The following is a 288358-nucleotide window of genomic DNA, read 5'->3' on the forward strand; positions in this document are numbered from 1 at the left end:
CCTCTTTACTCTTGTGAAGTATTGTAATATGTTCTCACCTTCCATCATTCTCATATCATCAAATTTACCTCTCAAAATTTCTTCTTGGCTCTTAGTACATTGTCATCACCTCCATATATGGTCTTCAATCTATCCCACACCTTCTATGTAGTATTATAGTATTTTAGGTCATCAAACTTGGCATTTCTTAGGGCTCAAGAAATATCAAAAATTGCTTGGTTGTGATTTACCTCATGTCTCAATTATTTAGCACTTAAAGGAGTACTTTCTATCTCTACATATTCATAAAACTAGCTTCATCAAGGTCTACCATGCAGGAAATTTCTCCTTATTTAGCTTGGATACATCTTTCTTATTCATCATGATCTTTACCTTTAAGTACCTTCAAAATTTTCTCTATAAGCACTTAGCTTTGATACCAATTGTTAGAAATATTTAGAATAACTAAGAGGAGGGGTGAATTATTAGAACATATAGTCCACTAATATAACTAACAGGGGGGTGAATCAGTTATCCAACTATTATCATAATTATCAACCTTAAATAAAATTGACCATGTGAAAAATATAATCAGAAACCACAACGAGATACTCATACAGAATAACACTAGATATGTTAACTAGGGAAACCCTTGATCAAAGGGAAAACCTTGATCGGGATGGTACCCACAAGATGATGTACTAATATAAATATTCCTTGTTAGAGGATGGACTCTATTAGGAGTCTATAACAACATTCAATACATATCAATCCCTATTAGGAAACTTTGAATCCCTGTCAGGATATTCCAACCTTGTTAGGAGTTGTGCCAACCCTTTTAGGAGTTGTAGAAGACAGATAGACCCATTGTCCAAACAAGAAAGACCAATGAACCCATTGTCCAAATGATCTTTTTATTATTCCTAGTAGAATAATAGAAATTAATAGTACTACATCTTCCTCTTTCTTTATCCTATCAACTAGACTTTTGCTCCTAATCTTGTAACCAAATAAAAAATCTTGTATCCAATAATCCCTTGGATTTCTTACTTGTGTTCAAAAAACACTCTACTTCTTTTCACAATTTGCATTGAATACAATGATTACTTCTACTTTACAAACAAGGAAAATATCTTTCCTTTATACCATATCTTCAAAATAATTTCTTGAGTCGGTCATGAGGATTTTCCAATTAATTATAATAAGATAATTAATTCATTCATAATCACAGTAGCACTCTCAGCTCATAGTCTACACAAATACTCACATGTGCAACATTAGGGCTTGCACATTCATTGATGTCTTCATCAAACTATCATATGTTATTGGCTAATCACACATCTCTAGATTACATCTTTTTTAGAAGATGTAATATAAACATCAGAAACTACTTCTTAGGTACTCTGTCTATGTACTTCTCTTTGTAAATTAGGCAAGTCTTCCATACATCTTTGACTCAAATACTGCACATTGAAACTTAACATCAGGACACCATATAGAGCATGTCCATGAATGTACATCACTATACAATCAAAAAATTGTCCATACAACTAAGATCTTTATCTACTCCTATGTCAGTCTTCATAGACTTACTGCTATGTTGACATCAATGAAAAACATGATCATGAATGCAAGACATCAATTATGCTAACAATCTCCCCAAGTGTTCTAGAAATGCTTTGGATACTCCCCCAAAGGCATACCATTAGCATTCATGCTAACAATCTCCCCCTTTGGCATTGATGGAAACATAGATGAAAAACATCTAGATTCCAAGAATACCAAACAATACTCTCTTGTTGCTATTGTTGTTCTCATCTTTTGAAATCCTCTTCATCAATCAAATCTAAAAATCTCTAGAACATTGCTCTATTTTTCATTTTCATGTTGTATATCTCCCCCATAGAGATATTCATGAATCTTTTTAAATCTCCCTAATAGAGATATGCAACTGTCTCTCCCCCATTCAACTAGAGGATGTTTTTCATGCACTCTATCCCCCATTGACATCAATGACATAGGTCACATTATGTCAATTTACTATGTCAACTTATAACCAACTCAAGTGTCCAAAGACACTATTCACTACCAAATACCAAGAGTCCTTAATGACTCAGCTCATCATAGATACTCCTCATATAGGAAGCATCAACATTCAATCCAATCTAACAATAGTGCTTTGTGCCACTAGACTGATGCATAACCCTAAGCATACCTCTCAAGTACTCAAATGTATCTTTAGGTAAGGGCTTCGAAAATATATCTACACTCTTATCTTTATTAATCAAATATTCCAATCTAATCTCTCTCTTTTTTTCTTCCTTCTCTCTCAAGACATGATACTCAATAGATATATGCTTAGTCTTAGAATGTAATATAGGATTCTTAGACATACTTACTATACTTGTGTTATCACAATATATGATAACAGGTTCTATAAACTCAATCCTAATATTTTTCACATCTGTTTCATCCACATAACTTTATTACAATTATTTTTTATTGCTACATACTCTACCTCAAGTGTACTTTATGAAATACAATCTTGTTTCTTACTCATCCAAGAAACCAATCTTCCTCTAATAAAAAATACTCCATCATTGGTGCTCTTTCTATCATCCATACGGCCTACCCAATCCACATCAATATATGCACATAAAGTGAAATCACTTGATTGATCATACCATATTCCATAATCAGATGTTCCTTTCAAATATTTGAATATCCTCTTTACTACTGCATAGCAATACTCCTTAGGATTATCTTGAAATCTAGAAACAATCCTAACTATGTTTTCTATATATGGTCTAGTGTGAGTTAGATATTGCAAACCTCCAATCATGTATCTGTACTTCTTTTGCTCAATTATAGGTGTCTCATCCTAACTAGATAACTTGTGACCAGTTATCATAGGTGTACCAATAGGTTGACAACTTTCCAAGCCAAATATCTTCAACAAGTCTTTCAAATACTTAGCTTGTGAAAAAAAATGCCATCACTATTTTGCACAATCTATAAACCTAGGAAAAACTTGATTTCTCCTATCATACTCATCTCAAACTCATTCTTCATTTATTCAGCATACTCATCACTTACTTCATCATTACCTCCAAATATTATGTCATTAGAAAATATTACTATTATCCACAAAAAAGTCCCCATATCTCTCAAATATAAGTTACTATCTATCATACCATTAACAAATCCAAGCTTTTTCAAATACTTATCTAACCTTGTGTACCAGGTTGCAGGTGCTTGCTTCAATCCACATAGAGCTTTCTTTAGTCTACATACCATATATCTATCTTATGTCAGAGGGAAACCTTTAGGCTTCTCAATGTATACCTCTTCTTCAAGTTCTCCATTTAGGAAAGTTTATTTAACATCAATCTGATTACTGTCTTTGCTCCCAATGTTTTATCCAAGAGGATGATTCTTTAATATACTTCTACTAAGAGTTGTCAAATCAACTCTTTCTTCTACTCTAGGCTTAGATATCTTCTCTTCAACTTGATTCCTATTGTGTAAATCATTGTTAGTCTCAATGATAACATCCACATTTTCATGGTTAGCCTTTGGATCAACAATAGTTACCAAAGATATATCTTCTACTACTTCCTCTTTCTTAACTAATTCAAGCTCATTATCTTTATCATCACACTTATTCAAGAATATTTCCATACTTTTAAAAAAAATTGTCATCATCATCAAAAGGAGAACTCTTTCTATTTTTTCTTACTCTCTTAGGACATCTAGACAAAAAATGATCAAACTCTTTACATGTCCAACAAACAAAAATTTGCATATGTTTTCACTCTCTTTTCATAAGAATATCAATACCTTCCTTGATCTTCATGTCTTATTTGGATCTAGATATGTCTTTACTTGTGCTTCTATTCTTTTGTATGCAACAAAAGGATTCTAGATCCAAAAACTCAATGCTCTTATCTTTACACAAATTTGATAACACACCAAGAATCTCCACTTTATGGGTGTCAAAGTTTCCTCTATTTGACTTAGGACTATCTTTTCTGAAATGATTCACCATTTATCTCCCAAAGTTGTTAAGCATTTTCTTCAAGGACTTGATGCTTTAATACCAATTGTTAGAATATATAGTCCACCAATATAACTAAGAGGGGGGGTGAATCAGTTATCCAACTATTATCACAATTATCAACCTTGAATAAACTTAACAATGTGAGTAATATAATCAAAAACCACAACAAGATACTCATACACAATAACACCATATATGTTAATTAGAGAAACCCTTGATCGGAGGGAAAACCCTGATGGGTGTGGTACCCACAAGATGATGTACTAATATAAATGTTCCTTGTTAGAGGATGGACACTATTAGGAGTCTATAACAACATTCAATACATATTAGTCCATGTTAGGAGAGTTTGAATCCTTTTTAGGAGAATCCAACCCTGTTAGGAGTTGTACAAGATAGATGGACCCACTATCCAAATGATCTTTGTATTATTCCTTGTAGAATAATAGAAATGAATAGTATTGCTCCTTCCTCTTTCTCTGTCCTACCAACTAGACCTTTTTTTCTTCTAATCTTTTAACCAAATCAAAAATCTCACATCTAGTAATCCCTTAGATCATGTACTTGCATACATGAAACACTCTGCTCCTTTTTGCACTTTGCATTCAATACAATGATTACTTCTACTTTACAAACAAGGAAAACATCTTTCCTTTATACCATATCTTCAAAATAATTCCTTGAGTTGGCCTTGAGCCTCTCTCAACTAATTGTAATAAGATAATTAATTAATTCATAATTATAATAGCACTGTCAGCTCATAGTCTATACAACTTCTCACATGTGCAACACTATGGCTCGTGTATTCACTAATGTCTTCATTAGACTATCATATGTCATTGGCTGACCATGCATCTCCATATTATATCTATGTTAGAAGATATAATACAAACACCATAAACTACTTCTTAGGTACTCTATCTCTATGCTACTCTCTATAAATCAGCCATATATTTCATACATCTTCAATTTAGATACTACGCAATGAACCTTAGCATCAGGACACCATATAGAACATGTCCATGAATGCACATTGCAAAACAATCAAAACATTTTCTATACAACTATGATCTTTGTCTTCTATTCTATCAGTCTTCATAGACTTGCTATGTTGACATCAATGATAAACATAGTCATGAATGAAAAATTTCAATCATACTAACAATTTCCCCAGGTGTTCCAACAATGCTTAGGATACTCCCCCAAAGGAATACCATCAGTATTCATGCTAATATGAATCAATTACTCAAGTTCTATATGTACCACTTGAAATATTAAACATTAAACACATTAATGTTCAACTAATCCAACTTAACTTTTTGGTGCTCGGTCTTTACTATAAAAATTTCATAAACTTAACTTACATTGCATTGTAGTACCTAGAAAATGGGTTAAATGCATAACATACTATGAGAAAATCACAAACTCAATCAACATATGTTAGCACCCACTAGTCTACCATGAAAGACAAACTAATCAAAAGAAGCAAAAACAAGGTTAGAAACCCCCTCTTTTGTTTGTAGCTCCCATATCCTTCTTTCTTCTCCAAATGATGTAGCTCCAACTTGCCTATAGTGCACACAATATTGAAGCAAAGTCTATGGTAGGGATAATGCCATGAGAATACTAGAAGTGTAATTTTAGTGTAAGAGCAAGAATGCAAAAATTCAAAGAAGCTATGGACTCAAAGACTCAATAATTTAGGACATAAGGACTCAAGAGTTAGGGACCTAAGGACTCAAGAATTAGGGACCGAAAATGAGAGAAAGAATGCTCATTTTATAATGGGCATGGTGGATGAGAGCATTGGATTTATCACCCTCAGATATGTGATGTGGCAAGATTTTCCTTTGTGAATCCATGATGCATATGAAAAAAGATGCCAAATCTAGGATTCTATGATGCATGGAGGTCAAACTTGACTAAATGGGGAAGAGAATCTATGATGTGTCATAAGACACCTCAATCTCACTTAAAGAAAAGAATCTATGACAAATAAGCCAAATATGTACATGCTTAAGAGAATAAGAATATTTGATTATGACATATCTTATACAAGTGTCAAAGGAGAATCCACCAGTTGTCATGTCCAAGTGTCATGATGATGTCAATATTCTATGGAATATTTGAATTAAAAATCCTTTTATTCCACAAAATAAGAATTAGTAAAAAATGGAATTAATGATGGAAAATGGAACTTAGGAAATTAAGAATTTCCATGGTTTGCAGATAATGAATCAATTAATTAATTAAATTAATTAATTGAGGATAATAATTAGGAAGAATAATTAGAAAGAATAATAGGATTGAATTCTAGGTTATTTAATCCTATAGGGAAAATTAGTAGATGATTGGCCAAAATTGATTAAATAAGTGCAATAGTGTCCTTTGATAAAAATGTGATGATAATGGATATCAAATAAGCTGATGACAGGTAGACCAAAGCCATGGTCAAATTGATTGGTTGACTGAAATCGATAACATGCCAAGGACACATTACATGAATTGATTGAAATGTAACATTTAACTAACATTGTAAATTCTATAGGATTGAAATTGATTGAAAAGGTTGATCATAATAACATCAATGGACACTATCAATATTATTAAAATGGTTGATGATTCTATGATCTGACATTGAAAGCCTCAACAACATCAAAGATTGAATGACATGAATGATAGTTTGACCTAGCACTGAGATCCATGACAGTACTAAGGTTAGATTGATAAGATTGATAGGTTGATAGGTTTCCTAGGCACTGAAAGCCACAACAATACCTAGGAATTGATAAGTGATGATTGATTTGGGATGTTTGATATGTTCCAAGTTGATTAGGACTGATTTTGAGTGATTTCAAGTTGATTTGGGGTGATTTTGAGTTGATATGAAATGGTTTTGAGTTGATATGAAATGATTTCAAAATGACATGAAATTGATGTGAAAGAAGATACAAATGATAAAGTATGATCAATTTGGCCAAAAGATCAAAGTTAGTAGAATGAGAAAATTAGACAAATTACTATGAAGAAGTGATGAAATCGTAGATGCAAACCATTTTTGAGCGTCTACATTTTACCCCTCTTTGATACAATGTGATTTAGAGCATTGTGTCAAAGAATAACTGGTGAGAAAGCCACAACATGCCCTAGTAGGGATGATATATTTATGCCTCCTCAAGAAATTAACTAAGATAAGCATATGATAAGTCAATTTGTCGACAACAAGAAGACAAAACCATAGTAATTGATGGATCACAAATCAGAACTAAAATGTGAAAGTTATGAGGTCTAGAGTGCAAAATGGGGTCAATCGAGAACCCAAGAGTAATTGCATGGGTTACCACTAAAGAAAGACACAAAATGATGAAAATGATAGTTCATTTTTTCCACACTGAAGATACAAACCCAACACAACTAATGGATTGAAAATATGAGTTAAAATGCAAAAGTTATGGGCTCTGGAGTGAAACATAGGGGCTTCGGGAGCAATTTTGGGGATCCTAGGTCCCCAAGTGCACCCAAAACTCATGCAAGTGCATCCTGGATGCACTTGGTGAGCCCAAGTGGACTCAAAAAGTGCAAAATGTGCTCGAGAAGGTTTTGAGGGCCAAAATCAGCTCGATTGGGTTTAGAATGACCTAAAACTTTGTGTGCATGCCCAAAATGATGGAAAGATGTCATAACATGAATGAAATCATAAAAAATGGTTAGATTTGGTCAAATATGGTGAGACAAGTGTCAGACTGAGGTTGGACTAGGTGGAAAGCCATAGAAGGTTGATTGATAGTGTAAGATGATGTAGGGATGCATGAATGCAAGATGAAGATGGTTTGGTGAATCGAAAGACATGATCATGGTGATGGAGAATGAGATGAAGAAGAAAGATGAGATGAGGAGATGTTAGTATGATGGAAAGACTTTTTCTTTTGTAAAGTGCACTATATGTCAAATGGAGCTTTATTTTAATATGGAAAATGGAATGCAATGCATCATGGCACAAAGGGCCAGAGCGCAAATGCAAGCCTTTTGCGTAAATAAGCACGATGTAGATAGATAATGACCTTGTCCTTCCTAGGCATATGTACATGCCCCAGATGCTCAAAGGTACATTGTAACAAACAAAAATAGAAAAAGATGACTATGAACCATCTTGCCCACTCTTGAGTAGCATAAGAACATGATTGAAAAAAAAAAAGAAAAAATAAATCACCCACTAAATAGCATGAGCCAACAGCTATTCTTGTCCATTATTACTTTCTTGACATGTTCACGGTGTGATAGTTCTAGTTGTGGATTTAGTTGATAGGTTCATAGTGATATGTTAGATTGATTGTTGGTTCACGTTGCTCAGATAGTGTGATTGTCTTGAAAGTGTAGAGCTTTGAGTTTTACTCGACAAAGTGCCTCAAAAAGGGTGGTTATCCACATTGAATATGTACAAGGTTTATTGCAAATTTTTAATGGGTTTTGTGATTTTTAGGGTTTTTGAGGATATTTGATTTTTTTGCGTGACTTGATTTTTTTTTGGACATTTTACAATTTTTAGTACTTTTTAAGGATATTTTAGGATATTTTAGTATTTTTTTAGGATCATATTTGAATTTTTAGGATTTTTTCAAGATCATTTTATGATTTTTAGTGCTTTTTTCAAGGCATTTTATGATTTTTGGTGATTTTTTTAGGATCATATTTGAATGTTTAGGATTTTTTCAGGATCATATTTGAATGTTTAGGATTTTTTTAGGATCGTAAAAGCATATACAAGTGTTAGCTCCAATCCATTATGTGATAGGTCCAATGGATAAAAAGTTCTTAAGGATATGCTCCCAGTTCAAGTTCAAACTCGTGCACCATGTAGGTAATATGCCCCTAGAAAAGATGCAAACTATATGCAAAGGTCAATGACATAATGTGTATAGACTGGTGATGCTTAGGCAAGATAACAAAGGACATTAACCAGTTTGTGAGCCATGATAAGGAACTAGAGATGTCTTGCAATATAAAAGATATGATCAAGGAATGACAAAGGGGAAAAAACTAGATGGAATCCAAATAGATGAAGGAGCAATAACTGATTACACATGGCACCTATTTGCCAACTTTTCACCATGGTACTTGCCCAAAGTGCTTGTTTGCTAGGTTTTCATCAAGGCATCCAATTTTTTCATTATTTTTTTCACTTTTTTTTCAGGACTTTTTTCCTTTTTTTTGATATTTTTTCAGGACTTTTAGATGGAATCAAGAATGTTGCTGACAACTGCTGATAAGAAATCTGTTGTTGCTACTACTAGCTGATAATCTCAGGGTCCATGACTAACCATAACTATGTAGGAGTTGTTCTAAATCTGTAGCTGAAATCAGACCACTGAAAAGGCCTCGGGATATACCATCATCTATCGTATGTAAGACAGTGTCTGCCTCTTGCAAATCAAAGCATCTAAGGATAATAGGGTCAACAAATATTTCATTTGGGATGTTACTGATGATGAAATGCACAAAGACTTGTGGGATAAATATTTGATCTTGGGTGTTGGGAAAATTAGGTAACTGGATTTGGGGATAAACAACTGGATATAAGGGAGGGTTGAGACCAATGACCTTCTACATGAATGCTGATCGAGAGGGCTCCAAAAGACTTTGTGGCATGTTGAACACTAGAACACTAATATTCATGGCATTAACTTTTTCATTTTGTATCCTTGGGGGCTACTTAGCTTTTGATTTTTCACGATCTAATGGTGCCTTTTAGTTTTCACCAAGAGACCTATGCTTGTTATTTTTTTCTCTTTTATATTTGTAACTAAAAGGTGGAGTTGGCTCCCCAAAATATGCCAATGTGTTCTCTTTAGAAGAAATTGCTTCGTTATGATTGTCAATCATAATGCCTTCATAGATTTCAAAGTCTATTGTGAGAGCATCATCATTGTCAAACTGATCAAAAATTAGTGGTCCACATTGGTCCCAATCCAATAACTTGGGATAACTTGATGGGATGTCATCATCAGTATTGAATGGGCTTTGGTTGAAGGTATGGATATGGGCATTAGATTTTGTTGTATCATTAGGGTCATGCTCAGAAGCTAGAGGATTGTTGGTTTCAAGCAGGATATCCTCAGATGCCTTTTCATCATTCAAAACATTCATAGTCTTACACATAGGTACCGTAGTACTAGGAGGACCTATTCATAATGGTTTAAATCCAAGCCCCAAACTAGGAGGTCATCCTTTTTTAGTGATAGGTTCAATTATACCTTGTTCTCTAGATCCAAGACCACTATAGCCATCACAACCTTGTTTCTGCATGATAGTAAACCCAAGTTCATACTTGGTAGGAGATATCATAGTGGGTTTTTGTTTTTCTTGTGCTTTCTCCATATGTACAGATCTATCCTCATTTATAGAAGTGGTATTTTGTGTACCGATCTCAGAGTGTTGGTCTTGCAATAGTTGTGATGTACCATAAGATTGGGGAGAAACTAGTGACTCCCTAATGTGAGACAAAGTATTCTCCACACCCATTGTCTTTAATCTTCATCTTTTCCTTGGCCTTACTGAGGAGTATATCAGCATCCACATACTTAGATGAATCTATGGGTTGTGCTTCATTTTTTGTTGGGATTTGGTATGCAATAGCATCTCTTAGATTGGCACAAAACTGAAAAGGATCTAGGTCATTAGGGATGGTAACCTCCACATTATCATAGGAAAACTTTAGACATTGATGATATGTAGAAGGTGCTGCTTTCATATCATGAAGCCAAGGGCATCCTAGTATCATGTTGCAATTCATTTCTATATCTAGGACATGGAATAATGTATCTTTAGTAGCTAGACCAACTCTGATAGGTAATATGATGACACACTTAGAGAAGCATTCACTATCATCATAGGCTTTTATTGTGATTCTTCGAGAGGGATCCACATCATATTTAGAATAACCCAAACCTTTGACAACCTTAAGAGTACAGATGTTCAGTCCTACTCCATCTATTAAGACATGTCTAACTTTGGCATTATAAATGAAGACTTCAAGATGAAGGGGATCATTGTAGTTAGGTTTCTCCCTAGGAATATCTCGAGGGGAAAAGGTGATATGCTATAAGGTGCATAGGTTCCCAATCATGGCTTGAAATTGGACAACATCAATGTTATCTAGGACTACTGACTCTTTAAGGGCTTGATCCAAGATCTTTTGATGTTGGGGAGATGCACACAGTAGGTCTAAGATGGATATTTGGACAACGGTCTTTCTGAGCTATTCAACAAGGCTATAATCAGATGAAGTAGGAGTCGTAGGTCTATGAGGGGGTGCAGGTCTAGTAGAAGCAATAGGTCTAGATGGAGCTGTAGGTATGGTGATCTTGGTATGGCGTGTAGTGATAGTGCAATGAGGGTCCTTAGTCTTTAAAGTGATTTTGGATATGTGGGAATCTAACTCATTGAAATAGTTGATAGTGTAGTCATATCCCATGCACATGAAATTCACATTAGCTTGTGAGTTTGAGTTTGAACTGGAGGGCTTCTCTTTTTCATGATTACCCAAAGGATCTTTGAAAATAGTGTGATTACAGTTAGATGCTAACAGTGATTGATCAACTGTGATTACACCATCATTAATAAAGTCTTGTATTGCATGTTTCAATTGGAAGCATGATGAATTCTTATTTCCTTTGGTGTGATGGTAATCACAGTACTTTTTGTCATCCCACCAATCAGCTTTAGTCAATAGTTCATCTTTGATTGGGGGTAACTGTAGGAAGTTATTACTCAGTAACTATTGTAATGCAGTCTCAAGAGGTATCCCCAATGGTGTGAATTTTTTGTCCTTGGTTCTAGGATGTTTTTGAGGTTTGTGTTGCATGGAAGTCTCAGTCTTCTATTTTGGAGCTGATGTTTGATTGGAAGTTTGTGAATTCATAGGTTTTGCACCTTTCAAAGTTAGTTGAGATTGTGTTGTGTTAATTGCTCATGCATCCACGATGCCATCATTAGTCACATTCTTGTTTTTGGAGAAAAATTTTGATTTTTCATTAGATGAGTTGGTGCTTGTGTTTTCTTTGTTTATCTTGAGGATTCCCTTATGGATAAGAGAATCTTCAATACTAGCCCCTTTTTCATCAGTTTAGAAATGGTGTTTGGACTCTTGATTTTGAGTTCATACATTAAGTCTGAGACTAAGTTTTCAATGCACAAATTAACATGTTGTTCTTCAGGAATGTCTAGTGAGCATTGACTGACTAAGCTTCTCCAAGAAAGTAAGAATGTGATGAATGGCTCTCCTACCTTTTGTTTACTTGAGCACAAATTAGAAAGTGTCACCTCATTTGTAATGTTAAAGGCAAAGTGGAAGATGAACTTGTCTATGAGTTTCGACCAAGATTTGATATTACAAGGAAGTTTGGAGTACCATTAGAGTGTGGGCCCACCTAGAGAACGAGGGAACAATATCATGAGGTAAGTGGCCTCATCACTAAGTTCAGCACATGAGGCACAAAATTCTCTGATATGATCAACAAGGTTTCCTTTGCCTTAGTATTTTTCAAACCTTAGAGCCTCAAAGTGTTTTGGGAATGGAGACATATACAGACTTTTATCAAATGGATTAGGACATAGGTCCCCTTCTATATATAGAGCCTATTTTTTTTTGACTCCCAATGCCTCGACTTGTTTGGAAAGTTGTTTGGAAAGTTGTTTGAATTGTTGTAATAGCTCTTCATTGGGATTTTGCATGATAGTCTTTCCTTCAAGTCCTTTGTGCCTATGAGTAGATCATTTGTTGTGGCGGGAGCTATGTCTACTTGGTTCTGACATTTCTATATCTGATGAGTCTAGTGATGTGTCACTTGGTGGTGGAGGTATGTTGGTACCTCAAAGAAAAAAGGGTTACCATTGTGATACCTATTGGGGTTCTTGTTGGGGTATTTGATGTGGCACTTGTTGCAATATCGACTGCGATTGATGTACCATGTGTTGTTGTTGTGCCATTTGTTGTGGTTGTTTTTGGGATACATCTGTTGGTTGTATGTGAGGCCATGTATATGATTGTTTTTGTAGAGGTATCTATTGAGGTTGTGTTGGCACATGTTATTCTTGTAACAAATGTTGTTGGTATGCAATTTTTTGCTCAAGTCATCTTTGATATTCCAACTATTGTTTGAGTTGCTCTTGTTGTTTAGTGAACATGGTTTGTTGTTGTTGATACATTGCATAGAAGTAAAGTGGGTTTATGTTGGATTGTGTATTAGGGATGTTGGATGTTTGCACCACTTGAGGTTGTTTCTATTGTGGATGATGTTGTTGTTGATATGTTGAATGTGTGTTGGAAACATTAGGTCCTAGGACTATTGTAGGTTGATGTTACCAAGGTGGTTGGTTATGTCCTTGCGAATTGACCACCATGTTCATATTTTTTCTTTGGCACCTTTGTGTGTTAGAGGTTTTTGCTTGGAACATCATATTAACTTGACAATGAGGTGCATTCCTTTTGGGAATAGGTGTAATGTCAATAAGTATTTTCCTTTACACATTAATAGGGATTGTTGTAGTTGATGTTGCACATAGTGTACTCATGGGAGGCTCCATAACATTTGATGTCATACGACTTAGTAGGGTTATGAGCAAAGGAGCACTTTGTTGATTTGCCTCCAAAGAAGGTACATTAGGTGTGTCTTGTTGTTGCATCATGTGACTAAAATCAAGTCTTAATGTCCTCTTGGGGTGTTCAAGAATTGGTGGTATCTAATCAAACAAGGGATTAACATTGATGTGTTCAAATGTACCTTGGAGGATTTCGATGGTTGATTCTTGATGGGACCTTATAGGTGCCATTATCGTGTTTGAAAACTCCAAAGATTCTTTTCCCTTATCTAAGTCCAAATTGATCATAGGTTGTATGTTTTCAATGGTTGTGTTGGTTTGATGTTTGGACCTAGGTCCTTCCACATTGGGGTTGAATTTGATAATTTCTTGGGCTGCCAAAAGTTTGAAGTTTTTACGAAAGTTTTTGTCTTGACATGCCATAGCCATTTTTTCATCAGTGATGCTATAATCAATGTTGGATTCATCACTGAGATGTAAAGTACCTTGTTGTATTTTTGATGTGTTATAGTTGAAGGTACTTGTGTTAGGTTAGTTAAATTTGAAGGAGTGTGATTGTTCATCTTCGGGTGTGGTTGGTACACTTCCTCCTCCTAGTGGTATTGGCACAAATATAGGTTCAAATTTCAAACTCCATTGAACCATCCCATGTCTAGGGGAAGTGTTTGAGTGAAACCTCATAGTAGGTGTATTTTTTAAGGTTTGTTGTGTCATAGCTTGATTATGGTGATCTTGCGGATACATGTTTAAGGGGTCTGCTAGTAATGGTTGTGATGCCTCGATTTGGTCTTTGTCAAATGTTTGTTGGGTTTTCTTACTCTTCTTCTATCTTGGATGAGGTTTTGGTTGTGCTTATGGCTCCAAAAATAAACGTTGATAAAGTTCCTCGAGTCTCTGAGCTGATTGTGTCCTAGTAAGTGTTGGCATGATACCTAAGAATGCAGATGCAATAGAGGGAAACCTGAATGGACTTTTCTACCTCCCAAGTGGGCACATAAACTACCAACTATGTTTAGATAGTACCAAGTGCACCCATGATGTATTTGGGGGCCTAAAAGTGAGTAGTTTGTAAATAAGAGACATGCAATGGGTAAATAGAGGTGCTAAGATGCCTAAAATGCAAATTTTAAGTGTTTTGAGTGATTTAGAGTGTTTCCTAAGGTCTTAGGATGCAATGCAAGGTGTGGAAGTGCAGATTAGAGTTCTGGAACCTAGAATGAAACACCTAATAACCAAGTACATCCTAAAAATACCAACTATGCACTTGAAGTGTGCAATTGGTAAAACAAGGTTGCAGTTGGTAAAAGAGGTCAAAACTTGGTAATTAAGATGTGGGTATGCAAGATACGAGTGTTTTTGGGATTTTTAAGTGTTTAGAGTTGTTATGCAATGTGAGTAAATGCTAAATGACCTAGGGTTTTGACATGCAAAGTGCAAATGTGTTAGGGATATTATGCAAATGCAAATGCAAGGTGCCATTTTGAAGTTTGACTAGAGGGGATGAAAATGACTCTAAGGTATGCAAAATGACAATTAGGGTTATGTTTTGGACTTGAGAAGGATGCTAAAGTTTGATGCATGCAAGATGTACTATGAAAATTATGGTTTCCTAGGGTTGATAATGACATTTGGGATATGCAAAAAATGAGGATAAGTGATCAAAAGGACAATTTGGTTCATAGACGCTTTGATAGGGTTTGATAGTGAAAATGATGCAAGGATGTTGAACAATGCAAGATGATGGGGATATGCCACTACGGTAAGTCAAAATGATGTTTAGGGACACTAATAATTTGACAATGCAATGACAAGGGTATATGCAAGGTTTGAAATTAGGTGGAATCTTTACAAGGTATTAACCTAAGAGTTTAACGTTATGACAATAGACTTTGGATCTTGACCAAAAAAAGACAAAAAGTGATAAGATCAAAATGACAAAGCCAAATCTACCTTGATATATGTATTGTTTTACCAAAGAAAATGATAATAGAAAATGATAAAATGACCATGGTCAAGATCCATCATCCATTTACACAATGTAATACTCTAGAGTTCATACTTTTGTTTAGATTTTTGACTAAGTTCAAAGGTTTCAAGGATTCAAAATGATGTTTCAAGGACTCAAAATGGTGGTGATGCTGAGTGGATATACAATATGGACAATGCATATGATGCAAAATGGGATTTTGGGTGTAAGATACAGTTTTGGGTCAAGTGCAGAATGGGGAGGTAGAAAGGCTCCTAGATGTAGTTTTGGGGTCCTAAAGTGTAGTTTGGGGGCCCAAAATGGTCATGCAAGTGCCCAAGTGCATCCTAATAGTGCCAAGTGAACTCAAATAGTACCAACTACATTTTTGATGCACTTGGAGCCAGTTTGGATGAAGTTGGTAGTTTTTGGGTGCAGTTGGTAAGTCAGGATGAAGGTTTGTTGATTTTGAGTGGTATGGTAGCCAAACTGATATGCCAGGAAGTTAAGATGTTGGGGTTGTTAGAATGATGGGTTGGGAGATGTAGAACAGAGGTTATGACCCAAGTAATTATGTCCTAAGTGAAGGCAATAAAGACTAGGTGATGTAGAATGCAGATCTGGGCAAGCTAATGCAATGGGGAGCTAACCAGGTACCTAAAGACATAGTTGAAGCCCCAAAATGTTATCTGGAATCCAAAACTAGGTTTTAGGACCACCAAGTGTGCCTATATAGTGCAAACTATTTCAATTATGTAGTTGGTAGTTTCAGGATGCAGTTGGTAAACTGGGCTGAAACTAAGGCAATTTTGGGAGCTATGTTTTCTAGATTGATGTTATAGAGAGGTAAATAGTAGGGGAGAGTATTAAGATGAGTATGAATGCTCAAAATTATGCTTAGGATACCTATAATGAGGGTTAAAGTGTGCAAGATGATGGATGCAAAGTGTAGATTTTGAGATTGGAATGCAAAAACTAAGGGAGGTAAACTAAACCCAAATGGGTACAATATGAAAGGTAATGGATACTAAATGAGGATTAAAAGGTGCAATATGAAGTCTATATGATGTGAGAATGAGGCCTAGACTAGGGTAAATGCAAGTGGAGTTTATGCAAGAATGAAATCTACATTTTGCCAAGTACATTTAGGATCACAAGTTGCCATGTTTTCTAAGGTTTGAATGTGTTGAACCAAAGTTTGCAAAGTTTGGACAAAGGTTGAAATTTTTTGATAATGTGTAATGTTTTTACAAGTGTTTTCAAGTTTCCAAGGTGTAAATTTGAATGTTGACTTTTATCTTGATTAATGTTTCACACACACAAAAGACACATTAAGACAAGAATAGCTATTGTTAAAAGTGAACAAGCACACCACAACCTAGGCTTTTAGGATTGTATCCACTAAATTTCTACTTGAACCAAAGTTTAACCATGCTTATCCAGAGTGGACAACCTAGGATCTTGGCACCACAGGCTTCCTCTTATAGCACACTCACTTCTCGGGGCTACCAAGATCCACTTCCCAAGGGGCATGACTTCCCAAGGGACTGTTGCCTCTACTAAGGACCACGAGAATGTAGGATGTCTTCACAGACATGGGTGACCCCTTGAGCCAGTGGATAGAAAGGATTTTGGCCACTAAAACATGGTTTTTAGTAAGGGCATTATGTTCGAAAAGTGAATGATAAACTTCTATAGAAGGTCTCCCAACCCCGAGAATCGGGGTTTGATGCACCACAAGGGTACTGGAGGAGAGCTATCACACAGCAATACTGCTGACATGGCTTTCACCGTAATCAAATTTTATATAGCAGCTAGAATGATGACCTAGCTTTTGGCCTATTACCACTATGAGGTCATCCTATGGCATACCCAATATCAAGTATCTTGGTCCAAGGCAAGCCTCTTATAGAAGTTACATGGATTTCTCTTACACCCAAGATCCACTAATGGTGAGGGGAGAGGATACATCCAATTAACCCTTAGGGATTTAAACACTATAGACACGCCGGGCAGAAAAGAAAAAGTTCATTTTAAGCATCAAACGAAGTGTTATTTAATCTAAGAAATCTACACACATGGTTTTGGTAAGCACATAATGGTCTTCAACAACGTCCTGCAAAGCACGTATTAGTATTTTGTTCTGATCAAGTCTTCATCCATCGATTGCCACATGCTGTAAGTAGACCATCAGTAACACAAAATCATCTAACCTATTTCCTAGAGAATGATAGAAACCTTAGATATAGATTCTATGTTATGTGTGTGTTTCTTGTGAACTAGGTGGGCTCTGACAAAGCAGGTAGCACCCGAGAAGCCCAAAATGGCTTTGAACACCCCCAAGTGTGCCCAAATAGTGTAGACTACATCAATGATGTAGTTGGGGCTCAGTTGGGTGCAGTTGGTAGTTTTAGGATGTAGTTGGGAGTCATGTGCAAACTGTGGGGAAATGGTGTCTAAATAATACCTAGAAACTACAAATTTGCAAAGATACACTCCCAAGTGCACCCAAATAGTGAAAACTATGTCAATGACATATTTGGTAAGTTTTAGACATATTTGGTAAGTCAAAAATAGCAGAAAGAGGTTTTGGTGGCTTCTAAACTCCTAAAACTGCTCCTAGGGTCCTAGTGCACTCTAATAGAGCAGAGTGCACCCTAGGATAGCAAGCTAATAGAATGCATGAAACAAGAGCATACAAGCATGTTACTAGACCCCCTAATTAATCTAGGTGTGAAAAGGAAGAGTAGATAGTCATTATACCCTTCCAAGTGAGCTCCTTCCTTGCACGTACAAGCACAAAACAAGAAAACCCAAGTTAGATAAGCATGTTCACGTCGGGTTCACCAAATGTAGTACCTAGAAAATGGGTTAAATGCATAACATAATATTAGCAAATCACAAACTCAATCAACATACATTAGCCCCCACTAGTCTACCATGAAAGACAAACTAATCAAAACAAGCAAACACAAGGTTAGAAACCCCCTCTTTTGTTTGTAGCTCCCACATCCTTCTTTCTTCTTCAAATGATGTAGCTCCAACTTGCATATAGTCACACAATATCAAAGAAAAGTCTATGATATGGATAAGGCCATGAGAATAATAGAAGTGTGATTTTAGTGTAAGAGCAAGAATGCAAAAATGCAAAGAAGCTATGGACTCAAAGATTCAAGAATTTAGTACATAAGGACTCAAGAGTTAGGGACCTAAGGACTCAAGAATTAGGGACTAGAAATGAGAGAAAGAATGCTCATTTTATAGTGGGCATGGAGGATGGGAGCATTGGATTTGTCACCCATAGATATGCGATGTGGCAAGAGATTCCTTTGAGAATCCATTACGCATATGACAAAAGATACCAAATCTAGGATTCTATGACGCATGGAAGTCAAACTTGACTAAATGGGGAAGAGAATCTATGACGTTTCATAAGAAACCTCAATCCCACTTAAAGCAAAGAATCTATGAAAAATAAGCCAAATATGGACATGTGTAAGAGAATAAGAATATTTGATTATGACATATCTTATCCAAGTGTCAAAGGAGAATCTTTGAGGTGTCATATTGAAGTGTCATGATGATGTCAATATTCTATGGAATGTTTGAATTAAAAATCCTTTTATTCCATAAAATAAGAATTAGTAAAAAATGGAAATAATGATGGAAAATGGAACTTAGGAAATTAAGAATTTCCATGGTTTGTAGATAATGAATCAATTAATTAATAAAATTAATTAATTGAGGATGATAATTAGGAAGAATAATTAGAAAGAATAATAGGATTAAATTATGGGTTATTTGATCCTATAGGGAAAATTAGTAGATGATTGGCCAAAATTGATTAAATAAGTGCGACAGTATCCTTTGATAAAAATGTGATGATAATGGATATCAAATAAGATGATGACAGGTAGACCAAAGCCATGGTCAAATTTATTGGTTGACTTAAATTGATAACATGCCAAGGACACATGACATGAATTGATTGAAATGTAACATTTAACTAACATTGTAAATGCTACAGGATTGAAATTGATTGAAAATGTTGATCATAATAACATCGATGGACACTGTCAATATTATTAAAATGATTGATGATGCCATGATCTGACATTGAAAGCCTCAACAACATCAAAGATTGAATGACATGAATGATAGTTTGACCTAGCACTAAGAGCCACGACAGTACTAAGGTCAGATTGATAAGATTGATAGGTTGATAGGTTTCCAAGGCACTAAAAGCCACAACAATACCTAAGAATTGATAAGTGATGATTTATTTGGGATGTTTGATATGTTCTAGGTTGATTAGGACTGATTTTGAGTGATTTTGTGTTGATTTGCAGTGATTTTGAGTTGATATGAAATGGTTTTGGGTTGATATGAAATGATTTCAAAATGACATGAAATTGATGTGAAAGAAGATACAAATGATAAAGTTTGATCTATTTGGCCAAAAGATAAAAGTTAGTAGAATAAGAAAATGGGAGAAATTAGTATGAAGAAATGATGAAACCATAGATGCAAACCATTTTTGAGCATCTACATGCATAATGAAAAACATCATCACATTTAAAATATTCATAAGACATTCATCACACTTTGACACCAGGATTTTGTGTGGAAACCCAATTTGGGAAAAACCACCAACAACATGTTATTCTTTTCACTCTTTTAAAGTGAGCTATGTGAGGAGCCAACCCTATTAAGGGTTTACAATACACACTATTAAATGTGACCTATTTAGAGGATTTAATCAACCTATTAGGAGTGGCCTTTTAAGAGAACTTTGATTATTCCATTTAGAATGTCACCTAGTTAAAGGATTTACATAGACTATTAAGACTTCCAATGACTGTTAGGTCAAGCTCTGTTAAAAGGATTTCAATACAAACTATTTACAATGATAAGAAAGAAAACAATAGGTTTTGATCTATGTAATTACAACTCACTTTGCTAGTTTAGATCTTTGTTCAGTCCTTATGCTAGTTCATTGATAAGCCTTTCATTCTCATCTCCAATCTTGATCTTCTTGGACACCCTTCAAGTAATTAGTTTACTCTTCTCATCAATACTTAAGCCTTTTGCTCAAAATCACTTATCAATAACAACATCACACCTGAAAGCTTTCTCCTTTAACTTCATAGTCACACTCTAATGTGCTTCTGATCAATCTTGATCTATATATGAACTCACTCATACACATTTGTTGGGCTTAGCTAAGCTTGACTGGACACAACACCAAAATTTTGGTTTTGTATCCCTTTAAATAGGCAATTTGTGGTTTACCATTTTCTACATCTATTGTAGATCTTAGGGTTTATGATTAACTTCAACTCAATTCAATGTATATGTAAAACTTCTTGATCATCCTCTAAAAACTTTTCTAGAATCCTTTGTTTGAGTCTTTACCTAATCACCATCTTGAATTTAATGATCCAACTCTTTAATCTAATCTTAAACACATTTTATATCTCCCAAGAAATTAGTTGAGTCAACTTGATATTATGATTCCTTTGAATTTGATCTTTTACTATCACTTAGCAATCACTAAATTCTAACACTCGGTCAATACTAAAATACTTGGTCATTGTTTAAGCTTTCTAGCTCTATATCAACTAACTTTCTTGGTCGATGCTAATACTCAATCAACACTAGGTTTTCTCGCACTAACTATGGCTCATTTGGCACTAGCATTACTCGACACTCCTTAAAAATTAGTGAGTTCTAGAAAGCACAAAAGGGTTGCCTTGTGGAGCATTTAACGCTTATGTCCTATAGACCCCTCCCCTTTAACGTGGTGTTGATCTTGCAACCACAGGGTGGAACAAGGGGCCGATGGATTAGCGAGTCCAATAACCCAAGATAGCTAATTAGATCTATCACTAATAACTAAACTTGATAGATGAAACTAATAGAGATCACAACCTAGTATCAAATTATGCATGTGTTGTAAAATGAGAACATGGAAGGAAATACACACATGCTTGACACAAGAGATGTTCGTTTTAGCTCCAAATGAGGTGTTATCAGTCAAAGAGAATTACCTGGTAATCCTTGCAATGTGCTTAGTATATGTTTTAACTGTTCTTAGAAACTTTATCACGTTTTTCCAATTGTCCTACAAACTGTTGTTATGCTGCAAAAAAATCACAAAAATGGAAATAAAGATGCTTAAGAGAAAACATGTTAGTGAAAACTAAAGCTTAACTATGGGAAAATAAAATTTAACTTTTTTTGTTCATTTTTATACCCATAAAAAAGCTTAGAAAATGCTAAAACCTATGAAAACATCAAAAGTCAAAATTCGTTTTATACTCTCTTTTTTTTTTTTCTTTTTTTTTAATGATAAAAAACTAAAAAAAATTGTTTTTTTGTATTGTTGTTGCAAAATTTCAGAAAACACAGAAAAACTAGAATATGTGCCCTCTGCTAACACACGCACACTTCAACACAGTCATTGTATGCGGATTCATCCCGAAATGAACATTGGATTGTTCATCTGAAAATTAGCCTGCAAAGCGACCTGTTGCCTTCTATCTAAAGGGATTTGTTTGTCAGATATCCTCAAATTCAAGGTGTTTAAGCAACCAGACCCTGTAAGAACGAAGGATTTGAATGCAATTTAAGCTATATGAATGTGCAAGTAATCTATATGAAGTACAAGAAATTAATCTAAGAAATAAAAGACATTTAAGCTAAAAATGTATGCATTATTAAACTAGATGAATCTAAACTAAGAATGCAAGATGTATGTAAAAATATGAGCAAATGTGAGTATGAATTCCAGTAGCAATTCGATGCAAATTCCCCAAATTCATCCTCTCAAAATGAAGAGATGAGGGTCTCTTAAATAGACTTTCCTGGAATCTATCAACGGTTGAGATCAATTTCATTCAACGGTCAGGATTAAAGGTGAAGTTCAGTCATAAAGGGAGATTCCCAAATTAAAGGGAGTTAATAGATTTAATTTGAGTAAAATAAGGAGTTAACTGATTCAATTTGAGTAGAAAAAGGAGTTAACTAATTTAACTCATTTTTGATCAATAGTGAACTGGAAATTTCCCTTTTTGAACTGAAGAGAGATTTTGGTGAAATATTTAATTTAATAAAATGAGATATGCTCTCATAGTTGCCTTTTCTATTTAATTAAATAATCTTTTAATTAATTTAGAGGCACTTTTCTTATTTAATTAAATAGCTTCATTTAATTAATTAGGAATGGTTTCCCATTTAATTAAATAATTTTGTTTAATTAATTAGAAGTAAGTTCTCCATTTAATTAAATAATTTCTTTTAATTAATTAAAATAGGCACATTTATTAAATTAAATAAATTTAATTCTGTAGTACATTAGCCTTTAGGATATAATTTCATTTAATCAAAGTATAAATACTTAGTAATTAAATTAAATATTAATCAATAGGTTTAATGCGACTAACATGAGTACGTACTATAGGAATTAAATAAGAAATATGATGAATGTAGATTAGGGTCTTCTGCATCTGACAATTAAGTCAAGTAGCGAATAGCAGAATGAGAATTGCCTATTAGAATAGGTCTTTAGGATTGATTAAAAATAGACCAGAATTGGTATCATGGCAATGAGCCAATTTTGGGGTATTACACTAGGTACAAGTGACTAGGTTTTGTTCTTCTCTATCTTCTCAATCTCTTCATTCATTTCTTTAATCTAGTTTTCATTATCCAAAGAATCCTTTACTAATTTGGGCTAAAATTCACATAATAAGCATGTATCACCTCTCAGTCCTTTTCTTATCATCACTCAAGAATATTTGTCTCCAATGATTTGATTAGGTGCATGATGTCTTCTCACATATTTTACTAGAGTAGGATTAGGTCTTCTTACTTCTACTTTAGGTTCATCTTGTAGATTAGCTTCAAGTAAAACTTTATGTATCTTGGGTTGTTCTTCTGGCTGTTCAACAACCACTTCATAATGATTGGAACACTCTTCTTGATGCTCAGCACCAATTGTTTGATGCAAGGCACACTGTTTTTGAAACTTGGTATATGTTAGTTGCCTTTGCTTAGCCTTTTTCTTCTCAAGTTTAGATAAGGTGATGGGCTCACCTTCATCAAAGTATATGAATATTTTTTAATATTTAGGTTCCTTCTTACATTCAACTTCATTCTTTTATGCATATTCATCAACTTTCACATTTGCACTTTCCACAACTTTATTATTATTAGAATTCATACACTTGTATGATTTTCTCTTAGTGGAATATCCTAAGAATATACCTTCATCATTGTATTCATCAAATTTTCCATGTCTATTATCTTTTAGTATATAACATTTCCTTCAAAAAAAATTGAAAGATTTCACATTGGGTGCATAACCATATCATAACTCAAAATGTGTGATATTTGAACCTTTCTTGATTTGTACTATATTCAAGGTATAAAATATAGTACTTACATCTTCTCTCTAGTACTTAGGTGCAACATTCTTCTCCATCATCAATATCCTATCACAATCCATGATTGATATGTTCCTCCTTTTAGCTATACCATTCTGTGGAGTCGTGGGTGTAGACATTTGTCTCTTGATTCCTCCATCATTGTAGAATGTGTTGAATTCCTCAAATATGCATTCACCTCCTCTATCAGATATCAAACATTCCAAATTTTACGTATTTCCTTTTCAACTCTATCTAAATACCACTTAAACATTTGAAATGCATCATATTTTTCTTTAAGAAACATCATAGTCATCATTCTAGAGTAGTCACCAACAAATAGAATAAAATATTTATCACCACAACAGCTTTGTACTCCAATACTTTCACAAAAGTCAGTATGAACCAACTCTAAAATAGCATTACAAGTGTAGGTATTTCTCTTGAAACTAGACTTTGTCATTTTCCCAATTGACCTTGTTTACACATCACATTATCAAATTTCTTCAATCTTGGTAATCCTCTTACTTTCTTCATCTTACTAAGTCTTACCAAATTATCAAAGTCCACATGACATGTCATCTTATGTTGTAACCATGTATTATCACATTGTACAAACAAGCATGTATCATCATATAGGTCTATATAGAACAAGATACCTCATGTTTAGTCCTTGTTTCCAATCAATTCACTAAAACCATTATAGATCTTAGCCTTCATGTACTTAATTCAAATTTGTAGCCTAAACAACTCAACTGTACCAGACTCAAAAAATTGTAATTAAGTCCTTCAACCCAATAAGAATTATCACATCTAATCTTATCAATCAATCTTATTGATCCTTTACTTTTTACAAGACATGGTGCATCATTACCAAAATTAACACTACCTCCTTTATAATGTTCTAAGTTTTTATACTTACTTTTATCACAGTTATGTGATGTGAGCAACCACTATCATTTATCCATATATCACCTTTACTCACATATGAAATAAGTGTAGTTTTCTCATGATAATCATAATCATCTTTCATAGAAACCATAAAAACTTCTTCATCATGACTATCAAAATCATCACCAATCTCTTCTTCAATAATGTAACTAGATTTATTACCTTTTCCCTTGTAGCCTTTGTATCCTTTGTTGTCTCTTCCATGTCTTCTTCCCTTGAACTTTTTATCTTTCCTTTCATATTAGGACATCTTGTAGCAATATGACCAACTTTATTGCATGAAAAACATATTATAGGAAGTTTACCTTTGAATTTTTCTTTGCCTCTTGGTAGTCTCCTATCCATTAGTGCTTCGAGAACCTTATCAGAAGATTCACTCTCACTAGCCTCATACTTTCTTTTCTTCTTCTTTGACTTATGTAAAACCAATTTTGACTTGAAAATACATTCAATAATAGGGGGAGTAGAATTATCAAAATTTGACAATTTAAAAATAGTACGTCTACCAAACAGACTATCCAAGGTTAGATCATTACTAGGAGTGCATCTGAATTCTTGTATTGTAGAGACTCCAATAGAATAAATAGGAAGTAAGGTTCTAAATACCTTGTTGATCATAGTTGTTGAAAATAGATTGATACAAGTATGAGAATGTGTTTCAATCATTGTTTTGTCACCGATGTCAAACTTGCTACTTGTTGGTAAGACAATTGCTAAAATGATTTGATTACTATCATTTGTTTGATTGATGAAGAGGATTTGATCAAATGAGGTAACAATAGCACCTATTGGAAAGGTTGAGTTATGATATGATAAAGGAGTACAAGGATCAGTTATGACAGTGATATTATAGTGCATTGATTATCTACTTAAGATTGCAAAGGATGGATACACTGATTAAGTTTAGAAGAACAAGTAAAAAGAATTAAGTTTGCTAAGCTTAATAATCTGCACAATAGGTGTTAAGAAATGTTAGTTGGAGTTGAGCAAAAAATTAGTTAGAGCCAAGCAAAGTCAAATTTTAGTGAATGTTGAGTAATACAGTGTAAGCCAAGTAAAGTTTAGTTGATGTCGAGCACTAGTAAACTTTAGTTTGTGCTAAGTGATTTGATAGTAGATGTTGAGCAATGCAGTTTGTGTCAAGCATCTGAAGCAAGTTAATGCCAAGTGACAACATTATGAGAAAGATCATGAATTTGATGAATCTGAGCTAACAAGTTTGATGTCTTCGATTGTGTGAACCGTGTGGAAGATAAGCTTGATGAGTCAGTGGCACAAAATTCAAGATGAACCATTTTGAGGTGAATTCAAAGAGAATTGAAGGAGAAGTTTCTAGAGGGAGTGAAATGAAAGTATGGGTAGATTCATTGAATCCTATCTAACCCTAAAATGGACAATCGAGGATGAATGGAAAAAGATCTTAATTTTCTATTTATATAGATGGCTAGTCAGAAGAAAAGGTTGTCATTTGCAAGAATATAAGGAAGACAAGGATTCTAAGGTATTGCTTCATTCAATGATCAAAGAGAAGAGACTGCTATTGGAAAGAAAAGAAAGAAGGCTTAAGGGTATGGATGCTTGAAGTGTGAACAAGATATTAGAGCTTTAATGTGTGAAAGCCAAGCAGAATGGAGGACTAAAATAGGGATATGTTATCCGCATGAGTGTTGTAAGTTGTAATCAGATCAAGCCTTTATGTTACTTTCTAATCATTGTACCAATCTAGGGTAAATCCTTTAGATTAAGGTTGACCTAGCAGTCATTTGTAAATCCTTTAACTAGGTGACATTCCAAGTGAATGATCTAAAGTCCACTAACAAGGCTCACTCCTAACAAGGTGATTTATATCCTCTAACCATGTCACATTTAATAGTGTGCATTGTAACCTTTAACAAGTTTGACCTTTCATGGGACATCACTTCAGAAGAGTGAGAATGAGTAGCATGTTACTAATGGGTTTTCCCAATTTGAGTTCCACATAAAATCATTGTATTAAATGTGTTATTGAATATATTATGTTTCATGCTTACATTTCTACAAAGTTGATTTGATAATAATGTACAAGTTTAAGTGATTGTATGATCTAATGGGTGCATGCATGATGAATATGTTTTATGGATATGGGTTCACTAAGTTGTGAAAAATTTTATTTGTACATCTAGATCTTGGATAACTGATTTACCCCCCCCTCCCCCCACCCCCAATTATTCTAAAGAATTCCAACAAGTTTCATCACTAATATTTCCTTTAGCTCCTCTAATGGAATTTATAACTTCTTTGACTCTTCCAACATATTGAACAATGTTCTCACCTTTTACCATCCTCATGTCACCAATATTTCCTCTTAAGATTTCCAATTTGTCTCTTAGTACATTCTTATCTCCTCCATGGATATTTTCCAACTTTTCTCATGTCTTCTTTTTTGTATTGTAGTCCTTTATGTCATCAAATTTTGAGTATCTTAGGGCATATACAATCTCGAACATTGCATACTATTGAATACTTCAAACAACTTAGATCTATTCATTAGGTAGCTCTGTTTCTATAGTAGCTTATTAGTAGCATAAAATTTTAGTCCACTATACCAATAATAACTAACTTATAAAATGTAAAACATTAAAGAATAAAAAATCTTAAATAACATCCATACAAGTAAGACTTTGGGATTTAACACTTTGGGATTTAACATGGAAACCGAATTTGGAAAAAAATCCTATAATATGTCACCAATTTTTTGCTCCTCTAAAGTGAGATCTATAATGAGCCAACCCTATTAAAAGTTACAATACACACTGTTAGGTGTGACCCTATTAAAGGATTTAATCACTCCATTAGTAGTGGACTTAAGAACATTCAATTAGAATGTCACCTTGATAAAAGGATTTATAGTGACTCTTAGGTCCACCTTGATTATTGTATTTTATCTCATACAATGTTTAGAAAGTAGCAATAGGTTTCTCTGATAAATATAACTCACATTGAAAATTTAGATCATAATGTAGCTCATGTGCTAAGTTGTTGATTGAACTCCATTCATGTCTCCATCACTGTCTCTGATTTTCTTGGAAAATCCTTCAAGCAATCACTCTTCAAATCTACTCTACTCCTTCTTAGCCTTCTTCTCTAGTTCACCAGTAAAAAAAATTTAGCAAGTGCTAACTTCTCTAGGTTAATCCTTATGCCTCCTTAAATAGGTAAATTTGATCTTTTTTTTCTCAAACATCACCAGTGATCTTAGGGTTAGGTCAGATTCATCAAATCCTTTCATCATTTTGTTCCCTCCTTCTCATTCTAGATACTTTTCAAAACTTATGTTTGAATCCATGTCTAGAAACAATCAAACATAGTTTCTCATACATTAAATATTCCAACTCAATCAATACATATCCTTCATGCACTTTAACCAATCTAAAATTTCAACTGTGTCAACTATGAATCTCAATTCCTTCATAAACTAACAAATGCTGACACTCGGTCAAACATGTGTTCCTCAGCCTTGGTCATCCCTAGATAACTCAATGATCACTAATTGTCTTTCTTGGATTACATTGTCTTCACTGAGTCCAACTTTTCTAATACTTAGTCTTTGTTGGTGCTCTGTTGACACTATATTTGTTCAACTTCTACTATTCACTTGATCAACACTAACACAACTTAGCCTCAAGTATAAGTTCCTTAATCTTCTTCGTTGAAGCTCAATTTAGCCTATAAATTGGTCTTTCATTGATCATCTCTTCTAGGCTTCAACTCAACTATCTTCTCCATTTAGTATTATGATTAAACAACACATTATCTTGTCAAAGTCTACCTAATCAAGTGTCCATTGTAATTCCACATAACTCAACCTTCCCACTAAGTCTTCTTGTTAAATTTTCTTCTCAAATCCTCTTCATCAATTATCTTGATATAGTTCTCTACTTAGGTAGGAACTATCTCACCAATAAGGTTTGACATCAATGACAACATAACAATTATTCCAATTGTTTTTTTCAACAATCTCCCTCTTTTGGATTGATGAAAACACCTCACTTCAAGTTACCATGCAATCTAAAGCTCTTGACGTGCTTCAATCAACTCCCTATGTGTTCAGTATCCAATCTTCATTAATATCCTTAGTTTCATTTTGATTCTCATCTCAGTGTCCTAAAATCTTTCTAATCTCATCTTTGTAGTTTCATTTTGATTCTCATTACACAAAGGTCTACTATGTAACACCTTACTCTTACATGGTAACTACATCATGATCTCCCTCTTGTAGTATGAATTATCTCATCTTTAATCTCTCCCTCTTTTCAATATTTAGACAATCTACCTCACTTATCTCCCTCTTTACTTTTTCTTCTCATGGTAATTGTATAAACAATCTCTCCCTCTTTGACAATAATGCCAAAGATACTTCAACATCTTTTTTTAACTCTCCCTCATACATCTTCAACATGTACATATCTCTTTGTTAGTTCTCTAAACTAGGTTCTTCTATCATCTTGCTTATGACTAATTTGGCATCTTGTGCTTCTCTCTTCACAACTTTAGGTAGGTCCTAAAGTCTGACCTTCTACATCAATTTATAAGATATTTTGATCAAAACATTTGATGTAGAGCTCCATCTTTTCTTAAGCAGCCTCAATTAGAGGAATCATTTCCAATTTACATATTAGATATCCATGTGCATCCTTAGGTAAATATTTTATTAATATATGAGCTATCTATTCATTTGTATTCACATACTCCAATCTCACTTCTTTGACTTGTACCAACTCTCTCAAGTAATGATACTTGGTAACAATATGCTTGGTCTTGGTGTGCATCATGAAATTTTTAGATATGTTAATAGCACTTGCATTATCACAAAATATAACAATGCATTTGGTGATATCCTCCATTTCTTTCAATAATTTCTTGATCCACACTATATTAGATCAATTCATTAATGCTGCTACATATTCAGCTTTAGTTGTAGATTGTGAGATGTGATTTTGTTTCTTGCTTGTGGATGATACTAGTCTCTTTCCTAGAAAAAAAGCTCCACCACTTTTACTCTTTATGCAATCAACATTTACATCCCAATCTGAATCAGTATATGTTCTTAATTCAAACTTTTCATTCTTCTTGTAATACCATCCATAATCCTTTGCTCCTTTCTGATATATCAGTATTCTTTTCACAGCCATCATATGATTCTCCTTAGGATTTTCAAAAAATCTAGCAACAAGTCCTACTGCTATTGTAATATATGGTCTTCTATTAACAACATATTATAACTTTTCAATCATTGATTTATATAAGGTTTAATTAACATTAACATAATCATCATTCTTTGAAAGTTTATGTCTAGTTTCCATGGGTGTTCCAATTGGTCTTGAGTATTCCATACCAAAACAATTTAGTATCTCCTTGATATACTTTGATTGTGTAATGTAGATACCTTTCTTCATTTTATACACTTATAGGCCAACAAAAAAATTGATAACTCCAAACACAAACATCTCAAACACTTGTCTCATTTGATCTAAAAATAACTTACATAGTGCATCTTTTCCTCCAAATATGATATAGTCCACAAATATTTCAGCTAACACTATCCCTTTTTCAGATTTAGTTTTAAAGTATAAATTTTCATTATCATTTTTCCTTGCAAAACCAATCTTTACCAAATAAGTGTGCAACCTTTCATACCATGCTCTAGGGGCTTGTTTCAACCCATATAGTTCTTTGTGCAACTTACATACCATATCTCTTTTGTTTGGGTCAAAATTTCCTTTAGATTATTCAATGTAGACTTCCTCTTCTACTATTCCATTTAGAAATATAGACTTGATATCCATTCGCTACACTTTGAATCCTTTGTGAGAAGAATATCCAAGAAAAGTTCTCACTCCTAATCTTGCAATAGGAGCTAATGTCTCCCTATATTTTATTCCTTCTTCTTGTGCATATCTTGTACAAACTATTCTAGCTTTTTTTCTTGTAACTTTTCCATTCTCATTCAGGTTGTTTCTAAATACCCACTTTGTTCCAATAACATTCTTGTCCTTTGATCTAGGTACCAATGACTAGGTTTTGTTCTTCTATATCTTCTCAATATTTTCATTCATTTCTTGAATCCAGTGTTCATTATCCAAAGCATCCTTTATTAATTTGTGTTGAAATTCTCATAGTAGGCATTTATCACTTTTGATTCTTTTTCTTGTCATCACTCCAAAATATTTGTCTCCAATGATTTGATCAAGTGCATGATATCTTCTCCCATATTTTGCTACTATAGGCTCAGGTCTTCTTACTTCTTCTTCATGTTCATCTTGTATATCTCAACATACTCTTCGTGATGCTCGGCACCAATTTCTTGATGTTTGATAGACTGCTATTGTAACTCGATATGTATTGGGTGTTGCTTCTCAACATCTTTCTTCTTAGGTTAAAGTAAGGTTTTGGGCTCACTTTCATCAATGTATATGAAAATTTTTTAATATTTAGGTTTTTTCTTACATTCAACTTCATTCTCTTGTGCATATTCATCAACTTTCACATTTGCACTTTCCATAATTTTATTAGCATTAGAATTCAAACACTTGTATGTTTTTATCTTAGTGGAATATTCTATTAATATACCTTCATCACTCTTTGCATCAATTTTTTCATGTCTATTATCTTTCAGTATATAATTTTTTCTTCCAAAAACTTTGAAATATTTCACATTAGGTGCATAATAATATCATAACTCAAAATATTTGATATTTGTACCTTTCTTGATTTGTATTATGTTCAAGGTATAAACTACAATACTTACGACTTCTCCCTAGTAATTAGATGAAACATTCTTCTCCATCATCAATGTCCTAGCATAGTCCATGATTGATTTGTTCCCCCTTTCAGCTATACCATTTTGTGCAATGGTCCTTAGTGCAAACATCTATCTCGTGATTCCTCTATCATTGCAAAATGTGTTGAATTCCTTAGATATAAATTTAGCTCCTCTATTAGACCTCAGACACTTCAATATTTTACTTGTTTCCTTTTCAACTCTAGCCAAATACCACTTCAACATTTGAAATGAATTAGATTTTTGTTTAAGAAACATCACAGTCACCATTCTAGAGTACTCATCAAAAAATAGAATAAAATATTTTTTACTATGGTAGCTTTGCACTTCGATAGGTCCACAAATATCAATATGAACCAACTCTAAAATAACATCAGAAGTATAGGTATTTCTTTTGAAACTAGACTTTGTTATTTTCCCAATTGACATTGTATACACATCACATTATTAGATTTATTCAATCTTGGTAATCCTCTTACTTTCTTCATCTTACTAATGCTTACCAAATTATCAAAGTTCACATGACATAGCCTTCTTATTCCATAACTATTTATCATCACATTGTGCAAACATGCATGTGTCATTAGTTATGTCTAGATAGAACAAGTTACCTCTTGTTTGGTCTCCACTTCCAATCAATTGACTAAAACCATTGTAGATCTTAGCCTTCTTGTGCTTAAATTCAACTTTGTAGCCTAAAAAATTCAACTATGCCACACTAAAAAAAATTTAAGTAAGTCCATCGACCCAATAAGCATTATCAAATCTGATCTTATCAGTCAATCTTATTGATCATTTACTTTTTACAAGACATGGTGCATCATTATCAAACTTAACACTACCTCCTTTATAATTTTCTAAGGTTTCAAACTTACTTTTATTGCCAGTCATGTGATGTGAGAAACCACTATCAAGTATCCATCTATCATCTTTACTCACATATGAAATAAGTGCAATTTTCTCATCTTCATCAAAATCATCTTTTGTAGCAACATAAATAACTTCTTCATCATGACTATCAGAATAATCACTAGCCTCTTCTTCAACAATGTAATAATACTTCTTACCTTTTCACTTGTAGTCTTTGTATCCTTTGTTTTCTCTTCCATGTAATTTTCCCTTGAACTTGTTTTCTTTTCTTTCATCTTTGTCATCCCTATCAGGACATCTTGTAGCAATATGACTAACTTTATTGCATGGAAAAAATATTATAGGAAGTTTACCTTTAAATTTTCCTTTTCGTCTTGGTAGTCTACTAGCTATTAATTCTTGAAGATCCTCAAGATCATCATCATAAGATTCATTGTGACTATCCTTCCTTATACTTTCCTTTCTTCTTTTTAGACTTGTGTAAAACTAATTGTGACTTGAAAGAAGATTCAATAATAGTGGCAGTAAAACTATCAAAATTTAACAATTCAAAAGCAATAAGTCTACCAACCATACTATCTAAGGTTATATCATTACCAGGAGTAAATCTCAATTCTTTTATTTCAAAGACTCTAATAGGATATACAAAGTAAGATTCTCAATACCTTGATGATTATAGTTTCATTACTGATCTTTCCTTCAGTTGCTCTAATAGAATTTACAACTTTTGACTCTTCCAACATATTGAGTAATGTTCTCACTTTCTACCATCCTCATGTCATAAAATTTTCCTCTTAAGTTTTCTAATTTGGCTCTTAGTACATTCTTATCTCCTCCTTGTATCTTTGCCAATATTTCCCACATCTTCTTTGCAATATTGCAGTCCTTTACATCATCAAATTCTAAATAGCACAAATGCAACATCCAACATTGCATGATTGTGATCTTGTTTCTCCTTTACCTGTTGGGTTGTCATAGGTGCAAGTTCTATTATGTATTTATTATCCATGTAGTATACTATTGAAACTTCAATTCTAGAAATGTAAAGCTTCATCAAAATTTTCCATGCAAGGAAGCTCTCCTTGTTCAACTTGGGTACCTCCTTTTTGTACATCTTGATCTTTATCTATAAGTCCCTTCAAAATTTTCTTCACAAGCACCACAATCTCTCATACCAATTGTTGGAATAATTTAGAATAAGTGACATGGGGTGGAGGAGGTGAATCAGGTATCCTTAGGTCTAGATGTACCAATTAAAATTTTGAATACTCCAAACAACTTAGATATATTCATTAGGTGGCTCGATATCTATAGTGACTTATCAGTAACATAAACTTGTAGTCCACTATCCCAATAATAACTAACTTGCAGAATGTAAAACATTAAATAGTAAAAAATCTCAAATAACATCTACACAAGTAAGACACTAGGATTTAACATGGAAACCCAATTTGGGAAACATACCCGTAGCATGTCACCAATTCTTCACTCTTCTAAAGTGGGTTATGTTAGGAGCCAACCTCATTAAAGGTTACAACACACACTATTAGGTGTGACCTTGTTAAAGGATTTAATCACACTAATAGGGGTGGTTATTATTAGAGGACTTAAGAACATTCCATTAGAATGTCACCTTGATTAAAGGATTTATAAATGACAATTAGATCAACCTTGATTAAAATATTTTAGCTGATACAATAGTTAGAAAATAATTGAGTTTTTCATCTGCTAAGTCATTGACTAAACTCTATTCATGTCCCTATCATTGTCTCTAATATGCTTGGAAAATCCTTCAAGCAATCACTCTTCACTTCTTCTCTACTCCTTCTCAGCCTTCTACTCTAGTTCACCAATCAAAAAAATTAACAACTACTAACCACTTTCGATCAATCCTTATGCCTCCGTAAATAGGTAAATTTGATCTTTTACCCCTTAAACATCACCATTGATATTAGGGTTAGGTCAAATTCATTGAATCCTTCCATCATTTCATTTCCTCCTTCTCCTTCTAGATACTTCTCAAATCTTCTCTTTGAATCCATGTCTAGAAACACTCAAACATAATTTCTCAGACATTAAATGTTTCATCTCATCAATACTTATCCTTCATGCGCTTTTGACCAATTCAAAATTTTAATTGTGTTGGCTGGGAATCTCAATTCATTCACAAACTAATAGATGTCGACACTCGATCAAAACTATGTTCCTTGGCCTTGGTCATCACTAGATAATTCTGTCATCACTAATTATCTTTCTTTGCTTACACTATTTTTGCTCAACCTAACTTTTCTGATACTTAGTCTTTACTAGTGCCTAGTCACAATATATTTTCTCAATTCCTACTACTTACTCAGTCAATACTAGCACAACTTGGCTTCAATTATAAGTTCCTTAATCTTCTCCTTTGAATCTCAGTATAGCCTATGCATTTGGTCATTTTTTTATCATCTCTTCTAGGCTTCAACTCAACTATCTTCTCCACTTAGTATTATGATGAAACGACACATTATCTTGCCAAAGTTCAATTGATCAAGTGCCCTTTGCAATTCTACATAACTCAACCTTTCCACTAGGTCCTCTTGTTAACTCTTCTTCTCAAATCCTCTCTATCAATCATCTTGATATGGTACTCTACTCAGGTAGCAATTGTCTCATAAATAAGGTTTGACATAAATTACAATATAACAATTATTCTAATTGTAGTTTTCAACATTGTCTCTACCTTTATCTTGTCATGAATTCTTTGGGATGGATTTCATCTTTTTCTTGCAGTCAATCTCCATCCTTTCACTCTCCTCTTCTACTTCCTACAAATATATTGACATCTCATGAAAACTCTATCTAGCTTCTTCAATCTAAAATTATTTTGAATTCAAGGAGCTCCAAACAATGAATAGTTGTAACTCCTAGCTTTCCCCATTACTCACCCTCCATGATCCATCCCTTATCTGAAGTCCCACACCTAGTTTTTCCCTTCCAATGATGGGGATCATACCACTAGCACTCTTTTCCCTGATGCACATCTTGTTATAATAATTTAGAATAACTGAAGGTGGGGGTGAATCAGTTATCCTCAATTCTAGATGTAACAATTCAACTTTTACTAGCTTCACACAACTCAATCAATCTAATGTAACAACTCTATCCATATAGCATATCATCAACAATTTAACTTTCCATGTAATTTCTTATCTATTTCTTGTATGTGTCGACAGCCAATAAAATAAACTACTGTAGAAATATAGTATTCATAACAAAATCCACACATGTAAATAACACTTTGACACCAAGATATAACATGAAAGTCTAATTTAGGAAAAACCACCAAGTAACATGCTACCAATTTTTCACTCTTCTGAAGTGAGCTTGGTTAAGAGTCAACCCTATTAAAGGTTATACAACACACTATTAAATGTGACCCTGTTAAAGGATTTCATTGCCCTGTTAGGAGAGGCCTTGTTAGAGGACTTTGGATCATTCCATTAGAATTTCACCTTGATTAAAGGATTTACAAAATTACTATTAGGTGAACCTTGATTAAAGGATTTTGTCTCTCACAATGGTTAGAATGTAACAATAGGTTTGATTTGTAAAGTACAACTCACTTTGTAAATTTAGAACTCCATTTTCTCATGTATTGGTTTATTCATTGGCCTATATTGACATCTCCATTATTGATTTTCTTGGCATCTCCTCAAGCAATCACTCTTCACCAAACTCTTCACACTTCACTTATTTTGTTCTTCTCTTCATGAATTCTCCTTAAGATTGCCAATCAACAATGAACCAACCTTCAAAAACATCTCTATGCCTCCTTACATAGGTAATTTTGATCTTTTGTCACTTAAACATCATCATTGATCTTAGGGTTAGGTCATTCATCAAATCCTTCCACCATTTTGTTCTCCTTCTCCATACAGAAACTTTTGATCAAATCCTTTTCTTTGATTGCATAACAAACTGTGTCGGCCTCAAATTGTAACTATTTTTGTCACTCAAAAATCATTGTGTTCTTCTACAAGGTCATCACTATATAGCTCAACATACACTATACTAGATCTTACTTGACATTAATAGGCTAGGTTGACAATTACTGTGCTCAGTCGCTACTAACACTTCATACATTTTCTCATATAACTATCAAATCATCTTGAACTATTTTTTTGGCTTCTACTTAAGTTCCTTAATCTTTTGCTTCAGCTCCTTCATTAACCAGCCAATACTAATAGTCAGTCAAGATTATCATTTTGACTCATTCCAACTCTACACTTCATCCAACTATCATCTTCACTTCATGTATTGATTAAACAACACATTATCTTGTCAATGATTACTTATCAATTTTCCATTGTAATTCCATGATCCTTAACTTCTCATCACTTAACAACATCACTAGCTCACCTTCTATGTCTTCTTTTTAAATCATTTTCATCAATCAAATGATATGCACTCTACACTATTAGAAAGTGTCTCTCAAGTAGGTTTGACAACCTATCTTACCCTTAGGTTTGACATCAATGAAAACATAACAATTTCTCCAATCATAGTTTCCTACACATCTACATAGCCCTCAATTCTTCCTAGTCACTCCCTAGTTTCTATTCCCATACCAAGAATAGGGATGATATTACTAAATTGGTTCTTGGTTGCAAACATGTGTTTAAAAATTACCCCCTTAATATTTTTGTGATGAAGCTCTATTAAAATTCATCATCAAACTTGAACACACTTTGTAGCCTCCAAGCTATGATATCATTCTGAGACCTAAATAAGTGGTTGGGAGAATTGAGAGAAATTTTGGCTTCCATGTTGGTTCTATCAATTTTAGAGCAATAGTAAAAGAAACCTTTATTTTAAAGGTAAAAAATCTCTAGAAGGTTCTCAAAAGAGAAATAATTTATCCACTTATAGTCTACTAAAATTATATTTTGGATGTCATGGTGATATAATCATCCACATAAGCATGGAATATGCTAATTTATAACTATCTTCATCTAGCCATCAAGCTAATTCAAATCTTTGTGTCATGTTCTATTATGCCCATTTGAGATATATCTACTCCTATAATGTTTTAAAAATATTTGTGTGGATCTCTACATTTATTTATCTAAAGTCTTCTATGAATTCACCCCCATTTTGTTCCAAAAGATAAACTCTGAACTTATATATTTTGTTAGAAAATTCATTTTCTTCTCTTAGCACATGTTAATCTCAGTACTCCTCAAAATCTTCCAATGGATTTTTTATGCTACCCGTGTTTTTATTCAAATACCAAGTCCTTGATTCTCCTTTAACAATACCATTGATGATTGTATATGAATCTCCTTCTAAATGAAGCTTCCTAGCTCCTATATTCTTTTCCATTTGGATTTCATATACAATTGCAAGACTCTTTTCTTGATTGATGGTGTTAACTAGGAATTTTGTTGGCTCCAATCATCAATATGTTACAACTCTCATCCCTAGACACATAACTAACTCCAAATTCACTTGGATTGCCTCAAATTTTAGCATCATCCATACTTTATTTAGAGGTATTCATACATTCATTTTCACCTTGGGTTGCAAAGCATTATTCCTCAAAGGCCCATAAACACCCCAAAACTTAATGAGAGACCAAATGAATTGAATTCTAGCATCATTATGGTTAAAAGGAATTTTATTCACATTGGTCTAGGTTGTTTACTAACCAAATATGAAATAGTTAATTATAATCTCATTAGGAATATTGTTATGTCTTCCTTGTTCCCTAGAATACCCTTCTATTTCACTCCTTCCAAATCTCCCAAAAAGTGATGGATGGAGTAACTTGCCAAATGGAAGAAAAGGTAGATTTTTTTTGATATGCACCGATATTCAATCCATTCTTAAACCATGCCAAGAAGAGGTACGTATCATCCAACATTTTCAAGACAAAACCCTAACAAGCCTATGAAAAGTCATTATTGAGGAGAAAATTATCCAAGGTCTCCTCGTCTTTGTTATACAAAAGACATATAAAGAAACCCAAAACACCACTTTTTTTGTAATCTATCTCCCATTAAAATCCTTCACAACCCACTAACTAGATTAATTCCCCATCCTTCAAAAGGTAATGATTGTTTTAGTAGATTATTTTATGTCAATTCTCTCTTCTTTCCTCATTTTCCAATACCATATAACACACCTTTACCAAATATTTTCCATTTTTTGAATAAAATCACACAATTTCATATGGGTTATTTGTTAAAACCACCTTTATTATATCCTTCAAAAAATTCCTAAGAATATTCATCTTATCTTCCTTCAATATCAATTGATTCAAGTCAATCCATGTATATCTCTTGGCAAGACTATTGTTTACAAAATTTATGAAAAAACCAACTTAAATTCCCCATATTTACTTCATTACTTAGATCAACTTAGGAGGAATATTTGGTTGCTAAAGTAAATCTTTTTGATCCCATAAATCCAATGATAGATTAACCTGATTCCCATTGGAAATTCTTTAAGTTAGGAATTTTGAGACTACTCTCCTACAACTAATAATCAAGTTCCAAAGTTTCAATCCCTTAGGAGGATCCTTGACTATGAGGATACATTCTCTATCTCCATTGTCAAGGTACATAGCCTTTAAAACCTATACCCATCTCTGATCCAAATTATTTTACAAAGACAATGCCAACTTTTCTCCCATTGCCTCATTCATTAATCTCCAATTTCTCAAACCATCACCACCACTACATTTAGGCTTACATATTTCATCGCAAGAAATTAGAGGAATTTTTTCTTTTTCATGGTTATCATTCCAAAAATATTTCTTATCCTTTGTCTAATAATATTAATCACCTTAACCATAATTCCTAGGTAAGCCATGGGAAAAAGTGGCAATCTGGAGACAACTAGCTTAAGTATAAGGATCCTCCCTACCATGGTTAACTAGTTTCTCTTATAGCCTTCCATTTTACCCACACAATAATCTATCACATTTCTCCAAAGAGTTGAGTTACTAGCACCAACAACAAAAAAGTCATACTAAGGAACTATTGTCACAAAAGTTTTCCCCCTTGTCCAAAGTTTTTACCTAAGGACAACCTTTTGAAACATGGAAACAACCTCCAAGCTGTGGGACTTGAACTATGAGGTTGAGTCTCTAGAGAAGGCCGGCTTCCTTTACTATCAGGATGCACCTAACCACACTTGGAGAGGAAAAGGGAGAAGGAATGCATAGAAATAAAATCTACTTATTCTAACCAAAGGGGTGATGCACCAAAATAGAATGTTTGGCCTTATCCCTACCCATAAATTCATAGTTGACTAGTTATAATTTCAAGGAATATAGATTCAAACTTTACTTAATTCAACAACCGCATGTAGATCAAACAACAAAAGAATGCTATAGGAAGAGTATTCACTTAATATCATTCAAATGTCAAAGGTAGATACAGTCATGCAAATTTTAAAATATAGACAAAAACATTAACTAAAGGCAAAGAGAACTTGACAATGTGTTAATGGCTAAAAGAGACTCAGTAGAGGATTACAATGGTTCAGAGGCATGAGAAATTGCAATAGTATGCATGGAAGAAATACTAGAGAATTAGAGAAAGATCAACCCTTACAATGATTACAAAATATGCCTTTATAGCTCAAGCATAACTGAAATATTTCTAACTGAAATTACTCCACAACCATTGCCATTAAGTGCTCAATGAATAATCAAGATGATCCAAATAATATATTTGATTTGGTACACTTGCAAAGGCATGAAAATCATGGAAACCCTGACTCGAGTAAACCCTAAAGTGATGGAAATGACACCAATCAATGCATAGTTGGGTAGATGGATAACTAAGAGATGAGTGCATACTTCTTTTGCATTTACTAGGCATGGGGATGCTGAAAGTGATCTGTAGACGATTAGAAATCTGATCTACTATTAAAGAGTCATTTTGTCTTTGCTACCAGCATGCCAAGTCAAATATATCAGCAAGTCAATTATATTCAATGCTCACCTTGTACCTTTCTTGTAATTTTATTGGTTGGAGACCCTTTTCCTTTCTAGCTTAGACAAGTGAAACATCTTTACTTTGGTCAACCAAGGTTCTATTATCTTATGATTGTCAACCCATCTTATGGTCGAGGACACTCTTGATAATCTCTATGATCTTACGATCATCAGCTTCTCATGACATCAAGCTCCTTTTGAAGTTCCTTTATGATCTTATGATCACCACAATGCTATGATGAATCACTTCATGTCTTAAGAAGACCCCTGTAGTTGCACCTACGATCTTACGATAACCCTACACCATAAGATCACAATCCTTCTCACCATCACTTGCAACCATACACTTTTATGATGTTATGATAACTACATATCATAATATCAGTGGCCTTAGTACGTAATTGAATTCATGATCTTACATTGGATCATAAGATTGTAGTACAAAACACAGTCATATAATCACAACTCTGACTTTTCACCTTTCGCAATCTAGAGAATGGAGCCCACAAAACTGACCATGTCAAAGGCTTCAGCTAATGAAAATCCATTTGTATTCTAATGCACATCAACCACCTTGGTTAGAAATAGGATGATCCACTAAAGAACCTAGACCTACAGTGTCATGTGGCATGATGTTGCTTCCCCACACTCTCTAAACATCTTGTGACTCAATAAAGAAGGGAAGCACTTGTCATCGATCTTGAGAGATACAATGATGGATGGAAACATGCAGTCCATTAACAACCTATGCCAGTAGCTCAGCCAATGAAGTGCCTTCCATATACCAACTCAACTGATGGCTTTACTTTTTCTATGGCCCTCAAAGAGAAAACAAACTCACATGCCAAATGGCAGGGAGGTGCTTATCTGTATTGCATAGAGATAGAGCAATTTCATAATGTAAGAAAGCATCCACCGTGGATCTTAGAAGATCTAATGGTGGGGAAAGTTGCAAGGGGTGGGAATTCACTTTGGAAAATAGGAACTATGATAAGTTTTTTATTTAATTTATTTCATATTTCCATGGCATTGTTTAATATTAAACGTGGGACGTGATCTTTAACATTTAAATTCAAATATGGGAATTTTGGTGGGAAGGCAAATTTGGCCAACAATTTTGGTGACTCAGAGGGGATGCTAGCTAGCTATGCATAGACTAGTAGCTTGCGCATCCATTAGGTAACAGAGTCGTAAAAAATCATGATAATATACCTAGAAAAACCCTAAAATTGCAGAAAGCATGCTTGGGAACCTCAAGAACTGGTTCTCTGCAACTACAACCAGAACTAAAATCCTTTGCAACCTCTACAAAAAAACACATGTGCTCATGCACTTCTTAGAAAATAGGAAACCACAAGAAGGAAACTAACCTAACTATATACATGATTACATATAGGAAAGGTTAAACAAACTCATTGACTAGTTTGTTGAAGTAGCTCCCTTTCCTCGCCAGTTGATTTCTTCTCCCATGCACAAGTGTAGCTGAAAATGATAGCAAGCGTAACAAACATGTTGCTGCATGGAACCCCTCCTTCCCAATACTAAAAACAATGAAGCTTTCTAGCACTAGGGTATTGTCTTGTGGAGTAGAACATACTTTCTATTCTTTGTGATCTTCCTCCTCATGCTTAGGTATAAGCATGGCTAGTGGCAACTTGCTGATTTGTTGAAAAGCTAGGTGCCTGATGGGGCATCCTCTTGATAGTGTAGGGCTAGAGGAATTATCCTTGACCACTTGATTATGCTCTACAATGGTCTCTAACTAGTTTGGAAGTGACACCTCCTTCTATGAAGAAAGAACCTCCACATCTTGTATATGTTGTTCATGAACCACTTCCTTGAGAGTCACTGGTATGGTGTGATTTTCCACTTGTTGATGTAGTTGAACATGCTCCTCATATATAGGAGATAATGATTCAATATCTATGGAAGAGAAAATAACATCCAACTCATCCAAAAGATCATCCTCATTATTAATCTCCTCCATTATAGTTGCAAAGACATGCATAGGTTGAGGGGAAACCTCATGCAAGTTAGCATATTTCTCCTCAAAGATAGTGCTATCCTTGAGAGTGTCTTTTCATCCTCCACATCATGGAGTACTATCTATTGCAGCAAATGATCATCTCCCTTCTCTAGCAGTACATCCTCATTTTCTTTTAAGGGCTCAAAAGCCATGATTTGTTCCTCAAGGGGAGGAACAACCTTGTTGTCTCCTTCTTCTTCCTCGACAAAGGATGGAAGCTCTTCAAATAAGAGGATTGTTTCCTCTTCCTTTTTCTCAATAGCTACCTCCTTAGTAGGTTGCAACTCCTCACATGGAATCTTTGCGGGTTTTTTTTCACTCCTCCAAAACTCCTTATTTGAAACATCATGAGTTCATACAACTGGTCCATCTTGAAATAGGGAAATAGTGATAGGCTCAAGGGGTTCATGACTAACCCAAATTTCTTTAACAAAGGGTGGAGAGGCTATAATAGTAGGCTATTATGAGGGAGGGGGCTTCTTAAAGCTTGGGATGACATATTTAGGAAAAGGGGTGGCATCTACTTCCTTGGCTTGAAAATGAGTTGATTGGAGCCTTATTTCCTCCTCTTATTATAGAAACTTGCCTTGCAAGATTCTCAAAATGTCTTTGTCTCTCCCTCTCTTCTTCTTCTTCTTGTTGATAGGCTTGGTAGGCCATCTCCTCTTGTTGTCTCTCTATCTCTTGCCACCTTGCAACCTCAACAAGCTTCCCATTAATCTCTTCAAGTTATCTATCCCAATCTAATAACTACTCACCTTGTTTATGAAGCTTTAACTCCACAATCTTTTGGAATTCCAACATCACATCCTTAAGCTCTTTACAAGGGGATGTTGGGTTTGGTGGAGTAGGGGTAGGAAGAGAGTAATAGTTTTGAGCAGCTTGGGTATAAGAAACCTGGGGCTAAGATTGAAATTGGCAATATGAGGGTTGAGGAATAAAACTTTCATGATATGGTGGGGAATAATAGTTATTTCTATGAAATGGATTCATGATTGGAGCTTCATAAAAAAATACAATTTCATAGAAAAATTTAAAGAAAATCACAAAAATCAAAGGTGATCCTTACATACCAGCATTGTGTCGATATGAAACTAGAAGATGTGCACTAGAGTCACCATTATGTTTAATTGAATGCCTCCAAAGGATGATGACACTGAGAAAAAAAACCAAATTCTTAGTGTATCAAGATCAACTAGCTAACCAGCAGACTTATGTAGCTAAAATTGATTTGTCGCACCAGGTGTACCAAAAACTATTGTCACAAAATTTTGCACCCTTGTCTAAAGTATTTACCTAAGGACAACCTTGTGAAACATGGAAACAACCTCCAAGCTATGGGACTTGAACTATGAGGTTGAGTCTCCAGAGAAGGTCAGCTTCCTTTACTATCAAGATGCACCTACCTACACTTACAGAGGAAAAGGGAGAAAGAATGCATGAAATAAAATCTACCTACTCTAACCTAAGGGGTGATGCACCAAAATAGAGTGTTTGACCTTATCACTACCCATAAGTGCATAGTTAACTAGTTATAACCTCAAGGAATATAGATTTAGACATTTCTTAATTCAACAACCACATGTAGATCAGACAACAAAAGAATGCTATAGGAAGAGTCTTCATTTAATATCATTCAAATATCAAAGGTAGATAAAGTCATGCAAATTGCAAATATAGACAAAAACATTAAACAGAGGCAAAGAGAACTTGTACAGTCTATAAATTGCTAAAAGAGACTCAACAGAGGATTACAATGGCTCAAAGGCATGAGAAATTATAGTAGTATGCATGGAAGCAATACTAAAGAATTAGAGAAAGATCAACCCTTACAAAGATTACAAAATTTGCCTTTATAGCTCAGACATAACTAAGATATTTCTAACTAAAATTACTCCACAACCACTACCATTAAGTGCTCAACAAACAATCAAGAAAATCCAAACAATAGATTTGATTTGGTACACTTGTAGAGGCATGAAAATCATGGAAACCCTAACTAGAGTAAACCCTAAAGTGATAGAAATGGTACCAATCAATGCATAGTTTGGGTAGATGGATAACCAAGTGGTAAGTGCATGCTTCTTTTACATTTACTAGGTATGGTTTACTAGGCATGGGGATGTTGAAAGTGATCTGTAGATGATCAAAAATCTAATCCGCCATTAAAGAGTCATTTTGTCTTCACTACTAGCATTCTAAGTTGGATATATCAGAAATTCAATTATATTCAATGCTCACCCTATACCTTTGTTGTAATTTTATTGGTTGGAGACTATTTTCCTTTCTAACTCAAACAAGTGAAACATCTTTTCTTTGGTCAACCAAGGTTCTACGATCTTATGATCGTCAACCCATCTTATGGTTGGGGACACTCTTGAAAAATCTCTATGATCTTACAATCGTCACCTTCTCATAACATCAAGCTCCTTTTGAAGTTCCTTTATGATCTTATGGTTGCCACAATGCTACGATGAATCCCTTTATGTCTTAAGAAGACCCCTGTAGTTTCACCTATGATCTTACAAAAACCCTACACCATAAGATTGCAATCCTTCTAACCATCACTTCTGACCATACAATTTTACAATGTTACGATAACTACATATTGTAATATCAGCGACCTTAGTAATTAACTTCATGACCTTATGCTAGATTGTAAGATCATAGCATGGAACATAGTCATATAATCACAGCTCTAACTTTTCACATTTCATGATGTAGAGAATGGAGCCCACCAAACTGACCATGTCAGAGGCCTCATCCAATGAAAATTCATTTGTATGCCAATGCACATCTACCACCTTGGTTAGAGATAAGATGACCCACTGAAGAACTTGGAGCCATAGTGCCACATCGCATGATGTTGCTTCCCTGCACTCTCTAAACATCTTGTGACTCCATAAAGTAGGGGAGCACTCGCCATCAATCTCGAGAGATCTGACGATGGATGGAAACATGCAGTCCACTAACAAGTTGTGTTAATACCTTAGCCAATGAAGTGCCTTCCATATGTAAACTCAACCAATGAATTTACTTTGTCTACGGCCCTCAAAGATAAAATGGACCCACGTGCCACATGGCAGTGAGGTGCTTTCCCACATTGCATAAAGATATAGAAATTTCATAATGTGGGAAAGCACCCGTCGTGGATCTTACTAGATCTGATAGTGAGGAAAGTTGCAGGGACCAGGAAATTACTTAGGAAAATAGGAAGTACGATAAGGTTTTTATTTAATTTATTTCATATTTCCATGGCATTGTTTATTATTAAAGGTGGGACGTGATCATTAACATTTGAACTCAAATATGGCAATTTTTATGGCAAGATAATTTTGACCAATAGGAACTTACTAGGAAGATGCCCAATTTGTGCTCCAATTTATTTGGTAATGCCTCTCTTAGAATCATCCTTAGTGTTAATTAAAAAAATATTCAATTTATGCTAGTTGACACTAGCCTAAAACCTGTCAATACATGTGTAGGACCCTCTTCATCAATCTTTCTTTACTGATAGAAGCCTCTCCCATTAAGAATGGATCATAAACAAATAATGAGTTGGATGTAGGATCCATACCTCTAGCTATTTCAACCCCCATCACTAGCCTTAAACATGCCACCTTATGGTCATTTATCAAGAACATCTTCCATCAAAATGAAAAGGAAATATGAGATTGGATCCCACTACTGCAAGCATTGTGAGGTAAAAAAGAATTCTCGAGGGCTTTCGTTGACTAAAATTAAGGCTTGATATTCTAATGTCATCCCTTTAATCAAATCGACCCATCCATCAACAAAACCAAATTTATACAAAATGTTGTACAATAATCCTCACTCTACTTTTTCAAATGCCTCTGGAATTCTTATCTTTAAAAACATCTTTCTTATCTTTTGAATATGAACAGATGAATCATTTTATGGATGATAATGATACCATCAACATGAATGGATCTATTTGGGGTAAACCCATGTTGCTCCAAGGAGATTATATTTTCTAGAATTTTTTTCAATCTATTGGAAACCACTTTAGAAATTATCTTATAAAGATTATTCCGCAAAGAAATAGGCTAGAGGTCCTCAAAAGATCCTTCCAATTCATTTTTAGTTATCAAGGTGATAAGGGTGTTGTTGAAATATTTGAGCATGACCCCATTATACATGATTCCTCCACCACCCCTAAAATATCCTCTTTAAGTACCTCCTAAAGTTTATAATAAAAAAGTCTTGATACCCATTTGGCCAAATGCTTTGTCGCCATCAAGAGAAAAAATGATATCCTTAAATTATTTCATTTGTATAGGTTCAAGTAGCATTCCATTATCCTCCTCTATAATAAGACTAAGAATAAAATTAAAAGCTTCACTATAAGTTATTGTCAACTTTCTAAATATTTGAGAAGACGAGTATAAAAAAATCTTTTTTTAAAACTACTTCCCGATCATCTGAAACCACCCCATGAGAAAATTTCAAAGATTAGATTCTATATATTGATATTTGAGTCTTTACCAAGCTATGGAAAAATTTGGTATTACGATCACTCTCCCTAAGCCAATTATCCCTTGATTTTAATTTCCAATAAACCTCTTCCCTTATTAAAATCTCTCCATACTAATGTTTTAAATCCATCTTAGTTGAAAAATTAGTTGTTTCTATCCCATCACTGATAGCTTTTTTATTGAAGGCCTCTAAATGATCCTCCAAAATATATTTTTCTACAAAAAATATCTTTGAAATTTATTTGATTCCTTTTTGTTAAATTCTTTTTGATGAACTATAGGTTTTTAAAAAAATGAAAACTCTTGCTACCTTTGAACCTTTGAGCATTCCAACACCAATCAATAATTATATCTTGAAATTTGTCTCCTTTGAGCCATGATTTTTTCATTTTGAAAGGGTGCCTAATTGGAACATAGTCTTTCTATAAGACCAAAGAACCTAGAAAGTGGTCTGAACCTATGGCAAGAATAAGATCAACTTCAAATACTATAGGAAGGGTATGCCATTAATCTGCAAGGGAGAATCAATCAAGATTTTCCATAATTTTGGAAAATAAAAGGCACCTATTAGTCCATGTAAACCTTCCATTTATTGTCTTCATCTCACATATTCCATTTATATGAAAATTTTCTAAAAGTCAATTTCAATTTTTCTAATCATCCACCTTCCCACCTCTTTTCTCAACCATTTCTAAGGTTGCATTGAAATCACCACAAACAATAACGAAACTTAAGTCAAGCTTACCAAAAGCCTAAACAATATTTATCCAAACTACCACCTTATCATCAAATTTTGTCTGGCCATATAGATTAAACAAATAAACTAAAATTTTCAAATGAAGTAAATTGACCTCAAGTGATTTTTCAAGTTTTAAATTGAGAGATGCCTTCTACTTTCGCATTCCTCAAATTCCAAAGGATACCCAAACCCTCTAAGACAACATTTGAATTCACAAAATGGCCTAACCATCACCATCTAACACCTAAGAACCTCACAACCTCTTCTTGAGCTAATTTAGTCTCTTGCAAGAAAACTACATTTGGTTTCATCTGATCAAAACACCTTTTAATCATATGACACTTGTTAGGGGTATAGAAGCCCCTACCGTTTGACATAAGGAATGCCATGTTTTCCCGAGAGAGGACAAGTCTCTCTTAGATCTAAGCTTTCTCTAACCCTTTTGTTTTCAACATCCTTATTAAAGTTGTTTCTTTATTGTCCTACATCTCAATCTTTGAATATTAGTATTTGGATTCTTTATTTTTGACTCGATCATGGCGATGGGTGTACCTTCCCTTATTCCTTCCCCACCAGTTAATCTCAACTCATCTTCTAAATAATGTTGAGACAAGTCTCCATCAATGTCTGCCAATACCTTGTCCTTTTCTTTTGGCTCATTTTGAATGGGAAACATATAAATATATTTGAATATTTCTTCCATTGTCAATCTAACTTCCAACCCAACTAAGGATTTCTTGATGGTTGGAGACCAAATCTCACCATCTTGAAATATTTTTTGATTACTTGAATTGAACCCTTTTAAGTCTTGCTTCAAATTATAATTACTGTAATGAGAAATGTAAACATGCAATGACACCATTGTCCTTATCTATGTCATTAAAAAAAGAATTAAATTATTATTTATTTCCTATCCAATTAGAAAGGACAACTTTCTTTTGCTGTAGATTATCATTTTTATGTTTCCTTTATTAATGATAAACATTCTTTAAATTTGATATCTCCCCACATCTTCTACATAAATATTATTTTATATAATATAGGTATGATAAATTATAATATTTATTTCTTCAAATTTTAGTATATTTTACACTATTTTCATCATTTTTCTTCATTAAAAGTATTTATAATAGAAAAAAAAGTGAGTAGAAGAGTAAGTTGACAATTATAATTGTCTATTTAACATAAGAAAAATATTACTATTAAAAGAATATAAATTAAAGTTTTATAATAGAAATAGAAAAATATCTAAAAGTAAAATAATGCTAAAAAAATATTTCTATTATCACCTTTTATATATATATATATATATATATATATATATCTACATGTGTGTATATATATATTATATATATATATATATATCTACATGTATATATATATTATATATATATATATCTACATGTATGTATATATACATACATATATATATGTATCTATGTATATGTATGTATATATACATATATATACATGTATATATACATATATATACATGTATATATATATGTGTGTGTATATATATATATATCTACATGTATATATATATATATATGTATGTATATATACATATATGTATATATATATATATATATGTATGTATATATACATATATGTATATATATATACATATATATACACATGTAGAGATATATATACATAAATATATACATATAGATATATATACATATACATGTAGATATATATCTACATGTATATGTATATATATCTATATGTATATATATGTATGTATATATATATACACACATATATATACATATATATATGTGTATACATACATACATACATACATACATACATACATACATACATACATACATACATACATATATATATATATATATATATATAGTTTTTCTAAAAGTTTTACTATACAATATCTTATAAATTAGGGCAATCTCTAAACAACAAACTAAAACATATATCTTACCAAAGGTGATGTAGTGCAAGGTAGGAGAATCCCCAAAGGAGATGTCGTAGTCCGTAGCAAATAACCACTTACTAGAATACACACAATACCACAGATATTTAGATCCACAACAATATCAATTCTCATGATAGAATCATAAGCTTTACATCCAACACGTCCGGCTATAAGGCCTTTTGGGTTATGAAAAAATACATAAGAAAATAAAACAACCACTTTGCAAGATCCTGCAAGATCCAAACCCTAGCTAGGACAAATCCACAATCTGGTCAAAAATCCCAAGAAGAATCTAAACTTTTGCTCACAAGACACCAAGCAACTTTCATATTTTTTCCAAGCCACAACTACTAGCCCTTCTCAAACTTTTTCTCTTCTTCTACATCCTCTTCTTCAAGATGGATCATTATTTTCTTAAGACTCCACAAGACCCCTTACTTATACCCAACTAAGTCACAAGTCGGCCTAGCAAGTTACAAATTAAATAAACCCTTACATTAAATACATGTTGAGCCACAAATCGACCTACAAAAAGCATTAAATACTGTAAGAATTTGCCTAAGGGAAAAATTCACCCAAGAACTAAAAACTCAAACACAAGAACAACTATAGACTAGAAAGAGAGAGTATGATCAAAATGATGATATATTCATTCAATATGCTATATCATCCATCTCAAGAGTACACTAAGAGTGCATATATATAAAGGCCTCTGGAGAGCTTCTAGAATGCATAGAAGTAAGCATCATGATAAGTCATACAACCAGGCACATGTCCACTAGATATGGGTTATCCTCAATTAAGCATAGATGTAAGTGTGATGATGTGAGGATAAGCCTACAATGGTGTATCACACAAATCAGTGGTGTAGACAACATGTGCTTAATTAGGAGTGCGAATAACTATGTTGTCAACATGACAACACAATGAATGATGCAAACTCCTGTGTTGTACACACCATGTGCATAATTAGAGTTGCATACTTCTGTGAGAGTACATAAACTCCTAAGTGTCTCACCTAAATAAATAATAAAATAATGCAAACTAATAAAATAAAGCACTAACCTAATAAACTTAAGTAAGTGTAAATAGTAAATACGTATTTACACCAACACCCCCCTTAAGTGCAACTTAGGGGAATGCCCTTAAGCTTACAAAAACTAGGATGAAATACAATATGGGTTTTGGCTACTAGGCCATGTTAGGTAACCATGTACATAATGATATGCAATCTCTCATAAAGTGGAGAAAGAGAGAAAACCACATGGGAAACCACACACCCCCCCCCCCCCAAAAAAAAAAAAAAAGAGAGAGATAAATATGATGTATGGATGGATGGAGTAATCAAGACCCCCCCATTACGACATACATCTAGTATATACATAAGAGAATGATGAGAAGAGGAAGAAAGACAAGATAGACTCCCCCCCACTAAAGAAGAATGCCTATCAATGACTCCTCCGATGAAGAAGTTGATCCAAGATTGTAGAATGGTGTTCCTCCCCTTAGGAAGAAACAATGCCAAAGGTACAAATGAGACACTTCTGCTATGTGTGGAAAGAATCCCATGGATAAGTGATGTCTCTAAAACTTTCTTAACTGGATGAAGAACTTCTCTCAAAGAACTATCTATCTACTCAACTAACGAAGAACCCTTCTGCAACTATTGAACATAAGTATACACAATCACTTTAACCTATAAGGATCGATCATGTAGAGAATGAACAAGAGAGTCAGATGGAGCCCTCGTGACAACTAAAGAAGAAGCTCTTGCATCAAGAAGAAGAGGCCGATCATCAATACTATCCCCCAAATCTATCACTGAAGCTAGACCTAGAAGATTGGATGAACCCTTCTGTTCTGGACCTATCACTATGGCTATGTATGGATGTGGACTGAACTGATATAGTGACCTCTCACTGCAACTATCAATAGAACCCCACATGTATGAATCTGTTGAAGCATTATTGATGGTGTCACTATCAATTTCCATTGTGTATGAAGTGCAAAGAGGAGTAGAGGACAAGATGGGTAAACTTTCCTCAAAGTGAACATCCTTCTCCACAAAGATCTCATGAGTCTCTAGATCCATAAGTCTATATGCCTTAGCATTGTCTTCATATCCTATGAAGTTGCAAGGCCTAGGTGTCGGTGCCTTGCAACTCCTGGAAGATAGGTTTGCCCATGTTGCACAACTGAAGACTCTGAAATGACTAACAACTCATTTTCTACCACACCATGCTTCAAAAGGAGTCTTCCCATCTAAGGCATTATGAGGAGACCTTTTAAGTATGTGAGTAGCACTACTAATGGCTTCAACTTATAATGTAGGATCAAGAGACTTAGCTTTTATCATACAACTTTCCATGGTTTTGAGAGTCCTAATCCTCATTGCTGCGACATCTATATTGTGTAGACTGAATGTTGGTGGATTTGGAAGATCAATTCCTTCAATTCTGCAAAAGTCCCTAAGTCTTTTGTCTAGATATATGCTCTCATTGTCCACCCATAGAACCTTGATGGCTTTCCTTGACTTGTGTTCAACATGAGTCTTGAAGTCTTGAAGCTTATGAACTAGTTTACTTTTATGATGAAGGAAGTAAACCCAAGTGAATCTTGAAAAGTCATCAACAAATGTGAGGATGTAGCAGCCTTGGCTAACTGAAGTCACTGCTAAGGGTCCTGCTAAAACCATGTGAACCAACTAAAGAACAACTAGTGCTTAAGAAGACTTCCCTTTATCATACTTCTCCTTGAGATTCATATCCACTGAACGTGATGAAAATTCTACTTTAGAAAAGATGATATTAGGTAGACCTTTGACCATATGTTTTGAGCAAAGTTGCTAAAGAGAGCAGAAGTCAAGGTGACCAAACTACTCATGCCATAAGTTGATTTGGAAGTAGAGTGAGTTAACAAGGCTTGAGAAGGAACTTAGGCATATAGTGGGAGAAGTAATAAAGCCTCTTGTCATCATTGACTTTTTTTAGTGCGACTAATGAATCATCTTTGAGAGTGTGCACCATCACTGAATCTAGAACTCAACTTTATGACCATCTCCAAGGTAAGTGATTTAGTAAACTGATAGGAGATTGGAGCTAAGGTTTGGAATGTAGAGAACATCTTTGAATTCCCCATTTTCCATTTCCACATATCCTTTCCTTTCAACTTCTATTTTTGTATCATCTCCCATGAAGATGTGTGGTACCTTTGACTACTTCAATGAAGAAAATTCTCCCTTTGAAGAAATGATATGGTAAGAGGCACCTGAGTCAAGTATCCATTCTGAAGAATAAATTGTGTTTGCCATAAGTTCTTGACCTTTACCCTTTGAAGAGGTTGGAGTTGAATCCTTGGAAGTACCTAGCACTTTAATCTTGTTCTTCTTGAGTAGGTTTTCCAACTCATCGATTCTTTTAGTTTTGCAATGGTGCTCATCATGATTTGGCTTTTTGCAATATGCACAAAAGAGTTTGTCCCTCTTGTCATTACTTCCCTTGTTGTTGGAAGAAGAACTACCTTGTTGAGAGGAGGATTGTTGTGTTTGAGATTGTGATTTATGCTTTCACTGCTTCTTTTTATTGTTGCTTTTCCCTCCTTGACTTGATTGGTGCTTATCACTAGCCACCAAGGCTTTGGTCTTTGATGACTTGAGAAGTCCTAAATCCATCAAGTGAGATTGTTCAACAATCAACATCTATGCAAATACATCAAATGAAGGCTTCTAGTAAGTAGATCCGATGGTCAACCTGTGAGTATTAAAACTTGAAACAAATGAAGCATACTCTGAAGGTAGCCTCTTTAGGATGTGATGAATCAACTTGTCATCCTTTATGGGATTTTCACAATCTTTAAGAAGTTCCCTATACTCATTGGCTTTGATTATGTAATCTTGAATTGTGTCAAAGTTCTTTGGATCTAAGAGAAATAGATCATCCTCAATCTGAAATCCCTTTTCTTCATCCACCTTACCATACAATGATTTAAGTTTGTCCCAAGCTTCTTTGGGTTCTAAACAATTGGTAATGTGAAAGAGGAGATCCCCATGTACACAACTCCTAATAGCTCTATTGGGTTTTCATTTTGCATGAGGTCAATGATAGGAATCCATTGGGTAATTCCTCTCTCGAAAAACAAATATTTTTAAGAATCTACTCCAAGGTTCAATATTTGTCTTGCGATGTACAAAAATCCACTCAGTAGAAGATAAATGTGAGTGTTCACAAGGAGGCCTTTTCTGGTTTTAAAAACTCTTTTATCTCGAAATTGAAGTAAATCTATTCGTTGTCTCAAAATATCACACCAAAAGAACAATATTTTTCTATTTTCTATTTTTCAATGCATGCAACTAAAATGCATTCCTATCCTAAAAAGGGGTTAGCAAAGAAAATAACAAAACTAAAAGAAAATAACATGAAATCAAATTACTTGAAATTGAAATTCCTAAATGGACATAAGCTACAAAACACAACATGCTGTGAGTTAAACCTTCGAAGAAATCGGTAGGAAACTAATGAAAATAGGAGCAGTGCTTCCTAGAATCCACTAATGCAATCGTCGGTGAGAATATTTAACAAGTCAAATGATGTTTCACTCTTCATCAAATCACAAGGCCATAGAAAGTGTGCTCATGTGAGACAAAAAGCTATGTAGACACAAATCGGGTGATCTCTTGTCAAGCTCGTTACACCAGCAAAATTCATATACCTGTAGAAAACACCAAAACTAAAGGATTGCACAACCAGAAATAACACAATAAACCTTTGGCTCAATCACAATCTCATGAATAAAATCCACAAAATGAGGACACATTCAGGCAAGAATAACTACACTCTGAATGCTAGCACCAAAAGCATAATTTTATTGCATAATAATGGTGGCACTTCTCACATTTTACAATGGGGTATTTATAAGAAATCATCTCCTCAATTTGTGTTGAGAATGAGAGATATCTTGATGCAATAAAATTCTTTTATAATATTTAAGCAAACTAAATATATACAAACTGACAATCTAATTGGTGCTTAGAGGGACTCCATCCACATTTTATTCATTAATTGGATGCATGAGCCCTTTACATGTCAAAAAAAAAGAAAGCATGAGAGAGAAAGTAGGAGGAAGCCATCAATCGAGGTAGAAGTGCATGGAGGTGTCAAAAATGGAAACTGGCCCTTCACTTGATGTGTGTCAAAGTTAACTTGCCATCAGAATGTGCTCCTGATGCATGGAAAGTGTTATTTTTGGAATTGGCAGTCAGCTATTAGCACACCTCTAAATTGCGGACCTCGACTGGATCAAAATCTCAAAATTTTACTAAGTGTCAAAATTGAAATTTTATCATCTAAGTTTTGTTCATCTTTATCCTAAAGTTGTGTTTGGATGTTTTCCATTGAATTTCTCTATCATCTCAGTAATCTTAGCAGCATCTGGAAGATCTAAAGCCTCATACTTTTCCTTGACCTTCTGTCTGTAGTTGTCGACCTCAATTCGAGCCTCTGCAAAATCTCTGAGTTTGGTGTCCAACTCTAATAGTGCTTCCTCTATCCTGAAGGCTTGTCTAATGTCTTCATCACTAGATGCTTCCTCCAAAGTCTTCCTAAAAATTTGCATGACTACCTCAACTGGCAACAGCTTCTCTCATTCTTCATCTTCAAAAATGTCCAAGCATGCATCACTATACAACTTTTCTACTTCCAAAATTCGCTCTCGGACTTGGTCCTTGAGCCTATGTATCTCATAATGCAATGTTTCCATCACTTTATTTCCATATGTAATCTTTTCTATCCAATCATCTATCATGTCTAACTCCTCTACGGTATATACATCAATTATAATGCGGTACCTTTGCCCTTTTATGGCTTGTAGAGTTTGTATATCCTTGCTCCATGCCCATACCTCATCCATGATATTAAAGTTCTGCCCCAAAATTGCCACGATCTTATCAACATTCTCTTGCATAGCATGCAAAAACTTCAAACTTCCTATGATTATAGTGACACCCTTATCCTCAAGGCTGTCTCACCAATCCTGGAAAGCTCTCAAAAAATTGACTGAGCCGTACACCTTCCCCTTCTCTAAGAATGGTATTCAAAGTCTCCTCAGGGCATTCAGAATCAAGAGGACCAATAACTTCAGCTAGATATCACTTCAGGATCTCAATTTGCCTTTGAAGTGTTCTGATTTCAATCTCATCCTATTCCATATGGCTGAGAACCTCCTTGACTCCCATAGTCATCATCTATCAGGATGTATCCCATGTAGGCTTTCCTAACATAATATCTTTCACTTCATAGTCCTCAAGACTAACAACTTCTGCATTTATACCTTCTGGAGGGTGAGCCACTTGTGCAAATAAGTCTTGGTTCCATGTAGTAGTGATGAATGCAAATGGAATTGCATCATGTAATGGAGACTCAAGCTTGTTCAAAATCACTACAATGTCACAAATATCATCCTTTGAAGCACGAAATTAATGCTTGGCAGTTCTCATTATTTCTTTCTGAAACCATCTTGGGATATGTATTTCTATAGCCTTGGCTCTAGATGATGAAGGGATGTGTTCAACTACCTCCTTCCCTCTATTGCTCTTTCTTGGAGTCTCCTATTATGAGGACTCTTCTTCTATAGTCTTGGCTTTTGTAGATCCTATAGTTTGATCCTCAACTTCTTGAGAAGGTTGTTGTACACATTCTACTATATGTGCCTCTTTTGATGGCTCATCGATAATCCTTGGTTCTAGTTGCCTTTGTAATGACGATTCCTTTTGAACATGTTCTTCTTCTAAAATTGAAGGTGGAGGTGTTATTGAACCCTTATCTACCATCGTGACCTGAGGTGGAGATGGAGGAGTGAGATGAGGACCTTGTGTCTCGGGGGGAATCTACCTCCAATCTTGCTATTGAAGTTCACCTGTAGGGGTATCTCTGATCTTATCTCCAAATAACTCCATACCCATAGACATGGAATGAAAATGTAGGATGGAGAGAACATCATTACCTTGCTCCCTTTGCTCATTCACCCATCGATGTACTTCATCTTCTAAAGAATAGAGTTCTACCATTTCTACTTGGGTGGGTCGTGGGCTATTTGTGGCACTCTTCCTTCTTTCCAATTCTATGGCTTTTGCCAGTCGAGTTCCCCTTTTTAGAGGCACTTGCTCCCCCTCCTCATCTGATTTCATCTCCCCCTCATCTAATTCTTCCTCTAGAATGGTCTCAGGAATAGATGGATTAGGGACTAATCTTTTCTGAACTCTTTGCCTCTTGTTCATTATAACCTTGATCCTCTTTTGTTTCTATGGAACCATAGGATAAGCGGGCTCTTCATGTACTAGAGTGTTAGCACTTATACTTTTCTCGTGCCCTTGAATGTTTCGATCACAAGTCTTCTTTTCTTGAAGCTGAACTTGAAGTTTTAGCTTACTTCAACTTCAAGTTTGAGTCTGCACCTATCTTCATATGTCAAGCCCAGTTTCTTTTCTCGAGTCAGCCTTAGTAAAGTCAAAGTTGAAGTTGAAACCCAACCACTCAAATCTTCAACTTCAACTTCAATGTTGATTTTGCACACTAGCGATAATTGTATGCAGGTTTCAACTTTTTGAGCCAAATCAAGATGGGTCCTAGTATAGCACTTCCCAAGACATGCAAAGTTATAAGTGAAGGGGTTTAAGGCAGTATGTGTTTGGCTATGGCAAGATTTTATTAAGGGTTAAAATTTTCATGTCATGATCACTTAGCATAACATTATATGTGCGGATTTGATAGAGTATTTAAAAAAAAGCACATGTTGTGTCTTTTCCAATGCATGTCACATGAATGAGTAATCATTGCACTTACTTGCCAAATCTATCCTGTGATCTTCTGCACAAATAATTCCTTAAATGCATTCATTTTAGCCTTTCCCACTCATTCCACTTTATCCAAAGAAATTCCAGCACTATCAAGTAAGAAGGGAAAATTGTAGGCTATGTCTCTGTCAAACTATAAGTGCATTTCCATAACCCTTTGCATTTAAAATTGTGCTTGCTTTGTTTTGAGATATTTCAAGCCGTATCTTGTAAACTTGTCTTTCTTAGCAATCATGACACTTTTACGCCCAAAAATGCCCAAGTTAGAGAAGCCATCTTTGCTCAGTTCACTGCCTAAAATTTGTGACACGTTTCTGGTGAATAAACATTTATCTGAGGTAATTGAACGAGCCAAGAACACCCAGTCAAGCCCTATTTACCAGAAGCTAGTTGATAGTGGATTATTAGAAGCGACCACTTTTCTGACTACTATCACATACCCAGAACTTGTCCTTGAATGTGCAAGCCATTATGACCTTGTTTTCGGGTGCATTAAGAAAGCCTCAGAAGAATTGATAGTTAGAATCAATAGAACAAGTGTCCATTTGGCCTTTAGGATTCCTCACAAGGAACCCTACGAGCCATGGACATTTGAAGAAGCTGAGCACCTATACGCTGAAAACAAAAGCAGCTATGATAACAAGATAGCTCAGTCCTGGCTTTTAAAACCAGTAGAGGGAGTTTTTAGACTGCCTAAGCCATTAACTATTGAGCATTTTATAAAAGAAATTCCAAAAATCGTTCTTCTTCTAAATAGGATTAAGGGAAATATGCATGCATTCCACTAGGAGTCATGGATGTACTTTTTCATATAGAAAATCGTTGAAGGAGTTAAATTCATTGATTGGTCTGACTTGATAGCAGAAAACATGTATAGGGGTTTAATAGCTTTTAACAATTGTGGTCCATTTTTCTTGTCGTCTTATCTAATTTACATCCTAGTAGCATCTAAAGAATGGGACTATCTTCCACATGCACCTTGGGTTGATGTCATGCCCATCTACCAATATTATGGTGATCTTCAAGAAACTACATTATGCAAAGAGTTTAAAAGGGTAAATGATGTCTTTCTAGGCAAATTGGTATCTAAACTCCAAGGTTGGCAGAATGATAGGATGTTAGAAGAAGCTATGCAGGTTGTGCAAATCTATGGTTGCTATTACATTCAATTCCCCAGATTTACATATACTAGAGTGGGTGGTTTTTCTGATGAACCTTTAAAGCTACCACATTATTGTCAATGACTACCGAAGGCCAGGAGAGTAACCTCATCTTGGTCAAATGCTCCCCTACTATAGAAAAAGATTAGGCTACACCCAAATGGTTAGAGACATCAATGGAGAAGAAAAGAAGCATAGTCCCAATATCCATGCCTATTGATGATTTGGTTAGTAAGTGTCTTGGTAAAATACCTAAAGTAAACAAAGCCATAATCAAGGAAAGGATTAATTTTGATAAGAATTCAGGATGTTGGGCAGTAGAGATAGATACACCACCAAATGGAAGCTTACATGATTTTGTGGTCCCTTAAGACTACCAGATAACAAAGGTTGACCTTGGAAAAGGGAATCGCAAAGTAGACATGGAATTCTTTGAAGCATCCAATAAAAAGATTACACATAGGGTATGGAAGGATGGACCACAATATATTAATGCTATTCTTCATCTTGAAGCAAGGCCAATCACTGAAATGTCAGCAATCATTGATGTGTCCACTATGACTAATCAACAATCATTGGAGAATCTACATAAGTGCAAAGCGATAGCAAAAATAGCAAGGGAATTGGTTCAAGATGTTCTACATGACACCGTAAAGCACATAGGTCACTTAGACCATGCTTCAAAGGAAATATCAAACATTGCTAAAAAGGTGGAGGCAAGTAATGAAGGATATGAAAAATAGAAGAATAACTAGGAAAAGGTGGTGATGTGGTTGGAAGATGTGCAAGAACTCAGCTTACAAAGGTTCCAGGCTAAATGCCCCATAGCTAGTCTAGACAAAAAGGCCCTGTATGTCATCAAAGATTGCATCGAATGGAGAAATGAAGCACTAACACAAGGAGTAACTAAAATTAAAGAAGTGTTGCAAGAACTTAAGGTTATACACCAGATTATTCGAAATGACCTTAAATGGTTTTCCAAATAGTTCATGGGAAAAGAAGATGACTCTGTTGCCCAATCGGATGAGATAATCAAAGAAGTTCAAAAGAAATTTCAGGAATGGCAAGACAAGAAGGCACTAGCTAAGAAAGATGTTTCTAACGTGGTGCATACTGAGGCTATGTTAATCATCAATCAAAAGCACTAGGAAATGCATGAAGAAAAGGTTTCTGAATTGAAGAAGATGAAAGAAATCTGGAAGCAAAGGTTCACCTATATTGGTTTGCCACATCAATCCGTTATCTCAGCCTTTTTGACTGCCTATGAAACATGGAAAATGGTGAAAGGTGTGGCTAGTGGAGACAACGCTACCTTATCAAGACAAGCAGTTACACTTAATTGCTTAGTTATATTTTATTTTGCCATCTGTTTTTCTTGCATTTTAGTTAACAGTTACTTTACTCAAAGACAATTAACTCCTAGTGGGGTAATTTTGGCAGTAGTCTAGCCCCATGCCTATAGATATATATATATATGTGTGTGTGTGTGTGTGTGTGTGTGTGTGTGTGTGTGTGTGTGTGTGTGTGTGTGTGTGTGTGTGTGTGTGTGTGTGTGTGTGTGTGTGTGTGTGTGTGTGTGTGTAATAATTAGTATGGTATAGGGGTTAGAATTATCCAACAGATCAATAGACAAAACTATTTTTGTTTATGGTTTTATTCCCAGTTTAGAAGTAGCATTTCAAAATTCTACAGATACAATGAAACTCTACAGTTTGATTTATGGTTAAAGGTTGTGTAAGTAGATACTATTATCTACCTATTTAAATCAGTATTTCTAAAGATGCTATTTAAGCTTTTGGCTATGTCTGTTATTAATTTTAAAATTGTCAATTCAGAACTTGGGATGCTATGAGAAGTTAGTTTTATCGAATTTTCCTACTTGATGGTTTAATTTTTAACTATGTGGATCATCTTGATAATTAAAATCGAGTGGTTCTTTTGCATTAAAGTTTGTTTTGTATTGATGAGATAAAATAAGTTGATTCAACACTTTCAGCAGATTGTTTTCCTGAAAAGGTCATTCTGTTGAGTCTATTAGATAGAAAAATTCTCATTATAATAAAGGTAGTTGTGCCTATTTTCATTAAAGAAGCATTAAGCAGAGAATTCTTGAGTCTCTTCTATAGGAATTCATTTGTTAGTTTACATTATTTTTCTCCATTTTTACATATGAACATTCATGAGAAAAACTATTTACTAATAGTTTTTGGCGACTCCGCTGGGGAACAATAAAATGGTTTTGCCTCATTATGAAGTTTTCTCGGTACTTCAACCAGGCTTAGGGATTGATAATACACAAGAAGATATTATTTCTAACTTAAGTGCACAAGCCTGGAAACTCAGAACAAGCCTAGAACAATTTATACAAGTTAACCAAGTGCTTGAAAGAGAAGAAGAAAGAGCCAAACTCATTAGAGGTGTACCTATTGCTAATGAAGAAGCAATAGTTGATAGAATAATCCCAAGGCCTTTCTGAGTGTTGAATGTTAGTCTACATAGTGATGAGCTAGCTAGTAGAAGATATAATCGAAGTGAAGAAAGAAAGGGGTTCATTGATGAGTCTTATAAATTTGTAAAAAACCTCAATTTTTCCCCTGATCTCTCCAAGAAATGGAAGAAGCATGTCAAGAGTAAAAGTAGGTCAACTTCCCCTAAGAAATCCACCCCAATAGTTGTGAACCTTCAAGCCCTAATTTTATTAGGGACATTAATACCTTCTCATTTAAACATCAAACCTTTGAATTTTGTTTTCCCTATGATGGCTGCTAACCTATGGGGTGCACAAGTAGGTCCCTTGGTTCTTGGAGGTAACCTTAATCCACTTCCTAAAGGTGCTAGAGAAGTTTTGCCCAAATTTTTTGGGGATGGAAAGAAATAAACTAATGAGCATCTCAATGCCTTTAATACTACATGTGTCATTCTTGATGTAGCACATGAAGATGTAGCTATCAGGTTATTTGTGCAGACTTTGATTGATGATGTAGCAGACTAGTTTCATCATCCACCTCAAGGGTCCATTACTGACTGGAATCATATGTGTACTGCTTTTGAAGATAGATTTAAATCCTTTGAAGATGAACATACCTTGCTACTTCAGTTAATGCAATTGAAAAGGAAGTACATGAACCCGTGAGAGATTTTGTAGCAAAATTCAATAAGATAATTCATAAAATCTTGCTACAAAGAGACCCAATGATGAAAACTGTAAAGAATTTTTTGTTAATGCAATGCCTCTAGACATCAGTTTTCACTTAAGGAGAAATAGAGTAGCAGATGTTGAGGCTTCCCAAATATTGGCAATTGAGCTAGAAGATGACCTTTTGGCTAAGGGAAAATGGAAGAAAGAGATGCAGAGTTCTAAAACTCAACCACCTTCATTCAAGAAATTAGACCCATTGGTTCAGAAGCTCATTAATGATGTGATGACTATTAAGAAACAACTCCCTAAAATGAACACTCATTATCAAGATATTCCAAGGAAATACCCAAGCCAAAGTAGTTTTCAAGGAAAGAAACTTACATTACCCTCAAGTCAACAAAGATTACAAATTGAAGCCCCACCTAGCAAAAACAACACGTGTTTTTTTCATCTTACGAATGATCATGAGGGAACTTCTTGCCCTAAAAATATTAGATATCAGCAGCTTGAAGCAGAAAAAGTGGCTTCCACTAATGTAATAATAGAAGAAGAATCTTCTGAGGAACCTGGCGACTCTGTAAATTATTACCTTGAGTATGAATCTGATTTTGACTGGGGTAATGACATCTTATTAACCTTAGAAGAGGCTTCATGTTTGGTCTTGACCCGAGGGCAAAGAACCAGAGCAGCTGATACTCATGATAAAAATAACTCAACTCTTACTGAGGCTAAGGAACAAAGGGTAAAAGGAGAAAGTGAAGGTAAGTCATCACCTGTTGTAACAACTACTTCTCAAATCTTAAAGAAAGTTGCTAATTCTGATTCCACATTTGACATTCTTGAGTTTTGTAAGACATCAAGGATACAAATTTCTCCTGCAGAATATTTGAGAATGAATCCCGGTGAACTTGATAAGTTGATTGAATATGTTAACCAATCATCTCCTGATAAAGTAGCCAAATAGATCAATAAGGTCAAAGTCTCGAAAGGCAATGAAATAGTTTCTCAATAGAAGAAAGAATTTTCAAAGGGCAAGAAATCATAAACACAAAAATCCCATAGTCAGGAAGAGGTAATTCAACTAGACCCAATTAGTCCTTAACCTTCTTATAACCACAAGCCTGATCCATTTTATGTCTCCCTCTTTTTACATGGCTTTAAGCTAAATAACTACATCATAGATTTAGGGGATTCAGATAATATAATGCCAACAACAGTAGCAAAAGCTTTGGATCTTCGTTTAACCAAAACATTTGGCAAATGTTATTCCATGGATTCAAAACAAGTACCCTTAGTGGGTCAAATTAAAGATGCCCAAGTTTCATAAGCTACTTACCCGCAGAAAAGGATTAAACTCACCATCTTGGTAACGGATATCCCCACAAGCTATGGCATGCTTCTTAGTTGAACTTTCTGTCAAGATCTAGGAGGGGAAGTTAAGATGGATTGGTCTCAAGCTATGATACCTATTGTGAAGGAGAAAGTAACCTTATTAACTAAAACAAAATCCAAATATACAGTCTTCCCATCTAATGACCCTAAATCTTAAATTCTTTATCAAGAAACTAATTTTTCTAATTATTTGATTCTGTCTAAAGATGAGAAAATAGGTCAAGTTTGATGGGAGCTATTGTTCGAATGGATCTAGAGCTGGTGTAGTTCTCATATCACCTGATGATCAAAAATTCCCCTTTTCTTATAAGCTTGCCTTTGAAAATACTAACAATACAGCTGAATATTAGGCCCTACTTCTAGGCATAGAAGAAGCCAAAAGAAGGAACATCAAGCTATTAAAAGAAAGAGGAGATGCTGAGTTAATAGTAAAACAAGTTAAAGGCATGTTTTTAGTTAAAAACTAGAGACTGAAGCATTATAGAAACCGTGTATGGGACAAAATTGAAGGTTTTGATGTCTTTCCAATTGAAGTAATCCCTCGAGAACTGAATGACAAGGCAGACTCCTTGGCAGTATCAGCTTCTTTGTTAATTCCTCATTCTGATGTCATAAACAAGAGGTATTCAGTGGAAATCATTCACAGACCAAGTGTCCCTGATAATAATAATTCTTGGCAAGTATTTAAAGACGGTGCTCATATTAATGCTTTCTTGCAAAGTGTTGAGAAGTTCTCTATGAACTACTTTCAAGGCTCAAATGTGGAATGTAGGGAATTTTGTCCTAATTTTCCTAATGAGAGTGATGTGTTATAGTTAAAAGGGAATGTAATACCTAAAGGCTTGGTTGAGCTTGAAAAACTTTTTGATAGGCAAGATACCTTCCTAGCTCAAGATGCAACATCTAAAGAGGATCTGAATGCTGATTATGAAAAGGTGAATGTGGGAGATAAACATAATCCCAAAATTATCAATTTGGGAACTTGTTGTGATGAAGGTGAGAAAGCTAGATTCACTAAGCTCCTATCAAAATGTATAGATTTCTTTGCTTGGTCTTATGATGATTTTAAGACTTTAAGAAATGGTAAATTCAAGCACCATATTACTTTGAAACTAGGTACTTCCCCTTTTAGGTAAAAATTGAGGACATATAATCCAAAATTTTATGATGCAATATTCAGAGAAATAGATAAGATGCTAAAAGCTCGCATTATTTTTCCAATTCATCATTCCACATGGGTGGAAAACATAGTGCCAATCAGGAAAAAGAATGGAGAGATAAGAATTTATGTTGATTTTAGAAACCTTAATCAAGCAAGTTTGAAAGATAACTTCACTTTACCAATAATGGACCAAATTCTTCAAACAGTTGCTAGTTTAGAGATGATGTCTTTCCTAGATGGTTTCTTAGGTTATAACCAGATAGAAGTTGTTGAAGATGATCAACACAAGACAACATTTACAACACCATGGGGAACCTTTGCCTATAAAAGAATTCCTTTTGGCTTAATAAATGCCGGTGCCACCTTCCAACGAGCTATGAATTCAACCTTTGGTAACTTATTGGACAAATGCATCACAGTGTACCTCGATGATATGACAGTATTTTCTAGAAGACGGAAGAAACACCTAAAGGATTTGATGGGGACACAATTGAAGCACAGAATGGACACAACAAGAAAAGGGAAATTGTATTAACTGTGAAAATAAGCTAGTACATTCAGTACAGAGAAAATAGACTTCAAAACATGCCCTAAGGGCTTACAATAGCACAAAACTGGAGATAATTTTTCCTTTTGGTACCTCCTCTCAAATTCCACTCTGAACTATCTTTTACAATGCCAAAAATGTCCTTATATAGACCTCGAAGGGTTAAGGACTAGGAGTACATTCTAGAAAGTGCTAGTAGGCATCCACTAACCAAGTAGAAGGCTCCAGAAGCCACGTTAGAATTTGGTGCAAATCTAGAAGAATCCAAAAATGGTAATCGAACTTCCAAGAGGCATAACTTTTGAGCCATAGCTTCAATTGACGAACCGTTTACATTTTTGGAAAGCTCTCAAAGCGCTCTATAGCCCTATGGACATGCTTTGCTCATCCCCCATTTTTTGGCCCTTTTCAAGGTCATTTAATGCCCCTAACCTAACTTTGAAGAATTCTTAGGAGGTCTCCAAAAATCAAAAAATTGCGATAACTTTCAAACTGTGGGGCCTTTTGACCTGATTCTTGGGCCTTTTGACCTGATTCTTTTTCTGGAGTGCTCTAAATTGCATTTACATTCATCTGGCCAATTTACACCTCCTAGTTCACCAAAATGATGGCTCAATTACATAGTCCTATTTTTTTGACATTTACACGTATCCCAAGGTGTTCAAATACTACTATCCTAGAACACTGATAGTGGAACTGTGAGAGTTGGAACCTTTATTTGACCCAAATGGGTATCCAGAAATGAAAACACATGAAACAAAAACTAAGTCTAAGTACATTTTTTTGGGTGACACAGGATTGCCCTTATACCTTTGGATGCTCTTGCATCAAGATTTGAGAAAAGTACTCCAGAAATGTAGAGATCGCAAAATTTCATTGAATCCCAAGAAATCAATTTTTTCCATGACTGAAGGAAAGTTACTTGGACACATGGTCTCAAAAGAAGATATCAAAATTGACCCAGAAAGAGTGAAATCCATCCAGCAATTATGTCTTCCTGTCAATCGAAATGGCATTAAATCCTTCTTTGGATAGATCAATTTCTTGATAAAATTTGTACCTTATTTTGTAGAAACTATTAAACCTATGGCCAAGCTACTCAGTGAGAAGTAGAATTTCAAATGGGATGAACCAGTATCAAAAGCATTCAAAGAGGTAAAAGAAACTATTGCTAAAGCCCCAATGCTTTTTCATCCTAATTTTAAAAAGGATTTCATAATGTATTGTTACGCATCTGAGCATACCATGTCAGGCATATTGCTCCAGAAGGATGACAAAGGGGAAGAGATGCCTATTTCTTTTATGAGCATACCTCTGAAGAAACATGAGCTTAACTACTCTCTATCTAAAAAACAAGCTTTTGTTGTTGTAAAAGTAGTAAAATACTTTAGGTACTATATCTTGTACTCTCATTCTGTAGTGTATGTTCCATCCACCGCGGTCAAGAGCATTCTCACACAGTAGGATGTAGCAGTCAACAATTGGGTGACATGGGTAGCAAAAGTCCAAGAATTTGATTTGGATATCTAACCAACTAAATTGGTTTGAGGATAGGGGTTGTGTAAGCTTATTGCAAAAGGTGAAAAAGAGGAATTATATCCCACTTGCTTGTTTGTAAGTCTCAAAGATGAATGGTATTCAGATATTGCTTATTTCCTGACATATGAAAGATGTCTTGATCACTTGAAAGGAAAGGACCGGCATACCCTTCAACTCAGAGAAGCCAAGTTTGTTATAATTGATGATATCTTATAAAAAAGAGGTTTAGATGGTATGTTTTTAAGATGTGTTTATACCGACCAATAGGATAAGTTATTGAGAACCTTCCATGATGGAGCCTATGGAGGTCATTTTTCATCAACAGTAACAGCACTCAAGATCCTAAGAAGTGGGTACTATTGGCCAGGGATGTTTAAAGTTTCTTACCATTGGGTTAGGAATTGTGAAAAGTGTTAGCTGTTTACCGGGAAACCACAATTAGTTGCTCTACCCCTAAAACTAGTGATCATAGAAGAACCATTTCAATAGTGGGGATTAGATTTTATAGGGCCTATTAATCTAATCTCAAGTGTAGGACATACACACATTCTTACTACTACTAATTATTTTACTAAATGGGTGGAGGCAGTTCCTGTTAAAGCAACAACCTTGCAGGTAGTGTGCAAATTTTTGATAGAAAATATTTTGACTCGTTTTGGTACTCCCAATAAAATAGTGACAGATAATGCACATAATTTTTCATCCAGTGAAATTCAATTTTATTGTTATGATCATGGTGTCCATTTGTCTCATTCTTCAAATTACTTCACTCAAGGCAATGGACAAGCAGAGTCCACAAATAAGAACCTAGTCAACATTATGAAAAAATTGGTGGATGAGAAAGGAAGAGATTGGCACAAGAGGTTGTATGAAGTAGTTTGGGCTGACAGAACTCCCAAAAGAGCCATAGGTATGACACCTTTTGAATTGGTGTACAGAGTTGAGGCACAATTGTCCTTGCCTTTAGAACTAGCTACATTGAATTTGCAAAAAGCAATTGAAGACGAAATGTTTCAGTCTTCCATTGAGAAGAGAATATTGTATATCCAAAAAATAGAAGAAGAAAGAAGAGAGCTAGTATATCACATCATAAATCATTAGGAAAGAGTTAAAAAGATCTTTGATCAAAAGGTGAGGCCATGGAAATTCATGAAAGGAGATCGGGTGTTGTTATGGGATAAGAGAAGAGAACCTAAAAGGAGCTCATTCTAAATTTCAAAGCTTATGGAAAGGCCCATTTGTAATATCTGAAGAACTAGGCTCAAATGCCTTCAAACTATAGTACCTCAATGGAGATGAAATTCCCCTATCCTACAATGGGTAGGATCTCAAGCTGTACCATCTTTAATTCTGTTTCACATCTCATTTTAAATACCATCTTTTGGTTTTTCTTTCCTTTCTTGTTTCATCCTTTGTGTTGTATCATCATATTTTGAGTTGGTCTGCAAAGCCTAAGACCCTTGGTTCATCCATGATCCTTCTAGTCTCATTCCCCAATAGAAGCCAATTGTTAGCGCTTATACTTTTCTCGTGCCCTTAAATGTTTCGGTCACAAGTCTTCTTTTCTTGAAGTTGAACTTGAAGTTTTAGCTTACTTCAACTTCAAGTTTGAGTCCGCGTATGTCTTCATATGTCAAGCCCAGTTTCTTTTCTCGAGTCAGCCTTAGTAAAGTCAAATTTGAAGTTGAAACCCAACCACCCAAATCTTCAACTTCAACTTCAATGTTGATTTTGCACACTAGCGATAATTGTATGTAGGTTCCAACTTTTCAGGCCAAATCAAGATGGGTCCCAGTATAGCACTTCCCAAGACATGCGAAGTTATAAGTGAAGTGGTTTAAGGTAGTACATGTTCGACTATGGCAAGATTTGATTAAGGGTTAAAATTTTCATATCATGATTACTTAGCATAACATTATACGTGCAAATTTGACGGAGTATTTAAAACAAAGCACACACGCTGTCTTTTCCAATACGTGTCACATGAATGAGTAATTATTTCACTTACTTGCCAAATCTATCCTGTGATCTTCTGCACAAATCATTCCTTAAATGCATCCATTTTAGCTTTTCCCACTCATTCCACTTTCTCCAAAGAAATTCTAGCACTATTAGGTAAGAAGGGCGAATTACAGGCTGTGTCTCTATCAAACTGTAAGTACATTTCCATAACCCTTTGCATTTCAAATTGTGTTTGCTTTGTTTTGAGATATTTCAAGCCGTATCTTGTAAACCTATCTTTCTTAGCAATCATGATGCTTTTCTGCCCCAAAATGCCCAAGTTATAGAAGCCATCTTTGCTCAGTTCACTGCCTGAAATTCGTGACACGTTTCTGGTAAATAAAAATTTATCTGAGGTAATTGAATAAGCCAAGAGCACCCAGTCAAGCCCTATTTACTAGAAGCTAGTTGATAGTGGATTATTAGAAGCTGCCACTTTTCCCATTGCTATCACATACCCAAAACTCATCCTTGAATAAGTACGCCATTATGATCCTATTTTCGAGTGCATTAAGAAAGCCTCAGGGGAAGTGATTGTTAGAATCAATAGAACTAGTGTCCATTCGGCCTTTAGGATTCCTCACAAGGAACCCTACAAGCCATGGATGTTCAAAGAAGTTGAGCACCTATACACCAAAAACAAAAGTAGCTATGATAACAAGATAGCTCAGTCTTGGCTTTTGAAACCAGCAGAGGGAGGTTCTAGACTGCCTAAGCCATTGACTATTGAGCATTTTATAAAAGAAATTGTAGACATCGTTCTTCTACTAAATAGGATTAAGGGAAATGAGCATGCATTCCACTGGGAGCCATTGATGTACTTTTTCATACAGAAGATCATTGAAGGAGTTAAATTCATTGATTGGTTTGACCTGATAGCAGAAAACCTGCATAGGGGTTTAATAGCTATTAAACATTGTGGTCCATTTTTCTTGTCATCTTATCTAATTTACATCCTAGCAGAATCTAAAGAATGGGACTATCTTCCACATGCACCTTCGGTTGATGTCATACCCATCTACCAATATTACGGTGATCTTCAAGAAACTACATTATGCAAAGAGTTTACAAGGTAAATGATTTCTTTCTAGGGAAATTGGTATTTGAACTCCAAGGTTAGGAGAATGATAGGATTTCAGAAGAAGCTATGTAGGTTGTGTAAACCTATGGTTGCTATTACATTCAATTCCCCAAATTTACATATATCAGAGTGGGTGGTTTTTCTGATGAACCTTTAAAGCTACCACATTATTGTTCAGACTTTGTAGTGTTATCTGAGATGTGTAGGCAATTTGTTTCTGTGGTTGAGTCTTTTCAGATTTCAAAAATATCTTCTTCAGTATTCTTCCCAATTGAGATTGGATACTATAGATGCCCCAATCTAAAAGAAGCCATATTGTCAACAAAATCATTAACCCGCTTATGCTTTAAGCCTTTCATTTCTTGGTTAGATTTTAACTATATTGGCTTTGTCAGAAACAATGTTAAGAATGCAGTATCCCTAGTTCATTCCCCACAATTAGAAGATTTTTGGGCAAACTCCCTTAATGAATTTGAAGTAAGGAAAAGACTGTGGTCACGCTTAACAATTAAACAGATCACTATGTTTAATTTGGAGATAGATACTTATGGACTAAAAGATGATGATTCTAAAGAAGTGCTTGATCAATTTTATATTGACTAGATTGAATGCATGCCCATTCTTGAAATTGACTGGGAAAAAAGGGAAGAAAATGATGTCTATGCCCATACTAAAGATGTAATAGCTAGAACTACCAAGTTGATAAAATTAAAGGCAGTGGCTACTCCAAACCTTTCTGGGAAGTTTTCAAAAAGCAAAGATAAAAAGACTGCCAACAAGAAAACTAATTGAGGTGTTACTAGTTCGGTTGCAGGTCTAGTTGAAGTTGAAGTTGAAGAAATTCTTGAATCACTTCAACTTCAAGTTCAAGAGGCAACTCCAAAGAGCAAGAGGATAACTCGTTCAAGCACAAAGAAGGCATCAATCATCAGAAGCAAGAACACCATAACCGTTGACCTAGAGGTAGCAAAAGACCCACCTATGGCGGATAATGTACCTAAATCCTAGAACTTTTCAGTGACTACCGAAGGCCAGGAGAGTAACCTCACCTTGGTCAAATGCTCCCCTGCTATAGAAAAAGATCAAGCTATGCCCAAATGGTTAGAGACATCAATGGAGAGGAAAAGAAGCATAGTCCCAATATCCATGCCTATTGATGATTTGGTTAGTAAGTGTCTTGGTAGAACACCTAAAGTAAAGAAAGCCATAACCGAGACAAGGATTAATTTTGATAAGAATTTAGGACATTGGGCAGTAAAGATAGCTATGCCACCAGATGGAAGCTTACGTGATTTTGTGGTCCCTTAAGACTACCAGATAACAAAGGTTGACCTGGGAAAATGGAATCACAAAGTAGACATGGAATTCTTTGAAGCATCCAATAAAAAGATTGCACATAGGGTATGGAAGGATGGACAAGATAAGCAAGAGATGAAGGAAACAATCAAAAACATGGCACAATATATTAATGCTATCCTTCTTCCTGAAGCAAGGCCAATTAGTGAAATGTCAGCGATCATTGATGTGTCCACTATGACTAATCAGCAATCATTGGAGAATCTACATAAGTGCAAAGCGGTAGAAAAAATAGCAAGGGAATGGGTTTAGGATGTTCCACATGACACGTAAAGCACATAGGTCAGTTAGACCATGCTTCGAAGGAAATATCAAACATTGCTAAAAGAGAAGAATAACTGGGAAAAAGTAGTGATGTACTTGGAAGATGTGCAAGAACTCATCTTACAAAGGTTCCAGGCTGAATGCCCCGTACCTGGTCTAGACAAAAAGGCCCTGTATGTCATCAAAGATTGCATCAAATGGAGAAATGAAGCACTGACACAAGGAGTAACTAAAATTAAAGAAACATTGCAAGAACTTAAGGTTATACACCAGATTATTCAAAATGACATTAAATGGTTTGCCAAACAGTTAATGGGAAAAGAAGACGACTTCGTTGCCCTATTGGATGAGATAATCAAAGAAGTTCAAAAGAAATTTCAGGAATGGCAAGACAAGAAGGCACTAGCTAAGCAAGACTTTTCTAACGTGGCACATACTGAAGCTATGCTAATCATCAATCTAAAGCACTTGGAAATGCATGAAGAAAAGGTTGTTGAACTAAAGAAGATGAAAGAAATCTAGAAGCAAAGGTTTGCCTATATTGGTTTGCCACATCAATCTGTTATCTCAGCCTTTTTGATATCCTATGAAACGTGGAAAATGATGAAAGGCTTGACCAATGGAGACAACACTACCTGATCAAGACAAGTGGTTACACTTAATCACTTAGTTATATTTTATTTTGTCATCTATTTTTCTTGCATTTCAATTAACAATTACTTTACTCAAAGACAATTAACTTCTGGTGGGGTAATTTTGGCAGTAGTCCAGCCCCATCCCTATATATATGTAATAATTAGTATGGTATAGAGGTTAGAATTCTCCAGTAGATCGATAGATAAAACTATTTTTGTTTATGGTTTTATTCCGAGTTTAGAAGTAGCATTTCAGAATTCTATAGATACAATGAAACTCTATAGTTTGATTTATGGTTAAAGGCTTTGTAAGTAGATACTATTATTTGCCTATTTAAATTAGTATTTCTGAAGATACTATTTAAGCTTTTGGCTATGTTTGTTATTGATTTTGAAAATGTCAATTCAAAACTTGGGATGTTGTGAGAAGTTAGTTTTATCGAATTTTCCTGCTTGATGGTTTAATTTTCAACTATTTGGATCATCTTGATAATTAAAATCGAGTGGTTCTTTTGCATTAAAGTTTGTTTTGTATTGATGAGATGAAATAAGTTGATTCAACACTTTCAGCAGATTGTTTTCCTAAAAAGGTCATTCTATTGAGTCTATTAGATAGAAAAATTCTCATTATAATAAAGGTAGTTGCACCTATTTTCATTGAAGAAGCATTAAGCAGAGAATTCCTAAGTCTCTTCTATAGGAATTCATTTGTTAGTTTACATTCTTTTTCTCCATTTTTACATATGAACATTCATGAGAAAAAAATTTTACTAACATAGAGGAATGGATGTCTCTAGAATTTCTCCCTCTTCTTGTTGACTTGACAAAACAGGAGGCAATGGAAATTAAACCTAGATATGAGAAGCTCCACCATCCTCGAGCTCTTGGGGACTTGATTCCTATTGCTGAGAAGGGCCCTATTCTTCAACATGCTCTGCTTGAAACCTTTGAGGAGAGGCTCTGTTCCTCTTTCCCTTCCTCTCTGAAGGGTGGTAGCATCCCACTGGACGATCAAGCTAGTAGATTGTTTCAGGCCTAATAGGAGACTGGAGTGCAAAGATAGGAACTGTGACTTTCCTTCACTTACCCCTTTTTGGGTGAGCATGTGCATGGAAGATCATTGTATCCAAAATTGGATCAAGTGGAAAGGGTTTCTTGATCCAACTCTTTGTCATTCGAATGACATGTCTCACTCAATGATTAATATCATCTCCTTCCTCTCTATCAACTTCTTCATTCAAAATGGGTCTCTCACCAACTTTATCTGTATTGAATAGAGGATCCAGTAATTCTTTTGAGTCCTATAGCCTTATCTCATCAAGGATGGTCAAATGGAGAGCCTTCTCTTCTAGATACAAAGTCATCCTATAATAGTCTTTGATGCAGACATCGTAGTCATTTTTGGCATTCATCGAATGATCTTCAATGGCATCCTCATGATAGAACTCCTTTCCTACTAGGTTTTCCACTTTACCAACATTGTCAAAGAATGGCCAAGGAGAGTTATACTCTTCAAGAGGATAATTCTCCCATTCCCACTCGAAAGTTGGGATATCCTGCTTTCTCTTTACCTGATATGCTCCTATTACATAAGGCCAATCCCAACAAGGCCTCCATTGTCTTTTGATCCTCTCATAAGCTGACTCAATCTATTAGGATATTTCCATCAGGACCAACTTGTCACTTGGGTACCTTGGAAGTTTCTTTGGATTGATGGATGCACCACCTACTCGAATGTATGTGAATGTCTAGAATTGGATGAAATATGCACTGAGAGCTATGATCTGCCCCATGGCTTCATTGAATAATCTCTTCTCATAATCCCCTTCAATGAATCAAATGATGGCAAAGATGAAGGCATCGTTTACAATTCTATACTCCTTGCTCTGCAGTGAGAGCTTCTTCTTCACCAGCTGAGGATAAACTATATACGACCATGCATTAGGGTCTTGCATACTGCCCTTTTTGTATAACCTAGGATAGTTGGTTGCCCTTGCTGTAAGTAGATACACCACATAAGAAATCATGTAGAACTTCTTCTTGTCCTCTACCATCCACAACTAATCACACAAGTTCTTGCTAAGTGTGGTGGCCCAATCTATTGGCATCTTTGAATTTTGATTGTCTCAATGAAGTTGACCATGAATGGAGCGAGATGACCCGCTGCAGGAAAACCCATCACTCTACTTAGGAGAATGATTGAATATCTAATGTCATCCTTCATTTATCCTTGAGCCATATCCACTTTGCTGATTGTCTTTCCCCGAGGTGGCTTCTCAATAACGTATAAGGAGTTTATGATGTCGATGGCCACCTAGTGGTGATCTTTATACCATCTCTCAGTTGTTTCATATGAGAGTCTGATGAACTGATCAGCTCTAGGCAGATGGAAAACTCTCTCGATGTTATCAGGTTGCAGATCTAAGACCACTTCTCTAGTAACACTCTTTACTACCCTTTCATTAGGAACAAAATGTCAGGATAAGGTCATGATCAACTCGGCTGACTGTATAGTCCCTGGATGTGATGATGCATTCACTAATCCAGAATGGATTAATGCGGACCTTAAGGTTGACCTTTTTGTCAGACTTTTGCAAACTCTCAATAATTCTCCCAAGTCTGTATGCTTGAGGTCCATGTCTTTAATCTCAACGTACTCATCATGTAACCATGATTTTGGGATCAAGCTTTGAAATTTGTAAACAACTAGTTTCGCTACTAATCTGGATGTACAGACACCATCTGATTGTATTACCTATGCATCATGAGAAAGAAAACATGATCAGTCACTAGAAAGCGAAAAACATAAGAGAGAAAAAAAAAATCCCCCTTTCGAGACTTATTCATTTTATTTTAAAAACAATTCCCCCCTCTTTTTAAAAAAAAATATTTTATTTATTTATTTTTATTTATGTATTATTATTTTTATTATTTTTTAAAACTATTAAAGCAAAAAACAAAAAAGTTAGAATTAACACAGGTGCGCGGGTGCACAGTGTGCGATGCGCGAGGCTAGCGTGCGGCCTGCATGGCCAGTGCGTAGGCACGCAGCCCGTGTAGCCAGCATCATGTGCATCTATGAGGCTAGCGCGCAACCAGGTGGCCAAAGTGTAGGCATGCGGCCTACGCAGCCAGCACCGCGCACGGGCGCACAGCCAGTGCGTAGGGCATAGCCTACGTTGCCATGCACGGGCTATGCCACGACACGTGGGCACAGGACCAGCATGCAGGGTGCGACCTATTCAAATGGAGGAGGGGGCAGGGGTTTACCTCTCTCCCTCTTTGATCACTTAGAAAAAAAAAATTAGGGAGAAGGAAGGGAGGAAGGGTTTTATAACCCTCCTCCCTTTGTGTGAAAAATGTGTCATTCCTTGATGCACGCACGCACGTATGCGGAGTGGAGAGATTTTTTTAATTTTTTTCTAACTCTAAAACTATCTTTCAAATGGATTTTTTCTTCTCCCGACTCTCGAATTGTGAGTCTAGGAGTCAAAAAAAATTAGGGGGTCCCCATTCCTAGTGAGGAATGGGGCATGTGTTGGGAATACCACAACAAGCTCCTAAAGCCTATTGGTCTTGTCTTTTCCATTCGATGAGTTCTTTAGCATCAATAGGCTTGGTAATTATACCATCAACATAAAGATTATATCCTTTTTCCATTAATCTACTCCATGCAATATATTTCCATGTAGAATAGTTGCATGAAGTTAAAGGAGGACATTTAAAACCCATAATGCTGAAAATGAAAAGAGTACAAGAGAGAGAGAGAGAGAGAGAGAGAGAGAGAGAGAGATAAAAACATAGTACATAAGTAAATAATTATTTACTATTTACACTTACTTAAGTTTACTTAGGTTAATGCATATTCTCTGATACCATGTAAAAATTTGTCTAAGGGCAAAATTCACCCAGGAACTAAGAACTCAAACACAAGCACAATTGTAGACCAGAAAGAGAGAGTATGATCAGAATGACAATATATTCATTCAATATGCTATATTAGCCATCTTAAGAGTACACTAGGAGTGCTTATATATAAAGGCCTTAGGAGATCTTCTAGAATGCATAGAAGTTAGCATCATGATAAGTCATACAACCAAGCACATGTCCACCAGATATGGGTTATCCTCCATTAAGCACAGATGTAAGTGCGATGATGTGAGGATGAGCCTACAATGGTGTATCACATAAATCAATGGTGTAGACAACATGTGCTAAATTAGGAGTGTGGATAACTGTGTTATCAACATGACAACCCAATGAATGATGTGAACTCCTATGTTGTAAACAACATGTGCATAATTAGAGTTACATACTTTTGTGAGAGTACACAAACTCTTAAGTGTCTCACCAAAATAAAAAATAAAATAATGCATTAACCTAAGTAAACTTAAGTAAGTGTAAATAGTAAATACGTATTTAAACCAAAAAATACCAAATGCCTTAGAAGGCTTACAACATCCATTAAATACGCAGAAAAAATAACCAAGACCCAAATAGGTTCTTACAAACCCCACGATTGATCCACATCATGATCTCAATCCTCACATAATAAATGTACCAAGTCAACTGAGAAAATCCACAAGAATTCCACCCCATAAGGCACACTGTTGAGCATTAGAAAAACCCAAAAGCATCATTGAGCTCCTACAAGAATTGTCGAGAAATATAGTATATGTCAAGATCCTTCAACAACTGAGCCCCCTTCAATGACTGAGCACCTCGGCCAACACTAAACCTAGTAATGACCGAGAACAACTCCTTTGGTGACCAAGTCCTCAACTCCAAAGCCAAAATCCCTCCAACATGTAGGATTACTAACTACCCTAGGATGCTCTTGCATTAGACACCCTAGGTGTGAAAAGATGTTCTTAGTATCTGGAAGAACATCTTCTAGGACTCGGCACATAAATCCCAAATTGGTTCTTCACATACATGTCCTCCAAGTCTTCAACTTGCACACTCTTTCCCTTGTTCCACTTTTTCTTCTTTACATCCATCCTCAGTGTACTATAGGTTTTCTTTCCACACTAATCTCTAACCTTCTAAAAATGCTTTAGCTCAACTCAGCTACCAATACATAGGTTCCTCCTACCAAGTTCTTCATTTTGCAAAGGAATCAAGGAATGCTTCCTACCACCTTTCTCAATAGTAATCACATTCTTGACACAATCATACATAGCCCTAATATCATACAATCAAGGTCTACCAAGCAATATGTGACAACTACTTATGTCCATAATATCACACAATAGTTGATCCTTATATTAAGAAATTTGCTAATCAACAAGACACTATTGCCTCACTTCCAAATAATGAGCATCTTGTGACTAGCCAATCCTATAAGGAAAAGGATGTCTCATTCTCTTCAAACCAAGTTTTTGAACCATCTCCTCAGCAACAAGGTCATCAATACTACCGCCATCCACAATTAGACCACTAGACTTACAATGAGTGTTGAACAAATTACTCCTTTGACAAGGTTCTAGTACCCTCTTACCAAATAGTAGTGGTTGAGCAAACAAACTCTCTCCCTTCTTAGGTTCACTGATATAGTCTTCAACCTCATTCACAACAAAAACTCTTCTATCGCTAGCCTTTTATGAACACTCATAAGCTATATGTCCTTCCCAAAAATGAAAAAATTACCTTTAAAGGATACCTTACCTGTCCTCTTCCTCAGCTCAATAGGATTTGGCTCATCTTCTACACTCAGTTTATCCTTTTCCGAGTGATCTTGCTTCTCTTTCCCTTTGGAACTTCCTTGATTTCTCCTTTTCAACTCTTCTTCCTTCAAAGCATATTGACAAGCATCCTCAACAAAATCAATCTTTAGCATACCAACCTAATCATGAATATTGAATCTCAAACCATTAATGTACCAAGCTACCTTCTCCTTAGACATTTCTCTATGCCCAAACCAAATAGTCAACTTGTACAACTCCTTCGTATAATCCTTCATAGACATATCCTTTTGCTTCACATTCTACAACCTCTTAAACAACTCAAGTCCTTAATCAACAAGAATGAACTTAACCTTTACGTTTTTCACCATTAATCTCCAATGAGTGATCTTCATTTCATCTTCCTCTTCTCTATCTCTTTGCAATTATTTCCACCAAAGAGTAGCATGTCATTTTAACTTAGTCTGTGCCAACCTCACTCTAAGAAGATCTCCAATATCCTCTAACATAAAGTAGTCTTCTAATTCACCGATCTAATCAATCATGTCTTCGGGATTCAAAGTACTTGAGAAATTAGAAACCTCCAATTTATGCTTCAGCTTCAACTGAGATCTAGATCTAGGAAACTAACCAGCCCTATCTTCCATAGGTCTCTCCACACGATCAATTCTATATTCACCACTCAATCCAGAAACCTTGAAGTCTTCAACAACTTCCTCGTAATCATCTTTATTACCCACATGCCAAGGTACACTAGAAATTGCCCTCATAATCTCATTCTTCATTGAATCCATCTCAGATCTAAAATATGTTTTAACCTTTTCTCAGATCCTTGCTTCCACAGCATCACAAAGATCTTCAATCCCCTCTAGTCCAATCTTCTTAGAGGAATCCTCCAAGATCTTCACAAATCCTCTGCAAAAAATTCACAAGATCAACCAGATCTAACCTCGCTCTGGTAATCTTCACCCCAAGTCCTGGTGCAAATTGCCTCAAGTTTAGTGATCTATCCACATGCTTGGGAAAACCTTTGTTGTGATACCATTTGATGCAGTACAAGGAAGGAGAATCCCCAAAGGAGATTTCATAGCCCCTAGGAAATAAATACATAATGGAATATACACAATAACATGGATATTTAGATCTACAACAATGCCAATTCTCATAATAGAATCATAAGATTTACATCCAACATTCCTAATTGTGCGACCTTCTGGGTTACAACCAAATACATAAGAAAATACAGAAACCACTCTACAAGATCTCACAAGATCCAAACCCTAGATAGCCTAGATCCACAATCTAGTAGAAAATCCCAAGAAGAATCTAAACTTGTGCTCACAAACCACCAAGGAACCTTCTTATTTTTTCCAAGCCACAGCTACTAGCTCTTCTCAGACTTCACTCTTCTTCCACATCCTCTTCTCCAAGATGGATCATTATTTTTGTAAGACTCCATAAGACCTCTTACTTATACACAACTAAGCCACACATTGGCCTAGCAAGTTATAAACTAAATAAACCTTTACATTAAAAACATGTTGAGCCACAAGTTAGCCTACAAAAGATATTAAATACCAAATTCTTTAGAAGGCTTACAACATTCATTAAATACACATAGAACAAATAAACAAGATGCAAATAGGTCCTTGCAAACCCCATGATTGATCCATGTCACAATCTTAATCCTCACACAATAAATGCACCATGTCAGCTAAGAAAATCCATGAGAATTCCACCTCATAAGCCACACTGTTGAGCGTTAGCGAAACCCACAAGCATCATCGAGATCCCACAAGCATTTCCAAGAAGAGCATATTATTTAATTTATCATAAATGAATAAAATAATCATCTAAAAAACTTATCTCATAAAAAATCTATTATGAATTTAATAGGAAAATAATATGAAAAACTAATAGCATTGATAAAGATAAGAGTAAAAAATAAACTAAAATAATTATAAAAACTAAAAACTAAACTAATTAATAAATCTTTAAAGTAAGCTAATTTAAATGTTAAACTCAAATAACTTTAAAAATTAAAAACTAAATCAATATCAAATTTGGATTTTCCAAAAGAAAGCTTAGATTAAATTGTTAATGCAAAATCGTATGCTAATTTCTTAAAAAAACAATGAGAAAATAATTGAATTTTATATCAAAAAAAAGAAAACTTTTTCAATGAAAGGGCTAATAATTTTTGAGTAAGTAAAATTTATTTCAATGAACAAAGTTCTAACATAAAGCTTATCAGCTTAATAAAAATGTAATGAGAAAATAACTAATATGTATAACTTGACAAGAAAGCTTTCTAGGAAGAGGGCTAACAATGTTTGGGCAAGAAAAGTTATTTTTGGCAACAAAGTTACTACATAAATTGTATAAGCTTAAACATACATTAACTTGCTATTATAAAATCATATGCTAATTTCTAAAAAAGACAATAGGAATTATTTTTTCGATCAGTAATAGATTAATTTATTGATCTTAATGGATTGAGACCTGGCCTAAATTAGGGATGGCTAAAATTGGAAGAACCACCTCTCCAAATACATAAACAACCATAAAGACTCATTAACAAGTAAACATCAGAAAATGCCATACCAATGCCATTATAGCCATTATTGAATTCTTATCTCCACCCTTTTTCTAAGAATGAAGAACCATATCAAATTATTTCTTCTCTCTTTCCCCTCTCTTGCCTTTCATAGTCTCTCAACCACCTTCTATCTTTGTTTGCTACTCTTGCCAAGTCAAAATAACTTCCATTGAACTACATCCTTCACCTAGGAAACTCATGCTATATTGTTGCAAACTATCATGATCATCCACCCTATCTCAACTTCCTTCAAGTCTTTTCTTTTCTCTTCCCTCTAGTGTAGCATCAACCTTACTACCTTTACCCTCCATTACAAGATCAACAAACTTACTACCATTCTCTTTACTATAGGATCAACCACATTATCTTTAGCACCATTTAAAAATATAAGAGTTCCTTGATTTTTAGTGATCTCCCTCTATTGAGATACCACTTGTGAATAGCTCTTATGTTGCTTCCCCTTCTCTTACACCATATAGTGATGGTTTACAACATCTTTCCATCAAGAATATATTTTAATATGTTTCTTAGTGAAACGTTGGGCTGCCCTAAGTCTAATTTGAAAGCACCTCCTACATCTAAAAGGAACCCCATCATAATCCAAAGGTTGTGTCCAAAAACCCTTTGCAATTTTCAAAGAGATTTCTACCAAAGACCTTATGATATATCCATCTCTACCAATAAATGAGCATAGGTAGAGTGGAGGAGATTTGAGGAACCTTCATCAATCATTAAAAAAGTGCCCAAAGACTCGCCTATAACTTCAATACATGAATCAAACTAGTAATGTAAAGATAAATTTGGAAGTCTCACCCAAAGTGGAACCATGTTGAAAGTCTCCATGGTTGGGCAACAAGAAGGGTGTTAAGGTTTCAACATCAATGGGTACTTTTTCACCCAACTCCATATGTTGTCAAAGTTGTTTTGTCATGTACATTTTTAAACACCATAATAAAGAAACCTTTGGCACAGGGGTAAATCTGAACATGTCCTTCCAATATGGGCTCCCAATTTTTTGAAATCCATGGGTGGAGCTCGGTAAGACTTGGCCAGAAACTTCTAAAATTCCCTATCAACCCTAATCGAGGAAAAAAAATAGCAATGTGATTTACCTCTTCCTCCACATCATCCCTTATGTCTATTTTTAGGGACTTGTCCATCTAGGGTTTGACTAAATCCCCTAGATCATCATTCTACTTGCCTTCTACTTTGGAACTCTAAAGTCCTCTTGGTTTTTTTGTACACTGCCCTGGCCTGTCTCGACAAAGCTACCTAAACTGATCAATCCATGGCTTTGTGGTTGCATCTTCATCTTATGTCACATATTCTCTAGTTGGATCCCATTAAAGTGGGATGACTGCACTAATGGCTTACCCAAAAATGGAAGAAACCCCTAGCTACAACCACTACTACTAGTGATGTTTTCCATAACCCATCTCAGCTCCCCCATCTTGCTTTATTTCTCCATCGTGGGTTTGTTGCAAAGGGGAAACCCTTAGAGCATACAATTGACCATCGGCTACCATGCCCATAGGACCATTCCCCTAATATTTGATGTGTCTATTATGTTGAATACTCTACATCCCACCATCTTGTCAAATGAAACATTAACATCATGAGCCCATTGAAAAGATGAAGCTCTAATTGAAGGTTGTATAGAAGTTGGGATTGATTCTTGATAATTGAAGTGTATAGTTGAAAATGAAAATTTTCCAAGAAGAGGGATAACAATTGTCAGGCAAGAAAAAGTTATTTCTGGGGAACTTTGTGGGCTTTTGTATGTGCAATGATGAGCTAATAAGAGTTTTGATTTTCAAGAAAGTGATATATTTGTTATTAGAGTTAAAATTAGGTTTTGAGGGGACCTGAAACCCCATTCAAGTAGATTTTAAAGGGGATTTAGAGCCTCACCAAGACAAAACTCTATCACAAATATTATACAAAAAGTCTAGTAGCCCAAGACAAATAGACAAACAACGTCATAGAAAGATAATGACAAAAGAAGATGTAGTTGTTGAAAGGAATCCAACACCCAAGGTTGGAGTAAAAGTACAAACCCATGTCACCCTTTTGTAAAGGAAAAGGATGACATAACACAAACTATTCAACGTTAATGACACAAAAATGACATTTGTGTTTAGAATTTGAAGATGATATAAATTGATGAAATGTGCAAAATTGGATGAAGTTTATGCCTATAATTTTTGTAAAAAAAATTAACAAGAATGTGTGCATTTGTTTAATTTTTGAAATCTTTTTTTCAATTTTGAAAATATGGGGTGTAATTTTGTCAAACAAATATATGCAAATTAACTTTTTTTGCTCTAATTTCAAAAGCGTTATAAATAAAATGTATAGCTAGTGTAGAAAAAAAGAAAGATTATATTTTTTATGTATATTTTCTCTATTATAAGTACTCAAATTCGAACATATCAAAAATCAATAATTTTTTCTCTCATCAAAACTTCCCTATCAAATCTACATCTTTTTGAAAAAAAATAATGATTTACTATTTCCTTTTCCTTTTCTGAAGTAGCATCTTATTGAGTGCTAAAATACATACATTTTTTTGAAATTATAACACTCCAAAATCTATAAAAGGGTTTTTTTAGTTTATAAAGAAAGTTGAACTTTGATAGAGAACTGAGATTTGGCCAAAACTAGTTTAGATGTCCTTTAAGGTGACACATATATGTACTTTTATCCATCGACCTCACAACAAGGAAACTATCTCTAAAAAGCTAAAAAGAAATGTTAATTTTTAGGGGGGATGGGCGGCAGGGGCCGAGGTGGGGTGGGGATTAGCTTTATGTATACTTTTAAGAGAAAATAAATGAAATGTACACCCAAGAAAGAGTTATTTCAAGAAGAGGGATAACAATTTTCTAGCAAGAACAAAGTCCACATATAAATTCTATATGTTTAATAGCTTTTGTGCTTACAATAATGAGCCAATATGTGTTTACTAATATTTTAAAAATATAATTTAATGTACTTAGGTTAAATTAAAATAAATTTTTAATATAAGTAAAATTAAAGCCAAAAAAATTAAATAGAATAAAAATATATTATTTATTTATTTTTAATTTATCATTTATTAATAAAATGACCATCTAAAAAAATCTCCATATAAAAATTCTATTATAAAAAATTAATAAGAAAATAATATGAAAAAATAACATGAAAAAAGTGGAGCAAAAACTAAGAAAAAATCATAAAAATTAAAAATTAAATTAATTTAAAAATAAACTAAAGTAATTTTAGAAACTAAAAACTAAATCAATTTTAAAAAATTAAAATCAAACTTAGATTCTATAAAAGAAAACATAGATTAACTTGCTATTTCTAAAATTATATACTAACTTCTTAAAAAATAATGAGAAAATAACTGAAGGATATAGATAGGAAAAAAACTTTCTTCAAAGAGGGCCGACAATTTTTCAATAAGAATTTTTTTTCTTTCAAATGAAAAATAGGGAGAAAGAAAAAGATGAAGTGTTTTTCATATCATTTCACCAAAAAATATTTGCACATTTAGAACAAAGTGCACACAAATAACATATTGATTAAATTAACATATTTACAAATGATAATCATTAAAGATATATAAAAGATGAAAAAAATAATAAAATAGATATAATTTTTTTTAAATAGCTTTTGAAAAAGAAGTGAAAATATTTTATTTGTGAGGACAAGATTTTACTCCATTATTAATATTGTGATGCAATATTAATAATGATCATTTATTTATAAATGATAGATCAATAACTTGATTAATTTTTTTATTATTAATTATATTAATCATTCAAAATATCATAGACAACATAAAACCAATAAATCTAATAGGAAAATAATTATAGAAAGTTGTACCAACATCTTTATTCTATGATTATTTATGATATCTCTATTTTAATAAATGACATTTTAGATTATTTGACATACAAACATACTGATATATCAGCAATTATCTAGTCTCCAATGCTCTTCATTTCATTCCAATTTTTAACATTGTTTATACACAACAACACCACAAAGGCCAAGGTTTATAGCCAATAACATAACATGCAACACGTGAGATGTAAGTCATATGTATCATAATATAAAGAACTGATAAAAAAATATTTACAAAAATATCTATTATATCTAAGAATATAGAGAACGATCCTTCTCTTGGAAAAGCTCATTATTAGTTAGATGTTGCTCTAGAATATATCATCAAATACAATTCAACAAATAATTAATACACATTTAAAAACCTAAACTACATTAATTTTACCACCTCAAAGAAATAACATGCAAACTTTATTTGTAGAGCATAGAAGAATATCAACAATCATTTATAGGATACATTATTGATCACAACATACAAAAAGAAGAATTAAATCTCTAAACCCAGATGCAAATCAAATATTTTTTTATAGCTAATGTTTGCACTCTAAAAGATCAAGAGATTCTAAACCATACTTAATATTTACAATGAATATCTGAGAGTAATGACTTACAAGAGGTGGAGTTCATAGAGTTGAACAAGTGAGGTGGGTATCTTCCCCTAAACTTGTTGCACAAAAGATCAAGAACATTTAGATTTTTCAACTTTCCAAAACTTGGTGGCAAGCTTCATTTAATGAGTTGTAGAATAAATGTCTAAAATAAAAATTTATAAAGGTTTAAAGAAAGCCCAACTAAAACTAAACCATATTCATACTTAATATGAGCATGTTAATAAACTTACATGTATTGTAGTTTGCAAGATTGTCGATGAGAGTAGCAGAATGAGGAGTATTTTTCAAATCCCTATAAACTCAATTGAATGCTTCATTTTTTTTATCAGTAAACGACTGAAGCCTAGATTAATTATTATTATATGTTAAGCGAAAGTATATTTGAACCCAAGACCTCCCGCATGAGAGGCTCACAAGTTATCGTTGTGTTGTAGGCTTTTGCCTTCAATTGAATGTTGTTACATCACATCTGTGGTTTCATATAAATAGAATCCTAACAAATATTAGAAATGCCACAATTAGCAAGCTAGGATGCTAAATTCATTAAAAAAGAAAATTGGAGGAATGTTTCATTGTTGCAAAATGCTAAAGTTTCATCATTACAAATCTCTACAAAATATGTTTTAAATGTATTATCAAAAAAATTTAAATAGAGAAGGACTCATTACTTCTCTTCAAAAAAAAATGTAATTTAAGGAGAAAATCTTCCACACAAAGTTTATCGACTTAATTAAAACAAAATAAAATTAGCAGTTGCATGCTTTTCTGCTTGCAACAATAAACCGATAGGTGCTCGATAATAAAATTATTTTTAACACTAGTAAATTTAGCCCTAAATGTTGACAAGAAAAGGTCAAAATTCCAACCAGAATTGGTCAAATAGATGACTAAACCTGTCATCAATCTTTTTTAGTTAGTTTTTCATCACAATAACTATGCATCAAAATTTTGACTCAAAAAAGGTCGACTTACCAACACGAGTTTCATCAATTTCCTTAGTACAACCTGAACTCTTATTTCCTCATTTGTGTCCACCACTAGTCAAAATTTTGATGTACACCCCTTGACTTTTTCGATGGTAAAGCCAAACGTTCGACAGCAAAAAAGACCAACCATCGTTGAAATTGTGACGAAGACCCCTTAATTTTCTACGATGGTACCATACATGCGATAGAAAAGGGAAGAAATTGTGATGTCCCCAATCTGGCATATAATAAATAAGTACTATATATCAAGTAATATTATATTATAATATCATATATCATATTATAATAATAATAATCTAATATAATAAATCATAATATTATGATTAAGATATATTTTAATATAAAAATACTATATTAAAAAATGTATTACAATATAATAATATATACTTGATATATTAAAATAATATTCTTTATGACATTACTATAACTAACCTTATTAATTAATATAAGTATATTATTATTAATATAATAAAATATGTATAGTTGATATAACATAATTCTTAATATAACATATCCTATGATATTAATTAATATAATTAAGGTTATTGATATATAATTAATATAATCAACATTATTATTATTTAATTAATATTACGAAAGGACATGACCCTTTCAATATGTGTGTGTGTGTGTGTGTGTGTGTGTGTGTGTGTGTGTGTGTGTGTGTGTGTGTGTGGATTTATAACCTTGGTAAGGATATCGGATTGAAAAAATAATGAAATCTATACAAATTAGAGAAAATGTAATGCAAAGGATACAAATAAGAGATTAAGTCATAGATAAATGATGGACCCCCAATTTGGGTTCATTACAAATGGTATCAGAGCACGATCCTTCCATCCTGTGAGTATATTGATTGGGACAGAAGAAATAATCTCTATGGATCATATCTTCTTCAATGAGACAATCACACTTCTGATAAAAATCACGAAAGGACTTCACAAACCAAATAATATTGAAATGGTAATTGCGTACTTGATTCAATCAAGAACTGTGACAAGAACGGTATGTCCTCCAATGGGACAATTAGCTATTGTAGATCTCACCAAGAGACTCAACATTCTTAAATATTAATGATAACAATACATAACTATCACATTTCACCAAGATATTAAAAATTATAATTGATCATCAGCCATACGAGCTTCGGCAATAGCAATCTTCGAGTCTACTAATGTAATCAAACGATGTCCAACATGTTTTGCCACAAATATCATAGCAAGAACAAAACTTGGATCAAGTCCTGCACCCCCTCGTTTGGTCAGCCCACATACACGGCCCAGTTTGTTAATGGATATTGAAACTGCTGAGCTCATTTGAGATTCCTCTTCTAAAGTTGCATCCACTATAAAGGCCTATATTTCTGTCAACTTATACTATACCCACACAATTATTAATAAATCTTGCACTTTACAAACCTCAAGAGGGTTCACTTCTAAAGCAAAAAATAATTTAGAGGCTAGCCTGACAATATTTGATGAATTTGATATCTACTTTGGGTACTAGTTATCTAGACTGCACATATAATGACAAATAGATTGGTCAATTGTCTAGTGCAAAAAGATATTGTAGAGACTCAGACAATCTTGACAATTAGTGTGTAACCTAAGAATTGAATTAGAGAGAAGATGAAAACATGGGCTCTTCTAAGAAAAGACAAAGATCTTTCTTAATAGTGAGCCCAATAAGCAATAAGAAAAATAAGAAATGACAAGAAATATAAGCCATCATATGACTTGCCTCAACGCTACTGTAGTGATTCCAATATTGATAATGGTTAAAACTCACACCATGCTAATGTGTATTGAAGCATTAGAACACCATAAGAGGACATACATTTTATTCGGCAAGTGCAAACCTTCTAGAAAGCTAACTTGGGAGGATACAAGTTTGTTACTGTCATAGATATTGCAACATATTATTGTCACACATTATAAATTGTAGCAAACATGGTAGAGAAAAAGGCAAAAAGATATGGAAAAGAATGGAGGAAGCATCACCAAAACTTCATTCTAATGCATCATCATATTTTATATTGTTTCACCTAATGTGAATATATGCCAATAGGATACAAGTTGATCCCTTGTATATTGACATAACTTCTAGCACAAGTTGCCAATAGTATGGGAGAGGAGACGGCTGTGTGGACAGAGTTATAAGGAAGGACCAACATGAATAAATGAGCCATATAAAAAGAATAGCATTCTCTCCTAAGATGATAAACTGACCATCTTGGAGGCCAAAGTCTGTAAATTGATGGCAGAAGATTTCATGTTTCTAGCAAGACGTTAGGTGCATAAAAAAATCCAAGACTGCCAAAGCTTTTTGTAGTCAATGGAAAAACCCTAAGAAGCTTGGCTACGATCAATTGAATATATATATTAATAGAGTGTTGCATCATGGAAAACCTAAATGCCAGTTTATATCAAAAGAAAATGCTTTTAAAATATTGACAGAATGAGTTGGGCAATTCGCTCAAGTAACAAACAAAATAGGTTTTTCTGAGCAAATTGCTGGTATAGAGGTCGATACATGGAAAAAAAGTGATCAACAGCTTCTTTGTCTCTCATCAAGTTTAGCCGTCGAGAACATGAGCCATAAATAAGAAGTGAACCATAATAGACATGTCAACATAAGGATTTCAAACAATATAAAATGGACTTTCTTACAGTCAGTGATAAGGAAGATAGAGAACAAGTTTGGCAAACAAAAAATCAAAGTGAGTTCTGCAGGGTTCTATGGTGCAAATGGGCGTTGTTGAAGACCCCTCTAGTTCCTTTGGTGCTGAGGGTTGTGTATGGAAACAGTGCTAGTCATCTTAATATAAATCTTTTTTGAATATTAATATTATCTTTAGTTGATTTCTGTTGTGATTCATGTGCAGGTCGAGCGATTTCTGTCATGGGCTATGAGTAGATTGTGAACCATGGGCTGTGAGCAGAAGGAAAGAGCCCGCATAAAACAAAAAGGAAGTACTATATTATAAAGAGAATGACAGAAAAGAGAATGCATCCACATCGAAAACAATCACAATATCTGAAGAAAAAGAATACCATTCCAGCAATGTATATGGTTTTTCATATTTGGCAAGAATTACAAGTTAATTGGTCGCACGAAGCCTTTAAAGCCTTCAATAGCATTTTGTAGATATACGATGCTATAACAATGTTTGCCTTCTTTTGAAATCCATTCCAGATAGCAACCTCAGTTCGTGCACTCGTGTATACAGTGTTCAACAACTATAGAAAAGATACAATCACATGGATATTTAAAAGACAACAGTCGATAAACACATGAACCATATAAAGGAATGCATGGATGTAATGATCTGTCAGCTAGAAAATTGCCACCAAGAAAACATCAAATATTATTAACTCACATATCAAGAGGAATGGTAAGAGTTAGGGTACCAATTCCTTTAAGGTAAATATATATTTTGTATTGTTTAAAGTTTTCTTTTACATTATGATGAAATATATTTTTATGATAGACTATTTAAGTTTATTACAAAATATATGATCTACACGTACAAATATATATATGGTAGTTTACAAGAAGGATATTTTTAAAGAGAATGCTATTTAATAATTTGATATTATATATCAAATGGTATAAGAAAGACTATATGGAGGAAAATTTATGATTTGATGCATATGAGATAAGTATTGGTCATTATTGAGTATTACATTTATTTACTCATCACTTGAATTTCATTACTCACTATTAAAACTATTTGCTTTGATCTATTTCTTGAGGATGTTAATGTGGAATATGAGAGGGAAATTATTAAGAAATTCCACATCAATACCCTATCACATGAGACATGAGGTAAGTTATATATTTTCTTTATATTGTTATTTTGAAAAAAGTTATCAATATGAAATGTTGCAATGAAGTTATATAACACAAGGAAAGATTCTACTAAGACATATGCATCTTTGAGGTAAGTATATTATCCATTATAATGACTCAAATAAATTCATATTCGTGCTCAATCTCCTTGTATAGAAGAAAAGAATAGGGATGCAATATGGGAAAGGCTTTTATAAGCCCTGACATTACAAAAGAGTAGATACATGTCCATAGAGCAGTGTATACTCCAAAAAAAGGAAGAATTTAACCGATTATGATAGAATGGAAATCCATGTGATTAGATAGTACATAGGGGTCTATTTCTCATCCACATTATGATCTCTTAAGATAGGGAGTTGGTGGAGGGAGAGGTGGAGTAAATTCGAGCACTTGACAGATATCCTCCAGGGAACCGCTTGTAGCTTGTTTCACGCACCCTCTGCACCGTCAATCTACCATCTCAAGATGATCATAATAAGGAGAGAGAAAGATTCCTATTCATTAGATTAACACTCATTTTCTCATGCACATTATGATCTCTTGAGATAGAGAGTTGGTGGAGGGAGAGGCGTAGTAAATTCAAGCACCTAACGGATATCCTCTAGGGAACCACTTGTAGCTTGTTTCACGTGCCCTCTACACCATCAATCTACCATCTCAAGATGATCATACTAAGGAGAGAGAAAGTTGTTTGTGTACTATAAGAAGAAATCTTTCAAATGAACTAAGTAAATTAAATTTAATACTCATCTTCTCATCCACATTACGATATCCTAAGGTAGGGAGTTGGTGGAGGGAAAGGTGGAGTAATTTCGAGCACTTGTCGAAACCACTTGGAACTTGTTTCACACGCCCTCTGCACCGTAAATCTACCATTTTATGATGATCGTAATAAGGAAAGGGAGAAATATTCCTTCCAAAGGATTATGTAAATAAGAAAAGGGAACCCTACCACTTTCCTATGGAGTCTGCAATCAGGAGAAAACACCCTATTGTAGTGTTATTTAAGGGAAAGATAGTAACGACTCCTTTTCACAAGAACCTTTCTAGCCAAAGTTTCGCTCTTGGGCTTAGTATGGAACTGGCTTGGATTAACTTATTATTATTCAAATTTCTTTGAAGTTTATATATATTTATATGCATGCACTGATGCTTATTTTGTGGTTGCAGGGTCAAAGCCTAATGAAGAAGTATAGTCATTGCGCATTGTTAATTTAGGATCTAATCAAGGTTATGTATGATGTGTTTGCATCATGTTTGCTCCATGTCTTCATCTGTCTACATCGTGTTTTCATCTATCTACATCATTTCTGCTTTGTGTTTTCATTCATGTATATTTCATAAATCTCTCTTGTCTTTTGAATGCAAATATGTTTCGTGTCTATGATAAAGCCTATGTATGAAAGATTTTGCTTGAGGGCAAGCAAATTTGAGAGGGGAGGACTATGATGTCCCCAATCTGGCATATAATAAATAAGTGCTATATATCAAGTAATACTATATTATAATATCATATATCATATTATAATAATAATAATCTAATATAATAAATCATAATATTATGATTAAGATATATTTTAATATAAAAATGCTATATTAAAAAATGTATTACAATATAATAATATATACTTGATATATTAAAATAATATTCTTTATGACATTACTATAACTAACCTTATTAATTAATATAAGTATATTATTATTAATATAATAAAATATGTATAGTTGATATAACATAATTATTAATATAACATATCCTATGATATTAATTAATATAATTAAGGTTATTGATATATAATTAATATAATTAACATTATTATTATTTAATTAATATTATGAAAGGACATGACCCTTTCATTATATATATATATATGGATTTATAACCTTGGTAAGGATATCGGATTGAAAAAATAATGAAATCTATACAAATCAGAGAAAATATAATGCAAAGGATACAAATAAGAGATTAAGTCATAGATAAATAATGGACCCCCAATTTGGATTCATTACAGAAATGTTGGTCAAAATTGAGACCAATACTTGGTAGAAATTTAGACAAGCTGTGCCAATTATTGGAAAAGCTTTGCTCTCATAGGAACCTTCTAAACTACACAAAATTGGATTCTAAAGCATAATTGTTTGGTGTGAGACTCAGGGTATCATGCACATTTCTACCTCCACACCATTGTTTTGTTCATATTACATGATTTATTTCATACAAAACAATGGGAAGGAGGAAGAAATGTGCATGATATCTTGAGTCTCCACCAAGCAATTGTTCTTTAGAATCAAATTTTGTGCAGTTTAAAAGGCTCTTGTGAGAGAAAATCCTTTGGAATAATTGGCACAACCCGTCTAAATTTTGGTTCTTGAGACACTGTTGCTTTTGAATACTGTAGGGAAAAATAAAATTAGGAAAGAATTATTTATCAGGAATGAAAGCCAACTAACTAATCTCCATTTTTCAAACAAATAAACATGATAAAAAAACTTGTAGTCCCAATCACATCATTATAAGAGTGCATATATAACTATAACTCCTTATTTGGCTGCATGTTGATCAATTCCTTGGCAAGAGCATCCAGGACATAATATTAAAACACAATCAATCATTGAGCCTATTTCTAGCAATTGAACTGTACTATAGAAACAAAAATTGCCTTAAAATTGACACCTCACCAGTTGTAGTTCATTTGCATCTATAATGGCTTCACAAAAGTTGAAAGCTTACCATTTGTCAAGAACACAAAAGGTACTTGTAGTTTAGCTACATCAATAAAAGTAAAGTTATTTGAATGTTCAAAAAATGTGAAACTTCCACTTAATAGCTAGAAAAGCCATAATTCCTCAGTATACATCATCTTTGATGGAATGTTCATAAGTGAATGATTTTCTCTAAAAGATCAAACTTATGCACAAAGAAGCACCATGCTCTTGAAGATATATATACAGGTTACAAGACTGATATATTGAAAGGAGAATAGTGAGGGCAAGAGACTATCATCAATATCGATTGTGGAGTTGTAAATAGTTAAGTGATAAACATAAAAAGGTAGTAAAAGACACCATTTGCCATGTTCTAATATGATGAACTACCTTGGAGCTGGTTCTAAAGCTTGATTTCTTAATGTTGGATTTGATCCAACGGTACCATTATTTGGAGGAGGTCCCACACCCCACTTTCCTGTTGATTCTGAATACTCAATGACATAAACTCCTTTGTTAATCATTCCAAGAGCGAACTGATTTGAGTTAGATGGATGTGATGCAATTACTAGAGGATAGACACTGCATGAATAATCAAAGGATACATTTTGAGTTAAATCATAAAATACAAGAAGGCTATCGCATGAATATATCGCACCTTGAAATGGGAGTAGATAGAGAATCATGAGGTGTCCATAGCAGTACAAATAAATGTGATATCAGTTTACACTCATATAGAGAAGGTAGCTTATATCATTATCACTTACTAAATTTGAATTCTAAATTGTTGACATAGACTTACATAATGCAAACAGTCAAACTTAGAAGCATCATAAATAGCAAGCTGGCTCTCCTGAACAACCCACAAGTGAACTTGATCATTATGAAATTGTACTCTTGTATCCCCAACCGGTGGTGATGATCTTCCTATCTGCACTTGTAAAAATTTTGACTTTTGCTTCTCCCATCTATCAATGCTCTAGAAACAGAGTTGCCAGAACATTGGCCAAACATTTAGTAATTTGAATCTATAAACATGTGAATGTACAAAATGAGATGGCAATGGATATACAAAATAAAGACAAACCTGGGCATTGGCCCCAGAAGATACCAATACATTCAAAGTGTGTGAAAATGCCAAGCCTGTAATTTTCTTTTGGTGGCCTTTAAGATTCATTTTTACGTGGTTAGTTTAAACAAGTTTTAAAAAGACACAAGTCAGAATGTCACCATATTGAACAACCCCAAATACTCTTCCTATAAAATAAACACCAAAACAAAATGAATAGAATGAGGACAATTCACTTTGACTATATATAACATTTTTGCATCAACTTTACAATTCATATTTTAGAATATATAATCTAGACAGTGAATTAGTGAAAAAGAGAACTGCCATGATGTATCATTTACTATAGTGAGCTTGAAAAGAAACAAAAAGTCATGCTAGATCATAAATATAATTTCGAAGATACCTGCAATCAAGTCTACAAGCTTTCCAATTTAAGATACAAATTAAGACTTTTTCATATGAGTGTGGTCAAGTTTATAATGGATTGGACAAGATAATGAGCTAGAAAAGAGAAAAGTTATGATGATAGATAAAGCTATGATTTCTAATTCTAAGTTTACAAAAATACACAATCAACTCAAAAAATGAAAATTTAGAGCGAATAAAGATTCTGTTTATAAGTAGTTTACTTAATGTACACTATTTTTCTCAAAATTTAATGAATTTCAAAGATTTTGATATGACTTCATAAATCTCTTTTGCATCAATATTTATGAGTTATTAACAAGACATTATGGTAATGGCGCATATCCATTACCTATCATGATCAAGATTGTAAGAACATGGATCATACTCTATAATGCATTATTGAAACAATGATCTAGAAAAGACAAGGTAATAATGGACCATAGAAAATGTTGACATGCAAGGAAGGAGGAGTGTGATATCATGTATATCTCTTGAAGAAGTGACTACGATTGTCTCCTCTCATCCAAAAGTCACGCCAAATAAAACAAGCATACATAGATGTACATAAGCATAATCTTTTAGTTGGGTTGGCTTAACACCAAATCATACTTTTTCATAAGCAATGTGTTCAAGTGTGATATTGAATTATAACTCTAAGCAACATATAAAGCATGATCCAAGGTATTGAAAACATGATATTGAATAAATATGAATCAAGGTACACTTTTAACAATGCATTTAAACAACATACTACGATCAATGTACGATTCAAAATAAGTTCTAAGCATCATAAGAAATCCTAACTAGTACATTAAGGATAGAGATACTTCTAACTATTAATAATTCAGTTGATGCATTAATTAAATCAAGACCCTATAGAACCTTTTAGGAACTTGTCAAGTAGATAGATGTCATATAGATTGAAATTCTTAAAGCAAAACATATAATTAAATACACCCTTACAATTCCTTCATTGATTCAGTCTCATGTGTTATTTGTTAAGATAAATCTTATATTCCAAAATGTCCCAAATTACTTATACTAATATAGGGGTATTACAGGTCATTCTACATTTCCTCACATTCTAGTTGACATTTCAGGAATCTCCAATCCTCTCCTTTGGGAGCAAGTTCTCATGGTAGGGGATAGGTCATGGGCTCAACTACTAGATTATGAGGACCTCCCCTTTTGGAGTCATCAATGCTTCTCCATAGGATATTTGGTTATAGATGATCTTTTTACATGTCAAAGAGGTGTTGTCACTTTTTGGAGGGACACAAATGATAATTATTTGACTATTTGTGCATCTAACTCTTCCTCTAATGACTCTCCATAGGGTAATGATGACTCCTCCCAATGTTATGGTTCTATTGAACTAGCCTTTTTTGGCCTAATGGATCTAACCCCACCTCTTTTTGTTGATGTGGTTCACTCTATCCACGTGCAACCTTCTCTAAATATTATTGCTCCTGATTCACACCAAGGCTTGACTATTGAGATAAAACATTGTCAATATCTAGAAATTATTGTTGTTGATTCTCTCTCAAAATGGGCTCTTCCACATTCCTCTTGTAGTTGGGACCCTACTAAACTTAAGGCTTGAAATTGTCCAAAGGTGGAAAAAATTAGTATGTAGACTCTCACTCACCTCCCCAAATGGTGGGTGAGTTGTCTACCTATTATTGATGTGGACTAGAAGTTGTGTACTAGTTTGTTTCAAATGATCTTTCTCAACTTTGTTGTACATGTTGGAATATTTAGGAAATGAAAGATGTTGAGGCAGGGGGTAAATTTGTATCGAATTAGAATGTGGAGAGCCAATCATATAGGTGGGGTTGTTCATGCATTCCACAATAGCAACCCAATTAGCACAATCATCATTTTTCATCAATGCATTCATCAGAAGTGCCCATTTTAATGAAGTCATATGCCTTCACATGTATCCATTTTGTAGCAAACCACTTCTCTCTTTCTATAATAGGACAGCTTCCATGTAGACTATTTTCATCAGCTATCCCATTTGGTAGAAGACTGAAGAATAGAATAGCATCACCTTTTCTTGGCTTCACTGTATTAAAAAAACAACATGAATTTCATTTTTCACTTGTACTACAATCATCTCATAGATCATTTTAGTTTTGACTATGAATTAGAAAATAAATTATATTGATAAAAATAAAGAATATAAGCTTCACTTCATCATTCACCCTTAAGATTATTAAATGTAAACATGAATGCTTAGTCAATGTTAATTTGGAGAACAAAAAAAATTCCAAAGTATTTATACCTGAATATTCACCTTTGGCACATTTTGACCAAGAACTGTCTTTTAATTGGTCATCACTTTCCTGACTACCCAACAAAGATAATCGAATAATATTTATAAGAGCTCACTTAGATTTTATGATATGGATTAACCACATAAAGTGGGTGTTTGATGCAAAGAAGCTAACCTCTAAATAGGGAAAAATAGTCTCACCCCTCTTGATCACATCTGATAAATACATGAGCACTGTGGCAGTTCTATGATCACCCACCTCTTTGTTAAACTCAACATGGAAAAAATCAATATGAGGTTCATATTTCTGGCCATTTTCATAATGTAAAATCTGTATTGCCTCACCATTCTCTAGAAACACCCATAAAAGAAATATTAATGAAAGAAACTTACAAACAAGATCTTTTATAGTATTGGAAAAATTAGGGCTTTCATTTTAATGAGGTCATTTCATGATTGAAATCTTCGTTGAATAAAGTGGGAAGGGTCTAGCCTGAACTAGTAAAATTACATTCAATGAAACTAGTTAATGAATTTCTTTTTTCATAAGAAGTTGTACAAGAATTTACAATGTTATAAAAATGGAACAACATTTTGTAATCATCTTTAGAATGATACAAGTTCTTTAAAAGAATCTTTACCAATACATCATGAATTAGACTTAGGTTACTACCATTTTTCAACATGTTATTACCTTTTGGAAGAAAGGTCCAGGCTGCTATTCTATCTTCAATCCTTGCAACAATGTCATCCTAACAAAAATGTACAAGCAATGCCAATAAACAACCTTTGTAGAGGAGTAAACGTAAGCCAAGAAAGATCTACTTATTACATGATCTTAATCAATATAATCTATAATATGAATGTTTGGTAAAGCCCAAGTGCCTACTTAAAATTCCATTCAACTAATTTATAATGAATAGTCTCATATTTTTCTACATTTTAAAATCAGGCTTTGATTGATGTATGAGCCCAACATACTTAGGATTTATTTAAGAACATTCCTGAGCTTGTTCGAATCTCACTCATAATACTCTTCCCTGATTCATTATCTACCACCATTGATTTCTCTAACTTTTCTCTTGCCTGAAGTTAACATTCAATAATGCAAAGGTCAGCCCTTAGCCCCCTTACTAGACTGCTTAACTAATGAAAAGTATAAAATTAACCAAAACAAACCAATGTCACAATAAACAAAAACAAACACAAAAACAATTAACCAACTCACATATTCTGATTCATACTAAACAAGAGGTTGCTTCTAAGTCTTTGGAATTCTGTGGGGTCTCCAGTAAGCTAGGGATTGATTCTTCATTAATGTAGTAGTGCTTAATGCATGATTTTGTTAGTATATTTATTTGATTTAATCACACTTACTTTTAATTCTAATTGGTCCTCCATACATGTATGACACTTGTTCATTCAAGTAGTCACCATTTAGGAGTTTTTTAAAGTAATTTTTTCATTTCATTTTGATATCTCATCTTAGGTTCATGGGAGTGGACTCACAACCACTCATTGAGTTTTGGGTTTGACTTTTGTTTAGATCCGATTACTCTTGTCATATGCACTCTCCTCCTTTAATATTTTAATCCATGGATGTCTTTTAGGCTCATTTCATTATTGTGCTTCTTATTAAATCTCTTTACATCTTGCAGGTCTTTATAGATTTTGTGTTCTTTATGATCATGGTTCAGGTCTAATTTTGTTTCCATACTTTGTAAAAGATGGGATCTTTACTTTAGTTTCTTATGTTTCTTTTGTTTCAATAATAGATATAAAATATAATTAGAATAAATAAACTTCATACAATTAAATTTGCTAAAAAATTAATCAGAGTGGGTTTAACCATGGACAAAATTCTTAAGTTAAGTGAGTTCTAAGTTGAAGTAGTACTGGGATGAGTGCCCTCAGCCAAAGTCCTAGTGCTTTACTAGATAGATTAGTGCCAATCACTACTCATGAAACATAGATCAATGAATTTGACTCAAAAACTACACAATTAAATCATAATAGCAATATCACAAAAAAATTAGCCTCTAAATAAAGACCCCCTCTCAATTTCAAATCCCTATAGAAATAAGACGATCTTACAAATTTATACTATCCCACTCTACAAGGGTTTTAACAAAATGGCCAGAAATTAATTTATAAAAATAATTGAGCTGAACTAAACCCTTATTCAAAACTCTAAAATTTTCTTTTAAACACATTGACACAACAATGGCATTCCCTTTATAGTCTTAGATGATTTAACAAGAGAAATGACTACTTTCTTTAGGTAAATGAAATTAAATCCCATTAAATTGAGTTAGTGGACATAAAGTGTTATAATGACAGGAAAGTGTAATTACTAGTATGTAGAATGACAATCCAAAAATAAGGCAACTGATACTCATTCCTCGTGCAACAATCTGAAGAAAGTTTTCTTTATTATTGTTCAAATTAATAGACATTAAATGTCCTTATAATAGTCTATATTCAAGACCTAACTCATACCATTAGAAGTGGTCTCCTAGCAGATTTATCCATCAACAATGCACCTACTATTGTCTTTGGCACCTGCCAAGCACCACTTTCTAATTAATAATTAAGACAAACATGTTTGATCATTGAGAGGAACCAAATAAGATATTCTTATCTAGAATTGACCATTTTTGGCACCTGAACTATAGCAATTGCAATTGATGTTGTCTGACCTGAAGAATAGCCTACAACGAAGTCCAAATTAATTATATTACATTAAAGTCCAAAAGTCTTTTGACCTCTTATGAATTCCTTTTGTCTTTAGTTTTGACTTGATATTACTTTTTATGATCTTGTTGTTTCTTTATTGTACGAGTTTGAACCCTATTGCACTTTATCTAATCAGAACAATTATATTACATCTAAAACAGAAAAGAACACATTTATATCAGCAGAAATGAAAGAGAAACATATAATATCCTAATGTAGCTTCTCACTAGAAGCCTCAAAGATTGCACTAGCATGAAATATAACACAATTGATTCCACCAATTTGTTGGCATACCGCTAGGCCAACACCAACCTGATACAGAAAATACAATTGTTAAGTTGTAAAGGATGATTGGATAAATAATTAAGATTCAACAAACAAAATTTCATCGAGTATAGTACATATTATGAAGTTGTAGATGATGAATGGATTATTGGAAGGAACTATGGATGAGTAGATAAATTATGGAGAACCAACAAATCATTGAGTATATTGCTTACAATGACAGCAGGAACATAGTTTCTGTGAAACAAATCAAGTATTTTGGTCTTGGGCAGATTTTCCAACTCCTCTATATATTCAATAGATTGATAACCTAATATCAACAACAATCAACTATTTTTTTTAACATCTTCATTGGAACTGATTAGCTCCAAAGTTTTACTCAAATTTTAGCTTAAATTGAAATTGGAAGTTGACATAGTTGATAGCGGTGAATGAAAAATATATATATTTCTAGAACAGACAAAGATACACACCAGGATTTTAGTTGTTTCATATGACACATCACATTGGCTTCTCGTAAGAGCTTGTAATGCTTCTTTACAATCTTTATCATGACCAACCTTTTCCTGGAATGCATTGACAACAAATGTATTAGAAAGAGCACCACATTTCGAACATGTAGGATTTTTTAAATTAGATATTGTATAGTTCTTAGATGGTCATCTAAAAACATCTCAGATTACTATGAAAATTGAGTGTGGAAAATAAGACAATTTTGACTATTTAATACTTTTAGTTTAGAAAACAAGTCATAAATTATGTTCTTAACGTAAAAGAATACTTCGACTTAAGAAAAAAACTACACAATATTAAAACATGACATCGTGCTTTAAAAATTGAAAAGGTACCTGTAATGAAGAACTTCATTTGGACTTGCTAATTGGTTGTCACTATTAACTATAAGTTTGAGCTTCACTTGGTTTCAAGAATAGTTTAATATTCTCTACTAAACAAGGCCAACCACATGAAGGTGGAAGCTCATTGCGCCCCCCCCTCGCCTAATATCACTCTAAATTCCCTATTAACATTTAATAACATTCATCCATTTTTGAAATATAACATTCAATCATTATAATCACATGATAACATTCATTAATAATTCATTAACACAAAATTCATTAACACGCAACATTCAAGAGTAAGTCATTCATGAATAATTCATTAACACAATATTCATTAACACCCAACATTCATGAATAAGTCATTAACATATAAAATTCATTAACACACAATAATCATTTCTTTTTGGCTTTCTTGCTCTCTCTTTTTTCATGAAATTTCTAAGAGAAATATCAATGTCCTTGTCATCCCCCTCCTCTACTAGTTCTAACACATGTCTCCTCCTCATCCGTTGAGGAACATCATGAGGCCACTGCACCAAAGGGGGGTTCGTTGCAATAACAAGTACTTCATGAGTTAAATTCACACCATTTTATATTAGTGAATTACAAGTTTTTATTTAAGTAAAATAACTATAAATCAAAAAAATAATTTAAAAGAACAAAACATAGATTTTCTTTACTTGAATGTGCGACATGAGCTACCTGTTGATCAGTCTAAACATCCTCTAGCACTCGTTCATCAGCATGACATGATTGATCTATATCCTCTAAAATATACACAAAAATGTTACACCAAATTCAATTAAAGATGTTAAATTGTATTAATAATTACATAATTAGTTTTACATAGCAAATGAGCACGTCCATGGATAGTATGAGGCACATCAGGGGCTTCATGATGTGGTGTATGATTTGTATCATGATTAACAAGCTACATTACAATGTCATGCACATTATTATCAAATAGATTATTTCTCAAGTATTCAATTTCTAATATTTTTTTTGGAATATTTACCTGTGCACATGATGCATGAGACTATTCAGTTGAGGCAATGAAAGCTTTCCGTAGGTGTTTAGCCACAACTACATAGCCTTGTTTGAAGGCAATTATTTTGTGTTCTTTCGTGGCCTCTAGATTAAAATCAGTGCCCTGCATTTTATTTGCATTTTTTATTAATTAAAAAAATTATTTTCATTTTATAAATATTTTTTCTCTACAATTCATTTGTTGCTACTTACAACTCGTGCTTTGATTTTAGAATATCCCCCAGAGCCAACTTTGTTCTGCCCAACCTTTTCCAGCCTGGCCTTTGTTGCCTTTGATGTGTCCTGCAACCTATGAAAAGTTTGAAATATGTTAGATGATATAAATATAAAAATCAGTACTAATTAATGCATTATTACATTAATGTACTACTAGTTAATACTATTGCATATCTTCTCGTAATTGTTGGTGTAGTTTCTCTTCGATCATCTGTCCCTTTCTCATCTCTCCAAAGGGATTGACATCGTCTACTGCCAATGAAAGCTTGAGACTACGAGGTTCTTCTTTAAAGTGTGGCCATTTTTCCTCTATTTCCTTAAATGTCGAACCATCTGCAAGCATTCAAATAATGTCATCTTGACTTCTATTGCCTGCATGGTAATTCATAAATTGTGCCTCGTTATTGCACCTGAATAATCGTTGCAGACGTGGAATAATTGGAATATGCCAAAGAACCTTGTGAGGCACCTTTTTTGTTAATCAATCTGATTGATATCTACTAGTATGACAAATAGGGCATTGTGTTGCAAATTCATGTTGTTTATGATATATAATATGATTGTTTGGATATGCATGTATTGTTTGATACTCCATTCCAATATCTTTTATGATGGCAAATAATTCTCAGTACAAGCGAGGTAGAATGTTTGATGGTGGTAAAAAAATCTCACCTATCAACCTACACCCAAAAATATAATTTGTTAATTTCAAGAATATTAATTGCTACATGAACCCAATGTTAATTGTAAGGGAAGTACTAGTAAAATAATGAAAGAAGATGACATACCTTAACATACGTGTCATTGCTACATTGGATAAACCATTCATAACCTTCAAGTTCACCAACAACAATACAACGACAAGAAGAGTTGTTTCAGAGCCTTCATATAAGGATTCGTGTGCCTTCTCAAGTATAGGTACATCAAGCTTTGCATCATCATCTTGATCATCATGATCTTCATCATCGTAGTCTTCTTCCATGTATCATTACCTTCTACCTCAATATTCACAACTCCATGTCCCCTCATTTGGAAATCCACACTCTCTAAATTGTCATGGTCCATAACATGAAACTCAAGGATGTTGACCTATATGAAAATGATGACCTTATATTAGCCATGACCATGGTGTCATCATCAAATCATGTCTTATGTAATTTATAAATTATTAAAATACATACCAATGGACGATATGTGATTTCCCCCTTGAATGTGACCATGTTGCCTACAATGTTCCTCAACTGTTTTGATTAGATATCTTCGAGTCTTTAAGCCCTTACAATTTTTGCAAGGATAATGACATTTTCCATCACCTTTTCTTTTTAAGTTAGACCACAGTCTAGAAATTGTCTCCCTATTTTATTGTGTGTTGATATCGTCAGATATGGTCTTTCTTGAATGGAATGACTCATTGGTGGAAGAAGGATGATTTGTTTGCAACCTAAAAATGGAGTAGTAAGATAATGATACATATAGAAATGAATATTAAAGTGATACAGATAGAAAGAGGTATAGATAGAGAGATAGATTGATAAAGAGACAAAGAAATATAAAAAATGAAAAGAAAAAAATACTTAGTTGACCTTCCATAACTCTACCTCTAAATATTGCACTTGCTACATACAAGCACTTCCTCAGAAAATTGGCAGCAATAGCCAAGAAGGGAATATGAGAGTCCATTTGGCTCAAGAGGAGGATACACAAAGTGACCAAGGGGCAAGAGGAAATGCTGATCCAGAGAGAGGAGAGTCTCTAATGTTCAATAGAACCCTACTGAAGATTGTCACAGAGTAAGAACCTCCCCAAAGAAAGACATTATTTAGAACTCTCTACAAGGTAAGAGGTAAGGTCTACAAAGTTATTGTAGATTTTGGTTCAACTGATAATATAGCCTTAGTAGAAATGATAGAGAAGCTTGGATTGAAGAAGTTGCCTCATTCTAACCCTTAAAAGGTTTCATGGCTAAACAGGGAGCAGCAGGTCATAGTAAATGACCAAGTTCATGTTCAATTTCAAATAGGGGAGTACAAAGACAAGATTGTTTGTGATGTTGCAAAAATGGATGCTTGTCACCTATTGTTAGGTAGGCCCTGGCAATTTGATGTCAATTCTAAGCATGATGGAAGGAGCAATGTTTACATCATCTCCAAAAATGGGATGGAATACATCATTAGATCACTGGAAGAAGATCGAAAGGAGATCCAACATGCATCTAGTGTGATGATGGTTGGAGAGAAGGAGTTTTTGAAGTCCCTCAAGGTGAAAAAAAACACCCCTTTCTTTGCCATATTAGTAAAGCCAAAACTTCGAGAAAAAGGAAAGGAGTTAGGTCTGTGAACCAAGTAGGAGTTGGGACATATTTCATTGTCTTGCCAAACTAATAAACCTCCAAGGTGAATCGGAAGCGAGTTCAAGCCCTACAATTCTATGCCCTCAACAATCTAAATAGTTTAGCTTAGGGTTGCCCATTTCTTTATAGGCAGATGCAAAGGATGGTCCGAGAACAAAGGATGGTCTGGTTGAGAAACTTGCCTACATGCTAGAGTGGGGTCAATCCAAGATATTTTGGAATCTTCAAGAACCTGGTAAAGGGTATCTAGAAAGGTGAAATAAACAAGTATTTTTATAGCTACAAAGGAGGAATCGAGAGCATTATAAATAATGAAGAAGAAACTTAAATCCATATGGCTTCACCTCTATTTACAAGTTGACCTTTCTGCATATGAAATATGACAATATACAAAATTTCTAGTCATATTTTCACTTTAAAAAACCACCAAATATACCTTTGGTACAATATCTTCTTCAGATTCTTCACTATTAGATTCTTCAAAACTGCAAGCTCTTATGCAAAAAAAAGATGAGATGTACTAAGTAATTTTTGATAGGCAATATTTAAACAAATCAACTATCGAAAAAACCATTTATAAAATTTAGTTGCTTTATTATGTATTGAAGACTTGGTTTAACCATGGAGTACCTCATCAAAAGACTCGTCCTCACTTGATTTTTCTTTACCATTTTTTGAAGTTGCAACTGACCCATTCTTCACTACGACTGAGTTATTCTTTCCCAAAGCGCTTGGTTTTTTATGTGTTTCCTGTAATGTACTTTGAATAATATTAAACACAAATTTCTTATCTCTCTTTCGAAAAGTATAAAAACAAATTATAAAATGAAAAATGCCATGATAGTATAGCAATATTTAAAGATAAAAAACAAATATCTATTAATGTTATGCTAGAAAAGTACAATCAATGTCTTCATCATTTAGAGAGCACCAATTTTTTTTGTTTGATTTTCAATTTTAAATAAGGCATTTCAATTAACCATTTGTTCCTTATTGAACATCAAAATTCCATAAGCTTGTGATTCCACTGAAACATGATTCTGTTCTATAGATAATTATCCACAACAAAATGACTAACCTCCTTAGAAGAAGAATCCTCATGCTAGAATCTTTTGTTGGAAGCTTCTTTGTGATGGCAAGATTTTTGCTTGCAAGATGCTTCACCTTTATCTATAGAGCATTAACACAAAAATGAGTGCCATAAAGTCAAAACATATGTTATATTATCAATATGATCCCAAAAAGCAACAAAATAACTAGCATTTTTCAGATTTGGTAATTTTTTTCAACATAAACAGTTAGATATGTTATTGAAACCAAACTTGACCCTTTAGGAGTGATCATGACTTTCCAAGTCATCAAAGGTTAATTAGTACCTACTTACCATTACGACAAGTTGACAACTATAAACTTCTAACAACATTCCATAATTTTTTTTGGCCCTAATTCATAGTTGTCAAATTATTTTTGTAAAAAGAGAAGCAACCAGTCTGTTTAGCAAGAGAAGAGAGTTAATCGAATTACTTTATTTCTTTACATTATTTATAAAGATTGTAACTTCCAGATATATATGAGATTGTTAATTTCTTAAGCTTTAATTTTGTTGCTTTATGTGAACTCTACTTTGTAGATTCTCAAATATGATAGTAAAAGCATTCAAATTCGATATGTGCTTCAATCTTTTGGTGAAGCTTTCAATACTTACCTCATAGCTGCTGAAGGCTTTGGAGGTCTTTGAGCTCCCATTTCTATCTTTTTCTATTTTAAACCTTACGAAGATAGTGCAAATGTATACACTTCAAATAAGTTGATGGAGGTCATTTGAATTATCAAATTCCTATTAAAATGGAGTTCAATTTATTACGATATAAGGTAGTTGACTTCATGTGAAAAATGCATCTATGATGACAATAAAATACTTAAGAAGAATTTATTATAGGCACTAATATAAGAAAGACAATAAACTTATAAAGTATAAATCTCATATCAACTTCAAATTATACGTACTAAATAGTGCAAAGACAATTCTTCTATAAATTGGGCTTTACACAAAGCAAGCTTTTGAATAAAAGAAATCACTACATGTGTAGGCTTAAGGATTGAGGTTTGTGTGAATTATTGGTGCAAGGGCACCAAGGTCATTCTATGAAGACACACAAACACACCATGAAGATCAGGGGAGTGAGTATGACAAGGAGATATCCAAGAAATTCAAATGGATAGGAATTAAAAGTTATAATGGTTTTCATGACCAAACAATGTAATCAAATGTGTTTATTTTGTAATGTCCTCAAAGGACTAAAAGTCATTTGTAATGTCCTTAAAGGACCAAGAGTTCGTTTGTATTGGACTAATATTGTCCAAACCTAAGTCATGTTTACAAGAAGTTTAGGTTGAGCATGGGATAGGTCTAGGACCTTAAGGAACATTTAGATAAGGGTTGATTATTCAAATAAAGCCATTTTTGACATTTGAAATTCAAATATTCAAAACAAACAACATCTATTTAGAAATTTGGAGGGAAAGGGTAGTTTACTAGTTTTTAGCCTTAACCAATCAACTCAACATCAAAAGTTGGTTGATATAGTTATAGGTAGTTCTATTTGAGCAAGAGAAATGTATTGTGTGGGTAGAGAAGCCTGGGAAATGCACAGACTGATAAAAGACAATAACAGAGCATATCTTTTTTCTGCAAAACTAGCACTAGATCTCTGCAAATTGATGTGATTGTCCATTTTGGGAAAGAGGAAGATGTATTAGAAGTTTATTTTCATTCTTTTCTTACCCTAAATGTATTTGATATACTCTATGCTGAGAGTTTAGACGTTTTGTATAACTCATACTCTTCATTTTTGGTGTATCTCTACAATAGTCCTAGTTTCCTTTAAGATGCGACCATCCCATGTAATCTAAAGGGCCCTAACTTCATGTGATGTGCCAATCTAACATGTATAATAGTCTTCTAACTTTTATATGTAGACAGGAGTTTAAATGTTGATTGTTCTTCACAGAATAGTGATGAGAAACTAGTGAATTGACAGGTACAGTATAATAGTGAGCATCTGGCTTGAATGAGAGGGGTGTCTAAGTGTTTGGATCATCTTATGTTACTCCATTGATGGTGAATCAACAATTTTTTAGGCCAGGAAGTGTGTAGAAACAAGACATTGAAGAAACCCCAAGGAACAAGGGTTTGAAGCCTCAAATTGGAGGTTTTGGGGTTACAGAGTCTTTGAGGCTAATTTATTATAGAGTTATTCATTTTTTGTCATTTCATGACTCTATTGATGATTTGGAGTGATAAGGATACAAATAGAGTGTAGTTGCTTTGTAAGCTCATGGTTTTTAAGTCATTTTGAAGGTCACTATGTTGGAATAGTCAGACTTGGACCAGAGGAGTGTATGGTAGGGTTGGAATATGTTTTAGTACTTCAAAAAGGGTGTCCATAAATGCTATTACCTTGTCAAGTGATGTGGGAAAATGTCAAGTTATTTAGGCTTTTATGCTGTTGCAGGGTTGTTAGTTTTGCACCATTGATTATGTACAAATAAATATAAGCTTGAGATTTAATATAGAATATATACAAAAGCCAATATAAATCCTATTAATTTAATAGATATACTTAACCATTGGTGAAATATTCCACACTCTAGAGAATTCCATGGCAATCATACTTCATAGACAATATTAATATGGACTTCCATTTAAGCTATGTCAAATTTTTGATAAACGACTTGGCATTAGTAGTGCCTGCTCAAAAATGGAAAAATTCTAAAATTCAGTCATAGGCCTACCCCCACTAGCCATATGGAGGGGGAAATGGAGGAAAGCATTAAATCACTTTAAATGAAAGAGGAAGTGGAATTTTTTTGAATTATTTTGATAAAATTCATATATGCATTCTTTACTTCCCTCTTTTGGTTCCCAAGGACTAAAGCCAAAATGTGTGCAGGGTCCTAAATGTAATATGTTAGTAGATATCAAAATTTAGATTTGTAATATATATCCCTTATGTGCAAAGTGGTTGAAAAAATTCTTAGGCTAAGGAATTGGAAAATTTAATTTATAATTGAAAGGAATATTACAAGAATCCATATGAATTATGGTATGGACATACTCCTAGTGTTAAGCATTCCAATTTTTTTAGTAGAAGATGTTATATCAAGGGAGTTGAATTCACATGGAAATTTGATCTTAAGAGTGATGAAGGCATTTTCTTAGGATAATCCGCTAAGAATAAGGTATAAAAATGTCTCAATAAAAGAACTAACATGATGATAGACAATGCAAGTGTGAAGGTTGATGAATAACCAGAGAAATCAGATAAGCCTGATGAATCTAGTAACCAAGAACTTGATTATGTTTGAGAGATAGTTTATATTCAATTGAAGATGTAGGAAACTCCTAATTTAAATGGGAAATTCCATAGTATGTGTAGCTAAATCATGTGATGAATCAGATCATTGGAGATAAAAATGCAATACAAACTAGAAGGGAAATCAAGGAGAGTACTTGTTTGATTTTTTAATTTGAGCCTAGAAAATTTTATAAAGTATCAAAGAGCAACCAATGGATTAAGGATATGGAGGAAGAACTTGACTATACTTAGAAGAATGATAGATGGACATTAGTTCCTGAACCAACAAACAAGAATGTGATTATCACAAATTGGGTTTCTAGGAACACATTAAAAAACATTGGGGATGCAATCAAGAACAAAGAAAGACTAGCATGCAAGGGTTATTCACAAGGTCTGGACTATTGAAATAATTTTGCAACAATTGCAATACTTGAACAAGTGAGAATACCAGACACTCATAAATAATCCTGAAGAGTATACCAAAAGTTAGAAATGACTTTACCAAGTGAGTTTTAAGTAATATATGAGATCTAAAATCACTTCTAACATCAAACAACCACTTTGATATAGCTTAGAGAACCTAAAAGTCCAAACATTATGGGGAAGCATCCAACACAAACAAAGTATTTTTCACATACTTTGCATGGATCATAATTTTACAAACTTGGAGACAAATAAAGCTCACTTAACCTTGAACAAAACTAATATTTGTTCTTCAAAAGTAATGAAGATAGTAGAATACCCAAAAAACTTAACTTAGATTTGGTTGAATTTAACAAGAAGGTTCTAAAGACCATTCATTAGAGAAATCAATTCAAAGGTGATGTCTTGTTGCATATGGTAAGAGAATTTCACTTTCTAAAAGAAATAGAATGCTTACTAGCTCTGTGACACATTGTGATACAAATAATTATAGTGACTAGTCAAAATATCAATATGCTCAATTTGGTATTATATGTCAAATTTTATAGTGCAACTTGACTTCGAAAGGCATAGGTACTATCTTCAGTTTCTTAGATCCTATTATTTAAGTAGACTTTGATGCAATGAAGCTTGAACTCTATTTTGAAAAGAAAAGAGTTGTTGATTATTTAACTTCCACTAGTGCCACTTATCCAATTTCTATAAAAAGAATACCATCAATATTTGATAATAATTTCCACGATAAGTTGATGTAAAAAGAAGTAGAACGAAAGTATAGTAATAGTCCAGATTGAGTTGAAGACAAATTTATGGTATTCATTAATTGTGAAGGATATCAAAGTCATATATTATAGTTTGAAATTTTGAAATAGAAGAAGATGTGAATGTTAATTTTAGTTCTAATCCAAGATATAGTTCCAAATATTTTTAATGGTTATATACATACTCTTGTCAAGAAATAAGGTTATTATTTTTAAAATAACATTTAATCTTCAAAGCCACCCAATTGAAAACACACAGTATTTTGGTCTTTTTGTTTCAATAATCCACTTATCCAATGAGAAATCATATCATTAAAAGCTTCATTATAGTATTTATAAAGGTCTTAAATTTTGTCAATTACAATCTTCCATAGAAAGAAAAGAAGTTACCAATTGCCTATCCTAGATAATTTGTTGAAGGGGATCTATGTTGTGGAACACTTCCAAGAAATGCAAGTTATACTTCAAAACAAACAAAGAAACACAAAGTCAGATGGTACTTTCTGCTTCTATAAATTCCATTTAATCCTAATATTAACATAAAATAGAATGAGTTTAAATGACCATAAAGAAATTGGCTTTAGAAACTTTCATTAATTCTTGGAAATTTTTGAAACATTTAAATTGAAACCCAAAGTAACATGAATATTTGAACTTAGTTATCAAACCTTACTTTACTAGCTATGTACTAGCAAGATAAACTAAAATAGTTTGCAGAATGGGTTGTTGCATATATGCACTAGTTACAAATTATAGCAAGACAAAAAAAGAAAAATAATGGAAAGTGAACCGAAAAAATCTATAAACGGGCATAGAACCAATGGGACAAGGATCTACAACACAGACACTGGTGATAAAAGAAGCTAATTTTATAATTAAGTTCATCATAATACTGTAACTGGAAGCTGAATGTACATCCCTAGTACATCGCAGGCAAAAAGTCACAAACTATAAAATGAAAGCAGAGATAAATTCTTAACACCATAAAATCCCTTATAATATTTGGAGACATTAGTGCACAAGGCAAAACACTAAGTGTCAGTCGTTCATTTACCTAAAAGTAAAATACTGAAAGTTAGCCAAGTGTATCACTACATAAAAACAAGCCCAGAAGTTAATGGCTAGTCCTATGATCTTGTTACCAGACCCTTATCATTTTATGATTAGGTGTATGAGAAAAGGGCAACCAAAACTATACACTTCAAATCGGTTAGATAAACACTATCAATCATGTGCATGCACTTAAATTATGACCCAAAATTGTTGAACTACAAACATTAGTGCTAATATTTTGTCCCTAAAACACAAGTTATAATTCAACTTTCACACCTTCTAAACATTATTGTAAGAATAAATAAAATCCAATGTATTGAAGGCAGTTACCTCTTAACTGATGTTACTCCATCAATGTCTGTTGTTTTCAACTCAACTTATGTACAAACCCTTGTATTTATGCCCTCATAACTAGGGCTTCCTCAAACTACGCCTTCCCCCAATAATAATTCTTTAAACAACAACGTATCAACTCACCTATTTGTGTATGCTCATGTATGCTCGAATGACGACTGACAAGTTCATGTATGCTCATATGACGGTCGACAATTCAAGTTTAGGGTTGCAGTAGATGCTCACAAGGGGTTGAAATGCTCCAATTAAACACTCTAATTGATGAAGAATGTTGGAAAGCTTCAAATTCTCTGCGAATGATGACTGGTATGGTGCTAAAGGAAAATGCCCTCACACTAACTTGCCGCTCGAGTGAAATGTCAACTGTTCCACGTGGCTTTTTTTTTTTGTCTTTATGCTGCCGTGTTTGTCACAATTGAGACCAATACAAAATACAAAGAATTGGTCGCAATTGTGACCAACACAAGCATGTAGTAAAAAAAAACAAAAGTTTCCTTTATAATGACGACCAACCAAGCCATTTAAAATAGTTGGTCAAAATTTAGGGTTAAATGCACTAGTGTAAAAATACAATCTTATGTGAACAAATTAGATTATTAATAATTTTAAATTTAAATAACATAATATTTGCTAAAATATTTTGAATAAATTAATAAATATTATTTATTTAAATTCAATTTATTGAATATGAAAAAAATAATCATTAAAAAAAAAACCCATCAAAAAATCTATTATGAAAGATTAATAAAGGAAATACAAAAATTTAATATCTCTAACAAATATTCTATGGACTAAATAGATTATAGAAACTTAAAAATAACATTTAAAGAAAAAACTAAACTAATAAAGAAAATTAAAAATAATTAAAAAAACTAGAACTTAAATTAATTTTAAAAGTCAAAATTTAAAAGTCAAAATTTAAATAAATAGAGATCACAACATGAGCTAACGTGGAGATCACAAGTAATTATTTTTTAAATAAATAGGAAAAGAAAAATAATAGTTAAAAGTAGAGATTTAAAATATAATCTTATGTGGACAAATTAGATTATTAATATTTTTTCAATTTAAATATCATAATATTTACTAAAATCTTTTAAATAGATTAATAAATATTATTTATTTAAATTCAATTTATCAAATATGAGGCAAGAGCCTACAAAAAAATGGTAAATTGTGAGCCTCTTATCAAAGAAGTCTTGGGTTCGAATCTAATTGTGCTCACGCTTAATACATAATAATAATAATAATTAATCACAACACCTAATAATTAATCTTGGCTTCGTCTTCTTACCGATCAAAAAATAAATAAAAAATTTATCAAATATGAAAAAAATAATTATTTAAAAAAAAAACCCATAAAAAAATATATTATGAAATATTAAAAAGAGAAATACAAAAAATATATTTAAAAAATAGCAATGTACAAAAAATATATTTAAAAAATAGCAATGTCTCTAACAAATATTCTACTGACTAAATAAATTATAGAAACTAAAGAGTAATATTTGAAGAAAAAATTAAACTAATATAAACAATAAATTAAAAAATTAAATGTAAATCAATTTTAATAATAAAAAATTAAATAAATAGAGATCTCATGGAGATCACAAGTAATTATATTTTTAAATAAATAGAAAAAGAAAAATAATAGTTAAAAGTGGAGATAACTAATAAATATGTTAAAAGTGGAGTGAGATAAAAACTAACTGGTAAATAATTAACGAAAAGGATTTACAAATTTTCAACCAAACTAACAACTTTTTAAACCACTTTTCAGGCCAACTGACAACTTTTTCATCAAAAATTCAATTTCCAAGAACAAGGTTCCCACAAATAGCCTATCGACTTAATAAAGAGACTTCTAAAAAGCTATCCCTAACCCTTATTGCATACATAACAAGAGCTCCAATAGAGCTTTAGTGCCTACCTTTTGTTAAACATGATGCATAGTTTTAGATGTGATCAATGGGTAAATTATATTGAAAAAATGTTAAGATGAATAGCAAAATTTTATTTAGTAAATATGAAAAAGTAATCACCAAAATTGATTAGTCAACATTTCATGAAATTTATAGAATTAAAATAAATGATATGTAATATTTAATTTGAGTTTTTTTGTGATGGGAGTGTAACACTCTATTAAGAATATAATAAAAATAGATATTCGACTAAAACATAGCCATCCATTTATAGAATATTCTTAGAACAATGGAAGTAAATTTCAATTTCAAATGTCATGAATTTTTAATAATAAAAATTAATTAATATCATATATTTATATTTATTCAATTCTTGATCTTAGGAAAATGTACATTCTACTTGTTCACAACTAGTAATCACATCTAGTCATTATTAAATACTTTCAAAAATTCACAAGCTATTTCCTACTTCAACATTTGTGGAAAAAAATGACCATATATGTCTTAATATGTACAAACTTTACATATAATAATGTTAGAGTGTACATAATAAAATCATGTATGCAATCTTTATTATAAAAATATTATTCAATTCTTGATCTTAGAAAGATGTACATTCTACTTGTAAACAACTAGTAATCACATCTAGTAATTATTAAATACTTTCAAAATTTCACAAGCTATTTCCTACATCAACATTTGTGGAAAAACAATTGACCATATATGTCTTAACATGTACATACTTTACATATAATAATGTTAGAATGTGCATTGAAATCATGTAAGCAATCTTTATTATAAAAATCTTATAAGATTTAGATTTGTATTTTTTTTAATTTTATGTTTTTTCTAAAAGATTTATGAAGTTTTGTCTACTCGTGTTAAAAAGATTTGACTTTATTATTATTAATTTATTTTTTGGCAAAACGTTATATTTATATTAATAATAACTAGTTCAAAATAGCTCTTGGAGAAAAGAACTAGAAAAGAAAAACTCTGGTCATTGCCTAATACAAAAAAGATGCAAAAAAAGAAATACTACATCAAGAGAGAGTATCTATCAACACTAACGAATCTTGTCCTAGAGATTCCCAAATCAAGAATATAGTGATTATAAAGAGCCCAAAACTCATATGAATACAATTCATTGTTTGGTGCTAGAGACAAAACTAAGAGCCCAACCAAAAACTGTCATAAAAATTACCATCACTGATATTCATCCAAAACTCCAATTGAGACCACGATATTAGAAAGCCATCTGATGCAAGTGCAATCCAAGACCTTGACCTGCATACAATATCTCAAAAGAACAAGTGAGATTTTATCTATCTATTTTAAAAAAAAAATTATATTTAATATTGCTAAATATTAGAATTAGTCAATATAAGATACTAATGAATTATAAAAAAATTGAAATTGTTTAGAGATCCCGATAGAAATATAAAATTAAAAAATATTATAGTCACATATAATTATTTGACTTTCTTCATTATCCAAGCTTATGGTAAGGATTAGATTTAGGGTTCAAGTTATGATTCAATTCGGGTTAAGGTTTAGTAAGTAATAGATATTGCAATTTCATTAATGTTCAAGCTAAGTTTTTTTCACTATTACATTAAAATTTTGGTAAGGATTTTTTTTATGGACTAGAAGTTGCGTCTAATAAAGACTTACCTAATTTATATAAAATATTATCTTTATCCATTAGCGTCTAAAATGTACCATATTAGAGAAAGAATAAGTGTTTTTATTTTTCATTTATTTTCCACCTAACTTACTTTATTATTTTAATTTAAATGTATTATTACTAATAACATCACTTAATCATTTATATTAACCATTGAAAATAGTTGTATTTTGTTTTATTTTCTCATAATCTTTTAATCATTAATTTTTTTAAAAAAATCTTATATTAAATCAAACTTGAAATATTTAAAACATAGCTATTCACAATTACATATTTTTAAAGAGTTAAAAATACAAAAATGTCTAAATTTAATTTTTTTTTATAAAAATATGAATAACAAAAACATAAAAGATTTTAATATAGAAACTAGAAAAAATCTAAATATCCACTAAAAGACCTTTTCAAAATCATAAAACTATTCAAACTTTTAAAAGCCAATGAATCCGGGTGCTTAAAAATTGTTTAGAAATTATCCCTAAACAAAGTAGGGAAAATTCAGAATGAATCTAGTGTCTCACAATAATGAATGCCCGAAATGAGGGTTTGGTAGTTTATACTTTTCATGTCTTATCCACGGGATGGTATTATTTTATCTAACTGATTTAGTCATGCGTGTCAACAAATTAGTTTAATAATTAATAAAGAAATTGTAATGGGCTTTCCAAATCGAAATTTCAATCTAAACTCTAGTAACTTCTAGTAGCATCGACAGGAACTGAAAATGGGGGCTTCGATTTGCAAGATCTTGAATTTGCCAAGGAAATAGTTTGCGCCAAGATTTCTTTGCTTGCTACATTAGAATAAAAAACATTTGATACAAGAATCGGTGATAGATGTATGTTTAGAGGGAAAATTCATGATTCACAAATTGAAATGCTTTTCAAAAGGTTTGTTAGAGTTTTAATCTAGGAAAAGAAAAGTATAAGCGTAACAGAGATCTAGGGTTTTGCTGACGTCATAGAAAGCATAACTTTGTTGCATAATCTTCTCCACATAAATATATTCTATCTTTTGCCACTTGTAGGAAGGAGTGTAGCTTCAAGCTTATTAGTATATGAAACTCAAGTAAATGTGGAAGATGTCGTTTATGTCTGACTATGAAATGCAAAGGGTTTTCCCTTCCGGGTGCATGCCTTAGAAGCTGCCAATGACGCAAAATGAAATTGACATTGCAAGTGCCTAGAACATGACAAAATGTAACAGAACGGGAGAAAACAAAATTGATGTGTGTTTCAAGTGCACAGATAAAGCTAGACAACAATTATGAAAGTTTCTTCTAAAAAATCTGGGAGAAGTTTCTAGAAACATTTGTCCATATATTTTTTTTTAAAGAAAATCATTTTTATCCTTGGCAAAATTGCCATTAGCCAACTAGAAAATAGGAATTTTTGATTCAGAATTAATTAATAAATAAATTATTTATTCAACTTTAAAAATTGATATATTTTATTTGTAAAATTTAATTGTGACCACTAGTGAAAACATTAGTTCCCTACCTATATATAAACACAAACTAATAATACAATTAACCCCCTACCTCTCCCCCTCCTCCCTCCACTACCTCTAGAAAAACCAACCCCAACCCAACCCAACAACCAACCCAACCTCAAGTGATCCCCGCAATAAAATTTCCTGTTGGGATGCTTAAAGGGTCCATGTCATAGAAGTCAAAATGACACTTCTATAATCAAACGCCACATAAACCAGCATTTGAAAGATTCCAAAGGCCCAACAATCACATTGCATCATTATTAAGTTTTATTTGTTTCTAGAGCTAAGGTCCTCCAACCTCATTCCTTCTCCCACAATCAAAACCCCCACTCGTGTCGCTCCAATATGAAGACAAATCCCTACGAATGATCAGATTATCTAATTAATTCATTTGTCCTTCACTCCAACACGTTTTCCTTATACAAGAATATCCGGTGACCATCACAAAGGCATTCAATATAAAACGCAGAACTAATTTAATAAATAAAATATTTATTTATATATTAAATTGTTTAGAAAAGACAATGGGATTTAAAACGCTTTCGAAAATTATAATTTAGCCGAATCTACGATCTGCTACGTGTCACATCGAGACCTCTTACATGTCGCTTTCTGAAATAACCAAGTATTGTCCAAATGAGCGACCGGCTATATCCGGTTAGCAATTCTTTGGTCGCTGAAAAGTGGCTTACGAGGGGCCACGTCCACCGCCTCAGCCGGTAGCCCCGGAAACTCTTTTTAGCTGGGTCATCTAAAGATAAATTATTGCATTCGACGCCTGCATTATTAACAAACTTCGCTGCCAGAGACGTCAAATTGCAGGAAGGTACGGATTATACTTTAATTTTTTATGGTTGCTTATTAATGGTCGAATTGTTAAATTTGAGAACGATAGAAGTTGAACAGTATGGATAAATTTCACACTAAAATTTCCTGTAACATGATTGACGTGTAAGTTCTGTGTGGATATGAAATTAAGCTGATTTTGAGAATTTTCGCTCTAGTTTACTTTTTCTCATACATTTGATTTCGTGAATTCTGTTTCCATTATTATTGTTTAGGCGATTACAATATTGTTACTATTTTTTGGTTTTTTTAACATCATTTTTATTTTGTATTTAGCTCCCAGCTACGTGATTTAGCTGGTTTTGATGTTATTTCACATATTTGTATTTTGTTTAGCTGGTTTTAATGACTGTTTTGCTTACATATTGTTCGTTCGGGCGATCATGAGGATTTTTTTGTATTGTTTTCTCGGATTCCCTGCGTTTAGCTTCCGAATTTGTCGAAGACCTTCATAATTCAACCGACCTAGATGAATTCATCAATTCGTAGAAGGGTTTTGTTGTTTACGCTTAGTACTGTTTTAGTATTCTTTAATTTGTCGAATAATTTTGATCCTTACGCTGATTCCATTTTTCGATATTCATGAATGTGCCAAGTACTTTGGTAAATACTTTTGTAAATACTCTTTTATGATTTTTTAATTCTAAACATTTTTGATGGATTTTATTGTTTACGCATTCGCCATTTTTAAAATACATAAATTGTTAAAAGCTTTACCGTTTTAAATTCATGAAATTCTGGAAGCACTTTTCTCGACTTCAGCTTTTAAATTTTCAAATCCACTGGGAGTATGGAAGAACTTATTTTTTGCAATTCCTTATTGGAGGTTTAATGTATTTAAGTACGTCACAGTCGTCGAAGAATTTCTATATTTATGTTCTATACTGTTTAACGTTATCTGAATCGTGAAAGAAGTAATCCATTTGAGCTTTTTTGGTTTATAAATTAATTAAAATTTTCAATTAACTTTTTAATTCTACCGCAAATTTGCTAATGAGTGATGATCGAACTGTAGAATTGGATAAAGATTTGCTTTGTCTTTAAATAAGTATTTTCAAGGGAATGCGAATTAATTGTTGAAAGATCGGTAGTAATGATTAACAAATTTTAAATGACCAAAATACGTCGAGATTCTAAACTTTGTTCATGTTAAAAAATAAATGGCCTTTTTTTTCCAGTTTTCGCGTTTTTCCTAGAAAATTGCACGTGAACATTAGAATATAAGCCTGAAAGCCCTCTCTTTACAAGAACTCTCGAATTTAATTTAAAATCACGAAATTTTTAAGAACACTCATATTTTAAGCTTTTGTCAAATTAAAAACGGGAAGTTGTCGGAGGAAGTTTAACGATGTTTCAATCCACGGAATTGTGGAAGAGCTTCACTATAGCTAAAAATCTCTACACAATCTATTCCAGAAAATCAACATTATAGAATAGGTGTATTATATGATTGCATTTAAAATTGATTAGTTTTCAGTACTAAGTAAAGTTGTATGACTAATTGACCTCTTTTGTTTAAAACAAAAATAATTAAGTATAGCAGTAAGGGTTTTGAACTCGGTAAAGATTTCCAGTCCTTTTAGTGAATCATTCAACTTCATACAGAAGACCATTTTAAAACTTTAACAGTAGTCTACCAAGTGTCACCTAATATTTTTCTATCTTCCATTTTTTAAAAAGTCAACTTTTCTCAGTAGATAAGGGGTCACTTAATTTTTTTTCTGAAACCTTTTCAGGATTTTACTTTCCTCAAATTATGGAGTACCTAATATTTAAGCTTATATGTTATTAAATTTACGAGATTAAAGGCTTTAAATTTCAACATATTATTGAAGAGCTTCATAATTAAACTTCATAATATGAGCTCTACGACTTTCAAATGCTCCAAATTGTGCAAAGAACGTTTTTTTATTTCAAACATGTTCATGAAATTTTTATTTAGTAGAGAAAATTGTAGAAAAATCGACAGTTTTTCCATACTTTTAACTTTTACCTTTATTAAATTCAAGGAATTGTCATATAAAGGTTCGTAATTAGGGCTTTGAAATCCTGAGGATGGTTAGTTTAAGCTTATATCCTATTAATAGATTGATAAGTGATTATAATATATGTTTTAGTGGATGAGCTTTTGTAGCAAGGAGCGGCACCATTCTGCACGCCGCTTATTTTTGCAAAATATATCTCTTAAATTAGAACGCGCAAATTAGAACAAATATTGATCAAGTTTAAAGCAGCATCTGTAAATTTGTGCACATTGAACAATTTTTTTAGCTACGAATAGTTGTACGTAATGTTCTCGTAAAGAAAACTGGAATTGCAGTGAAAATCTACAGGAAGTTAAGGAAAAGTACATGTGTTAATGTCTGGAAAATCTTGATTCTAGAATTTTCAGGCATCTAGCTAAAGCCTAAAAAAGGTACTGGCATTTGCAGAATCTAAGATTTAAAAGAAATACTTAAATTCGGATGGAAACGTTACAAGATGAGAGTTTAAGGCTTCCACATTCCATAGTTGATAGGAAAAGGCTTCTGTAGACAGTGTAGAGGAGCTTCAATTAAATTTGAAAATCGTGATTGATCTGATAATCTGGATGAGGACAATGTAGTATAAATTGACTATAGGCTGGATCAATTTCGATAGTAATTTATTTATAGCTGTGAACTTTTCATTTTGAAATTTCCCTTGAATTGAATAACTCGTGAAAGTTTTGTGATTTTTCATTTAATTAAAGAATCATTTTTGCAGGGAATGTAAATTTGATCTTGGAAGTTGCAAATACAAAGCTGAATGTCCTGCTAAATATTCAGCGGTTTTGTATAAACGTTAAGGGAATATAGAGGTATGCCAGAAACATAAAATTTGGAATTTTTAAAAAGAGGATCGAAATTGTCCAAGCGTGGACTCTATTGAAGCTTTTCTTGGAATTTTTTTTCAAAACAAGTAGATTTCAATTGAAATTGAAGTTGTATTTCACGTATTTTGAAACTTCATTTTTTAGTCGAGGGGAGTTCTGCATTAATACTTATCCTATTGTTTTTATTAAATGGGATGAGTTTAAGTAGTATAAGCATTGGTGCTTCTATTATGGAGTGCCAAAGGTTCAAATTCGGGAACACAATCGTCAGGGCATTCATAACGTGGCCTCAGTTTTCAATGCAATAAGACATGCCACTTGGTTGTGGAACTAGGTCAAAGGTCATCTAAAAATCAAATTAACTAAACTAAATAAAATAATTATATTTGGAGGGAAGTTCTATTCGTGCAGGATATTTTTTAATAAATCAATGTCAGACCTATTTTAGGAATTCTGGTTTGTCTAGAATTATGAAAATTTCATTTATTTATTCATTTGTAAAGTGTTTTGCATTTATGAAAAAATAATTTCTCTCAATGGTTTTTACAGGAGAATTTTTGGCAAAGATTCTTAGGGGTGCCAAACGGATAACATTCTACGAAGTGAAATAGAGTGAAGCCTCCCAAAATTATATCTTGAAAGATTTGCATGAAGTATGATTTAAAACTTTTATCCAATTTGCTGACATGCCCGATAATTCAATTGCATTCTCTGCTATAATTTTTTCAAAAAGACCTTGGACCAAATTTAGGCTCTGAATCAGTTGCTGAATATTGGCATTAGATTATCCAGATTTCTGGTAGCATTTTTTTGTGTTAATTCTTCAATGACCTAGACTATAAACCTAGATCAATAGTGCATCTGAAAGTTCATCTGCCCAGAGCAGTATATCTGCACTGTCAATTATTTCCCTACTCGTTTGTGGGACTCCTTTTATTCCCAAACTTGATCTTCAAGTCAAACACATAACTAGAGATGGCAGTCTTGTTGCTGAATGCATCCAAGCTATTTGGCGTAGCAGGCATAATTGCTGTTGCAGCCAACACCTTTGCCCTTATTCGATTTCACAGAAAAAGATTGGCTCCTTTCGAGAATCCAATTGACGAGTCACAGGAGCTGCTAGCAAGCTTTCCGATTGACAGAGATGGTAATCAATTTTCTTTCTTCTTTTAAAACTCACCTTAATGTTATGATTCTTCACTTCTGACAAAATGGTGGTAAAACATTGCTACTAGTTCAGATTGATAAAAGCGCAGTTCACAAATTTACCAATAGAGACTGCTCTTAATGTTTATGCATCATTATGATCCACCTTATGCTTGAGCAAGAGATGGGTGGATGACATGGATGCTAAACCATTGGGAGTGGTAATGACTGGTGCCACTACCAATGTTTTTTCTTCAATAGAATCCGTCTGTTGCTTGAACATGAGATGGTAGATGGATGTGAAAACATTGAGAGTGCCACTGATGATGTATGCTGCCTATTGGTTAGTTTGAGAACAGTATTTTATATGATCTGAGCTATCATAGGCAAAAATGAGTATCAATTTCAGCTAGTCAAACATATTAATGCTGAATATTCCATTTCAAGCCGAAGAAGTTGTTCCCAATTTCAACTTTGTGGGTATGGCAGTGGATGATGATGGCTTCTTTTTTGCCATTGCAACAAATTCGTCACTTTTGGAGATGGGCTCATGGCGCATATTTCCAGTTAAAAGTGAAGATGTTACTTCTACGAAGGTTGAGGACAGCAATCTTAAAGAAGGTAAAGAAAGAGGGTCACAAGACGCTAGCCAATTGTATGCCTTTGAATCTGAAACTGTTTTGAAGGCCAGAATCACTGGTGAGCAGAAGTTGAGTGAAGATACAGAGAACAAAGATAAACATTTATGTGAACATTCAAGAAACGTGTCAACTGTACATATAGATGAGGCATCAGAAAACTCTGAGGAGGAAGGTTGCAGTCAGCGTAGGGATTGTCATGAATTCTCTTTAGACGAGTGGGAACTTTTACCTAGAGAGCAGATGGCAGATAAAGAGAAAAAACTACATGAACAGATTTTTGAGTTTCCTTCCCTTCCAGGCCATAGTGAATCAAAGGTAGAAAATATAGATTTAGATGATGGAAACGAACTACATAAAATGAGTGATCAACATGTTGAGCTTCATGCTAGTGCTGCAGGAAATAGTAAGAAGTTATTGGATCCAACTCTTGAAGGCTTAGTTAAGGGACTTGAAAACCTTAAAAAGGAGCATAACGAAGCAGTCACTCAAACAAATGTTCATTGTCTGTAAGTTTTCTATGCTAATTTCTCTGCCGTTTTTATTTTTTTTCATTTTTGGGGCAATAAATTCAAATTCTCTAGTAGTCTTAATTAAAATTAATCATTCATGCAGAGAGGAAAATCCTGGCTTCTCGTACAATCCTGATGAAGAGCTGCATATGGCTAAAGAGACAAATGCAACTATTATCCGTATGGATATTGATTGGAACATCATAATGCCAAAAGAGCCCCTTGATGGTGTTGAGGAGGCTGTGAGTTTCTATGGGCCTGTTAAGATAATCTCATTTTCTTGGATGCATTTTGAAAAGTATATGAATAACAGCCTTTTTTTTCATTTTTTGTATTTGTCCCCACATTAAGATTTAGATTTGTACTCAGCTTGTAGTAAGCCCCATCATCATGCCTTTGCAGATTAATCAAGAAGCATTGGATCAATACAGATGGTTCATGGAAAGAGTACATACTCATGGATTGCGTGTGATGCTGACTCTTTTCCAAAGTTCTCTCCCTACATGGGCTTCTGCTTATGGGGGCTGGAAAAAAGACAAAACCATTGATTACTTCATTAAGTATACAAGGTAGATCTATATTATTGGTGTCTTCATTTTTAATATTTCTTGTAGTCAAAGGAATAAGGAAGCAATGCAAATAAAAAAGAATAATGTTCTGCTGATCAGATACAACACAAATATGGAAAGCCCCAACTTCTATATTACATGAGATGGAAGTTTGACTATTATGTAGATAATTACACAAAACTAAACTGAATGAAAACCTACATGCGACTGCTAACTAACTAAACTTACCAATACATGCAATATGCTAATCAATGAAACTTAACAAAACATGCAATGGCCTGATTAACTTTAAAATACATTCATTCTGCATAATGGGCATTATTCTTTTCTTATCCCCCATAATGACTACTAGTAAAACAGACAACTTGAAGCAAATCTCAAAGTTTTGGAAAACTTTAATGAACTGAGGGCTTCATATATTTTCCATCTGATCTGTTGTATGTATACAATCTCATCTAGTCCTTGCTGAAGCAGTTTTTTAATGTAGTGATGTTGAATCTCAACATGCTTAGTGCTGCTATGAAGCACTGGATTATCACAATACAGAAAGGTAGGTCGATTCTGCATCTACGCTACATCCTCTAACAATGTTCTCATCCGACAAGCTGTAAATGTAGCAGATTTGTACTCTGTATCTGCTGTAGAAAGTGATGGTTTATTGATATTCTTTCACAATCTCAATATGTTAATTCCTGCTATGAAATGCTGGATTCCTCATCATGTGTATAGTACTTTGGTTACCACAATACAGTAAGGTAGTTCAATTGTGTATCTCCTGCGCATCCTTTAACAATCTTCTCAACTATACTATCCGACTCTGTGAATTAACATCTGTGTACTCTGCCTCTTCTGTAGAAACTGATGCGGTAGGTTATTATTTCATAAGTACCATGTAGCCATAACTGTCATTCCTCAATTTTCCCATAAGCTTTCAAATTCAAGGTACCTTTGATTGACAATGAAAAATACAAGCAATCATGAAAAATATATCTTCTAGTGATGCCAATGCTGTCATGATTGTGAAAAGGTTAAGATCCAATTATGAAGGCTATAACTACTCTCTCTTTGAAAAAGCTTTGCTAAGATTCAATGTATAAAAATACAGCATGAATAAAATGGGCTAAGCATTATATGTTTTTTTTATCTCGGTGAGTTACAGTCATGAATTTAAACTGGAGAACAACTCAACAAGATAAAGCCAATGATAGACTTGGCAATTGATTGAAATGTGGACTCGATAAAGAGTTTTAAATTTTTAATATATTTGTTTTCATGAACATTAGAGTCGATCTTGAGATACTTGCCTCTTGGTCAGTTCCCAAGAGTGAGCCGACTTTGCTTAGAAACACAGTTGTTGTGTGTGTTATCTGAAGGGACATGTGGCTGACTTCACTAGAATGGTATACCAGGCTTGCATGGCGAGAACTGTATGCAAAGTTTATAAGGCCAACGATATTAACTTGTCTTCTGTATCTCCCCCTTTGTAAATGTTGGGTGATATGTGACTGCCATTTTTTTTGGAGACTTGTGTTAATTATATTCCCGCATGAATGGATATCAAATGGTTTTCTTGGCTCCAATGGGTCAAAAATTAGGGAATCTTGGCAGAAAATATTCGAAAAGAATTTCATGTTATCTGAACAGAAAAAAAAATTAAATAAGATGAGCACACTGGACTTAAATTCATTTTAGTCAATTTGTATCCTAGAGTTTTCTGTGGAGCCATTATTTGTTTTCCTGTTTGCATGGGTATCCTTATGTTGCACAATATTAAACAACTTAATCTAGAAATAAAGAAAGTTATTTGACAGATAAGAGAAAAAATGATGAAGCGACATTATAATTATAATAGCAAATATATGGATATTACATTACAGCTTCAAAGAAAATAAAGTTGAATAGCTATGTATCTCAGCAAAGCATAATGTGACTAGGAACAGATGAAAAACATTCTAGAGATATGAATGTTACAGGATTGATTAATCTTTGCAGAATGGTGAGAAAGTAATGGAAATAATTTAAATAGAAGAATCTTCATTGCATGGAGACAGCAAGAAAAGGCTGTTAAATAATGCATTAAGCGGAGGGGATGCTTTGGAGGAGGATCAATATGTGGACAATGGTAACACGAAATGAATAAAAATGGTAAATATATGAAGCATGATCATTCAAATAAAGGGGATGCTATGGAGAAGGAACAATATGTGGACAATGGTAACACGAAATGAATAAAACTGGTAAATATATGAAGCATGATCATCCAAATAAAGTTTCATTACTTGATGCCTTGAATGGTGAAGGTTGCATGTATAATTTCAATGTAAATGAATTTATGGCAAATTTATGGCATAGGAGATTGGAATTAAAGTATTCCTACTTTGGAGAATGACAACAAAATCAGGGCATCAGCAAATGAAAAAGTGCATAGTATTATAATTGATATAAAGGGCTAAACTTGATGATTTGTGTGATTGGCATAATCTGAGCAACTTTGGAGAATGACAACAGAATCAGGGCATCAGCAAATGAAAAAGTGCATAGTATTATAATTGATATAAAAGGCTAAACTTGATGGTTTGTGTGATTGGCATAATCTGAGCAATTTCAAGTATGCAAGATTAATTTTGTAGGAGGGAAGCAAGGTTGAAACCCCATTCATGCTCAAAATGGGAACTAGGAAGTCCCATTTCAGAAGTTATATTTTTGATATAAATTTTTGATATAAATGATTTATCACTGGACAAACAAAGCCAAACTTGTCATAAACTTGCTTTAATGATGATTCTTCCAAGTTATGCATCCTCAAGCCACGTATACAAAGATAAGATATTAGCTGGGACTTATTTCTGTTAGTGATATGTAGCATCAGGAGATATTTTGGCATGCCTACGAAAATCGTCTCTATCTGATATTCACGATGAATGACACTAGGTTACCATTTGAAGCTCAATATCACTCTTTGCAACGGATCTATAAATAGGCACATCGACAAGCAAAAATCACCTTTAGCAATCTTGAGATTGTTAGGAGAGCTACTTGCGGAAACAGCTTCCAAATACCAATTTACAGGGGAAAACTAAAGGGTTCAAATCTATAGAGATGTATAGGAAAAATAAAGAACATAGAACAACAATAATGCACACAAGATACACACAGGAGACCAATATTTACATGGGAAACCCTTTCGGGAAAAATCCCACCAGCCAAGAACTAGAGTGTTGCCCTTTGTATTATAGTAACACATACATAACATACAAACAATAATGGACTCAAGCTCAGATCATCTTTACAATCAACCTAACTACTACCACTATGACACTCTGTCCTTCAGGCTCATAGCCTTAGCCCTCACAGCCTCTACAGCAATACAACCATTACTGTCAACCACAGACTTAGTAACATTTTGCCAGGCATTAGGCTTAACCTACCCTCAACGAATCTTGCATGCATTTATACACTATGCAATTCATTATAGAGTTTGGTATGTCAACTGTCACATTACATAACCGGTCAACCAACTCTGCTTCACACCATAACTGCCACCGTACTAGAAACATCCATGTACCCATGCCTGTCGTACTCGTTCTTGTCATATAAATCCGTGCTCATACTCGGCACCCTGCAACACCATCCTTGTACTCCACACCCTACGATACCATGCTCGTACTTGACATTGTTCTCTCGTGCTCCCGTACTTGGCATCCACTCCAGCCGTACGACATCACTCCACTTACCTCCAGTCTTCGTTGTATGCAACATTACCGTACTGCACTTGCATCGTATTGCACTTGCACCATACTCCACTTCGTACAGTACAGGAGAGCTCACTGTACGAGAGAGTTCACCGTACAAGAGGCACGGTACAAAGTACTCCGTCAACTCAACAGAGATCATATATAGCTTTTGATTGCAAAATTCTAAAAGAGCGATTCTTTGTGCAACCTTGAGAAAGAAGCTACTAGTTGCTTTAGAACCCTAGGATCCACCTAGAGCTACAAATTAAGAGACCAAACCAGAGCTGCATCCTACAATTGTACAATACAACGGTTTGTTCAATATCGAACTAATTAATGAACAAGATCTTGAGCCGCCTGTCTATCAGCCAATCTTGGCAGGTACTGACAAGTAAGACATGAAGGGAGCCCTATCCTCACTCCCAAGCAGTGTACTATTGCTAGAAGACGTTGGTGACTATCTCCTAGAACAAAGATAGTAGCGATGGGAGATGTAGAGATCAAAGAGATATACAAGGAGATCCATGCAAAAGAAAAAGGGGAGGATGATCTCAAAGAGAGAAAGCACAACCCTAGCTTGCACAATAGACATTCCAACTTTCTTTAGAGACGAATGGGTGAGATTTGTGCTCAGCCGAGTGCACGACAAATAGATGTAGTTAGATAAGCCATTAAAGATCATGAAATAGGTGATTGAGAAGGTGACAGGGTTAGCGAAACCGGGGAGAATCTAAGCACTTGAAAGAACACCATAGTAGAAGTGGCAAGATTGTCTGGATGTTGTCATGATGACAGGATGTGCACCCTAAGGGATATTCTAGATCAAAAGGTGTAGTTTGCAGTAAGGATGATTGCACACAGACTCTACTAGTCTAGTCGACAAAATAGTATACCTGTTGGAGCATAGCAAATAATGGTGAAGAAACAAGCTGGATCTTGGTGACTGGTTACATGGGTAGATGATACAAAGTCATAAGAAGATTAAGACAGAGAGTGTTGCGCACAGTTTCAAATTTGGGGCAATATTGGTAAGCACATTTTTCTATTTCAAGGATGAGTACCCTGGTTAGAAATAGTTCCAATGGAAGTCAAAGAATAGTGTCACTGCTTAGATAATGAACATGCACAATAGGTTGGGCAGAAAGGGCCTAGAGAAGCTTGAAAACTATTTCAAGCAATTCCAAGTGGATATGCAAAAAAGGAGAATACCTATCAACTTGATAAATGACTACAAAGGAAGCATTTGCTTCTTAGTCAACAAAGACAACTACATAGTATAGGCAGTCAAACCAAGAACTTACTGTTTACCGTACTGGTAAAGTAAATGAACGCATACAGATAATGAACACGAACAGCAAAATTATATTCGCAATAGTAGATGAATGATGATTTACAATGATCCCGGACGGGATATAAATACTACCGCCAAACCTTCTCGAAGGAATCCGTCGGCCACAATTATTTTATCTGCTACAAACTATTTACCGCCGGACCGTCGGCTACAGAAACACCGCCGGACCGTCGGCTACAAAATACCGCTGGAACCATCCAGTTGGCTAACACCATCCCCCCCAAAAAAAATAGTCGTCTCCTGACGACTCACAAAATTATGAGACAACTTACAGACTACAGAAAATCTAGAGAGAAGGGGGCGTCCCAGAAGTGTGGTGCTGGCGACGTAACTCATACACCTGTTCTGTCCTGATGCAGAGATCTGTCTGGATCTGAGAGTTGACTTCAACGGCCTCCTTTAGAAGAAGTGCCGCGTCCATGGCCTGCGTCTTGGCTAACTGCATCTCGTGCTCAGCCGCATCCTTATCTCAAACCGCTGCCTCTGTACTTTGCTTAGCCAAGTCCTTCTGCTGCACCGCGGTTGCCAAATCTGCCAATAATGCTGCCCGCTCTGTGGCCCAAGCTGCCTGCTGGGCGGCCAAGTCGGTGGCTAGTTTTTGTCTAGCCTCAGTCTCAGCTACCAATGATCGCTCTGCTGCAACCCTGTTCGCCTCCGCACGCTGACGACCGTAGTAAACATCTTTGTACAGTCCCACAACCTCATGTGCCAGCTTCATCATAGGAGTGTCCATGGGTCCCAATTCCGGCTCCGTGGCCCAATCGGCCAGCATCTCAGTTGTCTCCGTTGCCGGCCAGCCCCTGTCTATAAAGCAAGTCTCGAACCGCCGAGGACAAATCCTACAGATATATGCTCTGATCAAGTGGCACTCCCTCCGCCAAGTCAGGGCCTGAATTGCCACATCGTGGCCCTTCTTCAATGCAGACTTCATAGTCCTGAGGTAATCCCGACACCTGTCCTCGTCTGACCCATAGTCTTCCTTGGCGAAGGCCTCCAATGACCATTCTGCATCACTGTTTCCCTCCTCGTCAGTAGGAGCCATGCCCACATCCGGTGCCGCCGTCTGTGTTGTTGGCGCAACCACGGCATGTGGCATTCCCTCCTCTTGAATCTGAGGCTGGGGTTCTGCTGGCCATGTTTCTAAACGCCTAGGAGATTGAATGGAGGGACCCAGCTTCGTCGGAGTGAGTCGGAACTGCTGCCTCAGAAACTCACTAGCTCTATCCATCACCTCCGGTTGGTCGACCCGCGCAAGCTCCATGTTCATCTCCGGTACGGGCTGGGCTGACTCGACCTTTGCTAAAAAAAGATGATGAAACGGTGACCACTGCATCACAATCAATGACCTCCAACCGAACCTGCAGCTCAGACTGTGGTAGTGGTGACTGTGCGACATCCGATGGTGCAACTGGAATCACCTCCGCTACAGCCGTCGACAATGGCTCGGCAATTATCCGTGGGACGACATCTGTCACTGTCTGTGGAACCACCTCCGTCATTGTCCATGGGACATCTGCCTCCGCTGGAGGAGTCATAAGAACCGGGGCATGGCGCTGATCAAAGACCGGAATGACTGTCGAAGAGATAGTCAAGTGCGCTGAAGTTGACAGCTGAGGTGGGGAAAAGAATGTGGGCCTACCACCTGCTGTCTCACCGTCAACTTCAACCGATGTGCTCTCCTCTTCTACAGATTCAGCCCCGTCACTCGTCGAAGTGCCCTCTCGTCCGCTATCTGTCTCTCCGGAAGGGGCCAATTCGCGAAGTACTTTCTTGTGACCTGCTGCTGACCCTCCTGTATCTAAGTGTCGCCAGTAGAATATGGGAGGCTCCCCGTCTGCCAAGTTGCCCCTTGGAGGAGCCTCAAAGCCATCCATAGGAATCTGGCTAGCTGCAGCCTCTAGGAACAACCCAATGGCATGGTGTGGCATGAAGAATGTTCGGTGCTGAAGCGTCATGAATTCCTCCATCCTATCGGCAAGTACTGAGGCCCAATCATATACCACTCCTTGCATGATACCATTCATGAACACAATCTGCGGCAATGCGATATCTGAGGCTCGGGTGGCACCTGTCAACCTGCTCTTGATGATGTCCATAATACAACGCCAATGACCTTCTCGAATAAAGTCTCTGCGAAGCCCTCTGCACTTTGTCCCCTGAACTACTGTCTCCCTCTCTACGGGGGTGAGATCTTTGCATACGAGAGCTATCCAATGCTCCTTCCGTTCTTGTGACAGTTTATGATTCTTGATTTCCACTTTTTTTCCGCCAGGGCCAGGGATGCCGAAAACTCTAGTGAAATCCCTTGGTTTAAAAGATATTGACATCTGCTGTTCGTTGTACCGGAAAGTACTTGTTCTGGTCTGGGTGCTATATGTTTTTATCATAGTGAGCAATACTGATTCAAACAACTGGATGGAAAAAGTGGGAAGCTGAATAGCCCAATGTACCTGTGCCCGTTGCAAAATATGTTTCATTTGGTCTGCCTTGGGGGTCTCCTGCCACCACTTTCGGCATTCACTTCCACTAAGACTCTCAAACTGTACAGTGAGATAGGTAAGTTCCTCCTTGGTTTTCTGTTTCTTGCTACTGAGACCGGAGGGGCCTGCAACTCGAATTCCTGACGCCAAAACTCTTGAATTCTTCTCCATATTAGCTACCAGCCGACTCTTCCACTGCTTCCGCTTGCCTGCCGATTCCATGGGAAGGTAGCCTCTTATTTGCTATTTCTTGCGGAAGGTTACCTGTCCAATATCCTCGGGCCGGAAAAAAGAGAAATAAGTTCAACAGTGTATTTATAGTATCCGGCCAGGAATCTCGTCTAGAGGAGAATGTGGGTTTCACAATTTTATTGTTGTTGCACCAAATCTCCGTGCGTTGTCACAAAACCATCTGCACAAGAAGCAATCATACCTTACAATCTTAATGCCGCTATTGCTGACTCGTATTAGCAGGAGCCCGTGAGTAGAACGATATTGAATCACTGGCTTGCCTTCTGTGGAACAGCTACGGCAAGTATCTTAGCGCAAGCAGGCGGTCACAACTATGGCCATCTCGTCCACCAGCCTCGTCTTAGGATTTGCAAGAAATCGTAGTATGTTTATACACGCAGCGGAAGCCAGGTCGGGGTCAGAATTAATGTCAACTCCACTTAGGAAATATGGGTTCTTCAGCGGCACTTCACAGAGCAGAAACCTTTGTCGTTTGCATTACGACTCTGCTGCGAGCATTTGTGATTCGAGCATTTTGGGGGAACGAGTTTCGCACGAGATGTTCTTCTTCGGCTGCTGCGAACCAGAGCGCTTGTCTTTGCAATGCTCCGTCAAGTGCAGGCCCAACGTGTCTGTTTAGGGAAGGAAATCGCACGAATGCTTTCATGGGCTTTATCCTCCGCGGGAGTCTCTTGGCCGCGGACACGCGGGACTTTAAGTGCCCGTGGATAGGCGGTTGCCCGCGGGGCCCGCGGGACTTCCCGGCTGCTACCTTTTTTTTATTTTGGTCAATTTTTTAATTTTTTTTAAATTACAGGGGTACCTGGGGCATCTTTGGAGGCCGCCGCCGCCAGAGAGTGCTGTGCTGACGACAAGGCAGGATTCAACGACAGCGAGAACTTCCTTACACGATATGGTTTCAACTTGGACCCGTTAACCAGCTGAGCTATCTCCTGTCCGTCCAAGGTTGCCAATTTCATTGCCCCAGTGTCGCCAATTTCTCGGATTTGATACGGTCCAACCCATTGCACTTTGAATTTGCCCGGTTTGATTTCATTACGACCGTCATACTTTAGTACTAACTGTCCCGGCCGAAATCTGCTACGTTTCAGATGCTTATCATGCCAGAGTTTGCGTCTGTTTTGCGCCACTTCTGTTGCCCACTGTGCCAACAACCGTTTTTCCTCCAGTTTATTCAAATTATTCAATCGCTCTTGGAGACTTCCGTCATCATCCAGTTTGTTTTCCAACGCTATTCAGAGACTTGGAATCACGAATTTTGCGGGGACCACTGCTTCCTGTCCGAACATTAACTGGAATGGTGTGTGCCTGGTCGTCACTTTGTATGCCGTGCGGTACGCCCAGAGGGCAGCAGGTAAGTTTTCTTCCCAATCCGCACCTTCCACCGTGCAGGATTTGTAGATGATGGATACCAAAATTTTATTGGTGGCCTTTGCCTGCCCGTTTGCTCTTGGATAGTATGGAGTCGACAGTGAATGATAAATCTTGAACTGAGTGGTGAGCAGTCGAATAACATGGTTAACAAAATGACCTCCCCTATCACTTGTTAATTGTAATGGGATTCCATACCTTGTGATGATCTGTTCATAAATAAATTTCACGGTACTGACGGTCGAGTTATCTGGTAGCGCACGGGGCTCCACCCACTTGGTCAGATACTCCGTTGCAACAATGATGTAGCGACACCGTCGAGTCTTACTCACCCTCAGTGGTCCAATGAAATCTAGTCCCCATCGCTCAAAAAGTTCCTGCGCATGAGAGGGTTGAAGGGGCATGAAATCTCGCTTCAGCGGCTTCCCAGTCCGTTGGCAAGTGTCACATCCGACGACCCATTCCCGTGCATCATTGTACACCATCGGCCACTAGAGTCCTGCGAGCAATATCTTCCGTGCAGTGGTGTCAGGCCCCATGTGTCCACCTGCGGGACCCTCATGTGCTTCTTTTAAAACCTGTGGTATCTCTTCTTCCAACACACACCGTCGAAGAATATGATCCGGCCCCATTTTGTAGAGCAACCCATTTATTAATTGAAATGTACGACTCTTGATTATCAACTTGCGCCTATCGTTTGGTGACATCCCCGTGGGAAACTGTCCTGTTGAGAGGTATTCACCAATATTCCTGTACCACTCCGGCAGCACCCCAATCTGAAACAGCTGTGCGTCAGGGAAGTCGTCATTTACACCATCCGCTGGTTCCCCTGTTTTGATCCGTGACAGGTGGTCGGCACTGACGTGTTTCTTTCCTGGCCGGACAATGATTTTGAAAGTAAATTCCTGCAATAGTAAACAACCATCGGCTGATCCTCCCTTGGATGACGGGTTTGTTAATCATGTACAAGAGGGCCTGGTGATCAACATAAAACACAAACGGTGTAGCAAGCAAATAATGGCGGAATTTTTGCACAGCATAAACCATTCCCAAAGCTTCTCTTTCAGTCGTGCTGTAGTTCTGCTCGGCCTTTGATAGCAATCGGCTGGCAAAGTATATTGGATGATCCAATCCGTGATTACCAGTCTGTGCCAGGGTTGCGCCGATCGCATAATTGGAGGCATCCACATGAACATGAAATTCTTTATTCCAATCCGGATATGCTAGGATGGGTGCCGTAGCCAGTCGTACCTTTAGCCCTTCAAATGCCTCATCCTGCTCTTTCTCCCATCTAAATGCTTCTTCCTTGCACGTTAGCTTATCTAACGGCTGTGACACCTTGGCAAAATTTTTAATAAATCTCCGATAATAACTTATATGTCCGAGAAAAGATTTTACCTCCGTGACATTAGTAGATGGCTGCATTTCTAGAATGATTCTCACCTTGTCGGGATCCGTCTTTAATCCTTCCTTACAAACAATGTGTCCGAGCAGTTTGCCGTGTGGAACCATGAACCAGCACTTCTTGGGGTTCAATGCTAGCCGGGCCCTGCGACATCTCTCCATACACTCACCAAGTGCTGCCAGGTGTCCGTCCTCTGTGCTAAATATTGACCAATCATCCAAGAAGGCCTTGAAATTTCCCACAGACATCTTGTCGAAGATATGCAGTATAATCCGCTGGAATGTGGCCGGTGCATTACACAACCCAAAAGGCATCTGATTGTACGCGTAGACCCCATCTTCAACAACAAACGTCGTCTTCAACTTAGCTTCCTCCTCTATAGAAATCTGATTATATCCGGAGAACCCGTCCATAAAAGAGTAGATTCCATGTCTCGCAACCTCCTCCAGAATGGTATCTGTGAATGGAATCAGAAAAGGATCTTTGATTGTTACTGCATTCAGGCATCTGAAATCAAGGCATATCCGGATCTGAATAGTATCCTTCTTCAAGGAAATGACTATTGGTGACACCCATTCGCTGGTCTGTACCTTGAAGATAATGCCAGCGTCCAACATCCGGTTGATTTCCTCCGTAACGCGTGCGGCATAGTTCTTATTCATCCTGTAGGGTCGCTTCCATACAGGTACAGCTCCGTCCACCAGCGGAATGCGGTGCACACGCAATTCCGGCGGTACTCCTTTGAGGTCCTTGTATGTCCATGCAAACACATCCTTTTAGTCCATAAATATCTTGAATGCCGCAGCCTTCAGTACTGGATCCCAATTATCTCTGACTAGTATGTTCTTCGGCTCTGCCTCGTCCCCCAAATTCATTGTTTGCAGTGGAGCTTCGTTGTACTTAATTGTCTGTCCTTTACTGAATGCATGGGCGGGTGTAACATCCAACGGTGCCTCCCCCTCCTTTACTTCAGTAAACTCCTTTGGATATTCGTTCTCAATTGACAGAACATTACAGCTGTGAAATAATTCATAGTTCCCCATTTGCTAGTGATAGAGACCGTTGACAGAATCCAAGTCGTCATCCGTTGTTCCTCCGTCCAAGCGGAGGACACCCTCCTGATCCGGTTCCATCCGTCGTCGACCTTCATCGTCCTCTCCGTCAGAATCTGATGACAAAGCCTCTTCCCCTACCATTTGGGTATGCAGATCAATGACAAATCGGTGGCCTTTACTTTCCAGGGATAAAGTGTTCTTCTTCCAGTCGTGTCGAGCTCTTGCTTCAATAAGCCACCCGCGGCCCAGGATGGCATCATATCCTTTCCTTTTCAATGGAATCACTACAAAATCCATGAGGAACGGCTGGGTGCCAATGGTTACCGACTGTGCCATGAGGATACCTAGTGGTTTAATTCCATGTTGATCAGCGGTTAGTAGCTGAAACCTTGGAGGCCACAATGTCGGCTGTCCAAGTTTCCTCCAAGTGTCTTCTGGCAATACATTTACGCCGGACCCTCCGTCCACTATGGTGTCTGTGAGAACATGTCCAAGTATCCCCATCTCGACAACTGCAGGGTGCCGTTCGGATGTCAGTGCCAACAACATCTGATCTTCTCCTCCGGCAACAATTTCCTTTTCTTTCTATCGATTTGATTCTCCCGGTAACTTTCCCTTCTGCAGGCTCGATTCCCCTGCCATATTTGAGAGAGCAGAACGAAGTTGGGGCATGGTGAGAAGCAAATCACTTACCTTTACTTGCACCTCCGTTTGCAAAATTTGTCATACTATGTTCTGTTCTACGGAATTTCTTGCTGAAGTGGCGGCGGTGTCCGGAGGAGTTACTGCTTGAGGTACTTTTCCAACCTCCGCCCGTGCTGCCGCAAATTTCTCCTTTTCTTTGGCGGGGTCCGGGTATTCTTTTGCTTGTTGCCGTGTTATTGCCAGAACTTCTTCCTCCTCGGCTCCAACAGTGATCAAGTTCACTCCGGATTTTGGACATTTTGAGTCATCGTGATCGCCAGGTCCGCACCATCGGCACAATAGTTGGGGTGTATTTGCTGTTGGACATTCCCGCGCAAAATGTCCCCACAAGTTACATGCTCTGCACTGAATAATTGGTCGTCCATTTGCATCATACTGAATCCGGCTTCTGCTTGTATTGGTATTATTATTGTTGTTATTTTGTCCACGCCGATTATTCCTGTAGCCTCCAGATGTAGCGCCGACGGCATTCGTGTTTCTGTTGCTACCTGACGGGGAGGCCTCCTGTGTAAGAAGCAGCTGCGGAGATCCTCTTGTTTTCATGTTAAAGGGGCAGTCCTTTGTCGAATGTCCCATGATCTGACAGATGTCATAGAATTGGTTCTTCGGACACGATCCTTTAGTATGACCGTCGGTCTTACATTCCGTGCACCACAATTCACTACCTTTTGGTTCTCTTTGCATATTTTTGAACTCCTTCATCATTCGAACCATATCCTTCTGTAAGGCACGAACCTTTTTGTTACTACCTTCGTCGTCGCTGCTATCATCCTGAGCGGATTCATCCTCATTAGAGTCAGAGGAGCTGGTTTTCTTCTTCTTTGTCTTCTGCGCACTTTCAAGGTCGAGGGCTCTGTTGTAAGCATCGGCATATGATGACAGTGGCACAATTTTCATTTTCCTCCGCAGTTTCGAGCGTAGGCCGTCCACAAACCACCTTTTCTGCAATCCGTTCGCTGGCTTGCTTTCCATTTTGTTTATTAAGTCTTTCAATCTCCTAGCGTAGACACGAACAGTTTCGTGCTTCCCTTGCTTGGTATTGAAAATTTCTGCTACAATTTCATTATCATCTCGCAAGAGTTTAAATTCTGCCAAGAACTCCTTTTTAATGTTATCCCATGTATCCAGCTTCTGCGGATCCATATCCGAAAACCAATCAATCGCGACACCCCGTAGGGTTGCCGGAAATTGCCTGGCCCATTCATTGGCATCTGTGATGCCGTTTGCCCGCCAGATTGTCTCACATGTCTTACAATGTCGGAGAGGGTCGGCTGTACCATCGCCTTCAAATTTCGGTAATTTTTCTTTGGGTCCCGCCATAACTCTGGAGGTCTGCACTCCTACACCGGCAGTCGGCACTCCCACACCGGCAGTCTGAACTCCCACACCGACAGTCTGTACTCCCACACCGGCGGACTGGTCTCCCACACCGGAGGTGTCAACAACAGCAAACCTTGGTGAAGACGAAGGATCCTCCGAAATTGTTTCCCGCGGAAGTCTATCCTGGACGAAGAGGTCACTCCACGCTCGTGCTCCGTCGGCACTGCGAGCCGTTCGAGTTGATGCTCTCCCGTCTGAATTTTCTTCCCTCGGCGAACACAAATTCAAGAACTCCTCCCGTGCTTCTTCCACCAATTCCACCCGCTGCCGAGTCTCCTCCAACAATTTCTCCGCACTTCGGTTTCCGTCGGCAATCCTCTGAAATCTTCGTCGGCATTCGGCTTGCTGTGCTAGAATTAAATTCTCTTGCGCAATACGGATTCCATCTTTTCCGTTCGCCTTATTTCGATCCTTATTAAGCTGATTTGGCATTAATCTTCATTCCTCCCACCTTCCAGATTCATAAGGCAACGACGCCAAATGTTTACCGTACTAGTAAAGTAAATGAACGCATACAGATAATGAACACGAACAGCAGAATTATATTCGCAATAGTAGATGAATGATGATTTACAATGATCCCGGACGGGATATAAATACTACCGCCGAACCTTCCCGAAGGAATCCGTCGGCCACAATTATTTTATCCGCTACAAACTATTTACCGCCAGACCGTCGGCTACAGAAACACCACCGGACCGTCTGTTACAAAATACCGCCGGAACCATCCAGTCAGCTAACACTTACTTGTTGAGTGAGTTTCCTTATAAGGTTGAAGAAGGCCCAAAAAGAAGACTCATCACAAAGTTACTAGAGAAACTTGTTGATAAAGATCAACAAAGGTTTGGCATAATTGAGGAGATGAACAAAAAGCTAATAGAAAAAGAAGCAAAAGCTTCAAAAGAAACAAAGCAAAAGAAGAAGAAAGGCACAAGACAAGTTGGGAAACAAGCAGAAAAAGTGTCAGCTTGAGAAAGTGGAGAGAGTCCACAATCTAATAGGGAAGAAAGCTCCTCACTTGAACTTGAGTCAGAAGAGGAAGAAGAGTCAAGCAAGAAGAAACCGACAACAACCAAACCTTCAATAGAAGAAACTTACAAGAGGAAAGGTACGATGAAAGGAAAGAGGAAACCTCTGACCCAGCTGGAGGAAGAGCAACAAGAAGAAGAATTGGAAACATAATGTTTGAAATCTGCAATAGATGGTAAGAAACTTTCACTCCAAAACATTATTGATGATATTGAAAATGATGGAAATTATAATACTATTAGTGATAGGTTTTTGAAGTTCAATAAGCCAAATAGGAGTAAGATTGTACACGTTGTACTAGTAAGCCTACGAGCGTTCAATAAAACACCAACAGAGGTAGAGTCACAAGTTCCAAAGGAATTATTTGAGATAATCAAGGAGAAATGGTCCAAGGCCATAGTGGAATGGAAGGGTCTTCTAGATCAATCCCTTATAGATATAAGACCTGATTTGAGCAGAAAAAATATCATGGATCTTGTAGATTCATGCAGGGAGAATACCAACCCACCAAAGAACGTGGCACTAATAACTACAAGGTTGAAGAGAGATGCGTTTGCAAATACAAAGAAGTTCTAGTCTCAACTATATGAATAAGAGAAGAAAATTCTCAAGAAAGGAGAAGGTCAAGGACAAGAAGCTGAAGACCCACAGAAGGGAAAGGAGCTACCTAGGAAAATGGGTCCAAGAAGTGCAACAAAAAAGACGGTAGAGCAATCTGCTACATAGGTCAAATAGAAGACTCAAATTAGTCAAGTCCTAAACAAGGAACCCATTGAGATCAAGGAAACGCAACAGGCCTCATGACACCATTTGCTACAATAGAGAAACACAGAGATGATACCCAGACAACCAAAGAATGACAAGTATCATTGATGTAACCAAGGGTAGAGAAGAAGTAATAAGGCACAATCGATCACAGTGGAGCAACCAAACAAGAAGAGAACAGAGAGGCAACGTAGGAGGAGGAAACATGTAATGTGATGGACAATACTCAATTACTTGTAATGGAAATTCACAACAATGCAAAGGAAGGACAGGTAGAGGAGACAGAGGGAATGTATAGGCATGAAACCTACGCAATCCACATAATCACAAGAGACACCATCAATTGAGCCACCCTCGACACCATCCAAGGGACAAAGGAGTGTCAAGAAGCCTAAGAAGAGAAAAAGAGATTTAGATGAATCGGGAAGCAAGAAGAAGTGAAAAGGGATAAAGGGGCAGAGTCTACCACATCAGAAGATGAGGGAGCACTCTATGATACTGACACAACCAAAGCTGCCAAAATGAAAGAACTTGGAGAAAGAGTCGACTAGATGAGTAAGCGAACAAAAGGGATGAAATCAAAAGAGTTGAGGAAATATACTTGATTCATTGAAAAATACAAGAAGATGAAGCAAAACAACAAGAGGTCTAAACGAGCAACCACATTGGTTGACGCTCATGATATCTCGAAGGGACTTGCTAAAGGGGCATCCTATAATGAGGATGATGATTTGATAGTCAAATCAAAGATGTTATAGGACACCTTTACGACAAGATAGTCCAACTTCCAAGATAGAAGAACAAAAAGTTCCAATGAGACCTCTTGAAGAGGAAAAGAAACTCATTGTAGGAAAGAAAGGGGAACTAATGACACTCGAGGATGAGATGTTGGAAGCCTTGAAAGAAATTAACCCAGTGATTCAAAAATGGGGCACATCACACACCTTAACAGGTGATCTTGAGCAGAAAAGGAAAAAGGCTCAACAAGAACAAGATGAAGTTGCATAGGTGTATGATCCACTCTTTGGATCAGCAGCAAGTCACATCACGAAAATCCAGGACACAATGTATCTAGTACATCAGCTATGAGTAGAAGAGAACAGAGAAATCAGACTAATGGAGCTTCAATGCTTCTTAATTCTAGTGATTGGATTCATCAATACATAGTTGAAGGAAGCGGATGATCTGACTACTATGTCACTAGCAGAGACAAATGAAGCAATTTAGAGGCAATCAGCAGAACTTAGAAGTGTAGTGCTTGCACTCAAACACTTGGAGTCATGGGAGACTCTTCTGAATTCAGCTAGAGAAAAATACAAGGATATTTTTTACAAGATGTAGAGGATATGGCACACAGAGTGAGCAGAAAACCAGAATAGAACACCCACTATTACCCCATACCTACCCATTGTCATTGATGACAAAAAGGGGGGAGTAAACCTAAGATATTTGAGTATACAAAAAGGGGGAGTATACTTGAGATACAAAAGGGAGAGTATATGTGAGATGTACAAGGGGAGAACAAAGATTAAGACACTAAAGAAGGAGAAGGAGAACCTAGGAGAATACAAACAAGAAAGCAATCCAATAGGGGTAGTAGACTTGAAAAAGTCTATGGCCACAAATAGATAGTACGAATAGGCAAACATGGAGACAGGTCAAGTCTCAAACTTAAGAATCTTGTTAAACCATGAGAGTTATATAAGGTTTTGCCATCAATGCCAAAGGGGGAGATTGTTGGACTAAGTTGCATCAACCGGGCAAGTGGTGAGCGAAGAACTCAAGCATTCAGCTAGTAGGATGTGTTGTCATTGATTGGAAACTAGTTAACAAGAGGTTACAAAGCGTTGCATCAACAACCACCGGTAGACTGGTGTACCAATCAAACCAGAAGAGTGAAGAAAAGCATGGAAGTAGAACGGTCATAGCTCTGCCACTGTTGATGTGACGATACAGAAGGAGCTTTGAATGCAACAAGAAAAGAAACAGAGAAAAGTATTAGAATGCGGTTGAAGCATGCAAGGTCCCAAGTCTAGTAGTAGATTTAGACGGACCAGTTGGCCTATAAGCATAGGCATCTACAAATAGGTAGTCATGGGTGTTGTGTGACTATGCACACTATGCATCTCAAAATTCAAATTATAGTGCGAGCGGGATAACTTTAGGGTTTCTATCCGTAATCAAAGAACATGATTTAAAAATCACCTGTCACTCATTGAGAGTGTTGGTGGATGAAAAGGAGAGAAGAAGACTACCATCCAAAGAGAGATCCAAGGACGTTATTGTCGCTGCAGTTGTGTGAACCAGAGAACTAAAATAGAGAAGGTTAGTTGTGAACAAAGTGCAATAGCAAGCAAGTGCGAAGTGCATGAGGAAGAAGGGTAGAATAGAGAGAAAGCTTACCCAAGCTAGAACAATAGAGGAAGATCAAAGCATCTTCAAGAAGCCACAATAGAGGATCTACCGTGTAAGGTGTGCCATATATTTAGATCTAATACTTTAGTTTTCTTTCTAGCCATAGCATCTATTGTAAGCCTTTAACAGGGAAGACTTGTAACAAATCTTAGAAATCCTCTAACAAGGTATCTCTTAGGAAGAGAACTAGATCCTCTAACAAGGTAGCCTTAATAGGTTCTTGTAATCCTAACAGGTTATTGGCATTCTTAACAGGGTGAGTTTTCAAAAGAAATAGATGTTTGGCTTTAACAAGGCACCCTTTTTCTTGCAAGGAGAGGCTAGTGGGTATATTACTCCCACTGTAGGTTTCACCCTCACACGATGGGTTTCCTTGTAAAAGTATCTGTGTCATTATTGTATGCTTCTGTGTGGGATATTGTGTGGTTTTACTGCATAACATATATCATTTCTTTAATAGTTAAAGAGGTAATAACGAAGTGTTTGATTAAGTTCACTGCATTAACCAATAGATTTAGTAAAAGTGGGCATATTGATTCACGCCCTCTCAGTACCGATTGGTACCAATAGATTGTTGTCGGTATCAAAGGTTGCGGCAGAGCTGTAACAGATGATGAGGTATGTTACAAAATTTTACGATCATTAACTCTTACATATGAAACAAAGGTTATTTTTATAGAAGAAGTCATTCCAATCATGGCATATTTTAATAGAGAAACTTTGATTGGAAAATTGCAAGCAATTGAATCTAGATTGAAGCCTAATCTACCTAGGCATGAGATTGCTTTTAGAGCTAGTGTGAATAAGGATAAGAGAGTACTAACCAAAAGTGCAAGTACCAGTGGTGATTATGCTAGACAATGGGGATAAATACAGGAAGAAGAAAAGAAAATTGATCAAGCTGTGTCATTAATTGTGAAAAGAGAACCTAAAGATAAGAAAGATTTTGCTTGTTGGCAATGCAAAGAATTTGGTCATTTTTCACATCAATGTCCTAAGGGAGAAAGAAAAGTAAAACCTAGAAACCCTTACAAGTCTAAATTTCATAAAGATTGCTTTTATGCTAGTGATGATGAGTTTTTCTCAAGGAGATAAACTTCTTTGATAGTGATGATGAACAAGAGATAAGATGTGTTTCTATTAAGGAAGAAAGTCATGTTAAAGAGGAGAAAGCACTTGTATCACATGTAGAGAAGAAAAAGTCTGATTGGATTATAGATAGTGGATGTTCACATCATATTACTGGTGACAGAGAAATATTTGTTGAATTTAAAAGCTATGATGGTGGAGTAGTCAGAGTTGGTAATAATGCTTTCTTTCCTGTTAAGGGAAAACAAATCTATTACACTTGATGGTAGGACTAAAACTGAGGATGTCTATTTTGTTGATGTATTGAAACATAACTTGTTGATTGTTGAACAACCTGTTGATAAGGGATATCATCTACAATTCATTGAGAAAACATGTACAATCAAGGACAAAAATGGTAAATTGATTGGAACAGGTACAAGAACCATAGGTAATGTCTTTCAATTGAATCCTATTGAGATAAGTTATTTAGTTGCTAAGATTGATGTTAGTTGGTTGTGGCACAAAAGATTTTGTCAAATAGATTTTGATAACATTGTAAAGATAATTAGCAGGAATGCAGTAAGGGGTTTTTCAAAGATTGTGAAGCCTTCTAACATGGTATGCAAGGAATGTGCGATGGCTAGAGAAAAATTCATTTCCAAGCAAGATATTCACTACATTAGAAAAGTTGGAGATTGTTCATATAGATTTGTGTGGACCAACAAAGACAAGAGCATTCTATAGTAAAAGGTACTATATTCTTTTTATTGATGATTTTACAAGAATGATGTGGGTAGCATTCTTAATAGAGAAATAAGAAGCTTTTGACAAGTTTAAGATATTCAAGGCTAAAGTTGAGAATGCATATGGATTGAATTTGTGTGGACCAACAAAGACAAGAGCATTCTATAGTAAAAGGTACTTTATTCTTTGCATTGATGATTTTACAAGAATGATGTGTGTAGCATTCTTAATAGAGAAATTAGAAGCTTTTGACAAGTTTAAGATATTCAAGGCTAAAGTTGAGAATGAATATGAATTGAGAATCAAATGTTTAAGATCTGATAGAGGAGGATATTTTACATCAAACCAGTTCACTAACTTTTGTGAAGACAATGGACTCAAAAGGCAACTTTCAACTCCTAACACCACAACAAAATGGGATAGCACAAAGAAGGAACAAGTTAGTAAGTGAAGCAAGTAGAGTGATGATGCTTGAAGGAAATGTAGCACATATCTATTGGAGAGAAGCAGTTAAAACAATAGTATACACTATGGACAAAGTTCAGATCAAACAAGGCATTGGTAAAACTCCTTATGAACTTTGGTTTGGATATATATCTACTATGAAATACTTTAGAATCTTTGGAAGCAACTATTATATCAAGAGAGAAGATGACGTAGGGAAATTTGATCCTAGAAGTGATGAAGGTATATTTCTTGGTAATTAATTGAAGGTCAAAGCATATAGATGTTATTGGTGGAATCACCGTTTCCGTTACACCAAAAACTTGAATTGTCAATGAACATCACAATAGCCAAAGACAAGGATCCATAGGAGGCGGTTAAGCACATGTCACAAATCTATCAATCTATGTTGAACAATACCTTCACCTAGAGGGGATGGAGGCACCAACCTCCCAATAGTCCCCTATCAGCATGACCTAAGGGATTTCAACCCGTAACCCAACACTTTGATACCACTTGTTGGAATCACTGTTCAGTAAGTGAAGCAAGTAGAATGATGACGCTTGAAGGAAATGTAGCACATATCAATTGGAGAGTAGTAGTTACAACAACAGTATACACTATGAACAAAATTAAAACAGACAAGGCATTGGTAAGACTCCTTATGAACTTTGGTTTGGATATACATCTACTGTGAAATACTTTAGAATCTTTGGAAGCAATTGTTATATCAAGAGAGAGGATGATGTAGGGAAATTTGATCCTAGAAGTGATGAAGGCATATTTCTTGGTTATTCATTGAAGATCAAAGCATATAGATGTTATTGGTGGAATCATAGTGTCTGTTACACCAAAAACTCGAGTTGTCAATGAACGTCACAACAGCCAGAGACAAGGATCCATGGGAGGTGGTTAAGCACATGTCACAAATATATCAGTCTATGTTGAACAATACCTTCACCTAGAGGGGATAGAGGCACCAACCTCCCAATAATTCCTCATCAGCATGACCTGAGGGATTTGGATTCGTAACCCAACACTTTGATACCACTTTTTGGAATCATTGTTGTTGTTACACCAAAACTTTGAGTTGTCAATGAACGTCACAATAGTCAAAGACAAGGATCCACGGGAGGCAGTTAAGCACATGTCACAAATCCATTGGTCTATGCTGAACAATACCCTTACCTAGAGGGAACAGAGGCACCAACCCCCCAACAGTTATAACAAGAGATTGAGAATAATAGTTGAGAATGCAAATGTGAAATTTGATGAGAAGTTCAAGGTTCAAGAAAGAATACTTGATTATGATTCTAATAATGAAGCTAGTATAAGTTAGAGACCTAATAATTAGAATATAGAACAGGAAAAAATCTTTGAGATGGATAATGATATACAAGTACAAATTGAGGAACCTATAGAAGAACCTAAATAGGAACCCAAAGAAGAGAAAAGGACACCAAAGTATGTTGCAAGGAATCACCATGAGAAACAGATAATTGGCAGTACAAACAAGTATTGACAAGAAACTAGGTAAGAGAAAAAGTTTGTTTGATATCACAAGTTGAACTGAAGACTACAGATGAAGCATGTGAAGATGAATATTGGCTAAAGGCTATGAGAGAACTTAATTAAAAGAAGAAGAACAAGATTTGGGAACTAGTCCCTAGACCTAAAAATAAGAATGAAATTAGCACCAAATGGGTATTCAAAAACAAGATAAATGAACAAGGTGAAGTGGTAACCAACAAAGAAAGATTGGCATGCAAAGGATACTCGCAACAAGAAGGAATTGATTTTGAAGAAACATTTGTTGCTATTGCAAAATTGGAAATAGTAAGAATCTTCTTAGCATATGCGTCAAATTCAAACTTCAAGGTATATTAGATTGATGTTTGGTCAACTGTTTTGAATGATGAAATTGAGGAAGAAGTCTACATTGAACAACCTAATGGTTTTCCACTTGCTAAAAACAAAGAAATGGTTTATAGATTGAAGAAGGCATTATATGGATTGAAACAAGCACCTAGAGCATGGTATGCGAGGTTCGATAAGCATTTACTAAGCTTGAAATTCAGGAAAGGTCATGCAAATAGTAACTTGTATTTAAGAACAAATTCAGATGGATTACTGATCATTGTAGTATTTGTTATTGACATCATCTTTGGAGGTAATGATGAGGCTAGTGAGAAATTTTCAAAGAAATGAAGAATGAGTTTGAAATGTCCATAATTGGTGAAATGAGATACTTTTTGGGATTGCAAATAACTCAAAATAAAGATGGAATTTTCATATCAAGGACTAAGTATGTTAAGGATTTGTTAACAAGATTTGGATTGAAGAACTGTAATCAAGTTGGTACACCTATGGTTATAGGATGCAAATTATCACGTAAGGATGAGTCTCCTATTTCTATGCAAACAAGGTATTTCAATAATAGGAGGATTGCAATATCTAACTCACACAAGTCTAAATATAGAAAATGCATCTAGAATTGTTGCAAGATTCCAAGTAGACCCTAAAGAGACACATTTAGCGACAGTAAAGAGGATATTTAGATATCTGAAGGGAACATCAGATTTTGGGTTATGGTATGATAGGTCTAATGATTTGATTCTATGTGCATATACTAATGTTGATTGGGCAGGTAATGTGGATGATAGAAAGAGTACTAGTGGTGGTGCATTCTTTCTAGGAAGAAATTGGTTTCTTGGCTAAGCAAGAAACAAAATTGCATTTCACAATCTACAATTGAAGTAGAGTATGTGGCAGCAGCAAATAATTATAATCAGATTATATGGATGAAGAAAATGCTGAAGGATATAGGTATTGATTTTTTCAAAACCTATTATTATTCATCATGATAACATAAGTATAGTAAGCATGTCAAAGGATCTAGTTTTACACTCTAAAATAAAACACCTTGCTATAAAATATCATTTTCTGAGAAAAAAGGTAGCAGACAAGGAAATCAGATTGGAATATGTCTATACAAAAGAGCAAATAACAGATATCTTTACCAAACCATTGGCTAAGGATACATTTGAGTAACTTAGAGGCATGCTTGGGGTAATGTCCCCACCCAATTTAGAGTAATTGATGCAAGGATTGCATCAGTCCAGTACAATCAGAGCACTATTCATTCTAGATTGGATGCTTGTGGCTCCTATGGGGGTTTACACTCAACCACGAACCAAATGGTTCCTCACACATCCTCCAATCGGAGAATGTCCTTGCCCTACTTGAGGATGTACCATTCGATGGATCTATTGCCATTTGAGCTTTGGTGATTAAGCCCTACAATACTCTTTCGATTACACACTAGATTAAATCACTGGCTGAGAAGTGTAGCAAGATTTTGTGAATGTACATACACTTGCTAAACAATGCACAACCTTGGTCAAGGCGTTCTTTTAAATAGGCACGACATACGTGCAGTCCTAGTTTGTCATCCTATTCAAAATTGTAACTTTCTTTTGACCCTACTGGTCTAGATATAAGCATTACTCAGTTATGTCAAAAGTCATCAAGGTTCGTACCCATATTTCTAAGTCAGTAATAGAGGTTTAATTGCAGTCCGAGTAGGGCTTCCATTGCTCATTAAGATATCATAATTCTATAAGAGATGTTATCAAGATGATGTTTTAGTTATTTTAGATTGAAATCTTTCTTTCTAATATATATGTGTGTGCACCAACTCTGCTCATTTTTACATTCATACATTATGAGCTATATATGCTCTCATGAAGTCATGTTTACATCATAACTCAATGTTTTCCTTACCATCTGCAATCTGCAATAAGTCCAGTCTTACCCAAATCAAGTGAATATGGTACTCTAGTTTTGAGTTAGTGTTTCTTAAGTTCCCAATTAATTAGTTTTTCTTAGGTTCCCGACCAGTGCTGGTAATACAATTCATAATCTCTCATAAATTATGAGTTATATTTTCTCTCATGAAATCGTGTTTACATCAGAACTCAATGTTTTCCTTATAATTTAATTTAGGCTTACCTGAGCCAAGTGAATATGTTTCTCTGGTTTTGAGTTAGTTTTTCTTAAGTTCCCAACTAATGCTGACAATGCAACTGTTATTTAGAAATAAGTATGACCGTGATAATCTCTAAATGACATATCCCTTAAGAATACAGACTTGAATGTATTATTACTATCTGGAAGTAATATTTTCTTGGATAGTTTTGATTAAATGTTTTATGCAATATGAAATTAATTTAGGCTTACCTGAGCCAAGTGAATATGGTACTCTGGTTTTGAGTTAGTTTTTCTTAAGTTCCCAACTAATGCTGCAATGCAACTGTTGCTTAGAAATAAGTATGACCATGATAATCTCCAAATCACATATCCCTTAAGAATACAGACTTGAATCTGTTATTACTATTTGGAAGTAATGTTTTATTGGATAGTTTTGATTAAGTGTTTTTCACTGTTGACTAACTTTGTAACATATTTTACAAGTTTGGTGCTATGGCCTAATGCCATGAAACCCTCAGCTTGGATTGAATACATACTGTTTTTTTTAAGGATATGAAATTGTAAGTCTTCTTGATACGCTGCATTTAGTTCTATCTCTCCAATGTGAGTCTTTCATAAGAACTCTAGTTATTGAGCTTAGGAAGAATTGCATACATGACTTAAACATTACCAATAAATTGAGTTCTACTATTGAGCTGACGTGTGGACTAATATTCTTGTTATGTTGATTGGTTTAAGATTTCTTCAAGCTCTTACTATCAAACTTTGTTTAGCACTTCATATGCATAATAAGAAATGTATGCATTCAATGCTCTACAAGTGGCAGATTCAGTGCATTCTGTTTCATTTTGTGCTCTAAAAGAATAATCTAATTTGTCAAATTTCCTCAAAGAAATACAAAAAAAAAACAATCATCTTGCATGCACAACTGATAGAAATAATGAAAAACTATTGATGTAGTGATTGATAACAGCTTTTTATTCATTTCTTTTCAAAGACTTGAGAGTTCCAAAGCATTTTCTCATGTAAAAATCTCAAATTGAAAGAAATAGCAGTGTTAAAAGTAGTTGTAGTGTGTACAGGCAAGTAGTCGTTAATGCCAGTATGACTACGTCTGTAGTATTTGAGTTTGAATGAAAGTAAGATTTTCTTTCTTTGGTTTCATTTTTGCTCCATCTCGTTTTGTTGATAATCCCCAAACAAGAATGGACTCTTTTCTTTTGTTGGTTACCAAAGTTTCATTTCACTTTCACTGCATTGTTATATGTTTTGAATGCATTTTGTTTAACAGTTATGCCAACTGAAATGGTGGCTAAGATTAATCTAGTTATCATTTCACTTCTTTGCGAGATGGGCTTGAGATAGTTACATAAAGTGTCAAATGATGTGACCTAAGTTCATATGCTCATGGTAGTTTGATTCTTTATTTAGAAGTTATGCCTTCTACCTATTGACACCCACTACCCCCCCCAATTCCCCCTTATTGGAGGACAATGAGCTCTGGCATCCACTTGCAAACAAAAAATGTAGTGCATACTTAAACATGTTCAAAACAATAAGGTGTATACTTTCTTATCAAATCATACATATGTCATGAATCTTGTTCATCTGGCCAATGTCAAATTCATCATTTTCACAATAATGCAGTATATTATAATTGAACCTCTCGCTCATCATTGCATTTTAAAATATTGTGAGCATTGCATTAGTAAACCATTTTTCATTTGACAAAATGAAATGTAATAGTAAAAGAGGGATATAAGAGCTTATTTCCATTTATATAAAAATTTATGCAGTATATGTTCTGAACACTCACAATCGTAATGCAAATTATGTGCAGGGTGGTAGTTGAGAAGCTATGTGACTTGGTAGACTTCTGGATAACATTCAATGAGCCAAATGTGTTTGCTTTGACAGAGTCTTGTCCTGGTGCCAAAGCAAATCTATTCCATGCTGTAGAAACAGTTTTATCTCGGAGGGTTTTCAGGAATGTTATAAACAGAATGGCAACAGCTCATCTCAAGGCATATGATATTATTCATGATATAAGGTGGGCGTTTCTAACCTTAATGTGAGTTGACATGCAAATGAAGCGTGAATCTTCTTGTGATCACATCTTTGTTTCTGAAGCCTGTGGTAAATATCAAAATCTTCACAGAACTTGTAACCCAATCTTCCTTGTAATGCCTTGGCTGTTGATTTGGACCTTCAGTGCAACTTTTTTATGTCATTATCAATTTGTCAAGTTCCTTTAATCTTCCTTTCCCACATCACCATTACAATTTAATCTCAAACTGAATTTCTTGTTGAACTCTGGTTTGTTTTCAATAGCCTTGTTACCAGTGGAATAGACAAAAGCAAATAGTAAAGGTTTACAGTTTCTGGATGAATTTTTCAAGGAAAAATGAACTGTGGAAAGAATCTCCTTTATCATCTTTTGTAATTGACATTGTCAGCAGAATTTACATTTCAAGTTCAAAATGTTGTTCCATCCTTTTTAAATTTAAGGTAGATGGGATCCGAATTTTCATTTATTCTCATCTCTCAAGAGTAAACTTATTCTTTCATTTAAACCAAAAATCTAGTAGGGCAAGTCTTCACCCACACAGTTATAACATAGTGGATTTGGAATAGATATACGATTCAACTATGCCTTTTTATGCTTCTTGGTGTGTATTTTTTAGTTGTAAGGTTTGACTAAAAGATTTTTTTTGGAACTAATTTTCATGGTTCAATCGTCTTGATGTGTTTGTGAACAATGATTTTGTTTTGCTTAAATAAGAGTATCGGATCCTTGTCCAGGACTTTGTTAGCTCAGTAATAATACAGATAGTTGTCCATAATTAGTCCCAATTGTTGAGTAGCATATACACAAGGTGTTGTAAAATTATATTCAATGAGGTACAGGAATACTGCCAAATTAAAATCTATGTATTGTTTGTATTTTTGAGCTTCAAGTCAGAGTACTAATGGTCTTCCATGATCTAGTCTTCTGTTGCCTATGAGTGTCTTATTTTTAATCATTACGTCCACGGTTTCTGCAACCAATAATTTCTAAGTATTTTTCTACTTATACAGTAAACCTTGGTTTCCAATTCATGGAGTCTATTTAATTTGTTATCTTCTTTACATTTTATTTCAAATGTCTTATATTTGAGGTTATGAAAAATAAAATCCGTTCTGAATAAGTTGTATTTGTGGTGCCACATTTCATAGACAAAATTCATCAAGAAAATTGTATGTTGGAATTGCACATCGTGCTTCTTTCGTGCAGCCATATGGTCTGCTTGATATGTCTACAGTCAAGTTTAGCAATTGGATGACAGACTGTATCTATGTAGACATTGTTTGCAGAAAGCTGGATTTCTTGGGCATAAACTACTATGGGCAGGTATATATGGCAGACAATTGTCCCCTCCAAATTATTGATATAATAATTATTCACTGTATAATTTCAAAATTTTGAAGCCTGGAGAATTTCTGCATTTCCTTTTCCATACAGAAGAAATTTAAAGCTCACGCATTTTGTCTTTAATTTTGTACAGGAGTTCGTATCAACTTTCGGATCAAAACTAGTTTATAATGAGGAATACAGTGAAGAAGGAAAATGCATGTATCCAGATGGTTTATATCGAGAGCTCCTTGCGTTCCACAATCGCTATAAGAAGTTCAATGTTCCTTTCATTATTACTGAAAATGGTGTTGCTGATGCCACTGACTACCTTCGAAGGCCATATATTTTGGAGCACCTCCTTGCTGTGAATGCAGCCCTGAACAAGGTGTTCATTTTGGTCTTGCTGCTGTAGTATGTATCTATTTGCAAGTGCTAAATGAAAAAGCTCTATTCATAAGTTGTAGTCAGTCTTAAATAATATTCCAAGGCTGTAGCTTTGTTACACATGTTCATAAAATGTCTGTCCTGTCATTTGCAGGGTGTTCCCGTCAAAGGCTACTGCTATTGTGCCTTATCTGATAACTGGGAGCGGGACAATGAACATAGCCTCCCATTTGGCCTTGCTTATATTGACTGCAAAAGAAACCCAAAGCTTGTTCAACATTCATCATATTATCTTCTCTCTGAGGTACATATATTGAAACAAAAGAATACAAAAAGTTAGATTTTTCTCATAACCTTGTTGTACATCGATGTAATCAATTTCTTCATGAAGTACAAGGACATGCAACTTTCCAAAACCAACGAAGGTAAAATGACACCTATGTTTATAATGATGATTAGCTCCCTTTGTTAAAACAGTAATTTTGAATTGCTAAACTAAAAAATGCAGTATATGAATAACTTCTCTTTGCAAATATATATAATTCATAGTTGAACAATGAAATTTAGCATAATCTTTCAACTTCTATGAACATGTAATGCCCATTAGGCATTTACTAGTAGCTGCAGGTTTGTGTATTATTTTGTGAATATGCTATGTAATTTGCAACTCTTCTTCCCATTGTCATCCCATGCACATTGCTAGTCCTGAACTTACTTTTTCCTTGTCATTAATTTGCTTTGGCAGGGCATCTCTTGACTTAGATGGAATACTAAGGATATTTGTTCAAACACATGTAGATAGGATTTTTGTAAGACATCATCTACATGTATCCAACATTTGGAATTGGATGTGGTAACTTACTTGGTTCAATGTTCAAGTATATACACACACACACATCAAGTATGTAACACATAATTAGGGAGAGGATTTGAAGGCGGATCCTCATTATGAATGCACCTATTAGTATTCAAAGTTGTAGTTTCCAAAATCCTTAAAGCTAGGCTATTTCTAAGTTTCAAACAATACCTATTATATGGGGTACTCCCACTCCCATTTAATTGCCACCAAGTTCCTATATGTTAGTTTGATGATATATGGATTTTATATTTTCTTAAAGTAAATAAAAAACCATATAAAAGAATCTGGAGATGTTTCTTAAATAAGCCTTAATAATATAATTCCCACTTGTACATGGATGCAAGGAAAAACAACGAAGCATACCTCATTTTTGAGATAATCATAAAACTCATGAATAACAAGAGAATAAGCAATGTTGGTGGAACAATCAAAATATTAATTGGCCTATTATGTGGTGCCCTCTTGTAATTGGTTGTAAATTAGGCAACCTTGGTTAAACCTTGGCCCTTGGTCTTTAATCAATCTTGGCAGTTCATTGTAAATGAACATATATAAAAGGCCAAGGCATTTACATTTGTAAGAATTAGTAGAGCATTAGATTATGTTAGAAGAGTAGAAAGGAATCAGAGCATTAGAGAGCTAGAAGTAGAATTAGGTTATCTAGGGGAGAGACTTATCAAATTATTTCTATGATGCTTTTGAAATAATGAATAATTCATTGTCGTTCTTCATAGCGAATTACTTTATTTCTTTGAAGTGCTGCATAGTTTGCTCAATATTTCACTTGAGTTAGATTTCATTTCTTGTTAAGTAGTGTAGTTGAATGAAAGTAGATATAGATGTTGACTTGATTGACTCAACAAAGCCGAGCCACTAGCCTCTTCCTGATGGTAGGAGTGCCTTGTGTGGTAAGTCGATGATTAAAGCGCTTAACTTCAATTGATATTCAATCTTTAGTTGGCATTCATTTGACAAGATTAGATTAGAGAAGATATATGATTGATTTGAAAACCATTTGAGTGTTACTTAGAAACTTGCACTAGGTGGGTGGAGTCACTGATTTTGCTACATCTAGTAGAGTCCAAGTCTGTCATATCCCCGTTTTAAGATAGAATTTTAATAATTATTAGATAATACAATGTTATCAAATAAATAATAAAGTTATATTAAAACCAATACTAAAATATAAAACAAGAAAATAATAATTATTTAATCTATATTATTGATAAAATAATATTTAGTATGATATTTTAAATAATTAAAAAATAATAAAATCAACAAGTAAAGAAAGAAATAAAATTAAGAGACAATATTGTAGAATTTAATAATAAAAAAAAAAAATACAAATAAGTAAGTAAATAAATAATATAACATAGAATAATATAAATTAACTAAATCTAATAAAAAGTCAAGAGATGTTTAACAAATAGACATGACTCCTTAAAATTAAGATATAAAAGGGACGAGAGTTTATTTTAGATTGTGGAAAAAAGAAAGAGGAGAAGAGAGGAGTTCAAAAAGGAAAAAGGGAAGATGAAAGTAATATGAAGAAAATAAGGAAGTGACTTTTTGAAAAGGTGTCAATGATATTGAAAGGATGTGAACCTTCGAAAGGGTCGTAATTCTAAATAGTTGAGACTTTTCAAAAATATTGTCATTATAAAGTAGTGAGACTTTTCCAAAGGATTTTAGTTATGAAGTGTCATGATTTTTCGAAAGGATTATAATTATGAAGTGTTGTGGCTTTTCAAAGCATTTGTATTATGAAAAGTTGTGACTCTTGGAAAAGAAGAAACAAAAAAGTATAATGTTGTCCTTTCCTTATAATTAGAGAATGAAGAATTTTGGAAAGTAAGTATAGAGTTGAGATAATCTAGAAGGAATAATTCATTGAAGGGCCGACTAAGGATAGAGCTACATGGACCAAGAAAAGAAGAAGGTAAGAAAGGTATGTTTATGGAATATGTTTGTTCAATTATATTTATGAATTTATTTATATTAATGAATCATACTTGTGGATAATATTGTGTTTTTCTATGAGGTTAATACCATGGATACTAATGAAACTCGAAGCATGGAGCATGTGAGATATTTAAGATCTCCATTGTCCGTGATGGCCGAGACTTGATATTGAAGCATGGAGCATATGAGATATTTAAGATCTCCATTGTCCACCATGGCCGATAATCAACGTATCGGAATATTCTGATGTTGTCAAACATATGCATATGTTGTTGGTCTTGGATAGAGGATGCCCGTCCAAGAAGAATCTTAAGGGGTGCACTCCCGGGATGATGGCAAGATAGCTATGAGCTAAGAAGCCCGACTTGGAGATGTCTGTAAGATTGGGGTTAAATTAGTGGGTAGAGTAATATAGTTAGTGTTATTATTGTTGTGATTCTAACCATTATTTTGTAGGAATTACTTGTCTCAAACTAACCCTAAGAGTGGGGACATTACAAAGTCCATCCATGATTCTTTATGTTCACAACTAGGAGCAGAAGTAGTTGAAGCTAGCAAGTTTAAGTTGAAAAATCAAACTATATTTTCATTGCATATTCTAAAGCCAAATCTTTAGAAGCAAGTTGATATCAATTGAATGAATAACATAAGTCCCTTAAGTGATAACCAGCATATCACATTATTTCACTAAGTATCCAGAGTTGAAGGGAACCTTGAAGTTATCTGAAGTGAACCTTGAAGTTATGTCATGATCATACGTTGCAATCTTAGCATGAGAAATGACCTTATATCAAGAGAGAATTGAGTGTTTGATGTTTCACTCTAAAACATTGAGCATTTGATTTTGTATGTTGTAGTGGAATAAAACTCACATCAACATGACTTAGGGCCCTAACCCCGATTGAGAGCCCCTCGCCTATTGCACTTAGGCTGTTTACTTGAATATTATTGTTGATAAGTAGTCAGTTATGAAGGCATGGATGTTGTCATTTATGGAAACACTATCTGATGGTAAGGTCACTTGGACTTGCACTCAATTTTGGTTTTGGTTGGATATGAAAATTGCCTAGGTATAATTCAAGAAGAAAATTGTCAGCAGTCATAATGTTTTAATTGGTGAGCTTCACTAGATAAGTATTATAGGCCACAATTTTGGATATTGATAGTAGGGAGTCTATCTATGATGTATATATGTTCCATAGAGGTAATGTGTCAGATAACATATGTTTTGGTTGGAAAATGTAAAGGTGCGTTAACATCGCAGAGTATAGGATATGAGATAGTGATTGGGCATTTTGGCTCGAGGAATTGAATTGCCTTGTCAATTCAATTACTTGGCAATGTAGGGATGTCATTTTAGATGTCAACCCTTAGCATGTTTTTGATAGTCAATTTTGGAGGAGTTACACATTTCATCATCAAGGCTGACTGGGCAGTTTAATTAGAAGGGTATACAATGAGGTCAATATGCAAGCATTATGTATGATGCTATGATGATGTTTTGATGGTTAGATGCGATCCATTGTTGCATGGGAATCAGATGTGAGATATATAAAGGACTAATAAGATATAGTGGATATCAATACAAGCATTTTTGGTATTGTATCTATTGCATGTTGTATGGATCTATATCTTTGTCAGAGAAATGAGCTCCTTTGTAATACAACTCCTAATAGAGTTGAAGACTTCTAACAAGGTCTAGTCCTCTCACAAGGACTAATGTACTAAATGTATTTAATGACTCCTAACATGGTCAAATCTCGTAACAAAGAACTTTTAGATTAGTGCATTGTTGTGGGTACCATCCCCACTAGGGTTTTCCCTTGGCCAATGTTTCCTCGAAAACAAATCATGGTGTTATGATTTTTTTTATTTTTGTGTACTTTACTTTTCAGTTTATTCATTTTTGGATGCATATGGTTAAGTTTTCATATATATAGTTGGTGTGAAAGTGTTTTGTTATGGACTCCCCTACCCCCTCAATATTGTCTATTTCTAACATTAAAGCATATCAAATGCATCACCTCACATCATGAGATCATGTCATTCCCATAGGAACATCAAAATATCACATTTTTGGGTTTTGGTGTTCACTTGTTGGCTCTAATCCATTAGCCACCACTAAACTTCAATCAGACATTTGGATAGATTCAAAACTTATCAAATTCCAATCAAAATACATCAAACATGAGGACAATTTTCAAAACCTCAATCAAACATTTGGATAGATTCAAAACTTATCAAATTCCAATTAAAATGCATCAAACATGAGTACTATTGCTCAATTAAAATATACGAAAGTAAAAAAATAAAAAAATAGGCCATAAATGCCCTAATGCCTCCACAAAACCCTATGACATCATTTTGGGCTAGTTTGGACCTGTTACTCGAATATTGAAATTGCTTTGAATTTTTTTATAAAAAGAATCTTCATCATATTGAACTATAGTTGTTCCTTGGACAAGCCTCTGTTTGAGCATTGAAATGTTCACTTATTCTCAAGTTTTAAATCATATTTGTCTTTCAAATGCCTTAGGCTTCTTCCCAGTTCCGTTCTTCCTTTTGAATTTTCGAATTCCACTTCCTGAGGGTGAAGTAATCAAAGGTTAGTTAAATACTCTAAAATACGTATTTTCAAATAAACCATTAACCATTAACCTCATCTAAAAGGCTAAGGTTCTAGCTCTAAAACACGTGTTTCATCTTAAAATCTTAACCTCTCCACCTAAAAGGTTAAGATAAGTTTCCAAAATACGTATTTTCTTCCCAATCCTTAACCATTATCCTCTAAAAAAAAGGGGGTTAAGATTGAAATTCAAATCACGTGTTTTAAAAGTAGTTATTAACCTCTTTGATCAAGTTAATAAAGGATGTGAGTTAAAAGGTGAATCATCACAACTTAATTCAACCTTGAATTTAGTGCTTCACCCTTGGCATGTGGCGCTCAAAGATTTGAAATTTCTATGTGATTCAAGATAATGAACATGAGAGTTTGAACATTGTGATGATAGGGGTGATAAAGCTTCAGTCTGCATCCTGCATTATTTCATAACCCAATCATTTGAATTCTTGCACGAGGAAAGAAAGATTCAGAGTGGTCGGTGAGGAGAGTTTGGAGCTTTTGACGCATTGATCTGAGACGAAAGAGAAGGAACAAGAATTGCTTGAAAAAATGTTTATTGTCCAACCCGGTCATAGGCAAAACACATGGACCACCAGACCAGCCATCCATCAAAGTCTTCCAACCCGCAAGCAGAGGAGGTCATAGGCGAAGCATGTGAGTTGTTTGATGAAAGGCCCGCATAATGGCAATCCATGTGGGGATTTTGAAGTTGTAGAAGAAGAGGCATGAATCACAACTCCAACCTCTAGCTTGTGCACTTGAAAATCGAAAACATCATATGCCACAAACAATGCCTCTTAGCAAAAAAAAATGATTTGAAAGGAACACGTAGGCATAAAGCGTCACTTGTTTGGCAAGACACTAACCTTCTAGACTCTCACAATCCATGTTGAGCATCCTTTTGTCCACATAGATATCAACAGAGCATGCTAGCCTCCAAACTAAGACAAAACACGAGAGTTGTTTGATAGAATGCCAGTGAAGGAGAGAATGCACATGAGTTTTGCACCTAATCAAAGATGATGCAAGTGAACTGCTTGACAGAATGGTGCCGTAAAACTTATTAAAAGATTGTTCGAGATTTTATCCAAGGTCAAATACCAAGCCTCACAATGGAATTTGCATGGGAAAATCTTGGAGGAATAGAGTGGTGAATAAGACAAATCTAGTGAGTTGTTTGATATTGCTCTCATTCAGTAAAGAAAAGACATACGCACATCAGATTATAGACAAGGCGTGTAAATTGTTTGACTAGCTCATTACCCAGCCTGTAGCTTTCATTGGAGATCATTAGGACAGTGGTAGAAAAAAACAACAGGGGTACGTGCATGGTATTTGTTTGATATAATGTTCATTTGAATATTACAACCTCAAGCTATTTTCTAGAAAGATTGGAAGTCTTGATGAGCAGATAGAATGTAATGTCCCCATTTTTAGCAGGCTCCTACCGTTGGCCAGGTCAGTTCACCATCGCGACCCTCGTGAGGATTTGAGGGTCTCAGTTGTGTGGTTATAGGCTTTCTAGCAACCTATGGTGTGTTTTGGCTCTGTTTAAGGGACTTACTATTTATAGTAAGTCAATCTGTTGGTTCTGGTGAGCTCAGTTGAGTTAGAGGAGTTGGAGGATGCTCTCAGTTTTTATTTCGGGCTACCAGTTTGAGCTCCAAGAATCTTGGAGGGAGCCTCTATTTATAGTAAGTCACCCGTCAGCTTCATTCATCATCTTTCATCATTAGGATCACTTTGGTATTGTCAGATTTTGATTCTAATGCCTCTTCAGTTGTTTTCGAAAGACAGGTGAATTATTATTATTATTCATATAAATACGCTAAGGTTGCAATTTTTTATAGTGTTGTTGGTTGGTCACCTCAGTATCATAGCTCGTTGGAACTAGGACGAAAAGTTTTAAATCATGGGAACAAGAAACAGTGGCCTTACATGTCAGAATTTTAAGTTATGGTGGACAAGGTCATTTTCGAAGCCAAAAGCAATTAATAAATTAGTTTATAATGGCACTTTATTATATTTTAAATTTATATGTGGGAAACTTCCTAAGTGAAGTTCATTTGGGAAACTTTGTGCCATTTGGAGATTATAAATATGAGCTTATTTGATGAGTAAAGTATCTGATTGATTATATATTTGATTTTGTGCCTTTGTGGCTTTTTCCTGGGTTCTTAATTGTATGCCCTTGCTGATGTATAGGGGTCTTTGAAGTTTCTAATGTTTGAAGTCACTGCTGATGTATGGTGATTTCATTGCAAATTGTGCTGTTATATACAATTGCCAAGTCTCCTAATTATAATCATTGTGGCTATGGAGATTGATCTTTTGAAGGAAATCAATTATATTGTGTTGCATACTAGCAATTGATTTGATGAAGTTTTGAGGAATTTGGTGATTGCTGAGGTTGGCATTTGAGATTTGCTTAACGCCAAGGTTGTGAATTGCTGAAGTTTATTTGTGCCAAGAGGAATTGTACCAAGCGGCACTCGAAATTAATAGCTTGCGATTTATGAGTAGCTGGACGTCTTTCCTCTTCCAGCTGCAATGTGCTATGGGGGCATTCCGCTATAACTACAGAGGGTTTGATAGTGTCTACAGCCTGCATTTGTGGATATCCTTGGAGATGTACGTTGAGGAGCTGCTGTGGGACTCATATTCTGGTCTTCCCTTTCAGCGGGCAAGCACATGGAATTAAACTATAAGGAAATCAAGTTCCTTACCCAATTAATTGGTGGAATTCGATATATGTTCTTTGTATTCCCTTTCTACATAAAATTATGTAAAATGATGAAGTTGTGTTGTTAGGATTCCTCCTGCACTTTTAATGTATTCTGAAAATTAATTCTAATAAAACACAAAAACCTAACAATATTGTTCAATTGGCACTGAAATTTCTATCAAAGCATACATAGAGTTTTTACAGTGGTATCAGAGCAGTTTCCTACCATCCTGTGGGGGAGGAAAATATTATTTATTTCAGATCTGTTGTTGTGATTGGAGTGATCAGCACTCTTGTTATTTCCAACTATAGACAGATACATGAGGCCTAGTAGTTCCAGGAGCTGGCGGAGTAGTGAGGAAGATAGCAAAAAATTAAATGCCTTGAGAGAGAGTATAGAAAAACTTAAGCTTCATTAGTAGAGGTTGGCGGAGAGTTTGTCAAATCCTGAAACAGTTGAGAGAGCTGTGAGATATATGGTTTCTGCCTTTAGAAGGTCAATAGGAAGGAGGCGTGAGTTTTCGCCGATAAGTGTCCATGATGCAGATGAACCTCTAATTAGTACGACAACTGTTAGTCCTATCTGCAGTGTTGATGATGGACTCATTTCACAAAGATCAGTACATGTGTCAATACCCTTGATGGATAGCAGCATTGAGCTTCAACGGGTTGAGGCTCCCAAGGTAGTCTCTATGGTTAGTTTAGATGCAGTTGATGATGTAGTTGCCACTAACTTTTCAGACTCACTGGAGGAGGGAGTTGTTATTGGCGATTTATATGTTAGCTACTGTAGTGTTGCTCCAATACAAGAGGCAGTTGCTTCCTTAGGTGGGATTGAGGCATGTATGGAGTCACCCAACTATGATGTTGGTGATATAGGTGTTACAATGAAGCCGGGAGATGTGGATGCAGATGGTATGGACACATCTGATGATACTATGAGCCGCATTGGGTATGATATCCCTTATTAGATATTGGGTGATGACTCTAAGGAGGTTTTTGATTAGTCCCAAGATCAATGTTTACATGATCTTATGTTTGAGGTGGAAGCTGAGACATGCGAGGAGATTGATATTGCATGGGCTTCCATTTCTTCGGATGAGGAGTTGTGCGAGGGTGATGGCACATGTATGAGTGATCTTGTGGTTGGCAGTCCTAATTTAGTTTCGTATCACAATGTAGTTAGTGAGACAGAGAGATTGCATAGGAGTCAGGGGTTATAGAGACATCATGTGACCAGTCAGCTGAAGGTGAGTGATAGTGACATTTCTTCAGCTCTTGGGCATCATGATGTTGTCCATCAGATACTAGCTACATTTGATTGGGGTGCTCCTATGTTTGATGAGCACAGTGATAGTACTCTTTCTCAAGTAGAGGTTCATGCGCTTTGAGAGGCTGTCAGGATCTTGAAGCATGATTACTTGTAGCTAGTTGCTAATCGAGATTACCTCTTGCAATGGGGTAGCACCTGTCATGAGACATTGTTAGAGAAAGAGGAGGACGTGGTGGAGCTCACCCAAGAGCTTGAGGTGAGTGTGGACTCTCTTCAGTGTACTTAGTGGGCTCTTCAAGAGTCACAATCACGATTGGATGAGGTGACCATGGAGTTGGAGCATGTTTAGACCATACCAGCCCTAGATCCAGTTCAGTTGCATATTGTGGTTGGTGGTGAGTTTGCTTCTATGGTTGGGGATGATGGACGTGATGATGTGGCCGACACATCCATACAGGATATGGGTGTAGTAGATACGGATGAGATGAGAGTATCAAGGGAGTTGGGATCTCATGCTAATTTGCTTCCTTTTGCTGGAAGCGAATCTATTTCTTCATCTCATACAAATGATAGCATTGGATAGTTGCCAGTGCCACATTTTCAGAGGGATCAGCTGTGGGTTGCAAGGGAGTAGGTTGATCCTTCCACATATAATTTCTACTGCACAAAGTCCTTTATGGAGTATCTATTCGAGAGTTCAGATGTGAGGAAGGATTCATACAGAGTGTTTGAGGGTACTCTCATTCAAGGCTCTCGTGCTATTCAGAGGTTGATGGGAAAGATTGTAGAGACTCTGTCTACTATGCTTCCCCACAGGGATTTTGAGGTTGGGTTTGCTGAGAGAGTTGCCTAGGATCCTTCTTGAACAATAGTTCAGAGTCAGAGATTGGAGCCATCTTCTGATTCTTAATTTGATGATGATTAGCCCTTGATAGAGATCGGGAGTTTTTATTGGCATTACACTGTGAGGAGTGCTCATCACTTTTCTATTGACCCATAGGTAGAGGACTTGGTATCATGTTGGTGTGGATTGGCTCCAGTTTCATACCATTCATTGTGGGACGAGTTAGCACCATCTTTTGCAAATGGGATTGACAGCGGCAAGCTAGACCCTTTGTAGTATCTACACACCTAGGACAGTTTGGCAGAAGTTGGAGTTGGTGGTAGTGCTTTAGTTACCTATGGTTGTTACCATCTCCACAATGCAGTTGGGTGTGAGTATCAGTTTGATGAGGACTTAGGTGTGGACAGAGTTGGTATTTCAGTTGGATTGAGTTCCGATGGGTTGTCATCACCATCAGCATCTATAGTCAGTTTCTAGATGATTTTGTCATTCATATCAGTTATCTGGGTGCTGATGCTACAGGAGTTTCTTGTACACAGCAAGGATAGTACACAGTTCTACCTTTGGGATCCAAGGGGATTATGATGTTCATTTTGCTCCGGGATTGCTTGTCCCTAAGCAATCTTAGGGAGGGAGGACTATAATGTCCCCATTTTCAGCAGGTTCTTGCAGTTGGCCAGGTCAGTTCACCATCGTGACCCTCATAAGTTGACAGTGGGATTTGAGGGTCTCAGTTGTATGGTTATAGGCCTTCTAACAGCCTATGGTGTGTTTTGGCTCTGTTTGAGGGACTTACTATTTATAGTAAGTCAATTTGTTAGTTTCGATGAGCTCAGTTGAGTTTGAGGAGTTGGAGGATGCTCTCAGTTTTTATTTCAGGCTTCCAATTTGAGCTCCAAGAATCTTGGAGGGAGCGTCTATTTATAGTAAGTCACCCTGTCAAGTTCATTCATCATCATCGGGATCACTTTGGTGTTTTCAGATTTTGATTCTAATGCCTCTTTAGTTGTTTTCGCAAGACGGGTGAATTATTATAATTATTAATATAAATACGTTGAGGTTGCTATTTTTGATAGTGTTGTTGGTTGGTCACCTTAGTATCATAGCTCGTTGGAACCGAAACGAGAAGTTTTAAATCATGGGAACAAGAAACAGTGGCCTTACGTGTCAGAATTTTAAGTTATGGTGGAAAAGGTCATTTTCGGAGCCAAAAAGCAATTAATAAATTAGTTTATAATGGCACTTTATTATATTTTAAATTTATATGTGGGAATCTTCCAAAGTGAAGTTCATTTGGGAAACTTTGTGCCATTTGGAGATTATAAATATGAGCTTATTTGATGAGTAAAGCATTCGATTGATTATATATTTGATTTTGTGCCTTTGTGGCTTTTTCCTGGGTTCTTAATTGTATGCCCTTGCTGATGTATAAGGGTCTTTGAAGTTTTTGATGTTTCAAGTCACTGCTGATGTATGGTGATTTCATTGCAAATTGTGTTGTTATAAACAATTGCCTAGTCTCCTTATTGTAATCATTGTGGCTACGGAGATTGATCTTTTGAAGGAAATCGATTGTATTATGCTGCATACTGGCAATTGATTTGATGAAGTTTTGAGGAATTTGGTAACTGTTGAGGTTGGCATTTGAGATCCCTATCAGCTTGATGCCAAGGTTGTGAATTATTGAAGTTTATATGTGCCAAGAGGAATTGTACCAGGCGACACTCAGAATTAATAGCCTATGATTTGTGAGTAGCTGGACGTCTTTCCTCTTCCAGTCACAATGTGCTATAGGGGCATTGCACAATAACTACGGAGGATTTGACAGTGTCTTCGGCCTGTATTTGTAGATATCCTTGGAGACGTGTGTTGAGAAGCTGCTGTGGGACTCATATTCTGGTCTTCCCTTTTAATCGGCAAGAACATCAAATTAAGCTGTAAGGAAATTAGGTTCCTTAATTAATTGATGGAATTCAATATGTGTTCTTTGTATTCCCTTTCTACAGAAAATTATGTAAAATGCTGAAGTTGCGTTGTTAGCATTCCTCCTGCACTTTTAATGTATTTTGAAAATTAATTCTAATAAAACGCAAAAACCTAGCAACATTGTTCAATTGGCACTGCAATTTCTATCAAAGCATACATAGAGTTTTTACATAGAATAACCTACGCTTGTCTCTAGCTCAAAATCATTGCATGGAGTTAAAAGATTGGATACCAGTCACAACATTGAAGCTAGTGTTACCTACATCAAGAAATCATCTTTAGCTACGACATCACAAGAAAGGAGGATGGTGTTGTTTATAACTGAATCTTTGACATCTCTTTGCATTGACTACGCGTTGGCATCTTTTTGAAGTTGGATATTATTCTTGAGAGAAAGAAGTGCAGGAGTTGAAGGTGTTTAGAGTAATCAAGGAAAGGATGAGCAGGCGAATCTAGAAATATAAATATCAAAGGCCCAATTATGCTCCCATTTTGAAAAGTATACTTCTCAACATTGGCGATACCATCTTAGGAAGCATTTTCCTGTAGGATCTTTGATCGTCTCTTGAGAGTGAGGACATAACCCCTTTAGTCAGAAAAATATCAGAAAGTAGGATAGCTCGAGTCGGAGGTCAGCCCATCTCAACACAGTGTCCTGATCTAGTGTTGGAATGCATGAAAGCTTGTCATCCAAATACCAGGGAAGCCATTACATCAAATAATAAAGTGATTGTCTGTTTGGATCCTATTTCTATTGCCATTGCTTTCTGATTGCCTATTAGAGTGCAATATGCCAACATAGATTTAAGAACCGTGAAGGAGTAATATGTGGCAAATCAAACTCAATGTTTAAACACCATTGCTAGATCATGGCTCTCACAGCCAAGGAAAGGGAAATCTCAACTAGCCAAGTTCATCCACAGATCATCATTAAAGGAAGATGTAGCACATATGGTAACTTTGTTGAGTAGGATAATGGGACTTTGGGATTCGCACGAGTTCGAGGGTTGGATGTTCCTATTATTAACATGGTCTGTGAAGGGAAGCAATACATTGATTGGGCTGAAATTATTAGTGATTCACTACATAGGAAACTCACAAAACTCCAAGAGAATGATTATTTCTACATGACTTCTTATCTCTTCTATGCTATAGCAAGCACTAAAAGTTGGCTTGGGCTTAACTGGCAAGGTATATACGATGATGCGCTATCATTTACAACCATCTTCCTTAGATGCAATATGACAATAGCATGCACCATTTCAGGAGATTTAATGACGCATTCACAATGTTAACTGTAAGAGAACTTCAAGGAAACATGGGACTTAAAATTTCACCAGAAGCAACGATGGCAGTACAAAAATATGGAAGTCTCTTCATACAGTTCCCAAAGTTCATTTATATCAGGTTAGCCACTTATGATGGGTATCCCCAATTTGTCAATGATAAATTGATCTTGATAGAAATGTGTAGACAGATCAGTCAGATTAATAAGCTTTGCAAGAACAGAAGGACAAACAAAATACCTTTCCGTATCAGCATTGGACATTACAGCTATGATACTGCATCAGATGCGAGGAATATAGAGAGATCCATCGCCAAAATTGATTTACATCCTTACACCATGTGTTTCCCTTATGACAGTAAAGGCTATGCAATTAATGAGTTAAAGCTAACTCCTGGCCTTGGTCACTTTCCGATTCTAGAAGACTTTTGGGAAGACTGTGAAAGTGATTTCGAAGTCAAGAAGAGAGATTGGATGCGGCTTACTGTAAGGAAAGTGATAGACTTCAAGGTCGATATCGACGTGATAGGTATAAATGGTGATGAAGGTTCATTGTTCGATCCCATCTACTATGAGAAAATTGAATTACCAGATCTTCCCCCTATTGATTGGTCAGTTCAAGAGTTAAAAAGCTTGAAGGAAAGAACTGCCTATGTCCTTAAAAGAACAAGGGAATTGGTCAGTGGAATTAGAGCGGAAAAAGTGACTGATGAACTTCAAAGTAAAGGGAGGAGAAGTAATCAAGGTGAATCATCTCGAATGGCACTAGAGGTGACTTCTAGTGAGAAAATGCAGCGATTGGATATGAGTGATCTAGATGAGGATGAAGATCTGAATCAGCCAGCTAAGTTCACAATCAAGAGGAGGACAAAACCGAAGGGTAAATCTAATAGGGTGAATCAAGAAAAAATAGACCCAATGAAAAGGTTCAAAGAACCTCTCGAGCTGTTGAACAACACATTCTAGTTACATCCTCACATTAAGTAGTAATTTCTTCTTCAAATCTATCTCCTCCTGAGATATCATTAATAGACATCATGCAGATAGATAATCAATTATCTAATTTAGAAGATTAGATGATGATCACTGAAAATACAACAGGCAACATGCAAGTTTCACTTCAAGCTACTACACATTCATGGCTGCAAACTAGTCTCCAAAAGAAGAAGAAAGTTGTTTAGATGATCCTGCCTCCATTTGATGTAGTCTCTTGTTTGCTTTAGAAGCCTCCTAAAGTGAAGAAGACTAAGGTGATGTCTAGGTTGGCCATTGATAAAACTTCAGGCAATCTGTGTGTAGAAATAGCAAGGCCCATAATAGAGAAGAATGTTGATGAAGCTTTAGAGTCAAATTTCATTCTGAACAAAGTGGATCTTGGTCCATCTTGCATGGAAGGAGATTTTCAAAATTTTGAATTGTCTGCTGCTCAAATACTACATAGAGAAAACGAGAAGAGATCAAAGGAGCAACTCAAAGAATAGGTTCAGATGCTGGTGTCTTACATCAATTCAGTTGGAAATTCTTCTAAGGCAAAGGCAATAGTTACTTCACCAGCTTTAGCGGGCCCTGATGGTATCCTTGATCAGGCCGTCGTTGAAAAAGTAAACAAACACAAGTCACATAGTATGATGATCAAAGCCTGTATAAACATAATGATAGAAGATGCTTCAAAACTCATAACTAGGGGGAAGGAAATATATGGAAAATCCATTGAACAGAGACAAGAGATGTTGAAAGAGCTAGAAAGCAGCAAGGAGCAGAAAGTCACCTAGCAAAAAGTAGCTGATGAACTACAAGAAATGTCCAAGTTAGATGTAAACACTCTGATTCTTGAGAAGATTATTGCTAATCCAAGTGGGAATCAAACACATATCTGGGGTAAAAATATTAACAGGAAGATGATAAATATCAGCAAAGGGATGGCTGGATTTGAAAAGCTGATAACTTCATGTGAAGAGTTGAAAATGAAAGTTATCATAGGTGGAGCAGCAGTGAATGATCTTCAACATATTGGTAGCCAATTTCTTCTAGATTCCTTCAGTATTGAAATTCATTCAGAAATGGAGAATCGAGTGTCAGATGTTGAAACTATGATGAAGCTTAGTCTAGTCCCAGTCACTTTGGAGGATTGCAACATTTCAGCCTATCAACAGGAGTCAAAAGGGATCCAGGATAAATACTTTATGGCCAAACTTAGAAGGGAAATTTGTTCATCCCCAATTATGATTCAATGGTGTCCATCCTCGATGCTTATAGGGCTTTTAGGGATAAGTCGATAATGTCTGGATAGATAGCATCCATAGCTAGAAGACTAGTGATTAGATGTATATGCATTCTTGGTAATTCTAGATTAAGTTATGTTTTAAGAGTTTTCCTTGTATAGGTTAATTAATCTCTTCGAAATTATGTATTTTGGAAGTAGTTATTAACCACGAAGGAGCAGTTCTTAACCTCCATGTCTACATAAGGAGTCATTTTGGCTTTGTTAAGGGACTTTTTGGACTTTGGAAAAAGGGAACATTTATGCTAAATTTTGATGAGAAGAAAATTTTTGGAAAGTATGTACAAATTTTGTCTTTGAAATTGAAAATCTCTGTTATGTTCTTAGTGCAAGAAAATAAAATGAGAAATGTGTCTAGGTTTTTTTTCTAAAATGTAGATTGTTGCAGCATAAAACTATTGATTCTTTTTGAAGTGAATATTTTCACGGTATTGTGTGAATGTTTATGAGCCATGAATCAGCATGGTAATAATGATAATTTTCAAGCATTGTTCTTAATTGTCTTTATTATCAGTTTATTGTAATTCAAGAAAGTTGTGAAGTCGTGTGGTGTATTCGTCATCATGAGCTTTCTCATCTTTTAAAGTTTGATTTCATCTTTATTTGGAAAACTTCAAAACTATATCATACGAGGGAGTTGCCCCTCTAAACATAGTGGAAGGTCGCATATCAAGGGCCTATCCAACTATTGTGAACAATTTGCCACATACACTCCGTTGGGCCACTTTCAAGCGACAAATTTGTTTACCAGCATGACCAAAATAAAGAAGCTACACACTTGCAAGCTAGAATTAAGCACATGCATGCTATAAAGACACACTTGCAACTTGAATCAACGCACTTGTACCAAGGAGTCAACGTACTTGATTGGTAAAGTTCAAAAAATATATATAAAAGTTCTAGATTGATTTTATGACTAAAATTGGGTAAAACTAAGGCCTAGAAGTGGAATCCAAGGAAGACCCAGTTAAGATCTCCTCAATTCTCTTCTAAGTACGCTATTAGTCAAAGTCCAGACATCAAATCAATCCAGAAAATCAACTTAGAATTAGGTCATTATGTAGAAATAAAGGATTAATATCATAAAAAAACCAAAACTCATAAATTTAATTCCAGAAGGTATTTGATATTTCTCAAACATAGTGTGATCACAATGATCACAAATTACAAAAAGTAATTAATAAGCCATCCATTTCAAAATGACTAGCAACTACAACACACCCACACAATATACACATTCTAAAAGCAAGATCTAGATCTAGGGTTGAATCCTACCTAGAGTCCTATAGAGATCTAGGATTGAATCCTACCTAGAGTCCTATAGAGATCCAGGGTTGAATCCTACCTAGCCACACAATATACACATTCTAAAAGCAAGATCTAGATCTAGGGTTGAATCCTACCTAGAGTCCTGTGGAGATCATTAATGGAAAAAGCCAAGGAATACTAGGACAATTCAGAAATCACTCTAGAAGAAGAACCATTCCAATGCGCACTCCAGACCAAGAAACTTTACGAAAAATCAACTTCCACCTATTTCTCTTTCTGTTTCTCACACAAAGTTTGATATAAAATCAAGTCTCCTAGCTTTTTCAATGCTATTCAATATGCATATCTAGAAACATCTACAATCTTTTAGCTATGCATAAATTGCCCTAGAAACCTTATGGAAAGAATGATTCTTTTTTCCATATTTATTCTTTTGGAAGGAGTTGCATGAGAATGAGCCAATTCCCAGTTGGCATTATAAAAATTGCTTTATTAAACCAATGTTATAATATCACTATCTCCTAATTAATGTTTTATTCATTAACTATTAAAGTTCTTATTCCATCACTAAATTACCTATTAATTATTTAAATGCTAACATTAATATCCCTTACCCCCTCGTAACTATATTACATAATGTATACAACAACTATGACAATAAAACCATAGTTTATATAATTAAATCTCCTTATATGTATTTATTTATACACTATCCTTTTATCATTTCTGTTATTAATAATTAATAAAATTGGAATACTATCTTTACCATAATTTATCTTAATACAAAAATATACACAACATTCAACATTCACAATCATGCAAATATAATTTTATATATGTGTACTCATACACATACATACATACATATATATATTTATTTATTAAATACAAACCACTAAGAAACCATACAACTATAAAGTATGGAGTCACAATATTAATAATACGTACACAAAACAACTATAGGATAGAGACCATAATAATTGACAAGAAAGAACATCAATATAGCCACAAGGTCAATTGTTGTCAACAAGGTAGTTCAAGCCAACCTCCTGGCCAAGCACGACTCTGAAAATCAACATAACAAGGGTCAAATAAAAACATTCTATGAAGGATAAATTAATGAAATGAATAATCAAATCATACAAACAAATGAATACAAAGTACTACAATAGGACCATATTAAAGCCTTGCTAAATCAGGGAAGGTGAACCATGTTTAACCATCTTGACAATCTAACCATGTAGGAGCCTCATCAGTTCTTGATCAGAACAAACTATCTCTTGTAGACAACAACCATCAATTATTTTGATGGCATGCTTAGACTTGTGGAGCTAGGCGAAGTTGATGCCTAGTACCTGCAAGCTTGCATCATAGAACAAGTGAACATATCCAAATATATAGAAGATAGTGCAGACAATGAAAGACTAGGTGAGTGACTATGAATTCGACCCTAGTCATACAGGTAGAACAAGCACACACATGTAAGCATCCAATACATCCACAACATCATAACATAAATAGGGTAAGGGTTAGAATATAACCATATGTGAAATCAATGAATACATAAATATTAATATGCTCATGGGTTGGTCCAGATCATCAATCATTAAGGAGACCTTGAATTCATATGCTTAAACAAGCAACCATGACCAAAAAAAATCTCCATATATTAATTAGTGTAAATCTCAAAGTATCATAATTAATCGTAAAGTTGTTAGGCATTATGACTAGTTTATCCAAAAGTGATTATAGTCATCGAGAAGAGAACACACATACATAGATATCTCATGTAAGTACACAATATCAACCACATATACAAAGATACTGAAATACATAAGTAAAGGCGATTACATACAAAGGAAGTAACAAACAACATGATATCATCACCAAATCCTAGATTATGAAGCTATTACAACTAGACAAGTTCCCCAATTTCAGCACCCAATGCAGACTCATTCTTACATCAGCAACAAAAGAATCATAGAGGATCCTACATCATTCCCTAAACTACAACAATTAATGTGGAGAACATGTTAGAGTTAGAGGGTATTACACCTAGTGTGAGGAATTTAAATAATGCTTGGGTAGAATCGTAGATGAAGCAAGCAATCTGTATATGGATCCTAACTTGTAATTTGATATAAAGTCTAATGTGGTGATGGAACACTATGACCACCTTAGTATAGATGAAGAAAACAATTTGTAATAGAGATCCAAATTTGGAATTTTATGAGAAACTGATGTAGGAGCATCCTTGGTTGGTTGGCAATCCTGCAGGATGGTGTGGTTTGACCTTGGAGTTGGAGGAGTCGGACAAAGGAGGAGGGGCTCAGTCATCGAAGGTACTTGGCATGCAATGGGAGCTTAGTGATGCTGGTTGTAGTGTTAACCAAGTAGCTTGGTCTGTGAAGGGACTCAGTCCGTGAAGGTGGCACTCAATGTATATTGTAGCTCGGTTTGCATTGGGAACTCGACAGTAGTGTTGCCCAAGTTGGCTTGGTCAATGATGGAGCTCGGTTATGCTTGGTGGAATGTCGATGCTTAGTGGTGGTTTTTGACAGTCGATTTGATCTTGGTCTCTGTGGTACCCGAGTTGTCTATGAGCCTTTGGCATTTAATTTATGTCTAGGTATTTAATTTGTGTTGCAACCGACTTGTGGCTTGCATGGGTATTTAATGTAAGGGGGTATTTTAATTTGTAATGGGCTAGGCCAACTTGTGGCTTAGTTGGGTATACATAGGGGTGTCTTGTGGAGTCTTAAGGGAGATTGCAGATGAGATAGTAGGGTCATCTAGCTTGGAGAAGAGGATGAAGTGTAGGAGCGAACTTGGAAGGGTTAGTAGCTGAGGCTTGGTAAACCAGGAGATTGCTTGGTGGGCTTGCGAGCACAAGTTGAGATTTCCTTGGGGTTTTCTACCATAGTGTGGATCTAGACTAGTTGGGACTAGTGTTAAGTTGGATCTTGAGGGATCTTGTAGAACTGTTCATGTAATTGTTTTTTGTATTTGGCCCTATCCTTTAAGGCCTTATAGCTGGGCACATAAAGAGTTGCATTTGTTATCAAATTTTGTATCTTGTTGTTGTGTTTCCGCTATGTGGTTATTTGCAAGGATCTAGATTACCTCCAATAGGGGTACCCTTAGATTCTCGTTGCATCAGAAACATAAAATCAAATGTGATGTGGTGATGGAACACTGGGAACACCTCACTACATATGATAGCCTCCTCACTACACATGACAACCTTTTCTCGAGATGCACCACATATGATAGCCTCCTCACTACGTATGACACCCTTTTCTCTAGTAACAAAAGGTTGAGAGGTTGCCTCCTTGTGATCATGAAGAGGTGAAAGAATGGTTGATGAAGGTCCTACAAAAGATGTATCCAAGTATGGAGTTGACTATACTTCACTCACAATGGCTTGCCTTTACTAATCTCTAGGATCTAAAACTCAATTGAACAAAGGTGAAGATGGATAGACTTGCTTTAGCTCAAACTGACCAGCTCTTGTCCATCCAATATGGTGTGGACTACTTAGATGGGTAACACCTCTCTACCCTCCCAATCGTGACCATAGTTGGAAAACTCGCCAAATGCAAAAACTCGCCAAGCCCCCCAAAAGTTTAATCGGGAAAAACTCGGCGATTTTTAAAAAAAACTCGGGAAAAACTCGGGAACCTAAAAAACCGCTGAAATTTAATTAAAAATACATTTATTTTGCAAAATTTAATGAGAAGATGCATCTAATAAGTTAATTAAAGACAATACAAAAGAAAGAAACAAAGTTTAGATATATATGAATGCATAATGCGTACAAAATTGCATTCTCATGCAGAATGCTCATGGTAGGAAGCAAAATAGTAAATTACTAAATAGTTTCAATCTGTCAAACTAGAAGTAAATACTAAAAGTCTAAATACATCAATACAATGTGACAATGCCAATCACATCTTCCTCTTTCCACTTGCACTAGCAGGAAAGCGAGGGGGTCTAGTCCTAGAAGAAGTGCCCCGCACTGGGATAGGGCGTGAGCTGCGTGACTGTGAACTCTGTGGCTGTGCCCCCTCGCTCGACGTCCCTACTGATTGGCTCGGCGTCCTAGAAGAGGATGCATCTCCTCCTAATGGTAATGTCTGATCCTCGCCTGAATCATCATCATCCTCGTCCTCATCCTCAATGTCATCCATAGTGAATTGAAAATCAGTTCAACCTCCCCCTCCATGGCCGGCCTCTCCAAATCAGCGATCTCATCTCTCCAAATCAGCGATCTCATCTGGTGTAAAAAATGGACTTGGCTCCTATGCTGCCCAATCAGAATAAGGATCTATCTCATCTAGATCAAGCGGAGCAGGTAGTTCTAAGAGCTGTGACTTTTTTATGCGCAACTTAAGATTATAGTGCACATAAACAAGGTCATTAAGCCGTTTTTGAGTCATTTTGTTTCTTTTCTTTGTATGGATGGACTCAAATAAGCTCCAATTGCGCTCACAATGGGATGAGCTACAAGGTTGGGATAGGACTCTGAGAGCAAATTTCCTTAAATTGGGGGTATTGACACCCCAACTTTCCCACCAAGCATCTGCAAAACAAAATTTAAAAAGTTATAAAGCAATAAAAAACAAAATCAGAAGCACAACTTATCAATTAGCAAAAGTTTTAAAGTTTGACGCTTTACCTGGTGCTTGAGTAGATCTTGCTCTCTTTGCTAGCATAGAAGAGAACAAAGGACCCCTTGATTCCACATAGATTTTTTGTTCGGTCACAATAAGGTCTCTCTCCTCTTCACTTGATATCAGTCTCTCAATGCATTTAGAGAGACCTTCCATGACCTCTCCATTAGGATCTGAGTAGGAATCATCAGCCCTAAAACAAATAGAAAATGATATCAAGTCTTACTACACAACCTTAAAAAGTAAAGTAAAATAAAGACTTATTAAAATCCCAACTTCAAGGACAATCAATTATCATAGTACCTGAATTTGGGATTGAGGAAGTAGCCTGCTGCATGAATAGGTTGGTGGAGCATATTGTTCCACCTCCTATCAATTATTTCCCAAATGGGGTCAAATCTGAGACTGTCCCCGTGATAGTAACTTCTAACAGCCTCTTTCGCCCTATCCATGGCCTCATAAAGACCTCCCATTGGGGATTGCTGCCCATCACATGTGCGCAAGACTAGAACCAGGGGCAGAGACATCTACATTTGAAATTTGAAAAATACAAATTAGTTAATAACATAGTAAGTTATGAATTGAAAATGAAACTTGAATAAACTAAAAATATAATGAAGTTACCTCCACAATCTCCTTAGCCTTTGCAAAAAAGCTATCATCAAAGACTATTCGTGCCACAGCTTCTCCTTCGGGCTTCTTTGAGTAAGGTGAAGCAACCCAATCAGCACACACAAACATTTGCTTCAAAGCCAATATGTGGTCAAGAATACTTTGCGTCGTCAAGAAGACCGTTGCAAACCTTGTCATAGCAGGTCTCATCAAATCTTTGCCTTTAGTGGCTTTTCTCATCAAACTGAGAACCCATGAGTGATTATAGATATATTTCGTGACTTGCCTAGCATCTTCCACAACTGGACTCACCCAATCAAGTTTTCCTATGTCCTCCAAAAGAAGGTCAAGGACGTGCTGCACAAGGTGACCAAAAAAGTGTGGGATGCCTCTCTTGGAGGATTCTACCTAAAAGATTAGCAAAAAATCAATAATCAGTAACAAACTTTCCATATTTAGTATTTACAAATTACATCAAATCTAAATTGAATAATACCATAGCATTACATTCATGATTCATATTGATTCAAATATAAAAAATTAAATCTACCTGCTGCCACATATGCTGCTGCATTATCTGTGATTATTTGCACCACATTCTCTATTCCCACCTCCATGACAACATTCTCCAACATTAAAGCCAATGTGGCTGCATTTTTCACTTTGTTGGAGGCATCGACAGATTTCCAAAACACCACATCATCTTTGCAAGCAATCAAGAAGTTAATAATGGTTCTACTTCTTCCATCTGTCCACCCATCAGATAAAATGGTGCAGCCATACTTCTTCCACTCTTTCTTTTGGTCTTCTATCAACAATCTTGCCCTACCAACCGCTTTGTCAAGCAACCTACAAAATTTAAGTGTAATATTAAATAAAGTGTAAGTGTTAGTAAAAAATTAGGAAATAAGTTATAACAATTAAGATTTAAAATATAACAATGAACTAAAGTGAATCTCAATTATTTACAATTACTAAATAGTAAAATACTAACCTTCCACTCATATCCTTGCGATTAGGCGGCTTGTACCCTTTGCCTGATATTGTCATTGCATTCACCATATTGACCCAATAGGGACTATCAGCGGCATTCATTGAGATATTGTTGAAAAACCAAAAATCAGCTGCTGCAATATCAGTTTGCTCATGCACCTCCTTAAACCATGCAGTGCCCTCTAATGATGGCTGTGCTCCAGGTGTGTTCCTGGGCACAAAATAACCACCTATCCCTGATGGGGATCTGGATGGTGATGATGAAGAAGTAGGAGATGTAGAAGAAGTGGAACCGGTAAAAGAGAAATTTTGTTTGCGGATCCGTGGGCCACGAAGAGATCCTGGTATGTTCTCAAGTGCTTCTTCTTCTTCTTGCATATCAAAAGGAGCTCCTTCAGATTCAGCTATGGCTGCCCTCATAGCTATTTTTGCCCTCTCCCTATTCAATTTTTTCTCTTCAGCAGCTGCAAGTAGGGCATGGATGGATCTTTTTTCTTCATCAGTTACCTTGAGACAAGGATTTGAGTCATGTTTCTTTATGCCTGCAAGGTGGTATTTGAGGCGGTTTATGCCTCCATAAATAATTCTCTCACAGGGAATGCATATCACCTTCCCAATATCATTTGGATTTGGAGCTTCATAGGCATACCGCCATGCCTTATCTCTTGCATTTTTAGGCCGAGTGCCTATATATCCAGATGGGCATGGTGTTTGTGGCCACTCTTCTTGTGGGTTTGTCATTTTTTTAATGGTTGACCGCTGCCCTAGACATAAATATATAGAGAAATGAATAAACAAAGTTAGAACTTAGAAGCTAGGGTTTCAAATGATTCAAACTTCAAACTTGAACCATATCCTTAGCAAACAACAAACTTCAACCATATCCTTAGAAGCTAGGGTTTCAAATGATTCAAAATGATTTTAAATGATTTGAAAACATTTACAAAAAACAACAAAAACAAAAGAACATTTGTTATAAAACTATAAAAAGTTTTCAAACTATGATAAGATGAACATACCTGGAAAGAAATTTGTCTTCTAAAATCGGTTAGAATCCTCTACAATCCACTCAAATCCGCCTTGAATCACTTGCAATCAGTCAAGAATGCCTCCAAACCTTCTTCTCTTCACTCCTCAAGGTTCTAAACAATGCAAATACAAGAAAGAATGAGAAAAAACACACTCACTGCCGCTTAAATCCGTCACAGGCCGCGTTCACCAGTAAATCGCGAGTTTTTAGGAAAAACTCGCCGAGTTTTTGCCGACTACTCGCCGATTACTCGCCGAGTTTTTACCAGATTGCCGAGTTTTTAAATCGGCGAGTTAACTGGTTAAAAACTTGCCGAGCTAGGAAACTCGGCGAGTTTTAAAAACTCGTCGAGTACTCGGCGAGTTTTCCATCTATGATCGTGACTACTTACTAACACATACATGTCTACTTCTATTTCTTGCTCTCCTTTCCAACAACCAACCATCAAGAGATTGGAGAGGATCTCCTTTCTAAACACATACATGATTGCTTCTATTCTTTCATCTCTTTTCCAACAACCAACCATCAAGGGATTGGAGAGGAAAGCATGATAGGGTGCCTGGAACATTCACCAAAACTAAGCCCAAGGGTGTGATATTTTATCCCTTGAATAGAAGTGACTTGGAATTTTTTCCATCCGACACAATGTGAGGTACTTAGATGGGGAACACATCGCTTCCCTTCCAATCATGTTTTCTTACTAGCCCCTACATGTTTGTTTGTGGAGAACAAATAGATTATAAAAATAACTGAAGAATCTTGGTCGATTTGCAATTGTCATTACTGACTTTAATAAAATGGGTAAGAGATCATATATTAAACAATATCATCACATTGCATACCACACAATTGCTAGATAAAATCACAACAGTGAGAAAGAAAAGTGATTTTGGCATTATCTTGAGCAACAATTTTCTCTGACCCTTTACAAATGAGAGAAAATGGCCTTATGTAGAGGCCAAAATTTACAATTGACGGTAGAGATAAAGAGGCAAAATCAACGATCCAGATTGGATCCTAGAAACCCTAATTAGGGTTGCCACCCCATCGGCCAATGAGAAGATGCCACCTCATCAATGGACCAATGGAAAAAAAAGGAAAAGTGGCAACCAATGAGAAGGCACCAAAATGGTAGCCAATCAGAATTAGACACTTGTCCTACCCTAGAATAAAGAGAAATTGCCACTTGGGCTTACATCAAATGATCTTCTAATATAAATCTCCCTTTTTCTTTCATACTTGGCTAGCCTTTTGTTGACTTCCTCCATGGGAGGGCAAGGTGTATGCTTCATCTTGAGTTCAGCTGAATTAATCATGCTGCTTGCTGCTTGTAGTGTCTTCTCATGATCCTTCTCATATTCCTTGGCATATCCGATAAAGGCATTGAGGGAGGAAAGGGTGCCCAAATGTTTCTTCTTGATAGCGACCTTCCCTAACTCATCCAATCTTGATCCCAACTCTGTCTCATTGATGCTCTCCTCTTTGATATCTTCAAAATCAAGTATTGCCCCAACGTCGCTCATCATGGTTGAAATGGAAGTGTCAACGCCTGGGCGGTGCTATGCAATCGCATTATGTATTTCCTCCAATGTTCTCAATCTGGTAGTCAAGGCAACAAACCAAAACTCAACCATACTCAATCCTCCTTCATCAACCAACTTGGCCTTTTCCAAATGTTTTTCTGATATCCCAATGAATGTCTGTAGCCTGGGAATGGCTAAATCCTTGACTGGAAGGGAATCCTTCCACTTCACTTCAAATATTGTAAATTTGTCTCTAACAATCACTAATGACCGGAATGTTGAGATAAAGGAAGGCAAGAAATTTTGCCCGTCTTGGATTGTATCATGGATCCAATCCTTGACTTCACGCAGTTGAGCCGATATCTCTTCTATGTTGCTTCCGCTGTCTTGAGGAAGGGCTACGTGGTGCAACTGTTGGATAGGATGGCAATCTCTCCAATATTTGTTTCATGATCTTTTCATTTGCCTTCCTCAACCTTTCTCTAATTGAAACTATACCCTCCTGGATCTACTCACATTCCATGTCATCTGTGTTTCTTCCCAAGTTGTGCTCTACTATTTCATATTCCTGAGCTGCAATCTCATCCAATGCCTTGTTAACCGTGGGTATAGCAATTTGAACCTTTCGGTGATCATCACTGTCTCTCCTAATCACCTTTGCCACTATTTTTTCCATTTGTTTCTGGTTCTTACTATCACCCTCTCTGATTAATCCTTGGATGTCTTTAACTGTTCGGGCAATTACTACCTTGCCTCTTGGCATAAGCATTTGCCTTAACCATAGTGGTGCAGTGCATCTCCCCAAATCTAGATTTGGTTCAATTAGCCGATCATCACCAACAACCTCGGGCGCTTGGCTTACTTTCTCAATATCAATTGGTCCATCTTCTTCTCCACTAGTAATTGCTATATCATCTCCATGCTGATTCTTTAAGAGAGGAGAGTACTCGGTGCTATCACTGTAACCACTTGATTATAAATCAGAGCTCACCTCTACCATGGCCCTTTGTTCACTTGTGTTATCTTCTTGGCCTCTAGCCTCAATTATAATTTACCTTGATGGCACTGCATTCTGTCTCTTTGCTGGAGGTTCCAGATGTTCTTTACTTTTGTCAATCTCCAAAGCTCTCTTCTTGCTTCTAACCATTCCTTGTTGCTGGCTACCTCCTTCACCCCTCTGTCTGACTGATTTTGCTAGACCATCCTTTGGCTTCATCTTCTCATAAGTAAGGTGTACCTTTTGACTTTGCAATTTTCTCAACTTCCCATTATACCACAACTTGGTATGTAAATCAACTACTCTTATAACTACCTCCAAGGAAGGATCTTGGCGATCATTCCAATCCACTAGATTCAACTCTGTTCCCTCCACTATATTATAATCTTCTCTCAACACATTTTCATCATCTTCCAGTTGATTGGGAATATCAAGGCCTCTCCATTTGATATGTCTCATCATGTTCATTGACAATCTTGAGAAAGCTAGCTTCCTCACATGAAAGTCATCTCGTGCATTGGCCCAAAAATCTTCTATAGTAGGAACATGTTTGAATGTATTTCCATGAGATGCCTTGATAAGACTATTAGGATTGAATCCTTGCCTTACTCTATACCATCCTATATGATACCATTCCAATTCTTTCTCCACAACTGCAAAGATGACAAGATTGGGGCAACTATCATTGCCAATTCCAAATGAGAAGGTAATACCCGTCTCACCCTTGAGTTTCATCATTCTGTCATAATGCTCAAGTTGCCTAGCTAATTCCATCAAAACTACCTTGTCAGGTGGGTACCTTTAAGCCTCTTGTGAAAAAATTTGTTTCTTGCTACTCTAATGTATGTGAATTGCGGAAATTGGATAAACCAACTCCCATATTTCTTAATCTTTTCTTCTACTTCCGATGAGAGCCTCTTAGCAAGTGTCCCTTGTAGTACCCTTACTGTCTTCATGGCAAACGTGTCACAAAATATTTTGTAGTCTTTGTTGTTGTGCAAATGAAGTTGTGAATAGCATTCATGCGCCAAACATTGCTCGGGCCCATTGCCAATTACTCCTAAGCAAAGTAACAAGAATCAGAATTGGATTGGAATTGGCAAGGTTGAATCGAATTGTGAATCGGCCATGAATCAGAATGAAATTGGCAAATTTAAAAAACCCTTGAAATTTAGTAACTTATTTCATAAACCCTTTATCGCTGATACGATTCACTGATTCATAAAAAATCGTTTGGCTTGAATCAAATTGCCGAATGGGATGAATCGTGTGAATCACTGTGATTCTTGGAACTATGCTCCTAAGGCCTTAAGTCCCGGATTTTCATACAACCTCGCAATCAAATAGAACAAGTAAGACGCCATATAGAATTGCTTTTGGTTTTGCACGGTCCTAAGTTGCAATTCTAGGTTCTCGCTTATGATCCTAGCCTAATCAAATCTTCTTTTTCTTTTTTCAATTTCATCAATAAAGAAGTACATCCAGTTTTCGAATTGCATATCTTGAGCTAGGCTCATGATCCGGCTGAGAAGCAGAATGAGATCTCCATATTCTGATTTGAAGTCTGACATGGTGAGCCTGGATGATTTGGTGACTCCCTTATTTCCTTTGTGTAGCCAATCTTGCTTTAGATGCATGAAATAAGCCTCTTGGTTATCTTGAAATGACTTGGTTGACTGGTCTATCATTACCACTGTCATGCTCTTGTATTGGGGAATGTTAAATGCTTCTTCGATTGCCTGTCCGCCAATGTTGGCCAACACTCTTTTCCCTTCATCAAAAGTGATGGATTTGCTAACCAAATCAAACCTAGATGCACATTCCATGACCAATTCTGGACAAGGCAAAGTAGGAGGGAAGGTTGCCGCGTCTACAATTCTGCTCCTATATATCTTCTTTGCCATGGGGGATTGTCCTTCCTTCAGTTTGTTCTTTCGCTATATCATGTTTACTGTACCAATATTGGTATCGGTTATTTGACTCAGTTTCGAGAAGAAGGTGGTCTTGGGCATCATGTCCTCTGTTTTTCTTAGTATTTGTTCCCTTTGGGTTCTTGCTTGCACTAACATCTACCATTCTAAACACTTATTTCTGCCCCTTCGTTCTAAGTGATATGGACTACCCTTATCAATCTCCAACCTTCTTTCTATTGATGGATTCTAAGTTATTTCTGCCTCACTAAGTTCTATCACTACACTTATCAATCTCCAATCTTCAACCTAGGGGTGAGACTGCCATTTATTTTTGCCTTTTTGTTACCTTAGGATGGACTACAATTATATCTCTCAACTTCATTCCTAGGGTGGTCTAGCTTATTTTTACCTCACCAAATGTTCTATCATGGAACCTACACTTATCTCTCCAATCTCCAATCTATAGATGGGATGATGAAGTGGTGGATGATGAATGCAAGAAGAACATAAGAGAAACAAAACCAAACAAGAACAAGGAGTGAAATCCACTTAAGAACCACCTTTCAGTACTAGAATGAATTGAATTTACCTTTACCAATAGCCGGGTCTTCTTTGAAATTCGGATCATATTTTAAAGAAAATTCAAATCTCCTTGCAAAATCAGAATTCTAAGCTCTTTGAAACTGCCCACACCCAACCAAAAATCAGATCTTGGACCAAATAACTTTCTCACTAATAAAATCGCCCAACTTCAAAGGCAAAATTTGTACTCCTTAGAGGAAATCAAACCTTCACCATAAATCGCCTAGGGCAAGAAATTCTGATATGCCATAAGAAGTCGCCTAGGGCAGAATTGCCCTCATGGAAAAAAATCAGATTGCCAACAATGGAAATCTGCCCTTGCAAATAATGCCAAAATCTTAAAAAAATCGCCCAAAGAAGGAAAATTTGCTGCCCCTTGCAAAATCTCTAAACACATGCAAATCTGCTCCTTGAAATAATTCGTCCAAGGCATGTGAAATCTGCTCCAAGCTGGAAGAAAATCGCTAAGTAAAGGCTGCTTAAGAAAATCGCCAAGTAGAGAAGAGGGCTTGTGGTGGAATGAGAAATGGGAGAGGGGAGAAGCCTTCTTATACCCAACTCCACACACTCCTCCAAGCTGGCCGACTAGCCCTGAGAGAGAGAGAAAATTAAATTAGCCCACAAACATGGCCCAGCTTTAAATGTTATCATTAAAATTGCCTCCTCCACAATGAAACTTGCACATTTAATTGCTAGTTGTGATAAAAAATTGCAAAATAAAATTAGGGAAGTCTAGGAGATGCCAAAATTATCATTTATAAGCATTTTAGCAATTAAAATATCATTAAAATTGAATTTAGCAAGCTAAAATCAATTTTCAAATTTAATTTACCAATTTCTTCTAGCATTAAAAAATCTTCTAGGCAACATTTCAACCAATTTAATGCCAAATTTTGCAATTTAATCCACCTTTGACCTTGCAATGCAATTTTAATTTTTTACTAAAAATAATTCATTTTCTAGCATTCAAAATTGATTTCTCCAATTTAATTTCACCATTACAAAATTTCCTTTTTTCACCGAAAAATTCAAGATTTTCCAAACAATTAAATCTAAAAAAAGAATTCATTTTGAAAATGTTCAAGTCTATACAATTATATCCAATTTTCAAAATAAATCATCTAAGTCCCAAATAATGTGTAAATTTATCTTGCCAAGTGTTGTTCAGCCTAAGGATAATATTACTCATTCTGGAAAATCAAGTTTAAGACAGGGTGAAGAATAAATCTAACCATTTTTCCTAGCCCGAAGGCATCCAAGGTGTAAAATTTTCTAAAATTAGAAATTTTGGACGTCAATTTTTTTTTGCCAAGGCGATCAAGAAAATGGGGGTCCCCAAAATTTTGGGGCGATGATGTGAGAACCTCACAACACCAATGGCCACCAAAATGTAGTAGAGCCTAGAGGCCTCTAACAATCCTTGTCAAATTGAGACTTAAGCTTGGAAAACTCATCATCCGAACTCTCAGGCTCTCTAAGGGTAAGAGTTGTAAGTGGAACACCAACGAACCATGCATCAAATATATCATCATCCTCATCAACTTGAATGGCTCCTTTGGCTCTATATCTCAACATGCTATAGAGCTCTCCTTGTACACACGTGTCTTGCGATCTTTCATACACAAGGGACAATGTACAACCACTAACTTCTCTATTCTCTTAGAGGTAAGTATGTTCCTCTTAAGAGAGTGAATGAAGCTATAAGTAGACCAATTCCTCTCATAAGATAAAGAACTAGATACCTAAGATAGCAATCAAATGACTAGTATGAGAATCTAAAAATTGAAATTCATAACTAAAAGTGAAATTGAAAGTGAAAACATATAATTTTGATAATTAGAATTTAGGTTCTAAAGATGAAGAACAAGAAACCTGAGATATGAGATGAATGGCTAGTGTGGTAGTTATTGATTTGGGTCCATGACAATTCAACCACAAAATAGGATCCTCTTGTGCCATTGTTTTTATATCTGCCTTTGGTCTAGCTAGATAACCCCTAAGATTAGCAAATTTGGTTTGCTCAATGCCAAACTTTTTTTTTTTTGTCTCAATGTCATACATCCTATCAATGCACTTAAGGAAACCTTCCTTTACCTAAAGGCTAAAATTCAAATTTTAAAATTACTAAATCAAAAAATTAAATATTCATTAAGTGTAAGTGTACTAGCTTCTATCTTCTAAGTTCTAAGACATAAAGATGATTAGGATTACAATGAGTAGCATGATAACGTGCCAATTTAAATTGATAGATTGATAAGAGATTACCTCATCCTTGTCTAGTGGTGTAACTCTCATGGGCCTAGGCATGTACCACTTTGGATTCAATGCAAAAGAAGCCATGTGTAAGGGAGTGTCGAGGTTGTCCCATCTATGCTGAATAATAGGTCAAATGTGCTCATTGTAGAATGCTAAATAGGGGTCCCTCTCTTGCACAACTTCCCTCATTTGGCCAAGCATAGCATCAATGCACTCATACACCTCTCCAAGGCTAGGTGCATCCCCATCCCCATATTTGATGAGATGGAAAACTGAAGTGATGATAGCAACTATGTATTTTGCATTACTCCAAAATACATTGCTCTTCACTATCTCCTTCACCCTCATCCCCTGCTCTGTCCTCGACCCATCCCACCTATTCCACTTATTTGTCACAACAATGAGTTGCAATGGCTCTTGCAACTCAAGCATTTTCTCCAAAAGAATGAAATAGGATGCATATCGGGTCTCAACTAGTTTCATCAACTCCTTTGCAAAGATTTTGAAAAGGGCATGTGAGGTGTGGTGATTGCAGATAAACATTTACACCTCTAGCATCACTCACTACCCCCTTAATCTAGGCAATCTTCCTCATGTCCATTGGTACATTGTTCATAGCATGCACACAACATGGAGTCCACCATATATGTCTATATGTGGCCTCAACAAGTCTCCCTATAACTTTACACAGGTTTTGCATTTGTGATTACTTGGACCACATTTTGTGACCCAAACTCCTCAATAGCTTCCTGAAGAATGTCAAACTGAAAATCAGCATCCTTTCGATGCCTTGAATAGTCAATAACCTTGAGAAAAAATGGCCCCTCTATGCAAGTAATTATGATATTGATGAGTGGACGATCCTAATGTCCACCCACCCATACATGATGATGATGCAACCATACTCCTCCCAAACTAACCTCATGTTCTCCATCTCTACACCAATCTTGGCATACTCTTTATCAAAGATTGTAGTCCGCAATTTGTGCTCAACTAGTGGCACAAATGATGGTCCTCCTCCCCTTTCCACCAATTGCATCATATTCTTATAATAAGGAGATCGTGTCACATGAAGAGGTATGCCATTGGCAAAAAGAAATCTACCAATAGCATCCTCTATCTCCTCTTTCATGCGGGCATTAAATAAATCATCTATGGGGTTACTTTTGGATGACACCTTTCTTTTCCCCTTGCTAGATTGTGCTTCAGCCATAGCACTAGATGTAGAAGGACCCTAGGTTGCCCCTCCAAATGATGTAGATCTTTGTTGCAGTCTAGGAGTAAAAATACATGGCTGCCCCTATTCACGAGTTTGTTGAAGACACCGAATCTGTTGCCTACCAGTTAAGGTGGCAGGTATCTCAACTCTCAAGTCATCTAGAACACCCCAAAGCTTGGTGAACTTAATTTTGTAATGCAAGTTTTTTTATTTCATCAAGAATTTAAATGCACCCACACCTTTTCCTGTCCAAAAGAGGAATTGTTCTTTCACTCTAGCAATGCTGCCAAACCATTTTGCCCCACAAATGTTGCATTTCCACTTCCTTGTACCACCACTTGATGTTGTTCGTAGTGTTATCCTTATTGCAAACTGTATGAGAGGAGATTTAGGATCACAAGTACCCCTAGCCCACTTTGCCAAAAGAGTGGAGGGGTAATTTGTAATTATTGGACTAGGTGGCCAATTATCTACTGATTGAAATTACGTTTTCTAGTTCTCTTCATCATGCTTAGCCTCAGGCATATAATCTTTTGGGGCTGCTGTGAGAATGGGCCTCTAATTCCATTTCATCATCATTGTAATTTGAGCTACCTGAGTCATGACCTTGGGATCTCATTTTCACACTGCATTTCACAAAATGGAAAAAAAATACATGCTTTCAGCCTATGCCCTTCTTCAAAATCACAATTTTTTAAATTAAAATTTAGGCAACAAAAATTTGGAAATGAAACAAGAAGCATCTACTAAAATCTAAAAGTTCCATGGGGACGCGTCACCTATGGTTTTGGGGTTGTACCCATCCCAAAGACAAAATGGGAATGCGGGGATAGATTTTTGTCATCCCCTTTTTAGAAAATTTGGAAACGCCCTTGAAATGACCAATTTTTTTGGTAGGAAACTTGGGAACAGCTAGCAGTACCAGGGACAATTTTGCCACCTCCTATTTGTCGTCCCCTTTTTTCCAGCCAATCTGGTAAAGGCAAAACACCCCAAAAAAATCATTAAAAATTTTTTTTGTTCTCCGTGTGGGCCAACATAATAAGAATATGCAAACTATATTTGGTGCATTAAAACACTATAACACTAATAGTTCTACTCATTTTTAGATTTGACATACTTGCTAAGAGGAAGAAAAAACAAAAAGCAACAGCAACAATAGTGAGGAAAGATTGCATTTAGTATTAACTATTTTAGTTGGACTTTGTAATGTCCCCTTTCAGGACATTTGCTGATTTGTTTTTTGTTTGTATTAGTTTGATAATATTTATTATGACATTCCTCTTGATGTTTGATTTTGTATATATATGGATGTTTTATATATATATATATATATATATATTTTGTATATATATATATGGATGTTTTATAGAGTCACGTCCTTTCATTGATAATAATTATATTATATTAAGAATTATAATTATATTTAATAATACCATATATATATATATATATAAGTTTAATAACATATATTATTTCTATCGTTATTAATAGTATTAGTGTTATAAATATTATTTATTCATTAATCTTATATATCATAGTATTGGTATATATATATTATTTATATTCAATAATATATTATTTAAATATCTAATATATATGTATATATATTATATGTCTATGATAATATATATTATATATAATAATTTATATACTTTATTAATCATTTTAATAGTATAAACTTTTATATATTATACTTATTTATTAAAATTATATGTCAAAACGAGGATATCACAGTTCTCCCTTTTTGAATTTGCTTGTCCTCAAGCAAAATCATTCATACACAAGCTCCTTCACAAACACAAAACATATTTGCATAACAAATCCTAAAATATTTATGAGATATACATCTTAATGAATGAAAACACAAAGTGGATAAAAGTAGTCACATGAATGCATGAAAGCACGAAGCATACACGATGTAGACAGATGAAAACATGAAGCAAACATGATGTAGATAGATGAAGACACAAAGCATACATGATGTAGACACAAATTACACATGTTTTGTAATTGCTTGATTGTGAATTTGCAACCACAAAAAAATCATTAGTACACATTTATATATAAATTCTCCTTTTTAGGATTTCCTTATATCAATCCCTTGACAAGGTATTTATGGTCTCAATTTAGTGACTTGTCCATCAAAGTATAGTTCATTTATTAACTCATCATTTTCTGATTACGGGAGGAAAAACTATAATAAGGTGCCCCGTTACCCAAACATGGGCCTCACTGTTCTCCCTCATTACGGTTATCTCTCTCCGATCATCATCTCCTAGATAGTGCCTTTGTATGATGTACTCTAGGGTAGTCGCTCCACCATAGGCCTTACCTAGTACCCTTGGATGATGCTGCCCAATGCCCATGTCACCGCAGACCTTACCTAGTACCTCCAAGTGGTGTCACCCAATCCATTCCACCGCCAGCCTTATCTTATCTTGGAAGATGATGACCTTATTGATTTTACTTAACAATATTATTTGTGATAATGATTGACTAATCTTAATTAGAATTCAATATTAGAATTTGGAAACTTAATTCTAATCAATCATTACTTAATTGTAATCATCCTATTTGATAATTATTTAATTATAATATCAAATACATTTAAAATCAAGAATCCACTTAAATTACATATTCATAATAAAACATGAAAATAATACATACCTCCATATTACCTTAACTACCATCTACACGAAGTCCATGGAATTGCTTTATGTTTGATATATCCTTACATATACTTATTAGCATTTATCTTCATTTATCTTTATATTCGATTTGGCTACTTTCTTGAATATTATTGGCCAAATGTAAGAGATGATGGTGATAATAAACTTCCAATAAATATTAATCATTTTTTCCCTTTCTCACCCTATTGTACTTTGAAATCTGACACCAATTGTCACATTCAAGTGATATTGGTCATCGATATGATCGCAGACAATTTTTTTATTCTTTTTTTGGTTTCTTAAATTCATTTCTCTTTTATTCCGTCGATGCTGATTCTCTTTTAAACCATTGTTTTTAGATTTTAAATTGTCTTCCCAAACTATTTGTGTTCATAGTAAAGTATCTTCTCTCTTGCTGTAATGTATGTCCCCTTTTTTGGATCTCCCTATATTAACCCTTTTATAATGAATGCCTTATACGGCTGGCATCCACAGGCTGCATACAAAGTCTCCAAAATTGATGCAATTTTCGATGAATATCTTCCTACCACCGCAGTACCGGTCCTGTCACACTACTCGTCCACATCTTTAACTGCGATTGGGATGTTGTTAATGCTGTACTGTATGTCAAGTAATCACTATGTAATATGTTCTTCGTTCATTCCACATGAAATATAATTTAGATGGACTTAGATTTTCTTTGCCTAATTTATATCATATATAACACAGGTGTATACCATTGGACATGCCTTGTTTTTTTCTTTTTTTCTTTTTTAAGAAAATCTTCCTTTCTTTATATGCATGATAAGACGACATTTATAATCATCTTTTTATTAACTTCTTTGGCTATGTCTTCAAAATACTATTCTCCACAATGCTTGTTTCTGTATTTCTTTTTGTTAAAGGTAATGTGATTCCTTGGATGCTCTTTGACTTTCGAAGATATTTCCACAATGACAGTGCGATTTTGAACTACACCAGCTGTGGCAGTATTATCGATTCCTATTACTGTAAAGATCTTTGAATTCTATGTTACTTACCACTGCAATTTTCCTTTATTTCATTCATTGCATCTCCCATTTGAATTCTTATATCTTCAAACATGCTGTTATGTTCTCCTCATCACCGTCCACATCATGATATTGAGTTGCATGATATTGATTCTTGGCTATCTTCCATTTGTAATTCTTTATATTTGTTTTCTTTCATTCCAAACATTTCAATTTCTTTTTGAGCTTTTGAAGTGCTATAAGATTTTGATCAGCTCTCTACTTCCCTCATTTTCCTCTCACTAGGGTTAGCATTATAGCCAAATTTAGGCTGTTCATAATATTTGCACTTGGAAGATGCTTTTCTATCATCATAATTTTTATTTTCATTAGCATTCCAATATCTCTCAAGGCCAATTGCTTTAGTTCTAGTTCTATCATGATCATCTAAGAAATCTTTCTTTTGTCCATAAAACTCTTGATGCAAACTTTTTCCAAAATCATAATCCTTCAAAGAAGACATCTGTGCTTGGAAACCATCAACATCCGGATCGACCAAGTACTTTAAAAATTCATGTACATACTCCATTATTTAAAGATCACTGTCATATTGACTTTGCTGCTGAGGAACCTTTAAATTTGCTTAGGTAGCTGTTATTTCAGTCTTGTATCGGACCACCTCTATCCATATAGATCTACTTTGGTAGTGCTTGGTCTTTATTCTCTTCATACCTTCCGCTTTGCCTTGGTTGCGCATCCACGTGGATATTGGTCCAATGCTTGTACTTTGTCCTTGTCTGTGGCGATTAGATTTCTTTGGTGCCAAAACCAATCATCCTTCGTTCTCTATCCTCCATTTTCCATTTTCTTGATCTGATTGATAAGGTATATCCAATGTGGTATATGAGTGGATTGGTAGTGTAGGCTATTGATTCTTTTATGTTACCATGCACTATTTAAACCTCCTTCGCCAAAATCCTCAAGAGATATTTAAACTATTAAAGTACATTCCCATTGGATGTGTTCAACTAATGATTGAGTTAGGGAATTCAACTATAAGATCTTTCTATCCTTTGTATTTAGATTTATGTTTGCATTGTTGTTCACAGGATGGTAGGATTATGCTCTGATACCACTTGTAATGTCCCCTTTCGGGACATTTGCTGATTTTCTTTTTATTTGTATTAGTTTGATAATATTTATTATGATATTCCTTTTGATGTTTGATTTTGTGTGTATATATATATGCATGTTTTATATAGTCATGTCCTTTTGTTGATAATAATTATATTATATTAAGAATTATAATTATATTAATTATATTTAATAATACCATATATTTTATATATATATATATATATATATATATATATATATATGTAAGTTTAATAACATATATTATATCTATCATTATTGATAGTATTAGTGTTACAAATATTATGTATTTCTTAATCTTATATATCATAGTATATATATATATATATAATTTATATAAAATTTATATTCTATAATATATTATTTAAATATCTAATATATATGTATATATATTATATGTGTATGATAACATATATTATATATAATAATTTATATACTTTATTAATCATTTTAATAATATAAAATTTTATATATTATACTTATTTATTAAAATTATATGTCAAAATGGGGATATCACAGACTTCTCTTTATTTCATTGTGATTTCATGCATGATACTTGGAGCCTTTAGGCATTTCGATTTTTGCTATATATGTATGTGATATTGTTATAATGGAAGTACTTAGTATTTACCATTTGATAATATTCTATGTATTGATCTTCTAAAATGTCTATGGTGAATGGTTTATCAATGTTATGATATGCATATTTGAATTTTGTCTCTATATGTAAAAAAATACCTTATGTTTTCAGTCATCGTCCAGTCCCATCCCCTAAATTTTGGCGTCAACCTGTACTCGTACAGAAAACACATCCCCGTCCCCTAAAACATCCCCGTCCTAGAAACTCGGTGGAGCATAGCTAAAAACTACAAACTAGAGACTAAAATCAATGAACTTGACTTGAAAAATCAGAAAAAGTAAAAATAAAATAATGAAAAACCCTACCTTTTGCTTGAAACATCTCTTGAACAAGCTGAAATTTTTTTCTTTCTCCTCTTCTTGCTCCTTGTAACTTCTCGTTACCTTCCAATCACTCTATCCACTCAAACAAACACCCTTTTATGAGCTCTTCGCTCTTATTCTTGCTGCTGTTGTGAAAATTAGAAAACCGTAAAGTGAATAGAAATGACTAAACATAGAGGTTTTATGGGATTTCAATCTCTAAATGGGCCCCACATGCATTAGGGATAAAAATCATTAAAAAAGCATGTCAAAACCTTTTATTTTTATTTTGTTAACTTGACTGGTCTCGCAAAATAGGGGACATCCATCCCCCTATCTCCCACAGGGGACGTCCCTTTGTGGTCAGCAAGACAACAGCCCAATGGTGGCACCGTTGGGGATGTTGGAACGCCGTCCCCACATCCCAGGGGCGTCCCTGTCTCGGGTGCGACAAGGAAAAATGGGGGGACGCATCCCTGTGTTACTATGTTTATTATTTTGGTTCTGCTTATTTTTCCCTAGTCGGCTTTGATCAAGATAAAATTAGTCTTAATCAATTTTATTGATTTAATTTTTTAGTGACCCTCCTTTAGGTGATGTGATTTGTGTTATGAAGCCTTAATCTCAGGTATGACAGTTTTCCCTTCCCAAGATTTCTTGTCCCCAAGCAATAATGGATTTAATCTTGTTCAATGTTAACCTATCTTTCACAATGTGAAGGTCCCAAACCATCCCTTGGAGATTTAGAATCCTTAGACCTTCCTTGTGATGTAATTAGCTTCTGCTGCACAACTTTGATATTATCTCGAGGCATATATTTTTTCTTTAATTCAATTGTGAATTATCTCAGCAATTATTGAAAATTTGGAATGTTTGTAATTCTAAGACAGGGTTTCTCTCATCAATTGTATTCATAAGAAATTGAGTTGGTTGTTCCTATGGATATCTCTGTGAGTCAAAGCATGGCGAGCTTTCCCTATATTAAGAAGAAGATTAGAAGCATGACAGACATCTATGACCTCAATTGAGCTGTTGTCTATTAATTCTTATCTTGTGCTATGATATGTAAGTGTACATGCATAATGGGTGAAAGTTCTTAGGATGGAAAAAAAAAACTTACTAAATTATATTGTATGACAATACAAGTCAAGGTTAGGAAGATTGATGCATTTCTTCATACTTGCTCACAAGCAGATCTAACATCCCTGGGTTGTAAGATGTGCTTGCATTTAACTGCTAAGCTGAAGGTTGGTGTATGTTTGTTAAGCCCAAAATTCACAAATTGTTTAGATGGAGAAGATTAAATACTGACTTGACTGAAATGTGGTAAATATGCATCTTTTCGATGATTAGACCTGTAATGGAGTGTTCATTATAAAATATTATTATAATTGGACAGATACCCCTTAGCTTGTAAATTTTAAGTTAGTTTGGATGAGGATTGATGGAAACTTGTAAAGTAGTTAGTAAGTATGCAAATGTGTTAACAAGTGACTATGGGATCTTTCATGACCTACTAATTTCCCATTGAACAGGCTTCCAAAAGTATTCCAACCTGAAGCCACTTTTTGTATTTAGCCTTTTGTGAATCTATTGCTTTATTGCTTGATTGTGAAAACCAATCTTTTATTTCTGTAACTTGAGTTGCTTGTTTAAATGGCCATGCCATCACTAGTGCTGATCAATCTCCTTAGAGAATGCACAAAATAGAAGAACTTGAATCCTTCTCTTGTCCAACTGATATAGTCAAAGTTAAAAATCTCTATGTTCACCCTTAAATTCTTTTACAAATAGAACCTGCTGCTCTAGAATCCTAATGATCTTAGGTACTTCATCTGAGGTTCTGAACATTGGATACTTGAGTCGTCTTGAATTGAAAGTAGCTTGAGCATTGATCGACTAGGAACTCCAGGTGACCAACAAGGCATTTGAAGTTGCACATATCAGACAACAATTATTTTCTGTTAGCTTGAGCTCAAGTAATTTGAAGGTATCTGGAATATTTATCTACTAATGATCCTAGAGATTGCTTGTTGAATGCTATAGTGTGCACTTTTGGAAACACTTGAATTCCAAAATAAAGAATTTGTGACTTTCCATGACTAAGTTAGTATGCATGTACTGCCGTAAAGCTAGTATCCATGTCCTCCAACACCGTACTTCTTGCTGTCCAAACAGCTTGTCCCTTGCTAGAAGTCTTCCTTCCCGTGACTACTCATTGATGTATTAGAGACAATTCCAAAAACCATTACGAGTTCTGCAAACCTAAGGTTGACTTTTCTAGATCTATATGTCAGCCACGGGATGTAGATCAACAATGTTTTATACCCATTAGAGAGCTCAACTTTGATGTATTTCAATTTACTTCTCACATTCCATACTCGTGGAAAGATGTACTTGAATTATTATTATTTTCTTTTCTTTCTTGTGATGCTTCCCATCATATAATACAACATGAGGTGACAGATACAGCTAGAGTTCCTACATGTTTAAAAGCATTCCAATTTCAATGAATTGTGTGCGTGTATTCCAATTTTTTATGCTGTATTCCTGCTATCTATTCTTCGCTTTTGCGCATATATGTTTGTTGTTGTAGGTTGGGTGTATAGAAATCTCATAAGGTTACTTAGATGACGATCCCATCTCGGCCCTCCCAATTGTGACTCCTTACTAGCCCGTCCATGATTACTGCTATTCTTTGCTTTCACTTCCAACCAATCATTGTAGGGATTAAAGAGCAACACACAATAGAATACTCGACATATTCACCATAACTAAGCCCAAGGGTGTGATATAACACCCCTTGGCCCATTAATGGTATGAACTCTTGTCCATCCAACGAGGTGTGGGCTACTTAGATGGGGAACCCGTCTCTGCACTCCTAATCATGTTTTCTCACTAACCCCTACATGGTTGTCTATATGAGAATAAATAGGCTCAATAAATAATTGAAGAATCTAGATAATTATCAATTCTTATTATTAGTTATATCAAAATACTGAAGAAATTACATATTAAACAATATCATCACATTGGATATGACACAATTGCTAGATCACAATACTCTTCTTGCAGATTACTTATTTCAAATCTGATCTTCCCTTAATCATTTGATGCCCCTTTCAAATGAAGCTTCATTTCTTTTATAATCTTCGAAGTGGGAAGGTCTTGTCCCTTAATAATGAAGAAATGCCCCTCTTTTAAGGCAGAGTATGACAATTAGGGGTAGCAACATACCTTCGATGTTTGTCAACTGGTAGCCTTGGGCATTTTGTTGTATTTTTTAATTTTATATAATGTATGATATATGATTGTTCATATTGACTATGAATTATGAAAGCAATTAAATTTTGAATTTTTAAAAAAAATTTCAATGGTTTATCTAAGATTCTAATGTAGTATATTAGGATCTATAATGTATATGATGAATGTCTTACAAAGTTTAATCATATGAATATTTGAAATTTTCCCATATTTTATTGCCATTGGCATCCTTCCTCAATCATGGATTGGTGCATTCATCAATGAACTTCAAGATGCAACTAACAAATTATTGCTCCCATGACAAAATCGTGGGAATGATTGAAATAGCTGGTGTCTATAGTCCTCATCAAGAAGTCTTGTCAACGGAGGCTTCTTGTTGTGCATTAGCTTAGTTATGGTGATCATTTATTTCTCTTATATAGATTGGCATCCTTCCTCAAACATGCTGTCCTGGTCAAGAAGTATTGTCAATTGAGGCTTCTTTTTGCGCATTAGCTTAGTTGTGGTGATCATTTATTTCTCCCTTAGATAGATTGGCATCCTTCCTCAAACATGAATCGGCATATTCACCCATGAACTTGAAGATGCAACAACCAATATCTTGGTTGTTTTGCGTCTTGAGCCTGAACAAACAAGTGCAGATGTTAAAATAGGAAGAAAGAAGGCAATGAACGCAGGAGAACAGCTATCTCACTAGTGCATAAATCAGTTTTGGTAAAATAGAGAAAACAAAAGCAAGTGCTGATATTTATTACGACAGGGAACTTAACGCATTCAAACTGTTACTTGCAGATTGCTAAATCAGGGTCGGTAACCAAAGAACAGAGGGATAAAGCTTGGGCTCAACTACAAACTGCAGTGATGCAAAAACAAATCCATGTCATTTACTTCGGAGATGGTGGTGAAAGAACCACGTCTCTAGGTACATCTCTCCCCTCTCTTTCCTGTGAGCATTTTATGCTGGTTCAACAGGCAATTGTTTTTTTCCATTTAAACGAAGGCTTGAAAACATATTTTTATTTAAATTTTGTAATCTCAAAACTAGCCATTCTAGCTTAAATGAACTAGTGCTTACAGTTGCAACAAACACTAAGCATTTTGTCAAGTAAAGTAGGAACCAGCTCATGCATGAGTGTACATCCTTTTGATTCACAGGATATGTTAAGAAGTTCAAGATTTACTGTAAAAACCTTAATGTTGACATTTTTTTTGCTATCCGTATCTTTGTTCTCCATGCATGCATTGTCTGCTACCTTCTGAAAACCTATCAACAAGTTCAACCTGTTCAGATCAAGTTATTCAATGAAGCATATCCAAATTTCGATTTTCAACTACTGATAGAAATTTTGAAGATTCGTAACTCTGTATTACATTGAAATTTCTCACAAACAAGATTTTCATTAATTGTTTTTCTGATTCAATTAAGCAGCGGTAAAATTAGAACAGAACCAAAGTCATAGTTTGTAGTCAAGTTTGAATTAGTCTATCAAATTTGCTTGATGTGAAAAAGAGAGACCCAACTTTCTCACCCTTCGAATGTGAGAGAAAATAGAAAACATCCCATTTTGAAACCCTTCGAAAAACAATGAATGGCCTCAAAACTGAAGTTTGCCTGCTGTTTCTTTGAAAATGACAATTTGAACGCAACAGTTTTCTTGTTGATTTAACCAATGCAATATAATTCTGTTGGATGTTGGTCTCTCAGTCTCCCAATTATAATAGTGTAGGATGGATGACGATGTCAAAATTATCTGCCTAGAAATTATGGAAACTTCTGTCTTAACAATTCTTACAAGTCAAAGGCAAAAAAGTTCATGCACCCTCTATCTTCCAAAAACACTAAGTTATGGTAATTTTTTTGGGTCACTCAAGCATATCATGATTAAATAAAAACTATTAAATAAAACTCTACAGAACAACAGATTATAGACATAATAGTTGGAAACTTAAAATACTGAAGCTTATTCAAACCATTCCAAGCTATGCCTAATATCTTCCATTGATAGTTGGAAGCTTAAAATATTGAAACTTAATTCAAACGGTTCCAAACTATGCCTAATATCCTCGTTGCTTCTCTGCCACTCTTGTTGAAATGGCACTCAGAATTGATTTCAGTAGCACTTGAACTCAAGAGATTCGAGAAAAGTGATATCTTCCATTGCTTCTCCTCTGTCACTCTTGTTGCATCGGTGCTCAGAGTTGATTTAGGCAACACTTAGGGGATTCAAGAAAACTGAAAATGATAATGGGATAATGGAACCTGCATAAGATAATTGCTATTAAGAAATCAGGATCCTTCATATGGGTTTGGAATCAATGGACAATTGAGATAGGTTGAAGGGGGCTTATATATATTTTCAGAAAGCAATGCACAATTGGACAATTGAGATAGGTTGACGATTGAGATAGGTTGAAGGGGGCTTATATATATTTTCAGAAAGCAATGCACAATTGGACAATTGAGATAGGTTGACGATTGAGATAGGTTGAAGGGGGCTTATATATATTTTCAGAAAGCAATGCACAATTGAGAGATTTGAGGGAAATAGATTTGGTGATTGATATTTGAACTCAAAATAGAAATATGTTTAAACGTGGCATAAGAACCCCTAAAGATCTTTTCTCTAGAGTTACTATGAGCTTACGGTTGTGGGAGGACATGAAAGTGCAATTTTGGCTCACTCGTCCAAATCGACAGACTTTTGATCTTCTGGTTTTTGCAGTACCTCCACATTTGTTACATAAAGTGGGCATTCGGTCCTCTCGCCCCTGGTGAAAAGACTGGAAGTGGTATCCAGAGACCCCAATAACCAGCTATAAGCCTAGGCTGGGCTACCAATGGCTGGTTCCTCACCTGCCCATGGTTGAAGTTCTCAACCAACGATGGCATTTGCAATCTTCTCACCGTACTTGGAGTCATAGGTTCTCCACTGTGTGGCAAGCCATTACTAAGCCTAAAATTGCGCATTTCACTCGGTGTATTCTTTTCCAGGGCTTGCCTTTGGGTCCCCAGCTGCAGCACTTGGGTGTTCCTGACCCCTGTTTCCCTTTTTGTGGTCAACTAGAGACTTTTTTGCACATTTTTTGGTTTTGTAGACGGGCTCAGCGTTACTGGCGATGGATTCATGATCTCTTCTGCTCCTTCCGCCGATAACCTTTCTCTTGGCATACGGTTGTTCTAGGTGACACTACTCAGATACCTTTCAAGCACTCCCAGATATGGCACACTTTCAGATTGGAGATCTTATTTACCATTTGGAAAGATCGCAATGCAATTATTTATGCTAACAACACACTTGACATTAATGTTGATATGTATGCTAAAGCATGTATTTATAACAGTGTCATGTTGCAAATTCAAGTACAAACAGATAAAGTGGCTCACTTACAGGAGCTGTTGGCTCATTGGGGAAATGCCCCCAATACAGTAGCTCGTCTTCCACCGGATTGGGCCTCCAACAATCATAGTCCTCGCAATCACCATCAAGGACATAGCAGTTCTGCTCACCACTCTCAGCCGCACCGCTCTCCCAATGGTGGTGCTTTGGATTGGAGCCGCTCTGCTAGAGGATTTGGTGGTCGGCACCGCTCTGCCTCGCTTCCTCAAAAGTTTGGCGTGGGGTGGTCCCCAATGGCTACTGCTGCTGCTACTACTACCGGTTGGCCCTCTGTGCACTCAGACCCTAAGTGGGTGTTTCCCTTGCTGGACTTAGCCATTTCTCCTTCCAGGCCCGAGGGAGAGAAAGATGAAGATAATGTTGCTGCTGATGATGATGGATGGGCTCCCCCTGAGCTGTCTACTCACCCCACCCTCGGGTGGGGCTCTGATGATAAGGATCCTCCTTCGGCTGGCGCTGCGCTGGCAGCTTGAGGATATTTTTATGTTTTCTAAGGTTTTTTTTGATGAATAGTTGATATTCGGCCTTTGGCCATATGAACTCGTAGGGTGATCATATTTCCCCAGCCCCTTTTTTTGTGAATATGTAATTTTATTGTATTTTTTTGAATATAAAGAAGGGACTACTCATCAAAAAAAAAAAATATGGGAATAGGAATACGTATTCTAGAATTGTTATTCTAGAATAGAAAATAAGAATACGTATTCCTATTTTTGTTTGGTTCATAGGAATTTGATGAGGAATTCACGGACCCAAAAAATTTTGTTTTGTAAAATAAATAAAACTAGAACAGGAATACGTATTCCAATTCCAACTATTTAGATGGAATTGTAAATGTTCATTTTTTTGGCCAAAATTGGAATAAATATTCCTATTCACAATTCCTATTTGGCGCACCCAAACTAAGAATTTGAAAATTTAAGAATTTACTATTCCACTCATATTCCTGCTGCCAAATGAAATTGATTGAAGAGATACACTTTTGAGAAAAGAACTAATTATTTTTTTTTTAGTCAAAAAGGGACAGAGCCATTGAGATTTAATATTATTAATAACTAGTTCAAAAACTCCATAAGGAAAGAACTAGAAAGAAAACCTTGCTTCCTCGTTCCTTTACAAGGAGGAAATAAAAATAAAAGCTACAAGCATAGCCAACTATTTAAATGGTACAACTAGGCTTCCTTGGAAATTACAAACCATAACTGAAAAATTTGAACACTCAATCGCTTTCCAGATCTGGAGACAACCAAAATCTGACATTGCTTAACTAATTCCCAAGCTCCTAAATTGTAGAAGCAATATCTTTTTTCAATAGCATAACCAGCTGCTCTTGTGAATCAATATAATTTTGGGGCATAATGAGTCTATGTGCAGCCTATCACATCCCCAATTTGCTAATAAGTCTACAACTTGATTATCTTCACGCACTATGTGGGATATGTACCTCTTGAAAAGAGTCAATTTTCATACTTGATTTAAAATATAAGCTAGTTTCCAATTATGCATATCTCTTTTGATACATGCATTAACTATTAACATGGAGTCACTTTCAATGTGCACCCTATTAAAACCCCCTTGTTTAGCTAATAGTAATCCATGTAATAGTGCTTGCGCTTCCACATTATTATTAGAAGAAAACTAATTATTGATTTTTGGATTTTGAGAGCATTTTCATAAATTGATTTTTCAAATTTGAATAATGAATTTTTTGGAAAACATATTATATTTTATCTTCAAAATTATAAGTTTGGAGATATTTTGGATTTTTATTTTTTTTGAAATGAAAGATTTAATTAATATGAAATTAAATGAAAGATTCAATTAATATGAAATTAATTAGAAATTCAATTAATATGAAATTAATTATAAATTCAACTAAATTAATTAGAAATTAAATGAAATTGAAATTTGGATAAAATAAAATAGATTTAATTAGGAGGAATTTATCAGCTGCTTTAAATAATTAATGATAATTATTTAAACTGTAGGACTAGAGAAATTGAATTTAATTAATTAATATAGACCAATTAATTAAATATTAATTAGTTTAATAATATTATTTACATAATTAATAGTAGGAGGGTGATTAAACAATGAAGAGACTAGATTTATAGGAGAATAAAGGTAATTAATTAAATAATTAAAAAATATTAATTTAATTAATGGAGGAATAATTCGTGATTAATGTGAGTTTAGAAGAGTAGTTAATTTTGGGTGTTCACATTTACCCCTCTTTAATACAATGTGATTATAAGGATATTAGGTCCTACCCCTTGAGAGATTATTTGTGGAAGAAAGCTATGAATGATCTCTCAAAAGAAGATGACAAATGCCAAATGAAATGATGACATAGAATAATAGTTAGTAAGAAGTGAAGGCTTAGTAGATGATGACGATTGTTTAATTGACAGAGATTGTTAACAAAAATCATGTCTAGTTTTAGGAAGGAATCCTATATAAGATTAGCGATAGTGTCTAGGTTCAAAAAAGACATACCCTATATAAGACAAGCGACAATGTTTAGTTTCAAAAACTATACATCCTGTATAAGACACGTCATCATTGATTGATTGACTAAGTGATAAAATGATTTGAAAATTTTGACAAAATGTTGGGCTGATTGATTGGACTGATGGAAGAAATGTCAGTGAGAAGTATGAATTAGCTAGAAGAATATCATCATTGCGATTTATTTGGAGAGAGATATAAAAGCACCCATATATTGATCATTTGGATGCTGCTTTCATCTCTTTTTAAACAACTAATTTAAAAATGAGGAATGTTCTGCTCCATCCTAGGGTTCATAACTTCATATGCTTGGAGTCGAGGTATGTGCGGCATATCACAATCGATGGTATTATTTGCAATACTCTGCAATTGATGCTTGATAGGCATGTGAAGGCTCTTATCATAAACACCCCAAGAATAATTGCCCCAAAATGCAATTGAAACATTCCACAAATAACAAATAAAGAAAACAAGACTACGATCCATCAAATTCACTCTCACCCCTAAGTTGTATCCTCGAGGAGCATAGGAACACAAACAAAAGATAAATTGATAAGAGACTAACATGGCTGACTTTGTCAACAAGTTTGTTGATCATTGATGGGTTTAACATCGGTGTTCGATCTTGATTTGGATGGGGATGTGTCTTGTTTCATAAATAGACTACTCATATAAGACCAATTCATTTAGTGTCGAGTATATCCATCACTGACACAACCATTGATTGATAATAAGATTATATTGTTGATAAAGAGGGGTCTCAGGAGACCATTGATCATTTATGAAGCTCATTGTTTTGATATAAGTTTAGATGTTTGGTGTCACGTTTTTCTTGTCATGATAGAGATAATTTTAGTTTAGGAATTATGACATGTTCTAATTTTTTTGGTTGATTGATTTCTTTAGGACACTTTTTGATGTTTTTGCCTAATCAAAGGTTTGATAAGATGTATTTAATTGCCACTAACTTTTCTAGCAAGGGAAAGACATTATGGATTGATGAATGGATTGGTAGATGAATGAAGGCGAAAGGTTTCTTATTTCAAAGTGGAGTAGTTTGGGTGTCAAGGACTATCCAAGCAATGGGATAACATGTTTTTTCTAAGCTTAGCAATTGGACATGACAAGATAGGGTAATGAAATAGTGCACAAAATGACAGGCAATGCAGGAATGGATAGAGGATGTTGAAAAACATGTTTCACATTTTATGACCTTATTTTCTATCAAGATCAAGAGAGGGATTTGGATAGAAAAATGATAAGATATGAATAGGGGAAGCAATATCAAGAATGGGATATGGATTGATGGTGAGTGATGAGATAGGTAATATGGACCTTATGTTGACAGGATAAGGGATATGGACCAAAGGGATGCAGATGCTAATAACAAAAGAGATATAAGGGACACAGGTTAGTGGTGGAAATGAAAGGGATGTGATATGATAGGAAGACATGGATGAAACCTTCCCTCAAGTATGAATTGCAAGAAGTTCATAACTTATACATGGCACTTCTTTTTCATGTTTTCATCATAGTATTTTTCCAATGCACCTGTTTGTCAAGTTTTCACTATTGGAAAAAATTATCTTTATTTTTTTGTTTGTATTACCAAGATGCATGTTTGCCAAGTTTTTATCAAGGCAACAATTTCTTCTTTTTGTATCTTTTACAATTTTTAGGAAGGTAATACATGATATGACATGGATGAAGAACTCAAGCATTTTTCTCTTTGTATGGTGGTCTTGAAGAGAACATAATAATGGATGATAAAGGACACATAATTATTGATGATAGCTTTTGATTGTATGCTCAAAGCCTCAAAGACATTGGTAGGGTAATGACAAAGGGCGATGAAATAGATGGTTGGATAAAGTCTATGCAAAGGATTTGATAGGTTGGATGAAAGGATGGAAAATATGTGGTGAATAATGAAGCGATTGTGAGGAAGCTTTCTTTTGGTAAGTAAGGATCTTGTCGAGGATGCGGTGGATTAGGACATGGAAATGAAGGAAAGGTAGGCTCATGAGAAGGATCTGGAGGGATGGTGGGATCTTGTGGCGACATGAAGGTGAAGGGATACTTTGATCTTGACTTGGAAGGGAATCATTTGATTCAATCTAAAGGTTAGTTTTTTCTTGACTATGAATAGAATCACTAGGAATAATAAGCTACAAATAGGCATTTCGGTTTGCAAGTGGATATTTTCCTTGGGCAAATAGTTTTGTGAAGATAACATGGGTTTATGAGGAGCAACATCTGCATTACTAGAGTTGCGTTTGGGTTCCCTATGCCATCAACATTGCATCTGCTAGCAATGTTAATTTCTTGGTTTCCATTTTCTAAGTTGGCATGGAGTTTCTAGAGACACAATTGCAATATTCCTACACCAACATTGATTCGAGGTTCCTAAACTGCTATTTGTTAGTAAGTTATTGTTTGTAATAATTTGCAAATGTTATAATTGCAAGTCATTAATTTGTGATGGCATTATCAATTGTTTCATTTCATGTTATTCATATAAGCCTTTCTACATAGTTTGAAAATATAAAGAAAAACCATTTATCCCAAAAAACCAAAAAGTTGCAAAACACATTCAAAACTCTTCAACATAATTCACAGTGAGCCAATAGGGCTCTTACACTAGTATCATAGCTTGCATGATTAAGTGTTTGAGGAAATGTCCAACCCCTAGAATTGAAATCAGATCTTGCATGATAAGTGTTTGATAGAATGTCAAATGACTAGAATTGAAGCTAGAATTAGTTGGGTTCCTTATAGTAGTATCAGAGTTTCTTGCCATCCTTTGCGGTAGGGAAAAAATTATTATTTTGGTCTTGTTATTTGAGTGACTAACACTCTTACAGATATTTTAGATATGGAAAAATCAGGAAATCTAGTAAATATGGAAGCTAGATGAATAGAAAAGGTAATCTCAAGAAGCAAACAAACGCTTTGATGGAAAGTATGGAAAAGCTTAGACAAAATCAGGAAAGGATGGATGCAAGATCAAATTTGGTGACAATTGATAGAGCAACTAGGTATATGGTTTTCATTTTTAAAAACTATTCCTTGCAAAGAAAACAAAAATCTGGAGGATTGAAGAAGTGTAGCTTCAACATCCAGCAACCATTAGGTGGTAGAGCCTTTTCTTAATGGGACAACTACTAGTCTGTCTCATACACGTGATGTTGGAAGTTTTAAATTCTTAGATCTCTGCAAATGTATAATGATTGCCATTGTAATTGATTGTTTTCCAAATGCATATTGAATGACTTATAGATATGAGAGGAAGACATGTCTTGTGAAGAGACATGTTTCGTGTGGTTAATCATCATTAGATATAAATAACATATTAACAATTATATATATAATAAGTATATATATAGTATATAACTAAATGATGACTTACCAACAACAATGAATCTCATGATTGAATCAATCTGACTATAACAACAAACTTAACACTCCCTCTTAGTTAGGGATTGATATATAACACATTATCCTCTTGAGTATTTGAAGAGATATTCCTAGAATGACATATTAAGGCTATCAACATAAATCCATGAGCACACATATATATATTAACACATTTTAACATATGGAATTTACTTCAATTTACTATGAGGCTAAATCCCTCAACACTCCCTCTTTAGCAAAGAGGGAATTGAAGCAAATATAATACAAGATATATGCCACCTTAACTGTGGTCTATGATAGATTTAAGTTATGGTGTCCGGCATGATCCGGCCTAAAGAACCATAACAAATGATTTTCATGGTGTTTGGCAAAATCCGGCCTAATAACCATGATGGATATCAATGTGTCCAGAAAAATCTGGTCTAATAACAATGACACCGATAATTTTCATGGTGTCCAGCAAGATCCGACCTAATAACCATGATGGATATCAATGTGTCTGGCAAAATCTGGCCTAATAACAATGACACCAATAATTTTTATGGTGTCCGGCAAGATCCGGCCTAATAACCATGATAGGTCTACTATTGATAAGATCGTCACCTTACAATAGTTACCTTATGTTCGTTATCATAACTTCCGACACACTGGGACAACAACCTTAATGTAGTCTATTATGATAACAGGTTCAATTATTGATAAGATCGTCACCTTTCAATAACTCCCCTCTAAATATATACATGAATGAAAAATCGTCATCTTTCATGACATAATTATAACATCATGTAGTAACTCACATGATATCCACCATGAACCAAGTCAGAGGGTGGACCCACCATAGCTGCTACTAGAGGGTGGAACAAAGGGCTTTCACCTCATACTTCTCTCATAGAGGAGAGTGCATTATAAAGAATTTCTCTTAGAACTTCTCCTGATAGAGAAGATATCATCCACAAGGAATTACATCTCAAAATTTCTCCCTCTAAACATTGATCCTGGGAAGTCAGGTCCTCTAGTTACTTCCTCAGAAACTCTCTTTACCCAAGGATGCTTGTCAAACTCACTTTGAATCTAATATCAGTTTTCTAATTTCTTGCTGATAAGTCATCACTTCCTCATGATATAAGTAGGAGTAGGCCCATCAACATCATGCAGTCACCCACATGTATTTCTAGACTCCCTCTGAGTATCAATCTTCTCCTACATTTCTTTAGAAGAAGTGTCATACTCCCTCTTAACATAGAAGAATCTCATAATCTCAGTCATCAAAGATGTTTGCTTCAAGAGCCTCTTTTTATCCATTTTGATCATCAGGGTCTTTGGAGCTACTATAATTAGATTGAGTCTGCACAATATTAGGTAGTAAAGTACCAACTTTCTTTTCCTGTAAGAACATCCTCAAACATAAAGGAAAAGATCAAGGAAAATAAATTTTATAGTATGTATAGAAAATATAGATAAGCGAGAGATAAATGTCAAAAATAAGAATACTTATTTGCACATGAAGATTCATAAATTGTCTTTTTAGTGTTTGAGAATAAAACATCTCCCCACTAAATAAGGTTCAAGTAGGAATGAAACATTGACTATTATTCCCCCACAATGTAAAATTTTCACTCATTCTTAAATTATTGAGAACATTTTTTTATTAAAATATGACAACTCCTTTCTACATTCCAACTTGCTCTTTTCGTCCATTTTAGCTTAATAGTTTAAGCGGACACAAACTCGTCCACAATATGCCAATATCTTGATTGAATATGATTGTGCCATTTGAATGACTCTACAACTCATACGTCAAGTTTCATTTATCATTTATCGTAGATGGTTCAATTGAAGTCACCACTTTCTTATGATGTACACAAGGGGTAGGCCCATTAAGATCACATAGTTGCATGAACTACAGTCCTCTTGACTATTACAATTTATCGATCACTAAAGATTTCATCACAACATCTCGCTTTGAATCAATATGATTGAGGTCACTAGAGGTTGACAAAACCATATCCTTTATCTGCTCCCTCTCTTTCAAGATTGCAATTGATGAAATGTCAAATGTTTTGGCTCCCTCTTAATATCACTCTCCCTATTCCTGTAATAACATTCTCGAAGGAAAGGATCAAGGTGCATAGCTCTTATAGTACGTATTGGAAAATAAGAGAGAGACCTAGATTATATTCAATATAACATCTTTTTAACAAAATGTAGATAATTAGGAACTAATGTTACAATTCCAATATAATAAATATCTAATTAATTTTATACATGGATATATTAAATCTTCTATATGCATACTATAATCTATATTTCCAGCATATTATTTTCTTATATGATCAATATCTCAATTTATATTCGCTTATATTTATAAGAAATTATTTAGAAAATATATATACTTTATAATCAATATATATATATATATATATATATGTAATCCTTTTAAAATTATGTATGAACCTTTACATCTCTATATATAAATGAACATAAGTTCATAAAACTGAAATAGATTCGTAAATGTACCTCTTGAATTATTGATAAAGTGAAGAAAGGTTCTATGTGTATAAATTACCTTTTAGGTATGTGTGGTGTCCAATAATCTTCAACCCTTAACACTGAATACTGTGATACTTATTCATGGATGCCAAAAGCTAATCACCCATTTAATTTCAAAAGCCATAGTCTCTATTTAAACCTTACTTTTATTTAGTGTACATGACCCGATTCTCTTAATACTTCGTTGGGGTCCACGCTTCCTTGAATCAATGTCATGATTGAATAAATTTGACTATAACTACAAACTTAATAGGAAGCTCTTCTCAGGAGCATGTAGTTTTGATACACTAGCCTGAGGACATTTGCATCAAGTCCCTATATACATGAGATAGGAGCTAGTGCCCTAAAAATGTTGATGACATGATAGCTGCTGTTGATGTCATCCTTACACTATGTAGTAGTAGCGAAAATGTTAGTCATTCAAGGTCTAATTTTTATGACAACAATCCTATTTTGAGGCTCTTGATGGTGTTGATGACAAGGCAAGTGTAGAGAATGTTGTTGATATAACTATGAGTTTTGATTCACATGATGAGAGTGTTAGTTTTGAGAATTCTATGGAAAATATGATCTCTAGTAACTCTAATTTTCATAACAACAATCATAATGGTGAGCCTATGTAGGACATAGCAACTTTTTATTATGTTGTTGATTGCATAGAGTTCCCTTGTGTTGACACTAAGGATTTAGGTGTTAAAAGTGAGTCATATGATGCAAATTTGTGCCATTATGATTCTGATTCTTATGGCAGTAGTGTGCCATGCTTGCAGGGGCATGACACAGTAGAGGTTTTATAGGTGGATAATGTTGGTACCCATGATTTGGTTACTACTGATGTTATCTATGAGGATGACTCATGTTGCAGTGAGTCTGATTTGTCATATTGGACTTTAGAAAATACTTTAGAGGATTCATTGGTTGATGATAGGTCCCATGATAGTGACTCACAAGGACTTATAGCTACATGGGGAGTGGAAGCATGCAAGGAGATTGAAATGGCAGCAGCTTCTATTTATTCATTCGTCGAGTTACCTAGTAGCAGTACCTCGGTTGGTGATGTGAGAAAGGATGATAGCACACATGATGTTATGTGCCATGAGGTGATTGATATAGATACAATTTTCTATCATAGTGTCGAGTTTGGATTGGAGGACATGTGTTGGAGTTCGCGGTTACAAGTTCCTTATCATTTGATTGGGCAACTGAAGGTTAGCGATAGCATGATTGCCATAGCTTTAGAGCACTTTGATGTTCCTCAATAGATGTTGGCTACCTATAGTTGTGGCGCAGGTAAAAGGGTGAATAACTAGGGCCAAAGGCTCACCCAGCTATCCAAACCACCTTGCAAGAGTTAACACAACGGAAGCAAACACAAGAAACAACAACCAAAGGAGGAGAAGAATGAAATACTTTTATTGAGTCAACAAAATATCTTCATACATGCCCAGCTATAAGGCCTTCTGGGTTACGGCTAGATACCAAAATATAACTTCCAGATCCATGATCCAGTTTTAAATTCACATTTCTAGACACATATGCATTCCTTTTACAATCCTCCCAATTCTGCCCTAAAACTAATCCTAAGCACTCTATTTATACTTGCCAAAACGGCTTACAAATCATTGTAAAACATTACATAAGAGGAAGGCCAACCCAACAACGGGGAGGAAACATCCCAAAAAAAGATTTCGCAAACTAAATAAATCTCGCAAGTCGGCTTCGCAAAAAATCATGTCCAAATACTGGCACTCGGCATACACTGGGTAACTCGACACATGAAGGGTCAATTGGCATACATTGGGTAACTCGACACATGAAGGGTCAATTGGCATACATTGGGTAACTCGACACATGAAGGGTCACCCTGTAATGCTACACTAAACAAAACCAAAAGATTAGAAAACAAAGACCAAGAATAATGAACGTAATTTTTTATTTTGATTTTGATTTTTTATTTTAAAAACAACTCATCTTAATACAAATACAAGCAGATATCATCAAATATATATATATATATATATATATATATCCATTATGATGCGAATACATTTCAAGTTCAGTACAATAATGAAGTACAAATCATTCTTAATCACTAAGGTCCAACATATGGACCCTACAGGAAATTAAATATTGATTCAAGAAATAACTTCAACAGTCATCCTTAGCTACTTGTTAATCGACTCAAAGCACCTGTAAAACATACAGAAATGCAACCCAACACAAAAGGGGGGCTCAGTACACACTAAGTTAAAAAGCGTCATCCACCTGCATAAATGTTAAGATATACATATACATAAACATACTACAGATATCTGAATTACTTAACATAATGCAGTTCCAAAATTATTATGCAAGAAGTAACATTTACTTATCATTGCAAAAATTAAACTCGCACTAAGAAAATCCCGTAAATGATTCATATATATACTGAGGTGTCATCACTATGGTACCAAGATTCTGCATCCATGTTTGGTATGCCCTTAGATTTCTCATAGTGGTACTCTCTATTATACTCGTCATACGACGAAATAGAGACTTGCCTTATTCTCCATACTTAACCATATAGGTTTAAGTCATAGGTAGGCCAATTATCTTATAATTTGAAATTAACCCACCCAATTCATTTTAATGTTATCACTGAATTAAACAACTGAAAAGGATTAACCAGATTCAGCCACCCCGATATATGCTCATTACGACTTTTCTTAAAACACACATCAAATAGATTTACTAAGAATGCACATACATTAGGTATCAAATTAGTATACCACATGATACTACATTTTTCATCCATTTGCAACCTATCTTATTCTGACATCTTTCAAAGGTAAATTTAGATCATTACAGCAATAGGAACAAATTTTATAATACCAAGATGGCGTAATTACCATTAAACTGCTAACTCAACGGTATTTATGAAATCTTAATACTATAACACATCTTCCTACTGAAATAATCATCTTAACTTATCACTGAAATAATCATCTTAACTTATCACTGAAATAATCATCTTAACTTATCATTGAATAGACCAATATATCAGAACCAAAATACATATGATACTTCTGTTTAAAATGAAATTATATCATCATATATCATAATCCTTCCTTTATTTGAAAACAATTTTCATTTCAATAATGGATAGAATAACATCATTAGAATAATATCTTCTAATTCATAAGATTTTCATCGCAAAAGCATTATATATATATCATTGGTATGTCTAAAAAAAAAAAAAAACTTCATAACAAATTAAATTTAAACATCTTAACAGATTTCCACAACGTTCAGTTTACTGATTGGTATAAGCTCTATCAATGTTTTAAACAAAAAGAACATAATCAATGATACCATATATTCAAATAAACTTATTTCCAAATTGCCAAATATAATTTCTAACTCAAGATTAGCATACTAATTGTTTATCCTTGATACACTAATACACAAGATGCGACACACACGTAACTCAATTACTAGTTTACACATATGTATAAATCAATTGACAAAAGGTCTTTGGCTAGTCCCAATTAACAGTAATATCCAAAAAAAAAAAAAAAAAACCAAATAACGTATGGAAACCCTGTGCAACTGTAAAGGAATTCAAACCAAATTGTATTTCAAACAGGGTGTCGGCTGTTCTATAAGAAATTTTCCAGCAGTTCAATAAGTGTGTCAAACTATACTGATAAAATGTTGATTCATCCTTGTTTTAGATCCATGCATAACTATTTGTTACAATGTAGGATTAATTTCGCAACAAAGCTACTACACAAAGATTACCCGCGACTTGTTTGATGAAAAGCCAAATCTTATTTTCCTTTATACAATAAAATGAATCTACTGGTGAATATGAGAAGACTATTTAATTTTTAACTTACTATTCAAGCCAGAGTTTTCCCAAAACTTGTTTGCTAACATACCCTGCCCTGGTTCGTATATTCATCAGGGTAAATGACTGTGAACATGACTTAATTACAACCCGACTGACAAAACATTCAAGCCCAAGCTTATTTACTCTGCTTCGTCTATGCCCAAAAGCAAATGCAATACTTTGATAGCTTTGTCAAACTATACTGATAAAATGTTGATTCATCCTTGTTTTAGATCCATGCATAACTATTTGTTACAATGTAGGATTAATTTCGCAACAAAGCTACCACACAAAGATTACCCGCGACTTGTTTGATGAAAAGCCAAATCTTATTTTCCTTTATACAATAAAATGAATCTACTAGTGAATATGAGAAGACTATTTAATTTTTAACTTACTATTCAAGCTAGAGTTTTCCCAAAACTTGTTTGCTAACATACCCTGCCCTGGTTCGTATATTCATCAGGGTAAATGACTGTGAACATGACTTAATTACAACCCGATTGACAGAACATTCAAGCCCAAGCTTATTTAATCTGCTTCGTCTATGCCGAAAACCAAATGCAATACTTTGATAGCACAATAATATTACTAATCACAGAGGCATGATTCTCACAGAGATCGGCTCGATAAATGTGGATCCTAATACATTGATACAAATTCCACAATATAAAAAAAAACCCCAAATGCGTTTTATGTTATCAAAGTGAAACACTATACCCACACTCAAGTATGGGTATATGCAAAACTTAGCATCATCGTGCTGAACCTTGCATACACCCACGCTTGGGCGTCAGCTTATATCATTATCAAACATAAAGTATTATTTATGAATTTCAAAATAACCCATACAAAATAGAATAGATTAGGGAAAAGAGAAGCCCCCTACCAAATCACAGTAGACTGGCAGAACTCTGCTACAGGTTCGCTGTCAAGGCTACGAATCCAAAACAAATACCATGCTGCCAACACAACCAACTCAAATGTGTCTTCGGAATGGAGTAAAGTAGATGATTCCAACAATATCAACCAAAACTTCTGGTGAGAAACCCCATCTTGCTCAATCTCATAAGCACGTATCTCCATCAAACAAAACCCCTTCATGATGCCGATATCTTGGCATTATCTTACAGATGTGTAACAGAACAGAGAAAAAAGATGGATAAATTTCCTTGCCATTTCAACAAACAAAACCCCATACCAGCTGTACTGGCCGACTAAAGCCTTAAGTGATAGTAAAAGTTCAACAAAAAAGTAATGAATGCTTCTACAACAAACACAATGTCGTGCATACGGCTTCCTCTTCTTCTGCCACATTATTTAGCATGCTCAAAAACAATGCAGAACTCTTTAATACTAGAGCATGCGAAACTATTGAGATTAGGAATATAAATCCTTAATATATATTTGCCAAAGTTTTGCTTATACGATAATCAGCATGAAAGTATTATAAAAGCCGTGGGCTTCATATTCACTCTCAATACACCATAGTGTATATTAATATTGTAAGGGTATCCAAATCCTCAATAACTTAAGCAAGCATACTTAAGGTAAATAAATTTTTTTTATATACTCAAAAGAATAAATGTTATAAAATCAAAACTAGTTAAAATAATGTATTTACCTAATGAAATGAATAAACTCTCTGTTACAAGGATATACAACTGCGAATGTAAAATAACAAATGAATATGTTAACCTCAATAATATATATTAAATCAATCCTTTTAATCATACATCTCTCAAATTTGTTAAAATCCAAAGGCACGCAACATGTTTTATCTAAACGTATCTATATTGTTTTGTTAAACATTAATCATGCTAACTTCTAATAAAAAGTTCAACCACAAATACACGTCCCTTGGACATCTTCAACCAAATTCAACAGATAACAGAACGTAACATCAAATAAATACTTATAATATTAAAGTCTTAATATGAAATTAACCGAAGTAGTGGTTAGGCATGAGACACTCGGCATACAATGGGTAACTCGACATATACTGGATAACTTGGCACACACTAGACAACTCGGCACATACCGGATAACTCGGAAAACACTAGACAACTCGGCACACACTAGAAGTTGGCACTCGGCAATAATTGGCAATTGACACTCGGCAGTAACTGGAAACTGGCACTCGGTAGTAACTAGAAACTCGGTAGCAACTGGCAAAATGAACAAAAGTGCAGGATTACAAGAAAACCTAGGATGCTCTTGCATCAAGTTGGAATGCTCCTGTGATAGATGGGCACCATGATGGCGGTCTTTCCCTTGAGAAATTTCATGCTCTTCAAGAGTCTATCAAGATTATGAGACATAAATGTTAGTAGATTGGGATTTCCTGCTCGAGAAAGATTGTGTATGTTATGATGCCTTGAGGGGAAAGGAGGAGGAGGTTGACGAGCTCCCCCATGAGCTTGAGGTGATCGTGGACTCTTTGCAATGTACTCAGTTGACCCTCCAGGAGTTACAATCACGTTTGCATGAGGTTACCATGGAGTTAGAGCGTGTACAATCTACACCAACCATGGATCCAATTCATCTATATATAATGGTGGTTTGTGGTGAGGTGACTTTCATGGATATGGATGATGGATGTGATGAGGATGTAGTTACAACCATCCTTGAGATGATTACAGTCACTACAATTGAGAGGAGTGCATCAGTGGAGGATTGCAGAGAGCTTATTGTATCAAGTTCTCCAAAGGTCAGTCTATTGAGAAGTGATGCAAGGCATATTTTTGATAGGGCCATTGTGATGTAGAGGAGAATTAAGTTTTGAAAATGTGGTACTTTACAACACCATTCCCTCCTCTTCACTAGTCGCATAGTTGGGAGGTTGATAGCGATAGTGCCACAGTTACAGAGAGATCAATAATGGATTGCAGGGGAGCACGTTTATGTATTTGTATATAATTTCTACTGCACAGAGTCATTAATGGAGTATCTACTTGAGAGTTCAAAATTGCAAGAGGAATTATATAGAGCTTTTGAGGGTACTCTCATCCAAGGTTCTCATGATATTCAACATTTGGTTGGAAAGATTATAGAGACTTTGGCTACAATGCTTTTCCACAAGGATTTTGTGGTTGAGTTGCTGAGAGGGTTACCCAGGATCTTGCCCGACTAGTTGTTCAGAGTTCAAGATTGGAGCCATCTCTTGATTCTTGTTTTGGTGTCGATGAGTCTCTGACAAGGATTGGAGCATTTTATTGCAATTACATAGTGAGGAATGCTCATTATTTCTCTTTTGACCCATAGGTAGAGGACTTGCTTTCACACAAGTGTAGGTTGGCACCAGTTTCATACCATCCTATATGGGATGGGTTAGCACCATCTTTTGCACATGGGATCAGTAGTTGTAAGTAAGACCACTTGTAGTATGATCACATCCAAGACAACTTAGCAAAGGATGAAGATGATGGTTGTGTCCTAGGCACCTATAGTTGTTACTATCTTCGCAATGTAGCTAAATGCAAGTGTTAGTTATATTTGGACAAGTGTTGACAAAGTTGGCACTTCAATTGGGTCAAGTTCTGGTGAGTTATCTAATCCATCAACACCTACAATTAGTTTCTGGATGATTTTTTTATTGATGACAACTATTTGGGTGCTTATGCTACGAGAGTTAGTTGTCTACAACAGGGATATTACACAGTTTTACCCTTGTGATCCGAGTGGATTGTGATGTTGGTTTTTGCTTCAAGATTGCTTGGGAACAAGTAATCTTAGGGGCTTGTATACTGAGGGGCCTGGCATTACAACGAGCTGAAGTAATAGACCTACCAGAAGTCACCATGATGATCTCTGGAAAAATAACTAATTGACAATGCAATAGTTATAAATACAAATAACTGCATCGTTAAGAGAGATAAAGAGAATACAAAACCAAACTATAATGCTGACAAATCCATAAACGAAGATAGAGACAAGGAAGATTGTGCAGACCGTTTATCAAAAAACATACGCTTTATATTGGGTATGTGCAGGATCATAGTCAACCAAACTATGGCCTTAAATGGCAGTAAAAAACCAACAAATCAGGGTTATGTCAACTTGACTCTTAATTTTAAAGTGGTTCTGCACTTTATATCAAAAAGTTGTAAAAAAATTATTTGTAGGAAATTGAATGAAGTTTCTAAACTACTAGGCCTTATCTATAGAAAAAATTATTTAATTGGTCAAAATTTTCAATTATAATGCAGTACTACAAAAATTTTAGGGCAAAAATAAAAAGTAGGTGTATGTCTGACCACCTTAATCAAAATCAAATGATAATATTTTTTAATATAATTATAAATATAAAAATTAGACTCATGCCCGGATGTGACATATTTTTGGGTATTTTATACCAAATAAATAATTAAATATAAATTTTGTACTATAAATTTTTTAGAATAAAAAACTCTCGTGTCTGACCATTTTAACTAATTGAAAACTTTACCAAATTAATTAATTTTTTTTTCCGTATACTACGCGAAGCATAGAATGTGATGCAACTTTTGGATTTCAAAAATGTTATACCATTTCAAAGTCATAGCTATTTTTCAATCAGTATGTCAATTAACTCTTTACAATCATCTTAATTAAAAATTAACTAATAAATACTTATCAAATTCAGAATTTGACAACAATTATATTGATTTAATCTTGAGAGTTATAAAAAAAAACTTTTCGTTTCATTGAATTTCAATGAAAATAATATTGTCAAATGGCTACTCGAAGTCTGAATGTCAGTGAAACTTTTCTCAAACACATTTTTTGAGTTGAGCAAATAGGTTTGGTAAATACCAAGCCTAATTGAGTACCGGATATGAAATCAGGTACCCAAAAAGTGGTGGCCAAAATTCTTTCAAGCATTCATAGCCCAATCCAACCCAAATTTTCGAATTTTTGAAATTTTGGAGGGAAACCACCCAACTATTGGAGGGAAACCAAAATTTGATATGGGCATTATTATTATTATATATAGCAATATATATGATTATTATGAGTGTTATTATTTTTTATAATATAGTATAGTAATATATATAATTATTATTGGGATTATTATTAGATATAATATAGTAATAAATATGATTATTATTATAACTAAATATATATATAGTATTATATTATTATTATTAAATATAATATTGTCATGAAATGCATTGAAAGGGGTCATCACCTATGACCCCTTTCGATGCATTCCAACTAACCAAATGGGATCCTAAAGCCCCTAGGGACATATGTTGTCATGAACTTAGGGATCCATTTGGTTGATTCGAATGCGTCGAATCTATGAGCCCTTTGAATGCATTCGAAACAACTAAATGGGTCCTTAGGGGTCCTAGGGCCTTTAGGGACATATGTTGTCATGAAATGCATCGAAATGACCTATGACCTCTTTCGACGCATTCGAGAAAACCAAATGGGTCCCTAGTAGTCTTAGGGCCCCTAGGGACATGTGTTGTGATGAAATGCATCAAAAGGGGTCATAGGTTAACCTATGACCTCTTTCAATGCATTCGAACCAACCAAATGAGACATATGTTGTCGTGAAATGTGGCAAGGATGCATTTGAACCAACCAAATAGGTCCCTATAGGTCTTAGGACCTCTGGAGACATGTGTTGTCATGAAATGCGTCACTTTTGATGCATTTGAACCAACCAAATGGGTCTTGGGGCCCCTAGGGACATGCTATGAAATGTGTCGAAAGGGGTCATAGGCTATCGTATAACCCCTTTCGATGCATTCAAACCAACCAAATAAGTCCATAGGGGTCCTAAGGGCCCTAATGACATGTTGTCATGAAATGTGTTGAAAGGGGTCATAGGTTAACCTATGACCCCTTTCGACGCATTCAAACCAACCAAACGGGTCCCTAAGGCCCCTAGGGACATATGTTGTCATGAAATGCGTCAAAAAGGGTCATAGGTTAACCCATGACCCATTTTGATGCATCGAACCAACCAAATGAGTTCCTAAGGGTCCTAGGACCCTTAAGAATATGTGTTGTCATGAAATGCATTGAAAGGGGTCATAGGTTAAATCCCCAGGGGTCCTAGGGCCCATAGGGACATGCTGTCATGAAATAAATCCCTAGGGGTCCTAGGACCCTTAGAGACATGTGTTGTCATGAAATAACCTATGACCCCTAGGGACCCATTTGGTTGGACATATGTTGTCATGAAATGCGTCGAAAGGGGTCATAGTTTTCGAGGCATTTCATGACAACAAAAACCTATAACCACTTTCGATGTATTTCATGACAACACGTCCCTAGGGGTGCTAGGACCCCTAGGGACTCATTTGGTTGGACATATGTTGTCATGAAATGCGTCGAAAGGGTTCATAGGTTTCAATGCATTTCATGATAACATATGTCCAACCAAATGGGTCCCTAGGGTTCCTAGGGTGTTTAGGGACATATATTATCATGAAATGTATCGAAAGAGTTCATAAGTTAAGGGGCATATGTTGTCATGAAATGCGTCGAAAGGAGGTCATAATTTAGGGACATATGTTGTCATGAAATGCGTCGCACTTACGACGTATTCGAACCAACCAAATGGATCCCTAGGGGTTTTAGGGCCCCTACGGACATATGTTGTCATTAAATGCCTCGAAAGGGGTCATAAGTTAACCTATGACTCATTTCGAATGCATCAAAACAGGTCATACGATAACCTACGACCCCTTTTGATGTGTTCAAACCAACCAAATGGGTCCCTAGGGGTCCTAGGGCCCCTAGGGACATATGTTGTCATGAAATGCGAATGCATCGAAAGGGATGATAGGTTAACCTGTTATATTGTGGTGACTGATCAGGGAAGTACTGTACACACTTCATAAATTTTTTAGGCTATGGTCGATGTTGTAGCCGACATGTTGTAATCCTAAAAAGGCATAAAATACTTGTATAAAAGGGCTTAAGGTTAGGTATTTTCATTAAGTTGTGATGCGAAATTGGTTCTTGCGGTGGTATTGAGCTGTAAGGGATTACAAAGTGTAATCAGGTTGTATTCGCTGGATCTTAATAATATCGGACTTGCTGTTTGGTGGACGTAGCCCAAGGATTTGGTGAACCACGTTAAATCTTGGTGCCTTGTGTTCTTTTCTGTGTGATCTATTATTGGTTATATTTGCATGTAATTGTTATTTTTGTCCGTGGTTTAATCCTAACATAACCTATGACCCTTTTCAATGCATTCGAACCAACCAAATGGGTCCCTAGGGGTCCTAGGGCCCCTAGGGACATATGTTGTCATGAAATGCGAATATGTCGAAAGGGGTGATAGGTTAACCTATGACCTCTGTCGATGCATTTGAACCAACCAAATGGGTCAAGGGCATATGTTGTCATGAAATGTGTCAAAAAGAGTCATGTTAATTTTGATGCATTTAAACCAACCTTGGGGATCTTAGGGACATGTTATTATGAAATACATCAAAAGCGGTCATAGGTTAACCTATGACCCCTTCCGATACATTTGAACCAACCAAATAGGTCCCTAGGGGTCCTAGGGCCCCTAAGGACATATGTTGTCATGAAATGTGTCGAAAGGGGTCATAGGCGACCCCTTTCAACTCATTCAAAACAAGCAAATAGGTCCTTAGGAGTCCTAGGGCCCCTTGGGACATATGTCGTCATAAAATGCGTTGAAAAGGGTAATAGGTTAACCTATGACCCATTTTGACGCATTCAAACCAACCAAATGGGTCCCTAGGGGTCCTAAGGCCCCTAAGGACATGTTATGAAATGTATCGAAAGGGGTCATAGATTATCTTATGACCCCTTTCGATGCATTCGAACCAACCAAATAGTTCCCCAGGGGTCCTAGGGCCCCTAGGGACATGTTGTCATGAAATGCGTTGAAAGGGGTCATAGATTAACCTATGACCCCTTTCGACGCATTCGAACTAACCAAATAGGTCCCTAGGGGTCCTAGGGCCCCTAGGGACATGTCATGAAATACATCGAAAGGGGTCATGAGAATGTGTCCTGAGAGGTCCTAGGCCCTTAGCGACATATGGTGTCACGAAATGCATCAAAACCTATGACCCCTTTTGATGCCAAATAGGTTCTCAAGGGTCCTAGGGTCCTAGGGCCCCTAGGGACATGTCATAAAATGCGTTGTAAGGGATCATAGGTTAACCTATGACCCCTTTTGACCCATTCGATTGAATCATATATAATATCCTATTAAATATAATAATAATAATCATATATTAATATATTATATTTATAGGTCATAATAATAATAATAACAATAATAATATATATTACTATATTATATTCGATAATGATAGTAAAAATCATAATAATATAATATAATGATCTTATATTTTAATAATATTTAATAATAATTATATATAATATAATAATCTTATATATTAATCATATATATTAATATATTATATTTATATGTCATAATAATAATAATCATAATAATAATGATAATATATATTGCTATATCATATTGAATAATAATAATAGTTGTAAAAATCATAATAATAATAATAATCATATATATTACTATATTATATTTAATAATAATAATTATATACAAATATTATATTTAATAATATAATAATATATAATAGCATTTGTACAAATTTGTTCACATTGCCCACACTTTCCAAATTTTGAGTTCCTTCCAAAATTTGGGCATCCATTTTGGGTACCAAATATCATTGGATACTCGATATGGGATTGAGTACCCGAAATACTGGCATGCTTTTTCTAAAATATTCTTTGTTATTGCCGACCTGATAATCACATTTTTTGCGGGCCATTTTCAGGGATTTGGAGAAAAATGATTTCTTGAGGCCCATACGATCGAAAAAGGTTCTATAATGTATGATTAGGTGTCCGATATTGTTTTCTGAATGGGGAGCAGTAGTCGTCGAAAGGCTAAATGCAAAAGGAAGGTATCGAATGAGGACATTGCAACATATAGGAAAAGGGACAAGGTAAGTCACTGAAGGAAGAGAGAAGGTATGTTAAATGTGAGTCAAGTTGACAATGTATTGATCGAAGGTGAAATCATAGAGTCAGATAATCAATATGTATAGTTGGAGAATGAAAATATACCAATCGATAATGATAATGTCAAGATTGAAAATTTAGAGAATGAAAATTTAGAGATTGAAATTTTACCAGTTCATAATATAAATTGCATGATTGACCATGTCAAAAATGACAATGCATAGGAATGTTACATATCTCCTAATTATAATCGACATGAAGGTTCTAGAACACCAAAATGGATAATTGAAATTAATGAAACAATTATTACCAATTTGGAAGGGAAAAAATTAGAAATAACCATTCGGTTATGGGCTTCAAGACTATATAAGATGTTTTTCGACAACAAGATAGTGGTGGAGCAATGTCAACTTTTTATGCACCTATTAAAGATGCAAAAGACGAGACCTATGCTTAACAAATTGAAGATTCATGTCAATAAAAAATTGGAAAGAAATGTCATTATTGTGAAGAATCTTTTCCAGTGCTCTCAATAGCATTGGGAAAAATAGTAGAGAGAAGGATAAGAAAACTACTTGAAGGGTTATTACAACTTCTTTAGTAAGTCATCATTTAAGAAAAGGAAGATATATTAGACAAACTTGTATTGACTTGAACATAAATTGTACTACTTTGAGAAGAGCACTTAGTAGATGAGAGAGAATTGATGATCCTCTTCAAAATGAAACATGGGCTTTTGGTGGAAGACTTCCACGTTTTGATAAGAAGCTATTCGATGATGTGAAGGAAGAAATTACACAGATTTGGCACTCTAACTCAAAAGTATTACCCAATGCTAAAGACATGTTAAAGTTGAAAATTGGCATTAGAGACCGCATGCCACATTCTAAACATTATTTAGAGGTAAGTCAAACTATGTTGTTCAAACAATTTAGATAGACTCATCCAAGATTGCATATATCACAAAGGGCTTTTGAATTTTTGAAACCATTTTATTGTGTGCCACTTAAAATTTGAAATACATGTTGCAAATATCATGTCGAGTTTTCTATGCACTATGAACTATTATGCTCCATCCGTTCTACGTTGCATAGTAAAGAAATATTGGAGAATTGTGGTGCTAGTGGTCTTCCAAAATCATTAAGAGACTTGCTAAATCAATTTTTATGTCGTAGAGTTGATGATTGTTTCTCTTATAGAAATGCTTGCTTAAATGAAAAGTGTTCAGAATGTGGTGGCTTATCCAAGTTTGACACGTGTTTCCATGCATGGTGCGAACAAGATCTTGGGAAGACAATAGTAAAAAAAATGATATATAAAACGGTGAAATACACATTGAAAAGTGGAGGTGAGGGCTCTAGATGTGAATTGGTTGCAAAAGAAATCAGTGTGGCTAGTTTTATTTTAGATCTCAAGACAAATCTTTTCTACAAGAATGCAAGACATGGTCACAGGTCTCAATGGTTGGATCAACAATTTGGAATGTATAAGGAGACTTTTCTCATTGGCACTATTATATCGGTTGTTGACTTTGCTGAGAATTACACATTGCAGTCTCAAAATGAGACACAATCTCAGTATTACAACTCCATTTAGATTGCTATTTTTGTCCACATAACATATAGACATGCCCCTGATAGTGCAGAAGATAATCAGAAGATTATTAAAGAGTTCCATTTTTATATGAGTGATGATAGATCTCACTCTCACAAGTTTATGCAACATTGTTTTGAGAATTATTTTGATTTCTTACAAGAGCATGACATTGTTATGAACGAACATATCATTTGGTCAGATAATTGCATAGGTCAATTTAAGAATGCTCACATGTTTTATTGGTTGTGTAGAATGCACGTAGAGAGGGGGGTGTCTCATATTTGGAGTTTTTTTGAGTTCGACCATGGTAAAGGTGAACATGATGGAGTAGGGGCATGTGTGAAAAGAGCTCTAGTTAAGGAGCAATTGAAGATTTCAGGAGCAGAGCTTCTTGATGCTCGTAGCATTGTTGATTGGTGTAGTTCAACATTATCATAGGGGGGGACTCTTGATTCAGTAGAATGCAGGTTCTTTTGGTTGGTTGAGGAAGGATGCATAGGTGATAGATCAGATTGTGCTATAGTGAGAGACTCATAAAAAATGCATTCATTTCAAAGCTTTGATTCTAGTACATGGACCATTTGGACACGACAAGTAGCTTTTGTCCTAGTTTTTTTTAGTGTGATTGGGATCACTGTGAGTTGAGTGAGTGGGTGGACACATGGGATCCACATTATCTTACTCTATTGTCTATCATACCCTCTATCAGAAATAATTACATGGGAAGTTCACTTGAGCATAACCATCTATCAGATCTTCTTTAGCCAGGACATGTCTTTGCATTGCTTGCACCATAGGGGAATGATGAGAAATCAGATTATTAGTTAGCACGTTGTGTAGGAGCTAAACAAAAGCTTGCACAACCGATCACAAATGATGATAGACTCACTTATCCTATTGGTTCAGTGGTTGTTGCTGGAACATGGCTGTAGACATACATGCTTAGAAGGAATAGAATTCCTACATTCGAAGACTATCAAAAGCACAAAACAATTCTCATATATTCGCATCTTATTATAGCAACAAATGTGAAGTTGTTGAAGCATCAAGGAAGACCAAAAGTAAATGAACTTTTTACTATTACTAATGTTGATCATGAAGCCCTATTGGAGACCCTAAAACAAAGAGAGGACCCTACTAGAACACTCCACTAGGTATATTTACTTATTATGTTATTTTGTTCATAATGATTCAGTGAACTGATGATTATCTTGTTTAATACAATAAGTTACTAATATTTTTTATGATATTGGAATGTAGATACATCATGACGAGTAGCCATGCATGAAGATAAAAACCTAAATAAGGAGCAAAATGAAGAAAAATCTATTCTATTTTTGACACTACAATTTTGACACTACTATTTTTGACACTACGGTTTTTGGTAGTTGTGTATTGATGTAATAATGATAAAACACTTGAGATATTGTAAATGTAAATTTGTTAATTTAATGTAAGAAACAAAGATGATTTTACTTAATGCAATTTATGTGAAGGGACCTAAAAAATGATGATTTTAATACATACTAACACCAAACTTTCACAGTGCCCAATGCCAAAAACTTGAGAGGTAAAAAATAATGTTTTTACTTAATATGAACCCTAGTAACACCCTTATTCCATCCACGAAGAGCCTCCATTGTTCGCGGCCACCCTGTATTAAAGAGTCTCCAAGGTGCTCTAAGTGCATGTCGAGGTCGATCTTCCGAGTGTCATAACTCGGAGTTCGTGAGGGCTCTCGATGAAACATTGAATGCTACAGGACGGTCATGCTAAGGCATAAAATAACCTATCTTATTTTCAAGAGATCACATTCCATTTGGATTTGGGACAACGATCTTGCTCGATGCCAAAACTCGCAGTGTACTTCAGTTGATAGGTGCATCATAGCGTAACTTTGAAACCACTAATCTTGGCATCAAATCATTAGTGCCATTAGCTCCAGATGGGTGGGTGAACCATAATGACACCCTTGTTTCAATCGCGAAGAGCCTCCATCATTCACGGCCACCCTGTACCAAAGTCTCTAAGGTGTTCTAAGTATGTTCTGAGGTTGATCTTCTGAAGGTTGTAACTCGGAGCTCATGAGGGCTATTGATGAAACGTCAAATGCTACAGGATGGTCATGCCAAGGCTTAAAATAACATATCTCATTTTTGAGAGATCACATTCCAGTTGGATTCAGCACAATGATCTCGCTCGATGCCAAAAATCGTAGTGTGCCTTAGTTCATAGATGCATCACAACGTAACTTTGAAACCACTAATCCTGGCATTGAATCATCAGTGCCATTAGCTCCGAATGGGCCGGTGAACCCTAGTGACACCCTTGTTTTGGCCATAGAGAGCCTTCATTGTTCGCGGCCACCCCATACCGAAGAATCTCAAGGTGCTCTAATTGCATTTTGAAGTTGATCTTCTGAGGGTCGTAACTCGGAGCTTGTGAGGGCTATAGATGAAATGTCAAATGCTACAAGATGGTTATGCTGAGGCCTAAAATAACCTATCTCATTTTTTAGAGATCACATTCCATTTGGATTCGGCACAGCGATCTCATTCGATGCCAAAACTTACAGTGTGCCTCAGTTCATAGTTGCATCACAGTGTAACTTTGAAATTGCTAATCTGGGCATCGAATTGTCACTGCCATTAGCTCCAAATGGTTGGGTGAACCCTAGTGACACCCTTGTTTTGGCCGTGGAGAGCCTCCATCATTCATGGTCACCTCATACTGAAGAGTCTCCAAAGTGCTCTAAGTGAGTCTCAAGGTCAATCTTCCGAGGGTCGTAACTTAGAGCTCGTGGGGGCTATTGATGAAACGTCAAATGCTATAGGATGGTCATGCCATGGCCTAAAATATCCTATCTCATTTTTGAGAGATCACATTTCGTTTGGATTTGGCACAATGATCTTGCTCAATGCCAAAACTCGTAGTTTGCCTTAGTTCATAGGTACATTACAACATAACTTTGAAACTACTGATCTTGGCATTGAATCGTTAGTGCCCTTAGCTCTGGATGGACGGGTGAACCCTAGTGACACTTTTGTTCTGACCATGGAGAGCCTCCATCATTCGTGGCCACCCCATACCGAAGAGTCTCCAAGGTGCTCTAAGTGTGTTTCGAGGTTGATCTTCTGAGGGTCATAACTCGGAGCTCGTGGGGGCTATTGATGAAACGTTGAATGCTATAGGACAATCATACCGAGGCCTAAAATAACCTATCTTATTTTTGAGAGATCACATTCCATTTGGATTCAGCCCAAGGATCTCACTCGATGCCAAAACTTGCAGTGTGTCTTAGTTTATAGGTGCATCATAGCGTAACTTTGAAATTGTTGATCTTGGCATCAAACCATCAATGCCATTAGATTCAGATGGGTGAGTGAACCCTCGTGACATCCTTGTTCCAGCTGTAGAGAGCCTCCATCATTCGTGGCCACCCCGTACCAAAGAGTCTCCAAGGTGCTCTAAGTGCATTTCGAGGTTGATCTTCCAAGGGTTGTAATTGGGAGCTCGTGAGGGCTATTGATGAAACGCCGAATGCTATAGGACGGTCATGCTAAGGCCTAAAATATCCTATCTCATTTTCGAGAAATCACATTCCGTTTGGATTCGACATAGCAATCTTGCTCGATTCCAAAAATCGTAGTGTGCCTTAGTTCATTGGTGCATCACAATGTAACTTTGAAACTGCTAATCTTGGCATTGAATTGTTAGTGCTATTAGCTCCGAATGGGTGGGTGAACCGTAGTGACACCCTTGTTCCAATTGCGGAGTGTCTCCATCATTTGTGACCACCCTGTACTGAAGAGTCTTCAAAGTGCTCTAAGTGCATTTTGAGGTCGCTCTTCCAAGGGTCATAACTCGGAGCTTGTGGGGACTATAGCTGAAATGTCGAATGCTATAGGACGGTTATGCTAAGGCCTACAATAACCTATCTCTTTTCCAAGGTGCTTTAAGTGCATTTGGGCGGGTGAACCATAGTGACATCTTAAGGCATTATAGAGATTATTTCAAATTAAAAATATACGATAACATTTCAAATTAAACATTGTATCAAAATTTGATAATAAAAGTTGTTAAAATGTTATTCACAAATTATTGCATTTGAATCGAATATAAAAAACATGATCAAAATGAATGATATTCCATAAACATGAACAATACACATGATTTACGATAAATTGAACAATACTACACTAAATTAATATGTATATCAGTGTGCACATAAATGACAAAAATATATATCAAAATACATGTATCCATAGACAAATTATACAAATATAAATCAAATTTCATGTATCCATAGAAAAATTATGCAAATATATATCAAAATGCATAGATCCATAGACAAAATGTGGCTGATCATGCCATTGGAATGTGTATAGTATCAATGTTTTTGTATACAATGTGGCATATGCCATCTCAAAATGTCTCATGGCGCATCCTATGACAACTATACTATCCTATGCTGCTGGTGGCTGATTAAAAAGCAGCCTCTTCGCTACACTGGATGGATTGGATGCCTCCTACGTAAACAAAAAAGGAAAACCCAAAGTTAGACTACTAAATTTAGATGATTCTATGTATCTAACATTGAATTACTCAAATGCATAATTATTTTATTTTTTTAATGAAGATTTATAGTATTAAACTTTCATCATAAATACCTCTCTCGTCGACCTCCTGCGCCAGTTAGGAGTCCTCTCATATGTCCTTGGCAATATTTGAACCTCATTGATTGTGGTTTGTGTATGTTGAAGTATGTTTTTCAGATGAATCTATAACTTAAACTATAACATTATAATTCATAGCATGCTAAATTTATATCATATAATCAAGAATTCAAACTACAACTTACCTGTGTCGACTCCTCTTTGGATATAATGACCGCGTCAGCAAAGATACAAAACTCTGGCATTCAACCTCCTATGCACTAGGTGTTTTCTATGACATACAGAATACTAGTTGTTAATATCACAGAAATCAGTTTTGAATTTAATTATGAAAATAAAGAAAATAAAAAATAAATGATACTTATACATACGATGGGGCTTTCATTGCGAATGAAAACGCTAGAGGGTTTGCAACATGGAATCTGCCTAGACTCGTCACCAGTAGCCACGCCCTATACAATAAAGAATGTAATTAAATTTTATTACCACAAACATTTTACAAGAATGCATCGATATTTAATCACTTCAAAAGCACCTAATTACCTTTCCCTTGTCAATGGGTTGTGCCTCATCCACCACACTTTCCCCCCCATTAATAGGTGATACCTACAAGAGAAAAGAAAGATTAGAAACCATATATGCTTCAATATCAAATAGAAAAAACAATGAGAACACAACATAATGTATCGTAGATGTCTCAAGCCAAATGAAATAGCCGAGGCGTGACATTATCAACCTGTCTAAGCTTCTCCTTAGTCATCAACTAAACATGAATGAAGATCACATACATGTATAAGTCAGTATGAGTTAAAAATTAAAATTACTATAATATAAAGATTAACTTTAAATCATATATGTCGTAACAAAAAAATGTATAGATGTACTGACACAAAAGGACTCCATGCCTTTGCATGCCCCTACTCTCTCACGTCAAAGTGTGTAGCCTCTATACGCGCATCTGGTGTATCCTCCTCAAATACAAACTGATACTCAGAAAGATCACCTATGGGACCCAGAAAAATATTCTTGCACATTATGCAAGTATGGGGCACACAAACATGTAATGAGCTCACCGATGATGAACTTGCACTAGCATCATGAACACGGGGAGGCAACACTGACCTAGCTTAGGATATCAGTAGGCTACTCAGTCTATGGATGACTAATAATCTAAGAGCTAGCCTCTACAATGATATCGGGATGCTACACTTGAGGAGGGGGGGAGACATCAGTAAGGGAGACAATAGTGTCAACTTTCTTCCATTGGGCAAAGGGTCTATCCTGAGGAGCTCCTCCTCCTACACCCATGTTGGGCTTCGTGCTCCAATAGTTCACCTTGAGGCCCAACACAAATTCGGCATACAATTTTCTAATGAAATAAAATGGCACCTCTAAATTGTTGTGTGAAGGGATGTCAAAAACCATCCACCAACAATCGCACGCATAGCCTCATTTGTGCACCATTTAATTGATACTTTGGGCATTGTGTGTTCTACTTGTTTACCGATTTTTGGGTCCGCAAAAAGGCTATCCATATCATCTTAGTTATATTTAGGGCGGCAACCTCATCATAGTCCAACCCATCATCAAACATGGCATGCATTTGGTCACACCAGTGAAGAGCATTTTGTTCATTGGTAAGTATTTCAATATTATCCACTATGGTGTTTAATGTGGAAACATGGGAGCCAATGTGAGTATAGTGTTATATGTGGTTTGCAAAACCCTCAGTTTGGTGAGATTTTCAAATATCAAATCTTCAATTCGAGGAGGGTTTTGAGTGGGTAGGAGATCGCTTGGTGGATGGTTACGAGGAACATTGTTTTTTGCCTCAGTATCATCATTTGGGTCAGCCATACCTATTAATTTGCAAAACATAATTTATATTAAAAAAGCCTAAATTTCAACAATTTCTATTAAAAAAACCTAATTTTTAACAAATTCAATAAAAAATAACTAATTTATAACAATATTCATTCAAAACATTTAAAAAACAAAAAAAAACTTACCCTTATCGTATACCTGTTCCGAAATCCGATACCCACATGGAGGTCAACACTCAAACCCAAAACAACGCAATGTAAAAAGAGCTCTCTAGATTTTTTTCTTTTCTTTTCTTAAAATCTATGTTATAGGTTTCAGGTATCGGATACTCGATTACCGATCAGATACCCGAAAAGGCTTGGTCATAACTTTTTAGCTTTGGTATCAGGATGGGTGGAAAAACGTCAGAGCAGATTTTGAAATGCTTTTAGACATTTTCAAACTCAATTTTTTCACATCGCCACTTTTTGGCACACCATGATCCTGAACATACCCTATTAATAGTAAGATCTGTACAAGAGAACCCAAAAGTACAAAAAATGCCAATGTAGAACAGGGTAACAACAAAACCACTAAGAGACCAAAACACCATATTGAGGGAAACCAAAAATTACAGTAAGAGAAATAAGCTAATAGTAGATAAGAAAGAGGATCACCCAACCAACCATGATGAACGATATTGCCGTATCTAGGACAAGAAGCCCTAAAACAGAGAAGGACAAAACAAACCCAAAAAAGGCCTCCACCCAGATAAAGGAGGGCTATACTTTCTTAACTTTCTTCTAGCACACCATGATAATATCTATAGCTTTATCCAAGTTGTCTACTTTAGATCCTGGCGGAAACATGTATGCTAATCGCTCTTTACTTGATTTTAACATATTTGGCAATGTGAACTCTAGTTTGTCGAGATCATCAAAAGCTACCCTTGGTTCAATGTAGGCCTCAAATGTCAGGAGGAAATGATATAGCCACTTCTTGCTCTGGTCTTCTATGATTCCCCTCCAATGTAGCAGAAAATTGATACTTGCTTCTGTATTAGGCCAAATTGAGTAGAATTGGATATTATCCTAGATGTATAAAGATGGTCTCCTAGTGACAATGGCTAACCCTAGGTTGTTCGGAGGATAAGCCATACACACTTCAGGTAGCATTATCCAAGCCTTCCAACCAAGTGGGGTCGAATATGTCATAACAAAGCCGAATGATCTCCCAACTCCCTATATTAGCCCTAGCTAGACAACCTATGAAGGAGCCAATAACAAAGCTATTAGTACACTAGGTGAAATCATAATTGAAGGCCTTCTCACCTAAAGCCCGACTAAGAGCAAACCTGGACATATCATCTATCGGGTTTTAAATCCTGTTCCATCTCTCAGGCTTAACAGACCCCTGAAGTGCCATGGTTCTAACCTCCAGCGTGTGATACAGTGGATAGCCGACTCCATAGAGACTCCAAATTAAAGCTAATACTAGACAGAATACACTAAGACGACTGAAAGAAACCGCTTAAAGACCAAAATAAATAGACTACACAAGCCAAGGAAGGATCTAGAACGAGCAAAATATGTCACCCAAGAGGTAATCATAACCTGATGAGCTAAAAGCCTTGAAAAGGCATGGTTACAACCTCCTTGGCTAAATTATTCTTACATGATCGGAATTGGGAAACTCCTAAAATTGAATATCTGTCTCAATACTTAAAATAAGGATAGGGATAAAAGTGAGAAAATGGAAAAAGGCCCAAAAGTTAGGAAAAGGGGGAAGACACTAAACCCCAAGAGACAAGTCTAGGATGAGCTAGGACAATTCTGAGGCTTGGAGAATAAAATACTCACCTTGAACTGCTCTATTTGCTAAAATATCTGCTTTAACTCTCTGTTTGCTAAAATATCTACTTCTTTATTACCTTCTTAATATATTTGTTGAAACCTAGTTTCTTCACACTGGTCAATTAAGCTTTAGAACATTTGCAAGTTTTGAGTTCATCACCCAATTTGGAGATTTATATTTTCTAATGACATTAATAATAATTTGGAAGTCTCCTTCTATGATTATTCTTTTTATTCCGTTGTGATTGCCCTCTTAAATATTTATTCTGTGATCTATTTAAACATTGAAATACGATCCAATTGCCGCAGCCTCCAAACCGAGTTAGAAAATATTCTTAGCGAAAAATAATGAGATTGGAGCTCTTATACATTTAGTGAACTATGTTATCTATCAATGCAACCCTTTTCCATTACTAGTCAGTAAAGTCACCATTGTTGTATGACTTTTTCTAATATTAACAATGATGTAATTAGTTTCATTTTTATGTATTTTACTATTGGGTTATGTATTGTATGTTTTCATTCATTGAAGTAGGATGGATGTACAATTAGTATATAAATTATAATCATCATTTGCTAATTTTAATTAATTTACTAATAACATTAACTATAATTATCATTATTTATTATTAACATTAACTTTGATAATGCATGTTTTCATTCATTCTCCAAGTTTACAGATCCAATCCTACTTGGGGTCAGAGATCTTGATCCCTACCCTATCTTGGGATAGATAGCCATTGGCTGGATTTATACAAGGACCTCCCTTGACTTATAGTATTAGGATTTGAGTATAGTTTTTTCATATAATTATAAATATTAAATTTATGTATCTTGAGTAAAAGCATCAATAATGGACACGAGTTTCAAGATTTTAACACACCTTTTAAAGTATAAAAAAGTATAAAGATATGTATAATATGCAGAGTGTGATTTATCTTTAATAATATAGTTGATTGTTACTGTTTTATTACGGGACTCGCCGAGTCATGCCAGGACTTTGCGAGTCCGAGGTAGAGTCCATGTTTCCGAGGCAATCTGCCTCTGGACTCGGACTCGGCTGAGTCTTGGCAAAGTCCACATGGACTCGTCGAGTCCAAGGACTCTTTTTTTTTTTTTTTAATTTTTAAATTTTTTTTAAAAATTTAAAAAGATAGAGATTTCCGGAAGATGTTTTTTACAATGTATATGAATTCTGAAAATGATGTGGCATGTCAAGAATCTATTAAGGATTGAATCTTGAATCTTAAATCTTCAACTTTATATTATGTTATTCAATTTTCTCCTTCAAAAGTTCATTATTATACTTGTATGATTTTTCGAGTCCTTGCCGAGTCCGGTCGCCAAGTCCGAGTCCGAGTCCAAGCCGGATTTTGACTTTTCGAGTCAGAGGCGAGTCCGAGTCCCGTAACACTGGAACTTCTTATCTTTATCTCTTGTGGAGTTTCCTTTTTATCTTCTAGGGGAGAGGATCCAGTACTTGAACACCCTAACTTCACGCTTACCAAAACTCTACGTAAAAAATTTAAATTGCTCTCAGTTTTTTTACAACAGCTTATTTGGCGAGTCATTTATTTATAACTAAGGTTTCAAGTCCACGTCACCCATTATGATGCCACATCAGCATGCTTTTTGCCAAGTTGTCCAAAACAGCCCAAAAAAAAAGTGAGACCAATGGTCGTGCATAAAGGGTACCCATAATTAAACAGCTGATGTGGCATCATATTAGTGGTTAATTTCTATAACTAAGGGTACATTTTATTCAATTTTGGGTAGTTAGCATTGTACTAACAACTTTAAAGTCACAGTATTGGTACAATGTTGTCAAAAAAATTAGACATTAAGTCAATAAATGTAGGTATTAAGTGAACAACTCCTATCACAACTATTTGAACGCGTTCAAGTACCGGGTCCTCTCCCCTACTATTCTCTTCCACATAATTACTATCCAACATATATTATAACTCTCGTTCATTTATCCTCTGCAATATGGGAGAGGACCCGGTACTTAAACGCATTCCAATAGTTGGGATAGGAGTTGTTCACTTAATACCTACACTTATTGACTTAATGTACATTTTTTTTGACAACATTGTACCAATACTTGTGACTTTAAAGTTATCAGTACAATGCTAACTACCTAAAATTGAATAAAATGTACCCTTAGTTATAAAAATTAACCAATGATATGATGCCACATCAGCCGTTCAACTATTGGTAGCCTTTATGCACAACCATTGGTCTCACTTTTTTTTTTTGAGTTGTTTTGGACAACTTGGCAAAATGCATGCTGATGTGGCATCATAATGGGTGATGTGGACTTGAAACCTTAGTTATTAGTTATAAATAGACGACTCGCCAAGTAGGCTACTATAAAAAACTGAAAGCGATTTGAAATTTTTACATAAGATTTTGATAAGTGCGAAGTTAGGGTGTTCAAGTGCTTGGTCCTCTCCCCTACACAACTTCATGAATATTAATCTTATAGGGGAGAGGATCTAGTACTTGAATGCGTTCCAGTAGTTGTGATAGGAGTTGTTCACTTAATACCTACACTTATTGACTTAATGTCTAATTTTTTTTTGACAGCATTGTACCAATACTTGTGACTTTGAAGTTGTTAGTACAATGCTAACTACCCAAAATTGAATAAAATGTACCCTTAGTTATAAAAATTAACCAATGATATGATGCCAGATCAGCTGTTCAACTATGAGCACCCTTTATGCACGACCATTGGTCTCACTTTTTTTGGGGCTGTTTTGGACAACTTGGCAAAAAGCATGCTGATGTGGCATCATAATGGGTGACGTGGACTTGAAACTTTAGTTATAAATACACGACTCACCAAGTAAGCCGCTGTAAAAAACTGAGAGCGATTTGAAATTTTTATGTAGGGTTTCGATAAGCACAAAGTTAAGGTGTTCAAGTACTGGGTCCTCTCCCCTATAATCCTTCTACGTGTCTACATGTATCTCTGTTGGGCGACAAAACTAACACGTTCTTATCGTAGTGGTTTGTGGTTTGTGTGTACATGTATCACTGTTGGGTGAGAAAACTAACGTCAAAATGATCTAGCACACATACTAGTTTTATCTCTTATGCCGCTACTTTCCGATACGCTGATTGTACCTTACTATTCCCATAGACCTTACTGTCTTGTCTTCTACCTTACTATTCCCATAGACCTTACTGTCTTGTCTTCTTGTTGTGATCGCCCATTTTGCAATCACCTTAAACATGGAAATACGATCCAATTGCCTCAGCCTCCAGATCGACTTAGAAAATATTCCTAGCGAAAAATAACGAGATTAAACACTTAATAATGTTACCTATCAATGCCACCCTTTTCCATTACTGGTCGGTAAAGTCACTGATTGTTGTACAACCTTTTCTAATATTAACAATGACGTATATTAGTTTCATTTATATGTATCTTATTATTTGGTTATGATGATGTATGTTTTCCTTCATTGAAGTAGGATGCCTCTAGAATCAAGTATATAATTTATAATTATCATTTGCTAATTTTAGTTAAAAAGAAAAGTAGCAATTAATGTGAAGAGTTTGATAGTGTGTACCTTTTTTTAATCATTTACCTTGGCAATAGCTCCAACTCTTTAACTCCTTAGCATCTATGACAAGGTGTTTTTGACACAGTCATCAAGATCTAATTCCTCATATATTGCTGGCCTACAAAATTATAAATTCAAAAATATAAATATAGAAATGGAAATAAGTAACCCCTAATTTCTGATATATTGCTGGCTTTAACTCCTTAGCATCTATGACAAGGTGTTTTTGACCCAGTCATCAAGATCTAATTCCTGATATATTGCTGGCCTACAAAATTATAAATTCAAAAATATAAATATAGAAATGGAAATAAGTAACCCCTAATTTCTGATATATTGCTGGCCTACAAATATATAGAAAGGAAAAGAAGTAACCCCTGCTGAAAATTATCAAAATAGACCAGTTCTCAAATGTCTATTTTTTATTTTATTTTATCACTGTCGTTCATCAAAATTGAAAATACCCCTCTAAATTTTCAAAATGGAATGGCCTACAAATATATAGAAATTGAAAGAAGTAACCCCTGCTGAAACATATCAAAATAGATCAATTTTCAAATGTCTATTTTTTTTGTTATTGTCGTTCATCAAAATTGAAAAGACCCCTCTAAATTTTCGAAAGCTTTTCAGGAAAATGCCAGCATTATTTATCGCTCAATCGTAATAAGAGAAATCTGATTTTTGGTATGTAAGCTTCCATCCGTTTCAAAGATACGGGCAAATCTTTGAAAACCCTCTTATATAAATATAGCTCGGACAAATGTATCAGATTTTTTAGCAATGGGTTCAACAAAGTGTCAAATTTATTAGATTTTTAGCATGTTCTCAATGGGTTCACCAAAATGTATTAGCGAAAATACATGAACCCAAAATGTATGCATCGGAAATACATGCAAGAGTGGCCAATTTTGGATGTCTACAAGAGTCAATGTTAAAGAAGAATTACTAAATACATAAGAGTGGCCAATTTTGGATGTCTACAAGAGTCAGTGTTAAAGAAGAATTACTAAATTAATGGAACAATAATTAGTGAATAATGTGAGCTGGAAAGAGTGGTTAGCTTTTGGTGTCCACCCATTAGAATGCACCTAGACCATAGGCAGAGGCGCAAATACTATGACAGATAGTTTTGATTTTGGTGTGCCTGTTGCTTCAGAATTGCTGCCATAGTAGATGTCTAGATAACAAACCTTCTTGAGGTGATCAACGACGATAATTTTCAAAATAATAACTTAAACCATTAATTAACATGTCGGATAATAAACACGTTTTTCATGTTTAAGAGTAGAGATGGTCTTAACTGGTAACCTGCAGTTTCCAGAAGAGAAATGGGCATTAAAGTGAACTTTTTATATTTGTTCTTTATCTTTTCAAAACAGTGTGTTCATCTTTTGCATGATTTATGCAATGTGTAAAACCACTTTCCGTGCCTATTAATGTCCAAGGGTTGGATAAAAGATTCACTATTGTATTTGTGAACAGTTGAGGTTAAACTTTAATGCAATAGACAAGAATTTGAAAAAGGAAATTGGACATTAATTTGGACTTTTTATGTTTTCTTACCATCTTTCAAAACATTGAGTTTATCTCTTGCATGATTTATGCAATGTATAAACCAATTTAGTGTATAAAAGATTCACTATTGTATTTGTGAACGGGTGAATTTTAAGAATTTTACCATGTTGTTTCTTCGGACCTGTTAGTGGGATAATGTGTAATGAGTTTTGCTCTGCACTGCTTCCTTTGAAGAGGTCTATTACGGTTTTTTTGTCTTACACGAGAATTAATGAGTTACCAACTTTGATTGCAAGGTAACATAGCACACGTAATGGCATTGGCTTAACAATTATACCAGAGTTCACCTTGTATTTTCCGAATTGTTTGAAATATGATTAGCCATTGTCAGTATATTTTTCATTTTTAATGGTATATTTTTCATGTTTAATAGTGATAATGAGGTAACTAGTAGTCGCATTTTCAGAAAAATAAATATATTTTTCATGTTTAATAGAATATAATGAGGTAACTAGTAGTCGCATTTTCAGAAAAATAAATTAGACTCTTGTATTTTTCCTATTTTCTCTTATATTTTATCATTCGATTATTTTTACCACGATTTATGCAATCTGTAAAACCCACATACACAAAAAGTTAAGAGATCATTATTGTATTTGTCAATGCTTGAGTTTTATCCAATAGATACGAGTTGTCTTTTACCTCTGACGATTTTCCTAGGTGAGGCATTGTGTAATGTGTTTTTTCGCTTTCTGCTAATTATGTAATTTGCAGTAGATTGTATATGCACTACTTTTCAACAGGTTTATTATTGTGAAAGAAAAAATATTATTGTGAACGAAAAAAGTATTTTTTCTTTGATATGTTTTTAACTTTTTACCTTATGTATAATGTTTATTGGACCATTGGTTATGCATGTGTTTATCTTATTTACAATGTTAATTGGACCACTGGTTATGCAGGTGCAAAAAAGAGGGTTGTAAGGTCCTTTGTTAAAAAGGATTGGAGGTTCGGTCACTACAAAGCAGATGGTTTAAAAGATCCTTTGAGTCGCACCATTAGATTTTTATGTCCAAGGCTCCGTACATAGCATTTGAAAGACAAAAGAAGCCTTAGAAAAAGTCCTTATAACTGAAAATGTATATTCTTACAGAAAGAAAAACGTATATAAGCTTCCCAAGGACTATTAATCCAATGTACAAAATCTATTTATGTACTGCTAATCTATAGTTTAGAAGTCAAACAAGCTTGTTGCCCGAAACAATATGATCTCTTCAATATTAAGATTGAATCAAATGTATATAGCAAAGGTGTGTCTTACAAGTAATATCATTATTTGAACAACGACAAGGATGTCCAATGAGAATACATTGACCTTGGTGTTTTCTTTCCTTGTAGCTCCATTCCATCAGGAATTAGTTTAGCACTCATGGGTGTGTCCAGCTACAATGTTCTGCTGAATTTTAAAATTCTTGTTGTTGTATCATAGTAAGATGATGGTTTTTTTTCTAATGTTACGCAATGTGACATAGAAAGAACTCAACTTCCACGTGTACAAGATTCATCAACTAAGGGCAGGTCCCCATGCAGCTACTAAACTTATTTTGGCTAGCAGTCGCAGTTCAAACTTTTTAGGAGGAAAGTACAAGATTCATCAACTAAGGGCACGTCCCCATGCAGCTACTAAACTTATTTTGGCTAGCAGTTGCAGTTCAAACTTTTTAGGAGGAAATTGTGGAGATAGCTTGTGCTGTTTATTTTTTAGCAGCCCTCATAAATAGAATGCTTGAATTATATTATTGATAATAAACTTTAAAATTGAAACTTGAGAGAAAAAATAGGAAGAAAAATAAGAGGGAAATCAATTTGTGGTGTCGTATCATTTTTTTGCTATTTTTTCTACTAATGCAAGTGGAACTTCTCCTTCTAAGCATCTGCTGCTTATTTCAGCCCCCTTTTTGTCCAGCTTATTTTTCATTTTTAAGCCGTAGCTACTCCATGAAAATAGGAAAAGGCTCTAATTTATGGAACACTCCCATAGCCTAAAATTAAGCAGAAGCCGCATGGGGGCACGAGGTAAAGTTCGGTTTTGGCTATGGAGCGGCCAAAATACACCTGCATAACCAATTTATTTTTAAATTAATTTATAGAAGTGCATTTTGGCCCCTGCATAGATAGTGACGTAAAATTAAGGAAAGTAAGCCATACATTTATTTTAGTTACTTCTGTCGTTACATTGGTAATGGGGGGTGGTCTGTTAATCATGCCACATTTAACATTTAATGATGCACTAAAAATGTTGCATTTGTTAGATCCCCTCACATTTTGAACGTTGAATGTTGTATTTGTTTGATCCCCACACATTTTGGACCTTTTAATGTCTTTCACATGTATGGAAAGAAAATCATAAGTTTGTTTTGTAGGCAAGAATCTTGGGATCATATATATAATTGAAAGAAGCGGTTTAACGTCTTTCACATGTATGGAAAGAAAATCATAAATTTGATTTTTAGGCGAGAATCTTGGGATCATATATACAATTGAACGAAGTAGTTACAAGAATGAAAACTATCAATCGAAAATTGATAGTAAAACAAACAATAATTACAAAACTTTCAACTCAACGAGCAAAGCACTAAGAGAATGATTCAAAAGCATTGTTCTATAAATTGAACAATTTTGTTGTGACAAAAATTGTTATTTAATTGAAATTGTAACATTCCTTCTTAAAATCATTGAAGTTGATCCTTGGCTTTTATATTCTCCTTGTGTAAGACTATAGAGCGGCGAAAACATTAAAATTACTTGAAGAAAGATATTAAAAATATTTAAGCCTTAAAAAAAGTGTTGAGGAACATTTAGTCAATAATTTGTATAATAGAATTAGCCATGATTTAGTCCTTTATATATGCTTTTAAAATAACTTGAATAATAGATTGTTGATTCTATTATACAAAATGAGCTGTAGTTGTTGAAAATAATTATTCAATTGTATATTGTCATTGATGCTACACAAATGTTGATTCTATTATACAAAATGAAGTGTGCTTAGGCTTCCGCAACAGAGGTAGTTGGTGAAAACAATTATTCAGTTATATATTGTCATTGATGTTACACAAATGTCAAGCTTTAACCGACCATAGTGTTAACCAAGCTCAATTGGGCAGTAAAGGAGATTCCAATACCGACCGAGCATAAGTTAATGTTAACTATGTTTGGTCAATCAGTGAAGAGAAGTTAGTATCAATTGAGTTTGGTCAGTCAATGAAGAGAGTTAGTATTAACCAACTTTGGTCAGTCATCAAAGAAAGTTCTATATTAACCGAGTGATCAGTTTAGTGTTAGCCGACTATCAACAGATTACTTTTGTTAATTAATTGGTTAATACAAGCTGACTAAATGGATGTTAAATGTTTGTATGGAAGGGTATTCGAGCCGACTTGACATTGAATATATATATATATATATATATATATATATATATATATATATATATATATATATATATATATATATATATATGGGAGAGGACTCAGTACTTGAATGCGTTCTAATAGTTGGGATAGGAGTTGTTCACTTAATACTTACTCTTATTGACTTAATGTCCAATTTCTTTGACAACATTGTACCAATACTTGTGACTTTAAAGTTGTTAGTACAATGCTAACTACCTAAAATTGAATAAGATGTACTCTTAATTATAAAAATTAACCAATGATATGATGCCACATCAGTTGTTCAACTATGAATACCCTTTATGCACGACTATTGGTCTCACTTTTTTTTTGGGCTATTTTGGACAACTTGGCAAAATGCATGCCGTGTGGCATCATAATGGGTGATGTGGACTTGAAACCTTAGTTATAAATAGACAACTCACCAAGTAAGCTGTTGTAAAAAATTGAAAGCGATTTGAAATTTTTACGTAGAATTTTGATAAGTGCGAAGTGAGGGTGTTCAAGTACTGAGTCCTCTCCCCTATGTGTGTGTGTGTGTGTGTTGGCAATATGGCTAGGTAAGATGAGTTAGGGTTGTCATTTATGGCAACATATATTTCAAGATGTAAGGACAATATATACTACTAATGATTCTACAATCAGAGATAGAAAATTGTATAGTTTTAGACAATTTTACTAGCAATGCAGAGATTGTTTTTGTATAGCAAAATCTATAGAGATATTTATCACATGAGAAGTTAAGGGAAGGTATATCAGAGTGTTATGATGACGTAGCTAACTGCCCAAGTCAGTATAGACAATACAAACAAACTTACAGGCTAAACACCAGTAACGACAATGTGCACATCAGAACATAGTACAATAGGAAAGGAGGTATAAAGTGCTAAGGAATTATTTTGGTCACAAAATAATTACTTATGTTCGTAGGGGTCCGACATCCTAGATGTTTACCCTAAGTCAGTGTAACGTGTGTTTACATCAAGCCGACTAAACAATAGTTTGGTGAAAAGAAATGGTATAAGTAAAGAGATACTTTATGTGAAGTATGTGAGATGTGCAATATGTGATATATCTATGAATGCGAAGTTTATGATATACATGCGAACTATCTATATGACATGAAGTTATATGAGAGATCTTTGAAGTGAATTTTGATGTCAGATCAAGCTATGTGAAGTAAGACAGTCAATGATTAAGAGGTTTTTCTATCTATCTCTTTTGTATAAAGGCACTATATTGTATAAATTTCATGTTAGGGCAGTGGGCTCTTCTTGCATACAATTGTACTTGTAATAGCAACTCCTAACAAGGTTGAGGCTTCTAACATGGCCTAGTCATCTAACAAGAACCAAGGCACTATATGTAATTCATTGACTTCTAATAGGGTAAATATCCTTAACATGATTCTTTTGTTTAGTGGATCACTTTGTGGGTACCATCCCCACCAAATTTTTCCCTTGGCCAAGTTTTCCCTAATTAGCAAATAATGGTGTTATGAGTTCTCTTTGTGTATGGTTTTTTTTTTTTTTCAAAATTATTGATTTACTTTTATATGCATATTGCAAAATAATTAATAATATTCAATTGTGGGAGCACAATTACTCCCCACAATTACTCAAAAGAGGCTTAACAACTTGAGTAAGTTCCCTATGGATATGGAACAATTAAAGTAAAATCTTGAAGAAGTCCTTAAGCAAATTGATTTTCTTACAGAAGAAAGAGACAACCTAAAAGAAAGGTATGAAGATGCAAAAGATTACATTGGTAAACTAAAAGATAAGATTAACTATCTAAAAACTAGAAAGGAATCAAAGGAGCAGACTAATGACAGTGATGAGATAGTAACCCTTAAGAAAGAAAATGAGATCTTGAAACACGAGTTGAAAATTGTTGAACTTAAGTTGAGTTTGAAAAATGGTGACATCAAGATTGAATTAGATCTAAAATCTGAGGATGTGGACCTAAGATCCCATCTGACTCAAGTAACCTCTGAATTATATTCTATTAGAATAGAGCATGCATAATTGGAAAATAACAATACCATTGTGAAAAAGGAGAGTTAACTTAGGCTATGCAATAGTTAGAAAAAATTTATTCCAGTAGTGAGAAAATTGATGAACAACTATTTTTTCCAGAGATCTTATGATGAGACATGTCTTGGATATCTTACTGTAGAGAAATCAACCAAGAAAACTAAAGTTAGGAAAGAACCATATCCAGTTGTTGATAATCCTAAGCCAAAAGAAAATGATCAAAATAGGATTGAACCAAGCATATCAACAGAAATCTCTAAAGAAGTTGAGCAAGTTGATCTATTTGAGAAATATGATGAACCAAAGAAAACAAAGCAAGTTGAATCACCTAAGGAGGCTAGACATGAATTCAAAGGTAGATGTGTCATATGCAATGAAGTGGGTCATATGAAGAGAGATTGCACAGGTGAGTCTTTTAAACCTATCACTAATTTCTATTGTTATAATTGTCATGGTTATGGACATAAAACAGTTATAGATTGTAAGAAACCTAAGTTTGATAGTAATAATAGAAATAGTAGAATGTTTACAGATACTAACCTTGCAAGTAATGAAAGGAGATCACAAAGAAGATCTAATGATGGAGAAAGACCTAATGGAGGAGGGAACCCGATTGTATGTTACAAATGTAACAAACTTAGACACATTGCAAGGAATTGCAAAGCACTAGATAATTAGAATAGAATCAATCAAAGACAAAATGCACCTGTATGTCAATTATGCAATAACTTTGGACACAAAATGAGATTTTGTAGAATAGATAGAAGAAATTTCAATAGGAATCCTAACTAGAGAAGGAACTGTAATTGGGAGGGTGAATCAGTTATCCAAAGTCCAGATGTACAAAGAAAACTTTTCAATGCTTAATAGACCCATATCCATAAAAGCTTATCATGCATGCATCCATTAGATCATACAATACTTAAACTTTGTAGAAATGTAAACATGAAACACCATAAGAACATTCACATAATTTGACACAAGGATTTTATGTGAAAAACCAATTTGGGAAAAACCACCAGTAACATGCTACCAATTCTCACTCTTCTAAAGTGATGCCCTATGAAAGGCCAACCCTATTAAAGGTTACAATCCACGCCGTTAAATGTGACCCAGTTAAAAGATTTCAATCACTCTATTAAGAGTGAGCCTTGTTAGAGGACTTTAGACCATTCCATTAGAATGTCACCCGATTAAAGGATTTACAAATGAGTGTTAGGTCAACCTTAATCTAAAGGATTTACCCTAGACTGATACAATAATTAGAAAATAATAGTAAGACTTGATTAGATAAAAAATTGCAACTCACTTGCAAATTATAGATTTATGTTTTAGTCCTCCATTTTGCTTGGCTTTCATATTCTTCAACTCTAATAAGTTGTTCACCCTTCAAATGTTCATACTCTTAAGTCTTCTTTCTTTGCATGCCAACTGCAGTCACCTCTATTTAGCCACTGAATAAAGCAATACCCTAACTCCTTGTCTTCCTTGGGTTCTTGCACATGACATCCTTTGCTTTTTACTAGCTATCTCTATAAATAGAGAATTCAAATCTTTTATCACTTAACCGTAATCATCCATTTTAGGGTTAGGTAGGATTAGGTAGGATTCAATGAATCTATAAATTTTTCCATTTGTTTCCTTTAGAAACTTCTTCTACAATCTTCCTTGTATTCGCCTCAAAATGGTTTTCCTTGAATTCTGTGCCACCAACTCGTCATAATTATCTTCCACACACTTCACATAATTCAAGAAAATAAATTAGTCACATTAGATTCATCAAATCTTTGATTTAACATTGTTTGTTGTCACTCGACATCTATATTATTCTGTCACTTGGCCCAACACTAGTTCACTTAGCAAACACTAAAGTTTACTGATCCTTGGCACCAACTAAACTTTACTCAGAATATACTAACAATCACTCGGCTTACTCTATTTTTCATCTTTTCTCAGTAGCACTTTTTTTTTGCTTGGCTTCTATTGATTTCTGCTTGACTTGCACTAATTGCTCGGCAAGGTTTGATAGATAGTTTTCTTACTTGATCTTCTTCCAATCTTAACTTGAGTAATCTTTCATTTCAGACTTTAAGTATATAAACAACACACTATAGTATCAATGTCTTACTTGGTCTTAGTTTTTATTTTACATACCAAATAACTCAACCTTTCTCTAGGTGTTATTGTTATCTCTTCTTTTCAAATCATCTTCATCAATCAACTAAATGATAGCTTTCAGACCAATAAACAATTGTCTCACCAACAGGAAATTCTCTCACCAGTAGGTAGCAGGTTTGACATCATTGACAAAATAATGATTGTTGTATTACAGGTTTTTCTCTTCAAAAAAATCTCATATCAACAGGAATAATAATAGAAATGATAGAAGAAATGATAATGATAGCACCAACAGTTAGAAGGAAGCACTCAAGGAGCATGTTGAAGAATCAAGGAAGTAATTGTGAAAGCAAATGATCTAGAAAGTTCACATATAGTTCTAGAACAACAATCTTTTCATGCACCTGAAGGAAGAATGAAATTAGCCATAGTGTGTGTTTCATCTTATTTGAATTAACTACCTTTTATAAAAAAATAGAGCGCAAGTCATTTGGTGATCAAATGAATGAAAATGAAGTCAAACAAGTTTACTAGTTAAGAGAGTAATAGTTTCATGAATTTTGGTAGATACACAATTAATGTGAAGTTTGATTTGAAGATTTAAAGGATACGAATAGGAATTTAAGTATCATTCAATTGTGTGAAGAATTAAGGAGCAATTTAGAGTGAATTGATAGTGAGTAAATACAAATTTGTAAGTGTTCATTGTGCAAAGCCGAAATTTCCCTAGTTTCGTGAAATTCATGTATTTTGAAAAGTTTCCAAAATATTTGAACCAGTTAAAATGGTGAATCCTACTATTTGCAATGTAAGTAAGAGGCCTAGATATGTATTCAAGAAGCATCAATTCATTTCCCAAGTGGATGATCCCTTAGGAGCATTTTCACAAGTTCCAAAAAATGTTCTTCATGTAGAAGATATCAGGTCATATATCCATTGTAAATTGTAACGCCCCGCCAAGGGATCCAAAAGAATTAACCTAAAGTTTCACTAAGTTTGCTAAACATTTTTTTTTTTTTTTAAGTAAGAAAGTATGACATACACATCAAACAAATAGTAGCGGAAGCAATAACATGTAATCATCGACAAACATACATTGCAAGTTACATTTCTTAAAGATCCCATGACGTTGAGTCACGTTTAAATTTAATTAATTCTAAGTCTAACAACTAACACATACATATAAAAGAATAATCAGAAACTCCAATGTCCATAATATACATTTGTTCCGAATGCTCCTTGGCAAATTAATTCGGAATGCTCATTCATCCACTGTACATGTCACAGGGTATGAAAGGCTTAAAAGAATATACATATGTAAAGATCAAGATACAACATCCTCAAATCCATGATACAAAGTACAGTAAAAATATATGAAACTATTCACCATACATGATACATCCATACATCCATAATGATAAAACATCTATCATAAAATCTAACCATCCATCATACTAATCCAAGAACATAGTGTAGGTAAATGTCAATCACGAAATCTCCAGCCACGGTGACCACGGAACGGATCTCAATGGTAAGAGTAAAAGCACTACCACCCGACCGCGTGGAACCTAAATGGTCCACTCCCACCGCGCTGAGGAGATAGTCTCAAGTCCCAAATAGGATAACAAAACCTATAATCATAAATACTCTCTAAGTCCAGGAAATCCTATAAGTATGCTAACTCAAGGGTTCCTAAAAAGACCGACATCTAAATCCCAGAGGTACCACAAGACACGTAGGAAACCTAATATGCAAGCGGGAAAGTGTCATCGCAAAAGTCATGTAGAAGTTACCCGAGCAATCCCTTAGGAATCCCGGGTCCCTACTGATCCTGCGGCCACTAGTATCCTCTCGTACTGACGAGGCATACTATGGTATGCAAGGTCGTAACCAAGCGTCCTCTCTACCCCATCCTAGTCTGTACTAGCACTCATGGCATGGGAGAGAACATACAATTATTTTGTTAGGTTCATTTTCTCTCATTTAGTGTAAATGTTTTCACTTATTAAAAACGACTTACAATGGGTTTCTCTAGGCAGCCTCTTAGGGCTCCGACCCCCATTGCAAGCCACTTCCCGACTCTACACATAGATAACCTACCCTAGCTCATGAACTCATAAATCAAAGAATCATAATAAAACCATCTCAGTCCTATGCGAGCAACTGAAAATATCATAAAAAGATAATCCACAAAATATATCAGTTCTTCATGAGCAATAGATAACATCAAATAGTAATCAAGTAATCACGACAGTTCTCTATCAGCAACTGAAGGCATCAATGATAAGTCACAAAATCCAATGGTTCTCTAATGAGCAACTAGAAAGTAATACAAGTATAACTGATCGAGACTCAGAAATGGTTATCAAATATAACTGATCGAGACTCAAAAATGGTTAAGTTAGGTATTCTCAAATACATACATCTCAGCTTCACACAAGGAACTGGAAAGCAATCACAAATAGTAAACACAATCATGTCGTAGAGCACTTCATCACATTACCATGGTCAGGTTAAGAAAGATCGAGACCAAATTATCAAGACATCACATTCACAAACCCCGAGCCTCTGGTAACAACCTGAACTGGTCAACGCTAAACCAACCCCAAAACATTCAAAGTACAAAGACAACATCAAAGTCTCAGAGATTGGATCTGAAAGTATATTATTTAAGTTAAGGTAAGGTTTGTGATTTAGTTTAATGTCGAATTCAAGTAACAAAGTTTTCACAACTACCCTTTTTCGAATAACCCATTTCTATAATAACTTTCATTAAATCAATATCCAAATTTATAATTTAGTCAAATAAAATTCATTATTAATTAACTTAATTAAACTAATTTTAATTAAATTAATCAATATTCATTTGATCTAATTACTATTTTTAATCTATCCATTAATTGTTAAATTATTAATTTTTTTAACTAAAATTATCAATAATTTAATATTTACCATTTATGTGAAATACATTTAATATTTATTATTTAGGTATTAATAAAATAAAACTTTTATTAAATAAAAATATATAATAATTTTATTTAAAAATTTTAATTAATAATAAAAATCGTTCTTTGTAAATAAAATATATTAAAAAAATAAATGAATTTACAACTATACATATATATTTTATTTTATTTTTTAAAAATAATAAAAAAAAAACACTTTACAATATTCAACCGCCAGCTTAAATAAGCCGACGGCCTGCCGCAGACCTGCGGACGCAGGGCCTGCGGCAGCAGGTACGTCGTACCTGCTGTCGCAGTACCTGCGACGCAGGTCTGTCGGCTGAGCCGACCGTGGGGGGTGGGCACGGGGTAATTCCCTCCCCCCCCCACAAACTTATAAAAATATTATTATATTTAATTTTATTTTATTTTATATATATATTTTTTTTTTAAAAAAAACACAATCAATATTATATATAAACATTTTTTTTTAAACTATATATATATATATTAAAATAATTAATTAATCTTTCTTTCTTTCTTTTTTTTTTTTAAAAATATATATATAAATATATGCCTTGAAAGATTGTTTCCTCCTCTATCTTGATATAGAAAATATAGTCATTCATCCAAACGTTAATCTAGAATCTCGGTATTAAATTCAACCCTTCCCATTTAAATCTCATGTTGGAAGAAGTTTATAAACAAGTAACTGATAAATACCAATTTCGTAATGTTTAAGTATTCTTCACAAGGAATTTCAGATTTACAAACCCCAGACACGAAGAAGACAGGAAAGGATAATTGCGTATTAAATCGATAATCGAAAACACCAGACCCTACCTGATTCTGATGCTATTATGCAATCTCCAGGAACTGTGAAAGAATTCGCTCCTCTCAATAATCTTCCTCTGGAAAACTTTCTTGGTATCAGCTTTCTGAAATTCGCTTCCAAAATTGTCTCTCAAAAATTCTCGTCCAACTTCGTATATCAAAAATGAACCCCCAAAGTTGTGATAAGCAAATTCTCCTCAATTCGGGGCACTAATTGTGCGTTTACCCGAGAAGACTCTTTGCACAACTCAGTTAACTCAAATTAACTTTTTATTATCTTTTCTAATTCTTTTGCATTCAACTTTCATGCACATTAAGTTGAATTATTAAATAACTTTATTTAAAATTTCACTTGACTTCAATTCTTAATTAATTTATTACTTTAAATCTTATGTGCACTTTTAAGAAATTAAAATAACATTATTAATTTTTATAATTTAATCTTTTAATTTAATTCTTATATTTAACTCATGATTAGATCATGCGATCTAGAATTTTTTAATAAATTTATATCTTTCAACTTTTTAATTTATTTTAGAACTTAATTGATAACATATTTAATTAATTTAAATAACAATAATATTTAGCATTTATTTAAAAATGAACTTCAAATATATTATTATTAAATTAAATAAATATTATCCTGTTCTAAATATATCTTAAACTTTAATTTCCAATTTTAATTCTTTTATTTAATTAATTAATTAATTAATTAAATATAAAGATATCATAATAATTCCTTATCAAATTAAATCATTAATTAGTCTTTTTAATTAGACTTAATTAATAGAAAATACACCAAGGACTCATAAAGCAACATACGAAAACCCATCATAGAAAAATACATACCAAATCAAACAGAAGGGTTATAATCACCAAATTACATCATTTGATGCATTCGGAGAGTACTTAACTCAGATACTTGTCCTAATTATCAATTAGGACAATTGGCTAAAGGGTTTAGGATTTGGACTTAAGAGTTTATCTCCCCTCTCTTACCATTGAGACAGTGCGATAGGGTACGCTCATCCTGACAATTCAGGGAAGTCGATACCCGGTACCTGCAACCTGCATAAAATCCACGCATGTACAAACACAATATTCTAAGCTAAACAGGCAATGGCAGGAAGTGGTGCATCGTGTAGATCCCGACTAGCAGGTGACTACGACTCCCTTCCTTAACCATATCAGAAACACCATACATAATTAAAACAACACGCACACCATACACATGCAGTATGGGGTAAGTATCCATTAGAGGCACATGAAATAATAAGCCATCTAACTAATCATCATCGATAACTAAAACCATTGAATAATCATCATACATGTACGAAATATAGAGTACCATGTAATCTCATCATATAATAAACTGAGTGTAAACATCCTCTGATAATCTCTAAAATAATAATACTACTCAACAAACATAAATTGGCCTAAAAGAGTTTGGCAATCATATCATAAATGTAGCACGAAAAAAATGTAAACTAGGGGCAGTCACTACATCCACCCCCCCTAGACTTAGGCTTACTCCTGGAAGCCTATAAACAAATAGGGATATAAATCCCGTAATCTAGATGCATCCTCCCATGTAGCTGAAGAGTCATCAGTAGGGTCCCATTGGACCCTTACCTGCTCTATGGTTCGACCCCTGAGGGTCAACTCCCGCTGCTCCAAAATACGTATTGGCTCCAAAGCCAGCTGCCCGTCCTCTACCTGTAAAGCATTCCAATCAAGAATATGTACAACATCAGGAATATACTGTCTAAGTACTGAAACATGGAAAACATCGTGAATGCGAGCAAGGCTAGGCAGTAAAGCAAGACGATAGGCAACTGGACCAATCCTCTCAAGAATATCGAATGGTCCCACAAAGCGAGGTGCTAGCTTCGAGCCCTTTCCATATCGGATCGGACTCTTCTGCGGACGCACTCTCAAGAAAACCTTCTCTCCCACAGCAAACTGCTTATCTGACCTATGAGCATCAACATACTTCTTCTGCCTATCCTGTGCCGTTGTCAAGTGCTCTCGGATACGCACCACCTGTTGCTCCATGTCACAAAGCATCTCTGGGCCCAACAGGATGCGATCCTCAAGGCTATCCCAACTCAAAGGTGTACGACAAGGGCGACCATATAAGGCTTGGAAAGGTGCCATGCCAATAGAACTATGATAACCGTTGTTGTAAGCAAACTCCACTAGGTAGAGATAGTCCTCCCAATGGGTCTGCCTATCCATCACGTACATCCTCAACATATCCTCGAGAACCTGATTCACTCTCTCTGTCTGCCCATCTGTCTCTGGGTGATATGCTGAACTGAAGTTCAACTGTGCTCCAAGATCATGCTGTAGTGATGTCCAAAATGCGGAAGTGAAAACATGATCCCTATCAGAAATGATCTTTCGGGGAATACCATGTAGTCTCACTATGTCACGCATGAAGACATTAGCTACTGAAGCTGCAGTGTAGGAAGACCTAATTGGTGCAAAATGTGCCACCTTGGTCAACCGATCAACGGTGACCATGATAGCATCATGACGACGAAGAGTCATAGGTAATCCTACTATGAAATCCATAGAGATGATGTCCCACTTCCATGAAGGAACGAGATTCGGTTGCAAAAGTCCTGCCGGATGCTGGTGTTCTGCCTTGACTCTCTGACACTCAAGACATCTAGCCACAAAATCAGCAATGTCGCGCTTCATCCCGGACCAATAGAATAAACGTCGCAAATCTGCATGCATCTTCTTGACACCTGGATGTGCCGAGTAAGGTGCACGATGGGCCTGTGATAGGATCAATATGCGAAGTTCATCCAGTAGCGGCACATAGATCCTTCCTGAAAGTCTCAAAAGGCCATCTGACTCTAGGACATAGCCTGAAAACTTACCCTCCAAGGATCTCCCTGAATTGATCTCACTGCACACCTCCAAATACCATGAATCAGTGGGGAGTGCCTGAAGTATCTGACATCTCAAATCGACACTAAGAGTCATAGATGATATCACATGTTTCCTGCGACTCAAAGCATCAGCTACGACATTCTCCTTCCCCTGGATATACTTCACCTCAAAGTCATACTCGCACAAAAACTCCATCCAACGCCTTTGCCTAGCATTCAGATTAGGCTGCGTGAATATGTACTGAAGACTACGATGATCGCTATGTAGTTCAAATCTGTGTCCCAAAAAGAAATGTCTCCATCTCACTAAGGCATGAACTACTGCTGCTAACTCAAGGTCATGTGTAGGATAATTCAACTCATGATCCTTGAGTTTGCGTGACTCATATGCAATCACTCGACCATTCTGCATTAGAACTGCTCCAATACCCTCGAGGGAAGCATCTGTACACACCATGAACTCACCTTCTGGATCAGGTACAGCTAAGATCGGTGCACTGGTCAGAAGCTCTTTGAGTTTCTGAAATGCTTTTACACACTTTTCTGTCCAAAGAAACTTCTTTCCTTTCCTCTGAAGGGAGGTAATAGGGTGTGCTATTCTGGAGAAGTTTTGAACAAATCTGCGATAATACCCAGCTAGACCCATGAAACTACGAATCTCCGACACAGTAGTGGGTGCAGGCCAATCTACTATTGCCTGGATCTTCGCAGGGTCTACAGAGATACCTTCGCCTGAAATAACGTGTCCCAAATACTGTATCTCTGATTGAAAGAAATCACACTTTGCCGCATTGGCATAAAGTTGATTATCTCTCAAGCACTGCAAAACTAAACTCAAATGTTCCTCATGTTCCTTTTGGGACTTAGAATATATCAGAATATCATCGAGGAACACAAGAACAAATCTATCAAGATAGGAACGGAACACCCCATTCATTAAGCACATGAAAACTGATGGAGCGTTTGTCAACCCAAAGGGTACCACTGTGAACTCATAATGCCCGTAGCGAGTTCGAAAGGCGGTCTTATGAATATCAGCCTCCTTGATGCGAAGTTGATGGTATCCTGACTTAAGATCAATCTTAGAGAACACTGTAGCTCCCTTGATCTGATCAAATAAATCATCAATCCTTGGTAAAGGATACCTGTTCTTTATTGTCACCTTATTCAGTTGTCTGTAATCGATGCAAAGGCGCAAAGAACCATCCTTCTTCTTCACAAAGAGCACTGGAGCTCCCCATGGTGATACACTAGGTTGAATACTACCCTTGGCCAAAAGTTCCTCTAACTGCAAACGCAACTCACTTAGCTCCTGAGTGGTCATACGGTAAGGCGCTCTAGAGATAGGTTCCGCTCCTGGAGTGAGCTCAATGCTAAAATCAATGTCTCTCTTCGGAGACATGCCTGGAATCTCACTCGGAAAGACATCAACATACTCCTGTAAAATAGGGTGATCTAGGGTCTTCCTTGTAGATTCTTCCTCATCAAGCTCATTTACCGAAACGGAAAATACCTGACACCCCTTACGAAAGCTTCGCTTAAGTTGCATAGCAGAGATCATCCGTAGGGATATAGGCCTCGGTATCCCCACAATCTCCACATCCTTCCCTTGGTCATCCTGACACAAAATGGTCTTCTTTCTGCAGTCAATACTAGCCCTATGAGAGCCAAGCCAATCCATACCTAAGACCACATCGTAGGAGCCAAGAGGAATAACTCGAAAATCGACTGAAGTCTCGAACCCTCCTATGCTAAGTCCACACTTGTGAACCACCGAATCTGTGGAAACTTTAGCACCTGAGGCTAGTTCCACTTGCCAACCATGGTCTTGCTTAACCGACTCCAGCTTACACTTATCAACTAGAGATGGAGAAATGAAAGAATCAGTAGCACCTGAATCAAATAATACAGAGAGAGGTGTACCTCGGATAGCTCCTGTAGTCTCAACTACTGTCCCCTGATGGTCTGCTTGACGGTGATCCACCGCTGCAAAAACTCTATGAGATCCACCTGTATTTTCGACTGTAGGCTCAGATGCTGCTGGCCTGGGTCCTGAATACTGAGATGCTCGCTGTGGGCAGTATGCTGCAATATGACCAATCTGTCCACACGAATAACATCTCGTGCCTCTGCCAGATCCTCTCCCTATAGGTGGTGCATTCGACCGCTGTTGGCTACCCCTGCTAGCAAAAGACTGGTTGCTCTGTGCAGGCCGAGATTGCTGATTCTGCCTATTACGTTGAGCATTGCGATTGATCCTAGGGTTGGATCCACCGCCACCACTCTGTGCCTGAGGGTAAAATCCCTTATGCTGCTGAGGCTACTGCTGAGAATGTGGCTGAGAATACTGATTCCTCCTAGGGAAGGGAGGCTTCCTGATTCCACCGGAATTGTGGTTGCCCTTAGATCCTGCTATAGTAGGCGCTCCCACAAATCCCCCTTGCCCAAAGTTGACACTCTGCTCTACCAGGATAGCTCGATGTACCGCATCCTTGAGGGTCTTAGGTTCAAATACCTTAACACCCCCAATAAAATGGTTGTTCAAGCCTCGAATGAAATGTTGTGCCAACTGTGCTGGGTTGTCACTGAATCCCGAAAAAGGCATGAGCTCATAGAACTTGCGCTCATACTCTACAACGGTCATAGTGAACTGTCTCAGGTTATGGAACTCATCTGCTCTATGCTGCTTCCATTCCTCTGGTAGGAATCGCTCATGAAAACTCTCCAAGAAAATCTCCCAAGTGACACTACCCATGTCAATGCCCAACTTCTTCTCCTCAATAGTCCACCAGGTGGCTCCAAATAAATCTAGATTGGTAATGGCAAACCTCGCTTTGAAATTACTGTCAAAGTCCTGCATAGCAAAAATCCTGTCAAGGGCAATAATCCACTGCTCAGCTACATACCCAGAACCTTGCCCATTAAAGGGTTTGATCTTGGACCTCTGAAGATCCTTCATCTGAGAAGATACTATGAATCTATGTTGGTCCTTCTAAGGACTCCTAGATCTGCGTCTATGCTCATGTCCAACCTGGTGTGCTCTATCCTGCTCAAGAACAGGAGGTAAGCGATCAATAAGGGTTCGCATCATTTGCCTCAGATCAACCTCCTCAGAGTCGGCATGTCCCTCATCGTGGTTCTCTTCCTGATGCTCATTGACATGCTCTTCCCTATTCTCTTCCTGAATGGGGCTCTCATGGATAGACTCATGAACACTAACATCTCTGCCTCGTCCACGACCTCTGCCACGGCCAAGGCTACGGCCCCTAACGGAAGATCTCGTCCCAGATACCATCCTACAATAATATCCAAGACACAAGATGCTAAAATAATCATGAAACATACTACTGAAATACATAGATAAAAGACACATATTTTGCAACCAAGATATTTTCAATTTTCAGTTTACCTATAATTTCAGTTTAAGTATAATTTCAGTTTTGAAGTTTTGAGTGTTGAAGTATGAATAAAATAGGTAACTAATAGTTTATATACAGTTTCAGTTCAACTAGCTTCAAGTCTTAGTTTAAGGTTTGCATTTTTATTCAACTAGTTAACACTAGTGGCGTTCCAATATACCCAGAGCTCCCAATGTAGAAACTTGGGCTCTGATACCAGATGTAACGCCCCACCAAGGGATCCAAAAGAATTAACCTAAAGTTTCACTAAGTTTGCTAAACATTTTTTTTTTTTTTTTAAGTAAGAAAGTATGACATACACATCAAACAAATAGTAGCGGAAGCAATAACATGTAATCATCGACAAACATACATTGCAAGTTACATTTCTTAAAGATCCCATGACGTTGAGTCATGTTTAAATTTAATTAATTCTAAGTCTAACAACTAACACATACATATAAAAGAATAATCAGAAACTCCAATGTCCATAATATACATTTGTTCCGAATGCTCCTTGGCAAATTAATTCGGAATGCTCATTCATCCACTGTACATGTCACAGGGTATGAAAGGCTTAAAAGAATATACATATGTAAAGATCAAGATACAACATCCTCAAATCCATGATACAAAGTACAGTAAAAATATATGAAACTATTCACCATACATGATACATCCATACATCCATAATGATAAAACATCTATCATAAAATCTAACCATCCATCATACTAATCCAAGAACATAGTGTAGGTAAATGTCAATCACGAAATCTCCAGCCACGGTGACCACGGAACGGATCTCAATGGTAAGAGTAAAAGCACTACCACCCGACCGCGTGGAACCTAAATGGTCCACTCCCACCGCGTTGAGGAGATAGTCTCAAGTCCCAAATAGGATAACAAAACCTATAATCATAAATACTCTCTAAGTCCAGGAAATCCTATAAGTATGCTAACTCAAGGGTTCCTAAAAAGACCGACATCTAAATCCCAGAGGTACCACAAGACACGTAGGAAACCTAATATGCAAGCGGGAAAGTGTCATCGCAAAAGTCATGTAGAAGTTACCCGAGCAATCCCTTAGGAATCCCGGGTCCCTACTGATCCTGCGGCCACTAGTATCCTCTCGTACTGACGAGGCATACTATGGTATGCAAGGTCGTAACCAAGCGTCCTCTCTACCCCATCCTAGTCTGTACTAGCACTCATGGCATGGGAGAGAACATACAATTATCTTGTTAGGTTCATTTTCTCTCATTTAGTGTAAATGTTTTCACTTATTAAAAATGACTTACAATGGGTTTCTCTAGGCAGCCTCTTAGGGCTCCGACCCCCATTGCAAGCCACTTCCCGACTCTACACATAGATAACCTACCCTAGCTCATGAACTCATAAATCAAAGAATCATAATAAAACCATCTCAGTCCTATGCGAGCAACTGAAAATATCATAAAAAGATAATCCACAAAATATATCAGTTCTTCATGAGCAACAGATAACATCAAATAGTAATCAAGTAATCACGACAGTTCTCTATCAGCAACTGAAGGCATCAATGATAAGTCACAAAATCCAATGGTTCTCTAATGAGCAACCAGAAAGTAATACAAGTATAACTGATCGAGACTCAGAAATGGTTATCAAATATAACTGATCGAGACTCAAAAATGGTTAAGTTAGGTATTCTCAAATACATACATCTCAGCTTCACACAAGGAACTGGAAAGCAATCACAAACAGTAAACACAATCATGTCGTAGAGCACTTCATCACATTACCATGGTCAGGTTAAGAAAGATCGAGACCAAATTATCAAGACATCACATTCACAAACCCCGAGCCTCTGGTAACAACCTGAACTGGTCAACGCTAAACCAACCCCAAAACATTCAAAGTACAAAGACAACATCAAAGTCTCAGAGATTGGATCTGAAAGTATATTATTTAAGTTAAGGTAAGGTTTGTGATTTAGTTTAATGTCGAATTCAAGTAACAAAGTTTTCACAACTACCCTTTTTCGAATAACCCATTTCTATAATAACTTTCATTAAATCAATATCCAAATTTATAATTTAGTCAAATAAAATTCATTATTAATTAACTTAATTAAACTAATTTTAATTAAATTAATCAATATTCATTTGATCTAATTACTATTTTTAATCTATCCATTAATTGTTAAATTATTAATTTTTTTTAACTAAAATTATCAATAATTTAATATTTACCATTTATGTGAAATACATTTAATATTTATTATTTAGGTATTAATAAAATAAAACTTTTATTAAATAAAAATATATAATAATTTTATTTAAAAATTTTAATTAATAATAAAAATCGTTCTTTGTAAATAAAATATATTAAAAAAAAAATGAATTTACAACTATACATATATATTTTATTTTTTTTTAAAAAAATAATTAAAAAAAAACACTTTACAATATTCAACCGCCGGCTTAAATAAGCCGACAGCCTGCCGCAGACCTGCGGACGCAGGGCCTGCGGCAGCAGGTAACGTCGTACCTGCTGTCGCAGTACCTGCGACGCAGGTCTGTCGGCTGAGCCGACCGTGGGGGGTGGGCACGGGGTAATTCCCTCCCCCCCCCCACAAACTTATAAAAATATTATTATATTTAATTTTATTTTATTTTATATATATATTTTTTTTTTAAAAAAAACACAATCAATATTATATATAAACATTTTTTTTTAAACTATATATATATATATTAAAATAATTAATTAATCTTTCTTTCTTTTTTTCTTTTTTTTAAAAAATATATATATAAATATATGCCTTGAAAGATTGTTTCCTCCTCTATCTTGATATAGAAAATATAGTCATTCATCCAAACGTTAATCTAGAATCTCGGTATTAAATTCAACCCTTCCCATTTAAATCTCATGTTGGAAGAAGTTTATAAACAAGTAACTGATAAATACCAATTTCGTAATGTTTAAGTATTCTTCACAAGGAATTTCAGATTTACAAACCCCAGACACGAAGAAGACAGGAAAGGATAATTGCGTATTAAATCGATAATCGAAAACACCAGACCCTACCTGATTCTGATGCTATTATGCAATCTCCAGGAACTGTGAAAGAATTCGCTCCTCTCAATAATCTTCCTCTGGAAAACTTTCTTGGTATCAACTTTCTGAAATTCGCTTCCAAAATTGTCTCTCAAAAATTCTCGTCCAACTTCGTATATCAAAAATGAACCCCCAAAGTTGTGATAAGCAAATTCTCCTCAATTCGGGGCACTAATTGTGCGTTTACCCGAGAAGACTCTTTGCACAACTCAGTTAACTCAAATTAACTTTTTATTATCTTTTCTAATTCTTTTGCATTCAACTTTCATGCACATTAAGTTGAATTATTAAATAACTTTATTTAAAATTTCACTTGACTTCAATTCTTAATTAATTTATTACTTTAAATCTTATGTGCACTTTTAAGAAATTAAAATAACATTATTAATTTTTATAATTTAATCTTTTAATTTAATTCTTATATTTAACTCATGATTAGATCATGCGATCTAGAATTTTTTAATAAATTTATATCTTTCAACTTTTTAATTTATTTTAGAACTTAATTGATAACATATTTAATTAATTTAAATAACAATAATATTTAGCATTTATTTAAAAATGAACTTCAAATATATTATTATTAAATTAAATAAATATTATCCTGTTCTAAATATATCTTAAACTTTAATTTCCAATTTTAATTCTTTTATTTAATTAATTAATTAATTAATTAAATATAAAGATATCATAATAATTCCTTATCAAATTAAATCATTAATTAGTCTTTTTAATTAGACTTAATTAATAGAAAATACACCAAGGACTCATAAAGCAACATACGAAAACCCATCATAGAAAAATACATACCAAATCAAACAGAAGGGTTATAATCACCAAATTACATCATTTGATGCATTCGGAGAGTACTTAACTCAGATACTTGTCCTAATTATCAATTAGGACAATTGGCTAAAGGGTTTAGGATTTGGACTTAAGAGTTTATCTCCCCTCTCTTACCATTGAGACAGTGCGATAGGGTACGCTCATCCTAACAATTCAGGGAAGTCGATACCCGGTACCTGCAACCTGCATAAAATCCACGCATGTACAAACACAATATTCTAAGCTAAACAGGCAATGGCAGGAAGTGGTGCATCGTGTAGATCCCGACTAGCAGGTGACTACGACTCCCTTCCTTAACCATATCAGAAACACCATACATAATTAAAACAACACGCACACCATACACATGCAGTATGGGGTAAGTATCCATAAGAGGCACATGAAATAATAAGCCATCTAACTAATCATCATCGATAACTAAAACCATTGAATAATCATCATACATGTACGAAATATAGAGTACCAAGTAATCTCATCATATAATAAACTGAGTGTAAACATCCTCTGATAATCTCTAAAATAATAATACTACTCAACAAACATAAATTGGCCTAAAAGAGTTTGGCAATCATATCATAAATGTAGCACGAAAAAAATGTAAACTAGGGGCAGGCACTACATAAATTTGAGAGCATTGGAGACAATGATATACATAAGGACCTTGACCTAGTGTGCTAAGGTGATTTTTCATTGAAACAAGAGTTCACACATTTAAAAGAACTAAACATTATAAACTACATGTTTTTTATGGAATTTGACAACCATGAATGGAGCAAAATTATTCTGAGTCACATTCACAAAGGATTGTTTTAGGTTGGAGAGAAACCTATCATGTCTGACAATGAATTGACTCATAGGTTAACTGGTTTATGAAATGAGGGCAAAAACCTAGTTAATGAAAAGAATGTAAAGAAGATGGTAGAGACAAATTTGAAGACCAAATCAGATGGCAGAAACATGAGGATTGACTTAATTAAAGAGATAGATGTGAGAGTGATCAACAATATCATAGGCCACAAGATGGACCATAATTTGAGATTGATTTGTATACCTATTGGTTGCCTACATGCAACATATATGATGACAATTGAGAATGAGAAGGTGAATATGTGTGACATTTCGAGACATCAGTTGTTGGATAACATTGAGAAGCTTAAAAAGACCAAAAATGCAGTATTTAGGTTTGAATCATTATTGATTCACATGTTCTTCCTAGTGATGAGGAAATTCCCTGGTATGCCTAATAGGGAATGGGACAACATGAATTAGTGCACTATGATCATGGTGACATGCCATTACATAAGGATATCAAAGAAAAAGGTTATAGAAGATATTAACAGAATGATGAGAGAATTTCAATCTGTGATGAAGCAGAGTTATATAATACCACCCTCACTAATAGAAAAGTATAAGGAGGATATATATTTCATGGTTGAAACATATGTGATTTGCATGTAGGTAGTTGTACCAAGAGTTAAGTTCATAGACCCCATGGGTTATGAATTGAGTGAAGAAATCATTGAAGGATAAAAGACCATACTTGAGTTTGAGGAAGACAAGGACACTCCTAAATGGGCTACTTGTGCTGAAAAGATCAAAGATGTAGAGATCAAGCTCTACAGAAAAGAGATCAACAAGCATGTTGAGAAGAAGAAAGAATCTATTCTCAAGGAATCATGAATGAAAAGGTGGAATTCAATGAGATTAAGGGTATAGCCTTGAAGATGAAGGCTAGCAGACAATATGAGCTATTGGTAGCTACTCTCATTTCCATAGCAACACCTTTAGAAGGAGTAATAGTAGTAGGATCTACTTCTCAAATACCTACTTCTCCCTATGCTGCAGTTGCTCAAGTACAACCTACTATTGTACAACCCTTGAAGAAAACTAATGAAGAGGAGGTACAAATTATTGAAGACAAATCATCTACTCCTCCAACTAAGAGAAATCTAGAGAGACTGACTAAGTTGAAACAAGAAGTTGAGTCACCTAGTAAGAAAAGAACCAAGAAACTATCTAGTGATCGTGGAAAGAAGAGAAAGACACTTCAAATAGTTGAATCTGATGAAGAAGACATACCTAATGAACAAGTAGTTTGCAAAGTGAGGACATCCACAGGAAATAAGCCTTGGAAGCCAAAGGTAGAGAACTTGAACATGCAAATCATAAATGATAATAATTTTATTTAGTTGAATAATTTTTATAGCATGTACAATAATATGGATAGAATCTAGTTAGAAAACGTAGTGGTAAGAAATATGATTCTTAAGAATAAGAGATTTGAAGATGTTCAGAGACACATTCCAGAGGATTTCTACAATAGATTGATTAATAGGAGAAGAAGAGTCATTGGAGAAGATATGAAAATAAGAGAAAACATGGTAAAGAAACTTTGAGAAGTTATTAATGATGAAGACATGCAAGATATATTGAAGGGAATTGAGCCCTTTTTGCGAAATAAAAGAAGACACATTCTTTTAATGGGAGGAAATGATGGAGAAGCAAATAGAGAAACATAAGAAGCCATGGTCAAATATATGATTTTTGTACCAAAGAAAGAGAGTGCAAAGTTAGGGGGAGAAAGCCTTGTATCTGTTGAACATAGTACTCCACCAGCAACAACTATGGAAGCTAAGAACACACAGATGGTATATCTATCTTTGCATATCTCCATTGGAGCAGATAAAATGCAAATTGGTACTACAAGTGTAACAATAAACATCGTAGAAGATCCTTTCAAGTATCTTAGGCCAGATATTGTTGGAAATATCATTGACTACTCTAGTTTTGATGAGGAGGAAGAGAAGAGGAAGATTGAGGCCAAAGAGAAAAAGAGGAAATTAGATGAAAAGAAAGAAGAAGAAAGAAAGAAGAGGAGATAAAGATGAAAGAAAAAGAAGAGAAAGAGAAGCAAGAAGAGGAAAAGAAGAGAGAAGAAAAAAGTAAGAAAAAGATGCAAAGAGGAAGAAGGTAGAAGAAGAGATGAAGAGAAGAGAAGAAGAAGAAGGGAAGAAGAAGATGAAGGAGGAAGTAGAAGAAAAGAAAAAGAAGGATGAAGAAGAGGAGAAGAAGAAAAAGGATGAAGACATTAGAAGGAAGGAAGATGAGAAGAAGAAAGAGGATGAGGAATAGAGGAAGAAGGAAGTAGAAAAGGATGAGAAGCCTAGTGCACCCAACACATCTCTCACCCTTGCTTCTCTTATAGGTTCAGATGATGATGATCAATAAAAATCATTATCATCCCTTAGAAAAATAATTAGTAAGAACAAACAAGTGAAGAGTTTACAAAAGACTCTAATGAAAGTCACTGACAAGTTGTAGGGAGTTATGACAGTGAAATCACTTGATCCTATCCTTGAGGATAAAGAAAAAGATATGATTCAAACATTTAATGCTGAATTCACAAGTTTGTCAAAGGTTGCAGAAACACAACCTCAGACAACGCATGATGTGCAGATGTTTGACATTATTTTTCAAAGCATAAGAAATGACTTATTGACTCTTGATGCTTGCATCAAGTCATTAAGGAAGTGCGAGCTTGAAGGCAAAGCTCTTTATGTGAAGTGTGCAATGTATTTTAGCTTCACAAAAAACATTGATAGTGAGCTTAAGGCCAAACACGCATAAGTGGAAGCATTGGAAAGTCAGTTTGGTCAACCTAGTATGCAGATCAAAGCAATTGAAGCACAAGTTAGCAAGGCCTATGATGAGATAAGTCTCATCAAAGATAGGAAATCAAGGATAACCAAGAGGTTCTCACTTCAAAGAGAACATTTATCTATGAGTTTGAGCACAATAGAGCATCAATTGGAGGAATGTCTGTCAATTAAGACATCTTTTGACAATTTTGTGTACTCAGATTTGAATGAAGTAGAGATAGCATCGTATGGTTTGTGTGCTCTTATTAGCATTTCAAAAGGAGTCAAGGAATCAAGGGAAAAGAATATGAAGAGTCTTGAAGTCAATTTTGGTGAGTGTATATCTCGCTTGTCAGCCTAAGAAGAGGTATGGGACATTTTTTACATGTAAATAAATTTTGACATCTTTGTCATTGATGTCAAAAGGGGAGAAGGATGTAAGAAAATTGTATACATATGTAAGGGGGAGCTTAGCAATGTATATTTGAAATCTTTGTAAAAGGAGAGATAAGGAATGATGGAAATTTGATATCTAATGATCCATCAAGACATGATTAAAATTTTGGATTTTTGAAGGCCATTTTTTGAGAAGCTTCTTTTTGTGTTTATTTTTGTTTTGTATAACATTTTGGGACTTAGCCAATTTTATCATATGTTGCCATCAATGCTAAAGGGGGAGATTTTTGGAAATATGGCTAGATAAGATGAGTTAGCATTTTCATTTATGATAACATATATTTTAGGATGTAAGGACAATATATATTGCTGAAGATTCTATAGTCAACAATAGAAAATTGTCTAAGTGTTAGACAATTTTAGTAGCAGTGTAGAGATTTTTTTTGGTATAGTGAAATCTACAAAGATGTTTATCACATGTGAAGTTAAGGGAATGTATATTAGAGTTTCATGATGACATACCTAACTGCATAGGTTAGTATAGACAGTAGAGACAAACTTATAGGCTAAACACTAGTAATGACAATGTGCACAAAAAAACAAAGTACAACATGAAAAGAGGTATAAAGTATTGAGGAATTATGTTGGTCATGTTGCTAAATAGATTGCTCTTTCTGATTCTGACTCTTTAATGTCCAAACTAGGAATAATATCTGATTACAAATAGTTGAAAAGTTGCTTTCTGAAAAGGCTAACTTTTCTCTGAATTAATAGGTACAACTCCCTATTGTGGATTTGCAATGAATTATGCTTTATTCCTAAAACTTATATGGGGTGTGTTCTTGACTCAAGAATAGGAGAGATAAAATCAAGCTAGGCCTAAATAGGATCTAACTCAAGAAATAAGTGATTTCTAACGAATTGATTAAGTTCGTGAACCAACACATCTTATGAACTCACAAAACTTAATAACTCAAAATGGCATAACAACTAATACTAAACTGATTCAACTATAATGTAAGCTACAGAGAAAGAAAGATTAACCGAAGGGAAAAACATCTAAGAAATTTCTCTTTAAACATGCAATGACACAGCTTATCACATCCGTTCACTACCTCGAAATAGGGGAATGAAACTTCGTTTGTTCCTTGCTTCAATTTAGATTAAAGAGAAAACATGTAATTAACAACTAACATAAATGGAATAGAAAATAATTTATACAAAATACCATTCAATTGACTTTGCAACATCAAGTACTTCACACAAAAAATTTGCCAACCTTTTATTAATCTTTCAATTTCATACATATAGGATTCTGAGATGACCATTAGAATAGAAGTTCAATTAGTTCATATCCTCAAAATAATGACAAATGGTAAGAAACTAGTTTTTCATATTACAATGATTACATGATAAAATGAAAGAGATAGAATATGAATCACTTTGCCTTCTTTCCCTTTTCTACTTTTTCCCTATAGGCCTTAGCAGCAAAAATGATTAGGATTAGCTCCTCATGCCTAGGCACATGTATGTTGGTGTATCTCAAGAGCCACTTAGAATGCTCTTTGGCCAAATCCTTCATAGCATTCAATTGATCTTGCAATTCCTCCATGGCCACATATATGCATTTGTTGACTTTTTGGAGTTCAACAACTCTATTTTGATTATTGGATTATACATCCATCAGACTATCTATGAATTTGGAGAAATTCTCCTACATGATGGTTATTCCAATGAGTCCTTTCCCTTGGCTACTAGTCTGTGAATCTATATGCAATCCCCTAATAAGCTCAAAATCTCTATTTTGGTCCTTCTTTACTTTATCCTCTATCTCCTTAAGTCCTTTCTCTACTAACAAGATCATTTCTGATTTGAACTGCATGCTCTGAAGCCATTCAAACAAAGGTTCATCTCCCTTGGGAAAGATCTTGCTTTGACAACCTCCTTTACCTTCATTTGAATAATCATCTTTAGAAGAGAGATACAATCATCACTTTTCACTCTTTCTCTAGCCAAAGTATTTCTATTTTCTGAGATGTTATTCTTCTCCACTTCTAATCTTAAGATGACATTGCCAATTTTCTCTATAATAGAGATTCCTTCCAATTTGAGCTTCCTAGTCCAGTCCTTACCAATTTGGCCAAAGTGCCTATCTTCTTGAAGATAAGAGATAAGGGCTTGAACTTCGACAACGATAGGATTACTTGTTACTAGCCTTCTAGAGATACGTGCCAATGGAGTGACCAATTGTCTAATAAATTTGTTTAGCTCTTCTATCTCTGCCTTCATGCTAACCCTTGACAACTTGATGCTCTCTAGTTGTCCTTCCATTACTTCATTGGTTGACTTCCACAAACCAACCTTGGTGTCATGTCTAGCCTCTCCAAGATCCACCGAGTGCAGAGTGAAATCACCTACAGACATATCTTCCATCCATCCATCCTTGGTAGGCTTTGCAATTTCCATTGTTAGGTGCCCAATTTCAAGATCTTGCCCAAGGATAGACAAGGTCTTTTTCTTCTTGACCTTACTCAAAGCAGACCCAAAGCAAACTGCAAGAGATAAGGTATCCTTATTTGGAGCACCTTCATCATTCCTCTTTCTCTTTTTCTTCAAAGTGTTCTCCAACAAGGAATCTGTGCCTATCGCCTTGGAGGCCATCTGAAGTGAGTCTATGCTAAACATTTTCTTCTTGACTAGAGTGATTTCCATCGCAATCGAGGAGAAGAGGTTCTTCGGGGCTTGAAGAATGAGCTTGGAAGGGCCTTTCTCCACCTTTGAGGTTTTCTTAACTTCCTCATCAGATTTAGTAGATTTGTTGGTACTACTTCTTCCATCTCCAAAATCCACTATCTACACTAGGGAGCTACTTGGTTGTAGAAGTGTAGCACTTACTTGCAGAAATGGGCTATGATGAGGTGAGGGAACTAGGGTGACATGAAGAGAGGGAACTAGGGTGACATCACTATCTTTTGGCTCCTCCTCCTTCTTCTTCTCAATATTAGTTTGGGTTCCAATAACTGAGAGGGAGCCATCCTAACAAGTCTTAGCCATAGGGATGTTCTTGTCTGGAGGTTGGTCACCTCCCCCTGATGGTTGAGTTAGTCCTTGAGTGATAGCCAAGGTTACACTTGTTGTGCCACCTTGAGAGGAGGAAGGAGTTGCAACTGCTAGGGAAGCTTGAGTTGATGTGCTTTTACTTCTACTCCTCCTTGTAGTAGTCCATTCGACCCACTTTCTAGTTCTTTTAGTGATTTAGGCCATCATGATATCTAAATCTTCCTCAGCATCCTTGTAAGGCTTCGAACTGATAGAAGTGCCTCTTAACTCAGTTAGATATGTATTACTATACATATATTGCTCATCATCCTCTAATCCTTCAACATCGAGGTTGATATTATATGTTTTTATTTGCTCTACTGTGAGCCTAGCGAAAGCACAATGTCGACTTTCAAATTCATCTTTACAATCTGCCCGATAATCTTCAACAGTGGTAATGTGTTTGATCACACTCCCAATTTGCAACACCTCCCTAGCATATTCGTTCGAATCAAACATAGGTCTCAGGACCTCATACATCTCTAATTTGTACCTCATCTTGAACACTTTAAGCATATTCTTTGCATTAGATTAGGATTCACAACTAAAAGCTCCTACTTTCATAGGGAACGCATATTCCTTCTTCTTCAAGCTCTCGCTCAACACATTCACTTGGATTGCTTGCCTTACGATCTCGATCAACACAATCATGTCGCTCGGATATCTGAGTAGCTTCAAGGGGAATCCATTGAAAGCTGCAAGGTGAAAATACGAGAAGGTTGAGAACTAGATAAAATAGCTTTTGAACTAGCTAATAGTTGCCATTGCCTCTAGGCTGAATCTCTTCTTTGGTCATCCCTAAAGCTTCTTGCAAATTCTCATAGTGAATGCATCATTAACTTTGACATATTCCACATAACTAATTTGCAATTACAAACATGCATAGAACTCATAACACTTCACATAATACAGATTTTCTATCCTTGGGAGGCCCAACCATAACTGTAGAGAAGCTAACATGTAAATCAGAAAGGAAGACATATAGAAGGTGATGTAGAATTTCATGGTGCTGAGAGCATTGGAGAGATTTTCATTTACCTCATGAGCCTAGTCAATATATTGAGTATTTGAATAGATAACTTGTACCAAAAAGAAATATTGTTCAACAAAATTTAGAGCTTCTATCTCACCTTTTAGTTTATGCAGGAGAACCAGAATGTCTACAATCTCGAGTTTGAGATTGGTACTAAAAAGGGTCTTAGGGACCTTACTCTTGGCACTCTGTGGCTTTTGAAACTAGGACTGTATAATCTCCTTCCTCTAGACAATCTTCTTAGTGGAGAACTCAGAAATTGCTCCTCCCATTGTCAAATCTGAAAACTCCTCCCATTCTAGAACTTAGAGGCAATTCACGCAATTTGCCTATCAATGGAGATCAACATTGTATCATCTAGTAACACAATCTATCTGGTATCCAGATTGTAGTGATTTATGCATTTGTAAATCAATTCTGGAGCTTGTACTGCCACTGGGAAACTAGCTGCTTTTGCTAGCCCAATCCTCAGAGCTTCTCAGTTATGAGATGAACCTACTCTAATTTCAACCTCTTTTGAAAGTCTTGCATATCATAAAAATGGAGTGAAGTATCCATAAAATTCTGCAACATGGACTTGATTCCATTCTGCCCATCAAAACCCAAAATCCTAGTTGTCATTCTATTTGGGAATGAAATGATTTGAAATTTTGAATCTAGAAGAAGAATAAGATATTAAATTCGCAAATACAAGCTATTTGATAAATTTGTACAATTTAACAGAATAACAATTCAAGAAAGCATGGTAGTTTGAATAACTATTATGTTTCCATCTATATAGGAGTCTCAATTCACCTGTTGATCTTTAAGATTTGCACCACATGAATGAATTAAAGGATAAATCCATTGCAATAGTAAATGTGGGATGTCTAACGAATATTTTGGTGTCTTTTTACTATTTCTATTGGCCCAATGGTAACTTTCTATTCTTTCATACTTACTTTCCTGTTTCCCATTAAGTTTCAAAAAGTTATGAACAGAGAACTTCGTAAGAAAATATTTTCCAAATCAAATTTTTCTTAGCATGTCTTTCCTGCAATGGTTAGATTGTTTCCATTATCATCTTAAGATGTTTTCTATACAATTTGTGGGTCCAATCCTCTTACCAAGTTGATTTTCTTCTAAATGCGGAAAATTGTCTTCATGGGTTGAAAACTCGCCGAGGAGAAGACAATTTCCATTTATCTGCCCAACCTTTTATTTTAACTTTATCTTTTGAGTTAATATTTCCTTTGGGTTTGAAGAAGTTTAAAAGGAATGTCAAAGTCGAAAGGGACCCATTCCTCATTTCTTTTCCTTTACAATTGCCTTTGGTGGAAAATGGGCTTCATGGGTTGAAAATCCACTAAAGAGAAGTTAGTTTTGAGTTTTCCACTTGAGTTGATTTTGAGCATTGTGACGAATCTTGAATGTTTCACAAGGTAGTATATCATAGTGAAAACAGGAATTTACCACAAGGTATCTCATTATATTCTTACATGGACCCGTATGCATCATTTGATGCTCTTCGCAGGAAATCACCTTCATGGGTTGAAAACCTGTTGGGGAGAAGGAAAATGTCAATTTTCTGCCAGCTTCTTCTTTTCATGGAAAATATGGTAAACCATGAGCAAGCTCAGCTTTGTGAAATTTTTTTACATGTTGCAAGAATCTCCATCAGATTAGGTACTAAGCTACCCGTAAGACTCACAACATAAAGGAAAACCACCTGGCTATGAAATGTGAAGGAAGGGAAATATGAAAAATTTGATGAAGAATCTTTCCACTAAGGGATCTCAAAACTAGACTCAGACATACCTAGGTTTAACTAAGACACAAAATTCTCCACTTTTGTAAAATGGTTACAGGGTGAAAAGTGGGGCAACAACTGGGCCTGACTCAGGACTTGGGTAGACTATACCCAAGCAAGGAATCCAAAATCTCTAGTTTGGAAAAAATAAAGGGTGGCTTTACAACAAAACTAAAGCGGAGAAAAACAAGGAAGCAAAGGCAAGAAAGGAAAACTAACTAGGAAAACATAGAAAGGGACTAAACGTAACTATAATACAATACAGGATTACCTATTTTCTATTTGAAATTTGATAGAGTTTCAAATCCTTACCATTGTATGTCAGGGTTAGCACTTCGCCATTTAAGTATGCCAATTTAAATGAGTTGTTCTTAAATGCTTGATGAATAGTAAATGGACCCTTCCTCAAGGTATCAAACTTCTTATGCATACCTTTGGGTTCTCTTTGCTTATCCCACAATAAGTTTGATACCTTTGGGTTCTCTTTGCTTATCCCACAATAATACACTATCTCATACCATGAATTTCTATGGTCTTGCCCTCTTATTGAATAGACTCCCTTGCATCTGGTGTTGTGTGATGTGATCCACAATTTCTTCTCTTTCCTCTTCAAGTTTTCTCAAGTAAAAAATTCTCTTTTCTAAGCCATCTTTATAAATATCATCTTCAATTATTGTCCTAAGTTTTTTTGTAGCCAATTCCAAAGGTAATGGGAGATTAGCTTCAGTTCCATAGACTAATTCAAAAGGAGATATACCAATCACCCTCTTAGGTATCACCGCATCTACCCATAATGCTTCATGAATTTTCTTGTGCCAAGTTTTCTGAATATCTAACACCAATTTCTTGACAATATTCATCAAATTTTTGTTACTAGATTCTGCTTGGCCATTTCCTTGTGGGAAATAGTCAGATGAATGACTAACCATAATGCCATGCTCAAAAAATAACTTGCCAATCTCCACATAAGAGAATCATGCCACATTATCCATCACCAATTTGATGGGGACACCAAATTTAACCAATATGTTTTCCTTAATGAATTCACATACTACTTTGGAAGTAGTTTTCTTAGTTGCTTTGGCCTCCACCCACTTGGTAAAATAATCAGTCACTATTACAACATACTGGTGACCAACGCTGGATTTTGGGTTAATTGAACCAATAAAATCAAGACCCCATTGTTGAAAAGGCCCTTCAATGATGACATGCCTTAGCAGTAGCACTACTAGTTGAGGTCTCCCAATGAATATCTTGCATTTTTCACATTTTGATACCCAAGAGTAGGCATCTTTAAACATTCTGGGCTAGTAATAACACTATCTTAATATTTTGAATGCCATGACTAAAGAGGAGAAATTTCCACCACACACTTCATCATGAAAGGTTTCCAACAACTTTTCTTGTTGTTGTTTGTCTACACATCTAAGAAAGGTACCATTTTTTGGTGTTTGAAAATGCTGGAGGGTTTTCAATTATCCCACTGAGAAACTGACACATCTAGGGGTAGCTAACTCCCATTTTCAACATGCCATTTCTGACAATAGGCCAACTATAAGGCATGACCCTTCTTCTACTTTAGGCTGTGCTAAACCTAGGTGGGTGGACTTGAGATTCAATTGATACCGTACCAGTGCAAAAACATATCCTTGAATCTATTAAGCAGATGAAAACCCTTATATCTCCTAATAACTCATGAAATAACATCAATCTACAGTAGCTAAATGCAGATCTATGAATCTCAGAAGCTGAGTGAGGGTTAAACATTTAGGTCCTTCAACATGAAAGGGTAAAACACGTTTGATTAATAATGTTGAATTCAGCAAACCCTCAGATATTCAGCAGTAAGACTTTAATGATCCTGTAACTGATCAGTGCCTAATCCACTGGGAAAATCTATGAATCAAGTGCATACATATGGATATTTGATACTTATTTATATATTCAGATATCTAATCTATCTATTTACCTTGCAAATAGACATCTGTGCTCAATTTGAACCTCATTCTTACATGATATCCCCATCAGTAAACTTGCAACCCTGTTAATTCCCTGAAGCATTTACACAACTTCTTGAGTCATAAGCAACAACGAAATAACATACAGCCTTAAGGGACTGCAACTACAACCTCAGCTCTTTGTTCAAAGATCATAAAATATTGAAGATCATTGATAAAGGGAGATGAGAATCAGAATGAAACTAATAAATATGTTGTTCTTTTTATTAATTTCTTTGAAACAATACATTCATATGCATGAACTCAAAACATGAAAAATACCTAACACATCAGAACTTGTTGTATTATCTTTCCTACTGATGTTCACATAAGAGAAATTGCTAAAAAAGATGTGGTATCACAATATGAGAACACATCAAAAATGGATCCAAAACATGGTATCACAATAGTGACTAGTTTTTCTCCAAAGATTGGAACCCATTGGTTTCTCAATGATAAAAACTGGAACCCCTACAAAGAGGAAAAGAAAAGAAGATATAGAAGAGTTAATTCCTGGATCTGACCAAAACATGACACTTGTCCACTTGGAAAAACCTTCTCAACAGGTTAAAACATCATTCAAACCTTTTCCCTCAACTACTGAATCAAATCTTCGATCAGTTATGGCTCCAAAAGTATCAAATATCTAAAATGTATGATTGAACAAACAACTAATTTGATTCCTAATTTTTACTCACAGTAAAATGAAAATCAGTTTTAAAAAATGACTTCTAAAAGCCAAGGAAACACTCTAGAACTGATTTTCTTCACATCTAAACTTTACCAAGCCTTCAAAACTGCCCTGTAACAAACTCTGATGCTTCATGATGAATTAAGCCCATTGAACTGAGAATGCCCCAAAAATCACAAAACTACTTGCAGCGCGAACCAGTAAAAACCTGTGCACAATCTGACTCCATATCTAAAAACTTTGGATTCTCCCAGTCTCGACGATATATGATAAGGCATATTTTGGATTAAAAAATGCCTCTATTATGGCCATTTGAAATTCTCAGGTCTAAACTGTGTCTTTGCATTAAAAATGAAATTTTTAAAAAAGTATATAGTCTAAACTATATAAAAAATCAAATTCATTTAAATTTTTCATTTCATGCCTTTATCCTCTTTGAACTTTTATTTTGTTTTCAATATCTTCTTACTCCTCCTTTTCTCCATTTGCCACTTGTCAAAATCTAACTGACTTTTCTCCATTTGCCACTTGTCAAAATCTAACTGACTATGCAAGATTTGAGATATTTATTAATAAATTAATTAATCCATCCATTAATTCTCCTCTTACGTAACCCAGAAGGTTTTCATTTTATCCCTTCACTCACACAAGAATTTAAACCCCTTTACGCTCTTACGGTTAATCATGTAAGTCCGGAGCCCTTGACATCTTCATTTACGCTCATCTGCTGAATGTTGCCTTCGAAGAGCTTTGGAAATTGCTTTACGACTATACAGGATCTCCAATTTTCCTAGGAATGCAAGCCTTTCATTTTACCTTTACACCTATATGTTGGGCTTATGATCATAGGCCTTTAAGTTTCTTCTCCCGCCCATCTGCTCAAGACTTTCCCTGTAACATCGGAAACCTTACAAATATACCTCCTAATCTCATGGGCAATCAGAGAAACATAAGTTTTTTCAAACCAATTCTCGTTCTCACGTGGGTCAAAATAATTCAAGTATGACCCGCAGGCTCCTCACACATGAGCCTACGGCTTTAAAGTGCTGTATCTTCTAAGGCACTTGTTTCTGGTAAATTAGAGTATTTAAAAAGATTAAACCATTCCACATAATGAATATGGGACAAAGCTTCTATCTTTTCAAAATTTTGACATGTCCCTTGCTTTTTTTAAAGCTGACCCTGCCCCTTTTCTTCTTTGTGGTTTGCTGCGCGGTCTACTGCTACTAACACTTGCTGCCTACGTGTGTGTCTCCCTTGAACGTGGGATGCTTCTTCAAACATTTGCGCTGCCTTGAAAGCTTCCTTTTATGGATGCATGGGCTTCATTTTCTGTGTTATGCTGACTGTTCTTAGCATGCGTGGGTTTTTGCTACATATTTTCCTTTCATACTATGTTTCCCTGGGCTGTTGCTCATTCTTTATGGCATAGGATCTTCAAACTATGACTGCGGATTTTTTTATATACCAGGGCTTCAAAAAACGTGAATGGGGTCTTCCTTTGCTGAGTATTCCTGCTGTTTAAACAACTGCAAGTTCTTCCTTTGACACATGCCACGAGCTCAAAATTTTGATGCCTTGCCTGCTTAAAAGTGTGATCTACTATGGCATAGGCATGAATTCTCTTTATAACACATGACATGCTTCTTATTTACTGGTTTGAGACGCCTCCTTTGTCTTTTGCGCTGGAGCTTCTTTTTGTTATCATGTGTGTCTCTTTCCATTTGTCTGCAGGTTTGAACTCCTGCCACGACATCTCTTCATCTTGGCACCTACCTCCCTACACGTGCTCCCCTTTAAATTGGAGGCTGTTGGCATGATTTGCCTTGGTGTTTTCACTTCACTCTCACAGCTCTTTCTTGAAATGGGCATCTTGATAAGCTTCGAGCCACCTCCCCAGGTCCCATTTGACTCAGATATGCAAGAGTGTGATTAGTAGTAATGTCCCTTGCCTCGAGTTCGTTCATAACCAATCCCACACATTCTTCCATCTCTGCTTTATATGGATCACCAGCATCCTCAACATGTGAAAATGGAATGCCACATGCACTGGAAAATATCATAACCTCTATTGGCCTTTCAAACTTCTGCAACTCTTTCTCCATTAAGTTTGCCATAGCTTTGATATATCCTTCCTACTATTGTGTGTTGCATCCTCCCCAGATACTTATCTTCCTTGAAATTTCTTTCCAAAAGACGGAGACTTGAAACACTAGTAGAAATTGAAAATTGAGGATAAAGTGAAAAAACAAATTTAGTGATTCCATCACTTTTGATCTTCTCAATTGCTCCTTCTGTAATTGGATGCTAGTAGCGCATTCCTACGTACACCTTGGTAGGTACTTGTATTGCTAGCAAATCTAGAAGGCTTAAACTCTGAGGTTCCAAGATCGATTCCTCCCCTGGCATCTTATCAATTTGATAGAAGTAGTTGGGCCCCAAAGTGGGTTCGGCTAAAATTTTTTCCATTTTCAGACAATTGAAATGCTAAATTGATCTATTGATCATCTCGAACTAATTAGAATCAAGTTCAATCACTGAACCAACATTTAAAACTCACTTCATCACTCATCTGCAACTTTCCAACTTAATGCCAGAGGGTCCTTTGACTGGCCTTAAAAACTTATCCGAACAGATAACTGGGTTCTGAAATCACACACACTGATTCTTTTTTTTGCACACTTTTACCCTTTCGAATCTCATGTCATGATGAATTTGGGGTCAAAATATATTCTCTGTCAAAGTTGCCCCTTCAGAATTACCTGCACAAAAACATGTCAGAAAGCAATAAAATGGGTTTGGAATCGGCTTTGAAAATTGGGCAAATGGACACTTGGGAAGACAAAAATTGGGGCATTGATTCTCTGTCATGAGGACATTATAGATCTGTGATTTGGGCTCATGACGAATAACAAAGCACAAATGGTGAGCGTTCAAAGTGGGCTACTCAGATTTTGAAGATTAAAATGGAAAGAAATCAATTTTTGCAAATGGAATTGACCTGGAAAAGTGTGCTAATGGATTCATCATGACTTAAAAACTGAAATACTTAAAGTATTTTCAGAGGACAACACAGTGGTATAATCCATTTGATCTAGGCAATCACAGATCTCAAGTTATGACATCATGAACAGGGGAACTAATCAATCTACAAATGCTGACACCAGTAAAAAGATAGAAATTGCGCTTGGAATCACGTTTGAAAACTAATCAAATGGATTTGTCATGAGATGAAACTTGAAACATAACAATTTTTTGACATCTACAATGTAACGCAAAAGGAAATTTAGCATTTTGATCAATTGGTAAAAAGTTATTGTAGGTCAAACAGGGCTTCCCAAAAATTTGCACAATTACACAAAAGCATGAAACATTAATTGACCAACTTTAAGAGATTCAAAACCTAGTTAAACGGACTCGAAATGACTCAAAATCTAAAATATAGGTTCTCAAGTATGGACACTATACATTTCCAAAGCGGTGAATCACAAAAATTTTTTGGGTGCGAGATATTCAATGACAAACACAGCCTCCTGTCGCTATTTGACTTAGGGTAAAAATGTAGATTTAACAATTGCTCAAAACGGGATCTCATGAAATGGCTCGGAATGATAATTTATCATCATGGAATGCTTAGGCAGACTGAATGAAAGGTGTTAGAAACATTGAATACCTCTAGGACCTTACAGGTACAGTTGGTACATTTGCATTTATGGGGCTTGAAACAGCTTGATTTGACTCAAAATTTGAAATAGACGATCAAAATGAGAATATAATTTTGAGCGCCAACTCCATCTATAGCTTTCTTGAACAATATGTCATCCTAGATTACATATTTGGCTACTTTCAACTTGAGATCTCTTCTTTGTTTGGCCGTCATACCTTCTAGGCATTCTCCATATGTTAGTAGATAAGTAATATTCTCAAACCAAGGATCATGTAAACCTATAGCCAAAACTAATTGCTTTTCTCCCAATTCTTTTGATTCTTCAGCGATCTAGTTTTCTGCAATTGCTTTGCACAAGGCATTACCCCTTACTAGCTTGGTAGGCTTAATTTCTATATCATACTCTTGTGTCTTTGCTATCCATGTTCCTCTAGAATTATACCCTACATCCGATTGTGTTAACACAATTTTTATTGGTACATCCATGACATAGACTACAGAATGCGAATGCAAGATGTAAAATCAAATTTTTTTAAGTACTTTGACTACTACAAAAGCATGTTTCTCAATTTGTGAGTACTTCAACTCATGATTTTTCAGAGGTATGCTCATGAAAGCTATTGGGGCTTGTATCCCTTCATGATTATCTTGCATAAGTATTGTCGATAAAGTGTGTTCAAAGGCATAGTAGTAAATGATGAAATCTGACTTATAATTCGGATGGCATAATACTGGAGCATTAGCAATAGCAATTTTTATATTATGAAAGGCTTGCTTTCCCACCTCATTCCATTTAAAATTTGAATTTCCTTTCATCATGTCCACAATACACTTAGTGGTTTCTGCAAAATCTAGTACAAACTTTTTGGGGAAATTCACCTGCCTGAAGAATGATTTAACTCCTATTTATTTGATGGTAAGCTCAATCTTCAAATGACTTCGACTTGTTTAGGATCAATTCTAATACCTTCTTGAGAAACTATACGACCAAGGAACTTTCCCTCTATCACATTAATTTTTTTTTTTTTTGGATTAAGTAAGATTGCATGTTCCTGACACCTTTGCAATACCTTCTTCAAATCTTCTATGTGATTTTTTATCTTATTTTAAAACATGGTAAGGTCATCCAGATATATAACTATAATTCAATCTTTTAGATAAAAAATGTTTACTCATACACCTTTTAAATGTAGCACTAGCATTAATGAGCCTAAAGGGCATTCTGTGGTATGCAAATGTACCCCAAGGAGTGGTGAACGTTGTTTTATGTTGATCCTTTTCTTCCACTTCAACTTGATTATAACTTGAGAACCCACCAAGAATGGACATCATTTTGGCTCCAACCACTGTCTATAGTAAGTAATCCATATTGGGGAGAGCAAAATTATCCTTCAGGGATGCTTGGTTCAAGTTCTAAAAATCAACATAGATCCTTATTTCTCCATTCTTCTTTCTGACTAGTACTATATTAGCTACCTAGGTGGAGTGATGGATGGGATAGATGATTTTTTCCTTCAACATCTTGTCTACTTCCCAAAATATAGCATCTACTACCTTAGGATTGTAATTCCTCTATTTTTTCCAGAAAGGGACTGCATTAGGTTTTAGGGGAATCTGATGTTTCACTTTCCCATCCTTGTAGCTTTTCTAGTCTTCATAGCTCTAGGTGAATACATCCTGATATTCTATGAAAAGCTATCTAGTAGCTTCTTTCTCCTCTAATGAACAACACTTACCAATATTGATCATTTTAGGATTACAAACATCACCAATATTCACTCCTTCGTATTCACCAGTAGTAGGTCCCTTTTTTGCCCTCCTTTTCTTTATGTAGGCATCATGTCTATTAAATAATTTTTCCAAAGATAAGAAGTATGAGGTGATGATATTACCTCATAATTGTACTTCATCAATTTGATTCTCTTTCCACTTGACATTAGAGTTTTCATGATTATCATCATTGGATTTGTGTCCAAAATTAGGTTTGTCATTTTCTAGGAATAGCGGAAAACTTCTATCATCTTCAAAGACTTGCCAAGACTCCACATTATCAAGGATAGAGGCTCAATATATGATTTCTACCTAATACTTCTTGTCTTTGAATTCTGGATGGGGAAGTAACAAGGAAGTGGAAACCGCTAATGAATCTTCTTTGGTATTTATCTCTCTCGGTATTGATTCGATAGAAAAGGTATCAAGACCTTATATTTCATCCCAAACTCTATTTCTATAGTTCTTCAACTTGTGATTCTTTGCAAATTGTTGCCCCTTAATTTATCTTACAATGAGCTCTACATCACCTCGAGCTTTCAGGATCTTTATTCCTTTTTCTCTCATAGCCACTATCCCTAAAAGCAGGGCTTCATACTTCATAGTGTTATTTGTATTTTTAAATTCTAATTTGAAAGCCATAGGTTCAGGTTCTCCTTTAGGGGGTACTAACACTACACCTATGCCAAACCCTTACGAGGAACAACTTCCATTGAACTCCAATGTCTATATAGATGATGACTCTTTCTCTTTACTTAGGGCTTTCATTTTTGAGTCTTTGATTTCTTGCTCATCCAGAATGTCTTCAATAAATAACATATAATTGCGAAACTCTAGCTCTTGGTAGAGGATTTGAGCTTTAGGATCAGCTGACTTTAGCACAATAAATTTTTATTTTTCTTCAGGTTCCAGTTTAACTTTCTTATTCCCTATGGGTATAACTTCTTGGGACCAGTCTAGTTTTATTTCTCCTCCTAAGTCTCAGTAAAAACTTCTGCTTAAGAGAAGCCCATAGCTTGCTGGAATCACTAGTAAATTTAGGCCTAAATTTTGAAGCAAAAAGGTCAAAATTTTGACAAGAGTAGGTCGATAAGGTGACCAAGCTTGCTGTTGGTCTTTGTTGGTCAATTTTTTGCCACATACATTCTGCGTCAAAATTTTGACTTCATAAAGGTGGACTTAGCAAAGCAAAATTTGTCGATTTTCCTAGTCAAACCTGAACTGTTATTTCCTCATTTGTGGGCACCGCTGGTCAAAATGTCGATGTAAACCTACACCAATTTGGCGTCTATATTATGACAAAAACCCCTTACTTTTTTGTGCTGGTGCTATACAAGTGACGTCAAAGGCGACCAGTTTGGTGTTGAAATTGCTACCAAAATACCTTCCCTTTCTACGCATTTGCGTCAAAATTGAGACCAAGATATGTAGAAATTTTGATGAGCTATCCCAGTTATTGTAAAAGCTTTGCTCTCATATGAGCCTTCTAAAATGCAAAAAACTTGATTCCTAAGCGTAATTGCTCGGTGCATGAGAGTCAGGGTATCATGCACATTTCTACCTCTGCACCATTGTTTTGTTCGTCACATGATTTATTTCATACAAAACAATGGGGAGGAGGAAGAAATGTGCACGATATCCTGAGTCTCCACTGAGCAATTATGCTTTACAACTCAAATTTTGTGCAATTTAAAAGGCTCCTATCAAAGCAAAGCCTTTGCAATAATTGGCACAACGTGTCTAAATTTTGGTTCCCACAGGGAAGAATAAAATTAGGAAAGAATTATTTATCAAGAATGAAAGCCAATAATTTCATCTCTTTTTCAAACTGATAAACATGACAAAAAAACTTGTAGTCCCAATCACATCATCATAAGAGCGCATATATAACTATAACTATAACTATGTCTAAAACCAACATAATTTACAAATATCCACAATTCAAATATTATCCCTTGATTTTTTCTTTAATGCAAAATCTTAAGTCAACTATGTTATTGTCTTGGATGTAATACCAAACTGTCATTAGGCTAAAGACTGCAGCAAGATTTATGATTTACAAATGCAAGGAGAACCACCCAACCAAAGTAGTAAATGACATGAAAAGTTAAAAATCTATCAATTAACAATCTAGATGAAATATTTCTAGCAATTGAACTATACGTTATAGAAACAAAAAATTGCCTTAAAATTGACACCTCACCAGTTGTTCATTTGCATCCATAATGGCTTCACAAAAGTTGAAAACTTACAATTTGTCAAGAACACAAAAGGCACTCGTAGTTTAGTTGCATCAATAAAACTAAAGTAGTAAACTGTCATTTTACTTAGATACCTATGAAAATGTAGCACTGAAATACAATATACATTGGAGTTAGGAATTTGGTTGACAACCAAAGTCAATTGAATTGAAATAAGAAACTTCACCAAAGAATCAACTAAATATGTATCTTTAAGCATATTTTTCTACTCAAAATGTTACGACTTCCTTCTTGACCTTAAACTCATGACATTTTCTAGTTTTATGGGGGAAACACGATCTCTCCAACTGTTAGTTCTAAATGGCTTCCACCTTAGGCGCATAGAGTCTTTGTACTAGATAGATAAAATACACAACCATGCTAAAGACCATGGAAATAGAGGATAACATGGAAAATACCAAACAAAAAGTTGGATGATGATGAAGACTACAGTGAAGGTAGAAGATCCTAGACATCATCAATTAATACCAAACTACCAAATGGAGTATACAAACTTGAAAAGATAAGACACACCTTACAACTAAATGAAACTCTAGAAGCTACCATCAAATGGCATGACATTGAATCATTACCAATAAATGAATACAACATAGAGAAGCTACTAGATATGGTATTTCTATTTATTTTTCAAACGAAAGAGTGTAGTAGGTATTCAACCATGACTAAGGAAAGTGCAATTTCACACCATTTGCCATGTTCTAATATGATGATACTAGATGCCCAATACCCTAATCTAACAATATTGTATTGTCACCCAAAATAGAAAAGTAAATGATAACAGATGCCCAATGTCCTCTTTCAATTTGCGCTCTTCGCTTAAATCAATATTTAATTCCAGCAATCAATCATAGGAAAATGTTTTTTTTTTATTGAAATTTGTTGGTCATTAACTCCTGCCATGGTATATGCTTTAGAAATTGCACCTACACATGCAATCCTTATACGTGTCTAATTTCTCACAAACAGAAACCATTTGTTATATTTTTTGATGTTATTTTTATTATGTAAGACTTCCGTTAAGAACAAGTGCTTCCTTGGAAAAACAATTATACAAGGCTTTCTGCATTCAAGAATCAAAACAATAAAAGAACTTGAAAGCATGATTTTATTAGGAACTTAGCCACTTAATCATCAATGAACTGGTAGAAATATAAAGGAAAGTAGCTTTGGCTTCTCTTACCATAGCTTATCCAATCATCGTTTTCATAGTACCCTAAGAGAAAATTAAATATACTTTATTGTAAAAAAAAATGAATTTCCAACATATAAAGAATAGAGAATAAATTAGATTGACTTATAGGAGGGCCAAATAAGAGGAGCCCTTTTCCTGGAGAGCGACAACCTTGAAAGATGTCAGGTCACAATACAGGCCATATGACCATTTTTGTCACACACTTTTTGGCATGCTCTAGCTTAGCTTCAGTATAATTTTGGAAAAATACATATTAATGTTAATGGGTACATAGAAATAACCATGAATAATATTATCATTAATTCATTCCGCCATATTAAATTTACCAATATGATCCCACCAAACATTGGGATCCTAGTCCATTATCTCATTGCTAACATGCTCTATCAGACATGGTTCCAAGTTACGTAGCTTATTAGGAAGCTCACCATTAGGACCAACAAGCATTTCTAAACTGAAAATATAGGACAGAAAAGAAACAACCGTTAGCATGCTTCAGACCAAAACTGCTAGAGATGGTTATTTATTTAGTTAAAATCAAAATCAACTGATCCTATTCAAAAATAATGGCTATGAGTTATTGTCAAACTACCTTCAAATTTGCAATACTTATCTTGGCGCAAGATATTTTTATAACCAAATAGTTTGAAGGATCATGACCAGAGCAAAAAGCCCAAGAAACCAAGGTTATCGAAGACAAGCAAAGGTAGTTTGCTATGGAATATGCATGTGGATAGAGTATTTGTCAACCTATCTGAACATTTGAGCTGCAAAAATATGTTGATTATATACTTTACACTACAAAAAATTAGTATACACAGACAAGGTTGAATAGGTACTATAGCAAAATATTTAGAACTAGTCAAACATCCAAATCACCATTAAAGAAAGGAATCATACATGAATTAGTCCGCTGCCATCTTAAGATGAAACATAGTTGTCTCATCTTTTGGCTTAGAAGAATCACTATCATTGCCTAACCACAAAATTATTGTAGTATTCAACTATGTTCTTCATAGCCTATAAAAGCTGACTAAGGTTGCAATGTTTATAATGACTATAGACAAAAATATAAATTAAAACAAGCAATATTATCATCAATGTTTTTAAATGTAGAATGAAATGGTTGTAAGTATGCATTTCTACCACATGAAAATGATGTTGAGATACAAACCTATGCAATCCAATCTCCCAAGGAATAGATAGCACCACTTATCGCCATCTTTGCCAAAACAAGATTTGTCACAAAGTGATGTTAGAATAGTTACTAAAATGGTCATAAATTATGTTGTTATAGTAAAAGAATACTTTAACTTAAGAAAAAAAACTATACAATATTAAAACATGACATCGTGCTTTAAAAACTAAAAAGGTACCTATAATGAAGAACTTCATTTCAACTTGCTAATTGGTTGTCACTATTAACTATAAGCTTATCTTTAAAGTTTGAGCTTCACTTGGTTTTGAGAATAGTTAAATATTCTCTACTTAACAAGGCCAACCACGTGAAGGTGGAAGCTCATTTGGCCCCTCCTCTGCACCCCCCACCCACCCCCCCAAACATCACTCTAAATTCCCCATTAACATTTAATAACATTCAATTCATCCATTTTTGAAATATAACATTCAATCATTATAATCACATGATAACATTCATTAACACATAAAATTCATAAACACAAAACATTCATGAATAATTCATTAACACAAAATTCATTAACACACAATAGAGTAACTCATTCATGAATAATTTATTAACACAATATTCATTAGCAAGTCATTCATGAATAATTTATTAACATAATATTCATTAGCAATATTCAAGAGTAAGTCATTCATGAATAATCATATCTTTTTTGCTTTCTTGCTGTTTCTTTTTTTCATAAAATTTCTAAGAGGAATATCAATGTCCTCGTCATCCCCCTCCTCTACTGGTTCTAACACATGTCTCCTCCTCATCCATTCAGGAACATCATGAGGCCGCTGCACCAAAGGGGGGACTGCTCCAATAACAAGTACTTCATGAGTTAAATTTGCACCATTTTATATTAGTGAATTACGAGTTTTTATTTAAGTATAAGAACTATAAATCAAAAAATTAATTTAAAAGAACAAAACATAGATTTTCTTTACTTGAATGGGCAACATGATCTAGCTGCTGATCAGTCTGAACATCCTTCGGCACTTGTTCAGCACGACATGATTCTATATCCTCAACACAAAAAGGTTACACCAAGTTCAATCAAAGATGGTAAATTGTATTAATAATTACATAATTAGTTTTAAATAACAAATGAGCACCTCCATCGATAGTACGATGCATATCAGGGGCTTCATGATGCTACATATGATCCGTGTCACAATTAACAGGTTGCATTGCAATGTCATGCACATTATTATCAAATAAATTGTTGCTCAGGTATTCAATTTATAATATATTTTTTTGGTATATTTACCTGTGCACATGATGCAAGAGACTGTTCAGTTGGGGCAATGGGAGCTTGTCGTAGGCATTCAACCACCGCTGCATAGCCTTGCTTGAAGGCACTTTTTTTGTGTTCTTTCGTGGCCTCTAGATTAAAATCAGCGCCTTGAATTTTTTTATTAATTAACAAAATTATTTGCATTTTATAAATAATTTTTCTTTGCAATTCATTTATTGCTACATATAACGTGTGCTTTGATTTTTGAATATCCCCCAAAGCCAAGTCTGTGCTGCCCAACCTTTTGCAGCCTCACCTTTGTTTCCTTTGATGTGTCCTACAACCTATGAAAGGTTTGAAATATGTTAGATGATATAGATATAAAGATCAGTACTAATTAGTTGATTATTATATATTGGTATGAAGGTTTTAGCATAAAGTAGCATGTTCCACCAAAAATATGAAAAAGGGGAAGAAATTATAGCGTCATACCTTTAATTGACATGTGTAATCATGCTATTTATCCATGATAGATATAGAAGGTCATCAAATATGGTTGCCCACATGTCATCAATATTCTTGGTACTCTTTGCAATTGGTAATTGGTAATTGGTAATGACTAAGAATTTCTTATCATATTAAGATTTTTGGATGTAATTTTAGTGTGGTTACTGATTGGAAGAAGTTTTGTTTTACTCAACACAACATCTCTCTACTTTTCTTGAGCTTTTAATGTAAACTCATTCTTCAAGCTTCTAATTTTGAACTCCTCCAGAAGGTCTTTGAAAAATTTGCAAACATTGGTCTTGACAAAAAAAGTGAGATGATTTTGCCATATAAACCAAACAATCAACTTTGCTGATTGTAGATGTAGAAGGTCATGAAAAGTGATTGCCAAAATGTCATCAGTCCTATTGGTGTTTCTGCTAGTTTTAATGGGTAATGATTGATAATTTCTTTTCTTATTGAAAAATTTGTATATAATTTTAGTGTGGTCATTGATTGAAGTGTTTTTTTTGTAGGTATATGTAGTGGAGATGAAACAAAAGCTCTTTTTGTTTTTGGAGATTCATATGCAGACACTGGAAATTACTATCCTGGTATGAAAAATAGCATAGTTTCAGCATGGAAATATCCATATGGTATCACTTGGCCTGGGCACCCATCAAGCAGGGTATCATTTGGCATAATTCTTATTAATTATTTAGGTAATCTTTCTCAAAATCAATTTCTAATGATCTCAAAGGTCCATATCATAAATTGTTGTTCATATCAGGAACAGTTGTTGCATATTTTAGCCCAAAATATTTGGATAAGCAATATAAATAGAAGTCAATTTGCCTCAAACTTTTCCATTGCCATGTATTGGGGTTTCCAAGTGCTTTACACCATCAGCTAATATAGGTATATGCTTGACTTCTCTTTAATTATATAATGATTATATATCATGGTATTGACTTTTGATTTTCTAAGTATAATAATGCTCAAGGGTCTCGTCTGCAATTTTCTATATTTATATTTTGCACTGTGAACCTAGAAATTCCCCCAAATTTTATAAGATATAAAAATCCTATCAAAAAAATCTTATTGAAATTGCATTTGGAAGGCAAGCCAAAACTTTTCAAAGTAATCATATGAAACAGAAAAACCATGACCCTTTAGGATTGCAATATAGGATCCTTTGGAAATCCTTTTTCAATCCATCCATATAACTCCTCATAATTGATGCCCTCTTTAGGATACAATTATATTAAAATTGAACAAACAATTTTCAATTTTAAAGTCTTGATAACTATGACAAGTTCTCTCCAATAGTGCTTCTCTTGTATACTCTGAGCCATGGACCGGAATACTCCTATTTCCTTAATCTATTAACATTAAAATGCTTATCTACAAGAGCTTCTGGATTTGATTGTGTATAGTTTTTTAAGCATGGATGTTTCAAATAAAACTCTGTGCTCTATGATTGTGTTTCTTTTTTCTTGCGGCCTCTTATGCTTGGTTTCATCTCTCTTATGCTTGATTTCATCCTGATGATGGTTCAAAATGTCAATGCTAAAAAAACTATACAAAATCAAATCCAGAAGATCTTGCAAATAATTGTCATAGATTGTAAAAATATGTTCTCATTGATTAAAATAATTCTTTTCTTTATGATTATATTGCCATGGTTTTAAATATACAAGTGAATACATTTACCAGAGTTTGTGTTTTTTCTTAAATTTATGCAGCCCAAATCTTAGGTCATCCATCTCCAGTGACCTATAGGGTTCTGAAAAGTTCAAGCCATCATATACAAGCAAGGAAAGGCATAAACTTTGTAGTAGCATACAGTGGGGTATTTGATACTTTTGGAGTTCCAAAGTTGAGTGTCCAAGTTGGGAATTTCAAGGATTCCATTATATCTCAAAAATATGGTTCTCATCATCTGAAGCACTCAACAACACTTCTCACTCTGAATGGAAATGATTATGCTGCTACAAATGTTACCATAGTGGTAAGAATAAATATCACCAAACTTGCTATGTTCTAATGATTTTTTTTGTTTCTAGATTTAATTGTGGAATTTTTTTAGTATCAATGTTTCGGATCCACTCTGTGATCTATCATCAGGATGAAAGAATTATCTTACATCCTTCTCTCATTTTGACGATGGATCATATCTTACATCCTTCTCTCATTCTAATGATGGATCACATAGTGCGATCCATTGATACTAAAAAAACTTACACAATCAAATCCAGAAACAAAAAAGATTTTTTTGAAATAGACTATGAAAATCTAATATTATTAATTTTCATGTTGTACTAGAATGATTCAAATGTGATTTTAAAAAATATGTGATTGAGGGTTATGTTTACAGGAAACATAGAAGTTTGTGAAGAGTGTTGTAGTAGAGATGAAACTGCAACTCACAGAGCTATATAATCTTGGGCTAAGGAATTTTCTGGTATCAAATAACATGCCATTTGACTGCCAACCAGGTTACTTACAATTTGGAGTAGTATGTTTGAACACAACAATGGACTTAGTTTCCACCCACAACAAATATCTATCACAAGCCATTTCAGAGCTAAGAGAGCTTGAAGATGCCAACTTCTTCATCCTTTATTTCTTTGTAGCCTTCTCTCATATTATCTTCAACCCATTTGCATATGGTAAAGACATTGATTATAGTGTAGTTAAGAATTTCAAGATTATCTTTTTCAGGTTTTCCTTCTAAATAGTGTATCTATTTAAGAGCCATAATTATAGGATTAAATAAATACATGAGGATACTGATTGACTTATTTTTGTATTGTGTATTGAGTAGGAATCTGTGAGATGAGTAGATCATGCTATTCTAGAGATGGAAACATGAGTAGCTCCATTGTTGGGTGTGCTAATTATGATGAACAAGGAAGAGCTCTTTTTCATCTGTGCAAGTCTCAAGAAGAATTTTTCTTTTTTGATTGGTACCATCCTACTCAGAAGGGATGGCAAGTGATGATAAATCTTCACTATTCTCATTGTGGGTTTTTCAAGATGTCTCTTCTTCTCCTCTTCAATCACTAGCAGAATGGCTTTCTAAGAGGCTGGGCTTGGACTCTTATCCTCCCAAATTTTCACAAAAAAGAAAACATGGAAAAGTGAATAATAACACTGAAATTTAGATCATGAATGGTCCCTTATTCTCAATTCTTGTTTGAATTGGGGTTGGATTGATGAGATTTCAGTTTAGGGTGTAATTTTGGGGGTTGGATTGATGGGGTTTGACTTTAGGGTGTGATTTTGGATCTATTCATTTTTAATTATTAAAATAATTATTCGTAGTTGTCCATTTAAAAAGTTAAAAATATCTTAATAATAATATTATATAAATTAGATAAAATATTACTATATTAAGCTTTAAGTCTTAAAATATTAGAGTTACATTTTTTTATTATAGTACATTTATTATTAAGTTGTGAAAATATTGGAATTGTCATAGTTTTACTCTAGATTTTAAAATATATTCAATTGGATCAGGTGTATTATTTTACACATTTAGTTTAGTTTATTTAGTTAGAGAGAACAAGTCATTCTATAACTAAATAACATTTTGCAATGCATAAGAGTATTGTTATCTATGTTTAGAAAATTGAAGTTGTTTTTTGTTGGAGCTTGTCTAGTTTTGAGTGAGATATTCAATGAGTGGATAGCATCTCCCATGTATGTAACACTATTTATCTACAATATAGATATTGGACAAACAAAGTGGTATGCTCATGAAAGATTGAGTTCGTGACGTATAGGGGATAATTTTTGGAACAATCTATAATAAACAAATTTGAAAAATTGATCCAATCTCTTGCAATTGCATGACTTGTAGATTGTGGGAAGTGAACCACTACAAAGGATAAGTATCTTTTCAGAGCTCAAATCCCACAATACACTCAGAAAAACAATCATTGGATTTCAATTAATTATAAGATTGTGGTTTAATTTAGGAAGTCTTGGAGGTTTCTATTTCAATTGTGATGATTGAATAGGATCTTGCCATAGTCAAATCACCACTTTGGTGTTCCCACCTCCATGGACAACGAAGATAGATGGAGATACCAAATAAAAGGCAAGGTATTATCACCTAAGAAAGCTTCAAATGTGAAAATTACTAATCCTTTAGAAGAAGAAGACCAAGTGTCCAAGGAGAGAGTTGCCTTCACAGAAATACTGCAAGAAAGAAAGGGCGATCTCAAAACTTCAACAATAATCTCAATGTGGCAATAAGAATTCTGATATACTGCTACATGTGGGAGAGGAGCAACAATGTAGATAAATGTTAGAGTAGTTGTGAAGGAGCTTCAGAGAGTCTCAATCAACAATTGAATAGCAGAAAAATAGAGGTTTTACCATCAATATAGCAAGTCTAGATTCATCTGTGATACCTAGGAGGGTTGACAGAGGTGTTACACTACCAAAACACTTGAAAGTGGAATGTTTCAACATTCAACCCAGTTGCAAATTTTTTGCAAGATGCTAGTGCCACATGCAGATGTTTGTATGTGGTACATTTGTCTAGGAAATAATTGGGCTAAGAGGTTGGGGAGTAAAACATATTTTGATTGAATTAAGGAATATTCATCAAAGGGTTTTTATAGTATGGTTTATTAGAACATTAACTAAACTAAACAAACATATAAATAGAAAATTAACAACTACCATCTACACATCATTTATCATCTTGATAACGAATCTGATAGATCACAAAAAGTGAACCAAAACATTCATGCCAAAATGATATTCAATTATTTTTTGATAGTGTTTTTTCCACCATATGGATTACAAACAATGTTAGTTCTTCTCTTGCCATCTGCCCTGATGATGAATCATAGAATTTGATCCAAAACGTAGGCAAAATAAAATCTAGATGGTTTAATACAAAAGGGAAAAAAATCTTAAAATCACAAGGACTGTGGAAACTTCACGAATTCGATATTAACTCTCACCCATTATTTATCTTTGTTGCACATAACTATATGATTGGTAGACCATCAATCAGACAATATGCATCTTAGTAGATATCAGGTACCAGTGTAGCTGGACAAAATACATCGTAGACACCTACAGGTACAATACCAATTTAGCATCCTATAACTTAATTACACCAGACTGTCAGGAGAGTGCTCAGTTGTCATTAAATTGTGTTTCTAGCATTAAACGTGATGCTTATTACTTTTAGGAGAGTGACCATTAGTAAAATTCTTGCAAAGTTTTTCAAAAAAATTGTACTTGTCATTACACTGACTGAATATCATTTATCACCTATACTGCTAACACATACAACTATAGTACATGTAGTTGAGTATTACTATATTTTCAAGACATAATATAGCTATATGTGAAGTTATAAGCACACTATTTATATCTTATGTAGGATTTATGCCTAGATTGAGATATATACAGTTGTATACGAGCATTCTATGTGCAATCAACCACCATAGTTTATTAGATGCCCAAATTTTAGAGAGCCTTAATAATAGGGTGAAAGCAATTGTGTTAGCATATGAATTACATACCTTTCATCAATAGATAGATTAAATTGAGCTAGTTGAAATTGTTGATACTGAAGTTGAACCCTAAATTTTCTTATTAATGTACTAGTAGTTAATACTATTGCATAGCTTTTCGGATTTGCTGGTGTACTTTCTTTTGGACATTCCCCTTTCTCCTTTGCATCCAAAATGAACTTATTCTAGTCCCTTACTGAAACAAAGGGAGGACGCTCGTACTTCAGGTTTAGGATGAGAGTCTTTCTATATGTGTCCCTCACAACCTTAAGATATCTGGAAGCTTTTTGTAACAATTTCTTATGTTCAAAAATATTACTACCAAACACATACTCTATATCTTTGATGAGCTCATCTTTTAATTTTTTATCTTGGTAGTTCCACCTTTTAAGAAAAAACACAAAATTGTTAGATATAGCTATTATAAGAAAAGACTCAAATGAAAGGAAAAATGTTGCACCAATTAATGATATGAAAAAAAATAGTGGGATAAAATTAGTTCAGTTATGATGTTCCACCTTTTACTTATGGTGGGCTCGAATCTTCGTAGCATGAGGTCATAAAGCCTCCTATAAAATGTATCATTTCCTGCAAAAAATGTCATGGGATAATTAATAGTAAGAACCATTAAAATAAATCATGCGAAGAATAATTTTCAAAGTGAATAACAAATACATAAAATGAGATACATTTCATCTTTTTAGTGATCTATTTCAGGGTTGGAGGATCAACTTTACCGAAATTGACCAAAAAAGAAATTTGGAAAAAATTTCAAAATGTCTAAAACTAGTCAAACTCTACCAGGGTTTTGTTGCTGATGTTCTAAAGCTAAAAAATGTACTGTGACTATATTAATCAGTATACCTTGAAAAAAAATATAGTTCATAATACATATAACTTGCCATGACCTTCATTTTTTGTCATTCTTAATTGATGTTGTCACTAATCATACCTAGGATATTATGGAAAACAAATATTGCTAAAATAGATAGTGAAGCTGAAAGTGAGCACTCTAAAACTCTAACAGGCAATAGAAATGATGTGGGAAATCATTGAAAACTGAACATTGAATATGAAAGAAGACTCCCACTTTTGGTTCTCTGTAGAAAAATTGGTTAGTATCTTCTACTGAAAGCATGAAATTGCAATGTACCGAATTACTAAACTAGAGAATTACTGGTATAGAAAAAATGTCATTGATAATTTAGACAATCCTACCAAACCCCTAATAAAAAAGAATTCTAGAATAATTAAACAACTTGTACAATACGACATACTAAAGAAGGTCATGAGGCATCACTCCACATCAAAAAACCTTGCATTCACCACTTCCTATAATGTTTATGTCTTGCAAGAAAATCCTTATTACAATATAAAAAACAATTATTTAAAGTACCTAGAATCTTAGGACATTTCAAAGGCATTGATTCATCATCGTCAATCAATAATGATGTCTGCATAGCTCCCATGTTAGAAACATGGGTAGCTCTAGGAAATGACGGTGAATTATCACCAATACATGCACTATGATTTGCATTTGGCGATGTACCAGACGGTGCATCTCCTACCACAAAAAAATAAATACACTATGTGATGCACCCAAGATTAAAGTACATATTATCAACTCATAATTAACACAAAACCAAATATTAAAAAAAAGGATTTACCAGCCAGATGTCCCCTTGTTGCTGACATTGCAGTTGGCAATCTCGTACAGGTGTCCGTCAACCTCGTAGGAGTCTCCTACACTGGATGACTTGAACAATACATTGTTAGCAAAGACATTCTGAAATAATAAAAGTAAGAGTTAAGAAGTTGTGAATGTTTGAAATAAAAAATTCCTTCTAACTTCTCAACTAAATGATTATTTTACCAGTGGCAGTCAAAGCTCTACTACTACTGGCCTCATCGCATTTTCCTTGACCAAGTTGCGGATTAGTTACCAAAAAATCCTATATAACAAGAATTTAGTAGTTAAATTTTTTTACAACTCTTTAAAAAAATTGCATCAATAAAGTATTTTGCACATATTACATATTTTACTTCACAACATAGAAGATTATAAAATATAAATCTTTATTGAACTTTTGTTATAACTAAAGATTCATTACTACTTACTTCATAACGATGAGCTTGCACTCTCAAATCTGATAGCCTCTTCATTATCTCCTTGGATTCCATATTTGCCTCATCCAAAATTTTCATTATTTCTAAATTAATTTTTTTCTTCAACATTGTTGTTACATTGGGAGTTTTAGCAATATCCTTATTAGAAGGGTAGCTAGTGGCTCGATACTTACTGCTAGTGCTTTACCCTTATCCTGAACATCAAATTGTGAGAGGAATATTAGTAAAACTATCATAAAAACTCAAAAATCGTAAATAAAATAACATAATAATATAACATTTTTCAACTATCTAATTTGTACAATTTCAACAAGGTTTACCCTCGCTAAAAAAGGGGTGGGAGTAGCATCCTGGTGGCCTCTATCATCTGGATCCATATCATCCTATCAAAAAGATTAAACATAAAAAATTCAGCTAACTGAAAGCAATAAATAGCAAAAAAAATCTTATTAACAAAATGGTAAATAATACTTACAACCCTCATGATAGTAACTTTTTTTGTATCTATGCAATTTAAATGGTAATCGATTAGTAGTTCTTCCCCTGCACTTATTGATTTTATTGCACAAACAAAAACTTCATTCCCCTCACGTACCTCAAATATGCAATTGGGTTGCTTACTAGTTGAAGAAGGTCATGTACTATTTATAAAACCTGCAATATTACCTATTGATTTTGGTCTCCCATCAACGTACATAGCAAATCTTTTACTTTGATCATTTTCTTTTTGTTGTATATAATTAGCTGATACCCCATACCTACGCATACTTTTTTATATATCAAACAATCCACATACAATCATTGTAATTGTAACATGGACCGACATACTTGAACAATTCAACAACTTTGTTGTAACATACCTTTATCCCAACCATGAAAAATAGGCCCAAACCATGTAATGAGGATGGAGCAATGTGATATATCCTCTCATTAACACAAAAATCTGTGTTAATTAGAGGTAGCTCATTGGGTACCCATTCTTTCTCAATGTTTGTGTACCAAAAGGACACCTTGATGTTGCCTTTGGTCTCATCATCATAAGAACATGACCCCCCATTAGCAAGGAAAAATTACATGCATTTATCAATTTTTTTCTATTCTTTTGACCTCTAGTTGATCTCCCTATTTTAGCTATACTACATGTAGAGCTTTCATCTACTATTTCCTCATTTCCCTCATTCGATGTAGATAGATCTGACAAGTACCTATTTGGTGGGTCCTGCAATCCATCAAATGGAAAGTGAAAGTGACAAATATAAAATGTAGTAAGTTGAAAGTAATTATACAATTATATTTCTATATAGAGCTTATTTGTCTATATATAAATTATATGATTATATAATATGTCTATTTATAACATACATGCTCAATGATAAACAAGAGGAATATAATAAAATTATGTCTATTTATTGACTTATACCTGTTGATTCATGTCACTGTGCACAATCCATGCCAAACGGGTCAAATTTCTTGGATATGTTAATCATTTATTTTAAGTTAGCTAAAAATTACATGATACACGTAAACATGAACAAATTTACAAGATACATGTTTGCTACAAATAACTTAGAAGACAACATGAACAATAGGCAACATTGCAAACATGAACAAATTTTCCTTATATATGGAATACAAGATCATCAATAGAAGGGGTGACGATGTACCTATAGTCAATTGACTATTTGCAAAAAGAGTCATAATTAGACACAACATAAACATTGGTAACTATAAATAACATATGTTGTAATCATTAGGAATGAACACAATAAATATGTAATCAAATTTCCTACATATGTTAATCATTTATCTTAAGTTAGCTAAAAATTACATGATACGTGTATGCTACAAATAACTTAGAAGAAAACATGAAAAATATGCAATATTGTAAAAATGAACAAATTTACCTTATATATGGAATGCAAGATTGTCAATAGAAGGGGTGATGACATTTGTAGTCATTGATTATCTTCTTCTTCATCATCATCATCATCATCATCATCATCATCGCCATCATCGCCATCATCATCACCATCATCATCATCATCACCATCACCATCATTGTCATCACCATCATCGTCATCACCATCATCTTGATCTTCATCATCTTCTTCTTGATCATCTTCAATATCTTCTTCTTCCATAACATTATACTTTATTGGCCTTCCTCTTGTATCATGTCTAATAACAAATGACCAACCCTGTTTATGTGGAACCTCTAAGTAAAACACTTGCCCACATTATCTTGGAAGAACATAGGGCTCATCTCCAACTGGCTCAAACGACCTTGTATTGATCATTGTAAATCCATTATCATGTTGAATAACCATTCTATCTGGATCATTTTGATTTAGTCACAACCTGTACCATTTGACAACAAATAGAACTACTTTGAAGGTGTTAAATTCACACTCAATTATATCATCCAAGATGCCATAGTATTGATTTTGAGATTGTTGAGGATGTATGTCATTTCTAGATGATATATTGGTGACCTCGAAAACTGCACTTATCCTAGAATCACAAGTTTTCTTTGTGTCATCCAACCTTTTTATGAAAAATTTGTGGCCATGATAGTGCATAGCTTTGTGGTGCTTGACCTGCAATTTTTGAAGTGTGTGTAAATTATTTGCATCGTGAGTTGATATGAAACATACATCGAGTTATGATCATTAATAAATTTCTACATACCTCTCCACCTCTTAAACCCTTTACTAGATCAAATACCATCAGCATAAAATTGGAATCTCCATTACGATAAGCTTTTGTAACTAATCAAGCAACACCTTCTCATATTAATGAGTAACCATTTTTTTGACA

The 288358-nt window shown here is 35.0% G+C and overlaps 3 protein-coding genes and 2 pseudogenes across 4 annotated transcripts; 2 read left to right on the top strand and 3 right to left on the bottom strand.

Moving 5' to 3' along the window:
• Positions 1-86870: 86870 nt before the first annotated feature.
• LOC149544772 (putative prolyl 4-hydroxylase 6) lies at positions 86871-100437 on the bottom strand (annotated as a pseudogene).
• Positions 100438-116360: 15923 nt separating this feature from the next.
• Positions 116361-233192, top strand: LOC149544773 (galactolipid galactosyltransferase SFR2, chloroplastic-like). 2 transcript variants are annotated; one of them, XM_089795350.1, is made up of 12 exons: positions 116361-116422; positions 119188-119281; positions 119846-120443; positions 120932-121589; positions 121696-121834; positions 121995-122161; positions 148193-148402; positions 149569-149743; positions 149898-150131; positions 150285-150434; positions 192850-192979; positions 232758-233192. In XM_089795350.1, exons 3-12 carry the CDS (start codon positions 120272-120274, stop codon positions 232883-232885), a joined length of 2163 nt encoding a protein of 720 aa, XP_089651476.1. In that variant the 5' UTR covers positions 116361-116422; positions 119188-119281; positions 119846-120271; the 3' UTR covers positions 232886-233192. The 2 variants fall into 2 exon arrangements, with proteins under 2 accessions (XP_089651476.1, XP_089651477.1); XM_089795351.1 differs by lacking the exon at positions 116361-116422 and adding an exon at positions 117263-117283.
• Positions 171881-172720, bottom strand: LOC149544774 (uncharacterized). Its single transcript, XM_089796550.1, has 3 exons — positions 172535-172720; positions 172214-172437; positions 171881-172103 (listed from the first exon to the last, which is right to left on the bottom strand). The coding sequence occupies exons 1-3, from the start codon at positions 172718-172720 to the stop codon at positions 171881-171883; spliced, it is 633 nt and encodes a 210-aa protein (XP_089652676.1).
• LOC149544775 (uncharacterized) lies at positions 172804-173935 on the bottom strand. The gene is made up of 3 exons (XM_089796551.1): positions 173517-173935; positions 173073-173371; positions 172804-172930 (listed from the first exon to the last, which is right to left on the bottom strand). The coding sequence occupies exons 1-3, from the start codon at positions 173933-173935 to the stop codon at positions 172869-172871; spliced, it is 780 nt and encodes a 259-aa protein (XP_089652677.1). The 3' UTR covers positions 172804-172868.
• A 45086-nt stretch (positions 233193-278278) lies between the features above and the next one.
• On the top strand, positions 278279-281042 carry LOC149544776 (GDSL esterase/lipase At5g03610-like; annotated as a pseudogene).
• The last annotated feature ends 7316 nt before the right edge of the window (positions 281043-288358 follow it).

The sequence above is a fragment of the Cupressus sempervirens genome, chromosome 8 (genome assembly GCF_028749045.1).
Source record: "Cupressus sempervirens isolate cs-2001-9-10 chromosome 8, ASM2874904v1, whole genome shotgun sequence".
NCBI classification, from domain to species: Eukaryota; Viridiplantae; Streptophyta; class Pinopsida; order Cupressales; family Cupressaceae; genus Cupressus; species Cupressus sempervirens.

Coding starts and splice junctions, on each gene's coding strand:
- LOC149544773 (XM_089795350.1), top strand. CDS start 120,272: ATGGCAGTCTTGTTGCTGAATGCATCCAAGCTATTTGGCGTAGCAGGC. Junction 149,744..149,897: donor GCATAAACTACTATGGGCAG/GTATATATGGCA, acceptor AATTTTGTACAG/GAGTTCGTATCAACTTTCGG. Junction 192,980..232,757: donor TGAAAGAACCACGTCTCTAG/GTACATCTCTCC, acceptor CTGGTTATGCAG/GTGCAAAAAAGAGGGTTGTA.
- LOC149544774 (XM_089796550.1), bottom strand. CDS start 172,720: ATGACAAGGTTTGCAACGGTCTTCTTGACGACGCAAAGTATTCTTGAC. Junction 172,438..172,534: donor AGGCTAAGGAGATTGTGGAG/GTAACTTCATTA, acceptor TTTCAAATGTAG/ATGTCTCTGCCCCTGGTTCT. Junction 172,104..172,213: donor TTCCTCAATCCCAAATTCAG/GTACTATGATAA, acceptor TATTTGTTTTAG/GGCTGATGATTCCTACTCAG.
- LOC149544775 (XM_089796551.1), bottom strand. CDS start 173,935: ATGAGGGCAGCCATAGCTGAATCTGAAGGAGCTCCTTTTGATATGCAA. Junction 173,372..173,516: donor CGCAAGGATATGAGTGGAAG/GTTAGTATTTTA, acceptor TAAATTTTGTAG/GTTGCTTGACAAAGCGGTTG. Junction 172,931..173,072: donor AGCAGCATATGTGGCAGCAG/GTAGATTTAATT, acceptor CTAATCTTTTAG/GTAGAATCCTCCAAGAGAGG.